General features: G+C 42.8%; 4 protein-coding genes and 1 long non-coding RNA gene across 5 annotated transcripts; 3 read left to right on the forward strand and 2 right to left on the reverse strand.

Annotated features, from left to right (window-relative positions):
- Nucleotides 1-11,849: 11,849 nt before the first annotated feature.
- Nucleotides 11,850-186,208, reverse strand: LOC136044410 (uncharacterized). The gene is made up of 3 exons (XR_010621815.1): nucleotides 186,135-186,208; nucleotides 98,977-99,060; nucleotides 11,850-12,063 (listed from the first exon to the last, which is right to left on the reverse strand). It is a non-coding gene; the product is annotated as an uncharacterized LOC136044410 (long non-coding RNA).
- Nucleotides 164,388-165,074, reverse strand: LOC136044478 (ankyrin repeat domain-containing protein SOWAHC-like). Its single transcript, XM_065729804.1, is given in 1 exon segment — nucleotides 164,388-165,074. A coding segment is annotated over 1 exon segment (687 nt).
- Nucleotides 186,209-209,912: 23,704 nt separating the features above from the next.
- LOC136044500 (PHD finger protein 7-like) lies at nucleotides 209,913-212,917 on the forward strand. The gene is given in 9 exon segments (XM_065729824.1): nucleotides 209,913-209,961; nucleotides 210,234-210,325; nucleotides 210,415-210,516; nucleotides 210,791-210,915; nucleotides 211,114-211,290; nucleotides 211,292-211,489; nucleotides 211,724-211,837; nucleotides 211,990-212,108; nucleotides 212,277-212,917. Coding segments are annotated over 9 exon segments (1,617 nt in total).
- A 10,460-nt stretch (nucleotides 212,918-223,377) lies between these two features.
- LOC136044501 (PHD finger protein 7-like) lies at nucleotides 223,378-226,439 on the forward strand. Its single transcript, XM_065729826.1, has 9 exons — nucleotides 223,378-223,501; nucleotides 223,772-223,863; nucleotides 223,953-224,054; nucleotides 224,315-224,439; nucleotides 224,638-224,803; nucleotides 224,907-225,013; nucleotides 225,248-225,361; nucleotides 225,515-225,633; nucleotides 225,802-226,439. The coding sequence occupies exons 1-9, from the start codon at nucleotides 223,453-223,455 to the stop codon at nucleotides 226,437-226,439; spliced, it is 1,512 nt and encodes a 503-aa protein (XP_065585898.1). The 5' UTR covers nucleotides 223,378-223,452.
- Nucleotides 226,440-231,244: 4,805 nt separating this feature from the next.
- On the forward strand, nucleotides 231,245-240,623 carry LOC136044502 (PHD finger protein 7-like). Its single transcript, XM_065729827.1, is given in 9 exon segments — nucleotides 231,245-231,293; nucleotides 231,564-231,655; nucleotides 231,745-231,846; nucleotides 232,107-232,231; nucleotides 232,430-232,606; nucleotides 232,608-232,805; nucleotides 233,040-233,153; nucleotides 233,307-233,425; nucleotides 239,983-240,623. Coding segments are annotated over 9 exon segments (1,617 nt in total).
- The last annotated feature ends 47,735 nt before the right edge of the window (nucleotides 240,624-288,358 follow it).

The following is a 288,358-nucleotide window of genomic DNA, read 5'->3' on the forward strand; positions in this document are numbered from 1 at the left end:
GCCGGGGACGAGCTCATCCCCTAACAGGAGGATATTCGGTCCTTCCAAAGCTCCTCTACAGGAACAAAGTCTCCCTGTTGTTCCTCGCGCTGGAAAAAGACAAACTGGGAGCATCTCTCTCGGGGGCAGAGCTGAGCTGTGGCCTAGCAGTGTGCGTGGGGCAGGGCTGCCTCCTGTGTGCCTGCACCGTGCACGGGCACTGAGGGCACTGAGCTGGTGTGCCTTTGCTTGGACATCGGCTCTCTGACTGCTCATCTTGCACTCGTCTCTGACACCACGCTGGAGGGACCCTGCGGCTTTTTTTGTGCTGCTTCGAGGCTCACTGTGGAAGATGGGAATGGAAAAGGGATACTGGGTCACCCAGTCCATCTCTCAGGCCCAAGGAAGGTTACTTAATGTTCCTTTTCTCCTAATTTCATCAGGTCACTTTTTCCTTTGGTCCACTGCCTCTTCTTTTTTTTTTTTTCTTAACCTCAAGCTGCTAGGTTTTTGTTCTCTGTTCAGTTGAGTTAGGGATAATATCGAAAGCACTTGGTGCAAAATAATCAGCCAGTGACAGTGGCTGTAGCTCATCTAAGCATGGTGTAAGTCAGTGGCAGATGACTGCACACATCACTGAAGAACATCACAGATTCAAAGCACTACTCCTGAAGGAAGCCAAAGCCACACATGAATAAAAGGACATCACATTCATGAAGCAGGAGCCCTTGAGCACTTGCATTACTTCAGGAGCATCTATGTGACTTACCTTTAGGTCATGCATTGGCTGCTGCAGATGTGTTCCTTTATGTGAGTCACTCCTAGAAGATGCAGTCCTTTCCAGTTCAGGCAGAGGTGGCTCACAATGTACAGCCAGTGGGATGGGCACCTCGTCCTGAATAAAATGGTGCTTCATAGCCTCATCTCAGAGTGTTTTGTTAAAATCTTAGATGAATCTGTGCTGAGACAAACAAATTGTCATTATCATGTTTTTTCCTCCTGAAGCTCGCCCCTAACATTCACAGTACTATTAGCATTTTTAACACACGTTTCATTTTTTTTTTTTGCTCAGGCAATCAGTCTCGTGGTGATATTTTTAGATATAAATGGTACAGCGACCATACCATACAGATATTGAAGAAACCCAAAAAGACTTCATCCCTGTTTCTTTCTTACAGCGAACCCACTCTACCTTAGGACAGAATAGTGTGGTATTATTTGGCTTTATGTGGATATGAATGCCTTGCAAATAGTTCACATTACTTGGGATGCTCAGTGACTCAAGTTAATGAGTTCCATGGTAACCAAGGTCATACCAGATGCTTTCCCAAACCTTCCTAACTAAATACAACCGAGATCTTGCAGAATAACCAGAGCTTTGTGTTTAGATCATTTATGGTGGCTTTGGACACCAGGGGATTCTGAGTACTATATACCTGATCAAGAGGAGGTAACGATTTATAATTAGCTAATGTGTTCTCATTGTAATGTCAAATACTGGATTAGAAAAATGCTATAGAATTTGGGACACAGTGTTCTCACTGAGCTTTGTGATGTTACGAGGCTAAACTCATGGTTTTAGCATAAAGTCATGGCAAAATCTACACCAGGATTCTGTGACTTCAGCTTTTTCCTAACAGCACAAAGCTGACTTCCTAACTTTTGTTAAGTCCTACTTTTATTCACAAGAGAGACTTCCAGACAGCAAGTATCTAGAAATTGTTTCTCCCATTACCAACCCCGAAAGTTTAGATATGCCAATAAATTGTGCTCTATAACATCTTCGTCACCGATAGCGGCAGAGGCATTGAGTGCACCCTCAGCAGTTTGCTGATGACGCCAAGCTGTGCAGTGTGGCCAACATGCCCAAGGGATGGGATGCCATTCAGAGAGACCTGGGCAGGCTGAGCACTGGGCCCAGCTGAACATTGTGAGGTTCTACAAAGCCAAATCCAAAGTCTGGCACCTGGGTCGTGGCAACCTCAGCTATCTGTACAAGCTGAAGGATGTAAGGATAGAGCACAGCCCTGATGAAAGGGACCTGGGGGTACTGGTGGATGGCAGCTGGGCATGAGCCAGCACTGTGCACTGGGTGCATCCACAGCAGCACAGCCAGCAGGATGAGGGATGGGATCTGCCCCTCTGCTCTGCACTGTGACACCTCACCTGGAGCACTGCATCCAGATGGGGAGGGCTCAGCACAGGAGACACACAGAGCTGTTGGAGCACGTCCAGAGGAGGGCCACAGAAATGGTCGGAGGGATGGAACAGCTCCGTGTGAGGACAGGATGAGAGCTGGGGCTGTGCAGCACGGGGGAGGGAAGGCTGCTGGGAGAGCTGGAGCGGCCTGGCAGTATCTAGGGGGGCTGTGAGAAGGAAGGGGACAGACTCTTGAGCAGGGTCTGTTGTGGCAAGACAAGTGGAAATGGTTTTAAACTAAAAGAGGAGAGATTTAGATTGGACATAAGGACAAAATTTTTCACAGTAAGGGTAATGAGGCACAGGCACAGGTTGCCCAGAGATAGTGCTGCCTGTCTCTGTTCACCACAGTTGGACTAGATGACTTTAAAGGGTCCCTTTCAACTCAAAAGATTCTATGATTCTGTGCTTCTATAAATAAATATATTACCAGTTATGTTACAGGGTTATTCTTTTTTCACTGGTTATTTCTTCATAAAAACATTGACTGAATTTCATGTTAATCTCAGCATTTTGATTGGGTAAACAGATGAGTTCTACAATTGACATTTTACAGGTAGGAATGATAGTGGGGAGAGACAGAAGAAAAGATGAGAAGGGATTCAGGGAGAGGATGAAACCACAGATAGCAGGAGCCAAGGGAAAAGTACGGTGTCAGGAGAGGGGGATTGAATATAGACATTCTGGCTTCATATATTTTGGAGAGCAGGTCAAAGGACATGCAGTTAAGATTCAATTCAGTTAGGAGTGGGAACAGACTGTTGAAGCTCTCTTGTTTACCTTTCATTACCAAACAGTATCAGAAACACACAATTAAATTAAAGAGCAGCAGATGACAGTTTAACAGAAATACTCTGTTATGCAGTTAATAGCTAATGTATTAAGCTGCCTTCTACACAGCATTACTGGCAAAAATAATTGTTTTTAAAACTTTGAAGTTAGATATGATTAGCAGAGACACACGTTAGACTAATTACAAAATAACATTGGGATTAATATCCAGAACTCATGGCAAAAGTAGCTGCTGGATGCCTCAGGAAAGACCCGTCCTTCCTATTCCTATGCATGATGGGAGTTTGCAGTATGACTTACTCCCAAAATTTTTGATACAAGAAAGGAGATCAGCTGAAATATTTTCTTTAAATTCTCCTCTCCTCTCCTCTCCTCTCCTCTCCTCTCCTCTCCTCTCCTCTCCTCTCCTCTCTTCTCCTCTCCTCTCCTCTCCTCTCCTCTCCTCTCCTCTCCTCTCCTCTCCTCTCCTCTCCTCTCCTCTCCTCTCCTCTCCTCTCCTCTCCTCTCCTCTCCTCTCCTCTCCTCTCCTCTCCTCTCCTCTCCTCTCCTCTCCTCTCCTCTCCTCTCCTCTCCTCTCCTCTCCTCTCCTCTCCTCTCCTCTCCTCTCCTCTCCTCTCCTCTCCTCTCCTCTCCTCAGGATATCAATAGGTGAAATCTTGCATCAACAGAAATGTGTGACGGGTTTTGACAGGTTTATTACCTCGGTTATCACATCTAGGACTTTATCCATTACATCCTGGCAGAATAATTTTGTCTGGCCTATAGGAATATGTTCTAGCTCATGGAAGGATGACCAAGATTTGTATAAGAACAGGCTCAAAGAGGAAACTCATTGATAAATAGAAGTCATTACTCCATTATTGGAGACTAATTCAACCTTAGGTAGCAGACAGAAATTCTTGCAGCAACTTTTATCAGACTTGAACATGGACTGATACAGTAATAACCTATATATATTACAGTTGCACAACTAAGATAAATGTGGAAACAGTCAGCATGTACAAATGTCTTCATTTTTCTTGGGTTTGTGGTATTTTCAGGATGCATACTTCTAGTCCTAAGAGCTAGGGGGATGGTGGAAATGTAGGGTTATTATAGTCCCATAATGTCAGGAACAATTTATATTACCTTCTGCTTTCTGATGAATTGTACACTAGGCACTGCTGGCATAACATAGCCCTGCAATTCTTATTTAAACCCTTACTTTTGCTGTGCTCATCTGTATTTATTACTTAAGGAAACAGTAAATCAAATAAAAATGCAGTAGCATCTTCTATACACTGTTAATAAAGTGAATCCGCTCTTTTTTCCATGACTATGAATGCTGTTTTCAAGCAATTTTGAGAGTTACATCCTGTTCAAAATATTTTAATTCTGTATTTAATTACCATAACATACTACTTAAGATGATCTCCCCTAGCTCTAAGTAGTGAATAATCACTTCAGATAACTGCTTGCCCATCAAAAAGCCTGCTTTCTTTTCAGAGTTTATTTGTATATTACTATAACTCAGCTCCTCTCAGTTCAGATCTCCAGCAATGTTTTTTAGTGGAAACGTATTTGGAAAACAGCACAAAGGTTCTTAGAAAGGGATGTCAAGATGTTCAGAATTTATATTTTCCACTGAAGTTTGAGATTTTTTGTTCTGACCTGTTCCATTTGATCACAGAAATTCCTACCCTCCCTAAGCAAGTACTCAGGTAGTCAGAGTTCATTTAAAAGTTAAGAAGGCAACAGACATTCAACTCTTAAATTCAAAGAATCTGTGGTTTTACTTCTGGATTGAACCTCTTTAGCACTAGGGTGAGGAATTCACTTCCTACAGACACTATATGATATGGAAACAAAATTTAACAGACAAGAAAACTTTGTCTCCATTAGTTCTGGAGACTATGGGGTGTTTGTCTCTCCTTTGCTTTGTCACTGGCCAAGAACTACCACCTTGATGGTGAAAAGAATTCCTTGGGCAACTTCCATGAAAATAAAGTACTTCCTCAGAAGAAAGAAGTGCACAAAGCATACGTGAGAAGAATGAGCATCGCTGGTACTTTTTTCCCTCTTACCTAGAGACCTTACCTATCACCCAATTTCAACAGCATCTCAAGGACTAACAAGACAATAGCAGGAAGAAAAATACCAATGCTGGCAAAGTGTCTACTCAGGAAATGTACAGAACGGTCCAGAATCTGAGAAGGAAGAAGAGGAAAACCATAGGAAGAAGAGAGGTATTGAACTGTAACATCGCAGTCTAACCCACAGGCCAGACAGTCTGACCCCTGTATACTAAAAGATCTAATCCACAGTCTTTAAACCATATTTTGTCCTATTGTGAAGGACTTGCATTATCCATCTGCACGGAGATGAATTCCACCTAACATGATTTGTTTTATCGATTTCAACAGGATTAACTGAGAATACAATGATGGCTACAGCTGTATACACTTACACTGATGTCAATAACACAATATGGTTCTGATAATCTGCAGTGTTTGGGAAACATCAAATCCTTCAACAACCCAGTAGTTCATCTGAAAATAATAATAATAAAAAAGTAATATTAACAATATACACTATGTTAAAATAAATGTTCTTACACTTTATAACATTTCTATTCCCAATTAAAAGTTGTTTGGCTTTGTAACTCACACCTTGTAGTAATTGCATTGGGTCCTGACAGTTACAGTATAAAATTGACTCGTTATCTGATTGCTCTTTCAGCACAATAGAAGGCATAAGAAGTGGGAAAAAAAAGCAACCTTGCAAAATGGTTTTGTGAAAGCAATTCTCACCTTATATCAATTTGAAGAGTCTTAAGCATTTTCCAATAGATCTGACACAGTTCTTGTATAGCAAATTGAAGTCGACTGACAATAGATTTACTTTCCTTAATTACCTTTTTCAGACTCTTCAGAAGTAGCCCCTGAGCCCCAAGGAGTCCACAGACCCAATTTGCAGGAAAATAGATATTTATTATCATCAGCTACATTTTGTTTTATTATCAGTTTAACTAGAAGCTACTGGTGAACATAAAAACTGCTGGAGTCTTCTTCTCACTTGAGTCCTATTTTGTGCTTATAAGCACTCAATAATCTCTTGAGGTCCCTTCCAAGCCCTGCAATTCTGTGATTCTGTAATAATAAGTAAGGACCCAAGCACTAACATGAAGGCAAGACCAGTGAACGTCCACTTTTGGGAAGCATTTCTAAGCAGCCATGGTCCTAAAGCATTCTATTTTTGATGACCGAGCACTGTGCTGTGCTCACAGCCATTACTTTCATCAAGTTTGAAAGCATTTATGTTAAGTGTAACTGACTAGCAGAATCTAGGAAGAGCCACCCACCTGTCTGGTGCTCACAGTTACCTAGTTCTTAGTGTCGCTTGTCAAATACCCTGGGCCACTTCTTCATTCAGTGTAAAATACTTCCGAAGCAATGATATCATCTCTATTGTGGAGTAGAATACGTGGACTCTGTTTGATTTTTCTGTAGTGTAAATGAAATTACCATATTTTGCATGGCACACAGATTGGCTGGCACACCAGTCTGCACTCCTTTCAGCACTGCATGCCTTTTGTTTAAGAATGAGGTCGCGGACCCCACAGTCCTTCCAGTTGTCCCTTAAGATTAAAGCTTAGGCAGAAATTTTCTGTCATTTAAAATTGATTCCATAATCCTTAACTTTTTTTTTTTTTTTAACTGTTTAACTCAATTGCTAATGAGCCCGTGCAAAATTATTTTGGAATGAGGAGCCCTGTGATTTTTCTTACTTCAAAGTCTGTATAGAAATCTTGAAAGAATTATTTTTAATTCTTTAATGCAGTTGTTTTAACTTTTATGTTACTTTCCAAACAATATTCTTTTCTAAATGTTATTCTAAATGTTATGTGATGGTTCCCTTTCTGCCTGGTACCCCTCTAGTTCTACGGAGAACTGTTTAAAACATAAACCCATTACTGGATGCTCAATCGTTACAAAAGAAGAATTATTTTGACTTGTCTGGTAGGGCCTCTCCGATCATCATTCATGTATCTTAGCAAATGCAAAACAATAAAAGTAAATCGTGTGAAATCCTTCTTTTCAAGGAGTGATGTGCTATTTCCTGGTACTTGTGATTCAGTAGCCTAATCTAAAAACCATTACCTTCGTTAAGCATCATTCTATTGACTTCAATGGTCTTTCATTAAGTCTAAGAGCTTATTTTGTAGGGTGTGTGGATATATCGAATGTCTGGAGTTGCAAGGAAGGCTAGGGAGCATCAGGAAAAGCAAGAATTGTTATTTAAAATCTCTCATGAACTATTTGTTCGTCATGTATCAGAAAGTACAAAACGAAAGAGCACAGACTGCTCTTTTTGGGGGGCAAAGTAGCAGATCGCCTTCTAGTTCTAACTTGAGGTCTGTTTATGTAAAAATCACTCTTGCTCAGAAACTAGATCTTTGCCATCTATACCCAGGTTGTGGACACCAGCTCTGAGAGGAATCCAGCTCAACAGTTTCATCGTGATAAACCAGTTAGTTAAATCGCAAGGCAACTGAGAACTAACTTATCACCCTGTTATCAGAAGGATTAACCTCACCCAGGGTTTCTTTGGGGCTATAATATTTTAAGCGGGATGGAGTGAATTAAGGAGGAAATTCAAACATGTAATTTTAGACTTGACTTTGAAAGTTCTTGTTTTGTGTTGCAAAGCAGACCTTACACGTTACTTTGATATACTGTTGTTATTTGAATCTAATCTTGTATAATAATTAACTCCAACTGATCCACTGCAGTGCTTTAACAAAGTATTGGGGCCTATTAAATTGGACCATGAATACACAGTTGCTTTCCTTATTGCTAACATAATTATGCTGTTAGAGGAAAAAAAAATCGAGATTAATGGAAAGGTGCTGCTAAATAGGACTCCTAGGTGCTGTAAATTTTTGGAGTGCTGTTATATGGTTTTGAAGTATTAAGTATACATGAAAAGCAGCATGCTGGAATCTTGTGCAAAGCACTAGTTTCCATTATTGTTTAGAGAAACATTCTGCTGTCAAAGGTGAAAGCCAATGACAGCAGCACCAAAGGGTATGTTTTTACTGCAAGTTTATTCATACCTTTAGGGCCACCCCATTCCACACAGCGTCACAGAAGCTCTCACGCACAGATACACTCGAACTTTGAACCTGGCTTTACCTTTAGGGCTCAATTTGTCTTCTAAGTAGATCACCAGTCCTAAAGTTTTCAGAGTATCTTGGCTTTAGGGGACACATGAAATCATGTGCTTGCTATATATATCCAGTTGGATTATGGATTCAGTTTGGAGAATAAATATCTCTCATATGGACTTCCTAATGTTTTAAAGCATGAAAAGCAAGCAAAATCTCTGTCATAAGCAAGGAGACAGAGCTTTCTATTCGAGTTTTCTATTAATTGGACCGTAATGACTCCTGAACTCTGTAGTTTCTGAATCATTCATCTCCTGTTCTGCTCTTGTTAGAAAATATTTGCGAGTTCATAGACTTCTAACTCAACTTTTAACCCTTCGTTGCAGAAGAGCACTGAAAACTGTCACCTCAGCAAGCTGCATTATGAATGCATTATAGAGAAATGACTAACTGTAAAATATGTCTCAGAGTGTGAGGGATCCTGTCCTGTTCAGTCAGCTGTCAATGGAATTCTTCTTATAGATCAATAATATGCAGCCCAGTGATATTGCTCTAACAGTACAGTTACCATGCGATTTCTGGGAGAGGACCCTGGCTGAGTGGGGAAAAGAGGCTTGGGGGTGACACTGTAATCAAGAGGATGAAAGTAATTCAGGAAAGGCAGAAGTGGTTCTAGGACACTCTGTGAGGCAATATATAAAGAAACTCTAGTCAGTGACACAATTCCAAGGTATACTGCTACAGACCTGCTGACAAACCCAAGTAAATATGAGGCCATGATGGACAAGTTTCCACACAGATGAAAAACTGTGTAAGTTTGGTTACGTACTCCAGATATACTCTGCAATTTTAGCTCAGGCCATGACCTCCTCAACTGCAGCGTGAGCTTTGTTCAAGCTAAAACAGCTATTTCACATTGGAAATGACATTGGGAACTTCACGAGCACTGAGATTTGCATTTAAAACAAGACCAGAATCCAGGCGTTTCACTTGTTCACGTGTTCCATACTTTGCAAAATAATGAACTGAAAGTCATTAATTTCTGCATATTTTCAGTACAAAATATAGCCAACTTTTTCAAAAATCATAATACAATATTCCTGGTTTTTTTTTCAAAGTTACTAAGAGTCATTTGGTCAAATATCAGTCTCCATAACTTTAAACGCACATATGCTTTGATTATGATACATTTCAAAGAAGCTGATAGCGATCTTCTAAAATAGATACGTGAAAATCATTCTTTTCTTGGAACTCTAGCTGTAAGCTAAACGCACAAAGATCAGCTGACAGCACTTCTCACATCTGTCAGCAACGTTCGTTTTTGATTACAAAACATAACCAAAGTTTCCAAAATCAGTTCATCAGGGAAGATCTACTTTCTCAATTTAGTTGGTGTTCATCGAAACGCTTTTGCTAAATAACTGAGGTTTTGGGACATACAAGTCCATTTAAGCCATTCAAGTCAAAGAGAAACTGAATAGCAGCACTCGGTAGCAGCAGCACTTCCCAGAGCACACAGATTGCCTCAAGATCATCAGATAAGCTTCTGAGTGCAATGAATAAGAAACCCTTGGTGACTATACACTGGACTCATGAGATCACGAACGTAAAAAGAATGAGGAAGCATTATTCTAATTTAATTTTGGTCATGTCATGACTATCCCATCTGAAAAACACACATTACATGTATGATTCCTTATCAGAGGAAGTATATTTCTGATTCAGTAGACATCATGCTTCCTGATGACCCCAAAATGAAATACTTCCCAGCAGCTCTGTACAAACAGCATTGTGGAGTCCTATGTATCTCACCATTACTTGTACCAAACATATCCTTTTGAGATTAAAAATGCACTTGCAAGCTTTCAGTTCTGCAAACTCATTTGGGACCCTCAGCACCAGAGTTATTTGCTCTCCCTCTCCAGTCTCACCACCAAGAGCAGTCTGTAAAGGCCATACAAGGCCTCCAACGTTTTCTGTGTGATACTGCTGCTTTCTAAGCGTGCTCCCAGTGACGCCATAGCAGTTCGAAGCCTGCCATAACATGTAACACACTGAAATTCATGGAAGCTCGAGGCCTGCCATAACATGTAGCACACTAAAACTTCTGAAACTTCCACACAGTGCTTTTGAAACAGCTTGTATGAATCCAGCCTGCACCTGCGAGCTCTTTCTGGGAAACAGAAGCAAGAGAGCAGTGAAAGCCTGGCTCTGGCACGAAAGCCACCCTAACTGATTCTTAACTCTGGAAAATGTGAGCGGGATGCAGAGTGAGGATGTGCAATAAACATTCCCTGCACTGGGCAAAACTGCTCAGGTGAGGGTTAGTGTGGATTGCAGCTCTATGACTTCTCCCTCTGTTCAGCAGAGCACATGATTCTGTTTCCCCAGAATGGGTCTGGAGATGAAAGGCAGTTGGATCACAAAAGGAGCTCTGTTGATGCAGGAGCAGCATGGAAAAGAAAGCTGTAGCACACAAACACAGTAATAATGTTCTCTTCCTATGGATTTAGATTATTAGAAAACTGTCTATATCCTCCCTAAGCTTCATTTCTCCTGCATAATGTTTTCCAGTGTTTCAAAGACAGAGATTGGTATTCTCCTCCAAATAGGGCAGTTCTCTAAAAAACAGAGATGGAGCAAATTTCGGGGGTATACTTACAGCTTCAGCAGAAGACTTTTCTGCCTAAGAAAGGACTGCATACCTCAGCATCTAGCCCTACAGCTTGTGTGTACAGTAGTGAAATCATGCCAAAGGAAGCCAAAAAGAATATAAACACAAGCAAAGGTTAGTTAATATTTCATTTTTTGGGTTGTTCAGAGACAAATTCAGATACTAAGCACAGATTAACTGGATCTGGGGCTACAGAATGACTGTTACATTGCCAGGTCAGGGCTGAACGAAATGACTAGAGATCGATCAAATGTGTGAAGTGCTATGGGAGAACAGGGCAGTTAATCATTTCCAAACTTTACTCTGTAGAACGTACTGTACGTGATCAAAGGCAGTGGAGATAATAAAGAGAGCAGCCTATAGCTCTGCTCCATATGTAAGGACGCTGGAATTGCGTTTGGTCTGATTAATTCAGAAAAATTAGGGTTGCTCATTAATGATGCTTTAACCAGAAAGTAGAAAAGTTAGCTCTGATATTTCTTAGAAAGTTATGTCTTATTCTCAGAATGCATCTGGCCAATGCTGTTTAGTAAGGACTGGAGCGATGTAACTTTTGGGGAGGGTAGGACTATCCTTCATTAGACTTCTAAAAACCTACGTGGGTATGAACTGCACGTGCTTCTGGTGCAAGAATTGCTCACTGCTTGGCACCCATTCGCTGGCAGTGGGATATGCATTTACAAGCCCCTTTTCCCTCCTAGCTCCAAGGGATTAAGAATGCACCAATTCTTCGAGCCTTGGGACCTGATTCTGTACCACTGAAGTCAATAGAAGCTTTGTTATTGACCTCAATGGGCAGAAGCTCAAACCCTCAAAGAACACATTATGCGATACACGTTTTTTTTTCCTAAAAAAACCCTGGCATTTTGACTGATAGAAAGCAACTGAAATAGAGAGGTGAAAAACAAACTCTGATTCCCCAGTTAGGCAACTGACTGTACGTGTGAACGCGGCGTAAAAGCAGACAGAATAACTGCACTGAGCAGCTGCATTTTGCATTAACATTTAAACCACGAATAATATCCCCTGACAATGAGCCCCTAATTTAGGTACCTGAAAACAATATAAATCAGAAAAAGCAGCAGGAGCTCAGTGAGCGAGTAGCCTGGTTACTCTGCGATGGGGCATAGGTGCAGGCGCCCATCTGTACACCCCTAGGTTGGAGAATTTTCACTACTGTGTATAAGAGGAACTCTTCCCATTTCTCTGACATCCCTTCACCTGCCTCCAGCAGCCTCTTCACTGACGTGCCCCCATAAGTCTGAGAACATTGCTGTGAGCAAATGAAAACCAAGACTACTTTCATAACCATTTACCGCTATATCCCGAGTTGTAAGCAAGTTAATGACTGCACATAATAAAATGAATACTTTGCAGCCAAACATAGTCAATGGCTGCACTTTCCCCTTCTAGCTTCAGCATTAATAACAAACTCTCTCCGTTTTTCTAAACTTAATCTATAAACAGAACAGCAGGGCCTGCATATACATATTCATGTGAAAAACCCTCAAGAGGAATTAAAGGCAATAGCATTATCCATCTTCCTTACATACTGAATGAATGAAGCACCAGCTCTGGGTTTTCAAAGTGCTACTGGTTGCCTCAGTCACCAGCATTGTTTCTCACCCTTACCTGGATGATTTGCAAGCACATCATCTCTGTTCAAAATGGCTTTCCAAATGTGTCCAGTGAGAGTGTTTATTTGCTCAAATCCACGGCACATCTCGTTCACCAAAAAGAGAATAACTCCTGTTACCAGTTTGCATAAGAGGGGGAAAGCTGCCCTTCCTAGCACCTCCAGGCTGAAGCTGCACATCAGTAAACACACCATTTTGAGAGAAGTACTGTAGAAGTCTCCTCATACTAGCTGGGGTCAGAGCATTCACTCCCAGACAGAGAGACCTTTTGTAATAGGAAACCCCAAAACATTTTCTCAAAAGTCAGTACGATTATCACATCCTCGTGGTGCAGAATCGTTAATGCTGAGCAGCTAGTACATTTTATGAATTCATCACTTTGCTGATGAACACTGGCATGCACTGATCGCTAGGCACAAAAAGCTCCAGCACTGTACAGAAGTGGCATTCAGCCTCTGACAAGTGAAGAGCTACTTTGTCATCAAACAGAGGCTCACAAAACCATGAAAGAATGAACCGCATTTGAAATGGAGAAATGTGCACAGGCAGTTTATGCGAGAGTTAATACACTGCTCCAAACAAGTCAGCAAAATCTACAGCCAGGGACAGTGCTTTTCAGAGCACAGCCAAAGGCCCGGGCTCATTGGCTATCTGTCACCCATCGCAGAAGAGCAGCTCTGTGTAAGCCAATATTGCCCGTATGTGTGTGGGTGCACTCACACCTCTATTTTTTGTTTCAAGTTGGCTGGGGGCAGCTGTTGTATTACCTTTGAGACATGTTAGCAAGGAGCTTGAAGTAACTTAGAAGCCACAAATGGGACATACTGGGACACTGAAATGTGACATCACCAATATAGCAATGGTTAGCTTCATGGTTTTCTTGCTTTTTGCATCTATTCTTTGTTGGGATGCTCTCTCTATTGCTTAACTCTTCAGAACTAACATGAAAAAGAGAATAACGCAACAAAGAAACACCCACTGAGCAAGACAACCCAGCTTGGGGTTTGAATAATAAGCTTTTGGTCTATTTTATACCTTTATACTGCCCAGCTGCTTAGTTTAGGATAGCAAATGAACAGAAACTTGAGATTGCTGCAGGGCAAGAAGCTTTTGCCATTTTTCAAACACTGATTCTGGTTCCAAACCAGCTGTGTCATGCTTTCATATGCAAACTTGCCACTGTCATCAGTGGGATTTCTGAATGTTTAGGAAATACATGGGAACTGGTTACTCTTCCTCTTCGGTTTTTTAACTGCTAGAAGAATTTGTGTCAACCCTGGGGGAAGAGAAGGAAGGAGGAGAATGCGAGGGAATGTGGACAGTGTTAGATAATGCTGTGTGCCAAATCCTTCCCCATGAACTCCTTGCCATGCTGCTGGTACACTGGAACTGCATCCAGAAGTGTTACATTTGCAAGTGCACTATCTGCAGTCCCTAATGAGTAAGTTTTCTAACACAAATCCCATTCACAAATCCCATTACAAATAACAAATAATATTGCAATATTTGAGCATATACCCACAAACACAGATTTTTTCTTATTTTTTCAAGAAAAGGAAGGAAGGATGTTCAGAATTCCCTTTACTGAAATATTTATTCTCACTGCAAGAGAGTGAGGGCACATTTTTGGTAACCAAGGTCTCTATAAGATAAACATGAAACTCCAGCACAGCTGGTGCTTGACAGTGGAAGTATTTATCTCTTGGAATTCTCTTTTAAGGAGATCCTTCATTAGAAAAGAACCTTCTTAATATTCACTCTCAGATTGCTTCTACTATTTGGTTCAGGGCAGTGCTTATTACTAAATATGTCATCTCGACGTAGAAAGTTCCAGCAAATCTTAATATTCAATACTGAGGTTTCTGAAAGCTATAAATGTTTGTTTTCAGAATTAAAACCAGAAAGACAAACAATACATTTGTCAGTGTTTCTTTTATATAACCGAATATACTGACATACACCTACCCATTTATTTTTTCCACATTCCACATTCACACCTTCTTTTCCATTTGCCTTTGATGATTTCATCTCTAAAGCACCAAGACTTTCAAACATCACTATTTCACCTTTTGAGCCTAGAAAAGAATTTGTTTCAGAAGGAGGAAACGTACTAAAGGCTTGTTGAACCTGGCTGCTGCAGGCTGATTTGTCTGCCTTATTATTAGTAGCATCAGAGCTTCCACAAAATAAGATCTTTTCCACAAATGCGTTTTCATTCTGTAACAAAACTGAACACGTTGCCTGATCCAATCCATAAAGTCTGATCCTTCAAGCTTTGTGCCAACCGTTGCCATTTCATTACTGTCCAAATGACACATGACAAGACAGAAGTGTCACTTAAAATACATCACAAAGAGTTCTCTAGCTCGCTCTGAGGTGTATTACTTTGTTGAGTGAGATTGCAACAGTGCAAAAGACTCTGAATGACTTGAAAGAACACAGTCAGCTTATGGAGATGAACCAAGCATTGCTGTGACTGTGGGGAAGAATAACTGAATTTGTATCGTCAAAACGGTATGTTTGACAATCTGTGCAGATTTAGGATTAGATAAGAAAATACTCCTTCTTAGTGCATAGCTTTTGTCAAAAACTGCAAGTGAGAGTCCTCTGGAAACTTCAACCAAATAAAAGCAGTGTAGTAATATGGTGAGACTTCCGATTACCTCTCACCTTTCTGTAAGAACACCAGTGAGGTGCTTTGCTTTTACTACTCTGGAGCAGAGGGAAAGACGAGCACGCTTCCCTTCCTCTTTCAGTAAGACAAGGCAAAGGGCACTAGGCAACATGAATTGTTTTCTTCCATCTGTCCTGGCTCTGGATTTTGACTGCCCATTGGCAGCAGTGTGACCCCAGCGTCTGGCTGGCAGCTCAATGACAAAATAGAATCAGTCTTCATGGGAAAAGCAGCTACGAAACTCCCCACATCAAGGCTAGACAGGTTTTATTATGCTATGTCAAGACATACTGACAGTTTTAGTTAAATTAATTTCAGCTGGTTTTATTTGCTGCATCATTTGAAGTGGGTTCCCCTGTTCTTTTCTGAGCAAGCTCAGGTGGTTCAGTTCTCAGAGTTGCAGTGAGCTGAACAGCCCTCCTGACATCAGCTGCACAATGTGATGCACTGCGTGGTTAAGGCTTGCCCTTCACTGAGATATTTCATGAGATTCAAACTGCAGAAGCTTAACTCAGGTGCTTATGGCAAGTCAAAAAATATGATGATAGTCTCGAATAAGTGACACTGGAAGCTGGTCCACTTTTAGTCCAGCATTTCATAGGCAAGAGGCTTTTTGAACCTTTCTGTTACTGAAACCAAAGGGAACTCCAGCAATCCAGAACATTTCTGTGTCTAGCAAGGTATTTATGGCTTAGCCTCGTTATAGACTGTACACTGCATTTGTTGTAGGGGATTTTTTATCCTGCCTCTGTGAAACAATTTCTTGCTTCAGCAGCTCCCAAACTTAAATTTTAGCCCACAGTTCTTAGTCCAAAAAAACTCAGGATTTGCACGCAACATTGAAAACAATCAAACAAACAATCATTTGGGATTCATTCGCAATTATTATAGGCTTGTAAAGACGGTGCGACAATGCTGGTTAAGAACTGTAGAAAAGAGTATGTGGGAGAAGAACTTTATTTCATCCAAGGTGCAACAGCACCGAAGTCAACAGTTACAATGCTTTTGTACTGCCTCCAGTTTGTTCATTCTGCAGAGAACGTTTCTACGCATTGTAAATTGTTGTAAATCAGCATTAATCTGACCGACATGTCCTGAGCCATCCAGTTCTCAGGCTAATTCTATTAGGCAGATTTTTCCACATGCTAGTCTGAAATGTTATCATATGATGACAAATGTAAGCTTTTTTTACTGGATTTATGTAAATCCTCACTTCAAGTGAAGCCATTTCAAGGGATCTGTAGTTGCTCATAGAACCCACACACTGAAAGGCAGCACAAATACCTTGTAAGAGACCAGGCTTCCCTCAGCAAGTCCAAGCTTCACAACTGATTCTGGTCCACACTTTCACTCCTTCTTTCTATTACAGCTTCAGAGGAGATGGCAGAAAACTTTCTACCTGACCATCATCACCGTCAGCTCTAAAGAAAGGTGCACTTTGGAGAGGAAGGAGGAGTGAAAAGAACGGGGCTAATTCTCCGCTTACCTTCACTCTCTTATTTGTTCATTTCACTGTAGCTTGTAGTACAGAGTTTGCACTGTGTTTTGTGAACTTTAAGGAATTCTCATCCAAATGGCTTTCATTTGTTGCAGTTTCTATTAGAGAACTGGCACATTAAAAGATTAATTCCCTGCAGCTATACACAGGTGAGCGAGAGACAGAAGGAACACGGAAATTCTATCCCGAGGCCACTTTCCATACTCGGAAACCAGCAATATTAATCTCAGAAAGTCAGAGTGCAAGAAAAATACCAACAAATCCACACAACCCCAAACACTGAAATGGTCAGCTTCTAGCACACTGCATTGTTTGGTGTTGGGTTTCTTAGTTCATTACACAGCAGGGCTGTACTCCAGCTGGACATCCCAGGGCTCACCTACAGTACACATCATAACTAGTGCTGCAGCACAGGAGTAGACCCATTGGCTGCAGTGGGGCTACTCACATTTAAAGTAATCATATACTAAAGTGCTTTGCTGGACTGAGGCCTCTGTGTCTCAGGCAAAAAAGCTTTCCTCAATGAATTTGCCAATTTCCCTTCCTAAAGGTCAAAGAAAAAGCTGCTTCTATTTCCTGATGAACTTGGGGGACCTTTTAAAACACATTACATTCATTCTTTGGATATGTACTGAACATTAGTTGACCTTAGCCACAGGAGAAATAAAAGAGTCCTAGGGAAGGATAAGAGCTAAGGGTTAATTACGACACCTTAGCTAGAGACCATTTCCTCAAATTTCTTTGTTCTTATTTATGGAGTTGTTTTTAATTCAAAGGCAATGTTCTATTTGGATGTGGAGATTCAAGTAACACTTTCCAAAATATGAAAAGCTAAATGCCACATTTACAACTGTTTCTGTAAAGGGTTGACTTTTATTAAAGTGACTGAGTAAATACAATTCTGAAGGTTTTGTTTCTCTTGTAAATTAAATGGTATGTTTGTAGATGGAAAGGTCAATTTTCAGTAAAGCTGAGCTTCAGAAAACATCACCTTTCTCAGCTAAATCAAAGGAGTTAATTAGTTTTACAGATGGAATACATAATATATGATCCTCTTATCTTTGTTTGAAAATCAACTGTTTATGGCGTAAAGAGGATATACTTGTCATTGTTAGGGGTAAATGCTTTTTGCTGCAGCAGCAAATCGAGACAGCCTACCAAATGCAGCTTCATAAATGTTAGACACTGAGATCCTCCAAGAGGTGCGCATCCAAATCATACCTGACTCCAGATTTGTTGTGTTTAGCAAATTTATTCCATCATTTATGAAGATGCCATCGTTTCTATTAATGAAATAAATGCACTAGGAAAATACTACTAGGCACTGCACTCTGCAGTTCAATCCCTTTCCTCCTTGTTCTTCACTTGAATCAGTTTTTTTTTATACTTTAGACAGAAAAGTACTGGATTAAAAGACAGCCCCTGTCCTCCCTCTTTGTACAGCTGTGCAAAATGAAGGGAGGTTCATAGGTTCATAGGGAGGAAAGGGAACAGCATTTTCTGTCTCCCTAGCATCCACTCACACAGCATGTTACACAACCATGGACTTTCCAGTGGGTTTCACGTGTGTCTCCAGAAGGAGGATATGTGGAAGATGCTGGAAGAATTCAGGTCTCCACTGCAAAGATGTACCACCACAGCAGAGAGACCGCAAATTAGTTTTCTTCTCCAATGCCCATGGAGGACGTCCTGACATTTCTTACAGAACTCACTTTCCCACATTGCTCTGTACAGGTTAAGTGCTACTTAGGAGCTGTTATTATTTACGGTTACAGAAATTGTCTGTTCATAGAAATCTAATCTCATAAATTTTCCCTTAGGATAGATTCTGCACCACAAATTACACATGCCCTCACCTTCTCTGAAGCAGCAGTACTTGCTTTCTTTTAAAAGTCATTTAAGTTTCATTAGAGCTCCCTTTCTCCCTGTGAACATAAAAGACCTGGTGCTGAGTTTTGTTCTCACAGAGGGTGCCGTGTGGGGATAAAAAAAAGAGACCATGATGAAATTGTCTGAAGAGACAAGTGAATATAGAACAGCTTATGTCGAGCACTGAGATTTGTAAGACGTGACGTGTCGACAAAAGCCTCCTTCACTAAAAGAAAGGGAAACCTAAAAGACAAACATTAAAAAAAATATTGCAGGCAGTTTTCCAAGCTGCCTCGCTTTCATTACTAGCTAGGTTACCCAGTTCTTTGCTGTGGTTCTGCCACATTTAAACTTGGCTGCTGTTACAGATAACCTAACCTTTACTTTGCACTATTAATAATAATATTTAATAATATTAAATTGAACAAAATTCTCCTTGTTCTAGCACAGGTCTGGATCAAAGTGATTCCAGTGCTCAGTGTGGACCAGATCATTTCCTCTCAGGGACAGAGGTTAAATCACAGCTTCCATAGCAATAGCAAATCCACATTGCTCTCACATGGCAGTGGGCTCATCACTTTTTGTGACAGTCAAGTGATGGCTACACAGATATGATTTAGCAAGCATATTTAATGTCCAGGTCTTCTGTTCAATTTTCTGGAGGAATGCATTCTCCATATCCGAATGCTTTGGAGGCAAACAGACAAGGACTTTCTAGAGAACTCTGAAGTACAGAAGAGATACAGAGCTAGATATAGAGATACAGAATCCATAGGCACTGGGAGTTGAAGCAGGAGACATTAGCACATCACTTTTCTGACGTACTCAGTGCTGCAGGTCACAACCTGCTCTTGAAAAACACAGTCTGCTTACTGCAGTTTCACAGCGAGACTGTTAACAACATGATGATCTCCTTGTGCCTCTCTTTACCTATATACAGAGCAGCTCCGTGGCAAACCTGTGCCCTCTAGCTTATTAAGTGCATCGTTTAAAAAGGTACAGCCCCTCAGGTGGTAGTACAGATGTTGAAATAGATAGAAAGGTTGTAAAGGATACTATCATTTTAGGTCTGCGGTGGAAGTTCAGTTGAAAGTGAAAATCAGCAGGCTCAAGTAACTAAACTCCACCAGCGCAGCCAATATATCACAGCAAAACACTGAGCAGTATGAATGCTGGAATCTTCAATCAGATATTGCTCATTTAAAAATGGAGCTGTGCAACAGTGGCCCTATCTCTTGTACTCATTTTTCTTGAAGCAGCAGTCTGACATTTCAAAAGATGAGAAGTACCTTTCAGCTTGAATAAACTCAGAAATCTATCTGTAAACACATTCGGCCTCATCTTGAGAAATGTCAGATTTTTGGAATGAACAGTGTGGGTTACGATACTTGTGTCAGTATTTAGACAACCACATGTAAGAGAGCAAGCATGGTTGCAGCCTTTTATACTGCACTTTGTTGTACGTGGAGTAGCTGTGAAAAAGAAAATGCACGTTAGTACAGGCCAACAACTTTGTCCTGCTTCTCCAGCAAAACAGTAGCAAAGATAAATAATGGAGTCACAGGAGGGAGATAAAGCATCTTTCACCTCCTCTGCCGCATTGTATTCAGGTCTCTGCATTGGTTGGCTCTTGGAAGAATCCTTTCTGACACTTGGTGACAATCACGGTGTTCATTCATTACAGATATTTGTTACTGGGGTTCTAATATTGACACCTGAAATCAAGTCCTTGCTGTGTTAAGCGTTATACACAGAAAAAGGAAGTTCCTACCCTGGGAAGCTTGCAACCCAGCGACAAAGCAATGCAAAGTGAGTGACAGCCTGCAAACAACAGCAGTGCCACTGCTTGACCTGTGAGTTTACCGCAGTGGTTTTCAATCTAGGGTTTTTGAGCCCCAAGGGCAGAGGTCCATTATGAGGGATGGCATTCCCTGGTACTGCACGCAGAGCAGAAGCACGTGGCTCCTCAACTCAGGTGGTTTATTAAAGCCAGGGAACAACACTGGCACTCCAAACTGCATGCGGTGCTATGCTGTATTTTTCCCAAAGCAATTCATTCTCTTTCAGAGAATAAAATTTCCACTCATTCAATAAAATATGCTAAAATTGCTGATAATGGGTTTGCTTAGGATTGGGTGGGAAGCCATTATATCAGAGTTTACACAGTTAATGTCCAGTATTGAGTGCGTGTATTGCAATGTATAATGGAATCGGAAAAAACATTACATTCAGATGCATTTTTGTTCTGTATTTTTTAATAACATCAATATATCAACCTTTCTAATATTCCTTTTTTATGGTTGAGTGCACATATTTGGTACGTTATTGTACACAGGTAAATCTTACAACGTAATTTGGCAAGTATTACATTCAAGCTGGAAGGCTTTTTTTTCTAATCCCACAGCTTCTTCCCTTAAAACATCATCCTGTGCTAATGCTGCGGAGCAATAACAGTGACATACAAGAAATCTACATTCTCTCTGAGAACACTCCCTGGTTTGTTAATTCTCCAAAAATATAAAGAGTAAAACTGGGTATTATGTGATCTGATGTGACCAGCACATGTGAGGTGATAATTCATACTACCTTAAACTGAGAGTCCAATAAAGATCGGATGAATGCCTTCAAGGACTGGATGGATGGGATTTTGAGAAACTTTATACAGAGGAAGGCGTCCCTGTCCATGACAGAGGGGTTAGAATTGGATGGTCTGTTATGTTCCCTTCCAACCCAAGTCATTTATGATTCCATGGCTTTGTGATACCTCTTGGTCATACAGAATCCCAAATGAATTTAAAATGAACATGTACTTTCCAGTTGGATAAAGTCAAGTGAAAAGGACTCCACGCAAAATATCTTCTCCAAAATGCAGAATTAACAGTTACTCAATAAAATGTCTGCAAACATTAGCAAACTCCTTTTCTCCTCCTCTTATACTTTGCCTACAAAAAAAAAAATGGTACTGTTTTTGTGCAAAGGTCCCCTAAAACCTGTCAACTTGGAACAGTCTCAGTAAGTTCGCTTTGTTTTTACACTCAATTCTTTGAAATTGTCAACCAAAAAAAAAATCTTCCAACATAAATTGATATATTTTATATGATCAATTCTATGTAGCTTCAAGGGGAGTGGGTCTGACTGAGAATTAGGAGTGGGTCTGTCTATGGATTAGGATCAGGGGGATAGTCCTTAGGAGTGACATCGTGGTGGGGGTCTGTTACAGACCACCTAGTCAGGATGAAGAAATAGATGAGATGTTCTATAAACAACTCGTAGATGTTGCACGATGGCCAGCACTCGTTCTCATGGGGGACTTCAACTTCCCTGATATATGCTGGAAATACAATACTGCGCAGAGGAAGCAGTCCTTGAGATTTCTAAAATGTGTGGATGATTGCTTCCTGACTCAGCTGGTGCAAGAGCCTACCAGGGGAGATGCCTTGCTTGACCTACTTTTCACTAACAGGGAAGGACTAGTAGGGGATGTGAAGGTTGGAGATTGTCTTGGCCAGAGTGACCATGAAATGGTGGAGTTTGCTATTCTGGGTGCCGTCAAGAGGGTGACTAGCAAAACTATTACCTTGGACTTCCAGAGGGCAGACTTTGACCTGTTCAGGACACTTGTTGCAAGGGTCCCTTGGGACTTGCTCCTGAAGGGTAAAGGGGTCCAGGAAGCCTGGATGCTCTTCAAGATGGAAATCTTAAAGGCACAGGAGCAGGCAGTCCCGGAGTCCTGTAAGTCAAGCCGGAGGAGCAAAAGACCAGTGTGGATGAACCGGGATCTTTTGTTGAGACTCCGAGAGAAAAGGAGAGTCTATGTCCTCTGGAAGATGGGTCAGGCTACTTGGGGTGACTACAGAGAACTGGCCAAGATCTGCAGGCAGAAAATTAGAAATGCTAAAGCCCAGCTTGAAATTAGGCTGGCTACTGCTGTAAAGGAGAACAGGAAACCCTTTTACAAATATATTAACAGCAGGAGAAAAACTAAGGAAAATTTCCCTCCTTTACTCAACGAGGCAGGCAATATAACCACAGATGATAAGGAAAAGGCTGAGGTTCTCAATGCCTTCTTCACATCTGTCTTTAATAAACAGGACAGTTATCCAAATGGTACTTGCCCTGACCTGGAAGTCTGGGACGGGGTGCATAATGCACCCCCTGTGATTCAAGCAGAGACGGTCAGAGATCTTCTCCTCCATCTGAACTCCCACAAGTCCATGGGGCCAGATGGGATCCACCCAAGGGTGCTGAGGGAGCTAGCAGAGGTGATTGCCGAGCCACTTTCTGCCATCTATCAGCATTCCTGGTTATCTGGAGAGGTCCCACAAGATTGGAGGCTTGCCGATGTGACTCCCATCTTCAAGAAAGGCCGTAAGGAAGACCCGGGGAACTACAGGCCTGTCAGCCTGACCTCGGTATCAGGGAAAGTTATGGAACAGATGTTATTGAGGGAGATCACACGACACGTGCATGGCAATAAAGGGATCAGACCCAGCCAGCACGGGTTCACCAGGGGCAGGTCGTGCTTGTCCAACCTCATCTCCTTCTATGACTGGGTGACCAGACAGGTAGATGAGGGAAAGGCTGTTGATGTAGTCTACCTGGACTTCAGCAAGGCCTTTGACACGGTCTCCCACAGTATTCTCCTAAGGAAACTGGCAGCCCGTGGTGTGGACAGGTTCACTCTTCTCTGGGTGGAGAACTGGCTGGAGGGCCGTGCCCAGAGGGTAGTGGTTAATGGAGTTAAGTCCAGCTGGCGTCCTGTTACGAGTGGTGTCCCCCAAGGGTCAGTTTTGGGGCCCATCTTGTTTAATATCTTTATTGATGACCTAGACGAGGGAATTGAGTGTACCCTCAGTAAGTTTGCAGATGACACAAAGCTGGGAGGATGTGTCAAACTGCCTGAGGGTAGGGAGGCCCTTCAGAGGGATTTGGATAGGCTGAACAGCTGGGCTGAGCAAAATGGGATGAGGTTCAATAAGACCAAGTGCCGGGTCCTGCACTTTGGCCACAATAACCCCATGCAATGCTATAGGCTTGGGGCAGAATGGCTTGAAGAATGTGGAGAGGAAAAGGACCTGGGGGTGTTGGTTGATGCTCGGCTCAACATGAGCCGGCAGTGTGCCCAGGTGGCCAAGAAGGCCAACAGCATCCTGGCCTGTATTAGAAATAGTGTAGCCAGCAGGAGCAGGGAGGTGATCATCCCCCTGTACTCAGCTCTGGTACGGCCGCACCTCGAGTACTGTGTTCAGTTTTGGGCCCCTCACTACAAGAAGGACATTGAGGCCCTGGAGCGTGTTCAGAGAAGGGCAACAAAACTGGTGAGGGGCCTGGAGCACAAGTCTTATGAGGAGCGGCTGAGGGAGCTGGGATTGTTTAGTCTGGAGAAGAGGAGGCTCAGAGGAGACCTTATTGCACTCTACCACTTCCTGAAGGGGGGTTGTGGTGAGGAGGGGGTAGGCCTCTTCTCCCTGATAAGTAATGACAGGACGAGAGGGAATGGCCACAAGTTGCGCCAGGGAAGATTTAGATTAGACCTCAGGAAGCATTTCTTTTCTGAAAGAGTGGTCAGGCACTGGAATGGCCTGCCTAGGGAGGTGGTTGAGGCACCATCCCTAGCGCTGTTCAAGAAGCGTTTAGATGAGGTGCTAAAGGACTTAATTTAGTAGTTGGGTAGAGATAGTGATAGGAGGATGGTTGGACTAGATGATCTTATAGGTCCTTTCCAACCTTATGAACTTATGAACTTATGAGAACTGCACATCATGCTGCAGCCTTGCCTGCAGCAAAGGACTGCTGGATGCGGCTGTGCATGGCAAGATGGAAGGAGCACCCACATCAACCAGTGTAGGCCGCACACATATGTGTGCTGACACCAATGGACTTCTGCTTGGCTTGGAACTGTGGAGTTTTCTCATTCACGTATATTGAAAAATAAACTTTGTAAGCCAGCAAAACGGGTTGTGGTTTTTATTTCAGTGAGGTAAATGCATTTGTACAGTATTTACCTACCTCTAACATAATACAATTTTTTTTTTAGCATTTAGATACACTTCATTTTATATCTCAGATTTCAGTCTCCCTGATTTACTGGGATTATTAGGTAATGGAACTTCTCTGATCCTTTAAACCAAACTGAAATGGAAGACAGACTTGGAAAGCTCTAGCACAGATGAGATTTGGCAAGGAATCAATATTTTACAGTTTAAATATGTATTAATGTGTAGCAGAACTAAACCATTTTAACTTTTTATACAGATATTATTTTACCCTCGCAAAAGTGTATAAAAAGTGCATAAAAAGTGTCAATTGTGGACTTATTTGGCTGAACATTATTTATGATACACTTATCTCATTGGGGAAAAGAAATAGCTAGTGATATCTGCCCAGGGAAAAATTACTGGGTGGTGGTTTCAAAAAAGCTTGAAAGATTTAGAAAGTCAATTCCCAGCAAAATGGGAGCTATGACAGGAGTCTCTGGCTCTAAATCATAGTAGCAGTTTTTAAACTCTAGCTCCTCCTTCCCCACTTTATCTTTAATTGAGTTCATTTTATCTTTCATTTGCTTACTGTGACTTTCTCAGGCAAGTTGAAGCTGCTTCAGAAACAAGAACAGGCAAAATACATACACGCATCCTTCCACTATTAGAGGTACTGCATGCTAGACTAGAGTTGGGCTGATGGTGACTGCTCTAATTCACTCCTTTGTTGGACCCACAAAGGAAGCAGTGCTTTCATGGTATGGACCACCCAGTGCAGATGTGGAGATAATTCAGAATGTCGCAGAGAGAAGACAGAGTACTGGACAGCTGCACTAACAACCAAGCAAATACTCTCCTGAGCTCCTGGCCAAACTGGCTAGCATGGCTCTGTGCCTTCAGCATAAGGAGGCTGCTGGCCCAGCAGAGTGCTTTCCAACAAGCACCCACAGGACTTTGGTGGAACACCAAACGTGGCATGGAGAAACAGCTGATATAATTTAAAGTGCTATTCCAATTAGAACCGAACAATATTGAAAATAACTAGAATAAATATTGAAAGTAACTAGAATAAGGTTTCAAGGCAAGGACATAAACAGGTAAACTTGACAGCAGAGAAATATTTAACACCTAGACATATATGAAAGTTCAGTTTAGGCACTAATAGTTCTTCACAGTGCAGTGACGGAGCACTGGAGCTGCACAGAGAGGTGATGGGGTCTCCTTCTCTGGAGACATTCAAGGCCCACCTGGCTGCCTACCTGTGCAACCTGGGCTAGGGAGCTACTTTGCAGGGGGGTTGGACTTGATGACCTCTTGATGTCCCTTCCAACTCCTACAATTCTGTGATTCTGTGATGTTTCTGCACTGCTGACATATGTCTGTTTTTTGCCCTGCTCCATCTTTAAGTTTGCTTCAGTAACCACATTTCCATTTTCAGATGTCTTTGTTGAAGACTCATTTGTGCATTGTCTCTCTGCAATTATTAGCATCACCATTTAACATTTATATAATTGCAGTATGGTCATACAAGATCAAGGAATAATGGATGTACAGCATATCCAGAAAGAAAAATACTTCCCCAGAGATGTTACCAAGGCTCATATCTTACTGTCTGTGATATACACCATGTCTGAAAAGCAGTCAGAAGGCTGTGCACATGTGAGAAAGATGAACAGATGAGACAAGCAAAGGTGTTATGATTGCTATTCCCATTTTGGAGATAAAAAGCTGAGACTGACAAATAGACTTATCCGAAAGTTCTGAGGGAGTAGGTGACAGGATAAAACCGACAATGAATCCTAAACCAACACATTAGTCCTAAAATCAGGGAGAACCACTTCTGCAAGAAATGTTAACGTTCATAACCCTGACATGATTTTAAACTATTTAAAAAACTCACAAACCTTTGCAGCAAAATATTGAGTGGTTTATGAACTTTTTAATGGCTTTTTCTCTCTCTACTTGCTAACTCAAAAATATGATCTATGATTACTGAAGAACGTATTCTTTTGTTCTACTTGTTTTCCAATACCAAAACCTGATCCTAAGGCAAAGTTATGAATCACTGATTCCATCTTTTCCTTTACTTGACATGGGCTGTCTGCTTACTGAAATATTCTCCTGTTCCTGGCTCTTTGCTAGGGTGGTTCTTCCAACCAGGGTACAATTTTTGTCTGTGGGTGTTACACAATGTGCACAGAAAAGGGCTGTATAATGCAGTATCCACAATTGGTAAACACATCAACCCTGTTTCAGAGGGGGATATGTCTGCATTAAATTAAGTGTGCTTTGCATCTGGGCTAACATATCAATACTGTGTCTTCAGTAGTTCTTACTTGCCCTGGGCAACTTGCTATGCCATGATATTCTTGAAGAAGCCATATCTGATCTCTTGTTCTGAAATCTTAGGATTTCAATTAAGTATACTTGCTAAAATATATCTAGAAGCAGTTAGTCTCTTCTGGGTATCATCAATACACAAAATTCCACTGAAATTACATGATTTCAATAAAACAATTCATGTAAGAAATGTTCTTAGTTAGATAGAATACCTGCTAAAGGTACAGCAGAGAGGCAGGGCTCTGCATCCCTCACATATGGTGATATTCTACTTTTTAAGATACAGTGGGTGAGATCCTGATGACAGTGTAGTGACTAGCAAAGCTCCCACCCATTCCAATCAGGTTAGAATTTCAGTCCATATGTGTACAAGCATGCAAAGCTAGTAATGTTTATAGCATCCATGGTGAGCTGTACTTGATGATAGTTCATTTTGGAATACATTGCTTTGAAGGCTCTTGGTACCAAATTAAGCTGCTAGGAAAGGGAAAGTAGTGACATGAATCACTCTCTCAGTACAACGGAAAAAACTTCTGTGACTATTTTTTTTCTAATGTGGGAGCATTAGAACCTGCTTGCAGCTCTCTAGTGTGTGCCAGGCTGATATGGGGACCTCTTGACACAGCAGTCACCTCGTGTCTGTGCTTTCTGAAATGACAGGGTTCAGTTTCACACTTCCCTAAGAGACAAATGTACCCAGTGACAGATGTAACCAAAGTCCCCTTTAATCTCAGGTGAATGCCTCTTGTCTCTCAGCGTACAAGTTTTCAGGGCTGCTGTAACTTGGCACCAGTTGCCATTGGCCTGCATCAGTTTCGTGGCAGGACCAAAATATTGGAGGGGCAGGATTACAAGCGTAGCTTAGAATACAGGTTTACCTCTACAGAGCAGCTGAGGGCTGGGGAAGTCAAGTTTCATTTTATACCACAGTATAACATCATTCCCTATAGATAAGAGCATGAATCCATGCTGCTGTTAGTGCACAAGCTGGAGCTGAAGGACAAGCAGTCAGCCACGAATGGAGCTACTTTGGCTGCATAGAAATAAAAGACATTTTGTTGTCTTCTCTTTTGTTTACATGGCAGGTTATACTAATTTGTTAATCTTGTCTTAGCATATTTATCTAACATTCATCTATACAATTTTCATTTTGATATGATATAAATCTATATTTACATCAATGTTAAATGTATGTTGCTAGCCATTTATAACTCTTGTCGTATTTCACTCACATTTATTAATTATACTTACAGATTGCTACGAAGCACATGCCAGACAAATGCTGACTGAGCACTCTGGTGCCTGCTCAGACCCTCCTTACTGCTCAGACCTGTGGCTGACAGCTGTAGTTCTTTCCAGTCTCTGACAGTTGCTTTTTTCACTTGAAAGCTTTCTGAAGGCAACCAAGTGCAACAGCAACTGTACTGAAAACTACAAATTTGGTACAGTCCTAATTTCATCAGTTACTGTGCTGATCTCTAAATGCTGTAAAAAAATGATCTGTATCTAGGAAAACTTGCAGGCCAACATATAATACCTTATAAAGGAACTGTTGGTGGGTTTTCTTCATACTTGAATGTTTCATAACAGCAAAACAGCAGTTATCTGGCACTTTCTAGTGATTAATAATAAACCTCCTCCTATCTAATAATTAGTTAAGCAGTGATAACTGATAGGGAAGACTTCCCCAGCAGATAATTAGCAAAAAAGCTCGGTACACTTAGCTGAAAAGAAACACTCTCTCCATCAGTCATTATTGCTTAAATAAAGGCCAAATCGGTGCATTTTCAATACTAGGACAACAGCTGCAGGCAATATTCCTTTAAAATCTGCACGTAATCGGTGGTTGATATATAAAACAATGGGCATATTTGTGAAAATGCTATTCCTGTGTGAAATCAGTTGAAATATCCTGTGTGTACTGTCAATACAGGGAGATAGAAGAGTGAAAAGAAAGACCATGTGCTGATCCATCAAGGAGTTTCCCTAGAAACTTTTTTGTTTGACAGAGTCTGGGGAAGTTAGTCCCTCCACGCAAGTTGAGATGCTGCGGAGATAGCCAAACTTTCAGGGTTAGGTAACCCTGGAACAAATATGAAGAAGTTAAAAAGGCAATGACACGAGTACTTTCAGTCACTTTTAGAAGGTATTATTCCCAGCAGTCCACTCATGTTTTGGCAGCAGCTAACACCCAACAGCATCCAGCAGATGATGCACATGTTTCAGTCGCTCCAGCTCAGATCTGGCTAACTTGGCCCAGCTCCATTGGTGCCAAAGTTAATAATCTAAGGCACCTGCACTGCAGGACCAAGGCTCTAGCAGATGCTCCCTCTGTGTTTTTCTGAGGGAGTGGTAACTTCTGGCAAGGCACACAGATTCAATAATATCAACTGCTACAGTGAAGTGTCAGAGCTTTCTCAATATTCAGAGGGTACAGGAGCTTTGAAGGCTTCAGAATTAAGATCTTTACCCTGAAAAAGGAAGTTAGTCAATTAGATCATTTGCTCTGAAACTCAGTCAGGAGCTTCAGGAAATACTGCCTTATATTTTCACGCAGGTCTCACTGCCTCCATTTTCCGTATTCAGCTTAATTGGAACATCTTCCTTGTTTCATATCAACCACAGGACCAAGCCCACATAACTCACTGTCAGCTTGTTCTCTTTGTTCCCGTTGCTCTTGTTGTTCTACTGCCCACTTTTAATTGGATGGGAATTAAAGGTATCAATCAGAACTAGGTCAAGGAAAAAATGGCATGTTTCTATTTGCCATTTGTCAAGATCCAGCAGTTACTAATCTTTTTTCTTTTTTTAAAGCTTTGCCAGGTGTTACGTCTCCATAAATTCAGACTTAAACAGCACCATTAGAGGTACTTTACTCTAGGCCTCTTACAGTACTTTTAAATATTTTATGTGGTTTCAGCAGTAAAGCCAGGCAGCATCTGCTAAACTTCATGGCTTGCCCTTAAATTTTCCTGTCACTCTTGTCCTCAGCATGCCTGTTTTAAGAATGAAGATGACAGCACCTATAAATGCATTGAAATCTACTGCTTATTATTATTTTTTCCTCATAGATTCTCTTATTTGAGTGGGGAAATAACCAGGAAATGTTACTTTCAGTAATCTTCCCCAGACAAAGGACACAGACAGAGCCTTTTGTAGCACACATGGAATGTTCAGCTCTGGGTTTGGATGACAAACACCCATGGCAGCCAGGATTCTCCGACAGGCTCCCCACTTTCAATGAAGTGTACTACTGTAGCATTGAAAGTAATGGAAGTATTGCAGAACAGACTCAACAATGATATGTGGCCTGGCCTCCGCTGATCAACTCACTTGCAAAGCTGGTGGCATTACTTATGAGAATAGTGGTACACGCTCACCCTGAAGAATAACTCGATCAATCCAAAGAAACTGGTGAAGTCTCTTACATTTATCTATGTTCACTGGCTAATCTCTAGACCAGCAAAGCTAAGACACTTCAAGTTTTCCTCTGCTAAGTGAAGGCTGAATCATTTTATTACAGCAAAAAAGTCTTACGGCCCAAAGTAACCTCAAGCTGCAGAGGAAGAGACTGATGTTTCATTCTTTTTACTGCTGATAGCTTTTTGAATACTAACAGTAGGAGGCAGTTAACTTTGGAATCAGAGAATAGTTTGCGGGCCATTTTGTGGAGATATCCCTGTCATGGGTTCTTACAACTACACGCTACCTCTGCTTTGAGGTTGTGTGGGGATTATCTTGAAGGAATCTGAGATGTTTTAAAGGACTGTCCCACTGCATTGTGGCGGGCTTCTCTCAGCATTAATTGCATCTCAGTTGTTTTCTGGGAGGAAAATTCAAACAAATCACTTTAAAAATTTACACTGCGATTCCCAATCTGCAGCGTTGACTGTTACTTCCAAACTGGCTGAGAGATGTGGGAGAAGGGCTACCTAAACAATGACCAGCAAGGAAAATATTTTCTCTAGGCTTCCAAAGAAGACACACCTTTAGCTAGACTGCACTGCAGACTGTCTGGAAGTATCCAGTACATAACTGCCCATTTGCACTTGCATCTTCTTTTTCTATTAGAAAAGAAAAATTCAAACTTGCTTCAGAACAAAGAAAGCAGCAGAGCTATTCTTAAAAGCCGCTGTCAATGGGCTTTTGATGCAAATGAATACACATAGTTTATCTCTTCTTTATCTCACAAGAATTATTGAAGCAGATTTCAACTCTAAATGAAATTGACAGATTTGCATATCCTTTTGCTGTATTATTAAAAGGCTGCACAAAATTATGCATTAAAAGGCTGCACTCTGACAGAAGACAGAGCCCTGACTGTGGAAGAAAAGAAAAGGCCTTGATATCAGCAAGCCTTCTGGGTAACAGGTTTGAATCAATATTAAAGAGAACTACAAGTAAAAAATTCCAATAACTTCTACAGATGTTATGGGTGTACCCTACAGTATGTGAATGTTGGGTTAAAATTTACAATGATTCTACTTTGTAGTATGTGAAAGTATTGAAATTTTCATTCAAAACAATGGATTTCGTAACAAATAAGTATAGAGCTTAATACTGGTATTTATTTATTGCATTGATTTTCAGAGCTTCTTTCAAAGTGAAGTGATCAGTTAAATTCGAGCAGAAAATGAACACACTGAAATAGGTACCACGGAATGGATGTTCATTGCCAAAATGCTGCCAATCAAAATTTTCAAATTTAATTTGTGTACAACATACTATTTAAGTTGGAAGGAAATGAATTTGGTAAATTTACAGGTAGCTTGTAGGCAGTCATTGGCCAAATGCTTTTGAGAGACTTCTGACCAAGGAAAGCAGGACGCTCATCCAGACTGTTGGGTCAAGCTACTTTCAAAGGATTTGAACCATATCTTACACAGCTGGCTGAAAAGTTGGAACTGGTGAATTATCAGATAAAGGAGACCAGAAGTCATCAGTAGATCCCTAATACCTAATTTCCTCTGTTTGCCTTAAAATGGTTTGGTAGGAAACACAGCTTTCTGGGACAAAATTATTCCCTGAGCTTGGTATGGCAAATACCAAGCTGAATTTCAAAATTCCCCTCAGATCTAAGAATTAGAATCAGATATTCTCAAATATTTTAGTAAAACAAGTGTATTAAATACAACTTACTCACTGGTAGCTGAAATGAATGAACACTTCTATGTATTTCACATATACTAAGCTCTCAAGGATCATCCAGACGGAACATAGTAAGCAAGAGGAACAGCATCTCCAATCCTCAAAACATGTGGGGATTGATTTGAAGAACAAATATTGTAGTTCCATGGATATTGAATCTGGTAATACTCATCTGTTGGTGCTCTCTCTTGGGAGTGCTCTCAGTTCTCTCCACTGGGAGAAAGGGATACAATGCACCCCCACCAAGGAGTTACAGACACACCAGAATGCTGTGCTGCCATTCAACAAGACCTGGACAGACTGGAGAGATGGGCAGAGGGAAACCAGATGATGCTCAACATGAGCAAGTATAGAGTCTCACACCTGGGGAGGAATAACTGCAAACATCAGCACAGGTTAGGGGCTGACCTGCTGGAGAGGTGTTCTGTAGAGAAGGCCCTCGGTGTCCTGGATGACAGCAGGGTGGCCATGAGCCAGCAGTGTGCTCTGGTAGCCAAAAGGACCAACGGGACCCTGAGTTGTATTGAAAAGAGCATGGCCAGCGCGGCAAGGGAAGGTGATTCTCCTTCTCTACTCTACGCTGGTGAGGCCACATCTGGAATGCTGTGTCCAGTTCTGGGCTTCTCAGTTCAAGAAAGACAGGGATCTCCTAGAAAAAGTCCAGCAAATGACCACAAAGAAGATGGGGGGCCTGGGGCATCTCCTGTGTGAAGAAAGGCTGAGAGACCTGGGGTGGTTCAACCTGGACTAGAGGGAATTTTATCAATGCATATAAATACCTAACGGGTATTCTGTGATTCTGTGAAATTGTTTCCCCCAATACCATTGTCAAAATCAGATTACATTATTCCTTAGAAATTTGGAAGATCAAGTCTCTTCTCCTGCAGAGTATACCTAGGATACATTTTTTAAGCTGAAGCCTTTGGTTACAAACACTTCTCCATGCTTTCAAATTGCTTTGCAGAAATTTCTCATTACATACAATATATTAACTTTTCAAGATGACACCCTGTTTTATAAAATTGACATGGCTTGTTAAAATATTTAATTAAAAAAAATCTTTCCATTAAAACAGAACCAAGTCAATTTACTTACATTTTAAGGGGTCGTATTTCAACAGAAATTAATTGTGCTTAGGCTAGGTTACGTTTTCATCAGTAATCATTTAATTGATATTCATTACTCATTAAATTTAAGCAATCTCAGGCTAACTGTGCAAATACTGAATTTAGCAGGCTCTTGTAAAATCTGAATTGATCACAGATACGTAAGGTCTTTCCAATAACACAGAATGTTTGCTGTGTTATAGTTCATACTCATGAAAACTATTTGCTAAAACTGATCATCTCAGGGATAATTTTGCCAGGCAAGGTGTCAGTATGGTTGAAAGTGTGGTGCTGTATGATGTAAGATAGAAATACAGCGGTCAGAAATCATGCTAACAATTGAACTAATCCTGATTCAAACAACTGTTATCCTGGATAACAGTATTAATACAGGAAAAATATTGGAGCTAAACCATAACTGCATCTATAGAAGGAACTGAATACAAAACTGATAAAACTGGTGTCTTTTTCATAGAACCATGGAGTCAGAGAATGGCTTGGGTCAGAGGGAACCTTAAAGCCCACACAGCCCCAAACCCTTGCCATGGGCTGGCTGCCCCCCCAGCTCAGGCTGCCCAGGTCCCACCCAGCCTGGCCTTGGGCACCTCCAGGAGTGGGTACTCACAGCTCTGGGCAGCAGTGCCAGGGGCTCACCATCCTCTGAGTAAAGAATTTCTAACATCTGACCTAAATTGCCCCTCTTTTACTTTAAAGCCATTCTCCCCTGTCCTATCACTACCTGACCACATAAAAAGTCAGTCCCCCTCCTGCTTATGAACTCCCCTCAAGTACTGGAAGACTACAGTGAGGTCCCCCCAGAGCCAGGCAGAACAAGCCCAGCTCCTTCAGCTTGCCAGGAGAGGTGCTCTAGCCCTCTAAGCATCTTCATGGCCTCCTCTGGACATGATCCAACAGCCCCACATCCTCCTTTTGCTGGTGGCCCAGGCCTGGACACAGTACTCCAGATGGGGCCTCACGAGGGCAGAACAGAGGGGGATGATCCTTTCCCTGCCCTCTGCCAGCCCTCTTTGATTCCATGAAATACAAGGTAAATGAGCTCCCCAAATCTCCAGTCCTTGTTAGCTGCAGCTGTGATTAATTCTTCATCAAATCATATTTCATATAGCCATGCTCATGATACTAGCAAATTTCAGTGTTCATTGACAATACATGTAATGCAATATTGGTATTACCAATTACTACCTTCACTGTGATGTGGTATATTCATATTTCTTTAGTTTCCCAGAGTAACCTGATGCACAGTGAGTAGGAAATTAGGAATTCTGGGTCCTGGATTCTTGTTAGCAGCTTCCCTACAGACCTTGGGCAGACCTGTCAGAAAAGGATGCTGAAAAAAGCCAAGAAAACAGCCTACAAGCAAAGAGAGAACAGAGACTATGGAAAGGAGATAAGAAACCGAAGTTCAGACTAATGAGAGGAAATATAAAGGAGACAGCAATCTCTTCAGCACAGGGAATGGGATGAAAAATAGTGAGTTTATGTTAGAGGTTTCATGTGTAATTTTACATCAAGATAGGTGGACTCAGCAGATACCAGGACCTAGAGCAACAGGAAAGCTTGATGCTGACAGGGATTTAAACCTTTTGGAGCAAACCCCAAATAAGCTTAACTGTTCCTGACTCACCAAAATGCCTACCAGAAGGATAAATGAGCTATCTATTCTGGTCAGCAGAACTCATTGAATATTTATATGCAAGTTTTCATTTAAGTGAAATATTTCAAAGCGTTTACTACAGCTGAAGAATGTGGATCTTTGAAATTAAGTCAAGAATTTACAGATTCCTTCTGCAACTAAGAATAGCTTGAGAACTAGAAATAGACGCAATAATAATAACTTTTTTCTTTCTTTTTTTTTTTGAAACACTATATTATAGTGGTTACAGCAGTGCTGGTAAGTTATTATATTTTTTACCTGCTTCTGATCTTCGGGATAGAACTGTCTGCATCTGTTTCCCTCACAGTTAGGAGCTTGCAAAGCTTTCACAACCATTAGTCTGACATCCTCAGTCCTCCCGATCTGCACTGAGATCTGCACACCCAGGAGAGATGGAAAACAGAAGGCAGGATGGTCTCGTGATTACTGTCACCACAAGATACGGATTTGTTTCTGTGTAACCTCAGAGAAATCATATTCAACGTGTCTGCGTTCAGTGATGCAATGCCCTGCAGAAATCTTAGGGCTAACACTAAGCCAGCTGGCTCTGAAACGTGCAGCATTTCACTCTTCCTACATGCACGTGCTGTTGTGTTGTATAATGCAGATCTAGCAATTTCCTTAGAGTCTGCTTCAGTGTCTCTGCACTGGCCGGCAACTTGAAGTCATTTTCTGTCTCCCTTGTGCCTTAACTCTCCAGATGTACACTGTGAAAAACAGCACTTGGAAGTGGACTGCTATCACTGCACACATGCATGGCCAGCAGCAGTAAATGATGAGCCTACAAACACCTGAGACGTGAGATATGCACCTCTTAAACCAATGAGTAACTGCAGCATCTTTGCTTAACTTTCCTAACATTTGAGAAACAAAGGCTTAGGAAACGACAACTGGATGTGTAATTCTCTACTGGTAAAAATATAATATGTACCAGGAAAATGTTGCCTATAAAAATTGCATCTGTGGGATGTTTAAGTAAAAGCGTATAGAGCATTTCTACAAAATGTTCCAGTGAACAAATATTTTCATTAAAATTTTTGCACCAAACTTCTGTTGGCTTTCTGAGTATTTCAGAAAAATCACAGGGAAAGCAACATGCACTCCATACAGAGGAAATAAAAGAAAGCATTGGAGAGTTCAAATGCAGCATTTGAACACACCAGAGGAATTAATTGCTCAGGAAAACAAAACCCTTAAACTGAATTCTGAACCTGAAATCTGGATAGAAATTTTAAACAGAGACCTGAAATTGTTCCTATATACTGCTCCTGGCTTGCCAGAGCAATAAGAGTAGTACCTGGTTTTCATTTCAGCTGGAGAAAAGTCTCTAAGATTGATGTTTATAGAGCTTAAAATGCCATATTTATGAAGGCTGGCTTCTAGTTTGAGTTCTTTTGATAACGACAGGGAGAAGGTGAACTTTGAACAGAGCTGTGGGAGCATGCGAAAACAGAGAGGAAACAAGGCTCACATCCAATTTGGTTCAGACTCCACTGACTGCAGAGAGGGTTTGGCCTGAGGCAGAATGCCTAAAAGACTGACTAGAAAGAAAATGCTATAAGGCCCTCCTCGTGTGGATGTAATTTAGTGAAGAATCACAGTGATACTATAACAATAGATTGTACAAACCCCCTAAAACAGACAGTCTGAGGGAATACTAGGAAACGGCCTTCAGGGCATGAGCTAAATGACTTGCTGGGATGTTACACCTGCTCCAGGTACTAGGCCAGGTAGCTGTGGGAAGGAGGAAAACTCACTTGTGAGCAGAATCAAGATCCACACCTGTAAATCACCATGTGAGACATGCAACTCTAAAATGCATTTTAATAAGCACAGTATGGAGAAACTATCCAGAAGCACAGTACTGCGCTGTTTGGCACAAAGCTCTGCTATCATTTAAGATGCTCTGACACTGTTGCCTTCATAAACCTTAAACCACATGCCTCCATAAAAAAAACCTGCCTCCCCCTCCTCAGAAATATGCATAGGTTACTTAACTGTTTTCTGCCAAGGGGTGTTTGTAAAGCCAGCCAAGCAGGAGTGGCATAACAGCACTTAGCAAAGGATGAGTACTATGGGGGAACCTCTTTCTTTCAGTACCGTACTCTGATTCCATTTCAACAGTGTGTTCTTGTCCCAGCTGGCACATTATTCCAGCAAGTGACATCATGAAAAGTCGACAGACAAAAACATTTGTGGTCAGAAAACGTTCTAAAATGATAAATGAAACAGCAAAGTTCTATTTCTCCTTTTTTTTTTTTTTTTGGCCTACAGTGAATGAATTCCTCACCAGATTATCTAGAACAGCATTTAGAAGTTCGCACAGTTCTATTAAAAAGCCAGAAAAGATTTGAGTCCTTGGAGCCACCTATATCCATAGGAATGACTTGCAGACACAAGTTGGAAAGCCTAAGTGAAAAGGAATTGCCAGCAATCAACCTTTACGGGACATCAGCTAAGATGCAAATGAATCCTAACAAGAAGAATAGATGATGTGTCCAGAGGACTATTATGAATCACAGTCTAAGTGCTAAACTCTACTAACCAAAATGAAGGCTAGAGCATTTTGCCCAGAGATGTCGTGGGGCCCCATCCCAAGGGGCAGGCTGGACTGGGCTCTGGGCACCTGATGGAGCTGTAGGTGTCCCTGTGCAGTGCTGGGGAGTTGGACTAGGTGTCCTATAAAGATCCCTTCCAACTCACATGATTCTAAGATTGTATTCAGTCTGTGTTACACAATGGCCCAGTGAAATGCACACTGCTACGGGTGATGACTGCAGACCATAAATTGTTTCTTGAAATGAAAAATAAACCATCACAAAGCATAGATCATCAGTTCATTATGCATTTATGTAATGCAATTCACACATCAAAAAGTTTTCGGGTACAGTTTCATAATTTCAGAGTTTGAAAATCAGAGGTAAAGCTGAAGGACTTTGCTATAGAGCACAGGCAGTTTCAGGGTCTTTCTGAAACAGGAGAAGCAGCTGAGAGATACCACTTCTGAGATAAGACGACTCTGTGAGCTTCTTAGGACAGATTTAACTTGTTATATTTATGGAGATAAAGAAACTTTCTGTGAATATCAGGGCATCTTCCTCATGGTTTCTTTTCTCCCTTCCTGTGATAGCTAATCAAGAGGTGACACTAAGAGAGTAAGGTTATTCCTTCAGCCCAAACCTTTGAGATACAGTCCTGGGTAGACACTTAAAGCCAGTGAAGAAACAACAAATGCAATTTCCTCTATTTCTTATAATTTTCCATAATCAGAAAGCAAGTAGTTAATTCAAATACATTTTTTTTTCCACACCACAGGAACTACCTGCCAATATTTGCAGCTCACAACATGCTTTCTTATTCTCACATTAGAAAACAGGGAAGAAAGATGGTGAGAAACTGAGCAGAGATACCATTTTCTGGACCACGACATCTCTACAATACATCCAATCCTCCTTCTTGATTAAGAAAACATCAAGTACATAATCGCCATGGTGTGATGCTGAGTTCAAAAGGATGAATGGCATATCGGAGTACATAAATATGGAGGTATTGATTGGGAAGAAATATTATTACTCTATCAGAGACTGGTGAGTCCTGTACTGGAAAAATACCACCTGGAAGGCTTTTGCTAAGTGTGTAGCGAGATGCAGGAGTGCTTACAACACTGGAGAATGCATAGGCACCAGGAACTTAATCTGTTTGGCTTAAGGATAAGAAGATGAAGGGGAAAGAGGACAACTGCAGATGAAAATCAATGTGGAGAATGTAACTCTGATAATGACATCTTCACTCTGCAAACAAAGCTTTAACAAATCTCAGTGGTTAGATCTGGATGTCAGATGGCTCAGACTAAAAATAGAATGCATCTTTTTTAACAGCAGGGGCTATTAGACCTTGCAACAATTTAATCAAGGTTGTGATGAATTCTATCAATGGCAATTTTAATATCAAAAGTAGATGTTTTTCATAGAACTCCAGTTCAAAAAAGAATCAACTCAGATATTTAACAAAGCTAGATCATTACAGCCCAGTTTTCTCTTGATGTTGTAGTCTATGACCTTATTAATCAGATGGCATGTCAGGGCCCAGGGGTCTCTGGGGAAGCATGCAGTTCACAACTGCTTTGGTTGCAATCCTTACATCTCTTTTGTGCACTTGTACAAACAGAGGGATTATCTTTTATTTACCACTCTGCTGAATCAGGTTCAGAGCACTTTTTGCCCTGTTATCACCGTACTTCTTTTGAATCTCAGAGTACTGGAGGAGGGCAGTGAGGTGAAGCTGGGTGGCATTGGGAAGGTGTTGATCCAGCCCACTGCCATCTCTGCAGATGTACTGATACATGCAACAGTTTTGTAGTCTTAGGTTGGGCTCTGGGGTGTTGGAGCAGATCAACTTCTAGATTCTGATTAAAAAAAACCCCATAGATAATTTGTATTAATTTTTCTCTTTCACTATATTTGACTTCATTTGAACATACAAAGGTAGTGAATGAAATAGCAGCTATTTTGTGTGGAAGCAAGACACTTATTTTTCAGATTCCTGTAGCTGTCTCTGAGCACACAAAAATCCCAATGAATCTTCTGCTACAAAACAGACTCTTAAATCAAAATCAAGTTTCCAATAAAAAGCCTAACAAAGCCCTCACTCCAGCCCTAGGTCCCACGTAATGAATAGGGGTCATTCTGGAAAAAAAAAATAAAAAAACGAATGAAAACTTCTGGAACTAACTGAGCAGAATGTGAAGTGTTTTTAATATCATGGCAGAGGCAGTCATTGTGTTTCTTATTATTACCATTAAATGTTGAGGTAACTGGAAGGGACATTCAATACAACGCTCCATCTCCAAAATAATGCTTACAGATCCCTATAATTAAGGATTCACAGCCCAGGTTTTATTTTGTTGGACATATGCAAAAAGAAAGATAAAGATCTGGTGGAAAAAGATGTATCTTACTGAGAATGGTCCACTGCATTATTCGTTACACTGTGAAAATGACTGGCATTAACATTAAAGTAGGAGTTTTGTCTATTCTAGCTTACATACTGTGGAGACCTCACTGGCAATTCTGAATGTAACATGTTGCATTATTTCCTTGCCTGCTCTGCTAAGTAATATTTTGAACATTACAAAAGAGTTATTAAAGGCGATAATGCAATAAGGCTACTAAGTCCAATAATGCCACTGCACGACTGTTTGCTTTCTACAGCGATGCCACAGCACAGTGTTGGAATTTGTTTTGGTTCATTACGGTCCTATTTGTAATTATAGTGAAATAAGTAGGTCAGTCTTCCTCTCTAATTGTAAATAAAATATTTCCATTACAATGGCAGAAGTTCAATGACTTTGTCACCCTTAACTGTTCACATGCCATTGTGTACTTGATTGCTTATCCCATTCAGCAATGCAGCTCTTTCCCTTCTGCTTCCCTTCCCTTCCCTTCCCTTCCCTTCCCTTCCCTTCCCTTCCCTTCCCTTCCCTTCCCTTCCCTTCCCTTCCCTTCCCTTCCCTTCCCTTCCCTTCCCTTCCCTTCCCTTCCCTTCCCTTCCCTTCCCTTCCCTTCCCTTCCCCCTCACTCCTTTCCCTTTCCCTTTCCCTTTCCCTTTCCCTTTCCCTTTCCCTTTCCCTTTCCCTTTCCCTTTCCCTTTCCCTTTCCCTTTCCCCTTCCCCTTCCCTTTCCCTTTCCCTTTCCCTTTCCCTTTCCCTTTCCCTTTCCCTTTCCCTTTCCCCTTCCCCTTCCCCTTCCCCTTCCCCTTCCCCTTCCCCTTCCCCTTCCCATTTCCCCTTTCCCCTTCCCCTTCCCCTTCCCCTTCCCCTTTCCCCTTCCCCTTCCCCTTCCCCTTCCCCTTCCCCTTCCCCTTCCCCTTCCCCTTCCCCTTCCCCTTCCCCTTCCCCTTCCCCTTTCCCCTTCCCCTTCCCTTTCCCTTTCCCTTTCCCTTTCCCTTTCCCTTTCCCCTTCCCCTTCCCCTTCCCCTTCCCCTTTCCCCTTTCCCCTTCCCCTTCCCCTTCCCCTTCCCCTTTCCCCTTCCCCTTCCCCTTCCCCTTCCCCTTCCCCTTCCCCTTCCCCTTCCCCTTCCCCTTCCCCTTCCCCTTCCCCTTTCCCTTTCCCCTTCCCCTTCCCCTTCCCCTTCCCCTTCCCCTTCCCCTTCCCCTTTCCCCTTTCCCCTTCCCCTTCCCCTTCCCCTTCCCCTTCCCCTTTCCCCTTCCCCTTCCCCTTCCCCTTCCCCTTCCCCTTCCCCTTCCCCTTTCCCCTTCCCCTTCCCCTTCCCCTTCCCCTTCCCCTTCCCCTTCCCCTTCCCCTTCCCCTTCCCCTTCCCCTTTCCCTTTCCCTTTCCCTTTCCCCTTCCCCTTCCCCTTCCCCTTCCCTTTCCTTCCTTCTCCCATCCATCCATCCATCCATTGGAGCATTAGAAGCTTTTTTTTAGGCTAATAAGGAGACCTCTTGCCTAGTAAATGTGCATGGCAAATAAAAAGTACATCTCAATGATATGGACATACTTCAAACATCACTGGAGCACCACAGTGGGGAATACTGCAGTCAAAAATCCTATGGATTTCATTGATTTCAAGTCCTGGCATCTGAAATCAGCAAGCTGAGTAAAACTGCATCCCAGCTCCTCACTGCACACACTCAGGGCAAATTCCACAGCTCAGCAAAACCAACACTTTTGAAGAGAGCCGATGTACAGTTTGATAGTTACATGCTTCATACAGCAGTAATGGTGCTTTCTAATGCTTGCAACGGGATAAAAGAGTCTTTAGAAGTCCTGATACCTGCAATTGTGTGAAACCCCGTCTGGGTTACAGGTGCTTTTTACATTGCTGCAGCTGCCTTGGATGCAGCTTGCAGCCAGGACTGCATTTGTAGGCAACCGAAGTGGATCTCAACCATTCCTGCACCTCTAGCTGTTTGATATCCACCCACGGCGGATATGTGACTCAGATGGGGCCGTTTTCATTCATCTGCAGAAAGGAAGGGATGTCCCTGATGCACCATATACATATGATACATATGACAAGTGTTAGCTGTGGTGCAGTGAAAGCTGAAAATTCTTTCCTTCTTCATGCTGTCACTCCAGGTGTCGGAAAACCTGCATGTCTCATCAGTTTGCCCTCAAACCTGATAAATTCTTCAGGACATGAGGTGGGGTCTGTGCTCCACAGTGTCCTTCCTTTGAGGAAGAGAGGAGGAGAGGGGGAAACACTCGGTTCCCCAGGCTCACTCCATGTTAGGGACATGGGGATTGTACCAGGGCCTCAATCACATCCCAGATGGTCCCAGAGCACACACCAGCTGATGCCTGGCACCACCTCTCCCCTTGAGCAAAAGTCATCTGGGATCCTTTCCACAAGTCACGTTGCAGATCTACAGAGACACCCTACCCTGTGTAGTGCAGGGAGGAAGGCAGGAAAACTCCAGGATGACACAAGGTCCTTATCACAACTATACCTAGCCCCTTTCAAAGATGTTCCTCAAATACCTTTTTGTGGAACCTCTGCCATTTATAAGCCGGCAATAATGAGGGCAAAGCAAAACTCATTTTAGAGGGTAGCAAATTTTACTTATTTAATTGTACATCTGTATGTGTGAGATCAACTATGATGGAGTAGAACAGCAATGGCCCATCTCCAGAGCAGGAAATATTGCGCAATGTATCCTTGGCTTTATATATTCCAAGCACAGGTAGCAAAAGCAAATGATCAAAATTATTATTTCATCTGATGTGAGTTTTGACAGATTTATGTCTACTCTAAATTTCTTGCAGAGGAACAGGAAGGTGGAGAGGTCTTTCAATTATATCTGAAAGTAGTTACGTTTTGACAAAGGGAGAGAACATTGGGCAGAAGGAGAGATTTCTGCATTGATGGGCTGATATAAAAGACTTTTTAAAACTAGAAGTAAGATAGCCTCACCGATATATAAAGCATGTAATCACACTTAAACTGTAATAATGAAAGAATTAAACTCCTCAGATCTGGCAATCTGTCCTCTGACTAAAGTTAAAAAAAAAAAAAGAGCAGAAATTTCCTTTGCCATGAGCTGACCCAGGTTCAGCAGTCGATCCCTTTTCATTCCCTGCCTCTTAGACTACTAAATACCAGGAAGTCGTAACTATGCTAAAATGAAGGATTGGACCAAAATCATTTTTCAGAAGTACTTTTTCAGAAGTGTTTCTGTAGTCGAGGAGGTTATTTGATCATTTTGCGGAAATATGCCACTTCCTTGGGTAATTCAGCTTTTAAGAAAGGTCAGTAAAAAAGCACAGAGATTATGCAACGTTACAATGCCGGTGCTCACTCACAGTAATTGGAGATTTCGGAAGAATAACGATAAATTACTGAACCTACCTGCTCAGTACAATGCCTGAAATTTCTCAAGTTTGCTAAGGCTTGAGAGAATCCTAAGAGGAATAACAGAAGAACACACAGAAACCCATGCTGTGTGATGCCCAGTAATTCTATTAGCTCCCACTTAAATTCTATCACAACGTTCCTTTTAAGTACAGTCCTTTCTGAAACAAAACAAAAAAGCATTATTTTTGAGTGGATGCACAGAGATGGAAATCACTTTCTTGAGTATGAACTGGTTATTACTTTCAGCTGCAGCAAGACGAGCGTATACCTCAAAACAAAACCCAGCAAGATGAGGTAGCATAACTAGGTGTAGAGAAATTTAAGAAACCTTTTATGTATGGAAACAAGCTAAAAGATTAGTATCAGAGTACTTGGTGGCAGAGGAAAGCAAGCACAGAGTGCAGGTCACAGGTACACATTCTCCTTTTCTCTGTCTTCTAACACCTTGCACACAACCTCAAATTAGCACAATTCATTACATTAGGCTGATATTTGTTCTAGAGATTTTACTGCAAGACAATAAATGGAAGAACAAAGGGAACAACCTTGCACTGTTGATGAGTCCCAAGCAGCTACTTTACAACTTCACAGCCAATAGGGTTGGCTTAGGGTTTCATCAAAATAACGCTTTCTTGAAGGTGCTTTGACAAAATGTAATTATAGAGTCCATACGATGCTTTGTCAAATACCTTTGTAACATTCATCAAAATTACAGCAGTAATCTCAAGTGAGATTGTAGTTGCACTGAAACAAAAAGGGGAAGCCCATAAATCACTCAATCTGTACCTTCAAATTACATCTCTCCTTGCTAATTTCAAGGTGACCGTTACCGTCTGGCTTGGAAGCACAAAGGTTTGACCGTGAATGTAAGTAGACTTTTTAAAAAGCCTCCTTCACTTAAAAGAAAAGGTTTCAAACTGAGATTTGCCAAACCAAACCATGGCATTGGCATGAACATGTGATGTCAGCATTGTCATTTTCGAACTACTGACTCTTCTGGGCCCCTTTATTGCTGTGATTCACACATGGATCGAAACAACGTGGAAGTACATATGAAAAAGTCTGGGAAAGCTTGGAGAACATTGGGATGTGCCTCTTCATTTCACACAGGATAAGTAGAGGTCCAACAGCGAGGTGGTCCCCACTCACGTGCTTTGTGGGAAGAGATTGAAATGCAGGAAGAGGCCCACAGGCAGAATCACAGCAGACATTTTAGTTGTGAAAAATACTGCAGTGAAGCACAGTCTGTGGGATGACCAGAAAAACTGAACAAACAGAAAAGATGTTTGGTGCAAAATGCTTCCACCTGAGAAGTATCCCCATGGGAATGTGGTCCCAAGAACAGTTCCAACTCCTACTTGACCCTTCTGGCTATTTGGTACTCAGATTTAAATACGTTATCTTTAATCCTGATCTGTCACAATTTTTCTTTCCAAATCCTGCCCTAAAATGCATTTGTCTTTCATTCTGCCATATCAATTACAAATGCAAATCTAATTTGCTGTTTGCCTTCTCCTTCAGATCTCTCTCAAGATTACTGCCTTTCTATTCCTCACTGCTGTCTGATCTACTTGTTACGAATGGTTTTTTTCCCCTCTGCATTTTCTAGGCTGATGATTCACAAATGTCATTTGGGATACGGAAATAATATGGAAAAGTGAAAACAGAAAAGTTGACAATCGAAACTGGCTTCCCAACAAGTTCAGAATAATCGGCCCAAATGAAATTGTTCCATCGTCAGAACAACTGCTAAGTCATTGTAACTCATGAAAAAGGAGCAGCACTAAGAATAACTGCACACAGGGCAGAAACTTTGAGACAAACTTCAGCCTTTATACAGACTCTGGCTCTGGCAGGACTCTTGCTGCCATAGGCACGTTCTGCCTTCATGCACTTGGTGAATGCTCCTGGGTGCTGTGAGCAGCTGAGCTTTAGTCTGGGTCAGGCCAGAACTGCAGACCCGCCCTACTGCACGAGGGTGCAGGAGTGAAGCCATTCTGCCCTAGCTTGTGTTCACACACACCTCCCTGCCCTCGGACTAGGCTGGTTCGTGCTGCAGAGAAGCAGTGCCAAGCTGCCAGGCGCCAGTGTGTGATGAAAGCCGGTTCTCCCCGGGCAGCTGCACAGGCACCTCGAACAGCCCATGCTCTGAACTTCTCTGTTCTCCTCACTGTTTGCCTTCTTTGTGTCCCTCATAGGTCCTGTCTCCTTCATTTTACATGTCTAGGAATCTTCTGTGATGTGATAAGGGCTTTGGATCACAGGAAGGGTCATTATTGATCTCATATTCTTTGATGAAGGAGGACACTGATCCTGCATGAACATTTAATGGTTGTGAGGAGTACCACAAAACAGCCCTGCAAACATTCCACGGTCCAATAGCACTTTTGGAGACCTCTGCTACTGTGTGTAAGTGCAGAACTGCAACCTCTTAGCCTCCATGTTAGCAAGTTGAATGGTGTACCCCAGAGCTAATTGCATACAGCCACTGCCCCCTCTCCATGTTTTCTTAAACCTCAAATATTAAAAATTTGTATGTTCGTGAAGAAAACAGGTTCATTTCTTGCTAAATAAGGAAAAGAGAACTTTGCAAAAGCACATGCATGGCTGAATTGATGTAAAGCTTCCTGGCTGTGCATTTCCATGACAATGAGAGTACATAAACACATTCCAAACGGAATGGTTCGCAATGATAAAAGTGGGCAAAATATCAATACCATCTGCTCCCTCCTAATGTTTGGAGAGAGTGAAAACCTAAAATTAACCAAAGAAAATGAGCTGCTAAATAACCTCCTCTTCCTCTCCCAAATCTTGTAGGCCCATATATACCCTCCAAGTTTTTGACCTTTAGTTCTTTGTCACTCCTTATTTTAGTACTTGTATTTCAAGTGTTTCTTTAACCTTAACTCAAACTGCCATGCCAACGTGGTTAAAAGTACTGTCACTTAATAAAGTCACAGTAAAATTCAGCTTCTATTAGTAGTCTCCTGTACTGAGACTGACGCAACTCAGGGGATATAAACAACCCCACTGTTAACAACTTCTCAAGATATTTAGTCAGAATTTTGCATACCCAGTTTCACTTTTTCCTGTCCAAGATTAGTTACTCTGTGCTGAAAAGATTCCAGTGAATGTCAGCAGAGGAGCAGAAACAATGCAATGCATTTGTGTTATTTATTTTCTCCCTAGTTGGGGCGTTAGAACAAACATTAGTTCTGGTTCTAAAACTGAATTTTCCAATTACTTCTTCATCTTTTGATTTGTGGATGATGGCTCCTTACTTTCAACACTAAATGGGAAAAAACAACAACAACAACAACAACAAAAAACAGCAAGAACATAAACAGCCAACTAAAGAAACCCCGGCCCTTCAAACCTTGTCTTAAAAGGAGAATTGTTCAGATCTCCTTGCAATTTGGTTTCTTTGTGCATATCATACATTTCATGTTGTCTGAAACCCTGCCACAGCGAGCCAGTTGGCATAAGCAGATAATGCTCTGAGACTCTCTATGTTCAAAAGGGTTGCTAAATGCAGTGGCTTGGTTGAATTTCACATGGAGAATCCTGATGTCAGTAGTCAATAGGCTTATATCACCCATTCCTGTGATGCTGCTGGATCTATGAACTGTGTTTTGGATTTTAATATCCTCATGAAAATAGCTGATTAGCCCAGAAAGAAAAATTAAACCCCTTACCTTACAAGAATCACAACAGTTGCTAGTATGTCTTTTTGATGTCAGCAGTGAGCGTTACACCTCTCTCCATGCCCAGAGTGAAAATAACAACCCTAATTTTGAATCAGTTCACCGTGATCTCATCTACTCTCAGCCAGGCTGCTTACAAATGGAATCATCTAGGAGATGCCTGCTCACCGAGACTCGCAGTACTTGGGGAAGGCAGGTCAGGAGACTCCGAGCAGGTTTTGTGTCTTTTCACAGCATCATAAAAATGAAGCAGATGTCAAGGAGCTAAATTCCAGTTTGCTGTTGGTCAGGCTCATGGAATGGAGGAGGCACAAGGAAATGGATGTACAACACTGAGCAAAGGTCAAAACAATCACAATAACAGCAAGAGGGGAACTGGAGATTCTGGAAAAGGTGACAGAGTTAATTCATGAGCAGAGGCTATAGTTTCCTCTCATTTTTGCAGATACACTTAGAAAATCTTCCTGAGTAAGATCCTGAAAACACGTTGCTATGCATCAACTTTATTTATATAAGTTATCTCCCAGCAGCAATGGAATTACTCATATGAGGAATATATGTGTAGGCCTAGAGTCTGAGCCAGCACACAGGGAACAGTTCCTGGCTGCAGCTGAGCTGAGCACCGTTCCCCTCACTCTTCAGTGGGAGTAGAGGTGGGAGACGCTCGCTGCCAGGAGCTTTATCCCCTTCTTCTTCAGCATAGAACATCTGCTGTTAGTGCTACAAATGGTAATCAAGCAGTGCACTTCTCGCTGTTACATTTACAAAGTAAGAACAACAGATAATTAGATATTAAAACTACTTTTATTTGAGAACTCTTTACGAATTTAATGTAGAGAGAGATTCTGAAGTCTCAGTGAAACTGAAAAGCTAACAGCATTTAATGGGTGAGGGTGATTATTTTTTGCAAAGAATGTGGATTACACTAGATCTGAGTGTAAAAATAAAGAGAATAAAACCATGGCTATAATTTCAGCTTGGCAATATAAATAGGATAGACAGATGCTTGATATTGTACAGCAATTACAGACGGCTGAACAGAGAATAAACCTTCTCTGTGCATAATGGCTTCTGATTTTGAAGGCCATTTTTAAATCTATGGTTAGGGTTTTGTCTTCTCGCCAAGGACACAAGTTAAATATTTAGTATAAAGTATAGCGGCAGTTTCTGAGCTTGACTTTTAATTATAATATGCAAGCAGGCTGGTAAGTCATGGGTCAAACAACACGACATTCAACAAAGTGAAAGAGATCAGGCCGGGTGGGAGTGTAATGAGATTATAAATGTATCTGATAATCAAAATCATGTAATGCAACTAAAAGGCAAAAAAGACTGTGGCATCTTTTTGAGGATTCTGTACAGTGAAAGGACATAAATAAAGGAAAAGACCCCTGACACCCTCCCAAAACTCAAAGCTGTCTAGCATGGTATCTTTGTGAAGCTGTAGGCTTTGCAATTGATATGCCACAGCTCTCTTAACAGATGCGAGAAAAAAGGAAACGTAGTACCATGGAGAAGTGAAAGGAAGAGGCAGAGAGTGGCATTGATGTGATCAGCTTTAAGGGCATTTCACCTGAAAGAATACCTGAGGCAACAGCAGCAGAAGGAGTAATAAATAATTCAGCAAGAAAATTACATTTCAAAACAGTGAGGGTGTCTTTCTCTTCCCCTTCCCCAGCTGAAAGCTCATTCAGAGAGCTTCCTGCAGCATTTCTGCAATGGAAAAGGCTGCGGATACTTCTGCTTAGAAACACTCTCCTACACTTCCATTTGGTAAAGCAGTGCCACCCTCCCTGTGCACAAAGCTCAGCCTGGAGTGCAGAATAAATCTGGCTGCATGAGGAATTCAGGCTTCAGACACAACCTGGTGTTTGCAGGCAGGTTCTCAGCTGGTAAAAATTGTCATAAGCTGTCTGACATCAGTGGAGGTCTGAGCGTTTCCACTGGGGAGATGCTGTCCCTGGGGGATTGTGGAAAGTTTTGTTAAAGTCAAGTTAATGAAAATGTAAGTTCAGCACACTGCAAACTGACACACAGGAGAAGGGGAAGCATGTTTATCAGCTTGACTTGGCTGCACTGGGAGTGAAAAGCACAGCATTTTCAATCACTAGAGAATGTGTGTAGCAGATAAGTCGGTACTGGATGGAGAGCTGGAGAATGCGTGTGGAGGATTTTAAATAGGGAACAAAAAACTTCATTTAAAAGACAAAAATAATTTGAGTTTAAAAAGGAATGGATGGATCTTTATCAGCTTTTACGTTGGTTTAAATAGAACTTAGGGTATGGCAGGTGAGCAGGACAGCATAGCTTTGGAGCTACAGCATGCAAGGTACCCAGTGGTGGGGCACATTTGCCCTTACCTAGGACTAAGGACTGCAGGGTGACATCCTTCCTACTGAAATGGGGTAAATGGATTTACATTTTCTGTAGTATGGCACATACCCTTCCATAGTTCCCATGGGACAGGTCACAGATTGCAAGATCACACTTAGCCTACTCAGCTGTTAGCTGCCTTTGGAACCATGTTTTTATCTGTGGTATCACAACACAAAGATTTCACTGGTAATAAAGGCCAGTGTTGGAAGTGTCCAGCTTCTCTTGGTCACTGCCATTCACCACTGTCCTTTACCACTTCCTTTTGCTGGGCTGATGCAACTACCTGTGGGGCTAACTCCGTAACAGGCCCATTTTAGCTTCCAGAGAATGAGCTAACTAAATCTCTGATCCAGACTATGAGAAATGCAAATTCTTAATCCTGATTTTCAAGTCCTGCAGGCAATGCCCTACAAACCTACGTGTGCTTGGACACAGAGGAGGTAGAAGAGCAAGAAGCACAGTGGAGCAGGGGACAGGACAGCCGAAGAATTTAATGTGGCTTCATGTGAGAGAGAGCACAGCAAAAACCTCTACTACAGTTTTGGTGCTCAGCCTACATGATTTTTTTTTAATCAAGTGTGAATTTACCAGGCTTTGGAAAGCAAAGATCTCAGAGGGGCTGCAGATGGCTAGAGAAAAAAAAAAGGAAAAAAACCCTGAAAAACCTGAACTAAAAGAAGCTGTAGATAATCAGACAAAAGTACCAGATTTCTGCTTTTGCTATGCACATTCTGCTAAGAAAGAGACGGCTCTTATCTGTGGGAAAATATCTTCCCATTGAAGTAGGCATTCATGTAAATATTACATATTTTTCCAGCTGACATTGCAGCTCATACCTAGTGTGAAGCTTCCTTATATCTCACGTGAACAAAGGTTCTAAGGACCCTGTGAGGATTTTCATGAGCAATTTTACAGAAAGCAGGCAAGAGGGAAAAAGAAATTAACCCAGCGAGCTTTGCAAAGAACAGATTCTCTTAACGTTATCCTGATATAGTTCTTGAATGAGGCAAAGCCCACAGAGTCTCACAGTGTTTCTCCTATCTTTCAGAAACGCAGTATTCTGGCTCGAAGTGGAAGAATACCTTGCAGTATTCTTTTTCTGTCGAGATCTACTGGTTTCTCTGCTACTGCAATCCTAAGAAACTACAATGGGTTTCTGTCATCAATAGATTTTTCAAACCCTTATTTGGGGATTCATCATCACGTAAGAGGTGAACTGTATCTAACAGAGATTCCAGACAATGGCACAAGGTAAAAAGGGAGCAAAAGAGGATGAAACACAAACTCTTGTAGAATTCCTGCCAATGCCAAAAGCAGTTTTTCCGCAGGCTTACTGTAGTGTGAGCTATGCTGTTATTTATCTGACATTTTCCCCAAGCTGCAAAAATACCTGTAGTTAATGATACTCAATTCTACCTACCAAAAACAAAGAGTCAATGAAGGATTATACATTTATACTTCTGAAAGGAAATAAGCACTACTTTATGCATGTTATAATAGCAGGAAATAAAACGAATTATTGATAACTGAAGAGGCTCAGATATAGCGATTTACTGTTGAGGGTAGGTACATGTGCAGTTGCTAGAACAACAGAGCTCTCCTACACTAAGTACTCCAAGCTCCTAAAAATAAACTCCAGCTCATTGCAACTAATGGCTGAGATTTTGCTTCATTCTGTTTAGTGGATTTCAGTCAATACAGTTCACGAGATGAATAGCAGTTACACGAGACATACGATGCAACGCTGAAATACACTGAAGCGTGTCTTTGAGTGTGACACAGGAGCAGTCCAGTTAGATAACTAGAAGTCTCCCTTTTTCCAGAGGGAGGCTGAGATGGCTATGGCTCTGGAGCCTGCAAGGTGAGCTCCACAATTAGATGCATATGGCAAATATCTAAAAAGAGAGCAAGTCTATTGGGTTAGGGTTAGCTGTCCAGCTTTTTGGTCAGCAAAGGCCATGTCCAGGCCCTGCAGCAGGGCACGCTGCCCAGCATCCCAACTTTTCAACACAACCCAAGTCTCCCGCGCTCTGGTGGGGAGAGCGAAAGCAGCCCAAAAGTCACAGTAGGGCCTTCATTCACTCTCTGGCTGTGAGTTGCTTTCTGCTTTTGGAAGCTCTGTCTGTGGCTTGGAGGGGAATATGAATCACATTGCACCTTTTGAGTAGGTTTTGCTGCTCCCTGTGACAAGTGCACATGAAATGCCAGGTGGTACTCACCTCCCACCCCATCTCTCCGTTCTGCCCACTGCACAAATGAAAACGTTTGCACGGCGCAAAACCTGGAAGCAAAACTAATGCTATATAAGGCAGCTTAGACTAGTTCCAGCTTCAGTGAGTGTCTGCAGAATAGTGTAAAGCAAGCAAGTGATTAAATACCAATATTTTGCACGTACTGGTAAGGCTATTTTTTGTAAACATTTCTCCACATTTTCTCCCACCCTCACTGCAGTACATCAAATTCAGCATCTTTCCACCAACTTAGCTAAGGAAGAGAAAACAGACTGTTGAGAAGGCAATGCTTTTCTTCCTCAGATAGCTAATGGGGAGCATGAGACTCCCTGTTAGCATCCCCCATGGAGATATTTCTGCATGCACTTGAAAATTACTTGAATACATGGAGAGGAGAGCATGAGAGTTGAAGAAAGAACACTTCTAATGCTTTCACACTTCTACTTGCTTTTCAGAGTGCAATGGCCATTTATTATTTAACATTTGTTCTTTGGTCATGTTTAAAATCATCTGTCATCTCAGCTAGGTTCAGTACAAACACACAATCAATTTGACTTCTCAAAGCTTTTCTTCTCTAAAAATCTAAGTGGTCTAAAAACCCAGAATATGAATGCCAAAGAATCTGAAGTGGAGATACAGTAAAACAATAGGAGTGCACAATCCCTAGCTGTTCTGAAGGTGGGACTGAAAAAAAACCTTGTTGTAAGGTGGTATGCTTCTTTATGGATCATGAAAAAGGAGGTTGGCTTCTTCAGGAGATAGAAATGAGATAGTTTTCATCTGCTAATCAACAAAGAAAAATAATCTGTAACAAAATAAAGTTAATTTTTGTTTCGTGGGTGGAATGAGTTTCCATACCTTTCCTTCTCAGGTATGCATGAAAGAATCAGCAGTTCTTGCACTGTACTTTGTCTAAATGAGTCCCTTCCTTCATTGACTATCTTTGCAGGAATAGGAAGGAAGACTAATATCATATGCAACTCCATCCTTAAAGATCCTCAAAACTTGCATAGACAAAGTCATACGTAACCTGATCTAAGTTTGAAATTAATCATACTCTGAATAGGAATTTAGAATAAATAATTGCCAAAGGTCCCTTCCAGCGTTGTTTCCATGGTTTCTATGAACTATTTAATATTACAAAATAAGAGCCTCAATCAAACCCACAGTACTAGATATTGACACAACACATACACAAAAGAATCAGCACTGGTGTGTCAGGAAATGAAGTGAGAACCTTTCAACCATGGGAGTTAGAGTTTGAGATTGAAACGTATTGCTGTGATGAGAAAAGGAATCTTGCACTACCACCTTCCAAATAGCGTATGTCACTGAAACTATAAAATTTGGACATAACAAGCATGAAACAGGGAATGAAGCAAAATTTAATTAGAGCTGGGCAAATTGTTGCTACTGCACAAAGTACTTTCAAATTGAGAAAAACGAGTTCTTATCATTTATGGCTTCTCTGCAACCCTATGCCAAAAGCAGTAGTTTGTGTGATACATCCGCTCTCAAAACGCAAAGAACTGATTTGCAGTTCTGATAGTGATGGAAAACTCCTGAGCCTCAGCTAGGCTTCGGACAGAGTGCTGCACAGAGTCACTGGGTATCTCAGATTAGACAGGACACACAAGGATCACCATGGCTCGGCCGGACTCAAAACCCAAACCCAGTGTCTGAGAGTGATGTACCTGTGCTACCTAAGCTTGGGCAGCTCAGGGCTCTCCCCACTGCCCTGGAGAGCTGTTCCATGCCCACTGTCCTCTGGGGCACAGCCTTTCCCTACCTCCCAACCCCCCCCCCCCCCCCAACACAACTCCATGCTGTCCCCTCAGGCTTTGTCACTGTCACAGAGAGCAGAGCTCAGTGCTGCCCTCTGCTCCCTGCGAGGAGCTGTGGCCGCCATGAGGCCTTCCCTCAGCTCCTCTGCTCTGGGCCTAACACACTCAGGGACCTCAGCTGCTCCTTATACATCTTGTCCTCCAGAACTTTCACTATCTTTGCAGCCCTCCTTTGGATGCTCTCTAATAACTTATGTTGTATTCTTGTACTGTGGTGCCCAAACCTGCACCCAGTGCTCAAGGAGAGGGCCCCACAGTGCAGAGTGAATTCAGAAGCAGCCAGGGGTTAATGTCATGGTTGTCACTCAGGCAGCTGAGGTGGTTTGCCAGCAGCGAGCACAAAATACTGCAAAATATCTTCCAAACAGAGTTTTAAAGGTTAAGCAGACTCACCTCTGCACAGTTTCTATGAGGTGTCTCGGTGCAGCCCACTGAATCACCAATGTACATATGCAATGTATAATATCAATTTAGACTGGCACTGTCTCACTTAGACATATTGCAAACTGCCAAGTGAATTGCCTATTGGTTTCGTGCTAAGAAGGCGAAGAGATGAAGGCTATGGAAAAGTTACTGTTAAATGTAGTTTAAACAATTTTACTCTATTCTAAATGTCAGCCTGAAATTTTCCGGAGTTTTAATCTGCCAAGTGTATGCAGGCAGGTGATTTCAGCTGAACAATTCCCAAGCTGTATTGTCCCTATCTTATTTTAAAGCATGCGCCTTGTTGGAACAGACCAAGAACACCCACATGGATGAGGTGGGCTGGTGCTTCTCTTTTGCTAGCTGAAAACTGACAAATAGGTTTTATTTCCTTTGATGCTTTACTTGTATCACTATAAATCCCACTCAGTTTTGAAAAAAGAAAAAAAAAAAGAGACATAGAACAATTATACATTCTTCTAAAAGAAGAGGGGATTTGCTAGGGAATTTTGTACAACTGTGGGAGGCCAAATATGTCAAAATATCCTCTGCAAGGCTGATAGATTGCTGTACTGAAAAGGTAATGCCTGGATGAATGTATCTGTAGGTAGCCATAAAAATGCCGTGAAGACAAGAGGTGGAAATTAAAGGAGCTAAAATGTCACCTGGCTAAACAGAAAAGATTCTGGGAACAAATGTTGATGTTTGGGAGCACAAATCCTTCGGGAGCGAGGACCTGATTTGTACAGCATGTTGTAGGAGGCCATGGAAGTTAGCACAAGCACCTCACAGCTGGGCCACGAGTGACAGGCCTTCTTCCTTCCTCCATGCAATGAGAGAAATACTTATTTTATATATGTCATTCTCAGCAAGTTTAGGAAGGCATAAATCCAAGAAACAGATCTGCTGCTTGCCCTGTTTTCCTCTATGTGGGCGCAATTATGTTAGGTAACTTTAGAAAGAGGCTGGGGCACTCTGAGGTAACCTGTAAACTTACTTACATGAGGATACCCTGCAGGTATCTGTCTCAGCATCACTGCCTACCATTCTGTAGGGCTCCCTGGAGGCCCCATTGCTGCCTAGAAGGTACAGTTATTATAGGGAAGAATTGCTCCCCTTCTGAACTTTGCTGAATACATATTACTTAAGATATTAATTAGGCTTGAAGCTAATTTTTTTTTGTTCCCTACCCCACAGCGGAAATTTTCCAGAATCAAAGCATGAGGTCTTGAAAACAAAGAAAGGGCAACAGAGAGCTGTGTGAGTCAGAGAACTGGCAGCACCATGTGAGGCTGCTCAATTCTAGCCCACAGGGCTGACCCAAATTGAGAGCACCTGAAGGTCACCTCCATCTGCTGGCTCTCAGCTAACCTGTGTGAAACACATCACTGGTCTCAGTCCATGACTCAAGTGGAGAGAGGGCTGTCCAGAAACAACAGTCCTTGAACTGAGTGCTGTCCTGAATGAAGTACCCCATCCGTGTCCATTTTATACAGCCTTAGCTTCCCAGTGATTGTTTTTCTGACACCTTTCCCTCATCCAAAGTTGCAGCAGAACAATGGCAATTTTCAAGAAGGGATATTCAAGGCTGGATCTAGCCCTGCTGGCACCAGGGTATGCCAAACAGTTAAACAATTTGTAAATTACCGTCTCCAAGTTGTTCATTTACTCTTTCTCCATCACTTCCCATTCCACCTCCTTAATTTATGCTCACTATTGTTACTTGTTACAGCAGGAAGTATGACATCCTGGCACACAGCTGCTGTCTCTTAGCTGGAACAGAGTCTGCTGCTTCTCCCAGTTCCTTGAATGTTTTTATAGACTGTCCCAGCCTTTGATGGAGTACAGCAGGCTCCCCTCGCTACTGCAGACACATGCTGTTGATAAGCTGTGCCAGCACTGAATAAAACATCTCCTCTTTTCTTTGTATACTCCACAGTAAGCGAGAGCAATGGCCTTAAATTCGCGTTAATACGGGTAGTAAATTTTGCCTTATATTTTTTATGAGACTGGAATTTTTTCTATCATCAAGGAAATTAAATATAGGTATCCATTAACACTTAAACCAACAGTATGAAAGCTGCAGTTCCCTTCATGCATCAGCTTGCGTTACCTGAAATAGTCAGCCCTGATAGCATGATAGTACAGTGTCCTTTTTTTAAATTTTGAAGGAGAGAAAAGAGAATCCTTTTACAGTTTCATTTGTGCAATGAAATACTCTCCTCTGCAGGTGATTTCCTGATTCTTCCCTATGAGTAACAGTAGCAAAAAAATATGGGTTTTGCCTAGAAGATGAAGTAAGGTCTTTGTCTTCTTGTGAATCTGTAATAAGAATGGTATCATCAGAGCCAGTCTCCAACTGAGTTCTTGGGTGCTATCAAAAAATAATGATAGTTCCTATTAGCAATGATGGCATGCTGGTTTTTGCCTTTATTTTTGGCTTTAACCACTTAGGGAAGTGTTTACGTGATGGAACTGATGAGCAGGGTAAACGCAATTCTGAAAAGAATCTCTGGATTACTGTTCTGCCATCCTTTATTAAGTACCTTCACCTTTGAAACACGGAGGAGATGAATGATATTTCACAGATAGTAGTTAGTGCCTATAACAAAGAAGGATTTAATAAGATAGTATGGAAAATTTACTACTGCACCTGAAGACCTCAATACATTAATATACAAGCAAGCAAATGTCACCAACTGGCAATAGAAAAAGGGTAATAGGAAAACTCTAAATCAGAAAAAACAGCACACACTAATGAGTGAGAGGAAGATAACATTCAGTGTGGACTGATCTAGCCTCTTAAAAATATTGACATTAATACAAATGTTCCTGGCAAAACCAGGGATCTTTATCTAGACAATACAGCAAGCAGTTTATTAGATGGTACAGAGTTGGTAGGGCCTTCATTAAATGTGAGGCTAAACTTCCTAAAATCCCTTGGCATAAATCTCCTAAATTGTCAAGAATGAAGAGCACTGCTGTGGGAAATTCTGCGTGCTCTTTTAGTCTGTGAATCAGTTCAGTATTTTCTGATTAAATCCATATTGAAGAGAATGATCATAAGCATAAAGAAAAGCAAACCTTAAAGCAGTTCAGATCCAAAGGCTGCCAACATCTGTGCCTTTTCTCTCTCTTACTTCTGTGGTTTCTGAAAGCTGCCCAAGACAAGCTGTTTTTCTTGACACTCAAATTGAAAGGGGATTCTCAAATGCAACTGATTAAACCTCCTTTAGGGCACATTTAAAATCAAAGAAAGTTAAATGTAGGATACTTCCAAAAACCTTTTCCACTTTTAGATTTAAGGATGACATTTTTCATGTTAGAACTACTTACACATGGTAGTGTTCTTAACGTTTACAAAATTAAGTAACTATATGAAATATAAAATAAGAGAACTATTAGAAGCAACTAAGACAAATGTTGATGGGAGCATGTTGATCCTAATTCACACTGCCTTGCTTCTTGAGTTATCACTTAATCCTGTGCAAAATGAGTATGCATGCTGTCCTAAGCAGCCATCATTTCATGCTTCCTTTGCCAAGTTGACAGTTGCCACATCATCTGATGTCGGCAAATTGGACCGAATGTATTTGTCATAGGAATGTTTTCCATGAGCCCCTCCTCCAAGAGACAAATACAATTACACATGCTGAATGTCATCACTTTGAGGCCAGTGCAATTCATCAGGAGTAAAAATAAATCATCATTGCTCTGCTGGGGAAACGGACACCTTGTCTTGTGAACTGCATGACCATCCTAACAAGCAGATGTGATTTGTCCTGTTGAGGCCAGCTTTATCTTAAGTGTAACCACACACACGTCAAGCTAGGTCAGGAGTTAATTTGCCAATTGGAGATAATGTTGGCCTAGTCCTTTTTCAGTGGGCAGTCTTCTGAGTTTGGGATAGCTGACCTGGGATTTATATGGACACTTCACAAAGCAGCAGGCCCTCCATGACCAAAAGAAGTTTTGGTTAGGAACAGATCTTTTATAATTGTTAAAGATGTATGTGTGGTTTCAATTACCGTGAATATGGTTGTAATCTTTCCATCACGACACATTAACAAGCATGCATTTAATGGATGATATCACTTATTGTACATACTACAAACTCTTATGAAGTTTCACACATCTTCTGTACGGAATTCTGTGACATTCTAACTTACAGCTATGATTAGAAAATGTTGCATCAGGAAGAGCCCTAGAAACATAATTTATCATAAGCAAATCATTTATTCTCTTCAAAATTTTCACAAAAATGGATTCAACTTGCACAATTTCTCTTTTTGTTAGGCATTTGGAAATGACTGTGAAACTGGCAGTGTGCTGGAGCCTGAAATTCTGTGATGACTCATAACTGCTACAAAGATTAAAGGAGAAGAGAAAGTAGAATAATTCTTATAACGTTCTTGCAGCAATCTTTTAACTGTGATGCTAACAGGGTTCGAACGAAACTCTCATGATACAAATTGTAATGAACATCTGTAGCTATTACAAAATTAACCTAATTCTGCCTTTTTGAGTGGTTTCACTGTTTTTTTCTCAGCAGGCAGTGACAAAGTAACTTTCCAAAATTGTCTTTTTTGAATTATCTGCATTTTTCTGCTAACTTGATAAATCAGCATCTCTATATGACTCGCTGACTGTATCATTAACATTTTAGCGTAATAATTTGCATGATGATTGAAGAAAGCAGAACTGTGTGGTGTGAAACTCTAAGAATATCAATCACAAGTAGCAATTCCAGCTTACTCAATGCTGTAAAAATCCCCCTCATTAGTGTCACTTTCCTTATTTTTATCATATTTAAATCTTTTTAGTATGAGCAAGCGAAAACTGCTTTGTATTTAGCAAAACTATTACTGCATGCAGCAAAGATGATGACGAAAGGTTTGAGGGTATTAGAGCATGCACAGCTGTATCTGTTTTAGTGAAAACTTGGACAGGCAGTCATAAAACAAGTAGAAATACTTGGAGAGAGAATGACAGAACTGAGAAGGTGTGCAGAAAAGTAACAGTTTGGGGTATGAATGGACAGTTCCCAGAATCATCCTTACAAAGTAAAATTTTACACAACTTGTCCCCCAAACAGAACAAATCTCATATTTGACTAACTGAAGTGAGTGCAATATGGGCTTGGATTAATGAGGAAACAGAGAAGTAAATTGAAAACAAATCTTTAGTCAAAAAATAAATCTGAGAACAGAGAAATAATAAACAAAGATTAACTTATCAGAGTAGATGATCTTTTTCATTATCTTTGCCTTTCTGGGGTTTCTTTCTCTCTGTAATGTATATTTGAAGTTAAAAGAAGCTGCAGGTAGCTGGTGCAATGGCACCGCCACTACCATCTCTTCTATTTCTATGTGGTTATAAATTATGCCCTTTCCCCTGATTGTCTGCAGTGGTAGCAGTGGTGTGCACTAATTCAAATCAACTAGCAAAGTCTTTTGTACTGTTAGCTGTTTGCTGAGGGAGCTCATCATCTATCAGCTTCTTTGAGTACTGCCAATGTGTATTATACCTAAGAGATGAAGAGTTGGTTCCACAGATGGTGTAAGTCATGAGATCAACCCAAAATAAATGAAGAAGTAGGCAAAGGGAAGGAGCAGTGCTGTTGCATCAGTAGAAAGAGTCTCAACCAAAGTGATTCATTTGGCATTACTGAAATGATATTCTCAAGATGAGCCCAGGATAGCTCTGTCATTTACTAAAGAAAACGGTCCAGAGAGGCAAAAAGAAAGACCACAGTCTGTAGAGTCTGTACTGTCTACAGTTACCATACAGCAAATGAAGGCATCTCACTAAGGGTTAATCATGGAAATGGGGAAGGCAGGGTGGGAGAGCTAAAAATGCTGAATGGGAGATCTACCAACCAAAACAGCAAAAATTTTCAGAAGAGTATTACCTTTGCAATCTAGGCAATGGAGTTGTAATTTGTAAACTTAAGTAAAAACAAAACAAAACAAAAAACCCACAACCCTGCAGTTTTACTGTTTTTAGACAAGAAAAAAGTCTGTTAAGAAGTAATATTTTACTACACTGCTACATCACTAAGAAAGGTCTTCCTCAGCACAGCCTGTAGCTTCTTTCTGGCCCTTCATGTATATGCAGTGATAGGAGACTCAGACATTCACCTGTATGAGACTAAGCAATCAGTTCAGTGAGACCTGGGGAACTTAATGGAATTCACATTATGACAGTTTACTCATAATTTGATTCAGAACTGAAAAACACGGATTTTATGTGCTGTTCTGGAAAGCCAATATAACCCCCCAAAATGCTTGTATCAGATCGCAAATTTAATGAAAGAGCCATTTATTTTTCTGAATTGTACATGGATGGGTAATTATCTCAAGCAAGCAAGCAATTTTTGTCTGCTTGTTTACAGAACAATTCTTCTACACTACAATATTTTTCCATCTCCGGTACCAATTTCTACACATAATAAGAAGCAAGAAAATAGAAATTGTGAATGGTGCCTTTTACAATGGCAATTGGCTCATTAACCTTAAGTAATATCTTCCTGACTTTATTTTTAACATCATACCAGGAATGGATGTTATTCCTCATCCTACTTTCTTTTCATAAAGGAATATATGCCTCATAAGCTAATTATTCCCAGTTTTAACACCAGAGTGAGACTTTAAAGACTGTGGTAGTCTGAATGAAAAAAAAAAGACTAACAACTAGCACAGCAAGCTATGCACAGATCCTGCCTGCACCAGGAGCCACACAGGACTTGACTATCGCCTTGTCATACTCCACATGCTTTGAAGACTGCTCTGGAAAAGACTGAAAACGGTTTAGCTGATACTAAATACAGCCTAGCTGGGTGTAAACTAGACCCCCATCCATGATAGTTATATGCCAAACACAACAGCAGGTAGGCAAAAGCAAAGTTCACTTCCAGTTATTTCTCTGCTGTGATACTTCTTCATAGTAGGCTATAATACGAGGTAAGCTCTCATAGCCATGCCCCTAAAAACAGGTTTGGTATCAGACTCAAACAGCTGATGTTGGGCTATTACTGGGGACCTAAATGGTGCTGTTTATTTAAATAACAACAGAGAGGAATGATTACTGGAGCTTATTATTGTGGCAGGAAGACAAAAACATTGCAGTAACGCAATAAAATCCCTCTTCAGTATCTTGTGCTTGCAGAAAACTATCACAAGGTTCTGCCTACACCTCTGAAGTACCTTTGAGAAGTTTATTTAGACTGGCACCTTCTTCTTTAAGAAGACGGGATCAAATTCTTCAATGTCCTGCAGCTTAAGGAAAAGCCATCCTGAAATCTCTGTCTCTGAGTGGAAGACCTCACCCTGATAACACCAGTGTTTAGAAAAGAAACAAAACATAGGAGAATCTGAATTATTTCATAATGCCTGTGAAGCTGATGTTTGAAACTGAAAAAGCAGGAAGATGGAATGGGACACAAGAAACACTGCCTTAAAAGTGCTATCATACCGATAGGAAACACAAATGGTGGCACATCCTACTGAGATGCAGGCTTCATGAAAATGACTAACTGTTCCGAGAGTTAATAAGAAGCAGCTGTAGCGAGCTAAAGCATACATGGAAATAATGCAGAAGATGATCATTATTACAGATAAGATTTTTCTTTGCTTTTTTTGGATGAATTGGTAAACTGCTTTTCACTATGAGTAATAACCGCACACGACATATCACAGGTTAATTGTAGTGCAGCTTGATTAATTTTGTTTCCTCTTTACCAGCCAAGCAGTAACTAAAGCTGAGAGACTGAAAGAGTGGCAAACCTGAAACCCATCCTCAGGAATGAAATGAGCTGTCTTCAATACCAGCATTGTTTCATTTAGGAACGTGTAACATCCAGTAATACGCATACACTTCATTTCAGATTTTAAGAATCATTTCTCCTGGTTGAGGAGTCACTCATTCAAGCAAAACACAGAGCTGCTACACCTGACTGGCATGCACAAGCGCACTGCTCTTACAGCATCAAGGATTACTTGCTCAGTCTCTCCCTTGCACCTCTGACTTCAATTGTATTAGCATCAAGCCCCAAGGTTATTTGACGGATGCATTAACTGGCAGTTAACAGTGAGAAGCAGGTTCCGTGTAGTTCTTTAGACATGACTGCCAGCTAGGTTAGAGGAGACCTGAGAGAAGGACACTCTCAAGAAATAGCCTTCCTCAGCTACAGGGAATTCTGTCATGAGTTGTCATATTTTGCCTGATAGATTACAAAGTGTAAAATCTAGATGTTGCTAGGATTTGGCCATATCTGTAGGTAAAGCTACGTCACAAAAGTCTTTATATAACCCTCAAGTATCTGTGAGGAGGAGGAGTTTTACATATTTCTCACTGTGCTAACACGAAACTCTGTCAACACAGTACATATATATCTGTGCTCATCTGTTGAATATATTCAGCACAGTGACAGTAACTGCAAGTACATACGAACACAAGACAATGAGTGCTAGCTGTAGTCTGAGTTTTCACTAATTTTTTTTGCATAGGTCTCTGGCCTGAATATTTCCATGCTGACGCACAGGGCACTAAGAATCATCTACTGCAAAACTGAAGATAAATGGCATCTTTGTGACTGAATTTTAATTCATTCTGTGATTCAAAGTCATGAGCAAAATTATGCTTGCAATTCATTAATTTGAAGCCTGGCAAGCATTATTAAGCAGAAATTAGCATACAAAAGGTGTAGCTTTTTAAGTACTTATGACAGAAAACGTAATGAGTACATAAATAACAAATCTTGCATGAATATGCATGTGGCTTAATGGAACCAGTACTTAATCTTTCCCTCAAATTTATTTTAACGAAGGAGCCTCGCAGGTGGCTCTCAGTAGTCTGTGGTGTCACCTACATCAGCAAATCCTAACTCTTGTATTGCAGACCTCAAGGCGTTAGGTGGCCCGTGATGAATGGCTCCTTAACCAGTACTTGAAAGAGGAAGCTCTGCAAGTCTGACCACACAGGGCTTGCCAGAGCAGCGTCTGGGCTCTTCACAACAAAAACACTGCATCTGAAGCACAACCCAGACCTGGAGAGCTGCATACCATGGAGAAGCACAGCTGAAGTATCCAGAGTGGGGGTAACGTGGTGGTGGTGCTCTCATCTGTGGGATTGGACTGAGTATTGAAAGCAGAAGGAACAGAAATGCCCTCCACGGCAATAGGGCTATGTGTTTGCTTTTACAGACTTGTTCTGCTTATTTCCAGCATGTATTCAGTATTGACTCATCAAAATGTACTTATTCCTGCATAAAAATGAATCGGTGCCTGTGCATGGCACAATACCAAAGCCAACACATTCTGTCAATTCTGCATCTCTGTATGTATATAGAACAAACTAACTTCAGGAGTTCCTATGAAGCAATTTATATCATGTCACTGTTTAAAGACTGGCTTAGGTGGTCCTTCAGCAGCTTCCAAAAGGCAGATTCCCCCAAATCAGTCAATAAATAGGGCAACGCTCTCAGCATGAGATAGTAGGAAAATCCCATGAGATTTCAATAAAATCAGGAAAATCATTTGAAGTAGCTACCATTCAGCTTGCAGTGCTCCTACAGCCTCTCCAGAAACAAATGGAAAAATACTGTGTCTGGCCCAAAGTGCTTTTCAAGACACAGCTGCTCATAATAGAGCTAAAGAGAGGCTCAGTGAGGACATTTTAATCCTGACCTTGTACATATATACTCTAGCACATCCTTAGGGACAGCTGTATTTTGATGGCCTAGAAAACTTACGTATCATTTATTGTTTCTGCAACAGCCTTCCTCGTGGTTGTGAGGCACTCAATATGTGTTGGCCACTGCTGTAATACAAAACTGTGTGCCAGAGGTATGGACTTAGAAATCACTCCAATGAAGAAAGTATTTAAAAACTCATAAACAATTTAGAGAAGTTGGAAGAAGTATTTTCATCTAGATCCTTACATTATTCACAAGGCAGTAATACTGCATTTAAAAAACAATCAAACAACATGAATAACTGTGAATGTAGAAACGGCAGCTACAGGTACAATCCATCCTGTGAGAGATGCCAATAGGTCAGCATGACTTGCAGTGCAAACCTTCTGTCCTGCACACTGCTATGAAAGGAGCTAGGCCTGGCAGATGCAGCAGGAACCAAGGTAAATCTATCGTCACAAATTTACCAGAATCCAGGGCTGTGCCACAATATCTATACCACAATGCCAAGAATATCTGGCATCAGAATAGTAGATCTAAGCAAACCTTGCAAGGTACACACAAAGCTTATGCTTTAGGGATTAAACTGATATCCAGGATGAGTTCTTCACAAGGACATATATTCCATGCCTATCTACAATAAGGGTTGTTATCCGTATTACTGATCTGGGCGGTACTCTCATCTGAACCTCAGATATTTTTAACTTGCTTCCTTCTCTGACTGCTGTGCAAACACATTTGGGTGACTGTCACACAGCAGGACATTGGGGCTGGGCTGAGCCTGGGAGACAGAGCTCCTCCTCACACTCCCAGAGAAGATTCCCACTTGAGCACAGCATTAGCTCAATTTTGGGCTGGCTTGTTCTTGTTCCTTCGTTCACTGTGCTCAGTGACAACGCAGGAACAGCTTTTATTACCTGATCATTTCTTTCTTCCCTATGACTACCAGGAATTGTTACCCTCCTTCTTTGGGTTGCAGAAGTCAGGCTGGGAGATAGAGGGGCAGTGTCAGAAGTTTTCACTGGATTCATGTTTTGTTCCCCTTGTGGTTTTTCAACTGTATCATACAGATTCTTTTGGTTCTCCATTAATATTTTAAGTATGTCTAAAACAAAATGAGACTGGTGGAGCAATGAAAGGAGCACCCATGAGCCACGCATGACAAGGCACAAGCAGAACTGAGATCTCTCCAGGCAGAAGCTTAACATGTGAAACTGCAGGTGCTGGTGCTGTCTGTGCTGTCTTCAAAGCCTCTGAGCCCTCAGAAGGAGTAGCAAAGCAGTAAGATATTTCATCACAATATTTCTAAATCATGCAAATTTAACACCATCTGTCTTAAGCACATCCCAAATGCTCACCAAACCAAGCTGTGATTCTGCACGTACACTGCTAGCTGCAGTCCAGGTAGGATCAAGAAAGGGGACATCGAGTTACAGCAAATGAGATCTACTATCCACATCACTTGCATGGGGTGCCACAACACACAGGGGATGAGTGCTTTAATGAAAATAAACTGGGCTCAGGTGGGGAAAAAATCACACTGGTCTTGATTCTGCAAGCAGAAGTATTTGCTCCCCAGCCATCTATTTTCATCCTTCTGTCATTTACCTTTGTAATTCTTGTCATATATTGTTATTAATTTCTTCTAATTCTGCTTTTGCAGGAAGAAAAATTATTCCTTACTTTTATCAGTAGCAGAAACATTACATTTGAACAAAGCAGGATTTAAATTTGCAGAACATAGAAATCCTCGCTTAAACAGAGACACATTGAGACCAGCAGTCAGCTCCAAACAGGGCTGCTAACCTGCACTCAATCTAGGAGCTGCTCAGGTAAGCACAGAAGGCCCTGTGTGCCTCTGCACGATGTTGATTTGCGGGCATCTGACAAAATATTTGTCACTTTGCGAAGAATATTACCCTTTCCCTGCGACAGAAAAGTAGGACTTTGGATAAAAGTAAAGTAAAAACGACGTAAAATGTTAACTTGGTTATTTTTCAGCAGCCTTCACTTACCTTGAGCAGCGTTGGGAATTTCATTGAGAGTGGCTGTTAAAGACTCAATAGGTTTATTCATGAAGCTAAGCACCATTTAATGGGAGCAAAGGTTGTGAATTGCACCGTAAAGCACTAAATAAAATATTCTTTCAGTTTGTTTGATTGCTCAGTGAGTGACCAGATTAGGAAAGAAAACTTCCAAACTACATTGTTTCTTACTGTTCCATCTTACAATGCCAATCTAAACAAGAAAAAATTTCTAAGAAAATTAAAAGAGGATAAAGACAAGGAAGTCCTTACAGCTGTGTAGGATTTCAGAGTAAGTTACAAAGGAATTATATCCTTTCCTCTTCTTCTTAAAATAATGTCTTTGCTGGCATCACAGTTTGATTCAGCTCTGTTGCAGACATTTGCTATAACTTCTACACATTTTGGACTATTTAGATAAATTTTAATGTAACTGAAAAACAAATTGCTATCTTTCTCCAAGGTGCTGCAGGATGCTGAGAGAATGTACTGGCTGGGAAAAATTGGTGGTTCTGCCTCTCTCTGCAGTATGTCCTACACAACCATTTGCATACAGTGCCCAAGGCAGGTGACTGGGCTAGAGAGACAAACCTCTGATCCAAACCACAGTATAGGAAGTGGACATTGGTGGTTTGGCAGTAGTGGTGGAACCAGTGTCCCATTACACTGAGTTGCCATGGGACAGGTGGCAGCAGAGGGGCAGACTGACAGCATAGTGTCTGACATGGAAGTGCATATGGAGCAAAGGGGTGAGACTGAATTCCTCCATGCTAAATAAACGGCACCCACTGACATTCACTGATGTTTGCTGAATGCTAATGGAGACCAACCAGAGGATGTGAGCACAGTGGGGGCTGGGTGGGGCATCCCAGCAGTGGTGACAGTGGGTAGGTAACCTCTGCTGGTGCAGACTTTGAGTAGCGCAGCATGCAGGCTCTTGTTCATTATGACAAAAATGCACAGCTGATGGTGATGATAGCTGATGGCTATGACAAACAACAGCGTTTTGTAGCTGTTTTTTTTCTATCAAATGGTGCTATAGTGCTCTTTGAATCTGTCGTAGTTTCCATGAAAAAATTGGAGGCATTACTTTTGGAGGGACTTACGTATATACACGTTGGGAGAAAAGAAGGTACGCCTAGTGCTCTTATCTGAATGCTAATACTAGGTGTAAGTGCAAAATAATCAACATTAGCCCTTCACTAAGGTGATACATTTCTTGCTAATGCCAGAGAGAGACTGAACATCATCCAAACCAGGTCTGATGTGAACCAACCAGTTATTTGGAAATATGGTCTTTCCCTTTCAAAAACAATGGTTATGGATAAAAGACAGACTTGGATATATTTTGGTGATGTTTAGAGATGACTTTAGGCCTTACTAGGAAATGGGTCAATCGTAGTGATCTGAAACCCAGTGAAATGCCACTTCCTATTCAGCACCACAATGATACTTGCCTGCTTTTGAGTTTTGCCTGGTTACAGAAATACACTGCCCAAATTAAAAGTCCCCCAAGCTCTGATCAAATCTCCATGTAGATATATTCTGCTAATTGGAAATCACAACTGCCAAATATCTGTGTAGAGATTTTTATGAAGCTGCACCTGAAGTCTTTGTAGTCTGCACGACACAGAAAAGGAAGGCATTCATAAGATTCAAACATCTGAAATATGTTATCATTAGTATGTTGCTTTTACCTAGTAATTGAAACATTTCAAATATGAGTATTGCTAGCATCATAAATTCATAGATGTAGAAGGCATTGCTAGAAGGTAACATCCTTCTGGCATGACAGTTTTATGATCTAGGCATATAGAACAGATCAATGTATGATGTACAAATACATGTTGTATTTTTAAATACTAATAAAATGTTTCCACTTGCATCTTTACATACCGAACGTACTTTTATGCATCACTGCTAGCAAGATTTAAGGTCTATTCAATGAACATTCCAACCAGCCTTGTGTTTACAGGAACTCTGCATGTTGTTTGCCATTTCTAAGCTAATGCAGTGAATGGAATGGCAGAGCTCAAACAGTCTAATATATTATTATTTTTTAATGACACTTTTAATTGAAGAAGATTTTCCACTATTAGAGAAAAGATGGGACAAAAAAGAAAAGTATTGACTCTGCAACAGAGGCTGCCCTTAAGATCTGAACACAGCTTTCTCTGACATCAACAGAAAGTCTGTAAAAACCAAAGGCAGAATATGCCCCAAAGAGGAATTTGGAGCTGTTTTGAGATGCCTGCAACGTTCAGATGTAGGAACGGTAGTATATGGCAGCTCATGAGTCTGCAAGGAAAGAGAATTAAAGAATAAACTCTACACTCCTTGGGGATCATTTACAGTCTCTGAAGAGGTTAATGTGTGTCCCACAATCTGTTCTTATATGTAAGTTACTTCAGTCATGCTGAGAAGGAGAAAAGAGCAGAGCAGATGGCCATGACAGATGAAGACAGCAGCCAACACTTCCCTTCTAGCAGAAGGACCATTTAAACCTAAATGAACTAGTCACTGGAGTGATGTGGAGTGCTATCAGGTAGAAGATCTGGCCTCATTACAGAAGGAAAACTACAGCAGTCCTTGGCATAGAGGACTTGGGTGCTGCAGAGCCCAACTTCCCTGTGCAGTGTGCTGTAACCAAAGAAGAGAGCTCAGACCTTGTTTTAGGCAGCTTATCATCCGTGAGAGCCTGAAAGAGCTGATGCAGGCAAATTGGGAACCCAATTTGAGCTGAAAACAGACCATGTGTCTTCAGTCTGTACAGCCTGTTGCTCACTGCAGCTTTAGTGTCTCAGTTCCTGCAGACAGGCAGCAGGACCCCGTCTTTAAAAATAAGTGGGATAACACTTCCTAGCTGCTGCTTGCTGTTGGACCCGGCCCTCTGGAACCACTCACAGTTTGTTCCTGTGGCCTTCATTTCCTAGCAGGGAACAGGCTATTGATGTCACTTTTTTAATCTTGAACTGTCATTTTTAAATTCATTTATCTATTTTGGTAACATGGAAGAAAAGTTGCTTCAGCTAACTGAGGAAGAACCGGACGTCCCATATTTAACTCTCATTTGTTCATGCACTATCAAACCTGTATCTTTTAATTTCAATGAAAACAACCTTTAAATATTTTATAGACTTTTCTGTGTAAGATAATTTCTTAATTGAAAAGACTAGTAACTTGAAGTTTGCCATAGAATACACTCAGGTCTTGTTGGAAGGTGTGGATTTCTCTCACAAGAGCTTCATATTCAGATCTCCACTAAATACTCTTGCATTCAGCTGAGCACTCTTGCATTCTTTCATATTTATTGACATCATAGACCAAGGACTGCACCCTGATCTCTAGAATTTGTTGACTGAATCTTTGTCTTTGCTGCTTGGCCAGATGTAAACAAGATTGATTCATGCTCAAGGAAGGGCAAAGTGTCTTCTATAATGCTGTAATCCCTTGCTGACCATCATTTGGTCAGAGAATTTTGCGTTTAAAAGTAGCTGAGATTTGCTTTTCTGAATAATTACTGTGATTGCCTGAGGCTCCTTTGTTGAAATATCAGAGAGGAGATAGTTTCACTAGTTTGATAATAAACTGGACAACTTCTGGCATTTTAATTCTGTTCCCAATCAATAATGACAAAGTCTGACCTTGTGCAGAACTTATAAGTAGACATCTGTGAAGGAATCACTTCACACGTTCATTAAGATCTTATGAACATTATACATGAATCTCTCAAACCTATTTCTACTGTTCCAGGATAAAAATACATGAGCTGAATACAAATAAGTGGAAAATGACTTTTCGTTGTTGATGCCACTTCCACCCATGTTTCATATTACAGAATACCCTGAGTTAGCAGAAAATGAATACTGATATTCAACCATATAAAACAAACAAAAAAACCCCACCACACTATGAAAGATTTCACATGTAACAAAATGCAAAAATTACACTCATTTCATTGAAAAATTCAGTGAAGCTGAAGTACTTAGGCTGCTTTTCTTTAACCAACATATCTTTTCAGAATGGTAAACCAGTTCTAAGTTGTGCCTTCAAAGGTGCACATAGCCTGACATTCAAAATCAGCCAAGCTCACACGTTCTTTTGTTGCCTGGCTCGAACGAAAGTTTGGTTTTTGTTATATCACCACTCCACCTTGGTAATTCACTGGCAGTGTCATGATAACTTAAGAACAGCATAAACCTTGCTTCTAGTAACCACCAGGTGCCATTGTCATCCAAATAGAGCTATAATTTAACCCAAGATCAGGCTTCTTAGAAATAGCAAGGTATTTCTTAGGGTACCCCTGTGTGGCAAAACATATCACATAAATACACCAACTCAAAGTTTGTGCCTACACACCATGTTGCACAGGACTGCTTGCACTAAACACGCGGGAGCTCAGACCAGAGGGCACCAGTATGAGTACAGAGAAGAAAGATAGCCAAGTACCAACCCATCACACTAGTGCTCTAGGGAAGTCACAAGGAAGTCTATGGGCCAGTATAATCCTGCTTCTCTGAGAGCTGCCTTCTGTCCAGATTTCCAGTGGGAAGAATGTGCAGACACTCAGTCAGGAACCAGGGAGGACAGATGGGGCAGAATATGGGACAGCACTGTTTAGGGAACCACTGAAAAGGTGGAAGGAAGGGCTTGAGTTTCTCAGTGAACAGCCCATGCAGTTCTGTTGGATTTTGTCTTCAGCGAATGCTAAGGACCAGAAGAAGTTTATGTGCTTTCCACATCCAGCACATGGGGACTGAGCCCCTTTAGCTTCAATAACAATGCAGTGACATACAGAATCTAGAAAGCAAGGTGAAGAAAATATGCACAAAGAAAAACCCTGCAAAAGATGGGTGATTTTCACCACTTCTGTTAAATGACTGCTCCTGATTTGGGGCAGCTCACTGACCTTGTACCTTCCCCCTCACCTAATCTTCTGAACTAATGTAAGGGCCCATCTAAGATCTGGCTATCAGTTCTGAAAAGCAGCACAAAGAAATAGGTTTGTGGTTGAATAAATCTCAGAATAAACAGGATTTTGAAGTGCATATGTCAAATAGTAACAGCTGCCAATGGCTTTGGAGCCACTTCTTGGTGGCACAGAAGACGTAAAGTTCTTAAACTAATTTCAGATGTTCTTACAACTTATTTCACTTGATTCTTGTCCAGTATGTATTTCAATTACCTTATTTTCTAGACTGATAAATGAGAACTAAAGATTAAATGAATAATTTGCAAAATTAAATTCAGTTCTAATTGGTTTCTATCAAGCATGGCACCTCTCACGCAAAGGTAAAAATGACCCAGTGACAAGAATAAAGTTATCTTGTGATGCTTTCCCATTCAATTAAACCTTAACTGTTTCTAGAATTAATTGCATTACAGGAAAAGTTAGCTTTTCATTTTCAGGTGCCCAGGTGTCAGCTGTTTTTCTTATCTGGGTTATATTCATACATTTGACTACTGCTTGATGCTCTTATCGCACTGAGAATGCATTTACTGGGAAAGGATAATAGAGAATTCATTATTTTAATGCTTCTGAAGTTGTTAAATGAAAAATCGTAATAGTTATGGCTTACTTTGTGGCTAGTTGTGACCTTTTATATACACACTTAACCTTCAGCCACTTTCCAGACAGTTGAAGTCAATGAGAATTCTGAATGTAAGAGCAAAAGGGACCATGCCCTTACATTTAGAAAGAAACCCAAGACTGTGTGTGCATACTGCAGTGGAAGTGAAGGATTCCTGGAGCCTATCATTTATTTTAAATTACCACAATTTTTTTTTTCACTGAAAAAGAAACCAAACAGCCAGCCCAGAATTGGCTTTTGTCTACTCCTGTCTACTTTATGTTTACTTTCAATGGATAAGCAATAAGTTATGATATTGGCAGAAAAAAAGAAGCACCAATGAGGCCCAAGTGAACCAAGAAGCTGCCGCAGGAAGTACAGCTCGAATTCATAAGGACTGAAGATCACATCAGGAGCCCTGTTCATCCAGTTAAAGACTTATGTGACTAATCCAAATAAAATTACACAGCTCTCACATTCCTGAGCAAGTTCTATCTGCAGACAGCTTGCAAATGACCTACAGATCAAGAACCACTGGTAAAGCAATTTGGTAAACAATTACGAATAACACATACATTTAGAGAATTCCAAGGGCTTTAGAAAACTTACAAAGAGAAAATGTAGGCTAAGCTCATCAGATAAATTGTTAGAGCCAAGAAAATAATCTATCACAATTAGTTCCACTAGAGCACATCTCAGTCATTAGAAATAAATAACCTTCCTATAAACATCCACCAAGTAGATTTCAAAATATTGTACTGATTAAAATGTACATTTTGCATTTTATGTCATTGAGGATTTGTTCTACTTGTTTATTCCTATGGTAAATCATGAGGAAGGCACATACGGCACTGAAGTGGAACGCAGCGAGTAATTACACAGCGGTGCAGAAAGACACAGCCTGCTGCAGGGGGGGGCTGCCCCACACCTATGGCTGCTACATGGGTATGGACCTTGTGAGGAACACATGCCCTGCTGAAAGAAAGATCCATTGTGCTGACTTCGACAGAGGAATCAAAACATCAGCCCGGCACAGAATTGTCGCTTCTATTAAGGGGAAGTTGCTATTGATCTGTTAATTGCAGCTCACATCACTGTGGGTGATTGGTTTCCTTCCGCTGCATTGTAAACAAGGAAAGGACACAATCGCTTCTCTCAGGCTGGATGAAATGAAATTGAGCTATCAAGATGGATTTCTGATTAGGATTTTTTTTTTTCCTCCTATAGAGAATTTCCACTTGAACACAGAGCGGATTTTTCCTTTATGTCAAATTAAATTTGAATTATCTGGGCACACGCAGTGTCAGTTTTTGCAGTCCTTCAGAAATCACTCGGTGGCTGCTGGTGTTCAATACGATAGAGATCTGAGCGTGTGTGTCACCAGGAGGGAAGACAGCATCCTTGGTCTGCATTTGCCCTTCCTGATGACTTCACTGTCCCTCTGAATTTACTTCAGAAGTTCAAGGTAAAGGAGGCAGGGCAGGTCTGGTTGGAGCAGACCAGAGGGGACATTCAGAAAAGACAAGAAGGGAGGGAAGGAGGGCACGAGGTAAGCTGAATTTCTGGGAGCTCAGTGGAGTTTCATCTCTTCCTTTTCAAGAGAGGAAGGGTTTCAACGTCACCCGGAGTATGCAGACAACAGTGTTTTCTTCCCAGGAAAAACATTTTATTCTGGACAACCAGAGCCACGCCATGCAATGCAAAATAAAATGTCTTCCTTCTCTTTTGTTTTCCATAGAGCTTTCAGAGCATTCATTAACTGCAGAAATAAAGAAAGAACTGCCCAGCTCCAGAACTGTGAGGCACTCACAGGAGCCGAAAGAAGGGAGGAGGACAGGGGAACATTTCACTTCTGATGAATGCAACATTCCCTTCCCTTCAGAGCCTGCTCTAGTAAAGCTGCTGGGCTCCTCGGGGAAATACAGAAGAACGTCTCCTGTCCCCTTCTCCACACACCATTGCTCGTGGTACCACTGAGTCCGTAATGAATGTTGTCTAAAAAGTTCCCCTCCTCTTACACTCCGACACCAGCTATGCGTTATTGGCATGCATTCATCAAAACTCATGACTACTGCCATGTGCACCAGGTGTATATCTGTCACATGCCAAGGATCTCCCATCAGAAATGGGGGGCATTTGACATTTGAATAAACAGTTGTCCTGAAAAACTTAGTAACTTCTTTTATCCCCAGCTTCAGCATAGGAGACAGGGTTATAACCCAGCACTGCACGTGCTCAGGAGAGGCCGGATCCCTGCAACACCATGCTGATCTGGGAGATGAGCACATGGTATGTGCTGGCATCGAACCCACAGCACTGACTGCTGCTGAATGAGGCCGCTGCCATGCTGTGACCCTCCTTGCTCAGATACCCTGCCACATGTGCACAGATGGGGCCTTTCATACACCAGCCTTTCTCTGTCGCATTTGAGTTCAATAAAGGCTTGTTTTCATTAGCTGAAAAACATTTGAAGGTTCACTGAGTGATGGCTGTTTACTGGAAATGAAAAGTAAAGTTTTGGCCGTGAAGGAGTAAAGTTCAGAACTCAAGTCATTAGTGCTTTGCTCTTCCCATCAGCATTTTATTTATTGTTGCTGTTATGGAGAAATAGGTACAGCTAGAGCTTTGGGAAACCCATATGTCAGGCCATATCCTCCAGGCCTCCAGGCTAATCTTGACAGCTGCTGAGTCTTATGTTAGACAAGCCTGTCACTCAGTACACCCTTATTTTTCCCCCCCAAAGGTGACCTACAAGGGAAAAGGGAGAAATGGTTTGTGCCCATATATTCCCATTCATCCTAGCAGAAAAGAACCTGTGGGAACAACGCTGTATTTATTGCTAGTAGTTCTCTGACTGCGCAGGAAGGTTTTCTATCACCTGCAGTTGGGGAATTGAGGGTTTGCAGAAGACGAGAAAGGAGATTCAGGGGTCTGTTAATTTACAGCCCTTTGCATTTTGTGAAGTAAGACCAAGGAATAACTCACTAGTGAAACAGTGGCAGATGGATGCAAAACCATTATGTCCCACAAGCAGACTGGCGTTGCAGTTCTGCTGGCTGGGTTGCTTTGTTTCATTTTTTTAAATACCCTGCCTCGTCAAGATTTCTAAATACAACCACTGTAAGCAAGTGAAATAATTACAGTTTATAAAACCAGGAAGTAAGATGAACACAGACAACTATTAAGGGCAGGGAAATGGGGCAGATGTGGCATCATGGCAGGGGCCAAAGAAAGCACAGTTTGCATTGGATAGAGGGGTTGTGGCAAGGTTGTTCCAACCCAGACAAATCTTACTAGGTATGCTCTGAGGCTATGACATTCTGTGGCAAAAACAGAAAATAGATTGATCTGAGATCAAGTGCCGTACAAAAAAAGGTGGAGGCCATAACTGCCCACTGACAAACCAGGTCTGGCCCATACCTGGTAGCTGTCACAGAACATTGGACTGGCAGCCCACACCTTGCCCTCCTCAGTGCTGCCAGGACATAGTGCCTGCTCCTCAGACATTGCTGGCAGCTGCTGACAAAAGGACACCTTCCTCCAGTCCCCAGCACATCCCAGGCTGGATTCAGCTAAGGGACCTTCTGGTCCCCAGCCACTGCTTTGCACAGCCACAGCTCGGTAATCACCTCAGTGAAGCAATTAGAAGTGATAGCAAAGGGAAACATATTTTGAATACTGTAGCTGAGAATGGGCAGATGCCTGGCTGGCTTATAAACATTTTTAAACGGTGTCTGACTGGGTTTCTTGCTCTCAGGATAGCATTCTGTTCTCAGTTTAGACTGAAGAGATTTCACAGGCTCGGAATGATAGGACAAAGTGTCATTTGTTTTCTTACAGATAGAGCTGCTTCCTACTCAGCCTTTGCCTCGGAGGTACAGCCATGGAAAGACAGAGAACTCGAGCATTTCTGCAGCTGCAGATTGACAATGTTGAAACATAGAAGTTGGCCCTTTCAAATGCCATCTGTCTAATGAGAGCAAAGTCTTCCCTTCCTCTTGCAAAAACTCAGTATATTTTGTTGTGTAAGAGATGAAAAATATAGAAATAAGCAGGACTTAATTTGGGGAGACAGGAGGATATTGTAAGATGGAAGTTGGGCTCCCATCTCCCTTTTACTAAAACAAGCAAGTGAGGCTGAAGTAAAATGAAGTTCAAAGCTAAGAAAAATAAATATTTTCTCCCTCACCTTATAGTTAACCTTTCAAGTCACTAGTACAGTATGTCACCAAGACGAAGCATTTCACATTCACAAAAAGATCAAACATGGCACAGTTATCCTCTCCATCTAAGGTGACACAAAGGGACACAGCAGTGACATGCAGCTCCTGATTTAGAGATGCCAAGCTCCAAAGCAACAGAATGAGCAGAGCTAAGTTTAACCAACAGTGCACTCTGTCTCCATGGCTGCCACAAAGTGCTTCAGGCCAGGAAGAGATTTCTGCTACAGCAAACTGCTTGGTGAGCTTGTGCTAGGAAGTCCTGCGGGCTGTCCTACCTGCACTTGGCATGTCTACAGCAAGTAGATGCAATGAGAAATGTGGATGGAATGGAGAAATGTGGAAGGTGTCACTGTTGTACCTTCCAGCAGGATGTGGTGCTGACCACTTTCAGAAATAAATTGTGCAGGAAAATGACTTATCTCTCTGAGTGTGGCAATCCCTATACACCTACAAAAAGACAAGGCTTCAGACTGAAAGCCATAACCTTTGTAAGCCACATGGTCTGCACTTTTGTGTGCTCTTTTAATGTATACACATTTAATCCACTCACTCACAAAAATCAGTTCCAAAACGGTTCTCTACAAATACAAACATCCTCATCCTCAGGACTGAAGGATTTAGCTTCAAACTATAAGACACAAGACGTAGTCACAAAATCTTCAAGTGATTAAACAATGTGTTAAAAACTAAGCCAAAAATAAAAATGGCCACACAAACATACCATTAAGTTGAGACACGAAAAATCTCATCCCATTTTAATATTTCCCATGTATTTCGTTGTAGCATTGTGCCAAGTCTTTTTAATGACAGTAGAAATAACTTCTGCCCTTGAAATGTGTCTCAATAAGAACTTAAATAGATCAATTATTTCAATGATTCATCTCAGAGATTTTTTTCTGTAAAGCTAAACACATTTCTGTTACAATATCAGATGATTAAACAAGGTCTTCTGTCCTGGTGTAAATTAGGCCAAGTAGAAAAACTCAGTAGAGTTATTTTTTTTTATGCTCTCAGATTTTTCTATTCTATGTTAAATATCTCCTGAAACTAGACTCTGTCAAAGAGGAAAAAAACTCACTGTAAAACCTAACATGATCTATGTTTCCTATGCTTCTAACTGGAATTCAGCATCCTTTTGTGAGGAAGATGCAATTCTTCAAAGTTTAGGAAGAATAGCCTCAAACGCCCATATTGGCATGAGCTTCTGGAGCAAGAGGTGACAGATGGCAGCAGGACTAGCTGCTTGCTACTTTACAAGGACAAAGCCAAGTGTCTCTCCCTGTGACCCTTTATTTTCTATTTTTCAATCTATTTTCTGTCCTTCCTGTAACCAATTCAACAACTGACACATAAAGTCTCAATGAACTGAACCCAGTGCTGAAGTTTTGTCAAGTTGTTTTGTACCATACTCACCTCTTTAATCTGTCTTTCAAGGTCCACGAGTTTAACGGAACTCATCTCAGATCACTGTTGCTTTAATTTCTTCCCATAAAGAACTGGAGCGAGGCACTGGCCCCTTATCTGATAACTACGACAGGCTCTGGTGGAAGAGGACAAATGATTTGTGCTCAAAGACTTCCCATTCCCAACCTAATAAATTGGACACTGCCTACTGATGATGCAGTGCAAAAACCACAGTTACACTAAATCGTGCAGCCTTGAGACAGACAAATCACACTGAGCCTAATCTGAAGTCAATGGAACGATTTCAGTGGACTTAACCGGGCCAGTCTAGTGGCCATACGTAGAGCTGAGCATGAGGAACAGCTCTCACCTTCTTTATTGGCATTCTATTGCAGGAAATAAGCAAAAAACTTTGATTGTTCTTCCAGTCTTATTATTAAGACTGGATTTGCTTTTGTAGAAGAGCACCTAAAAATATCTGTATGTAGATAATGTTCAGTTACTTATATCACACAAAGCAGCAGAACTGAGCAGAACAGCAGCAATGTTTCACTAAGAGATGAAAACGTCTCCACTATTAATATATCCCAATAAACAGTGGCCTTGGTTTTTAAGTGGAGCATAACACATCTGATGCCTAATTACAGCAGGCAGCCCATAAACAAGACTTCCAAAATCAAGCATTACATTCACTATGCTTTTCTGCTGTTGAAAAGGAAGAGCAGCTTTACTTATATCAGACGCTCTTTGGTTTTATGACAAATACAACTGATGCCCTGAAGATATTGGACAGCGTTACAGCAGATTACAAAGACATACTCAGCACTGAGTGCTTACCTTAGAAAAAAAGACAAAAGAACCACTGAATTTAGGATTATATAAAATGGAGGTTAGGACAGAAGTTTTCGAAACATCTCTAGTTTCATATCTGCTTTAAATTAGACAACAATTATGATATAATTAAGCACCTGCATACAATGAAGTTGTATACAGGTGTCAAAATTGGCATATTGAAGCATCAGAATGTCACTGAACAGGTGAAATACCTCATTATATGGTTTCTTAACACTCTAAGATTCACGTTGTATGAAACAGCGAGGTAATATTGTTACCTCAGGTGCAGGAACAGGGACAAAAGAAAACCAAGTTTATCTGATTTACTGCCTCAATAATGCCTGAACTATGCTCCACCATCCATGTTGACTATTCTCTTAGGCAACTGCAGTAGCAACGGCCACAAATAGGTCATTAAATCATTGATAAGCAGAGGAACCTCGTATTTGCTAAGCTGTGTTACAGATTCTATAGCAGTTTACTGCAAGTGCTGCTTTCAACTGCTATGAGAATAGGTTCACATGGGACAACGAGTCTGATAGTGAGGAACTGTGCTGAGTAGTGGAGGCACTGTCACTCCTATCTGCATGGTAGACATCATACCATAATATCTTCCATTTCCTTTATGTTTCATATCTTATCTCGGCTAGATAACAAACTTTCCTGGGGAGATATCTTTCTGTGACTTGTGAATGGGCTGCTGTCACACTGCTGTGTCTATGCCCACACCAATCCTGCTTCACAAAGGGGCACAGCACGTCTCACCAGGCAGAAAGCAAGTTCAGGTGATTGTGTTTTGCCCTGCCTAGGCTAACATGCCATGCCAATGGTATGGCTTAAACCTATTGCATTCTATTAGAGCTGTCATTTCACTTCTGGAGTATTTGTATGGGACAGAAATGGATCCAGAGAACATGGGTGCCAGGACGTCATCTGGCCTCACAAAATCTGGCTGTAGTTTTCAGCTTTTAGCTTTTAAATACACAAGTATTTCACAGTTGAGAGTTAGAAGAACACACTGAATTGTGCTGCTTTATTCCGCTCTGCACCAAACTTTATCTGCGCTTTTTCCTTTTAAGTGATTAGTTACTGCCACACATAGCAGGTAGGCTGAAATCCTTTTTCATCCCTGCTTAGCGTCTCCCTACAAGGCTTACTTCCAAAATGATTGAAGACAAGGGTTCAGAAACAACAGACACTGGCAGCCTGCCAGTCACACGCACCCACACGGATGCGGAGTTAAAAATATATCAATTCCTGCCTCATGCAAGTGGGTAGGTAGGATAAAGAGGGCCGACAGAACAGATTGAGAGGGAGAAGTGTATATTCACAAAGGGCAGTACACATGTATGTGTCAAGCAAAAGGCCACGAGGAAAGAACGGAAGCTTCCAGCACTGCTGTGCTACAGAGAGGGTGTCTGTGTTCAAACCATTGTTTGCAGGGACTACGTACGCTTAGAAATCTGTACCTGGAGTGGGATGCTCACCCCTCCTCCCCTTTCTCTGTTAAAGCCTCGTGACGTGCTGCCAGTGAATAGCACAGACACAACATAAATCGTGCTGGTAGGTGAATCCTGGTTTTAGCCAATCTAGGGTTGGATTTCACTAAGGATCAACGTGACATCTGTTTTCAGTTGTCCCCTGCGTCTCAGCTGGGCTTACACAAGCACTTTTCTGCCTCTTTTTTTCACTGTAGCTTAGCTGCATCTTGAAGGTTGTGCTTTCCTCCTACAGAATCCAATATCATCGATATCATACAGCGAGGAAAAGATCTCCCCTGTCATTTTCTTAAGCCACATCTTGTTTTGAGCCTCTTTTGAAGAGACTTTCATTACAAACAAAGGAAGCTGCCATTTTTAACAGTCTGAAGTCACACAATGTCAAGGTTTTAAACCATTCTAATAGCTGCACTTAAAACTGTGTACTGAATTCATTAACAAAGATAGGCTATGGAAATCAGTTGCATAATTACTATTGTCAAACCAGCAGTGCCTTCCTGAATGCACCCACTAGGAGTGAATCTTCTGCAAAAAGTTACTGGGATTTGCTAATGCCAGGACCCCGGTCAGCACAACAAATGAAATGCTCTGAGGGTAACAACTGTACAAACAAAGAAAATGCAGGTTGATTTGTACGTTGTTTTTGTAATAAAAAAAGTCAAGTCGTGGAAAGCATGAGGTTTTGAGGCAAGGAACTGTGAAGACCAGACAGGGCTGAGGTTAGCAGAAGGATATGTCTGTAATGCTAACAAACTAGTTTCTGATTTCTGGCATGAAGGGGGTAAATTACAAACTGATGAAGCTCCTCCACAAATGTGATTTCTATTAACATTAAAGCAGCCATGGGCATATACTGAAGGGAGAAATTGGTCTCCAGAGTTTGCTATTTTAACCATCAGTCTACTGCAATTGCTGGAAGAAAATAAATGGTACAGCAATAGCAACTGTAAAGGCAGACAGAGGACAGGAGAAGGAAAATATTAAATAAGAACAGTCACTATGGAAACTGTTAGATTTTTAGTATTTTAACACCTGAATGACTCAGAAGTGGTAATAAGACAAGAAGCTTTTTGCTTTGAGAAAGGAAGACAGTTCAAATTTTGCCCAACCTGGGGCAATTCAAAGATCTTCTTAATAACAGCATATGTAAAGGGATTTCACTGCTTCAGATCATTTTCAAGAGCTGGTACCTAGCTAGGAAATATCTCTGCCATGCAACTGCCTTGGGGAAAAGGCCCAGCAGAAGACCTGAGAATCTGATCAGGGAGGCAGTGTTTTCTCCCTGCTTTCACAGCAATTCTCCTCCAGCATGGCTGGGATGTGAGGAAGTTTGCTCGCTGCTGCTGCTAACACAATGCCCATGAGTATCAAGATTCCAGTCTCCAGGCTTTGCAACTATGCTTCATAACAACTAAATTAAGAATGAAAGAAAATCTTACCTTGTCTCTGAACCACAGAAGAGAAACAAAATCTGAAACTAAATCTATCATATTCCTAAATTTGGGAATTTCCTACATCAGTTTGTTCAAGTTACTCTTCCCACCTGTGCCTGGTCTAAAGCCCAGCTCACATCCAGAGTAGTTCAGAGGGCACATTTGTGTCTCAGCAAAAGGCAGACAGTGCTGTAGAAACAATTGAAATGTGTTTTTGTTCAGTGCTTGTTAAAGAACTAAAACTGCATGGACTATTTCAGTTTTGATGCTGGAGATAAACAATAAAGCACAATGTAAATGATTACCTAGAAAAAACACCTCTCACGTTTTCAGTCACATCCAAGTTAAACTCTTTCTAATGTTCTCTCTGGTGTCCTACTCGCTCATGAGGAGACTGAAAGGAAATGTTATGCTCCTTCTCCTGTTTCTTTTCTTTTAATACCTACACACAAGACATGAGGCAAATCTGGGCTGCTGCCTTGGTAGTCTTCCTATCAGCTGCTACTGGATCCTGCAGAACATAAAGCAGATGGAGCACATTACCAACAAGTTGTTCTGCCAGCCAGCTGAAATCACCCATATCTACACATACTGTAAGACAGCCGTGTTTTTTTAGAAGAAATTGAAACCGGGCAGCATTAAAGCCCATTAAATATTGCATGGGAAAGCACAAGTGAGAACACCAGAGATAACCTCCAGCTTCCTATTCTGAACAGTAACATTCAAGGAGAGAGGTTCCACATGTTGCTGTAACAAGTCATGGCTGACAATAAGCAGATGAACAGTTCAACTTCACTCATTATGTGAATGCTTTCAGGTCAACAGTCCTGATTTCTCTGCTGTACCCATGGAGTATTATGATGATGACTGAAACCAAGCAAAAACCAAAGAAGAAATAAACTAAAAGCTGTACAGTGCAGTATGATAAATCCAACCTGGTCAACAACTTTCTGTATCACAAAGAGAAGCTTCATAGGGAGAGTGAGATGCACTGAGACAAGAACTATGAACATAAGGCAGCCAGTACACCTGAGTTACAGATAGGTGCTCAGAAATGGGCTGTGTCACCTAGGCCCTACACAATGAGATAGCTACCGCATTAGGAAAAAAAACCCTAAGTTCTCACACTCTGGATCATTATATGTTAGCAGAAGTTGAGGTTTGATTTATAAGTTTATAAGAAACTCAGCAGGGAAACCACACACTTGTCGGAAGCATGCTCCCCAGTAAAACATATGCAGCAGCACACTGACCATGAGACAGCATTTGCATCAAAGATAAAGGAGCCTTCCAGCATCCAATTCACTTTTGATTATGATTGAGAGCAAATAATTTGGGTTCCTGTCTACTCTTAGTCATAAATATTTATTTTCAATAGATGGAATATAGTCACATTTCACATAATGTGATACACAAAAACTCCACCAGTTGTTGCAACAGTCCCCAATTTTCCATGACACACAGCAGTACTTGCTAACAACAGGAAGGCAGCTTCACACCCTCATGCTTTGATTAAATAGCAATCATGTTATTTTGCTGTTTTGCTCACCATGCGTCCCACACATCTGTTATTTCAAAGAAAATTTATGTTTACACAAAGGCTCAAATAGGACTTGAAGAAGAAAGGGGGGGTATGCATGCGAGATTTCTAATCTCATCATATTTTAATCTCTGGAAAAACAAAATTCCCTTTTCAGTTAAATAAATTTTGTTTAAAAGCACGTGCACAAACACAAAACCCAAACAGTATTTCAGCTTTTGAAAATGCACGTAATGAACTGAAATCAGAGTAATTCTGGCATTTTAAAATTTTGCTAGTAATTACACAAAAGATCAATCAGCAGCAAAACGAATGGGAAGGAAAATTAGCATCTTCAAATTGTTCATTAACCCAGACTAGTAACATATTTTTGTGCTTTTGGCACCGGCCTCCATTTTCTTTTCTGCTCAGAGCAAATTCTACAGATATGCTGTGATCAACAAAATAGATCAGTCTTTGTAAAACCCCAACGTGATTCAGATGCCAGCTTTCTTCCTTAAGGCTCTTTCAACAGGCTCTCCAGGTCCTTATTTATGCTGTCCCTTAGATATATGTAGCTCTTAGCAAAAAGCAAAATTTCCTATCATGTCCTGCCTCGGTCACAAAATATTAAATTCAGTCCTTATCACAAGCCATGTGTTAGCTTCACCATTCAAAGTGTTTATGAAAAAGCACTGTGAATTCCTTCCTTTTGTGCATCACTCAAATTCCAAACCCACTGCATTTCTGTGGGTGTATGAGCAATTTAAATTTCAGCAATTTTCTGTTAGCATTACCTTTTATTTCCAAGTAGTGAGGAACTCAACTAAAAGTGATGATGGGAAAACTTCAAAGACTTCAGAGCTTGTGTTTGGCTGGGAGGTTGATTCATATACTATTAAACACTGCCGCAGAAGTAATGTTCTCCATCTTAGACCTGTTTTTCCAAGGCCTCTGATAACGGCAGAGACACAAGCCCTGTCGCAGGGGCCTTGCCTTTGTGGGTTACATCATCCCTGATGGGCTCTGGAAGCCACGGGTGCTTTCCCACTGCATTGCTGAAGCCCAGCCAACCTCCCATTAGCACGGAGGGCAGTGGCTGCTCACTGCAGAGCACAACAGAACACAGTGCTTCACATTCCCGATGTTGACACGCTCCTCACTAAATAAGGAGGGAGCGATTGAGGGGCATGAGACTGATTGGCATGAAAATGTCTTTTCTTTTACCTACAGGGCAACTCACATTGCCTGGATTGAGGATGCTACGCCCCAGCAGGAGATTAGCGCCATTCCCATCTTTCAATAGGGGATTAATGTTGTAACCAGGAAATTTACAGCACTATAAAACGTTGAAGGGACTGAAATAAGCTCCAGTTTGTGGTGCTGTGCATGAGGATCTTATCTGCAAATATCCCCCGAAACACTCTGAAAAGGAGCCAGATACCTACATCTAGCCACTAATGAAAATAAAGTGACCATCTGAACTACTGGATAATGAAATTAAGTATTAAACTAAAATGAGAAAAGGACTATAGCATAAAATTAACAACTTTTGTGATGCCTCTGGTGAAGCATAACTTTTCCTCAGATGCTATCTGAGACAGTGATAGTACACGAGCTGGGACCAGTCCAATACATACAGCTAGCACTATTCAAAAGGAATTCCTTAGGTGTTTTTTTTTTTTTTTAGCTTAATTTTCAGCTTCGATATGGTATCACACCACCGATTCCAGCTCAACAAATATTTCTGGAAGGGGCGGACAGACATTTTTCACTCCCTTCTACTACATCACCGTCTGCAAAGAGAGAAGATCTGGAACCACCGCAAACCGTATTCCAATAAGGCATTAGTTAGATATATTGGCTCACTTAATTCATATGAACCAGAGCTTGGTTTCTTTCAAAAGATAGAAATGAAAATAAATGAGCTGACTGACAGAGAAGGTGAACATGACAACAAATTTGCCCACTAGAAAAAAAACCCAACATTGAGGTTACTCTTAACTATTACGGATGGAGCAACACTGAAACTGCGCACATAAATCCCCTCCAGCTGAACAAATCAGGAATGCATGGCAGTGAATTTCTTCCAGGAAATGCTACAGCCCCATTGCTACAGAATTTCAGTGCAGAAGAAAAAAAATAACTTCTGAGAGTTTGGAGAAGGTGGAGAAAAGGTTTCCCGTGAATGGAGATTCCCATGCTGTGCACGAGCTGCGTGCAGCACAGCCCGCCTGGCATGGCTCAGCCTGCTGAAGAATGGTGATTCCTTTTACAAATTATCAAGGAGGATTCTCTGAACCAAAAACTGAAACAGAGAGAATCTGAAATAACTCTGCTCTTAAAATACCTTAGAGGAAGATTTTAAACTGCTTCCCACAGCCACACACACAAACTTCTGTGTTTATGAAAAATGTGATGGAACATACTTTTAGGGATAGAGTTATAGTTCTGAAGAAACCAGGCGTAAAAGGAGATAAGCAGAAGGAGCAAGACTCACCTTTTGGTGATTGACAGTGACTTTTAACAGCTTGAATCTTGACATAAGCACCTCAGCTAAATGCTTGTCGCTGGCAGTGCTTCAAAGGAGCGACCTGTCATAACCAGACTAATGATCGGAATTGGAGAGAAAGGATGATAAAGCTTGCCTTTTAGAGGAGTCCTACTTATTGACACACTGTTGATATATTATCGGCTAGAGGCTGAAAACTTGAGGGAAGTCTGAACGTTCTAGCTGAAGCAGAAACCTGAGCACACAAACAATAACCCAAAGCTTTCCAGCAGGGTGCAGCACTCGAGGGATGCTTTTCCCAAGCTGACTTGCTGGGATTTCCTTCAGTCTTGCTGTGAAAAGAAGTTCATGGGGAAAACGTACTGTTTTGCATTCTGTGTAGGGGTTACCCTCACTGGACATCTCGGATTAGATTCAGACCTAAACAAGAAAAGCCACCGCATGCTGGAGGGCATAAGTTAGTATTGCACTGCCTTCTGGCAGAACGTATAGGCAGAGGGGACTGGAATAAGGTGGGATTTCATTCACTGTCACACACTTTAGTTCTTCAGTAACCAAACTCTCATGCTTGACATCGGCAGAGGGTGATATGGTTGCCTGGATTCTTTCGTTTTGCAAGCCAAAGACAAGCAGGCTTCTGGCAACTTCCCAGGGCAGCTTTATAATCTGCTGCAGTTTATTCCTTTTGCTGTTTTACTTGATGCCATAATTATTTTCTCGTTTCTAAATTCACTATTAATTTTAATTAAGCTCATCTACGCTCATTAGCTTAGCTAATCTATCTTCACTTTCAAGCATACACACACACCCCGGTCATCATTTTGATACAGCGTTGGTGTGGAAAGCCTTATGCAAAGAGTAGAAAGAGCCACATATGCAACTAAGTTAAAGGGCTTATAACTGCAGCTAGTTGAGGGTTTTTTAATTAATCTTTTCCTATTAAAAAAAAAGTCAATTAGTTGGGATCAAAACTTTTCAGAGACCTACATCCTGTTTAATAAAATGTTCATCAGAAGTTTTCTCTGGTGAAAAGTAGAGAATAATCACTAGCTAATACAAATCAAATGTAGAGGTCATATCTCATCTACAACAGAGGAGGTGCTGAACATGCTGCGTTTGATTATGAGAAAATTCTAAATCTGCAGTTGCCAACCTTGCTCATCCCTAACTGTGAAATGACTCCAGTGCTCATTTCCATCAGATGCTCAAGATTTCCTTCAGCACCAGGGCACAAATTCCAGGGTTTTTTTTTTCTATTTCCTGCTCACAGATTTTAAGGGACGTCCTCAATATCTGAATGGACCATATAAAGTTTTGCAAGGAAGTTCTAACCTTGCCTATGTCCTGCATATAGAGCAGTATTCTCATTTAACTAACGAGATCAATACCAATTAACCAATTCACAAGCTGCTGAATCAAGGAAAGTTGTCCATGGGCTGAATCAGCCCTTTGTTTACTCTTTCACTTTGCATCTTCACTTTCTCCCCTAAGCCGCATCAATTATTTTATGCTTGTGCCATCCATTGGACTCTTCTATATAGAGCAGTCTGCAGACAAACAAGCAATAGCCAACACAGACCATGTTCACAGCATGTTATGACCCGGTACCCTTACAGTTGCTGGTTCCAGACGTTTCAGAATACAATAAAAGACCCAACAGGAGGCAGATGCGATCTGCTCTAACTCACATGCAGAACTATACCAGGTCCACAAAGTTCACTGATATCCTCAGAGATTTAAAAAATGAGACACATTCCAGTATTAGCACTTACACATGTGAAGCCTCACCAGCCATACTGTTTTTTTTTTAGCTTTGTTTCCTATACTTCCAGCTGTTTCTGATGGCCATCCAGGATCAGAAACCCACTTCAAACATCATTCCATACATTCAGAAGAACATACGAGTGTCAAAAAGGGTTTTAGAGTGTTCTGTATAGTAAAGTACATACATTTAGCACACGAGATGAAAAGAAGATAGAGACAAGTTGGCACGATCGTTAACACTAGTAGAGGGAAGCAATGTCTGTAGTCTTGCACCAACAGGTCACATTCAGGTCTTACAATTTCCTGACAACCAGCGAAGCTGCATGAAATAGGTGTTTTAATAAATGTTGCTGTTGATGACAACTCCATGTGTCACTTACTAGGCCCTCCATTTACTTTGAGCGTAAAACAAATCTCTAGGAGTTGTTACAATTAGAACTCGACATCACCTGCTCTCTTTGGGGAGGAGAAAATACGTGAATCACATCTGAACACCCTGAGGACTGCAGAACTCATACTCACGTATTCAATTACACGATCATCTCCAGAGGATAATGAGACAGAATAGAATTTACTTATCTTTACAGCTCATTCTAGGATTCTAGGTCTCCTATACTTTCATTGTAGGCTGGTTTTCGGTTTTTTTTTCCCTTCTTTTTTTCCCCTCTTCTTTTTCCTAGCATCATTTGGAAGAGACCCAGGATTGCCTGAAGGTGAGTTCCAGCAAAAATATTTGGTTGAGAGACAGTTTAGATGTCTTCTGGTGATATAGAAAATGTCCTTGTATTCCTGCTTCTCTTGAATTATGTTACGGATGTTGATACAATAGTATCCCCAAGCTGTGAAATGATTACCCACTTACACAGACTCACAAACAGAAAAATACAGCAGCCAGCCTCCTCTGGCCCCAGCTCTGCCGCAGAATTACATTCACCTGCAGAGACCATCAGAGCTGACCAAGAAGGGAGGGGTGAGCAGTGGGTGCATTTCTGGGGGAAATGTCAGCATTTCAAACTTAGAGCAAATGCTGTTGTCATGACAACATCATGTAAAGTGTTTTCTTAAAGGAAAAGATTGCAGTTTAATTGGAAAAGAAAAATTCCGTTAACGGAGCAAATTTGGATGATGTGTTTTATGAGGTTATGACATGGATTAAAATACAACATATTACCATAAACAGATTTCTAGAAATGTTACGCAGTTGCTTCACAAAACTGACATTCTGTAAAAAACTCATTTATCATTAGGAACGAATTTTAAAAGTCAGACTACTCTTAAACATTTCAAATTAATGAGTTATTCGGAAAACATTTGACAGTTTGCTCCCTCATCCACTCTGTAAGCTATTGATATAAAGTAGCTTGATGTTTTATGCAGCACCAAGCATCCGTTAAGTGCTGTAGAAACACAACCTGCTACCCCATAATTGCAGTGGTCAAAGGGTAGAGGAAGGCAATATCATTATCCCATTTCAAAGCAGGAGCAGAGACACAGGGCATGCCAAGCCAGAGACCCAAAAATCATGTGCAAAGCTTCCAACAGCGCAGGGAATTATGTCACAATTGCTGTAGCTCAGTTCTGTAATTTACAACACCATCTTCATCTGAGAGAGAGCTGGGTGGCTATTCTCCTTCAAGCACACTTACTTTTTTCACTGAGTTTTGTATTAAAGCTCTTATCATTTAGTCCTGCTTAAAACATTGGAATTTTTGTCACCACATGCAAGTGTGACCCATGCCTCAGGGCATGCACCGGAGCAGAGCAGCAGTAACAGAACTCTGAGGGCAGCCCTTGCTCACTGCCCATTGAAACAAATAGACTGTATCTCCCATGGTGGCAAGAGAGAATGTATGTTTATGTTTATCTAAGTGACCTTGTGTTGCTTAGATGAAGCAGGAGAGTTCCTCCTGCTCCCATACCTCCAACAGAAGAAAATAAATAATAATAATAATAATAATAATAAAAGAAACAAATAACCTCGAGAATGGTCTGAGCTTGCTTTCCTTATCCCTTTATCAATACATCCTGCTTCAAACTAAAAGGGCTAAAACATTTGGTTTCAAAAACAGTGAATTAGAAAATTTGGATTTGAAATACTACCTCACAGCTTCCAAATAGGACGGATCTCCAGGAGTAAGGAGGGAAATGTGCCTCTAGTATGCTTGCTGCTGCAGCAGAAAAACATCAACCATAGAGTCATCTTGCCTACAGCTGAGCACGGGAAGCACGTGCCCTGTGTTACACTGATTTATTTGCATTTGGGAATCAACACAGAATGAGGTCCCAGGGGAGCGGACAGGAGTGTGCAAGAGGAGTGAGGAAGAGGAAAGCCCAACAGTTCATGCCAGTGCTACCGTGTTCTTCCTGCATTTCTGTCTCTTTTTAAACACACACATGCACAAAATAAAAACCGAAACTATTTACACCCTTTCTGGTGAGACTTCTCTAAACGAGAACCAGGATTGCCATAGAGGGAATGGGAAAACTGAAGAGCAGATCATGTTGGAAAGTGCAGAAAGCAGTTTCAGAGCACTGCTGTGTGCCAGGACACAACGAACAGTGTCTGTTTACAATGACTTCTCAGTGGTTTCTGAGGGGGCTCAGCACCTTACAGGATCAAATTCATTATTTTTCAATAAGCTAAGCATCTAGATCTGAAACCCCCCTAAAAAAAAAGAGTGCTGAATCCACTTCTGTTTCAAATGAGGGATAAGAGTGGTTTTACTGGAAAGGTACATTCTGAGTAGATACTACAGCTGTTCTGATATAAAATATTACCTGTCTTGTTAAAAGCTTACAGGCTGTTTGTCATCTCAATGCTCTGTTCCCTACAATATCAAGATCTGGAAATCCATGAACTTCCAGGCAATGAAAACACAGTTTGTGTTAAGAAATTATCTCATATACAGAAATATGGCTTTGTGGCGTCTCTTAGAAGAAAATGATCATGGTCTCCTCATCTGTTGCAAAATGTAGTTTGAGAGCTCAAATGCCACGTGACACAAGAAGAGGGATGTTGAGATTTGTGAGTCACCTTTCTCTATACTGAGGATTTCCAGCAAAGCACAGCAGAATCGCCCTCCACATAGGAGCTCTGAGAAGACAGAATGAGCTCAGAAAATCTCTCTGAATGGGCAGCACAGAAATTTGACATCTGCATGTCAGATGTGTCTTGTTCTACATCTGTCAGTCTGGAAACTCTCCCATCAGTGAAGGGCTGGAGCAGCACAGTGTGATTAGCTCTGACACTCCTATGAGTTTGCTAGTGGTTTCCAGCAGGAAGGCTGCTGTGCACCAAGGGCTCTGCACTCTAAATAAATAAAAAAAACCCACAGGTCACTTCTTGGTGCTCTGTTGCCTGTAAGGCCTTAACTCACTTGAAATTTTGTCCTCCAACTCTCTTCCTTAGGGAAAAGGCCAATGTTTCCTTTCTTCTACCCCTTGGTTATCTTCTATTCTGAGGATTATAAACTGCACCATGTGGAAGTGCTGCTGAGTCCATGTTTGTATAGCACCTCGCAAGTAGGGACTCGTGGGAAGAGGTGCTGTCTCAAAGGGTCACTGTAACACAATAGTAAGCCTGTGAGGTGGGTCTCCCCAAACACTATGGCCAACAAAATGATTTCTAGGAAATCCCAGCAAGTTGTTAATCAATGATGCCCCCTCTGAATGAGCTCAGAATCTCATCCGATCCCTATGATGCTTGAAAATAAAGTTGTAATGCTTTTTCCTCTTCTGAGTAGTTCAGAGATATAATTCAGGGGGCATCACTGGAGTCTACTAGTGTTTTTTGACCTAGAAACAAGATTGCAGAATAAGAACCTGTTTCTGCATCTCTGCATCTGGTGTAGGCAGTAATAATCCTCCACAAAAGAGCAATGCAGTTCACTGAAATGATCCCCACAGAATTTGTGCAATGGTGGGGCTCTGCAGGTGGTCCTCCAGATCACACTGAACACAGCCTGGCTCTCAGATGCAATCCTGCAGTGAGATCAAACCGGCAGTTGGAAAACACATCCTTGTAATTGTAAATTCTGCCAATTTGATCAGTTTTAGCTGAAAAAATAACCCCAAGATATCATTTTAGAAAGGAAAATGGAAAGAAAACACATTCACCATTCTATTTACTAGAGATTTGAACTTTTAAAAGCATTACTGTGAGAAGAAGAAGGGAGAACACATAATAGACTCAAAATTATCATCTTATCTTCCTGGTCGCACCTGTGGCTTTGTTGACACAAGGGTACATTACAAGAGATTATCAGGGTTTGAGCTAACCTTCATATCTTTATAGCATCAAGTGGATGTTAAAGTCAGCATCACAGGCAAAGAAGAGCCTATTTTGCTCTGTTAACTGCAATAGTAACATCTTTTCCACATAGGTCTCTGAAATACAGCTTGTGAAAAGGTAGATTGCTTCCTGGAATAACAAGTAAAAAAAAGCATAGCGACAGCCTGCAAGAAAACAAAGAGGGAATTTGAGTTATGTCTCTGAGATCAGTGGGAAATCAGAGAAAGCATGAATAAGAACTCAATGATTTGACCCTAAATCAGCTTACACGGTTTTCAACAAATTGAGTTTTTACAATCTGGTGGAAGCTCTAATTATGTTGTCATAAAAAAACTCAGCACTGTTGAAATCTTATTTCTGAAGGCTCCCAAAGAGGCACCTATAAAGGATTTTCTTTTCCTCTGTGTTCTGATAACAGTCAATATATGGGGTGTCAGATTAGAGTGAGTAATGCAGGACAAGCTACCTTCATCACCCCACTGACAAGAAAGCCAAGAATCAATCAGATGGCTTTTATTAAGTCATATTAAGGGCTGAAGCCCCAAGCTGTGACCCCCTTGTTTTGACAACGGTCCCACAGAAAAGGATGATTAAAGGATGTATTTCATGGAATGGAATAAAATCTCTCTGCTCCAAACACAAAACATGCCTTAAATACCTGAGTTCATGTGATGGCAACAACAGTGTGGCTAAAAAACACCATTTGGGACATTCTTCCACCTCACACAGCAGTAACACACAGAGCTTCAGGGAGACAGTGAATTGCAAATACTGACATGAGCAGATCTGTTCAAAGGCTGCAGGTGTAAAAAACCATGCCTAGCATTCAAACCTCTGCACAGTCTTTACTGGTGGTAATATCCACTGGCATCAAACATAGCACATGCAGGCTAACTTGGTGTAGTACAAAAACATGCAAGAAATGCATAATAATAACTGCTAACAATTATTATTATAAAACTCCTGATCGGTGTTGTTCGAAACCCCCTGAAAGTTGACACCATCTTCAGCACAGAAGGAGTTTATTTCCAAGACTCGTTTTGTATTGTGAAAAGCATTAATATTAAACAAAATATTTGCTTTTACAATTTTTGGATGTTGTTGCTTCTTAAGCAGAGCACACATTTCTAGTCTGATCCACTCAAGAAATTCCTTTAAAAGCTACAGAGAGGCTTTCCTTTCAGAAGAGTTCTAATGAAATGACAGAAGAATTGGCTGCTGTGTAGAAGGCCATCAGCATTGAGTGTGAGTGGAAGTGTCAGCCAGGCTGACATGCTGACAAAGCTCTATCTTCCATGCGTCTAGTTTTAATTCCCAAGCACAGATTGGTGATGTAAAACCATATAGCTCTATGGCTGGATTCTCACTCAAAACTGCTCATGTTCAACCACACTGAAGTTGTCTCTTGCCCAACATCTTCAAATGCCAAACAAGAAGCATAGGAACTTAACAAGCCGAGGCTCTTTTGGTTCGCTTTTCCACCAGTTGCCTGGAAGCAGAGCAAGCCTGCAGCATGGGCTGACACTGCTATTGCAAACAAACTCTTTACATACAGCAGGAGCAGAGATGCTCTCTGAAGCACAGAGTGCACTGACATAGTTTAGTGAAGAAAGTTTATATAAATAAGCATCTCAAGTTGCCCATTCACTTTGTTACCATTTCCCATCTATGTCATTGGACCCATACTCAGTCTCACATACAGTGTGCATGAAAGCATGGCAAAGGCAGCGTGGGGAGCACAGGAGGTAAAGATGTAAAGAAAAATAAAAGACAAATGTTACATTTTGCTGCTTGCTAAGATTAAGATATATGCCTTCCATCTGTTTGTACCAAAGACAAAATCACTGAGAGAAAGAGTACTATGCAGTGAGCTAGGAAGCACACACAGGATACGCCTTGCACCGTAATCACGTGCAGGAGAGAGCCGGGGGTGGAACAGCTTAACAAGAAGAAAAACAGAGAAAGAACAAGCAAGGAACAAATTTCCAGACCTATGTTATATTATGGGAAAGGAGGTGTTTAGTCACAAGGAAAACCACAGAGTGCCCCAACTCATTTCTAGCAATTCTCACTGCCTGCTCCCAGGCGAAGGACAAGCCGGCATCCCACAGCTGCATCCAGCTGGGATGTGCTCCCTCCAGTGCTGGTACATCTATGTCACCCACTTTGCTCCCAGATAACCGAGCAGCCACTTGGGCATGCCACATGCATGCACTTATACCTGATGATACGCTCTTGAACAAAAACCCTGCTCATCTTTCAAGCACTGCCATTTCACAGTGTGCCAACATACTTTATTTTTGGGAATAGCCTTTCACCTAACACAATAAGATGTGTGTACTCACTTGGTGCCTAGCTACTGTTTCAATAGCACTCCTAGCAACAAGCATCCTTTGTCAGGGAGGCAGAGAAGCTCTAGCTGCTGCTCACCCCATAGCTGGGCTCAGCAGGGTGCTGCACAGAATCCCATCGCAGCATCCCATCACAGCTCTGGCCCCACAGCAGGATGGGGAGCAGCATCTGCCATCCTGCTGAGCACTCAGGATCACCTTTGGCTATCTGGTTACCAGTGCAGTAGGTGCTTCTCCTCCTCTGTTTGCAAAGTCCCTCCTCTCCCCACTGCAGAGTCTGTCCTTGCCCCACTTCCAGCTAACACATGGTTCTGTCCTTCTATGACAGTTCAGTTCAGAATAAACATGAAACTCTCCAGCATGTTTGACTCATCAGCAGTGATTTGTTTCATGTGACAAGACTGCTACTCCCAGGCAGTCTCATTATCTACAGCACAGATCAATGCAATATTCTACTTACCTGTGATAAGCTGCTTCTTCAGGCCACAACAAAACATATCTTATAAGGCATTTCTCTATGTTGTCTATATATCTAGCAGGTATAGACCTCTCATAAAATTAAAGTAACCTTTATACTTCAACAATAAACCTAATATCCAGCTGTACACACATAATGCCATCATAGAGCTCGTATCATTTATGGATTGCTCTTTCAGGGTTGTTTTTTTTTCATATTATTTTGTTAGTGATAGCATGCTTAACTATGTCCTGTATCTGCCCAGTGTATGCAGTTCCAGCTGTACCATCAGATCTAATGTGGTAGGATTTTCACATCCTTTATGGAGAAAGTCTTATCAACTATATTTCTGCAAAAGTCCTGTTTTTTTCTAGGAAACATCCTTAGCTCCAGGTACAGGTTGTGAAGCAAACCAAAGCATCTTTGGGAAATTGTATGGGAAATAAAAACACTGCCTCTTGAAACAGCATACAGGAAAACAAATTCTACTTTCCTGAGTATTGTCTCACAATACAATTCCATAGTTTTTAATACACATCCTTCAGCATTCAGTTAGAGGAGGCACTCAGAAGAGAAATTACACAGTACTTTCTCCATTGCAATTTGTGGGGTTTTTTTCGGTACGAAATTAAAAAACAAATTAGAAAACATGAATAAACAGTGAGTTTCACAGAAAAGTTACCAGTTGCTGTTCAGGGAGGTTATGTTAAAAAGAAAATTTAAACGTGGAAGTATCACCTCCAATTGTTCACTTCACAGGGAAGTCATCATCCCTGGGTGTGTTCAAGAAACGTGGAGATGTGGCACTGAGGGACCTGGTTTAGTGTGCATGGTGGTGATGGGCTGATGGTTGGACTGGATGATCTTGGAGGTCTTTTCCAACATTCACAATTCCATGATTTTGTTAAAAATGTTGCCACCAACTAAAGGTGTGCATTATTCCCAAGCTTCTAATTAAAACAGCGCAAAATCCCATTTCCTATTTTCCAAAATTCTATGCCTTTTTTTCCCCCTTCCTTCTTCTCTTTCTTTGCTTTCTATAGAAACCCCTCCACTTCAAATTTTAACTTCATCTTTTCAATGACTGTCTCACTGGAAAGCTTTCCATGCACTTACATAGGTGGGATCCGAGAAGGCAGTGCACAGGGCTGTCCAACCTCCAAACTGGTGGTGCTGCAGATTTCATCCTGGAGGGACTGGGCTGAGCCCCAGCAACACTGAAGCACAGCAGGAAAGCAAGCAGACAGCAGAAGGGCTGGGGTCCCTGCAGGCTTAGTCCTGGTGTGTGTGAGGTCCCCCTGCCAGTGTAGCCCAATGGCCTCAGCAGGGGGAACAGCCCCAAACTACACACAGCTGAAAAGATACCACGATTTCGCTACAGCTTACTTACCCTTACAGCAAAGCTACTTGAAAAACATGTTTTTGCATGGTAATACGACTCCACCAGATTATCAGAGAGGTTGAGGCCAGACCTTCTAAATGTCAGCTTTGTTCTACCACCCCCCTACATATTTACAGAGTCACAGTTTAGAAAGAACTAATTAGTGTGGTATGAAAAAGCATAAATCCAAAGATGATATTTGGTGGAACCTGCAATTAATTACACTGTGTCGAAGTTCAGAGAGGTGTATTGCAAAAAAGAACTGATTAACTCATTTGCTTGGGATTCTCTAGGGGTCACTGGTAATAATGTTTTTGTTATTTTGATGGACGCTTTGCTTTCTCTTAAGTGCATTTTAATTCTGCTCTGAGTAGAAAGGAACCATACAGAATGTTTTATTTAAAATCTTCAAAGAATTTTCTAATTCTTTCCCTTTCACAGCACATCCCTTGTTCTGCAAACCTTTTTATAACATGGAAATTAAAAACAGAAAAGATATAAGAGCATTCATAATGCATCATTTAGGTAATATGTTTAATTAATGTGAACAAATTCATCATTTTATTCTGGTTATCAAGATGGCCTAAGCAATGCAAGATTTCCATAAAGCATGAAATTGGTGCCATGGCCCAGAGAGCTCTCTTACAAACTTACTTCGGATGCTTTACTGCACTGCAAGTTACACTCCATGCTTTTTTTCACGTATGTGTGCTGGCCTACACATATGCTTATTTAGGAAGATGAAGTAATAGCTTATCAAAATAGCATAAACATACTTCTCAAATAAATTATTTGGGCCAAAATGGCAAATTGCACTTTAGAAAGGAGAACAGCATTGCCAGCATTTCTAATGTGAAGCAGGTAAAGTTAAATCGAGCAATTTCCTATCTCATCCCATCCCAATAACCTGCCCTGGTCTTCTGAAATATTCATGAAAGAATAATTATTGCCTTTTCTGGTCAAAATAAAATGCTGTTAATGGCATGCTATTTTATAGCGGTTCCTAATATTTTTCCCCAGCAATCGCCCATTTATTTGACTTGCACTTGGCTCCAGCTTATTATTGCCCTCAGTGTTATCAGAAGAGCACGTTTAAAGAGGAGAAAATGTCATTAGGATCAGAATTTATGAACAGAGAAACACATATTCGGCAGAAAATGTGTTATCTAACATTATGTCTGAACAGCCTGAGATCATGCTTATCCAAATCATCCTTGGGTATAAACCCACATTTATTAAACACAGTTCCCAGGGAGCTGATGCTAATCCTGTGCTGCTGCTCTCCACAGCTGGATGCCCAAGCAGTGTCCAGCAGGGAGGTATCCTTTGTAGAGATTATCTGCCAGCAGCAAACTGATGTTTAACTCACAGTGAGACATTCAGGTGTTCCAGGGCACTGACTGCAGCGAACACCAAGGAACGACAGCTTTCCTCATCGCTTTGCCTCTTAACTGTGTCCTTTTAACTTCTAACACTTCAGCACAAGCCCTGTACTGACCTTCCCTGGAAGCATCGCCCACCACTGCTTTCATTGGTCGCCTGGGGCCACTTGCTCAGATGCAACTGTAGCAACAGGACCAAGACAAAAAGGAAAGGGAGGTAAACACAAGGTGATACTCTCTTTGCTTGAAGCTTTTTGGTTTGAATTAAACCAAAACATCCTCCATGTCCCAAGAGAACATCCCACTTGAAACTGTAAAACCCATGAGAGCTGCTGGGCTTATCTGTGCTGCAGTGAATGAGTCTGGAAGCCTTTTGAAGATTCCCTTGCTATACGGATGAGAAAAATACTGTGTTAAGATCAACTTGATCTAGCTAAAGTTCTTAAATTACCTGGTCTAAATATAATCTTAGTGCAAATGGGTCTTTCACTACTAAATGAACAAGGAAATATTAACTTCATTTCATTACTATACAGTAGTAGCATTTGTGTATTAATTCCATCCCAAATAGCTTGCAGTTATATATGACTGCCAAAAAACGTTGTACTCAACAGTTTATTATAACATGACATTAATATTTTCCTTTTAACATTATTCTTTTCAGCATTTTCCTTCATTAGGAAAAGACACGAGGAGAGATTCAGGGAGATCTTGAACTTCTATGTTATAACCAGAAACGATCCTCAGACCCCTCACCCACACCTCACCTACAGCTAACGTGGACTCGTGAAGGATGCATGGACTGCCATGACATCTTATGTCCTCTGATACAATATCTGGCTACAGTTGGGTCACTCTCAAAATATGCAGATGATTCCTTCTGCACAGGATAAGTTTAAAGGAGAAAATACTACCTGCTTAAGCAAGTGAGCTGTGTGGTAACATCACCATTCCTCCTTTCACTTCTCTTACAAATGAAAAGACAAGAGCCTGTTCTCTTCAGAGTAGTCCCTGCAGCATGACTTTGCATATATATAAGTCTAAGGGTAATATATGGTCCTCACTCACAGGTGATTTCAGCCGGAGTTACTTCATCATCATTGCCTGACAATTCAGTAAGACACAGCATGCAACAAAACCCATCAATTCTCCGTATTGCGTGGGTTCACTTCAGCATCCCTTCTTACTTTTTAACTCACGCAACCCTTGAACACAGCTATTTGCTATTACAGGTGAGGCTGCACAAGCATATGGTAAGTGGAGGCCCAGTGAGCTGGAACGCCCTGTTTCAGCTGATATTCTGCAGAACTGTTTGGCTGTGAGAGCTCAGCAATATATTTTGATAGGCTTGACTATGCAGCTATAGATCTAGTTTGCTTCCCACTCGGATATTGTTCATGCTTCAGTTATCATGCACAAAATTAGCGATAAGCAATATTAAGCACAGCACTCTGTGCCACAGTTCTGCCCAAGAGGGCTGATAACGGATCCCAGTCTCCTTATGGTTTTACAGGAAGCTGAGTGACTGCATGCCTGGGAAGCAGAAGCAGATAAGTATTCTGGGCTTTATGTTAATGCAGTGTCTGTCACATTCCTCTTCACTGGGAGCTTCCAAAGTCTTGGTGAAAATGCTAAAATGGAAGACCTTTCTGCTAGTGTATTTCAGTGAGGAAGCCGCAGTGCTGAAATAGCTAGTGAGGATATTTTAGCAGTTTGCCACGCATAAAAATTGCATGATTTTCAGAACATGACCGTTGATAGCAATTAGCATGCATTTATAACATGTCTATGACTAACTGCATTCTTACTTGGCTCTTGCAGGATACATAAATAACATTTAAGCCTGATGCACTACAAAGCCTACGGGTCTCAATTTTATGGAGGCTTGGTCCATTAAGAACAGTAAGAATCACATGCAGTTATCTCACCTTTTATTTTAGATATGTTTAGAATACAGCTCAAGAGCCTACCCCCCTGGTGTTTCTGCCCTTCTCCCATTCTCTCAGAAGGGGATAATTATAAAAATTTTAATAAACTATCACCCATACTGTTAGAGAACATTAGTTGTAGGCCAGGCATTCTTTCCTGCCCATATAGCATCACAGGGTCTGATATTTTCTTTAAAATGCCTGCAGGTTTTGGTTGTCCCCAGATAGCCCATTGTGCTGCTGGTGCTCCCTACAACCATTTTTACACAAGCCCTTTGCTCATGAACGAGTTGCTCTGCTCACGCTTTCAGGGCAAATATTCAAGTATTTTTATTATCACTCCTCAATATATCACTCTGCAGTTCCAAGCACACTGAAACTAAAACTGGTTTGTGGGAAGGGTTTGCTTTCAGCTCTAAAATTGTCAGGCTTTCCAAAGAAAAAGGTTGGGAAAAGTCAAACGTACCTTCAGATAAGAAATTGAAACAAAGGAACCACAGAACACTACACTATTTATATCACCGTGGTGTAGATATTATTTCTTAAAAAATGAGGAGGGTGTCTGATTAAGATTGCTAAGCTGAAAGAATCACTGTTACCTACAGCTCAGACTACAGCATGATCTGAATAACCATTTCTCACAATAAAGACAAAGCTCATTTTCCAAACCTCTTCTAAATTACAGCTTTAGATGGAGACATTTCCAATGGTTGCTTTATTTCAGAGCACATCAGCCCAGTTGTAAATGAAAACAGAACACCAATTACTTCTCTGTGCATTTCTATCTGTCCAGTGAATTACAAACTTGATTTCACTTGGTATACAGAAAAAGAGCCTCAGCACATACAAGTATGCTGACTTACCATAAATGAAGATCCAGTTCCTGCTAGGAAATGAAAACCATCTTCATAACTCAAGTGTATTCTAAGTCTCATGAAAAGATTCTGAGTCGCCTGACTGATAAACTACATTAATTTAGCCTGATTGTTCTATTTAATCTAACGATTGCCTGGAAATCTCAGAGGACATTTTGTTTGGTGCCAAGAGAACAGCGTACTCACAGGAGTGTCAGTTGCCTTCATGGTTGGTTGTTCTGTTTCAGAGCCTCAAATCCCTCATCAGCTGCCCCACACAGTCCTGAATTTCTGTAGAAGGAAGATCAGACACAAAAATCACACATTTACGTTACCTAGTTCAACTTCCTTTTTCTATATAGCCATCCTGTTTTAGATAAGACCGCGTGCTTGGGGCTCTGTTTGAACAGTACGCAAATAAAGAACGAGTAGCCTATGAAGACACTGTTGGAAGGGTCAACATTACTTGCACAGTGTTTTCTTTATTCTGTGGTCATTTGATAAGCAAGCATCCTCTGGATTTTCATCTGGATTGACACCAATACTCTACCGAGAGAACTGCGTAGTCGCTTATCTGAAACCCGTGCCAGAATGGTGAGAAACTGAACAGCACTGGGGATATACAGTCTATCACCTTTCAAAGGCCTCCGGGGTTTCTTACAGAGATTTTAATGGAATCCAATGAGAACAACTTTGATTGTCCTATGCTGTTTCAAAGAGGCAGCAGCCAAACCACAGAGACCATGAATTTGAAAAGCAGCAGACAAATCTAGGGGAGAAGTAGCATTTGCTAAGATTCATAAGAAAGATTTATATATCATATGACTGGCTGCATTTCAGAAGCTGTCATTTCCAGGAACGTCAGTTGGAGGTATTATTACTACTTATACAAAGCTCCAGATGCATTACAATGTTTGTGCAGACATTAAAGCCAGCAGTGAAAACAAATGGAAAGAAAGGAAGTAGGAGGCAAAGGACAGTATCTTCATGTATATAGTCAGGGTCTTGCTTAGACTTAATTTGAAGGCTTGGGTTTACTTTTCCACATCAGCTCACAAGTTAATTAGTTCTGCTCATCAGTTTCCATTCCTGAGAACAATATATGCATGCTTTGGATGAGAGGCATGTTATCTTGAAGCAATTACTAATTACTAATAGTAAACTTGTTCCAAATAAATTCTGGAGCCCCGTTACCCTGAATTCCCTTCTGCTGGCACTGTATGTTGCTCAGAGCCTCTCAAGACACCCTAAGGTTTTCTTCTTCCTCAGAGAAACAATCATAACCATTATTGAAAATGCCATAGCAGAAATATTATGTTGCTTTGTTACTACACTGCTTAATGGCTTTCAAATATAACATTATAAACACATTATAAATATCAATCTTGAAGAGGCATTAAAAATTCAACAAAGAATGCGATATTACCACACGTAGGTGATCTAGAGTGACTGTAAATTAATGACCACGAAAAAAGATGAAATTCAAAAGTTCTCAACAGGTAATTGAAGAGTCTTGTGCAAAACACTACAGTAGCAGACACAGTCTCCCATGGCACCATCTTATCTCATTTTTGCCAAGTACCGATACACGGTTTCATTCAATTAAAATATCCAGAAAATTTCATAATTACTTCAGAGCAATCCTAGTTTTGTTTCTTTAATCATTCAGCTATTTTGTAAGCTGTCACAACTCTAAAAAACACTCATTCCTCAGTTTATGCTGGACTTCTAAAAATGAGAAATCTGTTTCCTGAGCCTTTGGCACAGCCTCCCTTGAAATACTCAACTTCTGCTTCTCTCAGCAGTTCCATGTGCTGGGCTCTGCTGCAGTTTGCTCTTTGTTTTGAATGTGCCAGCTCCTTGTGATGCAGTAATCCAGCAGTCCCAAAATGGGACTTTGAGGCTGATGTCTATTAAGAAAGTTGCATCTGGAAGGCACTACCCCAGCATTTGGTGACTATTTTTTGGCAGGGGCATATGCTCCCATTGCATCCTCATCCCACCTCACCACGGACACATCTGGTTTTCAGCTCACTCCTTTTACAACTGAGGTGAACAAGAAACAAAGCTTTAAGCAAGGGGAAAAAAAAGGATAATTTTTAGGTACTCTCTTCTTCACAGACTGATTCCAAAATGTAAAAGCTGCCTTGTGAAAATCTTATTTCTAACAACAATATTTTAGCTAAGTAAAATTCTCTCAACAAACCCTGCTTTCAGCTTCAAAAACGTGATCTCCTTTTTTTAATACAGAATCAAAATACTTAATGCATGGACAGATTATTGTTTTGCAGGCTGACTAGTAAATTATGCTAAACTAACCAGATTAATCTTCTCTGGTACTATTCACTGGCCATCATGCCTTGTCATCCCAAAGCCTGTGTGCTGAAAACAGCAACCAAAGCATTGCAGAGCTCCACATCTATGACTCATTTGCTGTAAATGCCTTTCCCGTGCTCAGGGCACAAACCAACTGGGAGGAGGACAAATAAAGGCAATCCAATCGGTTCTTTTTTGTTTCTGTAGTAGTGGTTATGATCAGTGGTGATTAGGAAGTAATAAATGGGTTGTACTGTAGGTTGCTCTGAAAGTAATGCTCCTATTTATTTCCATGGAGACTACAACAGCTACAAAGGTCATAACACTGTTAGATAGAGCAAATTCTCAGCTACAAAACACTGATTTTCTTCATAGTCACTACCATGAGCTATGCATTTTCGGCAGAGGTGAACATACTACTCTACCAGTAAAGGTGACCGCTGTTGTGGTCACCACTGCTGAAACACACCACCCACTGCCTCACTGCGCTCACATTCACTGTTTTGTCTCCATAAGCATTCAGCAAGTGTTGATGAATGTCAGTGGGTGCCATTTTTTTCTGAATGGAGGAAATAAATCCCACTCCTTTTTTCCACACTCATTTCCATGTCAGATGCCACTCTATCAGACTGCCCTACTGCTGTCATTTGTCCCGTTGCAACAAAATGCAACAGAATGCTGGCAAGAAAGTTCAGATTCTACTATTATACCACCAATGTCCAGCTCTGACATTGAGGGCCAACAGAAGAAAAGAGGAGGCATAATTTTTGGAGCAGCCCTCATAAATTTCTTATGAATGAATAAAAATTTGTTGTCATTGAATTAACACACCCATTTTATTAGCCTTTGCTAGTTGCTACATCAAACAAAATGTCATAGTTCCAAAAATCTAAAATGTGCTCTTCCAACTACATCAACGTTCTTTGAAATATCTTTAATTGAAAGTAACTGATAGAATATAATGCAGCATTCATCCTGGTGCCAGTGACACAAGGTGCATAGCAAATGTTTTAACAAATGTTTTATTTAAAGACAAACTTGAAAAGTCTGTGGGAGTAATTGCCAGTTTGTCAGCTGAATCACTTTATCTTTTGGAAGAGCTTTTTGTCATTATATTAGATGATTTTCAGTGTCAGTGCAGGCCAATTTATAGGATAAATGCACCTCAGTGTCACTGCATTCTATTAATGAATACTAAAATATTATTCTGGAGCTTGTTTTAAAAAATTGCCCTTGTTCATATACTGGTGGTCATGCTATTAAATTGCATACACATTGCAAACCTGCATTTCTATGATAAAAAGGACCCTTTTCCAAATTCTCCCTTCTTTCCCATACGAAACAAAATGCAGTCTGTTCAAATTAACTTCTTCACGTGATAAAATATTTTCATATATAGTGTAGCAAAGTCTTAATCCTGCATGAGAATTTCTATTTAACTTAATGGGATTGTCCGCTGGGAGCAGCAGGCGGAACCGGACTCTTTGTGCTCAGCACGTTGCATTTGCACAACAGATATTGCACCAGCACATTGTCCAAAAGCAAGTGATATGAACAAAACTTTCCAGTCATTGTAAGTCAATCCAGCTCCCTGGTATTTTTAAAATGCTTACATACCATTGAAAGAGGAAGATATTCTCTTACACTTAAGAAACTGACATACACTAATCCTCAAAAGGAGACATAACACCATCCAATTTTGAACACAAGTATAAAATAATCTTTAGAATATTGTTAAAATTCTTTGGTCTAGCTGAGGAGGAATGTAAAAGATTTACTAGATCTATTAACATACTGTGACTTCACTCCTTATCAAACTATCTTAATCTGTATACATCTGGATTATTCATGTATCTGTCTGCAAGAAAAAAAAGCGTGAGACTAACTTGCACAGATTTCTGTAGGAGATACTGTGTCTTGTATCTTTGTAGGAGGGAAGCAGTTGGGACATGAGCAAGAAATACATGAATCATCTTACAAATACTATCTATATATGACTTCCTCCTCATAGGAAATAAAAGTTACCTGACAATTTAACCAGTAGCGTGGGTTTCTGACAACTTTGCATGAAGTTTGTTTGAAGAACACTCAATTTTAAAACTGCAGAAGAACACTTTTCTAAATATACTCTAAGTATTGATCTAGGGTCTGGAACTCTTTGATATCTTTATCAGTGACACAGATGATACAATTGGATGCATCCTCAGCTTATTTGCAGATGACGACAAGTTGAGTGGAGCAGTTGATAATGACAGAAGGAAGGGACAACATCCAAAGAGACCTTGACGAACTCAATGGTGGGTCTGTGTAAACCTAATGAGGTTCAACAAGGCCAAGAGCGAGGTGTTGCACTTGGGCTGGGGCAATCCCAGATATGTGTATAGACTGGGAGAAGATTGCATTGAGAGCAATCCTGCAGAGAAGCCTTGGGGTCTTGGTAGATGAAAATTTAACTCATAACACTGGTTCAATCACAGCCTGGAGCACCAATGGTCTGTGGCCCCCAACTCAGAAAAGACATGAAGCTTTTGGAGAACGTCCACAGAAGGGCCACCAGGATGCTCAGGGGGCTGGAGCACTTCTGTGAAAACACACTAATGGAGCTGGTCTTGTTCAGTCTGGAAAAGAGAAGGCTGCGATGAGACCTCATTGTGACTTTCCCATATTAAAAAGGAGATTATAAACAGGAGGAAAATTAACGTTTACAATGGTCAGGTAGCGACAGGACAAGGTGAAGTAGTTTTAAACTAAAGGAAGGGAGATTGAATTTAGGTGTCAGAGGGAAGTTTTTGACAGAGAGGGTGGTGAGGTGCTGGAACATGTTGCCCAGAAAGGTTGTGGATGCCCCATCCCTTGAAGCGTTCAGGGCCAAGTTGGATGGGGCTCTGATCAGCCTGATCTGGTGCTTGATCTGGCACTTCATAAGCCTGCCCATGGCAGGGAGTTGGAACTAGGTGATCTTTGAGGTCTCTTCCAACACAAGTCTTTCTATGGCTATGTGATCTGAACAAAATTCAAACTGGAGAATTAAAAATGACAAAAAAAAAAAAAAAAACATGAAAGAAAAAGTCTTTGCAGTGAGTAAGATCAGAGCTACAGACTGAAATAATTAAAATTCTGGAAAAGTTGCCAGCCATGTCTGACTTACAGCTTGATAAGTCAGCAAATACAGCTTTGGTTCTACAGAGAGCTCAGGTGATTTCATCTCTGATACCTCTCTCTACCCTCAACTTCCTGCTTTCAAGTCCTCGATCTAATTTTAAGAAGACCCTAAATTAATCCTCTTCCTCTCTTACTCTTTGGTTGGTGTCCAGTGAAGTGTTGGATGAAATGCCTTTTTTTTCTTTCATTTTCAAATGAGAAGGGAAAAACAATGGCAGTTTTGGCAGAAGCTTTGGTGAGACCCAAAAGACTGTCCTCCAGTTCAGTGCCAGATGTGCTGCTTTCCTCCAACCTCCTTGCAAACTTCAGTGATGGCTGCAGGAGAAGGCAGTCAATGTCAACAAGAACCACAGCAATACTCTTCCCCTTGGGCTCTCAGCTCTACGGGGTAGGCCTCTAAAGACTGTTACTGCTTCCCATTTCATACAACGTTATTCCCTCTGCTAGCTCTCCATCTTTAAAGGATCAGGTGCAAAGCTTTACTAGAATGGATTTCAGTTCTCACAAGTCACAATTTCAATATTGCATATTTATCTCAGCTATATTTTTCTTAATCTTTGTTACCTCAGTTTTATGCAGTCAAAATATAAAGAACGGATAAACATTACAGAAAGAGTAAGTGCACAAGCAATCTGATTTTAGTAGCGAAATGAACCTCTAATTTACCTCTAGATGCTAACTCTGAAGTTAGTGGCAATCTTTCCCATGCAATTTATAACAGCTTCTGTGCAATGATTTTTAGATGTTTCCTATCAATGAATTAATTTCCCATGACTCAGCACTCACATTAAACACAGAAATATTGTTTCCATTTGTGTTGGAATAAGGGCAATAAGAACAGCACAATCAAGTAACTATTACAAAGAAGAGTGCTCATCCTTCTATGAGGACCAAGGCTCACAAAGGAAAACTCCACAGAGGAGGAATCTCCAACAGGAGAACCTTTTCTCTGTGGCAGTCAGCCCTTAAATGAGGTCTAAGAGGGGTTGACCCTGGCTCCACCCCTCCCGGTCACACAGGTGTTTGTTCCCATGACTGACCAGGTCTTTCTTTCAGGTGCTCAATCAGAGGCTCAGGCTGTGACTCAGTAGATGCATATACCATTATATTAGGAAGTTGAATTTTCAAACAGAAGAGACTGAACCTTGTTTACAAATGTGCTAAGACTTTTTTCTAAAGAGTATCAAGCTTTTCTGAAAACAGGACCCCCCCAGTTCGAAATATATTTCTACTGAAAAGAAAAGCAAGCCTGGTATGTTTTCCCTCCAATACCGTGAATCTTTGTACCCTCAGGAGAAAATAAAGTCTTGATCAAAGACAGGAGCTAATGGGGTGCCCAGTTCTCTACTTTTAGGAAGAAAAGCAAGAGGAGAAAAGTGAAAAAAAAAACAACAACAAAGCAGCACAGACCTTGGTTTCGCTCACTTGGAATAGTTCAATGATGAAACATATTTAAGGTCATCCTTACAACTATAAATTCAATAAATACCAGAAAAAAAAGTCCTCTTGAATCAGGAGCTATATAGCCTAAGTTTCTGATCAGAAAATGTTTTTATCCTGTTCAAATCCTCACTTCTTCCTTGGGTTAGCAGAAGGAATACTAACAAGCTTTTTTTTTAGCCATTCCTCTGAATTTCTGTTCATCAGCTCAGCTTTGGACTGGTGCTGACGATAGCAAAATCATTACATTTCTACCCAATGTTGGTTCCTGTTGCAAACGTCAAATGAATATTGATTTTCTTTTTACAACTGGGAAAGATTTAACAGGCACAGCAATAGTAATTCACAATAAAGAGCAGATAAACTTGGAGTTGGGAAACAAAGAGCGAACATGTCATCATTGTTAGTCTAGCTGTAAATGAAAACTGAAAAAGAGCTGAACAGGTGAGTGACTCACAGAACTCTCACTTAGGTGGCAAATAAAGTAGCTCTCTAAAATCTTTTTGAGAGTTCTCAAATCTTCAAAATACCCTGAAATGATGCATGACAGGAGCAAGAGCAAATGAGAACTGGAAGTGGGTGGCAGACCAGACAAATGCATTTCCTTTGACTGATTATCTCCATCCTAAAACAAACGAAATCACTAAAATAGAAATTTAATTGAGAGCTCAGAGGTTCTGAGTAATATTTTCCATACATTTTCTTTTGTCTTGTTCCTGTGTCAGATGGAAAATAAGGTAAAACATACATAGGACAGTTTTAAAGTCCCCAAATTGCCCATTATATATATATATATGATATCATTATCATATTATATATATATATATGGTATATATATATATCAGTATTCCAACTTTCAGTAAAAAAGTTTTTTTTTTTATTTTTATTTTTAAAATTGCTTGAATCCTGGCACAAACTTATCTTAGTTTTGTAACTAAGTAAATTCCCCAAATGCTTTGCTTGTTTTTCAAGAGAAATTGGAAAAAAACTCCTTGAGGAAATTCCATTTGTAAGTCAACACTACTTTAGTGTTTTCCACTTAGTAAGAGAGCCAATAAAATTAAAGGCAACACATTTACAAGAGACTTTTTAAAACACAAGTCTGTAATTAACCTTCCCATCACATAATACTAGAAGAACATTTCACAATTCTTGAAAGAATAATTACGTGGAATAAGAGGACAGTTGTCTGCAAACTCACTAGCTAAGAGGAAAGTGAGTTTTCTCCAAAGGCCCATCCATATGACTTTGTATTCCAAAATGTCCCTTCTTCAGGCTGTTCTCTAGCCTTTTTTTCCACATTCTTTTAAACACACATAATAGTACTTGACAAGAATCTTTACAATTGAAGCCATTATTACTGGATCACAAGAGAACCCACTCCTTCTCTAAGGAAGATTTCAAGTTAATCAAACAAGCCACAGGTAAGCAGGAAGGTGTTTAGGTGACTCGCTTGTCTTATGTGCTGTCTAGTTAATCAAGACTCTTGGGGCAAATTTCTAACTCCACTGTTTACTTTGCAGATCATTTTGAACAAGTGTAAAATTAGTAATGTGTGGTCTCTTAATAGGTTTGCAAGGCTTTCTTAATTTAAACACATAAAACATGTGCTTACAATTTAACAGAACTCTACTCCATACTCCAAAAAGTACTGTAATTCTAAAAAACTTAAAATACTAGATTCAACAATAATTGACACTCTTTTGAAATTTCCAGTATATAGAAAGTCAACTGTGTCTGAAAATAAATACTGTTACAATAAATTGTTTGAGTTGACCAATACTATATCGAGAATGCACAGATACAGTTCAGATGGAAGAGACCTACAAAAACCATCTAGTCCAACTGCCTGACCACTTAAGGGCTAACCCAAAGATAAAGAGTGTTACTGAGGGCATAATCCAAATGCCTTTCGAACACTGAGAAGCGTGGGCATCAACAGCCACCCTAGGAGCCCTTTGCAGATTTTTCCTAATGCCCAGCCTGGTTGCACCTTTCCTGGTGCAACTTTGTGCCATTTCCATATATCCTGTCATCAGTTCCTGGGGAAGGAAGCACACCATCTCCCTCTTCTTCCCCTCCCTCACTACAGAAAGAAATGAGGTCACCTCTGAGCCTCCTTTTCTCCAGACCAGACAACTCAGTCTTTTCCCCAGCCACAACTCCTCACTGGATGTGCCTTCTAGCCCTTTGTACTAACTTTGTTGCCCTCCTCTGTATGCTTTCAAGAACCCTAACATTCTTTTCGAGGTAAAAAATGCCAACAATACTCAAAGTGAGGCCACAGCTCTTTTGGTTGGCTTACTATGTTTATTCAATGCCAAAAAAAGCCAACCCTAGAATATCATTAAGTCCAGCTGGCATCCCATTACGAGTGGTGTCCCCCAAGGGTCGGTACTGGGGCCCATCTTGTTTAATATCTTTATTGATGACCTAGACGCGGGGATTGAGTGTACCCTCAGTAAGTTTGCAGATGACACCAAGTTGGGAGGATGTGTCAAACTGCCTGAGGGTAGGGAGGCCCTTCAGAGGGATTTGGATAGGCTGAACAGCTGGGCTGAGCTCAATGGGATGAGGTTCAATAAGGCCAAGTGCTGGGTCCTGCATTTTGTCCACAATAACCCCATGCAATGCTATAGGCTTGGGGCAGAATGGCTTGAAGAATGTAGAGAGGAAAAGGACCTGGGGGTGTTGGTTGATGCTCGGCTTAACATGAGCCGGCAGTGTGCCCAGGTGGCCAAGAAGGCCAACGGCATCCTGGCCTGGATTAGAAATAGTGTAGCCAGCAGGAGCAGGGAGGTGATCATCCCCCTGTACTCAGCTCTGGTACGGCCGCACCTCGAGTACTGTGTTCAGTTTTGGGCCCCTCACTACAAGAAGGACATTGAGGCCCTGGAGCGTGTTCAGAGAAGGGCAACAAAACTGGTGAGGGGCCTGGAGCACAAGTCTTATGAGGAGCGGCTGAGGGAGCTGGGATTGTTTAGTCTGGAGAAGAGGAGGCTCAGAGGAGACCTTATTGCACTCTACCACTTCCTGAAGGGGGGTTGTGGTGAGGAGGGGGTGGGCCTCTTCTCCCTGATAAACAATGAGAGGATGAGAGGGAATGGCCACAAGTTGCACCGGGGAAGATTTAGATGAGATTTGAGGAAACATTTTTTCTCTGAAAGAGTGGTCAGGCACTGGAATGGCCTGCCTAGGGAGGTGGTGGAGGCACCATCCCTAGCGCTGTTCAAGAAGCGTTTAGATGAGGTGCTGAGGGATTTGATTTAGTGGGTAGGGATGGTGTTAGGAGGATGGTTGGACTAGATGATCTTGTAGGTCCTTTCCAACCTAATGTATCTATGAACCTATGAATCATGTTTAATTTCTTGAGTGGCCATGGCCGGCAACACTGCTGAGATTCTAAGATGTTGCACTGAATAGTCTAAAAATCAAATATAATCAACCAATAACTAGAAGCTGCACAAAATTTGTGTTTTCTCTCAGCTAAAGACAATGATTGATCAAACTGCAACAAGACTTATGAAAACAGTGCAGGCAGTAGAGCTCCTCTGTGTATTGGTCTCAACAGATTTTTTTCATGCAGCTCCCGGGGATGTGTGTTCCCTGTACCATCTGGTCTGGGCTCCAGTGAGGAACTAAACAAGAGCTGCTTGGTCCTAAGACTCATCTAGCCCCTTCAGGGAGCACATAAGAAATATCTGAAAGCTTATGCTGAAATTACAGGGAAAAAATGAAACAGAGGTGGGTAGCAGAATGAAGATACATATGCTTGAAAATACTGTAGCATTACTGATTTAAATTGTTAATGATGAGACATCAACATCTTAGAAGAAAATATGTGAAATGTCTCCTGATGTCATAAAGCAGAACTGACATTTAGTCACCTAAGCAGCCTTATTTTCAGTTACTGTGCAAGATCACTTCATATCACTTGGATTTATAGGTATTGAGTCATCTAAATAAGGAAATTACATAATAAATTTTTATCACTTGTTATAAAGCCCTAGGCTGATGTCTGAAGCAGAACAAATAAAATAAAAGTAGTATCTAGGCAAAAATTCACATAAAAAGGTCTCTATCTTCTGCAAATTAGTCTCTCACTACTTGACTACAGCATTTCACAAACACTTCAAGGTTCCATAATAGAAGACATGCTGCTATCATGAAAATATTGGGATCACTAATAGTGAAAACATACTGTGACCTTATATGAAGTACATATGACTGAAGCCTTGTCCGGAACTGAAACTGACACATGGGCTTACACTGTACCACTGCACCAATCAGCCATGGACCACATGAGTAGCCCTTCTGTACTATCATTTCATATTTAAACATTGTTCTCTTCCGGCTCTATGGCACAAAACCTGCATCAGTGTAACTTAGTAGTGCTTTTTACAGACCAGCAGATCTCAATCTTTTATATTTGTTTGTTACCCTTAAGCACAGTTTGAGGATGTATCGGAGCTAATAGTTTCTTTTAAAATGGAGTGAACCCAGCTAAGCAAACAGTATATGTGGTTTACGGTTTGTTTTGCTTTGCTCAGAGTAAGGGAAATGTGAGGGAACAGGAAAAAGAAATGAATTTTCATCTAACTGATTTCTATAACACAAGATCAGCACACAAAATGCTAAATTCAGCTTTTATATCACTCCTAGTATTACATTCTGTTTTACTGCCTACTCAAATACAGGACAGTACTATGCTTATACATAATATACAATACAAAATACAGAATATTTGTAATCAAGTATCCTGAAGATTTCAGTGGCCACAAAACACTGCCCCTTTATTGACTTCAATAACACTGAAGCCTAAGACCATTGACAGTGCCAACAGAGTCAGGGTGACTTAAAGCAGATGATAATACTTGACATAACACTAATATTTTCCTAAGGAAAGATATCAACCTATAAGCATAAATACTCCTTTCTACTTATAGAAAGGACACATGAGTTTCATTGAATCTAGTTTTGTGAGTATGCAATGGTAGGACCCCATTCCAGTACTTCATCAGGCCACAGTTGTTCTTACCAGCAGCAGTACCTGAACACACAGACATTAATTGCAATCTACTTGGAAAAAATATATACACACATATATATATATATAATATATATATTTATAGTAAAAAAAAAAGAAAATGTAGTTACTAATCATTTTATATTAAAGAATCATCTGTTTCTACTTTCAGAAAAACTATTACTGTAAGTCATATTGGAAGGTCAGACGTGGGAATTTGAAGTGCAATTGTACAGCTGCTATTGCAGACATCAAGACTACTTTTTATTGTCACATTTTCTTGAATTTTGCACTGTCCGCTTCATGACCTATCCAGAATCCCAGTAACAACTAAAGACCTTCTGCTGCCACCACAGAGAAAATGTCTCTTATTAAAAACACCAAAGCCCGGTTAAGGGAAAATGAAGTGAAATATATAAATGAAACAGATCCTTCTTTCCCAAAGTGCCAGTTTGGTAGCTGGTGTTCACAGAGCATTACTTCCCACTGGAGCTTCAAGCAATGGATATCCAAGGTATTGGAAATAAAAAGAAAAAAAAAATCAGCTATTATACATGATGGCCTCCAAAATTCTATCAAAAACTGACCAGTAGTCACTAAGGAGTTGAGTATGAAAGTCCCAAATTATGCAATGCTAAGGACTCCATATATTCAAGCAGATTTTTTGGGAAAAATAATTTTCCCAATGTAACATCCAGTAGTAAATTTCTAGTGAATGGAATTTGTAGTCTGTGAGGGGTCTCAGGTGCTAACCTTTGAGTGGTGTGAAATGGAATGGAACATGAAGAACGAGAAAAGGTCTAAAGTACAAATGAGTAATACCATGCCAAGATGCACACATTTTGGTGACAGTGCTTAATATTAAGCTGTCGATAAATTTAATTTCAAAATACTACTTTTGAAAATGAACTCTTCACTTGGTAAACATCCACTGAAGAAATTAGAAAGGAAATAATCAACATTTGTTTGCTATTTAAACAGCTTAGGTTTTGACAGAACGACAAATTTTCTCTAGGAATTTTCTCTTCGACACTGTTTACAGATGTCAAATATCTACAGCATATTACCACATCTGCAGGATTTATCTTTGCACACTTCATTTTACACATAACAATCATATATGTCTGTTGTTTATTTGTTCCTTAGGATCAGGAACAAAAAAAGCCCGCAGTGTAGCATCGTGGTTCTGCAAAGAACTATTTTCATGGGAAATGATTCCATGTCATTAATGCTACCTCTTCACCAAGGCTTGGTCTAAAAACAGAACTCTCTGAGCAAGAAACCCAAACAAAGTACATTAGCTTCCAAGCACAGATACAAGACAGTCAGCATGCTCATATAACCCACCTATGTACCTATCACTTCATTAAATTTTTACCCAGGCTCAAATAGGTTGCAGCAGTGCCACTGGCTAGCCATATGCAAGTCCAGCTAGCACAAGGGAGAGCATACAATCAGCAAACATTGTTTAATTCAAATATTTGGAGTACTATTGAAACGCTATTCTTGCTTGATAACTTTTTCCTATCATCTGACCATGAAAGTCCCAGGATATTGGCCTCCAGTCACTCAGAGGGAATGTGACCCATACACCACTGCATTCTTACATACAGATCTTCTGAAAATCACGTTACCATCAGCAGTATTTTAATAAAAGTCACATTAAAGAAATGGAAAAGTGGCTGTTGAAAGAACAGATTTAAGAAACCAAAGGCTAATCTAATGAGTAGTGTCCAAGTTCAGGCAGCAGAACCCAAAGCAAAGGCCAAGAGGACAGAACAAGAGTAAAGGTACACACGACCTTAGAGGGCATTTATTCCTCACCAAATTGCATACGATATCATAAATCCATATGCTGTTGGTCAAACTCCAGATTAAGCTTGTCACAATCCCTTTGTTTCATGAATTCTTTAATTTAGATTTATGGTAAGCATTGCTGTCAGCACAGAGGATATTAATGACATAGTTCATGTATGTGGAAAACAGAACTTAGGCAAAGAAGGAAGTTTTACTGGTCTGTCTCTTTCTGGTTTATCACATTATCAAGCTGTTAAAGGTTGCCCTAAGGTGTAGATACTCCAATTCTAATTTAATTGGTAGAAGCACTATTGCTTGATTTCTTTAGTTCCCATTACTAATATGAGAAAATAGGAGAAAACAAGTACAAATAAAGGGAAAAAATAAAACAAACAGCTGTATAGAGGGCCAACGAGAGGCTGAGAAGAGAATGAAAGAGAAGACATAGCATTGGGGGAATATAATTGAATTTAGTAAAGGACAACAACAGCAAAGGGCAAAAACAGCTACAACAAATGCTTGTAGCATGCCTTGAGGAAAAGGAAGCAACATGCTTTCTTTGAGGCAAGGTGAGTGCCAGAATGTCACCAGGCACAGTATTTCTAGTCACAGGTAAACAGCATCTCTCGTGAGGCTCCTAGACTCAATGGTCGGGTTCAATCACTGACCTGGAGACAGCAAATGCTGTGAAAACCATATTTCTAGATAAATGATCCAAGTTTTGAAGAAGGAATTCTAAACGCTTTGTGCAAAGAAAGCAATAAATTGACATCACAGTCACTTGAATCCTATGAAAATCACTAAACGAAGGGGTCTGTAATCGCTATAATTAAGTGAATGTTTAATTAACACATTTGGTGAAGTGCAAGACATGTTTGCAATTACAGCCTGAGGCATAAGATGGCTCCATGATGATGGCTGATGCTTGTTGCAGCATGGATGGCCAAAGGGTAGATGGCAAAAAGTCCACAGACGGGCTTAGGTGAGCAACATTAGTATTTGCAGGTCAGCAGCACATCAGCAAACCCACTTGGGAGCAAGACCACCTTGTAAGATCTTACACTACATTCAAACCAAAACAATGGTAACCTTCCACAAGAGTTGAGCACTGTCCCAACTACAGCCATTCAGGTCTGCTAATGCAGAGCAATGGGCTGTGACCAGGTGTAAAGTCAGCGGACAAAAAAATGGCCCACAAAATGGGATATACATACAACAGCACAAACATTGTCTGCCGACACAGCTCTCTATGTAACCTTTATTACACTGATGAGGCACAGCGTGCTACAGTCATCTCTGCAGGAGTTAAAAGACTAATTACATCAATATACTACATTAATATGGCTCATGATGGAAGGAGACTAATAGGTGAGAAGTAGTGATGTGCACTTCAAGGAATTATTACTGGGAATCAGAGCCTTATTTTCAATGTAGCTGCAATTTTTTGTTGTTGTTTTGAGATTTGGGGATTAATGATGGAAAACCAGAAGCCTTTCTGTTCTTTTGTAAAAGGTAAAGCATATACACTCCCAGTCAGCTTGTAAACGTCATGACAAGGATGAAACGAGCTTAAACAAACAGAAAAAAACCAAAAACATTTAATTCTGGAATTCTGGTTGCAGAATTTTGGCTCCCAAAATGAGTGAATGAGTAGAACATAACATAGCATTTTACTTCTCAGGAATTGGCTGTACATGGAAGAGGTTATTGTAAGGCTAAAAATGCTTCAGTAACTGGCAAAATTATAGAGAGGATCATTTCAGGAGATCCTGAAAAAAAACCCAAAAACACTTGAAAAGCAGCAGAGTCATTGGCTACAGCCAACATGGATTAATGAGGGGAAAGTTCTGTTTAACCAACTTAATTTTCATTTACAACAAGGTTATCCACTTAGTTGACCAGAGGAAGCCAACTGGTGCAATCTTTTTGGATTTCAGCAAGTCTTTTGATGCTCTTTCTCACAGTACCCTTCTGGACAACATGTCCAGCATACTACTAAACAAAATCATAACATAGTGAGTGAAAGGAAGTGGAAATCTCCTGAACTTAATTCTTCCACTTGGCTGTCCCCAGTCCTAGGAGCTGACACAATAAAAGAAAGGGAACTAATGTACTATAAACTAAGAGAAGCAAGAAATTCAGATTTTTTTGCTAATAAATCAAATTGAGACCTAGATTTTACCTGATTAAAGTTTCTGTCTCTCACATTCTCTGGTATTGGAAAAACTTCTACGACTACTTTGAAGAAACCAGTGTGCATCACACATGTAAGTAGATAAGTAAAGGAAAATAAATGATTCTTTCACTTATGGGACATATTCCCAAAGTTCACCTGCATGCTCCTGAAGTCTTGTCTTACACTGATTCAATCTCATCCAGCGAAAGATTTCATAATTCTTACCACTCAATTCTACTTATTGCCTAGCAATGGAATGAAACCAAACACATTTAGGAAAGGTTACATTTAATATTTCGGTATATGCCCAACTAGTCAGAAATCATTAACTCATATCCTCATGAATACTTGTCTGCTCTGAGCTCTATTTTAAACTCGTCTACATCAGGATATATTTTTAGTACTGTTTTATTTCTGTGGAGAGTAAGAAGCAGAACATTTTATCTCCTCTTCATAAAGGAGATATAAATCATCCTATTCTAAAAAGGTGGAGCAATTTTTGCTCTAGTTCTTTAGCAATCAATTTGATCTAGTCTAAAAAAGAACCCTCGTGCTGCTCCTAAGCTGGCTCTCCTTATCTAACTCAGAGCATCCTAAGCATTCAGCAATCCACCTGCAGTAAAATAAATAAGGTTTTCTGCTACTTGAATTATTACTAAGCTTTAGAGAATAGGAGCATTAATAAAAAGAAGCAGGAGCTGCATTATGCTGAATAACCCAGCGCACAGCTACGCTCACCCACAGCCCAGCCTGCTATGCCAGCTCACACAGGGTCTGCTTCTGTTCAAGAGCTTTTGCACTACTGCAAGCAACTAAACTGCACCAGGAAATTACTCAGGGGCCTCAAGATCTAACTCTTTGCTGAACTTGAAGCACAGTGCTTTCAAAACTGGGTTAGTCAATGCTCCGGCTTATTGCCATCACCAAGAAAAAGCCCTCTCATGGCATCTTCTGGAGCCTACCTACAATAAATTTTGACATTCCACTTGAGCACACCATCAGCAACATAATGATCTTGTTTTTTTTCCACAAAATAAAAGGTAAAGTATCAAGATTTTGGAGTAGAACAATTTTTAAAAGAAAAATAGACATTTGATAGGATTCATCATTGAAAAAACAAAACAAAAAAACCCACAAAAACTAGACTACAAGGCTCCCTTTATATAATTATAAAATCATTGTTGGTATGACTGATTTAATTTGAATAGTATTCCTTGGGGAAATATACTGTGCTATCAACTTGAAATGATTACGATTATTTGGCCTTCAGCAGTAGTGGGATAAAGTCAGCAGTAGAGCTGCATGGCAGTGTGCCTGCAGCTACACCTAACGAAATGAAGCACATCTGTGGCTCTGACAGGAGGAAATACCAGGGAATGAGCTAATCTCACAGAACTCATTCCATGCCTGATGCCAGCAGAGTCTCCAAGCACCCACTTATACCCCAAGGTCCTTACTCAGCTTTTACACAGCACGGAGGGAATTTTGATCACAGGCTGAAAAGCAAAAGGGGCAGATGTTACATTAGAACTATTAATATATATGGGGGGCTGGCTCATTGACTTGTTCAATTTGGCAAGAGATGCCGAGAGGGTCTTCTGTGAGGATCAGCTGTAAGAGCATGAAGTGACCCTCAGTCATTTCTCCCTCCAGAGATGGTCGAAAATGAAAACTGGTATTTTTATGATAAGTTAAATGGAGTGGAACTTCATCAAGCTGACAATAAGCGTTTTATTTTAAGCTGCTCTCCCAAGATCAGCAAGCTAATTTTATAACCTGCAATATTCGCCTGCGAAGCCTTAGCAGTATCTTGCAAACAGGTGTACCTCCCCAGCTCACAGAGCTGGTTCTTGGAGAACTTCTGCTCCAGTCAACAAGCCCTCTGTGGCAATTTAGAATATGGCTTTTTGAATTGCATTGACAGGTTGAACAACGGGGCTCTGCTGCTCTGGCCCAACAATCTAGCAAGCAGATGAACAGGCAAACCTCTGCTTTTGTCACAGCTGCTGGCACTCAAACATGGGAGATCTAAAGCAGGTGCTTAGAAGGAAAGAGAGCCAGTGTGCAGCCAAATGGTGGTTTGAGACAAAGAGCAGCCCACTGGAGGACAGAGATGGAAGGAAAAAGCCTGGCAGAAAAAGGGAAAGAAAACAAAAATCTCTAAACGTATATTGAGAAGGAAGAACACAATTTGCCATCCTCCTCCTTGGAGACAATGCTGCAGTGCGTTTTACAATTTCCCCGGCCTTTCAGAGTCAAGAGCCACCTGTCCAGAAAGCGTGAGCCATCTCTGCCCATACTTCTTTCATCAGTAGCAAAGCAGAGGGCAGCATGGCATCCCTGTTGACTGCTCTCTATAAATGTCATTTCCTCAGAGAAAAAGGTAATTACTTGTTTTTTGTGTAATAGCAGAGCAGTGCTCTGAATGCAAGAAGCAGTTTTCCTTGCTTCTATAATTAGCAAAAATATCTGGGCAAAAATAATCCCCTTTGTCACAGGATAAAGGTATACGTTGTCTAAAAATGACTTAAACTTTCTTGGAGCCTTTATAATGGAACACAAAGTGATGTATTCAACTTGCACTGGACCCGTGCAGCAGCCTGTTTCCCTGGGGCTCTTAGGAAGTATCCAGAACCAAAACATCAGTGGCTTATTGTTCAGCTTTTTCTTTTTCAGAAATCTGGATCCTAGTTCTCCCCTCCTGGAAAGAGAAACTGCTAGGAGACAGTGTAGAACACAAAATATAATTGGGATGGGAAGAGCAATCTGATTAAAGTGAGAAATCAGTCTGGGTTCGGAACATAACTCAAGAAATGAAGAAAAAAGGTGAAACTCTAAGCATGTGTCTTTAAATCTTTACAATTCACCTGTAATATCCCTGATTCAAAGGGCACAGAAACAAGAAAATCAGCTTTTCCAGTATTCTTTCAACTAGAGAGGAGGCAAGAAGTAATATTAATAGTAATCATTTTATTAACTTGACAGAGTCCCATAAATGTTTCTGAGAACACACAAAAACACCAGATAAAATACACCATCTGTCCTCCAGTTTTGCAGAAGATGGTGCCAGCAAGATAAAAACAGAGAGCACCAGTTCAGGAAAGGTGGGTGTGCAGCACTCCTTGGCAAGGAAACTACTGCAGGGAAGACTCAAAAAAGAATCTTTTATTGGTGGTAATGAGAAGTATAAAGCAGCAAGTGCTTCTGCAAGAAGGGAATCATGAAAAAACCTTTGAAGGCAGAAGTTAATAAAGGATGAGAAGGGAGAACAGAATTTCTATAGGTAACATTTAACCTATGGCTAATAAAAATAGACAGAACATATCATTAGATCCATCAAAGTAAGAAGAACAAGACTAATGACACCCATCAAAGCTCTTGGGCCTCGGGCTGCCTTCTGTGCCCACGCAGCTTAAGCACCACTGAAGGCATCTGCGTGCTCTGTGCAACACTGATCCCTTGCTGTAGAATTAAGGCTACAAACATCATTCCCAGAAGGCTAAAGAAGGCACTTTACAATACAAGCACCATGGCATGGTGACTTAGCCTACTACAGAACATCTTAAAATGTGGGGGGGAAAAAAATCACAAGGCAACATATCCACTCAGAGAAACGCTGCTGATGTATCTTGAGTAGTCAAATGAGCACGCTTCTACTATGGCTGTTTGCACCAATTTCACTAGCTAAAAAGGTATAAAATAAGCTGCTGGTTCTCCAAAACTGCCTTTGTAGAATGTTGTGCATCAGTCACGCTCCTACCCACTGTAACTCTGCAACCCAGGATGACACCATGTTACATTCAGGTGAATTTGCTTCACCCTGTACTACTCTTTGCCATATGAATCAAATATTCAAAAGGCCTTTGGAGTGTGTATCTTCCTGGCTACAGAGGCAATACTGGAGCTGCTCTTAAATCTGAATCTTTAATGTAATAATAGAGTTATTTATTTCGATGTAGCATCATTTATTCTAGCTTTGTTCTCAGCAATTCCTCTAAAGACTTTATTTTTAGTGAGTAACACTGCTACGGAGGACAAAGACATGATTAACTTTCTTATTATAAAATATTTTCAAGTAAAAACTTATGGACTTATTCGCAGAGGCTCAAACACACATCATTAAAGCATAAAACCCTTCTAAGAATCTCTGCCTTTCAGACCACGCTACAAATTCATGAAGAAAGAAATATAGGAGGATTGTAAAATTTCATGCCTGACACTTGCATGTTATCTTTGGGAATTCAGCCTGAATAGGACAGGCGTAAAAGGAAAATATAAGCTTGCAGAGCTCCAATGTGGCATTATATCTCAGAAATTCTTCTGGAATGAAAAAAACAAGATCAATAAGACAAATCTCCCAGACTGCATTTGACATGTGTCCATATAAAAACAAGTTAATTATATCAGATGTGGTCTCATGTCCTGTACGCACGGCTACAGACATAGCAACTGGAAAGAATAATTAAGATTTAGCATTTCTATTCATAGAACAAAAGTGAAGCAGATTCATTGTCTTTAAATTTGAAGGCTGAAGTGAGCGCGGGGTGATATTAGTTGCTAGTGAAAGAAGATATAACTCATTACAAAGATGTGTTCTTTTTTAGCACAAAATAATGTGCAAGGTACATGAAAAATTAAATGATAAAATGAGAGGACAGAAGCTACAGTGTGGGAAGTGAAGAACAAAAATACATTCAAAGCCACTGGGACATGTATTTTTATTATAGAAGTCAATGGAAAGCACTAGAGGAAAAAAAATAAATCTATAGAGACGAGACAAAATAACAGGAATTTCGTCCATATCCAGAGTTTTATCTTTAAGTGAACTGCTTTCAATACAAATATGACCCATTCTTTCACTGATAAACAATCCAATTTACCTTAATTTAACTGTTGTGAAGTAAACTCAGGAAAGCCCATGTTTTCTTTACTGTTACTAATTAAGGAAAATTAAATGAATGCAATGCTATTCTGAAACAGCAACAGTCTGAATAAGTGCTGTAAAGAAATTCAATTCTCAGTATTTTTTAAAATCCTTTATTATTTTATTAGTAGTAATCAGATAAAACTAAATGATTCAATGACTCAGTTTACATTTCAAAATATTAAAACTGTAAAGCAGAGCTTTTTTGATCTGATATTAGGATTAGCTCTTTGAAATACCCCTGGAGAAATTCTGGAGTGTTGTCTTATTTCTGTTAGCATGTTACCTTTATATTCAGTTTCCCACAGCATCGTCAAGGAGAGACGTGGAGAAGTATTTCAAGGTATTTCAGAAGGAGTAGATGAGGCAGCTTTCTAATAGCTGTGGTGTTGCTATTTGTTTTTTAAATATTCATTTCCAGAGCTGTAGAATGCCTCTGAAGACTCCCTCTTGTAACTAGTTCACCATATTGTAACAACAGTTGACCACTTTGAATTATTTTTTCAAGACGGATGCTGCTAGGCTTATACAAAGTGCTCAGTGCTACCTTGACTATTTGATGATCCATAGCTCCAGTTTGGTCTCCTTCTCTCCTTCAAATTAGTGGCCTCGCATATGTAAGTTCAATTTGTGTTTGTTGTTTCTTCGCAAACTTGATATAAAATCAGTGATCAGCAAGTTATTTTAAGTATTGCTGACACAATCCTGCCTTTTTCCAATGTATTTTTATTAAGGGGGTGCTAATAAGGAAGCTTTCAATATAAGCTTACATTTGGGAAGGCAAATTACGCAGACCAACCTATCACTGAGTATTTAATGCCTGATATCAGAAAAGAGTAGCCTTCAGGTTACATGTAATTCAGAGAAAAGACATTTGATGTGGCTATAAAGCAATGCATCAACAGCAATTTTGCCATTTAGATGCAAAATGTAAAGAAGAGCACTGAAACTCTGAATATTCTTTGCTTTACTGAGCTGACCTTCTGCATATTGTTGATATGGTTCATACATAGAAATTGAATCACCCAACGCTGTTGGAATGAGGAAGGTTTTGCTGACTCTAAACTACACACACTGAAAAGAAACAGCAGTGGGAAATTTGTTCCAGTCTTTCATCTAACCATGAAGCAACTGTGCTTAACAACATTACAGTAAGGTGAAAGCAAAAATAAGAGGCAATCTGTAACAGGGAAATACAACAGAACACCAGAGATACAAGGGATAAAAATATGCATAATGTGACCAAAGGTTTTTTGAAGTCTTCTTTTGGACACAATCTTGGTAGAGTAACATGATTTTTCACATTTCTTTAAAGGCTTTCCAGGCTAGCTACCATTTTACAGCATGTGAGGTTCTGTCCTCACAACACAGCACCATAAATACTCTTCCTTCCTGTACAATGAGACTGCACTGCAGAATAAATGAAAACAGACCTAGTTTCTCTTCTTGCTGAAGAATAAACATTAGGAAAATGACAAATGCTTTTATACCATTGACAATATTTATTTTGGCCGCTGTCTAAGGGACTTGGTGAACTTAGTACCGGCCATTTAAATGATATTTATGTCACATATCATAATGGCAATTAACAGCATTATACTCACTATGGAAACCTGAATACCAAAACTCTTGTTAATCCCACTTTCCTCTCCTCAGTACCTTCTTTTACAAGAAAGCTACAAGGCTAAATTTAGCCAGGTTGTCCTCTGCCATTCCAGCAAAGCAGACTCATTCATAAGCTTCCTCTGCATATGACCCAAGTGTTGAAATTCTCATTGGTTTTCAGGCTCTGCATATTCAGACACTACAGTGGATTCAGACTTTCCACGCACACACTAAGCAGGGATGCAGGCCATCTGTACACTGATCATGTCCTTCCTGACTTAAAATAATTCTGAAAATGCTTCTTCCTCCCCATTGCCATGGTTATTATTTACAACAATTTCCAGCCACGGATTTCTGAATCAGACTGCATTTCAACTCTTCATGTTTCAGATATTTGGAAAAAAATAAAACAAAATACAACTTGCAGATAGCCCAGCCCTCTAGAGTGCAGGGACACACAGTGCAAACATAATTGTAAGACTTCCTCAGCTAGAAAACTGGCATGCAGCACCACTTACAAACATGGAACTTCAACAAAGCTCAAGCAATCTGAGACGTTGAAGTGCTTGGAAGGAGGTTCATAAGCTTTATTTAGCTCCTGCTAACAAAAACAGTCATATTTGATGCTCTTCAAGTGACTCAAAAAAGCACATTTATTACAGCAATATATTTTTCCTCTTCCTAGCCAACAGTAACTATTTAAGTGAATACACAAGATACGCTGCAGCTATATAGTTGGTTCCAGAAGAGGAAGGATAATTAATTTTTTATGTTGTGGCATATTTCTTGATATTTAATGTATAGCGTGTTTGCTTACGAGCCGTGGGTTGTGAAGCAAAAAAAAAAATTTCACTTAAGCAGCCATTAAGATAGCAATAGAACAAAAGGTGAGACTTTCATAATGAAAGTGGAAAATGTAAAAATGATAAAGCAGACCATGAAGATGACAGGTGAGGAAGTAAAGACGTTTCCATCTTAAATGATCAGGCCTATTCTTTGGAGCAGAGGATCACATCTCTGATAGTTTCTACCAGCTGCTAGCAAATATGTATTCACAAACCAAAAATATGGGTATTTCTACAAGCAAGAGAAAGAGCAAAGCAGCATTTAAATTTAAAGGTAACAGACATGATAACCTGAAGGAAAAACACAGATCTCACCTAGCTCTCAGCTGCACAAGGGCAGGCTTTGTTCATTGATGCATATCACTTGTAAGTATGATGGTAGGTTGAAGGAAGCTGGTGAAACAGATGCAGGAGGGAAAAAATATATAGGTGGAGGACAGACGACATTAAGAACTACTGCAAATATGAGTCATGGATTCAACTCAGATGGCAAAGGACTGAACAGGATACACAGCAGGGGCAGAAATGAGTTATGTCATTCTCAGTAGGTATTTGGCACAGAACTGGATCACCCAATTCTGGGTGGTTAGATGATTTTCTCCCTATATTATCACATCAAAGTTGCACTTAACACAGAATTCCCATACCTATACATGGAGGTAGAAAATCAAAGTGAAATGGAACTCTAATAACACAAAAGTTCAAAAAAGATAAAAGTCTGCAAAATGAAGTTAGAATAATTAACAGTGGTTGCCATATTGCAGGAAAGGACATCACAGAAATGCACTTGGTACAGCTGCAGGCAACCTGAACAGGAACTTCAGGATTTAAGTGAACCAGAAAGACTAAAAAACAGAAATCAATGCTCCCAATGGCACAGCAGGGATTTACACATTTAACTCCTATTAATGCTAATGGGATTTATGTCCATCACCATCCCATACATCAAGAGAAGAATTAACAACTAGGTCTATCTTGTTTAAAGGAGGAGGGGATTAGCTGCCCATTTCTGCCTCCCGGTACAAAACTCTCACACAAGCCTCAAAGCTTGGGAAATTATCAGCCATGCAGCAGCCATAAAGCATGGCAATTACTGCTTCAGGAAGAGCCCGTGGGAAATTTCAAACGGCAAATGTTGACTTGAGAGACCCCAGGTATCCATAAGAAGAATACACATTTCCATTGGCAGCAGGAACAGGAAAACCCTCATTTCTGGGACAAGTGAGACAGTAACCATAACCACAGAGTACATCAGAGAGCTGCAGCCCACACGCTGTGGATAGCTCCACGCACTTGCACACAAACCCGGTCAGGCAAGGGAAGAGGGTATCCAGCAGGTCACTGCCAAGCAGAACTCAACAGCAGTGTAGTTATATGTATGCTGGTAACACACAGCAGTGGAGTTATACTTCAGCAGATGTTCAAAGCCTAATTAGCTCTCCCTTGGGCTGCTAGGCTAGTGCAGAGGGGATATAAAATTGCTTCGAATGTCCTCAGTGTGCAGGAAGTAGACTGCTCAAGGAAAAGGGCATTTAGAGCATTTGGGTTGGGTGAAACAAGAACATCTAAATCCCTTGCAATTGCCTTGAGGAATGCTTAACTAGAAGTGCCTTAAAACAACCTTTGCTTCATGGAAAAAGTGTGCATTCCAGCCAATGAACCAGCATCAGGTTTATCCTGCATCAAAGGTGCACACTGCAGCTCTTTACATTACGGCAGATGCACCATTAAATCAGCATATCACTCACTGCACCTGATGCTTCCAGCTGCTCAGGGAAACAGGATTTTCTTGTCCCCTGAGAACATGTTGCCTCCTTCACACAAATCACGTATTAAAACATTATTTGACATTTTCCAGGAAATACTCTCTGCTTTTTATAAAGGTTCAAGTCAGGACATCATATCACTCTGACACAGGGAGAAACGCTCTGCTCCCATCCAGGTGTGGATCCTGGAACTGCTAAAATCTTCACTGTCACCTAAAGCTTTAAGCCCAGCATCCAGCTCAGCTACAGAAGGAAATCAAACACATGCTTTTAATCCTGCCAGTTGGAAAACTGGTTACTCCAGGCCAGAAGTGCTTTTCTTCACATGTCCCAAATGGCCTACCATTTATCAACTGACACTACAATGTGTTTTTCCCATCTTCTTAAGAATTATTTATATTATTGTGGTTACAGACTTGCAAAAATATAGATAAATTTAAATGAATGTACATGTACTTTATAAGAATTCAAAGACCGAAATAAGATGACCTATTCACAGCCATCTCCCCTCTGTACTTGTGGCAAACCCTCTCTGCTCTTCATGCATCCGGCACACATACACTGGAATGGAAAGGACAATTCAAGATCTGCAAGTGCAGAAATTCATATATTCCTGGACTAATGGTTTTATTCTTGCTATTGAATCTATTTGCAAACCTAAAATGGGCACTTACTGAAAAAAATATCCCAACAAAAACAAACAGCATAAATGCAAACGAGACAAGATGCTGTTTACAGCTCCCAATTCTTTTATTTCCCTCAGGCTGTCTTTGATATTCATACAGAGCTCCTGCTCTATTTAAACATCCACGCACTAACTGCAAACCACCCCTCCACGTTTTCTGAGCCTCGTTAGGGAATATTAACAAGCGCTCTTTCTTGGCATTAGTGTGTGATGCATAGAGGCATTGATAATCATTTATTACAAGATATCAAAACATGCACGTGAACTCCACAAACGTTTGAGATACAAACTTCAACTGAGAAATGGGTTTCACAGAGTCTGTGTTTAAACAGCTGAGCTAGGAGTCAGGACTGAGCAATGAGCTGCTGAGGATCCCGGCTCTGCAGCACAAACCATTCTGCAGTAACATGGCTGCAGGCAAGGAACAGAAAAATCTGTCATACAATATTCTGTTATTTTAAGGTTCGTAGGTCATCTTTAGCCAAACAACTTCACTGGAATCAGCGGAGTTCCTCCAGTTCTGATGTTAATACAACATCAGGAACTCTTCAGACAGCCTGCGTTATTTCAGAGAAATGAATGCTAGCACAGATCTGGGCCACAGTGCCCATCTGCTTAAGTTCTCCAAGCTGAAGGGTTTTTCTGTTGTTCTGGATCTCTGGAAATGAAAATTGTTTCCAGAAAGCTTCAGGAATCAAACTGTAATGGATGCAAACAACTGCAAGGAATAGCATAACAGATGTGTTTGACACACTGCCCCACAACATCCTCCTCCCAGCCCTGGAAAGATGGATTTGATGGGTGGACTGTTCACCAGATGAAGAACTGTCTGCAGGATGAAGTCCAGAGAGTGCTGGTCAACAACTCCATGTCTGGATAGAGACTGGGAATGAGCAGTGTCCCCCAGGGGTCAGTGCTGGGACCAATACCCTTTAATATCTTTATCAGTGACATTGACAGTGGTGTAGAGAACACCCTCTGCAAATCTGCTGATGACATCAAGCTGTGGGGTGCAGCTGACACACCACAGGGACACAATGCCATCCAGAGGGACCTAGACAGGCTGAGCTGTCAGACAGGCCAACCTCATGAGGTTCTACATGTACAAGTGCAAGATCTTGCACCTGAGTCAAGGCAACCCTCACTACCAACAGAACACAAGTTCTCAGAATGAACAACTCACAACTTAACAGAATTACACACTACGTTTTCCAAAGAGTGCAAGTCTGAATCTACAAAAAGTAAAAAAATGAAGAGTGTGTATGAAATAAAGCACACTGATCAGAATAGTGAGCTAGATGATGATCCCCTCCTTCAGGAAATATAAAATGCTAAGTTGGTAGCTGTTAATCTGTGCCCATTTAACACATTCTGCGTGAGCACAGAAATTGTGAGTAGCATTAGCCAGCAGGAAAAACATTTCTAGGACGAACCTCAGGAAATACAAATGTTTCATATTCTCACAACAGCATTAAGAGCCTTATATTTCCCCCCAGCCTTCCCCCTGCACCAGCCTGACTCGCTACTCAGTGACGAGGGCAGAAAGTCAGAAGCAGCACAGATAAGGTCTATTGAGCCACGTCTCTCCACTCCCCTGCACTCCGTGCTAAATGTTTTGTTTGTTTGCTGTCTCTTACTTTCTCTGAAGACACCACTGAAAAACTCATTCAATAACTTCATCTCATTTTATCAGCAGATCCCCAGAAGAAGAACATTGTTCTCCTTTGTCTTTTCTTTCTCAGCCAAACAGGAAGAGTGCTAAGTAGTTTTATATAATTTCAACACTAAAGCTACTAGGGTCCTTAAAAAACTCAAAGCTTGGCTCAGGTATTTTCTTCTTGAAATTGGACTCATGCCTTCAGATATTTCTGGCTTTCGAAAAGAAACACTACTACTTTGGAACACACATAAAGGGATTTTGGTGCACACACTGTCCCACTTATTACTAAACCAACGCTCTTTATTCTATTACAGCAAATGTATTTATTTAAGCCACACATTTCACAACTTTTCAATACTTTATATATTTTGGTGATGTTGTTTTGACCTTTTAAATAGTAACCTAATTAGTTTAGCATTGATCTGGAAATCTGAACACCAATTAACATCCACGTGTTTGGGTCCTTAATTTCTGCTAAACCAACTGCATTACTTCAGTTAATAGCTTTTCCTTCCTCCAATATACAGTTTAACATGCCTAAACATTTCTGTATCTGTTACTAAATTGAAATGAAATGTTTATTTACGTTTCAGAATTACCAAGCATAGCTGCTGTCTGTGAGTCACAAAGGGAAGTTCTAAAGGTCCCTTACAATTCAGTGACTTGATTACAGATAAGAGTTTGAAAATGATTGAATAATAAAATAAAGTTTGGATATAACTTAATTTTACGTACCATTACCAGAACAATTCTGATGAGGAAACATGCTAAAGACAAATTACATTGATGTGGCCATCAAAGGATGCAATAGAAAACAGTTCTAATGAATTTCTCTTTTAAAGAGAAGTTTGGATGCACAGAAAATTCAAGGAAAAGGAGAGCCAACACTAGTAATTTCATACAGTACAACCCCTGAGAGCAGTATGATCAGCTTAGTTCAGCAAATGCATCCTTGGAATTTCTCCCTCCTTGTCTGGGTTTACACAGGCGTTCCCACCATTCTCCACTAACTAGTTCATCTCCACAGCTGGAGAAGAGGAGGGATTAAGAAAAGTAGTAACAGTGCAAGGTGGCTGAGCTTTTAGTTTTGTCATTTCATACACTGCCTTACAGAGATGCATAGGGACCACAGGAGCATATAGTAAATAAACGCTTTCCACCTTACATAGACAAACTGCGTGTAAAGCACTCAAAGATATTCAAGTATCTCTTACTCATTTTTACCACAGGTAGTACCAACTGTTACAAGGAGAACCATGGTTCCCACTAGTTTGAACCACTCTCCACTAAACACTAATGCCTTCAGGAGTTTCTGGACTACAAGAACCTCTAATTCCTCAGACTTAGCGTAGCAATCAAATGTAGGTCACTGCAAAAGTAATGCCTCCTATTTATTTCCATGGAAACTATGACAGATACAAAGAGTACAATAACACTTTTTGATAGAGCAAGTTTTCAGCTATCACTTTTGCTCAACACAGTCAGCGCTGCTAGCTCTGCATTGCCACCAAAGAACAGGAGCCTGGATGCCACACTCAAAACAACCTGAATCAGTAGAGGTGCCCCACTGCTGCTGAAACGCACCGCCCAGCCCTCACTGTGCTCAGATCCACTGTTTGGTCTCCATCAACATTCAGCAAGCATCAATGAATGTCAATGGGTGCATTTTTTTCTGCATGGAGGAATTCAGTTCAACGCCTTTGCTCCGTACACTCCATGTCAGATGCCATTCTGGTCAGACTGCCATCTGTCACATGGCAACACAATGTAATGGGACATTGGTGGGAAGGTTCAGCCTCTACTGTCATCCCACCAACATATGCCTCAGATGTTGTGGGTCAACATCATAAAATGGGAGATACTCCTTTTGGAGCAACACCCTTGTAGTTTGCAAACAACAGCATATATTATTTCACTTTTTACATCTCTTCCTGTGCACCATGCTATTTAATGTGACAGTTCCTGGGATGATTGACATGAGCCACCAATACGAAGAGTGCACTACAGAGAACACGTCAGCAGAAAAATGTCATTTAACTAAGCCATAATTTTGAAGGTTAACCTCCAATTTCAAAAGAACATTTTCCAATAACAAAGTCATTACTGTAGGTTACACTGTTGATGAGGTGAAATGTTCTACATTAAATTAAATAATTGCCCATGATCAACGGCAACATTCAGATTCATACTGACAACTCATTTTCTGCATCTCCAAGCTCAACATCCCCAAAACATCTTAATGCTTTAATATCATCCCACGTGAATTTTCAAGGTTTAAAAGTCTGCTATACTTGTTTCCCAGATGAAATACGGGGCAAAGATACTGAAACACTTTTCAGACCACAGCACTTCAGCACCCAGCCCATAGCACAGCCTTCAGGTTTTGAGTATACCTCAGGCAGTGCAGACACCACCTCTCAAGAGTCACTCAGCATGTGCTATGCATGCTGCTGGCTGTGACCACAGAAAGCCTGGTCAGTACACACTGCACAAGTTTTACACACTGCCTCCTCCCACAAACAGGCATGGTGCTTGGCACTACAGCAAGGTGGGCTGTGCAGAATCATCTTGGTTGAGGGATTTGTCCTATTAATTTGATTTGTTCCTTCAAGTGGCCACCTACTCAGTATTTTGCTGCAAAAGGATGAATCAATCACTCATGTTTGCACAGGTCAAAGGAAAGCAGAGTGTTAATTATGTCTTGTTTTCTGTATAGAATTCATTGGATGTAACCCAGTCTTTTAAAGCAACTGAGAGTTCAAAAAGTAATACATTTAAAAAAGCAACTCTGGTTATACTGTTGAAGACTGCATTGGACTGCCCACCTAAAACAATCATGGAAGTAGGCTTTGAGTTCTAAATTTGACTAGGAATTAGCCCAGAATACTGCTTTGCTGCTTGCATGCTCAGTAAACAACACAGAGCTCTGTTCTGCAGAGCACGGAGTCGGGAAACATGGAAGTGGGATCACTTTTTCTGATAGGTAAAGATCCAGAAATCTCCAAATTTATTGTGCTGTTGGAGAAAACTATTCTCCTTGAAACTTACTGTATTGGGTTAATTGCGTGGCTCAATGAGTTGTAGGAGGACATCAGAGGTAAAACTGAAAGGAATGACAGACAGGTTTTTTTCAGTTTCAGAAAAGGCCTGGATAAAAGCTTCAAGTGAGATCTGAAAGGGAATACTACTCCAGAGCCACTCGGACGTTTCCTGCAATAGAGCACTGAGGCCGTTGCCTGAAGAATGCAGGGCTGCCAGGCTTGAGATGAAGTCAGAAAAAGTTATTCTTCAAAAGAAATGGCATTTTGAGCACTGGGAGCTGATGGGCAATGTTTACAGATGATGGCCTTATTCCTAAGCATTCTCCCTGTTTCAGAGCAGGTTCTACACACCTGTGCTCAGACAGCAACTGTGTGGCATCATATAACACTTCCAAAATCAAAATGGACAATGGAAGTAATTCTGTCTAAAAACAGAGCTCTCGACTCCTACTGTACTGCTAAGAAACTTGCAAGTATAGACAATTACAGGGACACTGCCATGGAAACATCCAGAAACCACTAGAGAATTATCTACAATTATTCACATAGTTGATTGTAAAGGAAAATTAAAGAAATGTATTTCAAGATTTATCCCAAAATGAGTTTGTATGATTTAAAGGCTTCTGTGAACACGACCAGTAAATTAGCTGCTCTTAACTGAAAATAATTAAGGACTTGATTGAAAATGATGAATTTTTCTGTGTGGTCACTGACGAATAAACCCTATCATAATTTTCTAAATGTTTTCTGCTATTACATGTGAAAAATATGAGTAAGGCACTCTCCAGCTTATTGAATCACAAAATTGTAGGGGCTGGAAGGGACCTCCAGAGATCGAGTCCAACCCTGCTGCCAAAGCAACTCCCTAGCCCAGGTTGCACAGGTAGGCATCCTGGTGGGTCTTGAACATCTCCAGAGAAGGAGACCCCACCACCTCTCTGTGCAGTCTGTGCCACTGCACTGTGAAGAAGTTCCCATGCACATTTGTGTGCTTCCTATGCTTCAGTTTGTGGCCATTTCCCCTCGTCCTATCGCCACACACTGCTGAGAAGAGTCTGGCCTTGTCCCTCTGCTTCCCACTCCTTAGATATTTATAGATGTGGATCAGATCCCCTTTGAGTCTCCTTTTTTCAGGGCTGAACAGACCCAGTAACATCTACAGAAGTTTCAAAAACAAAGCAAACGCTTAGATCACGTAGCATAAGCCTTGACACCATGAAGGAGTTTGCAAAATGACAGTACTGTAACTCTTGGGAGATGCTGCTCTGTTTTCAAATTAATAAAAAATGAGGATGAATATTTGCTCCATTTCATAGCTTAATGCGCTATTGAGCAAAGCGAGCAAAGATAAGTCATCACTTCATCTGATGTGATGTGTTAGGAAATTTTCCAATCTCCTCTCTTCAAGCATCAGAAGAGTTTAAGAATTGACAGAAGTGCTTCCACCAATCTTGAACACGTAGGAACATGCCTCAGGGCAGCCATGAGAATTTTCTATGTGAATATTTCAATCTACTTGAAGTTGCTTTTGTACTTTAAGCATATTTAACAAGTTGCAATTTTCAAGACTGAAGAATGGTTGAAGGCAGATGATCGAAGCTGCCTCTCCCCTGATGGCTGATCAATGACTGCACATGTTTCCAGTGCACAAAAACTGTGCTCAGACTTCTCCGCAGTGGCTTCTGCAGACTGGAGGAATCTGATCTTGCATAGAAACTTTTGCAATAAGCTTTTATCTTTTTCTAAGCAAAATCCTCATTGGAATAAGGACCCAAGGATTGTTTGTCTGGTCATAAATACAGAGGTTCGGTGGCAATAGTTTTATGTTTGGTTGTTTGTTTCTGACCATATCCAAAAGCACACCATAGCAAAATAGAATAAAATGAGGATTTCATTCACATTAATTCTTAAATATCCCATTTCAGCAACTGAAATTGGTGTCATTTAATTCAGGTATTTTCCATGGGGAGGAACAAACAACACACAAAACACAATGTTGGCCTTTCAAGAAACTATGTATTGTTTGAAGGGTTGAAATGTGGTAATGCTAGGTTTGTTGGTCTGTTATATGAGAAACTCATTAGAATGGGTGAGTTTTCTGCAGGATTTTGGCACTAGAAATCATCTTGGTGCTCTTCCTTCAACTCCAGTTTCTTGATTTCAAAACACTCTGCAAAGTGCTGCCCTAGATTTAGAAGAATGTGTCCCTCAGACTTCCTCATTTTGCAGAAATCTGGTAAATACAGAGTCTGCAAGAGCAGATCAAGTTAAGTAATCTCTGTACCTAACAGTGAAACATTTACACTGACAGATTAAAATAGCTGATTTTAAGAGCAGTATTGTGTATTTCAGAATAACAAACTGGGATATAAGTTAATATCTTAAAGGAAATTGTTCTAAAAATTACCTTATGACATCTCTGCTTTTTTGTTGTTGTTGTCATTTGAATAAAACAGGCCTGCAGTCTTTCCCATAAACCCATATAACAACACAAACTTGTATTCTAGAGAAGGTGCTCCTGTGAGTTTGGGATTCAACATGGGCAACATATACACGAGGGATGGTAAAGAACAGACCCCACCACCGAGGCAGAGTCACCAAGGTTAAACCCAGATGTCAGTACAGCTGCAGCCATGGGTGACAAGCCTGCAGCACTCAGAATAACTTAACAGAGATAACGTATGTCTACACAGAAGTAACAGACTCAGCAGGCAACAAAGGCAAGAAAAGCAGAAAAAGGCAGCGAGAACGTAGCATAGATAATACAACCGAAAGCAACCAACAGTAGGCTTAAGCACTTGATAGATGTGTTATGGAAAAGACAAATTGTTGAAAATAATCAGTGCTCATGTTGAACAGAGACTAAAAAAAAAAACCCACAAATCTACACTGAGTTGGTTTAGACCGGCAACTGGCAATAGGATGGAATAAAGAAGGTGTTATCTGAAATTAGAGATACTTCAAGTTCTGCAGTTTGCTCTGCCTGCGCTCCCAGTGCTTGGACTATAGCCACCTTCTCTGTGACCAGATACTGCTGCTACACAGAAATATACCAGTTCTTATTATAGCAAAGCACAGAACGCATGCCTTCTTTTGCCACCCTGAAATATACAAGAGATTTAATGCAGTTATCAAAACTTAAAGAAAACGATGACAAACTGCTCCTGTTTTGATAAAGTACATTAGGTCATTAGGTGCTTAAAATCAGATGGAGAACAACAGGAGCGAGAGAAAAGAACAAGCTGCTGAAATGCTAAGCTTAGCTGACTCAGATAGGTTCCCTAGTAACAAAAGCAGTTACATTTATAAATATGCTGCAGCCTCCACAATATGGATTATTTCCCATTATAAAAAGAAAAAAAATATATTAAAAATAAAGATTAAAAAAACCAAACATTTGCCAAGAAATACTAACAATACTAAGGAGCATTTTCTGCCACCTTTGCTCATCCAGAATTATCTACTGAGCCTGAGAATTGAATTTCTCAGCGTGAGCACAACCTCCCTTTGCAATGAGACCCCACCATTACAACAATCACATCCAGCTTCTACTCTCATCCTTAGGTTCCTCTTAAAGAAAATATTTCTAATAAAAACATTCTGCTTAATTAGCAATGTAAATAAAAAGGCAATAAATTCTAAGTTTGTGGATGCTTTGGCATAACTTTAATATAGAATAAAATAAAAACACACAATGCATAAAGTACTACTGAAAATGAACTTTCCTCCTCTCTTGCTTAAGGTATAAAGAACCCTATTCACATTTGTATAGCTGTTTATTTTAGCTTCTTTAGATACATAAAAATCTATCAGCTCAAACCCTATCAAAATATTTCTTATACACTAAAGTCTGGTATAGTGACCTCTGCCCTTCTTAACTTGAGTCACATCAGTTGTGACAGCTGTTTGAATGCTGCTGTAACTCACTCGGGTCCTCAGATGTGTGTAAACTCTATGACTTGGTGGCCCAGATCACACTGGAGACCCAGTTAGGGATGCAGCTCCATTTAGAGAGCATCTCTGAAAATTAAAAATCCACAGACCAGCTGTCTACCTGGTCACAATGGAAATTATGGGAGCTCTCTTCATACCCAGAAAAACCTTACAGGTCAACTTCTCACTGAATCTGTCTCTTCTCTTTCTAAAATTACAAAACCAACAAACAAACCCAGGAATCACCCAACCAGCTTCAGGCAGCTTCACTCCCCACCAACCCAGTCCTTTCCTAAATAAGACATGACTCTGCTCAGTGCATCCCCTCACATCCCCCTGCAGGTTCCTCACGCTTCTATTCAACCCACTGACCAAATGGCTCTGAGCATTCCTACAAAGCTGACCCACATGGTGAGTATGCAGCTTTGTGTCCAGAGATAAGGTCCTCAGGCATGGTGACTCTGCATGGATGGGGAGAGAAGGGGGCCTGAGAGCACTGCTGAGCTATCCCCAGGCCACCAGCAGGCCCACTCCCGAGGAGAAAGGCAACAGGAAGACCTAAATGCTCACAGAACAGAATTTCAGAAGCAAAACAAACAGACATAGAAGTATGGAGTGGCTTGAGTTGGAGGGGACCTTAAAGCCCATCCAGCCCCAAGCCCTGCCATGGGCTGGCTGCCCTGAGTGCACCCAGCCTGGCCTTGGGAACCTCCAGGGTGGGCACCCAAAGCTCAGGGCAGCACTGCCAGGGCCTCACCACCCTCAGTAAAAAATTTCCTCCATACATCTGATCTAAACCTCCACTCCTTTTGTTTAAAGCCATTCACTCTTGTCCTATCACTATCAGACCATATAAACAGTCCCACTCCTGCTTATAAGCTCCATTCTTGCTCTGGAAGTCTGCAAGTAAACCTCCCCAGAGCCCTCTCTTCTCCAGGCAGAGCAAGCCCAGCTCCCTCAGCCTGCATGTACAGGAGAGGTGCTTCAGACCTCTGAGCATCTTCATGACCCTCCTCCAGTCCCACTCCAGTTTATAACAGAGGCATCAAGATGGGGAGGAGGATACTGGTGGCTTGCCCACCCCCTCCAGGAGACTCATCCACCCTCACACTAAGGATGCGAGGGTCCTGACTGCAAGCACAAAGCATATAGCAATGGACAATGACTGCAAACCAGCAGTTCTGCTTGTACAGTTACAAAGGAAATTAAGTGCCATCAGCAGTTCCTGTCTCTACAACACCAGATTTCGTATTGTCTACGTTATTCAACCTTTCCCCCGGCTCCAAATACCAAACAGCCATTCCAGTGAGCTAATCAGCGGTGGCAACCGTAATAAAATTGCTGCTCTGCGTGGTTATTTGTCCTAAAGAGCTTAGGATCATTGCAGGGAGAACACAAAGATGGAGTGAGAGCAGATTGAGTGAGAAAACACTGTAAAAGTCCTCAAAAGTACCACCTGAGAAGCTGACAGAATCTGACAAGTGAGACAAACCATCCCTGCCTCCTAATTCCACCCAGCTCTGCAGTGATCACAAGGGACCATGGGAGCACTTGGACCGCAGCCCTGCCCGTAGCAGGGAGTTGGAACTGAATGATCTCTGAGGTCCCTTCCAACCTGAGCCATTCTACAGCTCCACGATTCTGTGCTACTGCTGCGAGACACACGCTGACAAAAATATCACCACACTGCTCACAGGAACTAAAAAATTCTGCAAAATGTTAATTAAAATAATCATAATATCTGGAAAACGTTTGGCTGACCTCCAGAAAGGAAAGCACCAAATCCTGAGCCAAACCCTGAGCCCTCAGTGGTCCTGCAGCACCGGCTCTGCGCTATGGGTGAGGGAGGCACAGCCCTCAACAGCAGAATCTCAGAGCAATGAATTATCTGTGTTTAACACAGCATTTAATCCAAGAATTGCAAATACATGGCATTTTGTCCAAATGACAAACACCCAGCCTGTTTAAAGCAGTGCTTCTACACCTTCAGCCCGCAGCCTGGCTCCTGCCCAGCAGTGGCACCCAGGCACAGACCCACAGCCTGGAGATGGGCTGCTTTGGGCAGAGGAGATGGGTGTACGTCTGACTTGTGTTTACAGGGACCAGTGTGGGTTGCTAAATACCTTTCCTGACACCGCACAGCCCAGACTCAGTGCGGTTGCTGTAGGAAGGAATGTGAGCCAGACTCTTACTCATCCATATTTGCACGCATGGGTATATGGGAGTCCAAATCTGCTTTGCACCAAGCTATTTAGAAGTGTGTTTAAGAAAAATGACATTTGAGAAAGTCACAATCTGTTTGCCAGTTTTTTCTCTTCCTCCGTCTATCCATTATCAACAAATGGCTCGATCACTGCCCATCCTTTGCCACCTTCTTCCCATCACCATGAGTTTTGCTTTTACTTTCAGTCTTTCAAGCATTCAAGGGAGTCATTGATTTTCCTGTGCAATATATTAATCTTAAATTGCTTTAATATTCACATCACTGTCAAAACCAGAAGCTCCTTTGCTGAAGGCTGTGTTACTGCCAGAAAAGCTTTAAATATAGCTCAGTATATATACATATATTCTCTGTCCTTCCCACACACGTAAAAGCCACACGTTCTGGTTGGAGCTTCCTTCAAACCCTTTAATGACACAGGTTACTCAGTCTGCCTCTTTCCTTTCCAATTACTTCTTAACTAAATTAAATGTCTGCCTCTTGCTGTCCTTTCTACATTAGTAAGCCCATTATTGATTTTTATGATCTTTCCAAAGAGAAGTTTTTGCAGCTGACTGCTATTTACACTGTAAGCAGCTCGCTTACGCTGAGGATTCACGCTGCCACCGACACCGCTGGGGATGGCTTGCTCTCAGCTCAGCCATACCAGCACCGTGCCAAGTGCCAGCACCAGCACTGCACAGCTTGGTGATGGCAAACAGAGATGAAGGCACAAACACTTCCATAGCATTAAGAGCACAACGATGGGGCTCATTTATGAAGTACTCCAAAATAGCTTCTCCTGAAAGTTTGTAACTTAGCAGCAAGCTCCCTAAAGAGACTCTAGCATGCAGCAATGCTCACAGAAGCAAACGTGTTCCTTCTTTCTCTTCACTTACCACCAGGGCAGGGAAAAAGCTGACTGGGCTCTCTTTAATTGCTGGATGTGTCTGAGGATGTAGGATACACACATAGCAAAGCTCTACGCAGTGTTGCTTCTCTGATAGTTTGTTTTTTTATTAATGACATATTCCTATCTGAATGCTTCAGAGCCCTGATTCCTCCTCTGATTGTGCCATTTGGCACTCCCAGAGGCATCAACATCAGAGGAACCAGAGCTGAAGCAGGAATCAAAAAGCCTGAACTATCAGCGCTGATTACCCTTACATCATGAGTGCATGTTGTTTCCTCAGCTATAGTTCTGAATCCCAAAGCGCTGCATAAATACTCAAAGCCAGATGAAAATGAAAACAAATTGATGATTCAGAGACCACACTGGAGAGAAACACATTTCAAGCAGTGTATGGTTTGCAGCGGATCAAGAAAATAACTGCAATTCAAGTAAATACAAAGCCTCCTGACAAACCTATTGAGAAACAGACAACTCAAGACAAAGCATAGGAGATTAAAATCTAATGAGTGAGAATTTTCAGCATATTACAGCAATTAGGATCTCTGCCATCATCCCACATATCCATACAGCTGGATAAAAATGCATGTCACTGAAGAGTTGAATGGGTTGGCAATTCAAGCCTTCATGACCTACAGATTTATGTCACAGAATACAAGCTTGTAAATTAATCAGCGCAGCCAAATCTACTTGCTACTCTCAAAAGCCTGAAGATCTTTTTAAGTGGTTTTGTGGGTGCCACTGTGAAACAATTGCTGCTGAACATGAAGATACCTGGTACAGTTACAAGCTAACTCACCTGGCACTGACTGTACAGTGCCATGGTATTCACTAGAGCTCTCAAAGAGGCCCCACACCTGCAGCTCAGCTACACTCAGCCTGCTGCTGGACAATGGCAGCACTGCACAGCACGAGCTCTGAATGGGTTCAGCCCCCCAGGACACGTGCACTAAATTCAGCACAGAGTAAACAAGAAATGGAATTTTGTTTTGTCTGGAATTAAACAAATGGCCTATGGGATGCTGTTCTACATTGTAAGGAGGTAGAAAATCAACTGTAATTTCACAGCATCTCCAATGCATATCAGTTTAGGGAAAGAAATTTTGCAGTCAATCAAGCTTTTCCTCTTTATTTCATTCTGTATCATTATTAGCATCATCTTCCATCATTTCCCTGCTCTCCTTGGGTTTTATTGGCATATTGGACCATTTTCCTCTTTTCCCACTAACTGAAAATTGAAGTACATCCACAGCTCAGTGGAGTTTTGCTGTATTTACCATCTGTCAATCTACACATACAAGCAAACAACTTGATGTTGAAGGGTCAAAGGTATCCTCCTATTCACGTGCAACCTCCAAGTTAAAATCCATCTGATCAGATGAGGGGCTGGCAGTATCCCTGGGCATTTCATGGCAGATTTCCTTCAGTTCTCTCTGCCCCTGTCCCCTCACAGAAGCATTATGCCCCCATTCAGACCACCACATTTCCCCACGCATTTCCACAAACCCTGAGCAATGTTCAGGCCAGACACACAAGACCAAAAGGAACTTATGGTTTAAACATTAGGCCCAAAATACAGTGGGTGTGTTTCCAAGTCTTTTTTTTTTTCCAGCAGATATCTGAAGTTAGTGAAATAAAACCCATCTTCAAATTTGAATCAAACGTTTCAAAGCTTTTTGAACTACTACAAGTAAGAGGTCACAGGCAGGTTTTCTTCCTACAAAAGAATTCACAGCGTTGCAGAATAAAATTGTTTGCCACCTAGTCCTTACTATTTCATAGAAACTGATTCACAACCCTGTTAGTAAACTTTATTAAAATTGCATCAGTCGTTTTCCTTCAAAAAGGATGATGTATGCAGTTTTTCATGCTACACCAAACACAGCAAGAACAAGACTGGGACAGACATACCCAAATTTACATAGAGATTGCAAACTCCTGTTCCAAAGTAATTCTGAAGTGGTGTGCAGGCATTTGATCTGATCACATTTCTGCATATTGAGTATAACATACAAAATCTATAATTGGAGGCTGCGTTCTAAAAAGAGATAAATGGCTTCTTCATGTTAGAAGAGAAACTGATATTTCTGAAAAGGATCCTTCAGGCCACTTTCTTCACATCAACTGAGTTTTTTATTTAATAGATGTTTAGAAGTGATAGCAGTTTTACAAAGAAAATCTGCTTAAATATCTTTTCTACATTAAAAGGTTATACTTCATTACATTTCTTTGTTTATTCTCCCCGAAGCAGAAGTTCTTTATTTGACTGCTTGGTTAAGGGGCATTTATACATTGGATGGATTTGCTATCAGATGCAGCAGTTTGCCACTTCTGGACAAATGCAGCTGTCTGTTGAGGAGTTACAGCAAGGCTTAGTTTGTCTTGTACTTTTTTCCTAGTCTATGTACTTAAAAGACATTACTGTATTTCAGATGGGAACATCTAAGAATGAGCTCCGTGTGGAAAACGTAACCACCTCATCCATCAACCTCAGTGTTCTCTAGTTTCCAGAACCACTGAAACTCCAGAAGAAAAATAAAGAAAAAAAATGATGGATTTTGTTTCCCTTCAGATTTAATTTTAATTACCAGTTTGCTGTGGCTGAACATAGCCATTTTTCTTGAGAAATGCTCACATCCTCTCAGCCTGCTCTACTCTGGTGTGTAGTTCACAACAAGCAGCCTCCTCCAAGCAGCATTTCACCATTTTGTTCAGCCCCAAGCAAGTTTAACATTTCCCAGGTTCCTCACCTTTTCATGAAGTCTACAGATAAATGAGAATCTAAAGGCAGGCCTCATCATCTAAAGGCACCCCCTAAAAGACCATGTCCCAAGTGCTATGCTGTTCCAAAGCATAAAGCTAACAGACCCCACACATGAAATAAATACCTACAGTAATAACGCAGTAACATATAAAAGCATGCAAACCCAACACACTAAAATGAGATGATGCCTAGTAGCTGGAGATGAAAGACTTCAATATACAAAATATGCAAGACGGGAACAAAATGCAAGCTAGATAAAAATAGGAGCAGAAAGAAGCTAGTCATTATACACTCCCTCTGAAATAAGAAAACTCCAGTGAGCACAAAGACATTTTGTTTGTAGTTCTACTAAACTCTAAGTGTAACTTGATTTCCAAGTGCCAGGTAAATCATATGTAAGTACAGAAGATTTGTGCTGCACAGACAGAGAGATACACCAGAGCCAGTGCTACGCGTGAGCAGGCTTGCTGTAAAAGGCACGTTACTGCAGATGTTGGCAAAGGTGGAACCTAGCTCCAGGTTGCCCCCACCTTCATATCTACCCCTGTGCAAGCATCTAGGCCTTCAGAGAATGCCTACCATCTGAAAAGAGATTGAGCATGCAGTCCAAGAGCAGTAACAACTACAGACATGGAGAGAACAGAGATGAGGTTCCCACATCTCCAGTGCTGTTCTGTCAGGGATGAGGGCTGTGCTCCTGTCAATCACCATACCTGCTGGCACAGCACTGAGCTCTGGGAAGGAGCCACAGACTCCCTCCTCACTCCTACAAGCAGCTGCTTCGTTTCTTTGGCCAGTCTGTGAAACCAGCATGGTGCCCCTCTTGGAAATAAAGGGAATTTACTACCTTTATTCTTCCAAGACTAAAGGCTTTCTCACTAGAAAGGACTGCAGTGAACTGGCTGCTCCTCAGTGCACTTCCGTGGCACAGCCTGTCCTTCAAATGGTTATTTCTTACACCTCGTGAATAACAGTGATGAACAACAAGATGCATGAAAGTGGACAGACGAGAGGGAAAACCATATGTAGAATCCCACATATATAAAGCATGCAGAAACATTTATGTATACGCACATAAAATCATTGAATACTAATACAGCTTAAATTCCAATGAGTTCATTTACAAAGTTTTACTCATCCACTTAAATACTTGCTTTTTCCAACTTTTTTTTTAAACAGAATATATATTAAAATAGGAAACTGCTGAAAGTCAGCATTCTCATTCATACTGGTTCACAAATACAACATCTTGGTATAAAAGAAAACTTACTTCCTAGATCAGAGAGAAGCTCATCCAAAATGTGTCTTTTCTCTCATATAAAGTCTAAAGGAAACTCCTTCTAGGTGAGACAGTCTTTAGCTAATGAAATTTACTGGATGCTCTGCATGCCACTTCCATCAACTGGGGAACACCCACAACAACTCTAAGCTTGTTTGTTTGCATAGCATAAATAAATGGAAAAAACTGCATTGTGCCTAATACATGATTTACAGACAACAGAATTGTAACAGATCCAAGGTACTGAAGCTATCAGAGAAATTGAATTCAGGCACATCTTCAATAAAGAAACATTAAAAATTACAGAAAAAGCAATCATTTTCTGTGCTTCTCAATTAAGTTGGTATTTGAATATTGGCCTCTATTACATTTTATTTCCATTATTTCTGAAAGTTTAAAGGTCTTTGTTGGCTCTGGGATGGTGATATATGAACCTGAGCTACTATTCATATTTGGTAGCCTGTATATGCCATTCTAACTAATGGGAAAAGCATGAAAATCAATACATCTCAACTAAGAACTGAAACTATCTAAATTGACCTATGACATGCAGCAAAATACACATTTCTCATCATATTCTAAAATGGATTCTGCATTTCTCAGCTCCGCAGTAGTTCGTCCACTGAAAACATCTAAAATTTTCTGTCGCACTTGTGGAGAACGAGAGAAGTGAGCTATGTCCACATTAGGATATTTTAATGTCTGAGAAATTCATACTTTCTAGCATAATTAAGCTATGTTGCTGCCAGCACCTTCATTGTCTCACACACCTCAAAAATTCAGACATCTGGGATCTCACATGGTTCATAGCCAAACTAATAGCCAAACATAAAGAGAGAGTGCATTTGAAAATACAGGCTGTTAGCTATACACAGCCAAGTTATACCCTAAATTATTTTCCATTCGTGAAACAGAGAAGGGACTAAATTAATCTTTCTTGGCTTACATTCAGAAGGTTTGCCCTGTCACGGGTTTGGGTCTGGTGTTCTCATCAAAACTGAAAAATGTTGATAGTTCATCATGCAGAAGTGAGTCAGCTGGTAGCTACTTGCTATTGCCAAAGCTCTGCAGCTCCCTGTGTAAATAGGGCCTTCCCCTTCCGGCCCTTTATTTCCCCAAACATCAAACATGACAGACCTTTGGCTTCTTGCTAATTAATAACACATATTTAAATCCCAGTTCTCAAGTAGATTCCGCAAGCTTCATACCTGCTGCTATTGCTTCATCTGGAGACAAAGGCACATGGCATCTACTGAATGCTTCTGAAGGTTGAGAAAAGAAGGAATATCAGGCTGTCACTACATTTTTGGTATGTGGTTTCCTTGCATTCCAGTCTAAATTTGGGCAGTAGATTGAAAATAGAGTTTGTTCAATTTAATCCAGATTTGTGAAATTACCTCTGCGCATGCACCATTACAGATAAAGCCCTATCCTTTGTCCAGAAGAAATCTTCCTATGATCAAGTCAGGATTAGCTAATTAAAAAAGAAAGAAGGAATGTATTGAAAAAAATAACAGCCCAAAATTAAGAAGCAGATGAAAGACCTTTTCACCAACCTTATAGAACAAGAAGCCAGAAGCAAAGATACCCAGAAATCACATCATGCCATACATGCAGGAAGAGCCTGTGTTCCAGGTTCTACATTTCAGCACAAAAGAACACTGAAACACTTGCCCACGTTCAGTGTGCCAAAAATCAGAAGCTATAATTACAGGATTGCAAGACTGTATACATCTAATTAGAGGGCAGAATAAAAACGTAAATCTTCATCCTGTTTAATATTTTAGTTTTTCAATAGCCAAACCTATTTAAAGAACATCATTGTGATGTTTCACTGAAGAATGCAGTCACCTGTTTTCCATAATTACAGCCAGAGAAGAAAACCTGTGCTCCTTTTGAAGCCAAAGAAGAGCAGTGAAGCCCTGTGCAAAAGCTTCTCTGTGGGTTCCTTCATGGCGTGGGTTAAGGATTAGAACTTCTCTAGACAAAGAAACAGCTGCTTCAATCAAAACAGTACAGGTCAATTTCTTACTGTAATGGCATAATGGAAATAGGACCAGTGCAATCAAGAAGGTGTTATAGAAGGGAAAAGAGTGCTCACCTGCCTCCAAGGATTGAGGCTCCAACAAGACAACCTTCCTATGTGACAGTCAGCCCTTAAATGGGGTCCAAAAGGGGCTGAGCCTGACTCCACCCCTTCTGATCACATAGATGAATTGCTTTCACCTGTGCTCCCAGGGCTTACCAGATCTTTCCTTCAGGTGCTCAATCAGAGCTGTGACTCAGCAGTTGCCATACTGTTACTAATGAACATGCACCTGACACATGGCATCCCCTGTAATCCTCCTTCCTGCCCCTGCTTCAACTATCATTTTACATTTCTGTCAACTACTATAGATCAGAAGAAAATTGTCATCTTTCGCTTCATTCTCAAAAATCTTCTTATTCCATATTTCAGCCAAATTCTCTTTATAAATGTCACTCCCCCAGTTAAGGCAATCCCATGCTAACTGAATTAAACACTTGAAAAATGCAAATGAGAGAATCAGAAAGTGATTTATTGGAGCACCAAGAATTCATACCAATAGAACAATATAGCACATTTTGATCAAGCTGCAATGCCCCACGGGCAGTTTATTTAAATCAAAGTGTTATCTAAAATAATACGAAGGAAAGCAATTCCAAAGTATAGTCTAGAAATATTTTAAATTAGCCTTGTGAAAGCAGGAGCACTTGCTTTCTACCACATTAATATTGATGGGCTGATATGGTATCTGTAGAAGCCTCTCAATTAGAGCACGATGGGATAGCACTCGCACGACTCAGATGGTAAGACAGTTGGAAGAACAATGTAGAACAGCCTTAGACAAGAGAGGTTTAAATAGTCGAGATGCATTCACAATGACTGTTCACAGGTAACTCTAATCATGAATTCTAAGGATTTAATGTCAGTAATTAGATGCTTTAAATCTAAATAATTGGATACATGCTTCCAAATTATTAAACTCTCCTCCTAAAGCAGACAGAATTTTCTATTGCATTGAATACTTTGTATTGCACAACCTTTGGTGACACCTGCAAGCTGTTTTAAGTCTGGAGACTCCCAGAGTCTCATTCAAAATATAGCAGGCTGAAAAATATAACAAAATAAATCGGAACCTGTGTCAACCACTCCAGAACAGAACTGTGTCTGCGCTAACACAAAGCGGGATTTCTGTGCTTTGAGGACACATTCAGAAGGCCTGCAACAACAAAACTTAATATTTGTGCTCCCTATGGATGCTTTCTTTCCCCTAAGGGATAATTTATTAGAAAAGAGCAGCATGTTTACTGCAGCTTTTAGCCAATCTCTGACTGCAGTTATTCTACATGCAGGTACAAGGTCAGTCTGCCAGTCCTTGTTTTAAACATGAGCAGGCTTTTCCACCACATATGTTCTGGATCAAGAGAAAGAATTCACAATGACATTCAGAAATGAAAGGTAGAAACCTCAGTACTTACTTTTGGGTGTACCACATCTCTAATTATACTCTCATTTAAGCTTCTGCACCGGAGATATCTTATGCACTGAGACAGCACAGGGCTTTTCTCCAGCTTGCTTCCCTCACTATTGGACAGCAGGTTTCTGAAGAGGCTGTCATTAGGGTGAGTGAACCTATGTTAAGATGCCATTCTTTGAAACCCTTGTCAAAAAGAGATATTCCACCTAGGAATTACAGACAGATCTGTTCCATGCCATATGAAAAGGATGAGTTACAAGAACACTGCAAATTCAGTACTGACAAATGATGCTCCAGCTTGTTCTCCTGCAAAATAAAGAGCTCTTCTTTAAAAAGCACCTGCCAGTGTGGGAATGGTGAAGAACCTGCCCACTTTCTCATTTGCCCCAAACAGAATTCACTTTCCAAGTAATAGCCTCTTTTAAATAATAACAATAAAAATGCAGTGTATACCGTTTACTCAACAATATATCCTGCTCCTTCTGGGAAGTGAAAAGCTCCTACTTCTTTGCCAAATGACTTGATATTGTTCATAAATAGCCAGAAACAAAAATATATTTGGTCAGAAACTGTGACATCTTATTAATACTGAGAGATTAAAGAAACTAGAAAAAGAGACATTTGACAAATGACAAACTAAATTTACACATACCTCAACTTATTATTAATGCACTTGAGAACTTAAAAAAAACCCACAACTGTGAAGAACAGTTCATTCAGGACTGTAAATTTAAGCACCTGCAGATGCCGGTTCTATTGTACATTCCTGCTCTCAGTTCTTTGTTCCTCTGCTGCCACAGGCAGAGCCTCACACAGTGGATATAACCAACTGCCTTTTCTCTCATTGCTGCACAAAATGCAACTTATGTACAGGAAATCGTTAGCAGGAGCAGGACATCAGAGAGTCAGCTATTGGCAATGGTGTTCTGCTTCCATTTCCCAGAGCCTTTCTAAAAGTTCATTCAGGCAAAACCTCACAGCTAATGACTTCTCACATAGCACGCTCTTGGAGAAGTGCCAACAGTACAGGAGAGAAAAATTTCAGTGAGACAACAAAAATTAGAGGCGATGGAATTTCAAGTACAGCTACTCACAATGAGCTGAAGTCATCAGTGCATCCTTGTAGGGAAGGTTTCCAGAAGGATTGACAGGGACTGATTAATATCCCCATCTCTTAGGCGAGGAACAGCCTAATATCCAGCTACTCAGAAATGCTACTCTTCATTTGAGCTGAGTTACCATGAACTACAAATCAAACCTGCTCAAATCAAACCACAGGGTTGTGATAATTTATGCGAGAGGATAAAATGAACCAAACTCTTCACCTTCACTCCAACCAAACTAAGGTTACACCAGAAAAGCTCTCTGTTCTACTCAGTGGGCCACTATGAGGCAGCAGGATGGGTTTGGCTTGCAGTGACCTGTGTCTGACCATGGAAATGCCCTGAAAGGACTATTCAGGTTTCTGCCCCAGGAAAGTATGAGTTTCCCACAGGACATAGTTTCAGAGATCCTTCTTGGGCAAACCTTTAAACCTTGGGGCTCTCAGAGTGATGCCGCTTCAGTGTGGCCCTTGGAGGTGGCAACCACAGGTGAGAGGTTCAGCCTCCTCCCATCCAAACACTGGCTGTGCCTTCTTTCTTTTTCCTAGAGAGACACTCACCTGCTTTCTTAAAATAGTGATCAGATGCCTCAAACGTACATAATAACTGTTTAAGAAACTGGGAATCACATCACACATTTAAATGGGTAGTAAATCACTAGAGAAAAAAGCTTGCTCCCCTTCCTTCAGTGCCTTATGGCCATCCTTCAGCACAAAGCACCCTCTGGAGCCAGGCCTTTATAACACAAGGGGCCACATGGGATTTCTGTGACCAGCTGCTGGCTGAGCCCAGAAGCAGTGGGGAGAAAAGGGCCTGGGGGAAACTGTCCTCTCTTCCTAACACCTGATTAATTACTTGCTAATTAAATTATTCGCTGCTAGATAACAATTAGGGTCATGCCTATCAACTAGTGCGTACCAAGCATGTGCCCTGAAGATAACTTTGCTGCCACTTGGAAAGTCTTTCCCTAGAACACAATGTCAGTTGAAGCTTTTCCTGCTTGGGAGTAAATGAATGGGGACTGTCCTTAGGTCAGTTATTTTGAGCTTGGCTTCTTTGTGACTTCATTGCTCTAAAACAAAAGGGGAGTTCGCAGAATAACTATTCATGAAGAAGTGTTGACTCCTACAGTTTATCCCCAGCCCAGTTCCAGGTATGGGGATGGATCTGGAGAGGCACAAAGGATGAAAGATGTTCACTGCCTTGTGAAAAAGAGTCAGTCAGTCTTCCTAAGATGAACTGGACGTTTTGGAAGGAGAATAAGCACATACAGGCAAGTCAGGTGCAGTTCTGTTTTTCTTTGCAAAGCACCACACTCACTTCAGAAACCAGCTCATTCCAGATGTGAAATACATCCTTCCAGAAATTTTAAACCACATTTTTAAATGTTTAAACCTGTTCCCAGAACAATAAACTTCTACAACAAGCCAAAACAATGGAACACAGCTTTGAAGGAAAAAATCTCTGCCTTTTTTCTTTTTCTCTGCCATTTTAAATAAAATTTTTGTCCTTGAACTAAAAATTGAAATCGTCCCATTAAGGAAATGCAGATGGCTTTATAAAAGATTAGATGTAAAAATCAGTGAATCCTGATGAGGATTTTTTCTTTTTATTTTTAGCAATGTCTGCTAGATAACTTCTATCATACCAATTAAGTAGGTAGCATGAGTACAAGCAAGCACTGTCCAAATTTATGCACTGGCCTTCATTCAAATACTTTTCTTGCTCAAGGATACATACTTTGCTCTTTTAAATATCCTGTTTTATCAGTTTTCTTCCCATGGGCATAATTCTCTCTCAGGGCTGAATGTCAGTAAGTTACATAGATGCTGGAAGTGCAAGAAAACTTTGACATTTAGAAGTGAACTAATTATTTCACTTTAGTAAATGCTCTGAACGTCTGCAGAAATTAGCATCTTTTTTTTTAATACAAAATATCCAGTGCTCTGGACAATGAAAAGAAGTATAAGGTATTATGAAAGGCAAATGTTTTCCCTTGCAATTTCGTTTCTGTTCAAGTGGTATTTTAAACACTTATTTTTAGTTGTGTCCATTGGAATGGACATGTATGGTTTATTATTTTAATTGATAAAATAGGTAGAAAAATTCCATTTTTAATTATCTTTTTTTTTCTTTACCGGAGGATTTCTGTGCTCCAAGCCCTGCTCTCCGTGCTCTGCCATAAGCAAACTTTAGAATCTTCTTGTTTACAGGGAGCTCTGAAGCCATTTCCCCAGGCATTCAAATTCAGCGCTGGGTTTCCTGTTGCTGCTTTATCCAAACCTGTCGCTCTGACACCCTCCCTCATGTCTGTGTAAAAGCAGAATTTGGAAGCTGTGCAGGTCAGCTTCACAGAAAGGAATGATATGGAGTTTGAGCTGAATATCTGTACTCCACTCTATATTCATACATAGACCATCCTAGGAGAGCTCTTCTTCAGACACCCTTTGCCCACCTGTAATACCTGTTCTTAAGGAGCACCTTTGTCTTAAGAACCAGACCGACAAGGAGACCTGCACAGGGACAAAACCTCCTGCCATTCACACAAACCACTTCTGCTACACAAATTAAAAAGTAACGATAATAGCAGAAAAAAAATTCTACTTGAGTTTACAAACATAAAGACTTAGCTCACACCAATAGCACAGGGAAGAAAAACGTTCTCAAACTCTATGCTGTAACACCACTGTCCACACAGAGTCCTGAGCCAGACCTTGAGTTTTCTTGGCAAATACAGCAAGTAGATTCCAAGAATGAAAACAGTTCCTCCTCTAGCAGAGTCACCATCCAAGGGCCCCTTCAGTTGTTTTTATGCTGCAGAGAAAGTCATAACCCTAAGTATTCAACTGCCAAGGTATTTCATTTAGCAAAGCGAAGACCACTGAAGTTCTGCAAAGAGACACGTCGTCTGCACACTTGTGATGTTTAAAAGGGTGGTACTAAATATCAGTACAGCACACACAAAAAGTAACACACAGCAGAAAAAGGCAGCCACAGGATTGGTCTGTACCGGGCTCTTCTCAACCACACAAATGAGTCTTTTCTGCTCTTATCATTTTAAAGTTTTACAGTTATTGCTGTCAAAGGGATAAGCTCTTTTTAGTGAATCTAGCCAAGCAGATTCATAGACACGATGGAGACCAATGTCTCCAGTGCTGATTCTACTGATGTGACACATCTCTGCCAGGGAGTGGGAAGACAGGCACAGCATCTGTGCTCACTCACCATGCACATGCAAGTACAACAATAATATGCAAGACATAAGCACGTCTGTCATAAACCAAAACCCAAATTGTCATTTTCAGGGGCTCCTTTTGATTGGTATTTGAATGATTGCAGATGTTTAGGTTATATTCTACTGCAGAAACTATAATTCAGCAGAGACTGAGAAGTTCACCAGGAGACAGTAGGTGTCAGCTATTATCTTTTGCATGTGTTTCATGACAAGCAATACTTTTCCAATAAGACTGAAGGCTAGGACTGGCAATGCACAAATAAATTAATAAAATTAGTTGATGATATAACAAAGAAGGAATACAGCATCATAAGTATCCAGGACAAAATATTTTCAGACCAGCACTGAATAAGAGCAAGTGACCATGAAATAAACCAATTTTTGATTAATTTCTTCAGCTTCACACAAAACACAGCTTAGCTATGGCTTTGATAAATCATGACATATGCCCCTATGTAAAGGGCTTTATAAACCTCCAGGTTTTACTACCAAATCAACTAGCTCCGGCATGATGAAAACATCAAAGGATAGGACAGAGATTACTTAACTTTCATAGCACTGGGCTGGATCCAAGGGACATGTCCTGATTTTTTTCTATTTTATACTATGCTCAAAATCACATTGCTTGAATCCCCATGAAAGCTGCAGCTCTCCAGTGGTGAGCTCCAACGTTGGCAGCAGAGATTTGGTATTTTTTCTCCCCCATAAGAATTAACAGTTAATTTATCATGGGAATCCAGAGGCTGCAAATGCCTAATCATCTTTACATACCACAATTAGCTAGAAGCAATGTCACCAACAACTTTTGGGTTGCATGAATCTGTCAAGCCAGAATATGAATATAACTCAGGCAGTTACTGATATATACAAATTCATGCAATCCTAAGCCACTGCAGAAAGCTGCACTGGATTGTAATTTTTATAAAATCGCGTTAGATCAAACTAAACTGATTTCATACCTACTGTAAGTAGGATCTGATTTTAGGAAGATAATTTCTTTAATTTTTCTGTTCAAGTGTAATTGCTCCAAACGTAGAAAGCTTATTTCCAGAAAAGTAAAACTCTCCTCAGTATTAAAAACTTGATATGAAGTCATGTTCTAGAAGCTTTCATTCTTCCTGCACAGACTTGATGTGTTGTTACTCGATGATGTGATATGCATACAAAATGATTGATTCAACGGATTTCTATGCCTTAAAATCTAACACATTGCTCAACTAAGTCAATATTCATGTCAGCTACAGTAAGAAAAAGTAGGATGAATGTATACTGTAAGATATTGCTCAAAGAATGCTTAAACAAAACAGAGGAAACCAACACAAATGCAAGCAGGAGATGCTTGTCTCAACCTCGAAGAAAGATACTCAAATGCAACCTCATACAAAGGTTGAAGAAACTTAACTACTAGCAAACTGCAACAAAGAAGCTGATCATTGAGTGCCTTTTTTCTAATTTCTCTTCATGGGTCAGCCAGGAGCACATTATAAATAGAGGAAGGGAGAACATTATCAAATCATGACTCCACATTAACTGCTCATTTTTCTTTTCCTCAGAGCACGAGGGTCAAGAACCTGGTCTGTTTCAGGAGAGATTCAGTTTCAGTCACTTAAAATTTTAACTGCACCCATGAAAATAGGCTTATTTGTATCCTTTTTAAATCAGACAACTTATAAATCATTTCCCTGACCCCAATTCTTGATTTTCTAAGGATAATTAAGACTTTTATTTCACACGGATACGTATAAAGCCAACTGACCAGCAACTAGCCTTGGGTCTGCAGATACAAGTCACGTGAGTAATCCTAACTCTTCTCACATCAGTGATTTGTACAAGAAAAAGGAAAATAAGAACACCACCCCCACAAAAGCACTGACTTTGGTCCATAGCTGCTGAGTTCTAACCAGCAATCACCCCTACACACTGTTGTCAAGCTAAGGAATGTACTTCCACTCTATTGCTGCCACAAGTAATCCAAATGTTAGGCTAATGATAAAAGGAACCTAGTGACCTACCAGTTCACCCAGCCATCCAGAGTCAATGGAGACAGCAACCCCAGATGGATGCAACAAGTTGCCCTAAAGTAGACAGGGAGCCTGGAGAGCCTGACAGCCACAAATGTTGTGGGGAAAGTCCGCAAGATGCCACTTGAAGTAACTACTAGAGGAAAGACATAACATGCTTAGCTAGATTTTATCTGGGAAGGAAGGCCACGTTGACCTTCAAACTCACTTTCTAACTGCTATAATACAAGAAGAACTTAGCCAATGTATCAGCTGTAACCCAACCTGTGGTAGAAAGCATTCTACATTCAAGTGAGATAGGTGTGAGAACCATTAACTTGGACTTAATTAAAGGACTGGTCTTTTGTGTTGCAGTTGTAAGCATTCTAGGAAGCAATGGGAGCCAAATGAAAAGGCACTGAGCACTTTCTAACTAATCTGGGAAGCAACTGAAGCAGAACTGCTTCGAAATGTGTTCCCTACTGACTTCACTTTCCAAAACTGAAACTCTAATAAAGATCACAGTAATTCACGCAGAATGAATTTAGATATAGCTTGCCTTGCTTTTACTTGGGTGGAAAAAATCCCAATTTGAGCAACTATTTGGTTGACTTCTGCCATCTGTGTCAGTTCAAGGACAAAGCTGCCTTTCCGAAGTTGAAATGGTTGTACGAAGGCAAGGCTAAGACTTTTGTCTCCATTGAGCATGTTAAATAGCACATTTTATCTGTGCTGCAATAGCTATTACTAACACTCAGCCCACAAGGTACAAGATTCATCCTGAAAGAAAAGCCTTGCTTACTCCTTCAAAATGAGACCATAGTCAAAGTGCATGAAGAGATGAATGAGAGTCAATAACATTTTGTTCCTATCTTATCTGAGTGCTGGAATCCTCATGTTAACATTCTTACCCACAGCCTAACTTACCCAATACCCAAACTATGCAGCAAAGCTTCAAATCTGCTGTCTCCAGAGTTGACTATGAGTTGGACTTTATGACCCCTGTAGGTCCTTTCCTTCTCAAATTATTCTATAATTTTATGAAAAGCATGAACAAAACTTCTAGTGAGCACACATTCAACACTTTGCATCCAAATGTCTACACCTTACTCCATTTGAAGCTCACATTTGCTATCATTGCATCTGTGTGTACCTGTCCAAAAACAACCAGCCAGATTTTGAGTAGCAACTTTGACACACAACCAGCTTTAGCCTTCAATAACTAATTAAACAGTGGAAATGAAGCCTGGTATTCTGCTATGGAAGTGCCACCAACAGAGTTAAATTAGATGTAAATGGTTAGATTCTGGAATAAGAAAGGTTTTGTTCTGGAGGAAAAACCCAGACCATTTATTTGTAATGTTATTCTTTTTAGCAATAGATAAGTATGCAGGACATTTCTATCTTCTCCAGAAATCCTATGCTCTAGAATTCCAGCAGAGATTTTCCCTAAGATGTGGCCTTTAAGTATGAGAAGTAGTAGTGCTTCCTATGTTTGTCTAACTCAGAAAAGCCAATATTGAAATAGCCTGAAATTAAACCCCAGCCATTGAGAAGCTGCTGAGTGCTAATCTAGTGCTTTAGAAGGCCAACCTACCCAGGCAAAGTAAGAGGATGCCATCAAAAAAACATCATTTTGATTTTCTTTGAAGAGCATGCTGAGAGCTACAGAACATCTTTAAATCCTTACAGGAAAGGCAGCTCTTAGAGTGGAATCCAGTGCTAAGGCTGCTACTCTCCTCTGTGTGCTCTGGATGCTCTCCACTGCAGTACACAGTGCCTTTGACTCAGCTGCAAAAAAAGACGAAGTAACATGACATCATCTTGCATGCCTTTAAGTTTGCTGATTAGATCATTCACAACAGTGAAAACGAGGGCTGACTGAAGAGCTCTGTTAAGACAACTGGGAATTCAAATTGCAAGAGAAACAATGCAGAATCACAGCCCAAATTTCATATCCATCATGACAGCTGCTGAGCTTACTATGTCTGCTCAGAAACTGAATCTGCAGGTTAAACATGAAAAAATACATTATATATTTAATATATTCTTTTCTTGTGTGCAATTCCTTTCTCCTCACCAATACAGAAGACCTCGAAACAGTTCAAGAAAGTATGACAAGGATGAGAAAAGGCAGGAACAATTGCTGAAGGGCAACTACAGGTACATGGACCTTTCAGAGCAAAAGGGAGACAAATGATAGAGCAGAGACAGAAGTCCATAATCATGAGTAGTGCAGTGAATAGAGACTGTATTTCAGTCATCTGTGCAAAAAAAAAAAGTAAGGAACTTTGGGTGAAACTAGAAAGCAAAAACAAACCAAGCTATAATTCCACAAGTTTGGATTCTGTTGTACCTCAGTGCAGAAGAGAAGGATGTTAAAAAACACATGGGCTCAAGAGACAGTGGGACAAATTCATGGAAGAGAAATCCTCTAGGGCTATTAAACACAAAAGCACTGCTACTTGCAATAAAAGTCTTCCACTGAAAAGCGCTGGAGGTTGAGGGAATATTTTAGGAGATATCACAATATCAACACTTTATTATTTTTTCTCCTAATCATTCATTCTGTCTACTGCCAGAAACAGGACAGTGGGCAAGTCTGACATCTGTCACACCAAGCATAATCTTTGTTTTTGCAAAAAATGCTTTTAAATAACTACAAGTTGGTAGGGATTGTCATCATGACATTATTTTATGGTAAATTTGGAGTATCTACATCATTTGGTAACTGATCCAAGTTTCCTTTGGGTTGGAATATTTCAAATAATTACTTGACTCCTCTCAGCCAGCACATTTCAGCTGTGTTCTGCAGTACTCAACTTCAGTCACTGCTCAGTTGCTGAGTCATAATGTATTAAAACGACTTGAGAGTAAGAAAAGAAATAAATGAACAACATACTTCTAACAAAGCTGCTTTCAGTAGGAGTTTTTCAGAAAAAAAACTAAGATTCAGTTGGCACTCAGACATTTTAAAACAGTGACCAAAAATTAGAGCTAGAAATACCAGCAGAAGTCTTTGTCAAGTGCCTTTTCATTTGAACAGGACTGGCTACGAGCCAAGTGAAAAGACAGAGACAAATATGGAACGTTTCTCTGCAAATATCAACAAGAAGTTACAGATTATATATAAGCTTCCCACCAGTAGGAACAGTTCTGCCGTGCAGACACACTGAGCAATAGGCTCTGTTACCACCTCTCAAGACTTCCATAAAACAGAACATTAGCCTTGAGCAACAATTTAGATATAAGCTATGCACTGCTAAGCTAACCTCCAAAGCATAAATAAACCAAACACTTGAGATGCATAGTCCTCGTGTAAGAGTACTCTCAGAACTCTAAATCCATGCGAGATCACACGTATATCAATATGGTATGTAGATCGACAAGCAGATGTAGGAAACTAAGGCCAAATACATTCACACTGCGGTTGTACAAGCTGCTCTGAAGTTGTGCTTTAAATATGTTGACAGAATCATATTTGTTGTATTTATGTTATATTCAGAGCCACTGTATTTTTTTTTTCCAAAGCAAAGATATTGATAAAGAGCAATCAAGTGCAGGCTCATCAGTTTATTTTTCTAATAGTGCTTGTGAGAGTACAGAAATACCTTCTGCACTGCATCTACAGTGAACTAGTGTTCAGAGAGGATCTGTATTAATGTTCATGAATACGTACCAGGGGAGTTTTGGGACTTCAGAAAACCTGAATAACTGTTGACATTCTTCAGGTTTGGGATAAGCCACTGTCGGCACAGGACAGTAGTGTCTATTGCTAGTTTAAGGCCATTTGGCAGCCTAGTTTTCATGTTACAAAAATATAATAGTGAGAAATCTGAAACTCCTAAGAGAACAAAAGAAGCCTACAAAGCGTGTCTTTTTTACTTGAAAATTTCTAGTTTAATTTGAAAAACTGCTACAATAAATTATTTGAATTTGATGCAAGCTATTTCTACTACTAATGTATATCCATCTTTGTTATTGTATTTTAACATATATAAATCTTACTACAGTTTAACATTGAATTCAATCTTTATTTTCTTCCAAAATTGCTTCAGAATTGTCATCAGGAGTTTCAAAATCAGTTGTTTGGATGTCCATCTCTCCAAAGCACTCACAGGTACAGAATCTCTTGGAACACACAAGTCCTGAAGTTGGGATAGGGGCATTTGAAATCTGTGTAGTACAAGTCAGTGAGAGAAGACCAATTAAGCTTCTTATGCTAACCTGTGAGAATCAGAAAAACAGCAAACACCCCCAGAGCACCCTGTAAACCCTGCAGCTCTTATAAATACTGTCTTTCACCAAAGGTTTAAACATAACAGCTATAAGAGGCACTGAATCATGATTTCTATGTTAACACCTGGTCCTCAGGACTTTAAGAGGTCCTTGAAACTCTTTGTGAAAAGAGTGAGTTCAAAATTAAATAAAGGAAGACAGTCTCCCTCAAACTTATAACAATACAGCTTGAAAAACCTCACACTTCCATGGCAGAAGTTTGTTCTGTAAGGTTTTTGCATTACAATATGCAACACCAAACTGAGTTTAGGTCTTAGAACCAGGTAAGAACAGAGGATTAAACAATAGTGCTGTTAGAAAACCACAATTCAACTAAATATAAGATGCTTTGTTAGAACAGCTGTGATCAGATAAATTGACAATTGCAGTTCACTGGTTGAAATGTTTATGCACAAAGAGGAATCACTTGCTTTCCCACGTTATAGCACGGGCTCCTCCAGTTTGGTTTTGCTCTGCCTCTGGTACAGCAGTTATCTCCCAGGTGCAAAGCTAGCAGACACTTTAGGGATAACCCCCCACAATACTTCCTACTGGAAATGTTTCATTTGAAAATAATATTACAACAAAAATAATAATAAAGAGCATGGACACCAGCCCAAATTTCTTTCTCTAGGCTTTTGTGCTTCTAGTTCACTAATTTTGGGGGGAGGACCAAAAGAAAAGCACAAAACACCACATCACTCTCCCACCCAGAACTACTTCAGGCGTGTGTGGGTAAGCCCAGAAGAGAAAGGGACTTTCATGGGAAGTAACAAATGTGCAGAATTCATCCAGAGTTAGAAACAAAATCTGTGACAAACCAGTCTAACACCTACACAAAGCTGAAATCTTGGGGCACAATTAGTGAATGCTCTACTTGCAACATACACAGAATTCAAACAAGAAAGTCTGTGTGGGATGCAACTCAGAAAGGATTTTTCTCTGGCAGGTAAGCCATCTCAAGGCAAGACTGCTAAGCAAGTTTTCTTTTGTCTTGCTTCAGTTTGATGCGTATCTGTTAGTCAGTCTTTAATTTACCTAAGCAGCACACAGAGGGCTAAGCGTAGGAGGCTTTTGCATATTCAAGTATATAAAAAGAAAGCTTTAGTACTGTTTCTGCACAAAAATAATAATAATTTATCACTTCAAGGATGTTTATGGTGGTACACAACTCATGTCATCATCAAATGCAATAAAAATACTGAGTAACAAAACAAGTTTTCCTATATTTCCCATCAATTTAGTAAACTCCAAATAACATAACCAAGCAGATTTTCTTTAGGTGTTCTCATTTACCATTGAAGGGGTACATCTCTGTCTCTGCACTTGTTAGGAATAAAAATTATAGCCCTAAATACAACAGAATAGCCAAACAAATATAAAACTATCAGTTAGAGCTCTGATCAGATAGCCACATCCTTTCTGACAGCCCCTGAACAAACCTCACTCTCCACATTCTGGTTCCATCTCCTAAAGCTGGACGGCACGTTTTGTTCAGAGCTCAGCCTTGCTAAGCCCGGTTTGAGGAGTAAAGTAAATCCCATACTATGAAGACACTCTCTGGACAGCATGGACACGTCAGCATGAGCACTGCTGGTGACTTCAACTGCAGCCATGCAAGAGATTGTATCTAAGTGCCTGTTTTAAGCAATGTACCTCTTTTAACCAGCTCCTCATATTTCAGCCAGTGAATGAATATACCAGAGCACCTATGCAATCTGCTCAGAAAGAACATCTCCAACCAATCAAACAGGTCACCCAGCTCAGTGTTAGCAGCTGCTTGCACATGGATTTCTTGAGAGTTCCCAACACAGAACACTCCCCGGCTTCATGCAAGGAAAACAAGAGGTAACGAAAAAGAGAAGGAAATGGCTGTAACTTTTCAGGTGACTTTGATACGTGCCTACACAGTCAGAATTGAAGTGCTCATTACCCAAAGATGACCATCCCAGGCTTAAAGTAGAAAGTTCAGGAGCTGGCATGAGCATAGTCCCAGCAGCAAGGACCCAGTGAGAGATGGAAATTCCTCTTGAACACCAGAAAAATCTTCAGGGAACTAGACCATCCTCCTCCTAGTTCTGCCAACACCATCTGCTCTGCAGCACAGAGACCAGTTAGCCTGCACACCTGCACAATGGAGCACTGCTACTGGCAGAGCATTGGACCCATGCAAGAAAATGAATGAGAAAGCACAACTTGGCATTTGTTCCATTTCAGAGAAATGCAGCAGTCTGGGTACTGGTAGAAGTCCCATTTACCAGCTGTGCATTACAGCTATCATTTGTTACTACTACTCAAGCTGAAGATATGGTTCCTGTAAGACCATTAGCATGCACTTTTACTTGAAGAAAAAAAATGGCAGTTTCCCCAGCAAAGGATTTAGTGTACACCTTCTTGGGATTTCTCTACAGAGATAAAGCTTTAAAGAGCAAACCTCCTCAGAGTTAGAGATGCTATCTCAAATAGCTGCAAAGCAAAAAGCAGATCTAAGCAGTGGTTGTTCCTGAATATAACAGATATGAACACTGTCCTTTTCCAAGAAAGGGTTATGCAGGACCAGTCAGAGAATAACACGTCACACCTGCAGTTCATAGAAAGGAGAGAAAACCTTTTCTGTGAAGCACTTTGGATAATCCTTGCTCTGTTTTCATCTGTTTTTCTGTCTCTTTCAAAGGGTGAGGGAAATCAGAATCAAAAAGTTATTAAATAATTGTCTGGTTTAAGGATATTAAGTTTTAATAAAAAGATTCTCATTGCTAGCAGAGTCTCTTTTCCAAGTGCTCCAAAAAGATGCCCATTTTGCTATCACTAAATGAGGGGGAAAAATGAATTCTCAACACTAAGAGAATAAATAATGTTATGTAAGGATATGATTTTATTTCTGAAGGGTGCTTTTAAACTAAAACTTAGCACATAACATTGAGGCTACCCACAAATGTTGCATTTTGTTTATTTCAGACAGTAGTGTTAAACAGCTTGAAAATTTTTAATGAGAACGGCCATCTCTGTAGATTAAAGATCTTGAAAAGCAGCACTTAAAGCTGATGCCTTGTTTAGCATCTGAAGAAGTAACTCCACCTTTATGCAATCAAAAATTCTCAAACTCAGTGCCTATCCTCTTCTCTGCTGTGTACTGCAGCATCCCCCCAAAATGCTCTGCCCACATCACACAGCACTGTGCCATGAGGATAGATATCACTTCTAGAGCAAAAGATTTGTTATACCTTCTAGCAATAAAGAAAAATATGCCTTATTTTCAAACCAAAGTTGAAGCCCTCAAACACCAACAAATGCACTTTTTCTTGTGAGCATCTGAACTAGCAAAGCAGAAATGTGAAAATCAAGTTCTCGTTATCAGATAGCTGCAAGAAAGTCAAGGGGAAACTTAGTCTGGGTGTAAGTAAAAAGCTGTTTAAAGTAAGAGTAGAAAAGTATAGATACAGGTTGTCCAGAGTTTTGGTGGATTTAAGGTCAGGCTGGATGGAACTCAGAGCTGTATGTGTCCCTGTTCACTGCAGGGGAGTTGGACTGGATGGTCTTTAGAGGTTCCTTTCAACTCAAAAAAATGTCTTACAAATACCAAAAGCTGCATGATTCCTACATTCCAGCACAGAAGAAATGGGACATGAGGGAGGTCAAAGAAGATGGTTAAGCGATAATAAAAGAGCTTTTAAATTTTATGGCATGTCAGACTTGAGCTGATTTCACACAACTAATTTCACATTTCTTGTGTTGGCAATACATCTGTAGAACACGAGCTGAATTCTCATGTGAGCGCATTAGTTCCTCTCACTATGAGAGGTGAATGTCCCTGATGAAATTCAGTGTATCCTTGCTAGACGTGGTACTGGCCACTGAAAGTCACAAATACATTATACAGATTTCTAAAAATAAGAGCTTAGTGCTGCTTTTGTGCCCCTGTTCTTAGGAGAATATCAATATTGTAACAGTAGTGAGTGGAAAACCCACAGGTCCATATCTTAATGTTTTCTGACCTAAGTTATTTTCACTTTTATTCAGTACAATTTTAAAACCTTAGAGAGTCGTGAAAACAAAAATGACAGCTTCTAAATGCATTCATAGAAGTTATAATAAAAACACACATTTCAACAGTTTAAATGTCAGCCTGTCTTGTTACCTATAATCACAGCGATTGAAGTTTCTGTAGTTCAAAGGCAATAATAGCAGTGATATAACAAGAAAAACCTATTGCAGTTCATTAGTCATGGTACATTTGAAGAAACAGATTCTTGCACAATTTTATGGCCATTTAAAAAATGGAGCTTTCTTAAAACAAAGTCTCAGGAGATTAATATTTCACTTATTTTGCAGAGGCTGAATAAGCTGTATGTAGAAAACTGGTGAAAGCAAGCAGGCCATGCAGAAGGAAGGGAGGAGTGGTTGGAAGCTGCACATCCAGAGCAGCTTCAGCATTGCCTGACCTACATCTGTGTATCCAAATGCTTCAGTGGAAGGGAGAGCTCAAAAACTTGATCCACATATGAAAGATGTGATACACACCTCTGTGGAGAACAGTAAACAAGAGATGGAGGGGGAAAGTAACAGAGTTTTGTTCTCCAACAATTTCAAGGAATGCTACAGCCTAGCAGAAGGCCACGTAAATTACACTGATACACATTGGTCTCCCCAAAAGTTATGCCTCCTATCTATTTCCATGAAAATCACAACAAAAATAAAGAAAGTTGTCAGCTACAAGACACTTTTATACACAGTCCCACCATTACCTGCACATTTTCACCAGCAATGAGCATACTACGCTTGTAAACAGCGGCATGGCTGTCCAGAATGTGGCTCTCTCTTCATGTAGCAGTCACCACTGCTGAAACACACCACCCACCCACTGTTTGGTCTCCAAAGCCATTCAAAAAGCATCAATGAATGTCAACAGTTGTCATTTCTTTTCCATGGAGAAATTCAATGACACCTCTGCTTCCATGTCAGATGCCTCTATGTCATGCCACCACCATCATCCATCTCTGATGTTGTGAGCCAACATGATAAAATAGGAAGCATTGCTTTTGGATGTCAGTTCAGTACTTTTGGATCTGAATCCAGTCATCAAGAAAGGACGTACAAGGTATACTGAGTTGAGACAAGTGTTTTCCTTTGTGATACTTTCCATAGGTTGCTTTTAGATTTGTAAAAGTGAAACATTTTTTTATGGGGGGAGTTCAAACCCAGTTTTGCACATAGAAGGATAATCACTTCAGAATAAGTCAGTGTTAGAAGGAAAATATGTTATAGAAACATCAGTTCTCAAATGCAACTGAAGAAGAAAAAAAAGAGGAAGCATCAGGAATGTTTAGGACAGAAGTAAATGCAATAGAGAACTGTGATTCATTCCATGTCTTGAGTGCTCCAACAACCTTTGGTTGCCCTACTTTAAAATGAATGGAGCAGAAGTAGGAACCTTGCAGAGAAGACAGCAGATAATCATCAAAAACATACTCTAGCTTGCAAGAAGAAGAGCGGGAGTATGGCAGAGTTCAATACAATCACGAATAGCACAAAGAGGGGTGGATAATGACTGCTAAGCATGACATTCAACAGAAGAGTCAGCTGGAAAACAAGAAGTGCCTAGCGGCTGGCAGGGCGAGCAGGAAGCGCTCCTTGGTGCCTGTGAGTGAGCTGCCACCTCCCTGCTGCAAGATGCTGCAGACTTTAATGCAGGCTCAGAGGAGTGAACAAAAATCACAGTTCATCATGTCATTTCAGGTACAAAGGCAGTGCTTCTTGCTCGGGAAATACTGAGGGTTGCTTGAGTATGGGAGCATGTACACAGCTAATATGATCACATGCTTGACCTTTTTTTACACTCTGGGTATCTGGGCTGTTGGAGGCAGGACAGGGCTGCTGAGAGGAGCTGTGACCTGCATCTGCTGGCTGCCAAATACCACCACCAAAAAGCAGCATTAATTACATCCAATTTAAGTGTTGCTAATAAATGAAAGATTCAAAGAGAAAGGCTGAATAAGCCAAAGACTGATGCAAGAATATGTCTATGGAGAATAGTACATTTTCTCTTCAACCTGACTGTGATACAAGGTAAAATAATTCTCACTAAGTTTTAAATTATGAATGACACAGTGAATTATTAATGTTAAAGGTGCACTAACCTCTACTCTGAAGTTCTACCACTCTCCTCCCTCTGTTTAACATTTCTTTGGCAACACAGGACAGCTTTACTCGAGGCAAGAAGCAGCAAACCCTTCTTGTGTTGCAATCCAGAGCACAGAGCCTGCACACAGACATCAAACCCGGGAGCTCCTCAGTCTCCAGAGAGGATGCTACATGACGACCAGCACCAGAACTAACAGAAGTTTAACCCAGTGGTAGTGATTCATGCCACTGTCCAAGATCTTTACAAGCTGCAATGAATCATACTGAAAGCAAAGTGAACATACAAATTAAGTGCTTAGTCTTGCAAGCATCTGGCACCTGAGCTAAAACTGCTCGCGTTTGATCTAGGTGTTGTATTTCTCCAGAGAGGAAGCAACGAGGTGGGCAGTGACAAATTTACAGTTCTCCACCTCCTTTTGCAGTTTAAAGCCTTCAGCAACGGCTCCCAAGAAAGATATGGGCAGTGCTGCAGTACACCACGCTCCACAGCAGCCACCTCCTGCTCCACTGCAGTGGGAGCCACTTTTCAGTGCATCATTTACCACTCATCTGACATTTTAGGTCTTTGTTTTTAACATAGACATGTTTTTTTTACTGTAGGACAAACCTCAATGCAATCATTATAAAAATGAAGCAGGTGCTGCAGCCCAGCACAACGAGAATGTTATTTTACCTATGGAATGGACCTTGTTCAACATACCCACTGCTGCTTGGAAAGCTGTGCTGTTGAAAACACACCATTATTTATCTTTTTTTTTTTTTTTTTTTTTTTTTTTTTTTACTCTTTCGCCCTTCAGTTAAACCCATTAAACATTGTTTTGATCACTCTTCCAGGTACTGTCATCTTACCTTGATTCCTGGAAGTTTGCTATGGTTTCACTCATTAAGCACTGACACTGGGGTTCTCTGTATTTATCTACACACACAGCAGCACTGAAAACCTACTTCTGTAACTCTGCCCCTGACTTCCACTGCTGTAAGACATCAGCTTTACAGAAACCTTCATACCAAGTACATCTCACACAAAAACAAGCTCAAGAGCTACAGCCTTGCATCACAAGATATTCTTGATAACTATCAACACCTTTAAGTTGAAGAGAAATATAAGTACATATTTTTGCTGTTTCCCTCTGCATCATTACAAACCTGACACTGCAGTACATTTCTCCTGTGCTCTGTAGCATTTATACACTTGCATGAGGTATTATCACTGAGTGATTATTTCTTTCAGCTCTGTTCCAAGGCCAAGAAAAGAACTTGGCTTGGAGCTGCTGTGGCACTGCAGCCAAACGGTTACAAGAAGCAATTGGGCAGGAAGCATGAATGGTCTTCTCGCACTTTTGTTTAAGACTGTATTAGTGAGGGATTATTTCCCTCCTGTTTCAACTCAGTACACAATTTTTATGGTACATCTTATCAGCACGCAGTTAGCAAAATGCAGCATTTCCAAGGAATTGTTTCCAGAGGACTGAAGCAATGTGGTGGTGTTGTGGGTATCCATGCTCACCCAACAAATGAGGGCTGCTGCTGCTGCAATGTCAGCTCTGCTTGAAAGAGGCAAAAAAGAAAGTAGTAGGGTGAGAATAAGAAAGGATAGGAAGAGAGGAAATAACCTAAAGTTGCACTATAGGAGACTCGGGTCAAATATTAGGAACAATTTCTTCTAAGAAAGGGTGGTCAGGCACAAGCACAGGCTGCCCAGAGGCTGGTGGAGTCATTATCCCATGGTACTTGGGGACATGGTTAGCAGGCATGGTGGGCGTGAGTTAACAGCTGAACTGGATGACCATAGAGAACTTTTCCAATCATAATGGTCCTTTGAGTGCCAGTACTGAAGACCTTTCCTTGCGAGTCTGGTTGCAGGTCAGGTTGTCCCCAAGGAGCAACCATAACTCCATCTCAGCTCATTCCATTCTCCTGTGTAGCACCTTCAAAGCCCATCAGCATCAAAACGCTCTGATAACTGCAGTCTCCATGTTTGGTTCACAAGTGGCTCTAACTCAGGGTTAAGTATATTTCATCCAGTTTTTGTAAACATTCTGTTGATCACCATCGTAAAGAGATGATCATTAATCTGAAATGTTTGCCACTGCCTTGAAAAAAAAAAAAAGCTAGCAGGAAAACCAGTTTGACCTGATGTTCTCTTAACACAAAACCTTAGGGAATCTTACTATTTCTGGTATTAACCCTCCTGCCTGAAGAACTGACTTCTCCACAGTTCTTTACCATTTGAAAGACTCAATTTCAGCATCAGTTAAAATGTAAAATTACTGGGTCCAAACAAGAGCATTGCATCAGCCTGATAAACCACAACCTTCTAAAATACACAGCATTAGGATTTAATAAAAATCCAGTTGGTGTGAAGAAGATAATGCCACTCGATAACCCACATATGAAGAAATTTGTGGAAGATTATCATTAATCTACTAAAGAAAATAAATGGAAAATCGGGGAAGTGAGCCTTTTAAATAGAAGTGCATTAATAAGAACAGAAATAAAGCTAAAACAGAATCTGGGTAACACATGTGGTAGCTCAATTTCTAACCTAATGATTGTCCAGGACATTGCAGAGAAGGAAAAGAAGACCCACAAAGGCGACATCTATTTATAAACTATTTTCTCAGCCACTTCAGTTCCTGTAATCCATCTCATTCAATGAAATAACAGATTGGATTGGAAGGGACCTAAAAGCCCACTCAGTCCCTGCACCTGCTGGCCACACTATTTCTGATACAAGCCAGGATGCCAGTGGCCTTCTTGGTCACCTGGGCACACTGCTGGCTCACATTCAGCTGAGCAGCAACTAAAATCCCCAGGTCTGTTTCTTCTACACAGTCTTCCAGCTGCTCTGCCCCAAGCCTGGTTCCCTGGGGTTGTTGCGGACAAAGCACAGCACCCAGCACTCGGCCTTGTTGAACCTCATGTTCATCTCATGGGCTTCACGCATTTTCCATGGTTTTCAGCAATGTGCCCTCTTTTAGGAGCTGCTCCTGGATCCCGGTCCCAGCAGGAGCCACTGCACACTGCCCTATGGGGTGTCCCTTTCCCTTCCTCCCCATGGGAGTGAGCAACTCAGGCTCCCCCTTCCTGTGGGCAGCGGTCCTCAGGGAAGAGGACTGGGAGATTACCAGAGGGATTGGGAATGCTTAGAAAGACAGCTCTGGGCACTGACAAACAGGGAACTATAACTTTTATTCTACCAAGAAACTATTATTATCTAAGAAACTGTCATGGTTTTATGATTTTTGGTATTGATATTCCACATCATAACATCATGTAGTGCATTTAGAGATAAAGAGTTCATGCTCCAGCTCCATGGATCATTGATAGTTCCAGGTATACCTGTCTCAGAAGAGAACTCCATTCCCCAGAGGACTGTGCGATGCTTTGTATTTTTACGTGTTTCCACTCAGAGGAAAAGATAAAAACTGTCTGTGGTCACGGGACCCACCCTCTTTCCTTTGGGATCAGCGTTAGCGTAAGGCCTTCGGTTTATCAGGCACTTGCTCATTTTATTTGATTTATTAGCTTCAATTCCAATTATATTGTATTATATTGTGTTATTTTGCTTTCTGATATCTTATTTAGTAAATTAGCTTTCCTCCTCAGATCGTTGCCACCGTTTTGTTTTCTAGACCCATCTCCCTTTTCCCTTTCCCCCTTCCCTAGGGTGTGGGTCTGCAGGTCCCCCACACCAATTGTCACAGAACCGGGCCAAACCTGCCCGTAAACCTTTGACAGAAACAAACAAGTCCAAAAGAAAAGCAAACTCAGACTAAGGATGGAAGAAGTAGAACAGTCTTCTGACACACTTGGGCACAGACAGCTGTCTCTAGTGGCACGGGGCTCTTCCCTCAGTGCCGGTGCTGTAATTGCCAGGCACCACCAAAGCCCTCACCAGCTCCATCAGCTCCCTGGAGGTGTCTGCCCGCAGGTACTGCCAGGCCTTGTGCCTGCTGTGATCCCTGAGGCTGGTGTCTGCCTTGTATTCCTTCACAAGCAGTTCCACGAGTGATGAGTGGCCCTGCTGTGCAGCCAGGATCAGAGGAGTGAGTCCACCCTTGGACGTGTGAGTGTCCACATTTACAACACAGCCCTTCTAGCAGGCACAGGAGGTGACCTTGGCGAAGGTCTTCTGGTGGCCGTGCTTGGCCAGCCAGTGGAGGGTGGTGGACCCTGTCACAGGGTCAGTCACTCTTAGCAGGTTGGGGTCCTGCTCCAGCAGCCACTCACAGCACAGGCCGAGGGATGGCACCACGGGGACCTTCTGCTCCTGTGGCCCTACGAGCAGGCCAGGGGCACTGGCTGTCATCTGCACGGCAGCAGCCAGCATGGCACGGCTGAGGCTGCTGCTCTGCACGAGCATTTCCCTCAGCTCCTTCCTGCAGGCGCTGCCGGGGCCATTGCAGAGCCTGCCTGCAGCCCTGCCGGGATGGGTGACCGTGGGGCAGACATGTCCCTGGGCATCACCTGCTGCTCCATGCCGCACTGAGCTCTCTGCCTGCTCTGGCTGGGCCATGGCACTGCCACCTGAGGGGCTCCTCACGCTCTCTGCCTCTGTGCTGCTCTGCACTGTGCCAACTGACAGTGCCACCTAGCAACGGTGCAACCCCACCATCTCACAGTGCCTCCACTGCTGTGCCCACAGCCACTCCCTGGCTCTGGGGGTTGTGGCACTCCAACTTGATGCATGATTCATGATGTGTAAGGTTCATCTCAACTCAGCTCTATTGCAGGCTTAAGGTATTTGAAGCTGAATGGTTTCGTAAAGCTGTATTATAAAAACTCCTCCACAATAACTGCCCTATTATTTTAGAAATGTTTTTTTACGTGCTCACTTACCACAGCTGACCTCACTTTGGCCAGCTGGATGGATACAGATGCTAACATTACAGTGTCCTTAGGACGCATGGGTACAAACCACCTCCTTGCATCACAACCACAAATGAAAACAGCCAATGTAACTTCAGCACCTGTAATTTATGTTCTCAATAAGAACTGTGTAGTCTCTGTGTACCACGGAAGGTTTACATAGCAATTCACAGTAATCCAAAACCCATTTCTGGAAGCCATGGGGAGGAGGTATTAAGTGGACCAGGTTTCTCATACACATTATTAACTCACTTCAGTAAAGTGAACCCTGAGCAAATTGTAATGACAATTTTTTCCAGGTACCTCAAGAAGAGGGATAGGAAATGGCTTGGTAGGAAGATTCCTTAACATTCCTCAAAGTTTTGACCTTATCACTTCTTCCAGAAAGAAGTTGTTTTGAGTTTTTAAGCTCCCCAGTGAAACACAAGAGCCAAAGTTGGGTTTAGAATGGGTTACCAGGCATACCTGGTTAGGAACAGCCTGCCTGCTTCTGCTCCATGCCCAAGTGCTGCTTTGGTCAGTGCTTTCAGCTAGGCCCCACTCCATAAACATAGTCGCTGGTATGTATTTTTTCATCTGATTATAAGTTAGAGAACTGCAAGTGCATGACAACAGTAAATTCAGAGTAATCAAAGCATAAGGAGGTTTTCAACCCAAACTCACTACCTACATACAACTCAGAAGACTGATCTGCAGTACCTTTCATATTTTATCTGATGGAAAACCAATCTTCAACTGAACTGTGGGTATTTGACACTACCTTAAAACATGTGGAGAGATGTTAAATGCCTTTGCTGTTTTTCGTTTTATTTCCTGGTCTCCATCCCCTCAGAGTATAGAAGCCTATTTATGCCTTTAAATTCCCATGTCCTTCTAACACCCCCCATCATGTAAATCAAGCTTTTATACTTAGACTTTGATTAATGTTGTTTAAACAACAGAAACACTCCATACTCCAACAAAGCATTGGATTTCCTATGGGATCCAGGACCTCTGTTAGGACACAAGTGCTGCTAAACTGCATTTTACTATCTGAAGGACGACTCTTAAGTATATTCTAAGAACTGCAGCAGATACATTAATGTCTTGTCTGGCAGCCAAGACTGCTCATCAGTCTTCCAGACCTGCCATTCCTAGAAAGAGACACTGCCTGCAGAAACCTCCTTCACTAGTGATACAGAAAGTGCACAAGCTCTAATATCACATTTTGGGAAAAAATGAGTACTTACATGCAGGAGACTGTTTAACCTTTGAAGTAGAAGTGTTATACAAGTTGTTTAGTTTTAGTGTCCGATTTGTAGTGTTGCAGCAGCAGCGATAGATTTCTGCTATGAATTAGCAAATTAGAGTTCCATTGGACTGAGCAGGCACTCAGCATGCAGTCGGATGTATGCTTTACTGCATACCAGGCAAAGAATACAGTTTAGTAGAGCTTCTCAACACCAGCAAACTCTGAATGTATCCATGAAGAACAGAAGTGACTGTTATGGGGAGCTCAAACTGTAAAACCAGTTTTTCTAAGCCTCCCCTCTGCCCTGGAAAAACCACATCAGTGGTAGCATTGGGAACAGTTTCCCAGTTCAGGACGAGAAGAAAGCCCTGCATCCAACAGAGGAGAGTTCAGTTAGGATGTACATAAGGATAGGAAAGACCTGGATGTAAATCCCTTCTCCACCAAACTCAGAAGCATGACCTTACTTGCCTTCCAGCAAGGAGAGGAGCTGCATGTTAATTTTGCAACAGAAAAATAGGAACAAAGGAAGGTGCTGGCTGGTTCAGAGGATGCAACCATGTCCACAGGGGAGCTGGGACAGCATATCCATGCTCTCTCCTGCAGGCAGATGAAGATAAATGTTTGCACCGACATTGGTTGCTTTTGGCACTATTACCCTATTAAAGACAAGCTCAAGTCTCTTTAAGATGATTAAAAGCCATGGAATGTTTCTGATGAGCTGAGTGCTTGCACAAGCTCGTATGACAAAGCTGACAGCCAGCCAAACATGGTCCAGGACGCCAGGACAACATGGCCCAGAGATGTTTCCAACTTCCCGATTATGTTCTCTCAAAGTAATATCACCCACAGAGTAAAATCATAATGTATAATTTGTACAATTGCAGCTTAAAGAAGTTAATTATAAGAGTTCCTTCTATCCCTGGCACAATATATACTTTCTAATAAATAACATTGTAATTGAGTACAATTGTCCACTGCAATCCCATTCCAGGTACCCAAAGGCAATTAGATTAATATTTGCACTACAGAAGGATGTGCAACCATCACATAAATTAAGCTTTAAGAAGAAAAGGCTTTGACAGAACAGCAGTAAATGGGCACAGTTTCTTTTAGCTCACTCCCAAGTGCAGAGAGGCTCCCCCAGTCAGAATCTGTGCGATCACTGATATAGCATTAGAGTTTTCTAACACAAGAAAAATCCTCCACGCATCAAGGATAGGTTGGAGGCAGCTTCATACCCCATCTCATGAATTTGCTTCCTTTTTTTCCTCCCGTGATGACAATCACAGAATGAAAGGGATTGGGAGCTCAAGAAAGGACCTCAAGAGATCATTGAGTCTAAGCCCTGCTAGAGCAGGTTCCCTAAAGCAGGTTGCACAGTTGGGCATCCAGATGGGTCTTGAGTATCTCCATAGAAGGAGACTCCACCACCTCTCTGGGCAGCCTGTGCCAGTGCTCCATCACCCTTTCCTTAAATATCTTGAAGGTTTTTTGTTGTTTTTTTTAATTGAAAAGCAGGAAAAGAGCTAGGAAATACTTTGAGAACCATTAGAAAGACCTCACTCAGACACCACCCACTGCTCTAGAGTGCTCTGTATCTGACTTTTAACTACTGACTGACTATTTCGTTTATTTCTGTAGAATCCCCACTTCAGCATTTCTCAACAGTTTTGGACAAAAGCAGGCAATCTCTACTCATGGTCAGAATAGCATTAAGTCAAGCTTTGCCGTTCCAGACAGCACTGCACACCTCCATCTCGGCAAGGACATGAAATTCAACCCTAAGGGGCATTCTGTGTAAGAGCTGAAAAACCTCACAACCTGTGTGCAGGCCAGATGAGAGCAGATGGCACGAGATTTTTAATCACCCATAGTAAAGAAAGTTTTGCCTTATTGGTGCTTGAGTATTTGAAGAAGCTTCAGAAGGCAACACAATGGTTACAAGAGACAAACACTACATGCTCCTTTGGCTTCAAGTGACAAAATAGTACTTATGACTTTCCACTAGAAAATGACTAAGGCATATAGCAATCAGAGCAAATGTGTTGTGACACATATCAAGACCTTATCCCCACTGTAACTAACCAGAGGGGAACTCAAGGGCACACATTTAGAAATGAGTGCAGAGTCAGCCTGTAGAGTTTTGTTACAAAACCCCAGTAACAAAATGGAAAAACCTGTTCCATATTGTAAGTTTAATTATGACAAAGCTATTGTGTTTGGCATCATTCAAATACCTCAGACTTAGTTAAGTCTATAAGAAGAAAGAGAAAATGAAACACTGACTTTTCAACTTAATGTACCATGGGTATCTAAATTCAACAGCTGTGATCACTTGTAGCAACTTACATGTCAGGATCAATCTAAGGAATCCAACACTTTTGAAGAATCTTCTAATGAAGACCTACAAAATGCCATGTTATTCCATAGCTAAGTAACTTTATGCATTAAGGTGATGTGCTTTGAAGAAAATCCAGGAAATTTGCACAACAATACCTGAGCTGAAGAATTATGAGTGGAATGGTTCACGTTCCCCAGCCTCCCCTCAAAACATGAATGCTTTCAGTGAAATGCGGGTTTACACTGCACCACTTTGACCTTTGCAGTGGTTTATATTTGGGCAAATGGGCATTCCATCCATTTCCCAGAGGCTAGTCAGATTGTAAACAGGAGAAAACGAAGAATTGCAGCCAATCTAATTACAGAATATTGAAAAGGTCAAAGAAGTGCACCAAGCCAGTACAATTTTCAAAAGGAAATTTATCAAGAGCTCTTAGATAAAAAGAAGCACAATGGAAATAAAGCATGCCATCAAGTATTGATGCTATGGCCAGAGGATGAGGGCAACCCATGGTCCCTCTCAGGGTCTGGAAAAATGCAAATCCATTTCAGTGTGGAAGGCAAGATAGGTTTCAAACTGCCAAGCAATAAGAATCGTCTACAAGTAGTTTTTACTAATACCCCATTTCACTTAGGTTAGAATTTAGCTGCAACAGTGTTGAGGCAAAAAAAGCAGTAGTGGAACTACTGAACCATCACCACTGTGTGGCCACAGTATGGCCGATAGTCCCACAGAGCCTTACACGCACTCTGGAGAAGCGATATCAGCCACGCACAGCCATCGTACCCATAGAACTGCTGCCTCTGAGCAAGCTGAGCATTTCAGTGTATCTAACTGCTTTGACCAGGACTCCAGAAGCAGAACAGTAACTGCTGGGGTTCAAACTACTTGGATAATTTCCATAAAATCCATGATTGCCTCCCTTCCAAAGGTTCACTTTGGAAGACCACGATCAAGCAAATATATCGGGAGGAATTAACACATCTGCATAACAGTGGTACATGTGTGCTACACATACATTTAGGTAATACATCTCAGCTAAAAAGAACAAATATCAGCTCCGAAACAAAGGCAGTGGGAAGAGAAGAACAAGGCGAGTAAAGTAAAAAATCCTGTATTCTCTCTCAAAGAGGAGCTCTGCAAAGGCTCTGGGGAGGACAGAGCAATCCAAAAAGGCTCAAGCAGACAGATGTCGCCTTGAGAGATGGCAAGATCTGATTTTACTGGCTAAATCAGTGTCAAAGAAGACAAAAAGAGAAGAGACACGTCCCTGGAGCAATGCTGGCCACTCCATTCAACACAGGGCTGGGACAGCTGGATGGGCACCAGGGCACACACCCTGACCACTCAGGTCCCATGGCAGGGTGTGCTGCAGTGAGCATGCCAGTGGTACTAGTACAGAGCTTGCTGCATTGCTGGGAAACAAGGAGCCACCAGCTGCAAGGCTGAACATACTTCATGTTACCTCTTTGCTCCCAGAAGCATTTAACAACACAGCCATTACTTCAACCTGAACATCACAAGCAGGCGAAGTGGCCCTTCATGGTTCTGGCTGTGACAGGGGAAGGACATGACAAAGACCATCTGATCTCCAAAGGAAACTCTGCTGCCTCTTCTACCTGAGGAGGTATCACTATCCAGTATCAGCATGACAGCTTGAATTCACAGAAGACAAATGTGAAAAGCCACAGAACAAAGCCAACAGTGCACACTCTGAGCATAACCCAATAAGAGAGGCTGAGCTGACATTGCTACCACAGCTGGTGCTGTCCTGTCAATACTTTCCAGAGGAGGAACTCTTTTGTAAATGTCAGCAATCAGGATCGATCCATGCCACACACACTGGACGTTTCAGAGAAAACACACTAAGGTATCACTGGCCACAGCCCTCATCCCCCCATTTGTCAGTTCTTACATTTCTCACTCAGATCCAAGCAATCACGATGAAAAGACTCATCCATCTTTATTACTTCAAAGGGAATACATTACCATCTAAAGTGTCACTTAATTTTCTACACCAACTACATATTTTCTAGTGAACAATTTACATGGAAATCATACCCACAGCACAGAGAAAAGATGATTAATGTCCAATCAAATATAAGTTTCATCGTAACAAATATTTTGTTATCACCAGTCACTATGATTTATTGTGATCTATAAAGCCTACTCAAAAAAAAAAGACTGTCTGTCATATATTTTTGACCAGTTTCAAAATATATGAAAATAGCACTATGAGAAGTCACAAACCATGCACAGCCTCCTGCCAGCCATTCCAGCCCTGCTGTCAGTTCTGATGTGGCCCACATGAAATGGCTTGCACGGGCAGTTCCATTTATCTTTGTTTCATTGTTCAAGCTCAGCTAGAAAAGAACAGCTCTCCCGCAGCCTTGGCCCAATCCCCAGGTGGTGCAAGTCCCAGCTCTGCCAGCCACCTCTTCCCATCAGGATTAAGGGCTCCACTACAAGCACACCACAGTCACTGCCAGAGGACACGCAAGAACCCTGCGGAGAGGTGGACCCCTCTGTCTCTCTCATCAGTGATAGCACATCAACTTCTAAAAGGGGAACCAACAGCATCAGAGGCTGTGCCATGCACCTTACAATCCTATTCCTCACCCTTTATCAGACTTCCCTTTCCTGGACAGATGCAGAGCAGTCCATGCCTCACACTAACCTGGGAGAGAGAATGAAAACTGAAAAATGACCACTGGGTGTAAGAATAAGAATTCTACTATGAAGTCCTTATAGACTGTTCAATGTAAAGTAGCATACAGAATACTGCAAGAAAATACAGCTGTCCTGAAAGCTATTTCTTGGCTCTAAAAACACACACTCTGCAAAAATAAAATAATTTCATAAACAAAATTTTCCATAAATATGCTCTATACATTGCCTGGCAAGAAGAGCAGGAGGGGCTTTCAGGGCCAAGACTCTACAAAAGAATAATAATGGCTAAAGAACAAACACAACACTTCCCACATGGCAAATGATGCCAAAAGCTACTCCCATTAGAACGGAAGCCAGCAACACCAACTACACTGTGTCTCTTTACTGTCCCTCTTTTTAATTTATTTTGTTAGGAAGTGCAAGTTGTGAGACCAGCTGAGCTCTGCCCAACCCCACCAGCAGCATGCTTCAAGGAGGGATGCACGACAGCACTAGATTCACCTAGGGCAGAGTAGGGGCTCAGCTGTTGCCCCTGGAGGACTTATCCATACAGAACTAGCACACCACCTTAACATGCAGCATTTCTAAGTGCAGGCTCAAAATAATGTTCATTCTGTTATAGGATTCCTAGGAAAAAGTCTTCTACAGGGGGTTATTCTCAGGAAGTCAAAATCCCTTCCTCTTGACCACTGCGCTGGTGATGCAGAGATGCAAAAATCACTCAGAAAAATATGACAAAGCCACAGCTGTCATCCTCCATTTGTCAATCTCCACTTAAATAGAGGCTGGAAGCTTCTTGAACATAGGGTACAAAGAAGAACTCAGTCTTACAGAGAAAACCCAGGCTGGCATGTAGAAGCTGCTGTGGTAGAGCTGTGGGGCTGCTGCAGTGTGTGGGCAGCACTGCAACTGCAGAGAACCAACAGTGCACCACTCATTGCTCTGAGACTGTTGTGCTGACAGTGGCAGCAGTATAGTACAAAAGGGTATTGTCTAACTATTGTCTAACCTGTGCTATTGGCACGTTAACACATCATATCAATAATGCTGCAGATTACTTGTGCCTACATCAAAAATTCTGACTTTGCTGCATAAAACCAGCAGCAAGGCAAGGCATGCTTGGAAGCAGACAGCTCTGAGTGTGCTGCTAAGCCCTGGTGACACTTCAAGGCCAGGCTCTCCTCCAGTCCAAACCATTCTATGATTCTAACCCCAGGATTTGCATGTCAGTTTCAGTCCACAATCTGTATGGGGTTTTTTGTTCACTTCATCCAGACATGTGGAAAATACCACCACAGTCGTCCTTCCCATGGCTCTATTACAAGGGATGGTTTGTTAGAAATGGAAGTACCTTCTGCTCCCAACACTGTCACTACTAAAGAGAGTAAGAAAAGCCCAAAGATGCAGGCAACAACTGGAGGCCTTCACAATACTATTTCAAATGAGCCCAAAGCTCTGCCACCAATGCAGCCTCTGCTTTCTGACCCAGGCACTGCAGGTGGCAGAGGTCCCATGGTGATTTGCCTTCTTTTTGTTTGCACAGGGTAAGGCAAACTCAAAATGCACAACACAGCCTATGCTTAAAGTGATTCACCTTCACAACAGCCTTCTTGGTTTCCATCACTATCAAAAGCAGTTATTTTGCTGACATGATCTTAAATTTTCTCTTACCTGAGGAAATCTTGTCTACTGCAGCATCTAATTCTACCAGCGCAGTACAGAGTGACCCAGGTGAGGACATCTGTAAAGCTAGTTATTTTGTTATTTCCACATCACGTTTAATCCTACAAAAGTGGGTTAGGTCAGAGCACCTTGACTGCTCAGCTAACAGTCTGTGTACGAGCAACACCGCCGACAAGAACATTTCAGGTCAGAGTGAGCCACAGACAGGTTCTATGGCAGAAGGATGTTCTTCATCCCAAACTAACCAGTTGCAATAAAAACACAATGACATCTTGAAAATCCTCTTGAGATAAAGGAAAGTAGCATATTCACATCTGCTCTGCGCAACATGCTCATCCCTGAAGAAAAACTGTTTGTATGGAAGCACCAAATTAAGAATCAATTCCAGGTGCAATTAATGGCCAGCATGCCACATGGCTCCTACTGCACAGCAATTGTTTTTTCCTGTTCCTTTCTATCATTAATTTAACTCCTGGCTTTTTTAATTTCTTAACAAGCTACTCCAGTAAGGTTCCAATATTCGCAGCACCTCTAGACACCCCTCTATCACATAAGATCATCTTGAAATAACCCTCCTGTAAGTAAAGCATCTTTTTCAAGCACCTGTGAACCTTACAAGCAGGCAGCACATTCGTTCATTCATGCAGCAATTGTTTGCAACAATTAACTACTTCACTTAAGATCACAAGATCAGTGTAAGCTTCCAGTGCAAAAAATAGTCTTGTTCCACAGAATATGATACTGAAGTATATAAGCAGACCTTGAGAGACAGTTTTATACAAGAGGAATACATGCTCTGGCATGGTAAGCAAGACTGAAGGACCCCAGAACTAACATCTCTTCTTAAATGTCAGCTGTAAGAAAGCTGCAGTAAAGTGATGTAACGAGTAAATCACCATCTCATGAGATTTTCCACTGAACAGAATAGCAGTCATGCTATTAGTGATAAATGCATAATAATTCTTCCCTACATTAAAGTTAATATAATTAAATAGCATCTTTTAATTAAGTATACTAAATTGTCATGTAATCAAGACCAATTTTAAGCCACTCTAATGGATTTGAGCCCTGAAAGCTAAGTTGGTTCTATTTCTGCTAAAACCATATTAAAAAGGGCCAAAATCTTTTGTGAGTGGCAACAACATGTGTTTCACGAAGTTCTATTCTGCTGAAATACACTGCTTGCCAGGCAGTGAGCCGAGGGAGGTCAGAGCCCAGGAGAGGGTCCCCTCCAGAAGTATGTAACTCCAATCATTTACCCAGCAGCACTGCCACCGCACATATTGGAGTCACCCAGAGAGCGAAGAGCTCATACAAATAATCGTTGCTTTTTCTGTTGTACAATTCCAGTCTCTCTTCCAGCAACCATAGCTGTGCAGCAAACACAAGGCACTTCATTTATCGGAATGCTACAGTGCTGACAGAGGTACTACGACCAGGCAGCCTCTTTCACCTGTTAAATATATGCCTCTTTTCCCCCCAGCTTTCCTTCTTCCTTCTGCAGAAGGAAACAAAAGCATTTTTATGCTAAATATTTTGGCCATGTATACAATTTCTGCCCTATTCTTATCTAACTGACAAGTCAAATTCCCCATGTCAGACCAGTGCAGTCATTTATGCCACTCATTGTTGGCTCACAAAAGTATATATTGAGAATATAATATGATATTGTCAGATCAGAATGACAGCTGATGGTAATGTAAGTTCCTCTTTATTGTAGTTGCCAATATTATAGTCTAGCATGTGTTGAGGTTTAGTGCTTTAGGGAAAGGAGAGCTGGGCTCTTGCTTCAGACTGCAGTGGCATCAAGCTCAGGAAGCACATAGCTCAGTGGCAGTAAATTCAACAAAGTTTGGAAGAAATTTTGGAACAAAAAGACGTATGATACATTCTAAAGGTCAATGACTGAGAGTCTCAATACACACAAGCAACTTTAAAACAATCCATTCAATGATTTTCCTGATACTGGTCCACAAAGAGGAAAAAACAGACCATTTCTTTTCAGAACCCAAACTCAGTCTCCTAACACAGCTCACATCTGTGTTTATTACCACCCTAAGGTACTGAAGAAAGATTTGCCATTCAACACGTGGATTCACTTAGACTGCATTCCCTTCTCACAGAGAGAGAACTTTTTTGCAGAGGACTAGAGCCTTCCCCAGCTGCTGAATTTGCTGCCAGTTGTTTTGTAGTAAAATGGAAAGGGAGGATAAGTGAAAGTGAACCAAGACCATCTGCCTCTGCAGAGGCCAAGCTGTCCCAGCAGCTCTGCTCAAAGCTCCTTCTCGCTCTGCTCTCTGCAGCCTGCCCTTGCTGCTTTGGCAGCCTCAACATGACCCAGCTCTTCTACAGGAAGAGAGTGACTAAAGGGAACAAAGTTGGGAAGAGAGCAACAAGCATAGCATCAGACCACACACCGTTTTAAAAACAAACAATAGATGTCAGTAGTTTCCTGCCCTATCTCCCTTTTCAAACTCACTACAGCCTTTCTTTTTGACTGCTGATGCCCAAAAGATGGACGTGGTCGGATTCTGGGTGGATGAGCATTAGAAAATGAAGTTCTCAACAACTTCTTGAAATGGACCCCATTCCAGCCTTTAACAGCATACAGACACAATGTGTTTGAGAAAGATTACCAACTACTGATTAGTGGTTTCCAGGAACTCTTACAGCTAGCTGCAGAGCAGGAACCATCAAGAATCTGGGACAACATTCATAAAATGAGATTAACAATTGTTATCATCACTCCCATGCCTTCTTGGTATGATGGGCATCTAGAAGGGGACCCACTGCTGGCAAATAGAATTCAATTTAACTTTGCTGGGCCACATGCAGTATCGTGCATACTTGAGCCATCTTTTCCATGTGACATTTTCATCTTCATCTCCTTATTGCCTTGACAAAGAGCAAGAGTTATGAAACATAACTCCAAAGTGAAATTTGAAGCAGACAAAACTCTTATCTTACTTTGTCTTCTGAGGAAGGCTACACTGGCAAGTCAATCTCTGATACAAAACTTTTAGTTCAGGTGAAGAGCATGGTTATAATGGAAATTTCCTAGTTGTTTTGTATAGTAGGGGAGAAAAGCTTACTCCTAGGAAATCTGTTGGAAGCCATCCTGCTTTACTGCAATTTTATGCTTGCGTTTCTCACTATCAGGAGGAATTCAACACCCATGGGATTAGTTCCCCTTCTCCATTAGCCTGCCTTTAGAGATGTGACAATAAATAAGCAATAAACTGTGGCACACTATAAGTAAGCTACTCCATTTCTATTTGCTTCAGCTTCTCACAGAGCAGCCCCTTCCTGGCTGCAATCCTTTTCTGGCTATTCAGAAGCAGCACCAAAAGCTGCTGACTTCTGGGCTGCAGCTAGAGCCAACCCCATGACTCTATAGGCTCCTCCAGCATGCCGTGTGCTGCAGGTACGGCCACATAGGGAGAATATCAAGGGTCAGTCGAAGGGAGGGTATTATAGAAAGGCTGGCTTTTGTAAGCAGCCTATATCAGGATATACTTACTGAATACAAATTAATGGGTTCTCTGATAGACAGAATGGGTTTAATTTTTTCTCCCATACCAAAAATAAAAAAAGCAGGGAAGACTTGCCTTAGATCTAGCCCAGAAGACTCATTTATGCTCCACAACACATTTTAACCACAAAACTGCAGACATCTCTCCCTCAAGTTAGAGAAGCACAACCTACAGGCATTCGGGTAAGTTGATATCCTATTTGTTCATCTTACATAAAGCATCAAAGAGTAATAAATCTTACATAAAATCTAACATACAGGTTGTATTTTTTTATAATAAAGTCACTCTAACTACACATACATTTCCAGTTACCCCAGAAGTCTGTTAACAGCCAAACACAGGTGTTGCACAGCTTTCCTATCGCTTAGGTGAAAGTCACAGACACGATGCTGCCAGTTTCATCAGTACTGATGTCCCAACTCACATCTTCCACTTAAATACATGGCAGTACTTTGCAGAAACACAGAATGACTTAGGTTGGAAGGGCCCTCAGAGATCACCCAGTTCCAACCCCCTGCTCCATGCAGGGTTGCCCATGGCCCCATCCAGCCCAGCCCCAGGGTCCTGCAGGGATGGGGCATCCTTCACAGACACATCATATGGCTCCAGCATTACCAGTCACATGCATGGATACATGCTTGGTATTTACTGCAGAGCCTTCTTCAACGTAAGGGAAAATAAAGCAGGCAGGTACTGCAAGCTTATCTTCCAATTTAATATAGATATTTCCTAAGCACCTGATCTGGACATAGATCAACATAGGTGACATAAATGGAAGATGCAAACAGTAAGCATGTTATTTATACCTGCAAAATCAGTCTTAGCTGATACCAAACCGTCAGAAATACACATCTAAAATTGTGAAGATGTAAGAGTGTGCCACAGCAATGCTGAGTGTTCCTAGTTGCCCAGATGAAGGTAAAATCACCCTCCTACCTCTCCCCCCAGCTTAAATTTTCACAGAACCTGCATACAGATAGGTGGTTCATTATGTATGGATTTCTGATTAAGCTTGAGGAAAAAAAATTCACCATTTTCCAAGCAAATTTCCCAGGATATGGCTGTGCATGCATTTCCTCTGGAAATGAGGGTACCACAATGTTTTTGATAAGCTCTGAAGCTCACATTGCAAAGTAGTTGTCTCTAGAAACTGAAGCCAGGAATGACAGTGTGGCTAATGGGAAACTGGTGTGGCTGAACGAGCCTTTATAAGAATCTAAAGATAAGGACTCTAACAGTGTGCTGAAAAGAGCTTAATCAATACTTGTTTTAGTACAAATATTATTTTGCCTTACCACATGATTTTATTAACTTCAAACTGAGGGTAATTTTTATGCCCCAGGCATTCAGCTTTAAGCAGCTCTGTCTGTGAATGGCTCAGCTTGACCAATTATGAAATAAGGGCAATGCATACATGCAGGCCTGAGATAGCATGCAACTCATTTCTTTTATATTAATAGCTCTTGATTTTTCTCTTAACATATATAAGGTTGAGGGGAAAAAAAAAAAGCAGATCTCAGAAGAAGCTGCTTCATTGTCTTGTTTTTAAAGAACAGAAAACTTGCAGGACTTAGCTAGTTCCATGCCTGCCCTGCCCCATCCTCAGACTTACCAAGCTGAATGAGAGCCTTCACATACATACGTACTGTCAGAAGGTAAAAGTACAGGTAGATTTCTTCGCTACTGGATACATTCCCTCCCCTCTTCGCAACCCACAGCCTATCCCCCTTCATGGCCTGCCCAGTGATAGTCACAGCTGCATCCAGCTGCATGGGGTCATGGGACAGAACCACTCATAGAGCACCAGCCTGGAAAAAGCCCAAGCTGGGCTGATGTCCTGACCCCCACATCCCATCACACCCATACACCATTTACCAGCAAATAGGCTGTTTCCAGCTCACAGCTGTTCCAACACTTTCTACCTACCACCATACCTTCTGAGGAGCTCAGCACAGGAAGGATTTCCAAAAGTAGTTTTCTCCAAAAAAAAAAAAAAAAAAAAGGACTTATTTATTGCCAACAAGAATAAAAATGGCCAAACGCATAGGTTTTCCGTTAAATAGCTTTGACTGATTCAGCTTGACAGGTTTTAGCACGTCTGTTTACTTCAATTTAGGGTAATCATTTGATTTTTCTGTCATACTCAGAAAGTTATTTTAAAGCATAAGATTTCTAGTGAGCTCCAAACCTCACACAAAATTGATTTTAGCACATATAGCACTACTGGTGTCTGATGCTGATGAATTACCCTGCTAGTGAAACACAATTTCTACTAAATCAACAAATAGTTTGCTATAAAGGCCATAAGATACACTCAGACCCTACAACAAAGGCTCCCATTTCCTCTTCATTAATCCTTGTAAGCAAGATTCAATAGATAAGGCCAGCTTTCAGGAGTTTTATGGTGTTCTTAGCCATTGGGAAGAAAAAAAACAGCCCAGAAGTTAATTTAAGCCACATGACCCAGAAGAGTCCAAGGCCACTATTTCAAGCACTTGTCTCTTATGATTAGTAGGCAAAAGCCTAATTGTCCATGATCTCCCAACTCACATTACTGAAAAATAATCTTTCAAGCACTGAAAATGCTGCAGATATTCACCTTCAGAAAGAAAAGTACCTAATTTGAAGATAAAGCTTTTGATTTTTATGTTCTATAATATTCTCTCATTTTTAGAACCTACAATATCTCAGTTTTAAAACATTATTGCTCTGCTTTCATTTTAAAAAAATGAACTTGAGTTGAGAAGTCAAAAAGAGGAGAAAAAGGTCATTAAGAATCAAAATTGGAAAGCTATTTTTGATGCAGCCATTTTGCTTCGGAGTGAAATGCAGCCGAGAAAGCCATTCTCATGGCATTTCCACCAACAAGGAGAAGCAATTCTATAATCTCTCACAGTCCCTGCTAAGAAAATATATTTTCCCCTTGAACAAGTGAAGTATTATAGAAACTCTTAATTTATGGTTGCAGCACAAAGCAGAATGAGCCAAGACTTCTCCAAACAAACTGGCAGACTGTACATAGTTCGGGATATTCTGCCAACAAGCTCCATCAATACGCTGAAATTCTTTATCCAGAATCATATACAGGGCCTAAATTCAGAGTACCAGGACACATAACATATTCAGCCTCTCTCCAGCCCTACACTCCATTCTGCCCACAGCATGTAGGGATTCCCTGCCCAGAACAGATCCACATAGGTGCCACACATGGGTGAGCACAGCGCGTGCATCTCACCAAGCTCTGCACAACTCCCTGAGCTACAACTCCAACATCCAGTGAATGCAGTAGAATCACAGAGGTTGAAAAAGACCTCTAAGATCACCCAGTCCAACTGCCAACCCATCCCCACCGTGCCCACTGAACCACACCCCTCTTATCACATCTCCACATTTCTTGAATTGCTCCAGGGATAGGTACTCCACCTGGGCAGCCCATACCAATGCCTGACCACTCTGAGAATTAATTTCTTCTCATCTCCGACCTGAGATGGAAATCCAACTTCCAGGGACCAACGTTCAGCACAATTTTACCCTTGCTGCAGCTGTAAAAAGGGTATGTACTGACAGTTCAAGCCAAAATTCAGCCACCGATCTTCCCCTGGCTTAGACCCCAGGATCAAAAGCACCTCACAGCCCTATTACCTGCACACTCCAGTTTGCTGTATTTTCACTCACTACAGATGTCTTAGTTCTTACTACAGCATCATTCAGGAAAGAGTTTGTTTAGGCCATGCTATCCAGATATGTATATATATGTATATATGGATAGGAGTTTATTTTGTTTGTTTATTTTTTTAAAAGGAGCTTTCTGTTATTTTTAGTGACATACATATCAGGTTCAAGTCATCTAGAAAACTATTTTCTCCTTTTGGTTTTTGATATTCTACTCAGTGGAACATTCCTTCTAAATCCACATACTGCTTTACTCAAATTGGTAGAATCAGGATTCAAGTCAACATGGTAGTACAAATAGTGTTAGAAACATTCTATTATCTGAGGAAAAAATTGAAGATGTGTACTGAATGCTGATTAGTAAGAAGTCAGTGAACTTCACATCTGTTAATGCTGGATCAATAAAATACTCCTCCAAATTGTAACAAAGACCCATCTACAATCTTGTGAAACCAAGTTCTGGCACATGAAAAAATGAAAAGAGAAAACTAAACTCAAAGAGCATCAAAAGCCTAACCCTACCTTGTTTTCTATGTTTCAGTGGCTCGACCAACGAGGGAAAAGCAAAGCACTCCTCTGGCTGTAGAGTAACACCCATGCTTTCATGAGCACCAGAATCAGGAACACACAGTTCATCCACCACTCACTGCAGAGACATGGAATGCCATTCAGAGTCAGTGCCATACAGCACTTACCACAGTACTTTTTCCTCTACTAAAAATGAAGGTTGTATGAGTTTACAGAGCTCCAGATTTAAAAAATAAAAACCACAGTTCAGTCTTGCAACTGAACCTGTTTCTTAATCAAGGCAATATAGAAATACATTTTAATACGTCGTGACAGAGGAGTTTATACTGAAGATGCCCAAACTCCACCCACAAGCTCTGTCAAGACATATCTATCTATATATATACATATTTACCTTAGCACATAGCACAGAAGGGTGCGGAACATGTTCTGCTCCAATAGTGAGTCTACAGGAAACCTAGCTGATGACTTTCCATACAAACATCTCTACTCATTCCGCACCTCAGCTCATAGTTCTGTAGATGAGATCTACAAGCAGAGACACATGATGTAAGCAATACCATTAGATCCAAGCTACCACATGACACAAAGCAACTAAAAGGGACCTTGAAACAAGGGCATTCAGTCACACCAAGTCCTAGAGCACAGTTAAACCTCTGGTCCTACTCAGCAGAGCACAGAGCTCTCAAAAGCAGAGACATAAACCCTTCTCCCACTGTGTATGAGGCTGAAACCATTTCTCTACAGCAGTTTCTATTCTGGCTAACTATCATTCCTATTACATATGCAGTAATTCATTATCACTAAAGAAAACATATAGATGCTGAACAAACTAAGGAGTGCATACACTGCCTGCTCCAGATAAAAGTTATAATCTGTATTCTTCAGATTTAAGGTCAATAGAAATTTCCCACCTACCACTCCCATTCACTACTAAGGTTAATGTCATTTTGGTTTCATCCCCTCTGTTGCTATTGTTAAATGTCTATTTTCTACTTTTGTTGTTGTTGTTTTGGCTATTGGAGCTGTAATGACATCACCATATACATACAAGTAAAGTATTTCCTAGTGTTTGATGCAAGTCATTCCCATTGCAAGACCCTGCTGTCCTCAGCAGCACAACAGCTCCCAAGATGAGCAGCACGCCCAGTGCTGCAGGACAAGAGCACAGTGCTGCTGAGGAGCACCAAGGTCTTCCCACACCACCCCATAGACACACCCAATTTACACATAAACACCATCCTATTGACATTAATAGGAGGCACTCATCCACCCAGCAGACAAAAAAGGTCAAGTCTCACTCCAATATTTGTGTCTAAAAACCAGAATTTGACACATAAATTCAGCAGACCATTTGATTCTACTAGTTTTGACTTTTCAATCTAAAAGATGTTTATTAATTGCAGTTAACTGGTTAAAGGTGGGCTTTTCTCCTGAAATATTGGACTGAGAGATCATCCATGACACCCAATTAAATGAATATTGGAGAGAAATGCCTCCCTTGTTGCTAAATTATTTCAGGAAAGCTGTATAGCCGGTGTTATGCAGAGAGAAAGGCAAGATGAAAACAAGGGACCTCCAGCCTTGCAGTTAATCCATTACAAGATGTGCTCATCAGTCTGGTTGGGCTGGTAGGAAATACACAGCTCCCAGCAGGGTTACAAACACTGGTAATGCAAATGGAGAAGGAACTGGTAGAGTAGAAGTGCTTTCATTCCTGAGCCATCCATCCACCATTTCCTTCTCAACTCTCAAGTAAATGTTCGCAGTGATCCTGGAAATTAAAAGCTCACTCTTTTAAGACTTTTAGGACACTAAGTGTGGAGGAGACCCAGTTTAATGCCACACCACCCAAATAGTGGCAGAACTCAACACATTAGACACACTGTCCAGCAGCAAGCCAGTAGGCTCCATGCTTCCCTGCACAAAACAGCACTGAGCACTGCCAGGAGCTGTGACTATTTAAGTTAGGAAATGGAAGAAGCTAAAAGACAGAAAACAGCTAAAAGAAAACAGCTCAATTTTGCAGTTAATGGAACCCACAGTGCTAAAGCAGTCTCTGTTTCAGCACATCCACGTCAGATAAGTAGCCTGTTGAAGCAGCACCTTTTGGGATACAGAATTTCAGGGGCACAGTCAAGATGTTAAAGTTCCTTTTAAAAACTAGGAGTGCACATATCCCTTAGAGGAGGCAATATAAAGAGACCAGATTTCATTTACAGGATTTATTTTAATTCACTTCTATGATCATTTAGATGAGGCAAATGCACCTTAAAATGCTCCTGAAACTCCATTTGCCAAGCTTGTGGAGTTAAAACCACTTTCCTTCAATAAATTGGTTATAGCTCTTTTTTAAATATCATTATGTTTAACATTTCTGCTCTTTGTTTCCTGCAGCATTAATCTCCGTTATTGACAGTCAGCAGTCACACTCAAGATGAAAGGAATTTTCTTGCCATAATTTAATGCATTTCACATCCTGATAATTCCTCCGTCCTCCTGCTGTTTTAAACAAAACTAGCTCGAAGCACCATTTCTGCCTTCTTCCTTATAACTGCTCACTGATAAAACAGAAACACATCCCTGGGGTAGCTTATAATGTTATCTGTTCCCATTAATTTTAAAATGATTAATGATTGTTCACCAGTATTATATAGTTAGTACAAAAGTTCTTTGATATTCCTAAACAACAATTCCCCCAGTTTCTAACAGCCCACTAAACAGACGTGACTGAGATCAGTACATTGGTTATAGACAAATACTCAATAATAAAGGGCTACCAAAGGGCCCCCAATTTACATGTTATCATCATACTTGCATTAGGCTTGACTATTTCTTGCTTGTTGAAAGGAGGCATTTTTAAATGGTGGTTGCAACCCCTGAAGCACTGTTGAATGAATCCTAACTTGAACAGAGTAAAAGGCACGCAAGGGAAGAACTTGCTAAAGCAAAAGCTTTGTGGCTCCAGCCTCCTTGCTTTGTGTATTATAGCATCTCAGATTGGAAAATCAACCCCAACCCCCTGATAAAGTAGGATCCTGTGGGGTAAATAACTCCCAAGGATGGTACTCCGCAAAGAAATAGTATAGGGGATGGTATATTTTAAGTAGTTCTATATAAACAGTATACAGATAATACAAAAGAGAAGATGGCTCACCTTTAGGATGACAAGGCTCACGGGGGACTCCACGTGGGAGGGATCTCCAAGAAGAGATCCTTTCCTGGTGGTGGTCAGCCCTTAAATGGGGTTTGGGAGAGGTGGAACCAGGCTCCACCCCTTCCACTCACACAGGTATATCACCTTCACCTGTGCCCCCATGGCTGACTCGGTGCTCACCTCAGGTGACCAATCAGTGGTTCAGGCCGTGATTCAGCAGTTCCCATACAGATCCCTACAGCAGGTTGTACAGGTGTGCATCCAGATGGGGCTTCAGAGAAGCAGACTGTGCCACCTCTGTGGGCAGCCTGTTCCAGCACTCCACCACTCCTACAGTAAGTCCTACTTCGTGTTCATAGGGAAATCCCTGTATTCTTGAAGTTCTCAACTTCCATTATTTTCATTCACTTCAATGGCCCCTTGGCTTCTTTATCTCATGTTAGCAAGGTGTTGGAGATATTAAAGTAAAAGGAAGGTGTGCAAATGCAGGTCATGCACAGGAAAGCATGGCAACTGTCCCACTGTTTGCTTCACATACATGGCAATATGCAGCCTGCCACTCTACAGACTTGTTTAGAGAGAGACCACCACAGACTAACCCACAATATTCATGCACCTGGACAGCATCGCATCAAGCAAAACCAGAAAAACAATGTTCCTACCTCAGACAGATCATTTCTGTAACACAGAAGGTGGATACATGGGGAAGGAAAAGAGAATGAGACAATGCTCTCGTCAGATTCATCAACCACTACAGCACTGTCAAGTGTTTGGGAGACAACGCGCCAAAGGTGAACTTTAATGAGATTTTTAAGGGGGTGAATGCTTTTTAGTTCTATGACAAAAAAACAAAAAAAGTAGGGCTTACAAATCCTATCCCTATGGACACCAACTCCCAGCTTTAAAAAGTAGTGTTCACAAACTTAATACCCTTTGTACACTGTAGAAGTTTTAAATGCCAAGATCTCTTTTAGAAAGATAGTTTTACTAATGGAAAGGTTTCCACTATGCTGTCAGAAGAGCAGGATGTTTCAGGAGCTGAGCTTCTTCAAAAATATACACTTTAATTTCGAAATGAATAAACTTTTTTTTTCCCCCAACTGTAATTTTTAAACATAATGAAGTTAAGTCCCACTGTAAAATCTAAAACCACAGCTAACAGTTTTCCTGTCCAACGCAAGGTCATCACACAAAGCAGCAAGATAGATTTGGGGCACTGTTTGCTTAAGGGCTAATCCTCATTCCAAATAATGATTAACAAGAGATCAAAAAAGAGTGATGTTGAAGAGAGTAAAGCAATTAAATGATAAAACACAAATGGAAAATGAAAAGCATTTGTTGCTAAATGAACATACACCAAGTGACCAATGGTTTCAGGGGATTAGACTCACAGTAATAATTACATATTAATACAATCAGCAACAGCACATATCCACAATTCCATTGAAATGAAATTGGCAGCACACAGAATTGTGCATCACAATGGATGTTCAGTCTAGCCCCATAAAACTACGCTGAAACTTGGCACCAATGTGCACCCATTTTTTAGACCACTCTGCTAGCTGTACTAACCTGAACAGCATTTTCAAGCAGAAATGAGATCGAGTATGATTCAAACAAAGGGTTTTGCAACTTGAAAAATACAAGATATTTATTAGACACAGGCACAGATACTCTTTTGCCATGCAAATTTGTTCCTGTTCAAGCATTCAGGACACACTGAAGTTTACACAGCACAGCTCAGAGTAAGCAGCTCAGCCTTGGGTTCATAAGGTTTTCATTTTATGACTGAAACATAAGTGCCCTGATTTGCTTTGGAAGCCTGTTCCCCAGTCATACTAACCAGAAAGTACTGTGATTGCGAAGCCATGGATTGACACAGCACTGACCTTCTGTTCTAGATTGACCACAAATGGAGGACTGTTTTCTTCCTCAAACTAAAGGCATACTGCATTCTGGCCACGATATTCATTCACTGCCTGGACAGGTGTGCTGCACTCAGCTCAGCAGTACACGTTTTGCTGGTAACTTCCTCAAGGAAACACCCCCACACGCAGCTCCAGACCTCACAAGCTACGAGAGAAATAGGAAGGAAAGAAAAATCATTTGGATTTTCTTTAAGGAATGTACGTGTTGTAGAAAGTTATGTAAGTGGTTCATTAGACCAACTCATGTCAGCAAAGAGCAAGGAGCATCTCTGCCCTTATCTGCCTATGGAGGCAGATCAAACTACTACATGAAATTGCCAATAAACACCCCAAATACTACATGGGGTTCTACATGGACAGAAGTCTTTGTTGAATACTGCATTACTATAACCTGCTTAGAGTAGGAACTAAGAGCGATGGTCAGCACACACGTCTGTATATAGGTTATAAATACACAGAATTCCTTCTCCGGTTCCTGCATGAATGCTTTGTTAATCTGAAAGTTGAAGTTTTCCTCCAAAATGCTGCTGGCTTAGAAATGTTTCAGTCAGCTCTAGGATGGGAGCAGATCCCAGGAGTCTATTCACAGCACTGCACCATTCTGCCTGTGGCTACTGCTCACACAGCTGCCACAATTGGCCTGTGCTGCAGCTAATCAGGGGAGTCCACAGAGCTACTGAATACCTCTCAGGTGAGTGAGAGTTACAGCCATATGCTGACATGATAACAAACTGCATATGTGAGCAGTGAGAAGCTACAGACAGCCTGAGATGCATGAGAACAAGCAACTCAAAGCAATATTGAGCCCAGAACCCTTCTCATTTGTCCTAGCAGAAAACAAATTATACATATAAAATAGAAGCAGGAACCCACTGCCAGTGTCTCCTGTCATAGCAGATAGAGACCAAAGCAGAGCACAGCAGCAAACACTAGAGGCAGAAAAAGCAGCAGGAAAAGGAATGCAGCACAACTTCACTAGCAAACAATGGTTGTATGGAAAAGGCTGACTCACTGAAGCCCAAAGTATTTCCTCCGCTGTTCAAGCGAGAGCAGCATCAAAAATACAACAAAAAAAAATGCATTAGAAGAATGAAAATTGTGTTCTGTGACACCCTGCCCTGTTCCTGGCACTCATTTGTGTATGTCTCATCAGAGCAGACTGGGGCACGACACTGATACATCATTATGAAAGGACAAATTGCGTACAAAAGTGTCACAAGCACACGACAACTGCCTTCCCCTCTCTTCTTGGGAACTGGAGTGGTGTTTACTCATCAGATAGGGCCAAGAGAAGGAAATCTGGAGAGGCAATCAGTCACATCAGTGAAAACATCTTGAAGAACATCATGTAACAAGGGGAGTGGTGCCAAGCTGCGCGGCAGAGGGACGCAAGATGAGCGTAAGCAGCAATGCTGCTGCTAGGTTACCTACGGTGCCCCAACCTCTCACAGCCTGCTGGCTGCCCCACCAGCATGGCACATCCCATGCCTCCCCACTTGCTTCCTCCTCTCCCCAGGTCCTGCCAAGAAGAGCAGCCCCCAACTCCCAGGGCCACCATGAGCTGGTAACCCTACTGCAACTTCTGCACTCTACCTGCCTTTACTCACTTCTTGCTCCTGCCTTCTGGTGGTTTTGGCCTTCTCTAAGCTCTCCCCTCAGAAACACAAGCATGAGTCAGTCATTCCCATTTTAAAGAGCCTGACCTTCAACCATACTTTGCTATTCCACTTCAACTCCTTTCTAATGCACTTTTTGCTTACTATTTCTGTCCCTTGCTTGGCATTTCTCTGAACTTGATCTAACCAAGATGAATGACTTCATCTTACTCAAGTCCCAAACACCACTATTCTCTCTCTGCCCTGTCCAACACTCACATCATATGTGACCATGCTGCTACACTCCACGTTTTCCTCTTTTCTCAATCCTCCTGCTCCTCTCACTTTTTGAGGTTATTCTTTAATTATGTTTGGTGGATTTTTCTCAGCCATATTCTGGCATGGCTCCATAAACATAACTTCAGCTTTTATTTTCCCTTCTGTATCACTTTTCCCCATAGAACACCAGCTGCAAGCTCACAGTTTGTCAGCAAAGAGAGGGGAGCTGAGTCAGAAATCAAATCCTCCTGTCTACAAGAAATTTCTATGGATTCAGAAGCCTTTGCCCAACTTTGACTCACTGGACTGAGCACTGGCATCATCTCTTGAAATCACAACAATGTGACTGTCTTCAGAAATACAAAACAAAGCTCTACTACATATGGATGGATGGCATGCTCCAAAAGTAACTAGCACAGCAACTAGCACACACACCAATAAGAGCTCGATGGGACAGGCAGTGCTGTGAATCAACACCTGAGCGACAATGAAATCTTTAGAAAGATTTCAAGCACAGCTTCCTGCTACGAATAACTGCTAGCGGGAGGGCAAAAGGAAGGTCTGCTCCTAACTAGCTGCCATTTCTAATTTATTTTTAACATTAGAGAAGTGAACCAGTGTTTCAGTGCCTCATTTGCTGTGCATTGTGATAGAAAATCATCCAACAGATCTTCCCAACTTCATCATCGCTTTAATAAAAAGCACAACTCCAGGGAAAAAAAGATCATTTCTGCAGAAAGCCAAGCAAATGAAAAGTCATCCCAGCTTCTCCAATGCAATATGAATGCAGCACTGCAAAACATGCAGCTCCTTACCCTGATCTGAGGGCAGGAAGTCCTTTGTGATTTTCTTTGGGAGTGATGATGCACGAGCAGATCATTCCACCTTAACTCGCTGGCACAGCCCAGTAGCTAAATCTAATTCAGAGGAGCTGCATTTCAGCTACTTAAATGCTACAATGGCATTGATAAATATTTGTTGGGTTTTTTTGTTTGTTTGTTTGTTTTTCTTGGTAATGCTGCAAATGTCTGTCATTCCAAACTTGGTAGCATCCCTCTATGGGAATGAGTTGCAAATTTAGACTGACTTCATCACTGACATAAGAGAATGCTGCTTACATCTGGTCATCAAATCTACCAAACATTTTCTCAAGACTGTAACAACAACAAGAAAGATCAAGTTCCCATTGACAGAATATAGAACCCTTTCAGATACCTTCTCAGGACTGACTTTCACTGAGGCAGGAACACTAACAGATTTAACAGAGTGCAGCTCAGGACCACATGCTGAGAAACACACACAGTCTAGCTGGAGAATGAATACAGCTTTGAGTTCACAGTGCTTTTCCTACCTTGTTAAACTCAAAAAGAGAACCAAGCTTCCTGGCCCACTTCCCATCTAGCAAAGTAAGCAAGTACCTGATTAAATGCTCATTTTTGTTTTTCTCCAAGATCTGAAATACATGTTTTCCTGTCTATGTGACTATTATGAAAAACATTTCATTGTGCTGCGGAACTAAATCATATCTTGGTATCATTTGTAACATCATTTGTAACATAATTGTTACTCAGATTATATGAAGCACTAATTATATTAATAATTTGTTCTATTTCTTTCAGAGACAATGTCTAAGAACATGATTGGCTTAAAAGCAATGCCATAATAAAGAATTTAGCAAAGAAAATACCCAAAGAAGCCTAAAGTTCAACTATATAAGCCTACACATTCAATAAAAACCTCCACAAAGAGAGCTTGTATAGAGATTCAAGAGCTTAACAGAAACTGAATGAAACCTGGAGTCATCATTCAGACTCCTGTGCTCTCCAGAGCTGAAGCGTGTCCATTACTTTTATTCCATGGATACTTTGACCACTATCTAGAAATTCAGATAAAGAAGTTGCCTCCAGAATTTGCATGAAACATCCTCGCTTTCTTTTTCCATCACTGAGACTCAGAGAAAGGACCTCCTCAGGAAAAGGTCTTAATCCAAATCTTTGACCCTCTTGCTGAGAGGTGACTTGTTCCCGTTCAGAACGTAAAGCAGCTTTGGCCGTATTCACAGAGGCAGAATTAGGTTCAGCCTGCTCTTGTTTTCCCCTTTGTCTGCTGCTGACTTGTGGTAACCTCCCAGAAGTCAAAAGCACACGCTGCAGGTACAAGGGCAACACTGCCTTTCTGAGTGCAGATCTCTAAATGCAGCGCTTCAGTGATGGTCCTAGAAAAAGCTTTGAGGAAAATTTCCCCTGGATCCCTTGCTTTTCTCTCTGTTGGGCTACATGCACTATTAAGACAAGAGATATGAATCCTATGCCATACCTTGAGACATTTACAAGTCCAACCAAGGAATAATCCTTAGATCTCTGCGGCACAAGTGTTTCAGAGGCAAGATTAACCCACGAACAGACCAAATAAAGCAACTCCATAAGACAAACGCATTCTGGTGAGTGCTTAAGTACCACTCAATGCAACAAGCTTTGAGAGCAACATTGTAGTTGCAATCAACCACAGCTTGCCTGCCTAGGGACCAGTCCCTAGAGAGGGAACTTAAAAGGAACAAAGAAAAGGTTTCTCCAAGCTCAGGACACCTTGTAGGCAACCAGTAGGTCACTCTATTGTGTATTACAGGGGCATCTCAATGTTGTTCAGTATTCTGACTGCACTGTCACAGAGGTTCAGACATTCTGATCTACTTATGCATTTACTAGCTTTAAAATACAATTTCAAGATAACCATCCCTAAAAATCTTCCAAAATCAGAAAACCTTAAAAAAAAAAAAAAAAAGCCAGTGGCTGAGAAACAGCCATACCCTTAACTGCTTACGCAGAGCTTCCTAATAACAACAGAAAGGCAAGTCAGCAGTCCAGTAATGCTTCAGTATGTGGAGCTTTGAGATGTCTCTCCCTCTGCACAAGCACTCATTATACAAAGATGAAAGACTAAGAATCAAGGCTGGTTCAAATATGCAACATATTGGAAGTATTCTGAGCCCTCTAGTGATGGAGAAAATTAGCGACCACTCTTTTCCTTTGAGTGGGAAAATATTTCTCACTACACTTACAGATGAGGTGAAAACACCTTGCTGACTTCTTAAGCCACATCCTTACATTTTTTCATCCATAAACCAGTTAATCACTTAAAAAGAAAAAGAAAGAAAGAAAGGAAAAGGAAAGAAAGGAAAAGAAAGGAAAAGGAAAAGGAAAAGGAAAAGGAAAAGGAAAAGGAAAAGGAAAAGGAAAAGGAAAAGGAAAAGGAAAAGGAAAAGGAAAAGGAAAAGGAAAAGGAAAAGGAAAAGGAAAAGGAAAAAAGATGCCCCAGAAATTAAGAATACATGGATACTGACTTTGTGAATTTATTTTTTATTTCAGGAGTAGCCTACATAAAACAAACTTTGGTTAGATGCTGCAAAATGTCATTTTGCATTCCTTGCAGAGCATCCTGGAGGAAAACAATGTGTGTAAGCAAACACTCCCAAATATTCCTTGGTGGTATTAACATAAACCCCTCCACCCCTCATTAACTACCTGGAAAAAAGAGAATTATTACCTGTTTCGACCTGACTGCAATAATCAGCAGCACCACTAATAAAAACAGTTAAGTGTTAAACATTGAAAGCAGAAGAAGAGGAAAAAAAAGGAAAAAAGTAGCAAGGTGCCCAGCAGAGGAGGTGCACTGCAAGTTGTGCCTGAAAGTACTGCAATGAAATGGAATGTTAAATTAGTTTCCAGACACTGCAGTGATGCATGAAATTATTTCCCTATACCATGATGTGTAGATTCTTTCCCTGTGGGAACGTAAACCTTGAACAGAGAGAGCCAGAAAAGGGACTGTTCACAGGAGTTGCTAGAATCAATTTACCTGAAGACACGGGGCATGTGAATTTTGCTAACTGCTTTATTCCTGAAACACCAGTTTGAAGTAGGAATAGCAGCATATTTAAGTTTAGATCAGCTTCTATGAATAGTTTTCTGGATTTCTTTCCTGCAGCACCACAGTGCATGGCTACACTTCTAACATATATTAGAACTTTAAATCATTTTCCATATTGCTACTGTACTGAAGGTCAGGCAGAAACATATTTTCTCCACAGCCATAAAATAGTAGCAAAATGAAAACCCATCAAGAAGAGAATGCATTAAAACCACCCTCCAGCAAGCATGCTTTGTGAATGAATGCTTTTCTACATTGTTTTATAGAAGGAAAAGCTTGCATACTTGTCTCGCTCTTGATGAGAGCTGCTCTCACTGCACAGGCAATGCAGCACTGCAGGGAGAAGCTGCTTGCAGGAACAGTTGCTACCGAAGTGCATAAGGACAGTAATCACCACCAAGATCTGTCAATGGCCCAATGCGACACCATAGCAGAAGGAAAGCTGTTAAGTATTCAGGATGACCATAGCGAGAGGTGGCGTGCAGATACACACCCTTCCCAACCAAATACAACAGCCAGGCTGCCAAGAAGCAAGTAGACCTGTACTAACAAGTGTGCTGGCACTGGGCTCATTTCTTTTTTTCCTCAATTTAGAAAAGAGATCACAAGCAATACAGTCACTACATGGGTTCATGTTGCATGGCTCAGGGCTGCACAATGAGCATGCAGACTCAAGAGGCATGGAAACACCATCACCAAGCACTGAGCACCAGCACTGCACAGACCTTCAGTGACCAGGGGCCCCCACCAGACAAAAAGATGCATTTCAGCTCACTGAAATAAACCTGGAAGAGATATTTTAAACCAGCATAGATCTGTATATTCTACTTTGGTACTCCTGCTTGTTAAATAACCAAAACATTGAATTACACCAAAGGAAACTCTACCTTCAGTCTATGCTCCAGTCAAATTACCAGTCTCTTTAGGCAGCATTCACCTGATTAAATATGGGCACTTAGAAACTTGTAGTCTACGTATAAACTGGCCAGCTTAGGCTATATCTTCATAATTAAGAAGGAGAAACAAGCTTCTTGAGATGGAAATTCTCTTTGGGCATACCTTAGTTAAAATATACACAGGAACCTGATCTTTAAGTATTTATTTCATGGGTTTTTTTCCCCCTGCAACACAATGGAAACCACAGCAATAACAGCAGAGCAGCAAGGTCCTAGGCTGCAAGTGGGGATCTGCTCAAACTTAACAGCAGTAGGCACAGAAAGAAAGGGAAAAAAGCTGCTTATCTTCAGAAGGCCTCAGGTAGGCAGGGATCTCCGGCAAGATAACCTCACCTCCACTGCCAACCCCTAAATGAGGTCTGGGAAAGGGTGGATCCTGGCTCCAGCCCTTCCGGTCGCTCTGGTTCATTGCATGCCCCTGAGTTCCCCTGGGTTGGTATCGCCTTCCCACCAGGTGCTCCATCACTGCTTCAGGCCCTGACTGGGCATCTCTTCAGCATCCCCCAATCTCAGAAACAATACATACAAGCCGTGAGAAACAGGCTGCAGTTAGAGATGAAAGCAAAGAGGCATAGAATTAGGAGACAATTTTTAAAGAAGGTGATGAGTGGAACAGCTCTTTGAAACTCCTGCAGCACTTGGGTCAGAAAGAGTTAACACACCTTCCTGAGCAAAGAAAATATAACTGACTCATTGTTTGCACCAGTTTGAATAAACTATTCTATCTTATGCTATTAATGCCTTACCTCCAGGAAAAGGGACAGACTCACGTTTGGGGGTCACCATCATGTTCTTCCCCCAAGTGAAACTTCACTAATAGCAATTCCAAAACAGTATTTCCACACAGAAGTGAAAATGGCTTCCATTGCACACGTAAATGATGTACATTTTTTTCTTCACAATGGCTCCTTCTGCTCTCAGTCAGAATAAATAACATCTGGTGTGGTACTTAGCAAGATTCATAGATTCATAGATACATTAGGTTGGAAAGGACCTACAAGATCATCTAGTCCAACCATCCTCCTATCACCATTCCTACCTACTAAACTATTAAATCAAATCCCTTAGCACCTCATCTAAACGCTTCTTGAACAGCACTAGGGATGGTGCCTCACCCACCTCCCTAGGCAGGCCATTCCAGTGCCTGACCACTCTTTCAGAGAAAAAATGTTTCCTCAGGTCTAATCTAAATCTTCCCCGGCGCAACCTGTGGCCATAAGCAAGGGACTGATGTCTTCTTTTAATGAACACCAAAAGAGATGGATACACAAAGTATGAGGAAATAGTGATCAGCTTTCTATTGTACAAAGGCTCCCAGAGCTTAGATGTGTTTCTCTTAATGGTTATATATACTCAGGCAAACAAACTGTGCATTGTGTATGTAAAGAGTTTGCCTCCTTTTAAACAAAAGAGAGGAAGCTACTTTTAGGTATGAGCATAAAACAAGAGGCAGAGAATGGTTAATCACTAGAAAAGGAATATTATTCAGGGAAAAAAGTGCTCAGTGACTTGCTGTCATTTGCCATGCCAACCCAGGAAAGTTGTCCAGAATAAAATAGCTCCTAAAGAAAATCTAAAGCCAAGTCAGCAAGCACTGAAGCAGTACAGCAGCCAGCCTAGCCAAAGAGACAAGAATGAGACTTTTCAGATTGAGTAAAGACAGCAGAGATGCCACCTGGCCTTGTGAAACTCTAGCCTGTTAAGAAGAAACATACAAGTTTCAAAATCTGTTCCCATTTCACACTACGGTATTAAGGGTTGCATGCTCCACTACAGCAGCTCCTCATACAACACACACACACAGTAAGTTCTCTGTATTGATGAGGTTATACAGCCTCGCAGTTAGACTGTTATCAGGGTTATCTGAAGAAAGTATTAACCAGAAGACAGTATCTAGACATACTCAGTCTCGATTACTCACAGTAAAGCCTGAGCTCTCAGTCCCTAGGGGTTGACTGGGGCATCTGCTAGGCATTAAGTCTCTAAAGCTCTTTCCTCTCCTCTTGCAGAGAGCAAAGAGCACCCTTACATGTTCCTCAAGAGCAAAAAGCGTTAACCAGGATGAAGATACAAGCTCAGATTCCACACTGTTTTATAGTACAGGAAGTACCATATCTGATCACATGACAGAAGCAGAGGATTAGCATCAAAAACATAGAACATCCACAAAGCTTCCCAATCGAAAGAACTGCTGTAGAAAAATAATGATATTGAAATGATGATGTCTACCAGCAGCTAAGTCGAACATTTGTCACATCACTGCTGCTGCAAAGGAAAACATTTAGAAAAGTGAGAACTAGTGAGAACAAAGATGCATCTACTCAAACAATACTGTTTTATCTTCTCCTGCAATTTCATCCAGCTGTAAAGAAAGAGTAACTCAGAAAGATCATGGCTCATTGAATCTGTTAGAGAGGAAGGAGAATGGATGGACCCTTCCCATTAAATCCTAACTATTTGCAGAAGAAATTGTACTGAAATAATGGTTTATCTGATACATTCAGTTTTGTGTCTCTGCTGCATCTCTCCACCAAGAAGGTACACACCAGTATATGATTAATCCAGAAAATCTCTTCTCTGATTCTCCAGACAACATCTGCTCTCTTTCCTCACTGCCTTCCAGACTCACTCTAAGCTCTCCTTCCTGCCCATTGGGCAGCCTCCTCTGGGAGCAGCTGTAGGTGGGGATGAGCCCCAGAGCTCCTCCTCAGGTCCCAGCTCACAGGGTTGGAGGCTCCTGGCACTGCCATAGTCTCCCATCGTGGCTCTGTCCATCCTTTGGGAACTCCTATCACCACCTCCACATGCTTAGCACACAATGTGCTCTTCTAATGACTGTTGTTCCATCCACCTCCTCTACATTTAACGCTGTCTCCAGTGTTGGCTATTACATTTGCAGTTTGGAACCACTTCCTTTCTCTCTCACTAATAAATATTTGTGAGCTTGTGAATTACTGCCATGGATTTTTACTTTTGCCCACACTCTAGTTAAATTTTCATCTAAGAACCCAGTGCAGCATTCAGTTTATGATGAGGCTTTTACAGTTACTTATGGCTTCAATTACCAGAAAAACTTTAGATTTTTTTTTTTGTTAAACTCTCTCATGCCAAGACCATTAAGCAATTTGTTCCTCACCTATCACACTGCTTGATATAAGACCAAGTGTCAAATTTCAAGTGTGAATCTTTTTAATTCATCTACTCAAACTTCAGCTTTCTTACTGGGCTCCTATAACCAGGACATTGGGCATAATTACATGATGGGTAAGAACTACAGAAGTTAAAGAAGTACATTTGCTTTAAAATTCAAAAAAACAAAATTCAATTGATTTAGCAATCAACTGACAACAATTTGCTGCTGGGACTTTCGGGACAAGCTTTGATCCAAGTCTTCCATTACACAGAAACAGAAGTGAGATCCAGTTCACCTGAATACCACCTGTTTCATCTCTGCTGCAGATTAGTCACAGGTTTTTTTTGTGACACACATGGAAAAACAGACAGATAATTGATGAAAATAGATTGTTTAATGAGTACACTACTGCCAAGAAGTGTGACTAAGGGAAAAAAAACAACAACCAGCACGCACAGAGGATTCAGATCACACAAAGTCAAAGAACTCAAGAAGTGATTCAATTCTACACTGTGTTTTAGTTTTTGAGGTGCTTGAATGAAATATTCATCATCTGTGCCATTGTATTACAGCAGCAGAAATAGGGCAGTACAACACTGAGGAGACAACAGTTTACCAGATGCTAGTTCTGCTGTAGCTGGCCTGGCTCTATTGATCTTTAAACTCAACTCAATTCAAAGGAAAGCATCGCAGAGATGCTATGAGCAGAAAGGGCAGCCCTTCTCCAAGTATGATTTCTTCAAGCACAGATCTCTGCTTTTTCAGAATTTTGAGAAGTTATATTTTGCAATTAGAAAAGTTGCGCCCATCTCCAGCTTCAAGGGGAGAGCCTATCTTTAAAATAGAAATTGTCCCATTTCATGCTGGGAGAAAAAATAATGTTGTTTATTTTCACAAAAACCCTAGAGGACCATGTGATTCATTGGTTGTTTACTTAAGCAAATTTCTAAGCCGCTAGAGATTCATCTATTGCACAATTAATGCAAACTTTTATTCCGAAGCAGTATAGATTAATGGCAGGAGGAAAAAGAGGTCTAAAAATACAAAAGCTCATAAGAAGCAAGTCATTTCTATTAAGATGACGCTCACTCAGCATGACTGAAGTATGATTCGTATGACTTCTGAAAACTAATATGAAGCATCATCTCTCCACAGGCAGCTGTTTTAAGCAGAGGGATGTGAATTGAGAAGTTCCTAAGACAAGAGGAGAACTTTTTTTTCCATGTTTGTGTGACAGAACTTTTTTTCCATAACTTTGTGTGACAGACTTCTGAGTAGCCCAATAAGCCTTCAGTACCTATTCCATCAGTACCCAGCTGTCGTGCATCAGGGATGCAGCTAGGATGCAGCTGAGACTCTGCAGCCTAAGCCCTAAAGCCGTCCCCAGTCAAGTTCTGTGATTTCCACAACTCCTTGCTGCTTCTCTGCAAGGAAACACCGACTGCCAAACAAGTCTTTTCTGTTATGTTGTTCTATCAGGGAGGCGATCAGGGGAAGGAGCATTCCTCCCAAGATAGCTAAGATGTTTTCAATCTCAGATCTTCTCCCTAGGCCAGGGCAACACTGCCCTATGCAGTTATTTTTATTTTTCTTCCCAGAGATCTTTAAGCTGTTATGAAGACCTGCAAGTTCCAAACAAATTTCAAATAAACATAAAAAAAAAGCTGAATCAAGAGAGAGCAAGAAAATTTTCACAAAAAGACACGTGAATTTTGGAAGTATAACTGGCAGCGTTAGGTATCAGGAAGCTTCTTCCCAGCGCATAGAAAGGGGCTCAGCCAAGGATGAAGAAAGATCATTTCAGAAAGGAATGAGAAATACGGCCACAGAGGATGGTAAAGCAAGTCAAGCATTAAATGAATACTTACATGTTTACAACAGAGATGCCTAGAAATCTGTCAGATGACACTGGCTGTATATCTGCTATCATGAAAGAGTTCAGAAACAGTTAAGCAAAAGCAATAAGCCAACTGGAGCGGTGGAAATGAAGGACAAGACCACTGGAAAGCCTTTGCTAAGTAACTGCTTCTGAACAGCCCAGGTTCTCTCAGATACAACATGCCAGTTGCATTGATGCACACAGCAGATAAGGACTCAGCCTGCTGATAGCAAAACAGCACTTGGATACCCCCCTCCCCACCCCAACACCAGCACAGCTCTGCCCATTATGGTGCAGAGAGACCTGACTCCCACAGGAACTGAGAGCAAAACCACATCAAATCACATTTGGCTATTCATCAAAACCCACAAAACTTCAGTCCACTTGCTTGGGGATATAAGTACATGTGCGAGATACGTGCAGATCAGTACAGTACAATTAAGAAGGGAAGATCCAACCCAATCCAGCCTGTTAACAGTTGCAGGGCATTACACGACTGTAGACAACGATGTTCCTTTAGAGGCTTAGCTTTAAAGAGCATCTCTTACATTCTCATTGCCTCCACATTTATTTTGACACTGACAACTCAAACAACATGACTACACTGTAGAAAACAAGCCAAAAGAAGTTTAAAAACAACAAAAATGATTTTCCACTCCAACAAGCTCTAGAAACTCAGGGAAAAAATGGAGCGAATATGTAGTGAATCATTTACTTAATGAACTGAGCTTCTTCCTGTTTGTGAATTGTCCAGGAACACTTGACATTTTTCAAACATGCTCCTTGTTTGCAAAATATCTTTTCAAATGATTGCTCACAACCAGCTCACAGTGATTATACAAGACAAAATACGTTGCCTGTTGTCTGCTTTTGCACAGAATGTTTCTCCTTTCCTAGGCTGTATAGCTACTGGTTTAAGAACTCTTCAGTTCAAGTGGAATACATTCATACAAGAGGGATATATTTTACGTATAGATATAAATAAGTAAAAAGAGTTCTTAAAAACAACAACAACACCTTATATCAGCTGCTTATATCCATTCACATTTTAGAGAAGTCTAGCTTGGACCAAGCATTTTCTCACAGCTTAGCATCCCAAAGGATGTGATTTAATATGAGATGTTCTGTACTGGCAGTACAGTTGCATAATTTTCTCACCCACCTACTCACCCCCACCCATGATGCCAAACAATCAGTACAGGGAACACAGCCACTATGCATATGGCTACCTTGAAAACCACCTTGTTAATAAATTAGCAGCCTTCTAGTTCTGGGTACCTGTTTCAGTGGCATTTTCATATACCATAGTTTACTTTTTGTACTGATACTGTTTTCAGAGCAAAGACAAGAACCTATTAAGTTCACTTCTATATGAAAGCCTCCACTCCAGGAAGACCACAAATACTTAAACCACTATAAAAAGAACTGGAAGTGCACAAAGACTGAAAAGCCCACTGGAAAACATTTTCATGATGTAGACCCTCTGTTCCCTGTGAGATGAGGTTTCCAGTCACAGGGAAAACTGTCCCTGTCAATGTCAGTTTGGAAAACAATCCTGTTCATCAGACATTGCTTCTTTCCTCTTGCATAGATTATTAAACACAATACAAGAATGGGGAAAAAAAAAAAAAAAGAGAGACGAGGAAAGAGGGATGCAATGTAGGACTTCAGAAAGAGAAAAGCTGTTCCATTAAATCACTCCTGAAAAGCACTTTGTCATTGCTGAGAAGAATAAAGGTATTTCATGTAATCTTCAGATTCACGAAGTAACTAAATGCTTTGTTTTCTCATTGGAAGCCATTTATATCCAGGAAGATTTTGTATGTTGTAAATCTAATCACATTTACTGTATTCCTTGAGAGGAATTGGTGTGGAATTCCAAGCATGTGCCTACAAATATCTGTGGCAGCTCAGTCCAACTCATATATTATTTGTAATTACAATGGCACCCTCTCCTTAGAGCAGTTAGGTTCTTTTTTTTCCTAAATAGGAATCCTTGTTCTTTAAGTTCACCTTTATTTCCAACAGAAAAGAGACAGGAGGTCGCTGCAATTGCTGACAATATGAGCTTCAATTTAGGCAGCATTTCTCTAAATTACAGTTTGCTTTGTCAAATATCTAAGCATCCTCAGCTGATCATGTTTTAAATATAACTGTCTCCTTTTAAACAAATCACTCAAAAGCCTGGTTCGGAGTTATTTAAAGTGGTTGGTATTTTATAGCACCACAAATGCTCCACAATGCAACTGCTGAGCTTTAAAAAACACAGAAACTAGAAAGTGGGTACAAGAAACTACCATCTGTCCCTCTAAACAATTATCTTCCTGCCATCTGTCTATGAGCTAGATAATGTTTTTGCTGTCGGTAATATTTGATTGAAAAACTCTCTCTATGGATACTAATGAGAGGGAACCATAGAACAAAAATATTTTTTTATCATTCAAGTTTCTATTTTCAGCTAGAAAAGCCTGTTATCACACAGTTTTCTACTGTTCGTCAATACATGAAGGGTACATCGCGATTATCTTGGATCCCTTAATGAAGGGCTTCTTTTTCACTACTGTTCCATTATTTGTAAAGCCCTTACTATATTTAATCTAAAAGGCACGCGAAAAATCAACTTCAAATTGGACAAAAGATGATGACAGCTTCTTTTGAAGTTGGCTTTGGAATTTATTCCTTATTTATTTATTTATTTTTGCTCCAGCCCAGAGCAGCCACCTGTCCAGCACCCAGCTGGAGCCTGGGGCCCTCCAATGAACCCAGTGGTTGCAGCCCTGCCTTGTCCAGCACAACAGGGGGATAAGCTGAGGCTTCCTGTGACCACCTTATCGCCTACTGAAGCTACTGCTCCCCAGTGCTCTTCAGCAAGTCCTGAAGGGCAGTTACATGGGCATAACTGCCAGGAAAATTTCCACCCCCTCAGTAATCTTTGACAAAAATATCCAAGCAAAATCTATTGCCAGATCCTTCATTCCTTCAATGTTACCCTCAACTTCACAGTCCTTCAAGATGAAAAGCTGTGTAGAATACCTGGCAGTGAATTTCTATTATATTACAAAAACTCCAATATGATTTTAATTTGGGCAGGTCTGTCCAAAATAAAGACCTCTATTTAGGTCTTTATTATACAGTACACTTATAAGAATCACTTGAGCAACACTGATTGCCCAAGATCATTCACTAAAACTCAAAAGCATAACGAAGGACTGCATTTGTTTTCAGGCAGTTGCAGCTCTTCCATATCTGACTCTTGCAGACAAATGATTGCAGCAACAGACACAGTAACTGAACTAGCATCTGTTTAGAGTCTACTGATAATGAGATTTATAAAATCTGCTGAATTTGTTATGAAATAAATCAGCCACACTTCCTGTTAGTGAGGAAGAAAGAAACAAATAAGATTTCCTGAATAGGTTAATACACAGTTTTCTTCCCTTTCTATAAGAATTATATCCTTTAAATAAAGGATAAATAGTTCAGTGACATAATGCTAATATTTTATCAAGCAAGTATCCCAAGCTGGGGAATTTCTAACCAGTAAAGGTCCAATGGTAGACCACAGCTTTCTTTGCTTTAGGTGACCAACATGTTTCATGATATATTAAAGGAATTACTAGTATTTTAATAAATTACAAAAGAGGTTTCCAAAACACACGTGCATTAAGGAAGGAAGTATACAACGCATAAAAGAAAGCAACCAACCTTCCTGCCACAGGCAGGGCCACCAACCTCCAGATGTGGTACTACACCAGGTTGCCCAGGGCCCCATCCAACCTGGTGATGCCAAGAAATCCAACATAGTAACGTGACACGCCAATGCAGTATGTCAAGCAGGTATTCCCTTTATTACAGCGCTGGGTGCATGGGTATCTCTCCACCAAACATGCACACCAGAGAGAAACGAATACGTATTTAAAGGTATAGCACATGCATATTCATCACATTCCAAACTCTGGTTATCGAGGGAATTAAACCTAAGGGTCAATTTTGCTGTAAGTTTTCAAACCTTGAAGGGGGAGAGCTCCTCATTATTCCTGAAGAGAGACATCTGTTTGGTTATCTTGCTGGGACAACAGGATGTCCATCCTGCTTTCTTATTGACAAGCTTATTAGTTTGATTTATGCCCACCCAACACATCAGGCCCAACAGATAAATCAAGAGGGAGTAGCACCTTTTTATCTGGATGATTTGCAATTGTCTTTACTGTAGAGAAGCTGTTCTCATGATTTAATCCCCCCTTTTCAATATAATTGGCAAATTCTTTTGCCCATAGCATACTACTGTCTATTATTGCCTTCCTGAAATACTTCCCAGATTCTACTGGGTGGTTTATGCACTTTCTTTTCCAGGTGGCATAATCATCTAGGCTCCTTTGACAGCATCAGAGAAGACACTGCACTCATATACAAGTTATCACTGTAAGAATAAACAGCACAACTATTGCTACAAACAGTTGTTTTATCCAGGCTAAATTAGGGAGTCAGTTAGTGAGCTTATTCCATAAGTCTGTAAAGCCAAATGAGGTATCATCTTCCAAATTGCCTGTATGTCAGTTTCTACCTGTTGATCTTGGTCCACATAGGCACAACAACTTTGATTAATTATTGTACAGACTCCCTCCTCCTTCACAATAAGAAGGTATAGATCCGTTCTGTTCTGCAGAACTACTTTACTTAAAGAAGAAATCTCTGTTTGCAAACCTTGGATGGCATCTAATGTTACGTTTTCAATTCTTTCCATAGTGGCTGACACATTCACTATTGCTTTTTCTAATTCGCTTACTCCTAAGGCTGGAATTAACCACCGAACAAAACTATGAAATCTCGAGGGCCTTTCAATTAATGGATTATTTACTCTTTTTGTACTAGTCTGAGGCATCAGATATCCCGCCGTGCAAGTCCTGGTCCAATTCAGTGGGAGTATTTTACAGGCATATCCATCTCCACATAGCCACCAATATCCAAAGGGGAGCTTACATGGCTTTTGCCCTTTTTTCATTAATGCTGTCCCCATTCCCACTATGGCTAATATATCTTTAGTCTGAGGGTCACATTTGCTTCCTTGTTGCCATCTAGCTGTTTCATTATCTCCAGTTACCATCCCAGAGTTACCATATTCCCAGCTGCATCCCAAACCTGTCAGATTTCTCCATCCAATGTTTATTGGGTTTGTGCTATCATTATTTCTGTCTATAAAAATGGACCATGTGTTATTAATGGCCAGTAAGTCAAATTTTGGACCCAATTTATGCTGCTTTTCTTCCCTATACTTGCAGCTTCCCCCATCTTTTGCCATCTGATTTGTCACCCAATCTGGTATTGTCCAAATTAGTGCTGCTACTCCATAAATTGGCACCTTTCCCTCCCCTCTGGGAAGGGCTGTACATACCCAACAATCTGAGACATTCAAAGCTTGACTAAGCTTTTCAGTTAAATTAAGTATTCTCTGGCCAGGCTAAAGCAAAAGTAAAAGTTATACAGCATACATAAATATTAAGCATTTGTTTCCTTATCGTAAGTTTCATAGGTCCTTTGGAGGTGGCTGCCCACTTGGTGCCTGGGGCCTTCTTAATCCTGGAGTAGTGAATCCACACAGGTACCTCCTTGATCTTGATTGCAGTATGGGTAGTGAGTAAGACTTGAAACAGTCCTTTCCACTTTTCTTCCAGTGAGTCACCTGAAAAAATTTTAATATATACCCAGTCTCCTGGATTAATAGAATAGATTGGATAATCTAATCCCCTACATCGAGTGGATAGTACCCCCTTACTAATTTTCTGTAGCTGATGTCCCAGGGCCTGCACATACTGCCCTATTGTAGGTCCATCTGCTTGAGGTCCCCTTTTTCACATGTTTGATGAGGCCTGCCATACAATATTTCAAAGGGACTTAATCCTTCCCTACTTAGAGGTTTAACTCTTACCTGCAGGAGAGCTATAGGAAGAGCTTGATACCAATGGAGACTAGTCTCTTGGCATATTTGGGCTATTTGTTGCTTAAGTAGATGGTTCATCTTTTCTACTTGACCCTTTGCCTGAGGCCTATAAGGGATATGTAATTCCCAATCAATTCCCAGAAGCCTGCTGACTTGTGGCACTACTTTTTCACAAAAATGTGTGCCCCTATCTGATGATACCACATCAGGCACCCCAATCCTAGGTATTATCTCACTTAATACTGTCCGTGACACCTCCCTTGCTTTAGTTGTTCTTTGAGGAAAGGCTTCTGGCCACCCAGAAAAAGTGCCTGCTAAAACCAGCATATATCGATACCCCCCTTTTCTAGGGAGTTCTGAGAAATCTATTTGCCGTTGCTGTCCTGGAATTTTCCCTTTCCTGATAGGTCCCTCTTGTACCCTGTTCCTGGTACTAGGATCATACAATTACTTTGTTCAAATACTTAGAAAGAGTGTCTGCCCCCCTGTATGTTTTATTATGCTGCCTTAGAACTAATTTCCATAAGATACTAAAGGGCACGACAGTGCATCCATATATGCCCATCCATCAGTTGGTTCCTTTCCTTCTAAATCATTAATTAAATTCCTATCTTCCTCAAAATACTTTAGAGATTCTGACTCAGGATAATCAATTTTAAGTTTACCATGTGGAATTAAAGCCAGTTCCCTTCAGCTGCCTGTCCTGCTGCTTGATCTGCCACCTTATTTCCAGTTCCCTGTACAGTGTTACCTCTCTGGTGTCCTTTTCTATAGATGCAAGTTTTCAGCCCTTGCTCTTTCCAAATGGTACTGTGAGCATGTACAACCCCAAATGCATACTTAGAATATGTCCACATATTTAAAGCTCTCATTGAGGAAGCTATTTCAGCCTTCTGAGAGGAAGTCCCCGCAGGCAATGGTTTTGCTTCGATTACCTTGTACTGCATATCTTGTCTTATGGTTTGTGTCTCATAAAACTGCTTCCGTCGATGAGTCCAGGAACCCTCGGCCCCATCCAATGGTTCTTCCTTTAGGTCTGGCTGACTGGCATAAACAGTCTCCAAGCAGTCGCACTGCTGGATCAGAGGAAGCTCCATGTCGGTGCTCTTGGCGTTCAGCAAATTACTTCCTTCTGTTCCATTCCAAGTCCTCTTTGATCTGTTGAGATTTCTGTTGAGAAACTTGATAACCATTTAAACCAAGAAAATTCAGACTCACAGTCTATTGAACACAGTCCTCTTTTTGTTATTGTGGCATCCACACACTGCAGTAAAATTCCACCTTGGGATGGAGGATCCCAAATTTCAAGTTCATAAGCTGACTGGTTCTCAAAAATCAAGGGCTGTTTTTAACAACCCTGGGTAACACTGTCCAGGTTAACTGAGTCTTCTCTCCCCATACTGGGGTTTTCCAATTCAAAAGCAAATTACTGTAGACTTTCCCAGGCAGAAAAGATATCCTTCAATTCCAGAATGGTAAACCCCACCTACTCATTCCTTGACTTGGTTAATAAAGTACATGGATTTATTTCTATTAACTGACCTCAGATTTTGTACCAAATGGTAGCTCTTGCCATCCAATTTTTCACTGGCAAGATGTTGCATTTAGATTCTCATTCCATTAATAAGTGAACTTTAAAAAATTATCTATTATTTCTTTCATCCCTTTACAATCTTGCACCCTCAAAGGGTACAGCTTTTACCCTGCATGGGCTGGCTCCTGCTCTTGACTCCTATTACGCTGCATTTTGTTTCTTCCAGGAGTCCTGATGACCACATTCCTGGATACACCTAATTCAAAATTTCTTTAACTTCTGGGGAAACAACTTTATTTTTCCCAGTATGGGTTATAGCCAGACTTAAAATTTCCATCAGTTGGTCTTCCTTGACCCCTAGCTCCAATTTTCGTTAATCTCTGTATCCTTACGTTCTAATAAGTCTCACACAAGTAATGGTTTCAGTGAACCTGACATATACAGGACTTTATGTGTTCCTACTTGTTTTCCCCAACTATATTTAAGCTTTTTCTTGCTGGCCAGTAGCTCCTACTACTGCTATAAAATAAATACTGTTCCAATCCCTTCTCCAAGAGGCGCACACAAAAAAGGTTCAAATTTCTAAAAACACCAAATGCAGAGAGGTCTTCCTGAGGATGCACATACATATGTCCCCGGGAGGTACACACCTAAAAGTTTCTGGAAGTTATCTTCCTGGAGAGGAGCTGCAGCTCCGCGAGGCACACACAGGGCAAGGTACTTAGGTTACAGGATCATTCAGCTTTTGCGATCAGAGACAGTTCCCTCCCTCTTCAACCTGGGACAGCCTCTCATTGACACCAATGTCCCATTTCCCTGCAGTTTGCATACTGCTTTCGCTCCAGTGGGGGTGGAACCCTCCTGGGTCCTTCCAGTGCTATCACTGGGATATCAGGTTTCCTAGATCTCTGCAGATGGTGGCTATTCTCACCTGTCCTGTCCTCTCGCCGCCCCGCTCGCAGTAACGCGCTGTTACAGCAGCAGTCTCCGGTCCCGGCTCTATCTCTCAGTCCGAGATGCCGCGGCGGGGGGGAAGGGCCCTGCGGAGTTTTTCAGTGCTGGCACGCTTCTGCCTCAGCTGCCGCAGGTTACAAGTTCTAACATCTTAAACTAAAAGTTTTCCTTAACCTTCTTGCATTATTTTTTCCCACAATTCCACAAATCGTATCCTCAATTCACTTCCAACAATTATACTTCGACATACCGTCAACAATTACACTTCTATACACCATCACAACAGTTTGCCCCACTTTTTCTTTTTTTTTTCAATACCCATGAGTCAAACAATACAGTTCTTCAGCTTTCACAAACACCCAATACTTAGTCTCATGATTAGTGTATTCAGTTATAAAAACTCGTCCTGTGACTTCATTTATGTTCCCCATTTCTTATCCACTGGCTCACCAGTGATGCTCTTTTCAGTGACCAAAAACATAACACAGAGGGATCCCTCTTTTTTTTTTTTTCCTCTCGGCTAGTCTCAAGGTGATAATAGATAATCTTCAGTGTTTTTACAGGGCAATGGAGTCCGCCTGCTTCCCCGGGGCACGGGAACACCGAATTCCCTTGGGCAAGAGCTATGACCAACGTCTCTCAGCAAGACAGGGGTTTTACACAGGGAGTAGAATTCCACACAGCACAAACATTTAACAGTTACACAGACAGTAATGATAGCAAACTTAATTCCAGTAAGTACAGAAAAGAAATATAATCCAGACATTTAGTCTTTTCAGTAGTCACTTTCATGCCAAGCCCCTCCTGGCAGTACAACGTTACAATGACAGTTCTACCTTACATTGTAAATGTCCTTCCTGGTGGCTACCGTGCCAGGGCCTAATTCCCTTTTAAGCAGAATCACGGATTCCGTCCCATGCCAAACCAGCTCAGTGCCTTCAGGGCTGATACACAGTCTCATGCTACGCACTCTGCGTTGCCCAGCCAGACTTACGAGTGCCATTTCCCCAAGGACTTTACCAAAGAAAAGAATCAAATAAGGAAAGAGAATAGAAAGAGAATCCAAACCTAGGGAAAAAAATTTCCAGAGGATCTCATCTGCTCCTGTGATGGTCCTCCGGACAAGCTGCCAGTGGGCACCCGGGAAGTCCCCCTCAAAGCGGATCCTGCAGTCGAGCAGAGAAGCTCCTGACTGGTTCGCCAATTCATGCCGAGAAATCCGACAAAGTAACTTGACACACCAGTGAAACATGTCAAGCAGGTATTCCCTTTATTACAGCACTGGGTGCATGGGGGATCTCTCCACCAAACATGCATACCACAGAGAGAAACGAATGCTGTACGTTTTCAAACCTTGAAGGGAGAGAGCTCATCAATATTCCAGAAGAGAGACATCTTGTTTGGTTATCTTGCTGGGACAACTGGGTATCCATCCTGCTTTCTTATCGACAAGCTTACTAGTTTGATTTATGCCCATCCAAAACATCTGGCCCAACAGATGAATCAAGAGGGATTAGCACCTTTGTATCAGGATGATTTGCAGTTGTTTTTACTGTAGAGAAGCTGTTCTCATTATTCACTCTGCAGAGAAGATGTTGAAGTTTTAGGATTTTTGATGTTAGTATTCCACATCATAACGTTTTACACTGGCAGTTATAGAGTGCACCTGTCTCAGAAGAAAGAACAACAACATACACCAGAGGACTTTGCGTTGGTTTATGTATATCCTATTTTCTGCACAGAGGGAAAAAAAAAAACTGTTCCCGTGTTATGAGACACAGACTTTCTTTGCTTTCAGATTTTTGCTTTTCAGCTGGGAAGTACTCTGAGGCATCCCCTAGCCCCGCTGGCACGGCTGGCACTCAGCAGCACCAGGACTCGCTCACACCGCTTGTGTTTCTGCTGCAGGGACAAGACTTGTGAGAAGGTATTTTTTTCATAAAGTGCACTGGCACAGGCTTCCAACGTGGGACAAGGAATATGAATACGAATCGGAACCAGAGATCCACAGTCGCTGTGATGCCAGCGAGTGTCGTTACCCACGCGGCAGAGAACAGGCAGAGACCGTGGGGTGAGTTACCTCAGCAGCCCTCTGTGTCTCTGCTTGGGATCACAGCCTCATCCCAGGCTGGGGGAGCAGTCTGTGTGCACCAGAGCTGTGCCGGGCACCCCCTGTCTCAGGGCACTTTGTCCTCACGGCCACAAATTGTCTGTTTCCCCAGGCCCTGGGAACCCATCGGCGCTGCTCCCACTTGAGTCGACGCACAGCAACGTCAGTGTGCGACACCTGTGCTGGAGAAGGCACTGGTAAGAGGCAAACTGCCGCGTATCGCTAGGCTGGGGCCAGGCGAGGCCCGGCAGTAAGTGCTCAGGGTGGTCTTGTTCAAGTCTCTCTGGCCCAGGAGGGATGGGAGCCTGTCCCACCCCAGGGCTGGAGTTTCATCCCACTCACATTCCTGCCTCCCCCCTTCACAGCCTCCAGCAGCCATTTGGACAGCGATGGCCCCCGCACCGCCAGCCAGCAGCACACTCATTAAAGAACATCACGGTAGAAGGAAGCTCTCCATTTCCCAGCACAAAAGCTATTTCTACTCTTCAAGCAAGCGAGAGGGACTTGACTGAAAACAGACCTTGATACACTTGCAAAAAAAATCGCTGATCAGCTCTAGCTCCCGGTGATATCCCCTCAGTTTTTGTTGCCACCATTTCAGGTAGCTCTTCTGGACATGAAGAAGCACAGAGCAGACCTTGATGCTCCCTGACAGGAGGTTGAAGCGAAGTGGGGGTCGGCCTCTTCGCCCAGCTAACAGCGATGGGACGAGAGGGAACGGCCTCCGGTTGTGCCAGGGGAGGTCCCCGTTGGATACGAGGAAGAACGTGTTGGCTGAAAGAGCGGTCGGGCACTGGCACAGGCTGCCCGGGGAGCTGGGGGAATCACCGTCCCTGGAGGTGTTCAAGCACCGTGGGGATGCGGCACCGAGGGACCTGGGCAGCGGGCAGGTGCAGGGGGGCGGGCGGGCGGTGAGACACAGTGACCATTGGAGCCATTAGTTGTAAGGAGAGGTAGTCAGCAGCAAATAAGCAAACAAAGCAAGCCTCGAGTACGTCACAGAAACACATAAAGGCGTGATTGGGACTTTGATGGCGCCGCAGGCCTGCAAGCATTGCGGTGGGTTGAGGGTGGATGCAAGAGCCGCCGCCATCTTGCTTGGGTGCCCAGGGCCCTGACCTCAGCTCCTGGGAGGTGTGATGGTGTCACAAAGGGTGGCAGGGAGCGGCCACTGTGATGCGCAGGGTGGGGCGCATAGAAAGGCTGTGGGGCTCAGGCTGAGCTCAGTGCGAGCTGGTGAGGTGCGCGGAGCGTAGCGAGGAAAGGGCTGTCTGAGGCTGCCCCGGGAGGAGGGGGCCACAGCGCTCGGAGACCTGAGCTGCGAGTTCACCCTCGTCCCGCTTCTCCTGTAGGCTTGGCACTGGAGTGTGCGGAGAAGAAAGCCTGGCACTGCCGGGACAGGGACTCCGCGAGTGCTCATCGTCAATGCGCACCATGTCCACAGGGACAGAGAAGAATGAGAGCTCATGGGAGCCAGACGAAAGTAAATCATCCCAGCACACAGCTCCCCGCCGCCGCCAGGCAGAAGGTTGCTGGGGGGTGTCTAGACGAGCCAGAGAGGGGAGGTGGGGGCAGGCAGGGGCTGCCGCGGGCAGGGTCCCCCTCTGCTCCTCGGCCCTGCAGTGCCCCTTCCCCTCCACGGCCTCTGGCCCTGCCCCTCAGCTACAGCACACAGCAGGCCACTGGGAGAGCCCTCGCGGGCACCTGGCCCCCCCACTGGCAAGGCGCTCACTGATCTTGCTCTCTCCTCTGCAGTATGCGCGCTGTGTGCCCAGGGAGATGTTGATCCAGACATCCATGGGCACAAAGTGATCTTGAACGGGTGGATTCTGCATGAGTTTTGTGTGGTGAGTTCCCTCACGGCTCCTGTCACCTTCCTCCATCCAATGGTTCTCTCCTTCCCTCCCTTACAAGGCCAAGTTCTTCTCTCATACAGGTATTTTCTACCATACTTGTTGAACAAGCAACTGCAGAGAACATAAACCAAGCTTCCAGAGTTCCTGACCTTAACTACATAATCAGGAAGGCAGAGAAGACGGTGAGGATCTGACAGGAACAGGGAGCTTTGTCCAGGACAGGCTCGGCGAGCTTAACCTGGCCCAAGGAAAGCAATCCCAGCCTTTCCAGCCAGCTCCAGGAGAAAGTCCCGCTCTCGCAGACTCGCAGACAAACAGGGCTCCTGTTCAGCAGGCAGCTCTGCAGAGTGCCACCCAGCCGCGCCTGCATCCTGTGCCCTGCCCAGAGGAGTGGGGCCTGCCGCGCAGGCCCTGAGCCTGCCGCTGATGGGGGCTGCTCTGCTCTGCTCTTTCCAGCACTGCTTCGTTTGTGGCAAGAGGGGGGCCTCCATCACCTGCGCACAGGCAGGCTGTGACCGCAGCTTCCATCTGCCCTGCGCCTCGGAGGGTGAATGTGTCACCCAGTACTTCGATGAATTCAGGTAAGGGCCGCCAGGCCTCGCCTGTGAGTCCCCAGCCCCTGCTATCGGCACCAGAAAAGGAAGGGAGGGACGCGCTGTGACACCTCCCGGCAGCCTGCCAGAGCCAGAGCCAAGACCTGAGGCTCCTTCCCGTTCCTCTGCCCTCCTCCTCCTTGCAGCGCTTCTCACCTTTTGCCAATCCTTCCCACCTTCCTGCAGGTCCTTCTGCAGAGAGCACCGCCCACTTCAGGAGACGGAGGGAGAAGCAGTGCCAGCGCCAGACAACACCTGCATCATCTGCACGGACCCCGTGGGGGACTGCGTATCATACAGCACCATGGTGTGCCCAGTATGCGAACGAGCCTTTCACCGGGCCTGCATCCAGGTAGGAGCCCTGCCCTCGCCCGGCGGGCACGGCTGGCGCTCAGCAGCACCAGGCCTAGCTCACGCTCACACTCACGCTCACGCTGCTTGTGTTTCTGCTGCAGGGACAGGCCATGAACGCCGGGATTTTTTTCTTCAGCTGCCCACACTGTAGAGACCTACAGTGCTTTTCGGCAACAATGCGCTGGATGGGGATTCGAATCCCACCCAGGTTAGTGTCTTTCAGCCTGCTCTCGAGATGGGAGGGCACAAGAGCTGTGCCTGCCCAGGGGCTGGCTGCCCCGGCAGGCCGGGCCCAGCCATTTGTATCCATTAACACGGGCCTCGGCATCATTGGGATGCTGGGACTGGGGATGGACAGGGTGGAGGGGGAGGAGGGATGCCACAGATTAGGTTCAGTCCTGGGGCAGTGGGTGTTCACCACCGTCGCTCCTTTCTCCGGCAGATATCCAACGTGGGACGAGGAATATGGATACGAATCAGAACCAGACATCCACAGTCGCTGTGACGCCAGCGAATGTCGTTACCCACGCGGCAGAGATCAGGCAGAGACCATGGGGTGAGTTACCTCAGTAGCCCTCTGGGTCTCTGCTTGGGATCACAGCCTCACCCCCAGGCTGGGGGAGCAGTCTGTGTGCACCAGAGTTGTGTCGGGCACCCCCTGTCTCAGGGCACTTTGTCCTCACGGCCACAAATTGTCTGTTTCCCCAGGCCCTGGGAGCTGCTCATCTGCAGCTCCTGTGCTGCACGAGGCACCCATCGGCGCTGCTCCCACTTGAGTCGACGCACAGCAACGTGGGTCTGCGACATTTGTGCTGAAGAAGACACTGGTAAGAGACAAAGAGCTGCGTGCCGTTAGGCTAGAGCCAGGCGAGGCCTGGCAGTGGGAGCTCAGGGCGGCCTTGTTCAAGTCTCTTTGGCCCAGGAGGGATGGGAGCCTGTCCCACCCCAGGGCTGGAGTTCCATCCCATTCACATTCCTGCCTCCCCCCTTCACAGCCTCCAGCAGCCATTTGGACAGCGCTGGCCCCAGCACTGCCAGCACGCAGGGACTGGGGCCAACCCAACGGTCATCCCAAGGCTCCGAGGCGCCGGAGCTCAGCACCTCCAGCACCAGCAGCTGGGCACCATCAGAGCCAGCTCACAGTTCCCACGCACTTCAGAGCAGCGCCCCGAACTTTGCCAGCCGGGGGACACCACGGTCCTCAAGGCCCTCCCGGGCAGCTGGCAACAACGTCCGGTCCAGACGAGGGGAGCGGGCCCGGACGCGAAGGCGCTCTCCGTTGCGGTGCCATACCCCAGATTCCCCGAGCAGGCCCCGAACACGCCGTGGCAGTGGGCGCAGAGCAACAACCCCAAGTATCGAGAACGGCACCCACAGCCGTACCCGACGGGGAGCACTGCGCTCCTCGAGGGATTCCACAGCGGCTGACAGAAGCCGGCGCACGCAGCCAGGGCGGGCACGGACTCGAAGCCGCGCCCCTCTTGAACAGCGGGCTGACGAGTCCCGGAGCCGGACCCGAAGAAGACGCAGGAGCCAGTTCAGGCAGCGAGGGCCAGACCAGGGGCGAAGTCGCTCCCCGCTACCAAGTCGGGCCCTCAAGAACAACAGCCGGCCCCGACGCCGGCGCCGGAAGTGACGCTTCTGACAACCTGGCCTGTGCACTGGGCCAGGACCTAGGCAGTCGGACCGCAGGCAAGTACTCTGTGGCCTCCCCTCGCCCCGCGGGCATGGCAGGCGCTCAGCAGCACCAGGCCCCTGCTCACACTCACGCTGCTCGTGTTTCTGCTGCAGGGACAGGCCACGTGCACAGCGACTCTTTGCTTCAAGTGCGCGCTCTGCAGAGACGTCCTCACGGTCTTACGATTTACGTTATTGGTATTCCACACCACAACATCATGCTGTGCACTGGGAGTTGAAGAGTTCTTGCTCCACGGATCGCTGGTAGCTCCGGGGACAGCTGTCCAAGAAGAGAAGAACAACTATGTACCCCAGAGGAATTTGCGCTGCTTTGAATTCTTTCCATTGTCCGCTTGGAGGGAAAGATCCAAACTGTTCCCGTGTCACGAGACACAGACGCTTTTACCTTTCGGATCGACCCAGCAGCGGGTGCTCCCTCACCACCATGCCTTCAGCGTTTTGCATAACGCATTCGATTTATCAGACGCTCTCTTTCCCTCCCTCTCTCTCATTTTTATTTGATTTATTAGCTTCAGTTCCTGTTGTATTATATTGTGTTCTTTTGCATTCTGATGTCTTATTTAATCAATTACCTTTCCTCCTTATATCGTTGCCGCTGTTTTGTTTTTAGCCCCATCTCCCTTTTCCCCTTTCCCCCTTCCACTTTGCCGGGGCGCGGATGCGTGGGTCTCCCCGCCCCAGTCGTCACATAACCAGGACGAACCAGCCCATAAACCACTGACAGATGTGGAGACATTTATCCCAGACACGCGCATCCTGGGGATCCGAATCCCAGTCAGGTTGGTGTTGGTGTCTTTCAGCCTGCCCTTGAGATGCGAGGGCACAAGAGCTGTGCCTGCCCAGGGACTGACTGCCGCAGCAGGCCTGGCCCTCTGCAGCCATTGACATGGGCCTCGGCATCATTGGGAAGCTGGGACTGGGATAGCGTGGAGGGGGAGGGATGCCATGGATTAGGTTTAGTCCTGGGGCAGCGGGTGTTTGTCAGTCGCTCCTTTCTCTGGCAGAAGACCGGCGTGGGAGGTCGACGATGCATATGCATCACTACTAGAGAGGCACAGGTGCTGCGATGCCAAGTGAGTGACCCTACACACGCGGCAGGGAGGAGGCAGAGACAGAGGGATGAACAGTTACCTCAGCAGGCCTCTGTGGCTCTCTGTGGGACCACAGCCTCTGGACCCGTTCCAAGAGCTCTGTGTCCTTCTTGTGCTGGGAGCCCCAGGCATGGATGCAGTACTCCAGGTGGGGCCTCACAAGAGCTGAGCAGAGAGGGACACGGCCTTCCCTCTCCCTGCTGGACACCCCTTCTCTAATGCAGCCTGGGATATGGATGGCCTTCCGGGCTGCAAGCGCACGCTGCTGGCTCACGTGCAGCTTCTTGTCCACCAGGACTCCCAAGTCCTTCTCCACGGGGCTGCTCTCCAGAAGTTCTTCCCTCAGTCTGTATGAATACCTGGGACTGTCCCGGCCCAGGTACTACACCTTGCACTTGGCCTAGTTGAACCTCGTTGGGTTCGCACGGGCCCACATCTCCAGCCTGTTCAGGGCCCTCTGGATGGCTTCCCTTCCCTCCAGTGTATCGACTGCACTGCTCGGCTTGGTCACTTGATTCGGTCGTCTTTGTCACTGATGAAGATGTTGAAAAGCACCGGTCCCAGGACCGACCCTTGGGGGACAACACTCGTGACCGGCCTCCACCCTGACATGGAACAGTCGACCACAACCCTTTGGCTGTGACCGGCCAAACAGTTCTTAATCCATCCAACACTTCAACCTTTCAAATCCATACCTCTCCAATTTAGAGAGAAGGATGTGGTGAGGGGCCATGTCAAAGGCTTTGCTGAAGTCCAGGTAGGTGACATCCGTCGCCCTTCCTTCCCCCGTCCACCGATGCCGTCGCTCCATCACAGAAGGCCACCGGATTGCTCAGGCAAGATCCGCCCCTGGTAGAGCCATCCTGGCTGTCTCGGATCACCTCTTCATCTCGTATGTGCCTTAACATGGTAACCAGGAGGATCTGCTCCGTGATCTTCCCAGGCACAGAGGTGCGGCTCACCAGCCTGTAGTTCTCCAGGTCCTCCTTTCTCCCTTTCTTAAAAATGCGAGTCATGCTTCCCTGTTTCCAGTCAGCGGGGATTTCACCCGACAGCCATCATTTTTCCAATATGATGGAGGGCGGCTTGGCAACCACATCGGCCATCTCTCAGAGCCCTGGGATGCATGCCATCTGCCCGCCTCCCACCCCCCCTACCCTCAACCCCCTCCCCCACTCTCACATTCAGTTTCGTGAGGAGGTTTCGGACTTGTTCCACTGTCACAGTGGTTTGGAATCCACTCCTCTCAACCCCACGGAGAGGTGCAGGGGCCTGGCGGACACGGGTATCCTGATCACCAGTGAAGACTGAGGGAGGGCTCTTACTGAGCAGCTCAGCTTTTTGCACGTCAGAGGAAGCCAGTCCTCCATCCTCATTTATCAGAGGGGTAACACTCTCCTTGGTCTGTCTCTTCCACCCTATGTAGCTGTAGAAACACTTCATGTTGCTTTTCACATCCCTCACCGAGTTCAGCTCCATCGGTGCCTTGGCTTTTCTGACCTCATCTCTACACACGCAGACAACGTCCCTGCATTCTTCCCAGGCTACACAACCCTGCTTCCACTTCCTGTGCATCTCTCTTTTCTGTAAGTTTAAGCTGCAGGTCCTTGTTCAGCCGTGCTGCTCACGCGCCTCCTCTGCTCTCTTTCTCCTGCTGGGTCTGCACGTCCTCCCACGTAACGGCAGCAGGGCAGGAGATGACGTCCTCCAGTTGCACCAGGGGACGTTCTGGTTGAATATTAGCGCAAAGTTCTGCAAAAGAGCGGTCGGGCACGGGCACAGCCCGCTGCACAGTGCCTTCTGCTCCTCCTGCTTCTTGCAGATGCGCTTCAGCTGAGCCACTGTTGTCACTCCCGACCCCAGCATTCTTCACCTTCATACCTAATTTGAAGCCCACAAGCTAGCATAAAGCACCCTTGGCACTGGCGATGACATGCCTGGAGTACCGTGCTGAGTTTGGGGTTCCTAAGTACAAGAAAGACATCGAGGACTTGCAGTGCATCCATGGGAGGGCAACAGGGCAGTGAAGGGTCTGGAGCACAGTCCTGTGAGGAGCGCCTGAGAGAACTGGGATTGTTCAGTCCAGAGGAGGTTCAGGGGAGTCCTCATCACTCCCTAAGGAGCTTGTTTTTTAGAAGTAGAAAAACACACACGGACCACAACCATACGAATACATTTGTCCTGGGAGACACAGACCCTTCACGCTGCTAGGCCGACAGTAGTTCTGAAGCAATAATACGACTATACAAAGGCGTTATGCGTATGTAAGCATATCGCTGGGACGGGTATCTCAAAAATCCCAGCCGATAAATGCAAACCATAACAGAATGAGCTAACAGACAATGCTTGAGCAAAATGTATATTAAAGGAAGATGTTTTGTCATGGTTTTATGATTTTTGGTACTGGTATTCCACATCATAACATCATGTAGTGCATTTAGAGTTAAAGAGTTAATGCTCCAGCTCCGTGGATCATCGATAGTTCCAGGTATACCTGTCTCAGAAGAGAAGAAGAACTCCATTCCCCAGAGGACTTTGCGATGCTTTGCGTTCTTACGTGTTTACGCTCAGAGGGAAAGATAAAAACTGTCTGCGGTCACGGGACACTCTCTTTCCTTTGGGATCGACTCAGTAGTGGGTGCTCGCTGCCGTCCGCCTTCAGCGTTAGCGTAAGGCCTTCGGTTTATCGGACACTCTCTCTCTTGCTCATTTTATTTGATTTATTAGCTTTAATTCCAATTATATTGTATTATATTGTGTTATTTTGCTTTCTGATATCTTATTTAGTAAATTAGCTTTCCTCCTCAGATCGTTGCCGCTGTTTTGTTCCTAGGCCCATCTCCCTTTTCCCTTTTCCCTTTCCCCCTTCCCCTTTCCTGGGGCGTGGGTCTGTGGGTCCCCCGCACCAATCGTCACGGAACCGGGCCGAACCTGCCCGTAAACCGTTGACATTTTTGGCGCCCAACGTGGGGCAAAACCAGCTGCCTTAGCCGAGCAGAGACATACTTTTAGAGTGAATCTCTGTCTCTCGTTAGCAGGCTTATCTGTACTGCAGGTGCTGTACGGCAAAACACGACCTTGAAGTCTGGGCGTACTGCCAGTTGTCCTGGGATATTTGTAAACTTTTTGGGTACTGCCAGCTAGTTTTAGAAAAGAAAAAAAAATGCTTTCTCTTTTTAAACTGGTCTTAAAGGGACTGCATTTCATCGGTTTTTCCCTTGTAATGCTCAGAACGTACTGGGACTTAATTAAGTTTGCCAGTCTGATCCATGGAGCTTGGTCTCTGTATGATAAACTAAAAACACTGATGGAAATACCTTCCTGGCTTTTGTATATGATGTGGCATTCGGTTCCAGAGGGAGTAACTCCAGATGGAGTTGCTAACTCTATGGAACTTGTGATTTTTAAACAGACTCCTGGCCTCTCCTTTGAATTCATTATGCGTTTTCTGAATGCCCATCCAATGCTTGTTATGACTGTGGTATCAGTCTCCCTGAATGTACTTTTACTCAGTATTTGTATTTATAATATTTTGAGAAAACCCTCCCCAGAGCCAGAGAATACTGACTGGCAGGGAGTTTGGAGGGACTTAGGAGAGACTTTAGAGAAATGGGCATCACCGGTGTCATGGAACTTTTCTCCTGAACACCTGCAAGATCCTGAGAACTTAAGCAGATATTTGAGACAGGGATGTTGCGGCTCAAACAGATCTGAGGAGGCCCAAATTATTTGGGGTCTGGCTTATGCTTACCGGGCCTTATTCAATACTATCTCAGAGAGGCATAGAGTTTCTGAAATAGAGCGAGAGAGTCTCCGAGCCGAAAGGGACAGTCTCCTGATCCAGAAAGAGAGTCTTTTAACTGACAATCAGACTCTCCAGTCCAATCGAGACGCCCTCCAGACCGAGAAAAACACCCTCCAGACTGAGAGAGACACCCTCCAATCTGAGAGAGACGCCCTCCAGACTGAGAGAGATACCCTCCAGTCTCAACAAGAAGCTATCCAATCCAGCGTGGACGCCCTCCAATCCGAGAGAGATGCCCTCCAGACTGAGAAAGACACCCTCCAGTCTCAACAAGAAGCCCTCCAGACCGAGAGAGGCGCCCTCCAACCTGAAAGAGACACCCTCCAGTTTGAGCGAGACACCCTCCTGTCTGAACGGTACTCCTTCAGAACTGAGCGAGGTACCTACCAGCCACAATAGCCCCTGCCCCCCAGCCAGGTGGGGGAAAGGAATAATAGAGTGTATTGGACTGTGTGGATTCGATGGCCTGGCACATCAGAACCACAGAAATATAAGGCAGTGGTGGACACTGGTGCACAGTGCACTCTAATGCCCTCGAGTCACCAAGGGACAGACTTAATCTATATTTCTGGGGTGACTGGGGGTTCCCAAGAGTTAACCATGTTGGAGGCTGAAATAAGCCTCACTGGTAAAGACTGGCAAAAACATTCTATTGTGACTGGCCCAGGGGCTCCATGTATACTTGGTATTGATTACCTCAAAAGGGGATATTTTAAGGATCCCAAAGGGTATCGATGGGCCTTTGGAATAGCTGCTGTGGACGCAGACAACGTTAAGCAGCTGTCTGCTTTGCCTGGCCTATCAGAAGATCCGTCTGTTGTGGGGTTGCTCCAAGTGGAGGAGCAACAGGTACCGATTGCTACAAAAACGGTGCACAGACGGCAGTACCGCACCAACAGGGATTCCTTGCTCCCCATTCATAACCTGATTCGACAGCTAGAGAACCAGGGAGTGATCAGCAAAACTCACTCACCTTTTAACAGCCCCATATGGCCGGTGCGTAAAGCCAGTGGAGAATGGAGGCTGACGGTAGATTACCGTGGCCTGAATGAACTCACACCCCCACTGAGTGCTGCTGTGCCGGACATGCTACAACTCCAGTATGAACTGGAGTCAAAAGCAGCCAAGTGGTATGCCACCATTGACATTGCTAATGCTTTCTTCTCAATTCCATTGGCCACAGAATGCAGGCCACAGTTTGCTTTCACCCGGAGGGGCGTTCAATACACCTGGAACCGTTTGCCCCAGGGGTGGAAGCACAGCCCAACCATTTGTCATGGGTTGGTCCAAACTGCATTGGAACAGGGCGGTGCTCCTGAGCACTTACAATACATTGATGATATCATTGTGTGGGGCAATACAGCAGGAGAAGTTTTTGAGAAAGGAGAGAGAATAATCCAGATCCTTCTGCAAGCTGGCTTTGCTATCAAGCGAAGCAAAGTGAAAGGGCCTGCACAGGAAATTCAGTTCCTAGGTATAAAGTGGCAAGATGGACGTCGTCACATCCCTACAGATGTGATTAACAAAATCACTGCCATGTCTCCACCCACTAGTAAGACGGAGACCCAAGCTTTTTTGGGTGTAGTGGGCTTTTGGAGAATGCATGTTCCAAACTACAGTCTCATTGTGAGCCCTCTCTATCGGGTGACGCGGAAGAAGAATGATTTTGTGTGGGGCCCTGAGCAGCAGCAGGCTTTTGAGCAAATTAAGCAGGAGATAGCCCGTGCCGTGGCCCTGGGGCCAGTGCGGACGGGACAGGATGTAAAGAACATCCTCTACACTGCTGCTGGAAAGGAAGGCCCCACTTGGAGTTTGTGGCAAAGAGCTCCTGGAGAGACCCGAGGCCGACCCCTTGGATTCTGGAGTCGGGCATACAGGGGGTCTGAGGAGCGCTACACTCCAACTGAGAAGGAGATCTTAGCCGCGTACGAGGGGGTTCGAGCTGCTTCCGAAGTAATCGGTACTGAAACGCAGCTCCTCCTGGCACCTCGATTGCCAGTGCTGAACTGGATGTTCAAGGGAAAGGTTCCCTCCACCCATCATGCTACTGATGCCACTTGGAGCAAGTGGATTGCGCTGATTACACAGCGAGCTCGGATGGGGAACCTCAGTCATCCAGGAATCCTAGAAGTGATCATGGACTGGCCTGAAGGTAAAAAGTTTGGAACAACACCAGCAGAGGAGGTATCACGTGCCAAAGAGGCCCCACCATATAATGAACTACCAGACAATGAAAAGAGATATGCCCTGTTCACAGATGGATCCTGTCGCATTGTGGGTAAGCACCGCAGATGGAAATCTGCTGTGTGGAGCCCCACACGACGAGTTGCTGAGGCCACTGAAGGAAAAGGAGAATCAAGTCAATTTGCAGAGGTAAAAGCTGTCCAGCTGGCCTTAGATATTGCTGAACGAGAGAGGTGGCCAGTGCTTTATCTTTACACTGACTCATGGATGGTGGCAAATGCTTTATGGGGGTGGTTACAGCAATGGGAACAAAATGGTTGGCAACGGAGGGGTAAACCTATTTGGGCTGCTGAACTGTGGAGAGACATTGCTGCCCGAATAAAGAATATGGCTGTAAAGGTGCGCCATGTAGATGCTCATGTTCCTAAGAGCCGGGCAACTGAGGAACAACAAAATAACCATCAGGTAGATCGAGCTGCCAAAGTCAAGGTGGCTCAAGCAGACTTGGACTGGCAACACAAGAGTGAATTATTTTTAGCTCGATGGGCCCATGAGACCTCTGGCCATCAAGGAAGAGATGCAACATATAAATGGGCTAGAGACCGAGGGGTGGACTTAACTATGGATGCTATTGCACAGGTTATCCATGACTGTGATACATGCGCCACAATTAAACAAGCTAAGAGAATGAAACCTCTTTGGGGGGAAGGGAGATGGCAAAAGTATAAATATGGGGAGGCGTGGCAGGTTGATTATATCACCTTGCCACGATCTCGCAGTGATAAGCGTTATGTGCTCACCATGGTGGAAGCAACCACTGGGTGGCTTGAAACATATGCAGTACCCCATGCTACTGCCCGAAACACCATCTTAGGGCTCGAGAAACAAGTCCTATGGCGACATGGCACTCCAGAAAGAATTGAGTCCGATAATGGAACTCATTTCAAAAATTCTCTTGTAAATACTTGGGCCAAAGATCATGGTATTGAATGGATTTATCATATCCCCTATCACGCACCAGCTTCTGGTAAAATTGAAAGGTACAATGGGTTGTTAAAAACCACATTGAAAGCAATGGGTGGCGGAACATTTAAGCACTGGGAGAAGCATTTGGCAGAAGGCACCTGGTTGGTTAACACTCGAGGATCCATCAATCGTGATGGTCCTGCCCAATCCAGATCTCTACCTACTGTAGAGGGAGATAAGGTCCCTGTAGTACATGTAAAGAACATGTTGGGAAAAGCAGTTTGGGTCCTTCCAGCTTCTGGAAAGGGCAAACCTCTCCGTGGAACTGTTTTTGCTCAGGGACCTGGGTCCACTTGGTGGGTGATGCAGAAGAATGGGGATGTTCAATGTGTACCACAAGGAAATTTGATGTTGGGGGAGTGCAGTCGGTAATTCCATGTATATACATATATGTGTTATGTGTGTACTTAATGCATGTTAATCATTGTTCTTCTATACATATATATACCAAACATGATGTAGTGATGTGGAATAAGGGGTGGAATGTCATGGTTTTATGATTTTTGGTACTGGTATTCCACATCATAACATCATGTAGTGCATTTAGAGTTAAAGAGTTAATGCTCCAGCTCCGTGGATCATCGATAGTTCCAGGTATACCTGTCTCAGAAGAGAAGAAGAACTCCATTCCCCAGAGGACTTTGCGATGCTTTGCGTTCTTACGTGTTTACGCTCAGAGGGAAAGATAAAAACTATCTGCGGTCACGGGACACTCTCTTTCCTTTGGGATCGACTCAGCAGTGGGTGCTCGCTGCCGTCCGCCTTCAGCGTTAGCGTAAGGCCTTCGGTTTATCGGACACTCTCTCTCTTGCTCATTTTATTTGATTTATTAGCTTTAATTCCAATTATATTGTATTATATTGTGTTATTTTGCTTTCTGATATCTTATTTAGTAAATTAGCTTTCCTCCTCAGATCGTTGCCGCTGTTTTGTTCCTAGGCCCATCTCCCTTTTCCCTTTTCCCTTTCCCCCTTCCCCTTTCCTGGGGCGTGGGTCTGTGGGTCCCCCGCACCAATCGTCACGGAACCGGGCCGAACCTGCCCGTAAACCGTTGACATGTTTATTAAAGAACATCACGGTAGAAGAAAGCTCTCCATTTCCCAGCACAAAAGCTATTTCTACTCTGCAAGCAAGCGAGAGGGACTTGACTGAAAACAGCCCGTGATGCACTTGCAAAGAAAAACGCTGATCAGCTCCTGCTCCCGGTGATTTCCCCTCAGTTTTTGTTGCCACCATTTCCGGTAGCTCTTCTGGACATGAAGAAGCACAGAGCAGGTCGGGCTGAGGCGCGAAGCGGGGCTGGGCGCGCGCCTCGGCTGTACGAGGCGCCGCCCGCCCCCGCCCCCCCTCTCCGGTCCCCCCGTGGCCGTTCCCGCTCGCCGGGGCCGCGCCCGGGGCGGCGGGGGGTTCCCGGCGGGCGGCGCGGCGGCTGCGACTCTGGACGCGTGCCGGGCCCTTCCCGCGGATCGCCCCAGCTGCGGCGGGTGCCGCCCGCCGCCCGCCCCCCTCCCTTTCCCCGCGCCGTCCCCCCCCCGGCCCCCGGCGGGCGCTCTCCACTATGAGAGCAGTCCTTGATGCTCCCTGACAGGAGGTTGAAGCGAAGTGGGGGTCGGCCTCTTCGCCCAGCTAACAGCGATGGGACGAGAGGGAACGGCCTCCGGTTGTGCCAGGGGAGGTCCCCGTTGGATACGAGGAAGAACGTGTTGGCTGAAAGAGCGGTCGGGCACTGGCACAGGCTGCCCGGGGAGCTGGGGGAATCACCGTCCCTGGAGGTGTTCAAGCACCGTGGGGACGCGGCACCGAGGGACCTGGGCAGCGGGCAGGTGCAGGGGGGCGGGCGGGCGGTGAGACACAGTGACCATTGGAGCCATTAGTTGTAAGGAGAGGTAGTCAGCAGCAAACAAGCAAACAAAGCAAGCCTCGAGTACGTCACAGAAACACATAAAGGCGTGATTGGGACTTTGATGGCGCCGCAGGCCTGCAAGCATTGCGGTGGGTTGAGGGTGGATGCAAGAGCCGCCGCCATCTTGCTTGGGTGCCCAGGGCCCTGACCTCAGCTCCTGGGAGGTGTGATGGTGTCACAAAGGGTGGCAGGGAGCGGCCACTGTGACGCGCAGGGTGGGGCGCATAGAAAGGCTGCGGGGCTCAGGCTGAGCTCAGTGCGAGCTGGTGAGGTGCGCAGAGCGCAGCGAGGAAAGGGATGTCTGAGGCTGCCCTGGGAGGAGGGGGCCGCAGCGCTCGGAGGCCTGAGCTGCGAGTTCACCCTCGTCCCGCTTCTCCCGTAGGCTTGGCACTGGAGTGTGCGGAGAAGAAAGCCTGGCGCTGCCGGGACAGGGACTCCGCAAGTGCTCATCGTCGACGCGCACCATGTCCACAGGGACAGAGAAGAATGAGAGCTCATGGGAGCCAGACGAAAGTAAATCATCCCAGCACACAGCTCCCCGCCGTCGCCAGGCAGAAGGTTGCTGGGGGGGTGTCTGCCCGCGGCAGAGAGGGGAGATGAGGGCAGGCAGGGGCTGCCGCGGGCAGGGTCCCCCTCTGCTCCTCGGCCCTGCAGTGCCCCTTCCCCTCCACGGCCTCTGGCCCTGCCCCTCAGCTACAGCACACAGCAGGCCACTGGGAGAGCCCTCGCGGGCACCTGGCCCCACTGGCAAGGCGCTCACTGCTCTTGCTTTCTCCTCTGCAGAATGCGCGCTGTGTGCCCAGGGAGATGTTGATCCAGACATCCATGGGCACAAAGTGATCTTGAACGGGTGGATTCTGCATGAGTTTTGTGTGGTGAGTTCCCTCACGGCTCCTGTCACCTTCCTCCATCCAATGGTTCTCTCCTTCCCTCCCTTACAAGGCCAAGTTCTTCTCTCATACAGGTATTTTCTACCATACTTGTTGAACAAGCAACTGCAGAGAACATAAACAAAGTTTCGAGTGTTCCTGACATTACCTACATAATCTGGAAGGCAGAGAAGACGGTGAGGATCTGACAGGAACAGGGAGCTTTGTCCAGGACAGGCTCGGCGAGCTTAACCTGGCCCAAGGAAAGCAATCCCAGCCTTTCCAGCCAGCTCCAGGAGGAAGTCCCGCTCTCGCAGACGAGCCCTGTTCAGCAGGCAGCTCTGCAGAGTGCCACCCAGCCGCGCCTGCATCCTGTGCCCTGCCCAGAGGAGTGGGGCCTGCCGCGCAGGCCCTGAGCCTGCCGCTGATGGGGGCTGCTCTGCTCTGCTCTTTCCAGCACTGCTTCGTTTGTGGCAAGAGGGGGGCCTCCATCACCTGCGCACAGGCAGGCTGTGACCGCAGCTTCCATCTGCCCTGCGCCTCGGAGGGTGAATGTGTCACCCAGTACTTCGATGAATTCAGGTAAGGGCCGCCAGGCCTCGCCTGTGAGTCCCCAGCCCCTGCTATCGGCACCAGACAAGGAAGGGAGGGACGCGCTGTGACACCTCCCGGCAGCCTGCCAGAGCCAGAGCCAAGACCTGAGGCTCCTTCCCGTTCCTCTGCCCTCCTCCTCCTTGCAGCGCTTCTCACCTTTTGCCAATCCTTCCCACCTTCCTGCAGGTCCTTCTGCAGAGAGCACCGCCCACTTCAGGAGACGGAGGGAGAAGCAGTGCCAGCGCCAGACAACACCTGCATCATCTGCACGGACCCCGTGGGGGACTGCGTATCATACAGCACCATGGTGTGCCCAGTATGCGAACGAGCCTTTCACCGGGCCTGCATCCAGGTAGGAGCCCTGCCCTCGCCCGGCGGGCACGGCTGGCGCTCAGCAGCACCAGGCCTAGCTCACGCTCACACTCACGCTCACGCTGCTTGTGTTTCTGCTGCAGGGACAGGCCATGAACGCCGGGATTTTTTTCTTCAGCTGCCCACACTGTAGAGACCTACAGTGCTTTTCGGCAACAATGCGCTGGATGGGGATTCGAATCCCAACCAGGTTAGTGTCTTTCAGCCTGCTCTCGAGATGGGAGGGCACAAGAGCTGTGCCTGCCCAGGGGCTGGCTGCCCCGGCAGGCCGGGCCCAGCCATTTGTATCCATTAACACGGGCCTCGGCATCATTGGGATGCTGGGACTGGGGATGGACAGGGTGGAGGGGGAGGAGGGATGCCACAGATTAGGTTCAGTCCTGGGGCAGTGGGTGTTCACCACCGTCGCTCCTCTCTCCGGCAGATATCCAACGTGGGACGAGGAATATGGATACGAATCAGAACCAGAGAGCCACAGTCGCTGCGACGCCAGCGAGTGTCGTTACCCACGCGGCAGAGAACAGGCAGAGACCGTGGGGTGAGTTACCTCAGTAGCCCTCTGGGTCTCTGCTTGGGATCACAGCCTCACCCCCCAGGCTGGGGGAGCAGTCTGTGCGCACCAGAGTTGTGCCGGGCACCCCCTGTCTCAGGGCACTTTGTCCTCACGGCCACAAATTGTCTGTTTCCCCAGGCCCTGGGAGCTGCTCATCTGCAGCTCCTGTGCTGCACGAGGCACCCATCGGCGCTGCTCCCACTTGAGTCGTAGCACAGCAACGTGGGTGTGCGACACCTGTGCTGGAGAAGGCACTGGTAAGAGGCAAACAGCCGCGTATCGCTGGGCTGGGGCCAGGCGAGGCCTGGCAGTGGGAGCTCAGGGCGGCCTTGTTCAAGTCTCTTTGGCCCAGGAGGGATGGGAGCCTGTCCCACCCCAGGGCTGGAGTTCCATCCCATTCACATTCCTGCCTCCCCCCTTCACAGCCTCCAGCAGCCATTTGGACAGCGCTGGCCCCAGCACCGCCAGCACGCAGGGACTGGGGCCAACCCAACGGTCATCCCAAGGCTCCGAGGCGCCGGAGCTCAGCACCTCCAGCACCAGCAGCTGGGCACCATCAGAGCCAGCTCACAGTTCCAACGCACCTCAGAGCAGCGCCCCGGACTTTGCCAGCCAGGGGACACCACGGTCCTCAAGGCCCTCCCGGGCAGCTGGCAACAACGTCCGGTCCAGACGGGGAGAGCGGGCCCAAACGCGAAGCCGCTATCCGTTGCGGTGCCATACTCCAGATTCCCCGAGCCGGCCTCGAACACGCCGTGGCAGTGGGCGCAGAGCAACAACCCCAAGTGCCAAGAGCGGCACCCACAGCTGCACTCAAAGGGGAGCACTGTGCTCCTCGAGGGATTCCACAGTGGCTTACAGAAGCCGGCGCACGCAGCCAGGGTGGGCACGGACTCGAAGCCACTCCCCTCTTGAACAGCGGGCTGACGAGTCCCGGAGCCGGATCCGAAGAGGATGCAGGAGCCAGTTCAGGCAGCGAGGGCCAGACCAGGGGCGAAGTCGCTCCCAGCTACCACGTCAAGCCCACAACAACAGCCGGCCCCAACGCCAGCGCCGGAACTGATGCTTCTGACAACCTGGCCTGTGCACTGGGCCAGGACCTAGGCAGTCGGACCGCAGGCAAGTACTCTGTGGCCTCCCCTCACCCCGTGGTCATGGCAGGCGCTCAGCAGTACCAGGCCCCCGCTCACACTCACGCTGCTCGTGTTTCTGCTACAGGGACAGGCCACGTGCACAGCGACTCTTCAAATGAGCGCTCTGCAGAGACGTCCTCACGGTCTTACAATTTATGTTCTTGGTATTCCACACCACAACATCATGCTGTGCACTGGGAGTTGAAGAGTTCTTGCTCCACGGATCGCTGGTAGCTCCGGGGACAGCTGTCCAAGAAGAGAAGAACAACTATGTACCCCAGAGGAATTTGCGCTGCTTTGAATTCTTTCCATTGTCCGCTTGGAGGGAAAGATCCAAACTGTTCCCGTGTCACGAGACACAGACGCTTTTACCTTTCAGATCGACCCAGCAGCGGGTGCTCCCTCACCGCCATGCCTTCAGCGTTTTGCATAACGCATTCGATTTATCAGACGCTCTCTTTCCCTCCCTCTCTCTCATTTTTATTTGATTTATTAGCTTCAGTTCCTGTTGTATTATATTGTGTTCTTTTGCATTCTGATGTCTTATTTAATCAATTATCTTTCCTCCTTATATCGTTGCCGCTGTTTTGTTTTTAGCCCCATCTCCCTTTTCCCCTTTCCCCCTTCCACTTTGCCGGGGCGCGGATGCGTGGGTCTCCCCGCCCCAGTCGTCACATAACCAGGACGAACCAGCCCATAAACCACTGACAGATGTGGAGACATTTATCCCAGACACGCGCATCCTGGGGATCCGAATCCCAGTCAGGTTGGTGTTGGTGTCTTTCAGCCTGCCCTTGAGATGCGAGGGCACAAGAGCTGTGCCTGCCCAGGGACTGACTGCCGCAGCAGGCCTGGCCCTCTGCAGCCATTGACATGGGCCTCGGCATCATTGGGAAGCTGGGACTGGGATAGCGTGGAGGGGGAGGGATGCCATGGATTAGGTTTAGTCCTGGGGCAGCGGGTGTTTGTCAGTCGCTCCTTTCTCTGGCAGAAGACCGGCGTGGGAGGTCGACGATGCATATGCATCACTACTAGAGAGGCACAGGTGCTGCGATGCCAAGTGAGTGACCCTACACACGCGGCAGGGAGGAGGCAGAGACAGAGGGATGAACAGTTACCTCAGCAGGCCTCTGTGGCTCTCTGTGGGACCACAGCCTCTGGACCCGTTCCAAGAGCTCTGTGTCCTTCTTGTGCTGGGAGCCCCAGGCATGGATGCAGTACTCCAGGTGGGGCCTCACAAGAGCTGAGCAGAGAGGGACACGGCCTTCCCTCTCCCTGCTGGACACACCTTCTCTAATGCAGCCTGGGATATGGATGGCCTTCCGGGCTGCAAGCGCACGCTGCTGGCTCACGCGCAGCTTCTTGTCCACCAGGACTCCCAAGTCCTTCTCCACGGGGCTGCTCTCCAGAAGTTCTTCCCTCAGTCTGTATGAATACCTGGGACTGTCCCGGCCCAGGTACTACACCTTGCACTTGGCCTAGTTGAACCTCGTTGGGTTCGCACGGGCCCACATCTCCAGCCTGTTCAGGGCCCTCTGGATGGCTTCCCTTCCCTCCAGTGTATCGACTGCACTGCTCGGCTTGGTCACTTGATTCGGTCGTCTTTGTCACTGATGAAGATGTTGAAAAGCACCGGTCCCAGGACCGACCCTTGGGGGACAACACTCGTGACCGGCCTCCACCCTGACATGGAACAGTCGACCACAACCCTTTGGCTGTGACCGGCCAAACAGTTCTTAATCCATCCAACACTTCATCCTTCAAATCCATACCTCTCCAATTTAGAGAGAAGGATGTGGTGAGGGGCCATGTCAAAGGCTTTGCTGAAGTCCAGGTAGGTGACATCCGTCGCCCTTCCTTCCCCCGTCCACCGATGCCGTCGCTCCATCACAGAAGGCCACCGGATTGCTCAGGCAAGATCCGCCCCTGGTAGAGCCATGCTGGCTGTCTCGGATCACCTCTTCATCTCGTATGTGCCTTAACATGGTAACCAGGAGGATCTGCTCCGTGATCTTCCCAGGCACAGAGGTGCGGCTCACCAGCCTGTAGTTCTCCAGGTCCTCCTTTCTCCCTTTCTTAAAAATGTGAGTCATGCTTCCCTGTTTCCAGTCAGCGGGGATTTCACCCGACAGCCATCATTTTTCCAATATGATGGAGGGCGGCTTGGCAACCACATCGGCCATCTCTCAGAGCCCTGGGATGCATGCCATCTGCCCGCCTCCCACCCCCCCCACCCTCAACCCCCTCCCCCACTCTCACATTCAGTTTCGTGAGGAGGTTTCGGACTTGTTCCACTGTCACAGTGGTTTGGAATCCACTCCTCTCAACGCCACGGAGAGGTGCAGGGGCCTGGCGGACACGGGGATCCTGATCACCAGTGAAGACTGAGGGAGGGCTCTTACTGAGCAGCTCAGCTTTTTGCACGTCAGAGGAAGCCAGTCCTCCATCCTCATTTATCAGAGGGGTAACACTCTCCTTGGTCTGTCTCTTCCACCCTATGTAGCTGTAGAAACACTTCATGTTGCTTTTCACATCCCTCACCGAGTTCAGCTCCATCGGTGCCTTGGCTTTTCTGACCTCATCTCTACACACGCAGACAACGTCCCTGCATTCTTCCCAGGCTACACAACCCTGCTTCCACTTCCTGTGCATCTCTCTTTTCTGTAAGTTTAAGCTGCAGGTCCTTGTTCAGCCGTGCTGCTCACGCGCCTCCTCTGCTCTCTTTCTCCTGCTGGGTCTGCACGTCCTCCCACGTAACGGCAGCAGGGCAGGAGATGACGTCCTCCAGTTGCACCAGGGGACGTTCTGGTTGAATATTAGCGCAAAGTTCTGCAAAAGAGCGGTCGGGCACGGGCACAGCCCGCTGCACAGTGCCTTCTGCTCCTCCTGCTTCTTGCAGATGCGCTTCAGCTGAGCCACTGTTGTCACTCCCGACCCCAGCATTCTTCACCTTCATACCTAATTTGAAGCCCGCAAGCTAGCATAAAGCACCCTTGGCACTGGCGATGACATGCCTGGAGTACCGTGCTGAGTTTGGGGTTCCTAAGTACAAGAAAGACATCGAGGACTTGCAGTGCATCCATGGGAGGGCAACAGGGCAGTGAAGGGTCTGGAGCACAGTCCTGTGAGGAGCGCCTGAGAGAACTGGGATTGTTCAGTCCAGAGGAGGTTCAGGGGAGTCCTCATCACTCCCTAAGGAGCTTGTTTTTTAGAAGTAGAAAAACACACACGGACCACAACCATACGAATACATTTGTCCTGGGAGACACAGACCCTTCACGCTGCTAGGCCGACAGTAGTTCTGAAGCAATAATACGACTATACAAAGGCGTTATGCGTATGTAAGCATATCGCTGGGACGGGTATCTCAAAAATCCCAGCCGATAAATGCAAACCATAGCAGAATGAGCTAACAGACAATGCTTGAGCAAAATGTATATTAAAGGAAGATGTTTATTAAAGAACATCACGGTAGAAGAAAGCTCTCCATTTCCCAGCACAAAAGCTATTTCTACTCTGCAAGCAAGCGAGAGGGACTTGACTGAAAACAGCCCGTGATGCACTTGCAAAGAAAAACGCTGATCAGCTCCTGCTCCCGGTGATTTCCCCTCAGTTTTTGTTGCCACCATTTCCGGTAGCTCTTCTGGACATGAAGAAGCACAGAGCAGGTCGGGCTGAGGTCGGCTGTACGAGGCGCCGCCCGCCCCCGCCCCCCCTCTCCGGTCCCCCCGTGGCCGTTCCCGCTCGCCGGGGCCGCGCCCGGGGCGGCGGGGGGTTCCCGGCGGGCGGCGCGGCGGCTGCGACTCTGGACGCGTGCCGGGCCCTTCCCGCGGATCGCCCCAGCTGCGGCGGGTGCCGCCCGCCGCCCGCCCCCCTCCCTTTCCCCGCGCCGTCCCCCCCCCGGCCCCCGGCGGGCGCTCTCCACTATGAGAGCAGTCCTTGATGCTCCCTGACAGGAGGTTGAAGCGAAGTGGGGGTCGGCCTCTTCGCCCAGCTAACAGCGATGGGACGAGAGGGAACGGCCTCCGGTTGTGCCAGGGGAGGTCCCCGTTGGATACGAGGAAGAACGTGTTGGCTGAAAGAGCGGTCGGGCACTGGCACAGGCTGCCCGGGGAGCTGGGGGAATCACCGTCCCTGGAGGTGTTCAAGCACCGTGGGGATGCGGCACCGAGGGACCTGGGCAGCGGGCAGGTGCAGGGGGGCGGGCGGGCGGTGAGACACAGTGACCATTGGAGCCATTAGTTGTAAGGAGAGGTAGTCAGCAGCAAATAAGCAAACAAAGCAAGCCTCGAGTACGTCACAGAAACACATAAAGGCGTGATTGGGACTTTGATGGCGCCGCAGGCCTGCAAGCATTGCGGTGGGTTGAGGGTGGATGCAAGAGCCGCCGCCATCTTGCTTGGGTGCCCAGGGCCCTGACCTCAGCTCCTGGGAGGTGTGATGGTGTCACAAAGGGTGGCAGGGAGCGGCCACTGTGATGCGCAGGGTGGGGCGCATAGAAAGGCTGTGGGGCTCAGGCTGAGCTCAGTGCGAGCTGGTGAGGTGCACGGAGAGCAGCGAGGAAAGGGATGTCTGAGGCTGCCCCGGGAGGAGGGGGCCGCAGCGCTCGGAGGCCTGAGCTGCGAGTTCACCCTCGTCCCGCTTCTCCCGTAGGCTTGGCACTGGAGTGTGCGGAGAAGAAAGCCTGGCGCTGCCGGGACAGGGACTCCGCAAGTGCTCATCGTCGACACGCACCATGTCCACAGGGACAGAGAAGAATGAGAGCTCATGGGAGCCAGACGAAAGTAAATCATCCCAGCACACAGCTCCCCGCCGCCGCCAGGCAGAAGGTTGCTGGGGGGGTGTCTGCCCGCGGCAGAGAGGGGAGATGGGGGCAGGCAGGGGCTGCCGCGGGCAGGGACCCCCTCTGCTCCTCGGCCCTGCAGTGCCCCTTCCCCTCCACGGCCTCTGGCCCTGCCCCTCAGCTACAGCACACAGCAGGCCACTGGGAGAGCCCTCGCGGGCACCTGGCCCCACTGGCAAGGCGCTCACTGCTCTTGCTTTCTCCTCTGCAGAATGCGCGCTGTGTGCCCAGGGAGATGTTGATCCAGACATCCATGGGCACAAAGTGATCTTGAACGGGTGGATTCTGCATGAGTTTTGTGTGGTGAGTTCCCTCACGGCTCCTGTCACCTTCCTCCATCCAATGGTTCTCTCCTTCCCTCCCTTACAAGGCCAAGTTCTTCTCTCATACAGGTATTTTCTACCATACTTGTTGAACAAGCAACTGCAGAGAACATAAACGAAGTTTCGAGTGTTCCTGACATTACCTACATAATCTGGAAGGCAGAGAAGACGGTGAGGATCTGACAGGAACAGGGAGCTTTGTCCAGGACAGGCTCGGCGAGCTTAACCTGGCCCAAGGAAAGCAATCCCAGCCTTTCCAGCCAGCTCCAGGAGAAAGTCCCGCTCTCGCAGACGAGCCCTGTTCAGCAGGCAGCTCTGCAGAGTGCCACCCAGCCGCGCCTGCATCCTGTGCCCTGCCCAGAGGAGTGGGGCCTGCCGCGCAGGCCCTGAGCCTGCCGCTGATGGGGGCTGCTCTGCTCTGCTCTTTCCAGCACTGCTTCGTTTGTGGCAAGAGGGGGGCCTCCATCACCTGCGCACAGGCAGGCTGTGACCGCAGCTTCCATCTGCCCTGCGCCTCGGAGGGTGAATGTGTCACCCAGTACTTCGATGAATTCAGGTAAGGGCCGCCAGGCCTCGCCTGTGAGTCCCCAGCCCCTGCTATCGGCACCAGACAAGGAAGGGAGGGACGCGCTGTGACACCTCCCAGCAGCCTGCCAGAGCCAGAGCCAAGACCTGAGGCTCCTTCCCGTTCCTCTGCCCTCCTCCTCCTTGCAGCGCTTCTCACCTTTTGCCAATCCTTCCCACCTTCCTGCAGGTCCTTCTGCAGAGAGCACCGCCCACTTCAGGAGACGGAGGGAGAAGCAGTGCCAGCGCCAGACAACACCTGCATCATCTGCACGGACCCCGTGGGGGACTGCGTATCATACAGCACCATGGTGTGCCCAGTATGTGAACGAGCCTTTCACCGGGCCTGCATCCAGGTAGGAGCCCTGCCCTCGCCCGGCGGGCACGGCTGGCGCTCAGCAGCACCAGGCCTAGCTCACGCTCACACTCACGCTCATGCTGCTTGTGTTTCTGCTGCAGGGACAGGCCATGAACGCCGGGATTTTTTTCTTCAGCTGCCCACACTGTAGAGACCTACAGTGCTTTTCGGCAACAATGCGCTGGATGGGGATTCGAATCCCACCCAGGTTAGTGTCTTTCAGCCTGCTCTCGAGATGGGAGGGCACAAGAGCTGTGCCTGCCCAGGGGCTGGCTGCCCCGGCAGGCCGGGCCCAGCCATTTGTATCCATTAACACGGGCCTCGGCATCATTGGGATGCTGGGACTGGGGATGGACAGGGTGGAGGGGGAGGAGGGATGCCACAGATTAGGTTCAGTCCTGGGGCAGTGGGTGTTCACCACCGTCGCTCCTTTCTCCGGCAGATATCCAACGTGGGACGAGGAATATGGATACGAATCAGAACCAGAGAGCCACAGTCGCTGCGATGCCAGCGAGTGTCGTTACCCACGCGGCAGAGATCAGGCAGAGACCGTGGGGTGAGTTACCTCAGCAGCCCTCTGTGTCTCTGCCTGGGATCACAGCCTCACCCCCCAGGCTGGGGGAGCAGTCTGTGTGCACCAGAGTTGTGCCGGGCACCCCCTGTCTCAGGGCACTTTGTCCTCACGGCCACAAATTGTCTGTTTCCCCAGGCCCTGGGAGCTGCTCATCTGCAGCTCCTGTGCTGCACGAGGCACCCATCGGCGCTGCTCCCACTTGAGTCGACGCACAGCAACGTGGGTCTGCGACATTTGTGCTGAAGAAGACACTGGTAAGAGGTAAGGGTGCTCAGGGCGGCCTTGTTCAAGTCTCTTTGGCCCAGGAGGGATGGGAGCCTGTCCCACCCCAGGGCTGGAGTTCTGTCACCGGTTTGCGGGACAGTTTGACCCGGTACCATGACAATTGAGGCAGGGGACCCACGGGCCCACACCCTAGGATAGGGGAAAAGGGAAAAAGAGGAAGGGAGATGGGCCTAAGAACAAAACAGCGGCAACGATCTGAGGAGGAAAGCTAATTTACTAAATAAGATATCAGAAAGGAAAATAACACAATATAATATAATATAATTGGAATTGAGGCAAATGAATCAAAGAAAATGAACAAGAGAGAGAGAGTGTCCGATAAACCAACCAAAGGCCTTACGCTAACGCTGAAGGCAGACAGCTGCAACAAACACCCACTGCCGAGCTCGGTCCTGAAGAGAAGAGAGAGTCCCGTTACCGCAGACAGTTTTTATCTTTCCCTCTGGGCGGAAATATGTAAAAATGCAAAGCATCACAAAGTCCTCTGGGGAATGTAGTTCTTCTCTTCTGATACAGGTACACCCAGAACTATCAACGATCCACAGAGCTGGAGCATTAACTCCTTAACTCCTAATACACCACATGATGTCATGATGTGGAATATCAGTAATACAAGAAAAATCATAAAACCATAACATTCCACCCCTTAATATATATATATATATTATATAATATATACATAAAGGAACAATGATTAACAAGCATTAAATACAAACACATACATATATACATATATACATATATACATACTAATAGAATTACTGAGGGCGCTCTCCCCACATCAAATTCCCTTGTGGTACACATTGAACATCCCCATTCTTCTGCATCACCCACCAGGTAGACACAGGTCCCTGAGCAAAAACAGTTCCACGGAGAGGTTTGCCCTCTCCAGAAGCTGGAAGAACTCAAACCGCTTTTCCCAACATGTTCTTCACATGTACTACAGGTACCTTATCTCCCTCTACAGTAGGTAGAGAGCTGGATTGGGCAGGACCATTGCGATTGATGGATCCTCTGGTGTTGACCAACCAGGTGGCTTCTCACAAATTCTTCTCCCAGTGCTTAAATGTTCCGCCACCCATTGCTTTCAACATTGTTTTTAACAACCCATTGTACCTTTCAATTTTTCCAGAGGCTGGTGCATGATAAGGGATATGATAAATCCATTCAATGCCATGATCTTTGGCCCAAGTATTTACAAGAGAATTTTTGAAATGAGTTCCATTATCAGACTCAATTCTTTCTGGAGTGCCATGTTGCCATAGGACTTGTTTCTTGAGCCCTAAGATGGTGTTCCGGGCGGTAGCATGGGGTACTGCATATGTTTCAAGCCACCCAGTAGTTGCCTCTACCATGGTGAGCACGTAACGCTTACCATTGCGAGATCGTGGCAAGGTGATATAATCAACCTGCCACGCCTCCCCGTATTTATACTTTTGCCATTGCCCTTCCTCCCAAAGAGGTTTCATTCTCTTGGCCTGTTTAATTGTGGCGCATGTATCACAGTCATGGATAACCTGTGCAATGGCATCCATAGTTAAGTCCACCCCTCGGTCTCTAGCCCACTTATATGTTGCATCTCTTCCTTGATGGCCAGAGGTCTCATGGGCCCACCGAGCTAGAAATAATTCACTCTTGTGTTGCCAGTCCAAGTCTACTTGAGCCACCTTAACTTTGGCAGCTCGATCTACCTGATGGTTATTTTGTTGTTCTTCAGTTGCCCGGCTCTTAGGAACATGAGCATCTACATGGCGCACCTTTACAACCATATTCTTTATTCAGGCAGCAATGTTTTTCCACAGTTCAGCAGCCCAAATAGGTTTACCTCTCCATTGCCAACTATTTTGTTCCCACTGCTGTAACCAGCCCCATAAAGCATTTGCCACCATCCATGAGTTAGCGTAAAGATAAAGCACTGGCCACCTCTCTCGTTCAGCAATATCTAAGGCCAGCTGGACAGCCTTTACCTCTGCAAATTGATTTGATTCTCCTTCTCCTTCAGTGGCCTCAGTAACTCGTCGTGTGGGGCTCCACACAGCAGATTTCCATCTGCGGTGCTTACCCACAATGCAACACGATCCATCTGTGAACAGGGCGTATCTCTTTTCGTTGCCTGGTAGTTCATTATATGGTGGGGCTTCTTTAGCACGTGACACCTCCTCTGCTGGCGTTGTTCCAAACTTTTTACCTTCAGGCCAGTCCATGACCACCTCCAGGATTCCTGGATGGTTGAGGTTCCCCATCCGAGCTCGCTGTGTAATCAGTGCAGTCCATTTACTCCCAAGTGGCATCAGTAGCATGATGGGTAGAGGAAGCTGTCCCTTTGAACATCCAGTTCAGCAATGGCAGTCGAGGTGCCAGGAGGAGCTGCGTTTCAGTACCTATTACTTCGGAAGCAGCTCGAACCCCCTCGTACGCGGCTAAGATCTCCTTCTCAGTTGGAGTGTAGCGCTCCTCAGACCCCCTGTAAGCCCGATTCCAGAATCCAAGGGGTCGGCCTCGGGTCTCTCCAGGAGCTCTTTGCCACAGACTCCAAGTGGGACCTTCCTTTCCAGCAGCAGTGTAGAGGATGTTCTTTACATCCTGTCCCGTCCGCACTGGCCCCAGGGCCACGGCACGGGCTATCTCCTGCTTAATTTGCTTGAAAGCCTGCTGCTGCTCAGGGCCCCATAAAAGATCATTCTTCTTCCACGTCACCCGATAGAGAGGGCTCACAATGAGACTGTAGTTCGGAACATGCATTCTCCAAAAGCCCACTACATCCAGAAAAGCTTGGGTTTCTGTCTTACTGGTGGGTGGAGACATGGCAGTAATTCTGTCAATCACATCTGTAGGGATGTGACGACGTCCATCTTGCCACTTTATACCTAGGAACTAAATTTCTTGTGCAGGCCCTTTCACTTTGCTTCGCTTGATAGCAAAGCCAGCTCGTAGGAGAATTTGGATAATCTGCTCTCCTTTCTCAAAGACTTCCTCTGCTGTATTGACCCATACAACAATGTCATCAATGTATTGCAGATGCTCAGGAGCACCGCCCTGTTCCAATGCAGTTTGGACCAACCCATGACAAATGGTTGGGCTGTGTTTCCACCCCTGGGGCAAACGGTTCCAGGTGTACTGAACGCCCCTCCAGGTGAAGGCAAACTGCAGCCTGCATTCTGTGGCCAGAGGAATTGAAAAGAAGGCATTAGTAGTGTCTGTGGTGGCATACCACTTGGCTGCTTTTGACTCCAGTTCGTACTGGAGTTGTAGCATGTCTGGCACTCAGCACTCAGTGGGGGTGTGACTTCATTCAGGCCACAGTAATCTACCGTCAGCCTCCATTCTCCACTGGCTTTACGCACCGGCCATATGGGGCTGCTAAAAGGTGAGTGAGTTTTGCTGATCACTCCCTGGCTCTCTAGCTGACGGATCAAGTTATGAATGGGGAGCAAGGAATCCCTGTTGTGCGGTACTGCCATCTGTGCACCGTTTCTGTAGCAATTGGTACCTGTTGCTCCTCCACTTGTAGCAACCCCACAACAGACGGATCTTCTGATAGGCCAGGTAAAACAGATAGCTGCTTAATGTTGTCTGTGTCCACAGCAGCTATTCCAAAAGCCCATCGGTACCCCTTGGGATCCTTAAAGTGCCCCCTTCTGAGATAGTCTATACCGAGTATGCATGGAGCCCCCTGTCCGGTCACTATAGGATGCTTCTTCCAGTCTTTACCAGTGAGGTTTATTTCTGCCTCCAACACAGACAATTCCTGAGAGCCCCCAGTCACTCCAGAGATATAGATCAGTTCTGTCCCTTTATAGCTCAAAGGCATTAGAGTACACTGTGCACCAGTATCCACCAGTGCCTCATATTTTTGTGGTTCTGATGTGCCAGGACACTGAATCCACACAGTCCAATACACTCTATTGTCCCTCTCCCTCCTCTGGCTGAGGGCAGGGCCCCTCTATTGGTTACCTGTAGTGACAGGAACAACTTCACTGGTCGTTGGTCTGTGTTGTAATTCTCTCACCTGTGCTCGCAGTGCAGGGGTGGGTTTTTGATGCCATTCCTTCATATCTTCTCCATTTTCATGTAAGTAACTCCACAGAGCCGCACGTGACATGAAGTTAGTGAAGTGAGTGCTGTCATTTGCTCGAGCAGGACGGCGTTTGCTTCCAATAGCTGCAATCATTTCAACCCTATCAATCAGTCAGGATACTTTCTTTAACACGTCTCCCATCTGTCCTTCTAACCTTGATATGGCTGAAATGGAAGCATGTGAGGGGGAAATTTTTGTTCAAAGTTTTGAAGTGTAAGAATCAGTTAAAAAACTGGGGGTTTTCTGTTATATATATATTCTCATATCTGTTGAACGTTGTCACTAGTGTACCGGCGTACCTTTCTGGTGCTGTTTTTGAAAAGTTCTGACATATTTCAGGTGTACTCCTTACTTTCTCTGGATCATGGTCCCGATCTTCAGGATCAAACGTGGTATCATACAGCATTTCCACCACAGCTGTTTCTCTCAAATACTGGATGCCTTCCTCAATAGTTTTCCATCTTTTCACTTTAGGTGCCAGGTCACTCTTGTAGGGATATCTTTCCCTCACAGCTACTAACATTCGTTGCCAGAGGCTGGCGATTCCATCCATATACCGGCTGATCCCTCTGTTGACAGCTGGATCACGGGCAATGTTTCCTAGTTGGTGAGCTTCGTTACAGTCGAGGGACATACTGTTGGCCCTGTTGTCCCAACACCAAAGCAACCAAGTGACAATACTCTCATCTGGACGTTGAATAAACTCCTTTCTTAAGCCTTGGATCTCAGATATTTTCATGGGTTGACGAAACGTGGTAACTTTGACTCTCTCATCATCCTCATCATCTCTATGTCCATGCCTCTCACTTTTCTTTGTTGCCTTTCTTGGTGGTGGTGGTGTTGAGGACCCCCCCTCGCATGTATCTTTCTCTTCTTTCGCCACCTCTTCTTTGCGTTCTCGGCGTGAGGACACACGTTTCCATTTCTGGCCTTCCACCGGGGCAACCGACTTTGATACCGGTGCTTCCTTTGGCTGGTCAGATGTGCCTGGGAGGTTTACCTCTTTGGTCTGAGCCTCAGTTTGGACACTCTCTCTCTCCCAAACAGTATATATACCTCGGTAAGCATAAGCCAAGCCCCAGATAAGCTGTTCCACCTCAGATCTTTCTGAGCCGCAACACCCATTCCTCAGATACAGGCCTAGCTCCTCAGGATCCTGCAAGTGTTCAGGAGTAAAATCCCATGGCACCGGGGGACCCCATGCTTCTAATTTCTTTCCTAAAACTCTCCACTTTCCCTGCCATTCAACATTCTCTGTTTTTGGGAAAAGCTTCCTCCACATGGTGTAAAGTGCCATTATAAGGGATATATTCAAAAGGACTAATATCCCAAATGCTAACATAGTCCCTAAGCTGTAATCTTGAAAATTCATAAGGAACTGAGAGGAAAACCTGGACACCCATTCAAATATTGTTTAGTTTGTTACATTAGCCGGGGTGCTCAGGTATCTGGCAGGTGCCTCCATCACAGCTTTTAGTTTATCACATAAGGACCAGACTCCATGAATCAGAATGGCAAGCTTAACCAAGTTCCAGTATGTTTTGAGCACTAAAAGGGAAAAAGCAATGCAATACAATCCCTGTAAGGGCAGTTTTAACAGAAACAGCAAAAACATTTTTTTTTCTTCTACTCAAACAAGCTAGCAGCACCCAAAAACTTTAAAAATATCCCAGAAGAGCTAGCAGTGCGTCTGGACTTCAAGGTCGTGTTTTGCCGCACAGGACCTACAGTACAGAAAAGCTTGCTAACAAAAGACAGAGATTCACTCTAAAAGTATGTCTCTGCCCGGCTAAGGCAGCTAGTCGTGCCCCCCGTGAGCGCCAAAAATGTCACCGGTTTGCGGGACAGTTTGACCCGGTACCGTGACAATTGAGGCAGGGGACCCACAGGCCCACACCCTGGGAAAGGGGAAAAGGGAAAAAGAGGAAGGGAGATGGGCCTAAGAACAAAACAGCGGCAACGATCTGAGGAGGAAAGCTAATTTACTAAATAAGATATCAGAAAGGAAAATAACACAATATAATATAATGTAATTGGAATTGAGGCAAATGAATCAAAGAAAATGAACAAGAGAGAGAGAGTGTCCGATAAACCAAAGGCCTTACGCTAACGCTGAAGGCAGACAGCTGCAACAAACACCCACTGCCGAGCTCGGTCCCGAAGGGAAGAGAGAGTCCCGTGACTGCAGACAGTTTTTATCTTTCCCTCTGGGCGGAAATATGTAAAAATGCAAAGCATCACAAAGTCCTCTGGGGAATGTAGTTCTTCTCTTCTGATACAGGTACACCCAGAACTATCAACGATCCACAGAGCTGGAGCATTAACTCCTTAACTCCTAATACACCACATGATGTCATGATACACCAGTATCATGTCAGTAATACAACAAAAATCATAAAACCATAACAAGTTCCATCCCATTCACATTCCTGCCTCCCCCCTTCGCAGCCTCCAGAAGTCATTTGGACAGCGCTGGCCCCAGCACCGCCAGCACGCAGGGACTGGGGCCAACCCAACGGTCATCCCAAGGCTCCGAGGCGCCAGAGCTCAGCACCTCCAGCACCAGCAGCTGGGCACCATCAGAGCCAGCTCACAGTTCCCATGCACCTCAGAGCAGCGCCCCGAACTTTGCCAGCCAGGGGACACCACGGTCCTCAAGGCCCTCCCGGGCAGCTGGCAACAACGTCCGGTCCAGACGGGGAGAGCGGGCCCGGACACGAAGGCGCTATCCGTTGCGGTGCCATACCTCAGATCCCCCGAGCAGGCCCCGAACACGCCGTGGCAGTGGGCGCAGAGCAACAACACCAAGTATCGAGAACGGCACCCACAGCCGTACCCGACGGGGAGCACTGCGCTCCTCGAGGGATTCCACAGCGGCTGACAGAAGCCGGCGCACGCAGCCAGGGCGGGCACGGACTCGAAGCCGCGCCCCTCTTGAACAGCGGGCTGACGAGTCCCGGAGCCGGACCCGAAGAGGACGCAGGAGCCAGTTCAGGCAGCGAGGGCGAGACCAGGGGCGAAGTCACTCCCCGCTACCACGTCGGGCCCACAAGAACAACAGCCGGCCCCGACGCCGGCGCCGGAACTGACGCTTCTGACATTTTGGGGCGGCTGCGCCTGTATGCTGGGCCAGGACCTGGGCGGTCGGACTGCAGGCAAGTACTCTGTGGCCTCCCCTCGCCCCGCGGGCATGGCAGGCGCTCAGCAGCACCAGGCCCCTGCTCACACTCACGCTGCTCGTGTTTCTGCTGCAGGGACAGGCCACGTGCACAGCGACTCTTTGCTTCAAGTGCGCGCTCTGCAGAGACGTCCTCACGGTCTTACGATTTACGTTATTGGTATTCCACACCACAACATCATGCTGTGCACTGGGAGTTGAAGAGTTCTTCCTCCACGGATCGCCGATGGCTCCAGGAACAGCTGTCCAAGAAGAGAAGAACAACTATGTACTCCAGAGGAATTTGCGCTGCTTTGACTTCTTTCCGTTGTTTGCTCGGAGGGAAAGATCCAAACTGTTCCCGTGTCACGAGACACACACTCTCTGCTTTCGGATCAACCCAGCAGTGGGTGCTTCCTCACCGCCATGCCTTCAGCGTTTTGCATAACGCATTCGAACTATCAGACGCTGTCCCTCTCTCTCATTTTTATTTGATTTATTAGCTTCAGTTCCTGTTGTATTATATTGTGTTCTTTTGCATTCTGATGTCTTATTTAATCAATTATCTTTCCTCCTTATATCGTTGCCGCTGTTTTGTTTTTAGCCCCATCTCCCTTTTCCCCTTTCCCCCTTCCACTTTGCCGGGGCGCGGATGCGTGGGTCTCCCCGCCCCAGTCGTCACATAACCAGGACGAACCAGCCCATAAACTGTTGACAGATGTGGAGACGTTTATCCCAGACACGAGCATCCTGGGGATCCGAATCCCAGTCAGGTTGGTGTTGGTGTCTTTCAGCCTGCCCTTGAGATGCGAGGGCACAAGAGCTGTGCCTGCCCAGGGACTGACTGCCGCAGCAGGCCTGGCCCTCTGCAGCCATTGACATGGGCCTCGGCATCATTGGGAAGCTGGGACTGGGATAGCGTGGAGGGGGAGGGATGCCATGGATTAGGTTTAGTCCTGGGGCAGCGGGTGTTTGTCAGTCGCTCCTTTCTCTGGCAGAAGACCGGCGTGGGAGGTCGACGATGCATATGCATCACTACTAGAGAGGCACAGGCGCTGCGATGCCAAGTGAGTGACCCTACACACGCGGCAGGGAGGAGGCAGAGACAGAGGGATGAACAGTTACCTCAGCAGGCCTCTGTGGCTCTCTGTGGGACCACAGCCTCTGGACCCGTTCCAAGAGCTCTGTGTCCTTCTTGTGCTGGGAGCCCCAGGCATGGATGCAGTACTCCAGGTGGGGCCCCACAAGAGCTGAGCAGAGAGGGACAATGTCTTCCCTGCACCAACGCCTGCACGGGAACTGACGCTTCTGACATCTTGGGGCTGCTGCGCCTGTGCGCTTGGCTAGGACCTGGGCGGTCGGACCGCAGGCACTTCTTTCTGTTGTCCACTGTTACAGTGGTTTGGAATCCACACCTCTCCACCACGTGTAGAGGTTCAGGGGCCTGGCAGACATGGGGAGCCTGATCAGCAGTGAAGACTGAGGCAGAGCTCTTACTGAGGAGCTCAGCTTTCTGCAAGTCAGAGGAAGCCAGTCCTTCTTCCTCACTGCCACTTCTGGCATCTTGGGATGGCTGCGACTGTGCACTGGGCCAGGACCTGGGAGACTACTGGACTTGATGACCTTTTTTGCCTTTTCCAGAATGAAGGACTCTGCATACCTAAACACAGTCAAGAGCGTGTCTGAAGGCAATAACTGAAAGTAATGGCAAAAAGATCTCTGTGAAGAATATTTGGGAAATGGGAGTGTCAAAAGAAATCGGCCGTGCCAAGGCCGGATGTCTTGCGTGCACCACTGCACAGAGGGCTCCAGTCCTGGCAGAAAGCACCGTCTCCAGCACTGCCACGGTCCTGGGGAAGCATCAAGCAGACAGCAGGCCACTGCCCACAGGACGGGCTGTGCTGGCAGAGGAAGAAGTCAAAGGGGATTGCACAAGTACCTGGCAATGGCAGCACAGTATGCGGTACACAGTCGTGGAGCCCAAGCGAGCAATACTCAGTGCTGACTCCTGCTATGACGGGAAGGCTCAGCACCTGCACTGCACACACGCGCGCACACACCCCATGTGGCATGAATACCACCCAGACTTTAAACCCACAGTATTCTGTGATTATATGAATCCTGGCATTACTTTTAACAAGAGGTTATCAGCACGGGACCAACAGACTCTCCTCTTCAGCATGTGATGCATTCTATGTGGAGATGGTGATGCTGACCCAGACATCCACAGTCGCAAAATGACAATACATGGGATGCATTTCCATGAGTTTTGTGTGGTGAGTTCCCTCACGGCTTTGTACAACGCAGGTACCTCCTTGATCTTGATTGCAGTCTGGGTAGTGAGTAAGACTTGAAACAGTCCTTTCCACTTTTCTTCCAGTGAGTCACCTGAAAAAATTTTAATATATACCCAGTCTCCTGGATTAATAGAATAGATTGGATAATCTAATCCCCTACATCGAGTGGATAGTACCCCCTTACTAATTTTCTGTAGCTGATGTCCCAGGGCCTGCACATACTGCCCTATTGTAGGTCCATCTGCTTGAGGTCCCCTTTTTCACATGTTTGATGAGGCCTGCCATACAATATTTCAAAGGGACTTAATCCTTCCCTACTTAGAGGTTTAACTCTTACCTGCAGGAGAGCTATAGGAAGAGCTTGATACCAATGGAGACTAGTCTCTTGGCATATTTGGGCTATTTGTTGCTTAAGTAGATGGTTCATCTTTTCTACTTGACCCTTTGCCTGAGGCCTATAAGGGATATGTAATTCCCAATCAATTCCCAGAAGCCTGCTGACTTGTGGCACTACTTTTTCACAAAAATGTGTGCCCCTATCTGATGATACCACATCAGGCACCCCAATCCTAGGTATTATCTCACTTAATACTGTCCGTGACACCTCCCTTGCTTTAGTTGTTCTTTGAGGAAAGGCTTCTGGCCACCCAGAAAAAGTGCCTGCTAAAACCAGCATATATCGATACCCCCCTTTTCTAGGGAGTTCTGAGAAATCTATTTGCCGTTGCTGTCCTGGAATTTTCCCTTTCCTGATAGGCCCCTCTTGTACCCTGTTCCTGGTACTAGGATCATACAATTACTTTGTTCAAATACTTAGAAAGAGTGTCTGCCCCCCTGTATGTTTTATTATGCTGCCTTAGAACTAATTTCCATAAGATACTAAAGGGCACGACAGTGCATCCATATATGCCCATCCATCAGTTGGTTCCTTTCCTTCTAAATCATTAATTAAATTCCTATCTTCCTCAAAATACTTTAGAGATTCTGACTCGGGATAATCAATTTTAAGTTTACCATGTGGAATTAAAGCCAGTTCCCTTCAGCTGCCTGTCCTGCTGCTTGATCTGCCACCTTATTTCCAGTTCCCTGTACAGTGTTACCTCTCTGGTGTCCTTTTCTATAGATGCAAGCTTTCAGCCCTTGCTCTTTCCAAATGGTACTGTGAGCATGTACAACCCCAAATGCATACTTAGAATATGTCCCCCACCTACTCGTTCCTTGACTTGGTTAATAAAGTACATGGATTTATTTCTATTAACTGACCTCAGATTTTGTACCAAATGGTAGCTCTTGCCATCCAATTTTTCACTGGCAAGATGTTGCATTTCGATTCTCATTCCATTAATAAGTGAACTTGAAAAAATTATCTATTATTTCTTTCATCCCTTTACAATCTTGCACCCTCAAAGGGTACAGCTTTTACCCTGCATGGGCTGGCTCCTGCTCTTGACTCCTATTACGCTGCATTTTGTTTCTTCCAGGAGTCCTGATGACCACATTCCTGGATACACCTAATTCAAAATTTCTTTAACTTCTGGGGAAACAACTTTATTTTTCCCAGTATGGGTTATAGCCAGACTTAAAATTTCCATCAGTTGGTCTTCCTTGACCCCTAGCTCCAATTTTCGTTAATCTCTGTATCCTTACGTTCTAATAAGTCTCACACAAGTAATGGTTTCAGTGAACCTGACATATACAGGACTTTATGTGTTCCTACTTGTTTTCCCCAACTATATTTAAGCTTTTTCTTGCTGGCCAGTAGCTCCTACTACTGCTATAAAATAAATACTGTTCCAATCCCTTCTCCAAGAGGCGCACACAAAAAAGGTTCAAATTTCTAAAAACACCAAATGCAGAGAGGTCTTCCTGAGGATGCACATACATATGTCCCCGGGAGGTACACACCTAAAAGTTTCTGGAAGTTATCTTCCTGGAGAGGAGCTGCAGCTCCGCGAGGCACACACAGGGCAAGGTACTTAGGTTACAGGATCATTCAGCTTTTGCGATCAGAGACAGTTCCCTCCCTCTTCAACCTGGGACAGCCTCTCATTGACACCAATGTCCCATTTCCCTGCAGTTTGCATACTGCTTTCGCTCCAGTGGGGGTGGAACCCTCCTGGGTCCTTCCAGTGCTATCACTGGGATATCAGGTTTCCTAGATCTCTGCAGATGGTGGCTATTCTCACCTGTCCTGTCCTCTCGCCGCCCCGCTCGCAGTAACGCGCTGTTACAGCAGCAGTCTCCGGTCCCGGCTCTATCTCTCAGTCCGAGATGCCGCGGCGGGGGGGAAGGGCCCTGCGGAGTTTTTCAGTGCTGGCACGCTTCTGCCTCAGCTGCCGCAGGTTACAAGTTCTAACATCTTAAACTAAAAGTTTTCCTTAACCTTCTTGCATTATTTTTTCCCACAATTCCACAAATCGTATCCTCAATTCACTTCCAACAATTATACTTCCACATACCGTCAACAATTACACTTCTATACACCATCACAACAGTTTGCCCCACTTTTTCTTTTTTTTTTCAATACCCATGAGTCAAACAATACAGTTCTTCAGCTTTCACAAACACCCAATACTTAGTCTCATGATTAGTATATTCAGTTATAAAAACTCGTCCTGTGACTTCATTTATTCACACACCAAGGCCTTTACCAAAGAAAAGAATCAAAGAAGGAAAGAGAATTGAAAGAGAATCCAAACCTAGGGAATACCTTTTTCCAGAGGATCTTGTCTGCTCATGTGATGATCCCTCTGAGAGTTGGAGTCCCCCTCCGGACAAGCTGCTGGTGGGCACCCGGGGAGTCCCCCTCACAGTGGGTCCTGCAGTCGAGCAGAGAGGCTCCTGCCTGGCTCGCCAATTGATGCTGAGAAATCCGGACACAGTAACTTGACACATCAATGAAACATGTCAAGCAGGTATACCCTTTATTACAACACTGGGTGCATGGGGGATCTCTCCACCAAACATGCACACCACAGAGAGATATGAATACATATTTAAAGGTATAGCACATGCATATTCATCACATTCCAAACTCTGGTTATCGAGGGAATTAAACCTAAGGGTCAATTTTAATGTAAATTTAAAAACCTTGAAGGGGGAGAGCTCCTCATTATTCCTGAAGAGAGACATCTGTTTGGTTACCTTGTTGGGACAACAGGATGTCCATCCTGCTTTCTTATTGACAAGCTTATCAGTTTGATTTATGCCCACCCAACACATCTGGCCCAACAGATAAATCAAGAGGGAGTAGCACCTTTGTATCTGGATGATTTGCAGTTGTCTTTACTGTAGAGAAGCTGTTCTCATGATTCACTGGTCTTGAACACCTTCAGGGACGAAGCACCCACAACCTCTCTGGGCAGCCTGTTCCCTTCCTTCTAACACATCAACCACACCACTCAGGTAGGTGTAATTGGGAAACTCGCTGAGGGTGAGTTGAGCCTGTCATGTCATTGATGAAGGCATTGAAGAGCACCGCTTCTAACCCAATCTCTGCAAGTCCAGATCCCTGTAATCTCCCCAAACGAAATGCCCTTGTTTCTACAGCCAGTATAATCTCTTCTTTTCCCTCAGTCTGACCAGCAGGTCCTTGCCAAGACATTCTTCTTCTTTTACAGGCTACGACAACAAATGTAAAGCTACTATTATTAGGGGAGTTTAAAAAGAAAAAAAGAAAAAGTGTAAAAAAAATTTACCAGTTGGATTTCCTGAGGCATGTATTTTATTTGTAAGTGTAAGCTGATAAATAATTCACTTGCAGCAGCATGTAGTGCAAGCCTGTTAAAGAATCGTCATTGCTGGACTTGCCTTTGCCAGCTGCTACTCCTTGTTCTCCAACTCAGTGTTTAGCGAGAGTTTCTACAGTGGGACTGAAAGCAGACAGTGCAGCTGTTTTATTCCAAATCTGCAAAGTGATGGTTCTTTTTGGAAAAGATACTGGAAACGAATAATTCAGTGTAAAAGAAGATATTTGTGATATTTCAAGAGATTTGGTTGAAAACTATACAAGCATATTTTGGTAGGAATACATTCACCAGCTGGCTCCAACTGCTTAGCATTCATGGTGCTGAAAATCATCTGAGGAAGCCAGCAAAGCTGCTGAAGCCAACTAGTGCAGCTAAACATATGGATCTAATTGACTGGCTTAATCTGTACCCTCATTCTGAACTAACCTGAAGAAAAGCACATACTTACTTGAAGCTGAGTGAACAGGCTTAATCACTGGAACTATCAATGAATCAATACAAGAGAACATCAGTACCTTAATGGAGCCATTGCCCAGCAAGTTCCCCTCGAAGGCAGGAAGGTCTATCAATTTGAGAGCTCAGCAAAGGGACTGACTCTCAGATACAAGCATCTGCAGTAAAACAAGCACCGATGCCTACATTTGCCTAAGGTTTGTGGGGTCAAAGATTGGAGTACAACACACAAACCGTGCCTTGTTGTTATGCACAGTCTGCTTTATTGGTCTGATGTCTAAACCCAATCTAGATTTGTTGAACCAAATCACAACTCTTGCATGTTCCCTGGGATTTTGTTTCTATGGCAATTGCATGAAGAGGACAGCAAACACACAGCTAAGCTTGTGCTCATGAAGAATGAGATATCACATTTAGAGGAAGGGAAGCGCTCTTCCCCACTTCTTGTTACACTTTGATGGAATCAAGACTTTCACTATAGATTACAAACCTCATTAATAATGGTGAGATCTGCTCAAAGAATGATTTTTGTAAGAGTTGAGTAGCCAGGAGCAGTGCAAAGGAGTCCATAAAATCATAGAACCTGTAGAAAAAATGAGAAGAGTCACACCGTGAAGTCTCAGAGTGAAACCAGTGAGAAGTTCTGTGATCACCGAAGCAGACAGATTTGCATCACACAACTCCTAGATCAGGAGCAACTGAAAACTGCCAAATGTCAGTGTCAAACTGGAGTGTTTCAGTATTACACTTCCCAAACTTCTAGATTCTACTCAGTTACAATGTCAACATCACAATCAGATGGCATTCCAAAGCATGAACTTCATACAAGGAAAAACCCTGACTGAGAAAGTTGCTGAGGTCCTTACAATGTGGTAACTACACACAGAGCTTCCAGCTCTGATTTGGATTGAATACTCACCTTAAGTAACTTCTTTGAAGCTTCCAGTGTACCTAACTACAAGCAAGTTCAAAGCTGAGAAGGCTACACTGATAAAAAGAGACAAGTTACTCTACACTTAAAACACAGTGGATGATTAAAGTGTTAAAAAGAAAGACAGAGAACACTTGTAGATAGCTCCGTTTAAGTGTTTTACGTCACTGCATGCAAATTAATCATACCAGACACTTTGATAGAAGCAGCAACTCACATCTTAGTAGTCCAACTGAAACACTTTTCCTACGCTTCTGATATTAATTCACTAGCTGATTTCCAAGATTTAGGCTCTAGGTCACAACATATCAACTTGTTACTTCCTCAAACTACAAGGCAATAAAAAAGTGAAATATTTATGCAAATAAACTGTCCTACCGCAGCACAGAGCTCCAGGTTCCAAATCCAAGTTCTACACCTTCCTTGCAAATGGCACTTATCTCACCGCACCATGAGTAAGCATGTGGTGTCACAGATAAACTTTTATAAGAGGATTATAAAATCTTTACATTTTGTCTTAGGGAAAGTAGCAGTGAAGTTTGTTGCAAAGGCCCAGTGAGCAGAGCGCCCGTCCTCCCCATCTCTCTGCAAGTGATGAGACAGACTTCTCAACTCCTTAATCCTTCTCACAGCTCCCAGTTTTCCTTCACACACAATTTATAATTCTTCACTGGAAAACTAATCAAGGGGACAATCTGTTCACAAAAGGGCACCTTGATAACAGGAAGGGATTAGACCAAGCTAATAGCACAAGTAGAGAGGCTGGTTTTATCTTGCTCTCTGCTATGGAAACAGAAAAGAGAAAGCAGGATAAAGAACATTTTTTTTACCCGGCCCTTGTCATTAGACATTATTTTCCAAGTCTCTAGGAAAGCAAAGAGACAGTGGACAGCTCAGGGACAGTACCAGCAGCTGTGGAAATGTTGGGCCATACCAGCTTGGAAGAGCAGGCCACGCACCACAGCACTCCATATATAACAGCGGGGCTGGAAAGTGCCCCCAAAGCACTGATGGGGGAAGTCACTAAGGTCTTCATTACAGCTTTGTGCTGCCATCCACAGGAGGTTCCCTTCACACTCCACCTCCACCCAGGCAGTTGCCCCATGACATTCCTCAGCTGGGGATACAAGACCCCAGAATTCATGATTTACTATTTCAATTAGTTCATTTGGCAGGGACAGAAAATAAAATTTGCTCCTGAATTCAGTGTGGTTTCAAGGGATCCTGGGAGACTGCTTCAAGAATCTTGTTTCACTGCTCAAGTACAATTAGCCAATGTGATTGCTATTAGCAAATTACAGTTAGCTTTGAATGAGGCATGCTTCTGTTCTGTGTTTCACAGAGCAATGGCTCCTTTGTGAGGAGCCATGGAGGGAACGTGTACTAAAAAACTTCACAATAGAAAACTGCTGCATCTCAGCCCTGTCAGAAACAATCATATTATAATTTGCTACCACCACCTCCAAGGATTTGCCCCAGCCAAGTCTTTCCGGCCCAGAGGTAGCATTCCTGAGTACAAGGATGTCCCCCTGTGTGATGCCACCCAGCCTTACCCAGCAGCAGAAAATTGGCGAGGCTACAGTGAGGGACAGATAAAGCACCTGGAGATTCAGAGCTCCTGTCACCAGTCTAAACAAAAATTGTTGTTTGTAAATGGTTGAATACTCACAGGAAAATTATGCAACAGCCTTCATTTTTACTTTCTGTTCCAACAGCCAAATGAATACAGTCATTAAACTGAAGTATACAGGAGTAAGTGTAGCATTGAGCCTCTTGCTTCCAGTCTGTCCCCACCCAAAGCTCAAGGGAAGACTCTGATTCCTACAGAGATTGCCATTTCTGCTGCCTAGCCATCAGGAGGGACAACCTAGGAAGGTCCCCATTGTGATTCAGGTACGGGCTTCAGAAACTCATCACCTGCAGCGTACCTGGCACCCACCAGGAAAACGTTCCGATTCCCACAGGACTCACTCACTAGTGCAGCTGACTCACAAGAAAGTGAAAGGAGACTAGGACAAGCACTAGCAATTTCCCCTCTCCTTTTCTCCTTAGTCACCCCATCCTGATTACACAGTTTGGATAAGCAAACGATTTATGATGCTGTAACAGGAGGAATTTAAAAGGCCTCTTTTTTTTCTTCTTTTTCTTTTTTTTTCTTTTTTTCTTTTTTTTTTAATTCTAATCCCTCTCAAAAGAGAGAAATGACAAATAAAAAAGCCAAAGTTATTTTAAGAAGTCATAAGTTACTGCACTCTGCTGCCCAGTACGATGAACTGTTCTCAGCTCGTGTCAACTGTTCATAAGACTTTAACATAATATAGCAACTCTGCATGACTAAAAATACACCACAAAGGACATTCACCTCTAAAAATAGTTACAAAAAATTTGGACAAAGTCAATCTGAAAATAGGTAAGGGGAAAGCGAGAGAAGCAAAATGGATTAAGTAGGGCAAATCATAGCAGATAGCAGGAATTAGTGCATTATTTCAAGTTTATAAAGCATTTTCAGAAGTATGCAACTACAGCATATGGCAGCATATCAATCCAGTCACAGTGACCAGATCTGGTATTTTTATTTTTTCAGTCTAGCAGCAGCAGACATTCAGACACTTCTCCAATTTTCACAGTAAGTTCAGCCAGTCATGCATGGTACTGAGAAATCAGACATTAGCAAATGAAGGTTCTCTGTGTATTAAAGATGTAAGTTGCCTTGCCCGCTGATGTCAATGTTTAAATTTCTTTTTTTTCCCCCCTCCAAACAAACCACAAACAGAAAATGTTAAGTTCTCTGCAGAGGCATGCCAGCCTCTGGGGATGACACAAAGATCTAATTGTATTGGAGATTTGCATGTTGGCACAGAAGAGGGAATTTCGTCTGAATTTTTTATGTTAGACTAGAAGAAATGAAAAAGGGGGTGGGAACAGAACATACGTAATAGAGAGGAGTACAACACATAAAAAGCCATAAGGCCTTCAGTAACCACAAAAGGGAGGAGGGAGGGATATTTATATCAGCTGTGCTGTTATATTGATATTTTCTGGGATGCGTTGTAACAGAGAAAGGAAATGACCAAACACCAGCCAACCCAGAGGCACAAGAACTGAGAAAATACCTAGAGGCACAGAGCTGAACACTGCAGGCAGCAGGCTTCATTTTCTCTGCTCAGACCACAAAGCAGGGGTGGTTATTCTCTGCACTGTCCAAAATACGTTGTTTGCTTTTTATTTTTTGCCCAATTTCAATACATAACTAAAAGATAAAGATACACAGGAAGAACTGAGAGAGCTCCGTAGATAACGGCCAGAAAGTTATCCTGCTTTAAACACTCTGCTGTTCTAATACTTCAGAGGAAATGCTGGAACACACACTTCTTTGGAAAGCATCTGTGAAAGTCCCAAAGCCATTAAGAAAATTAGGTTTTATTCTTCTTTGGAAATCATGTACCAAAAGATATGCTGACTACATAAAACTATCCAGACTCATTCTGTCTTTACAAAATAGAAAACCTTTTCAACTTCAGCTGTGACTGTTTCCATGAAACGTACGCTTTTTTTTTTTAATTTTTTTAATAGCTTCCTTCCTGGAACCAAGTCACTGGAATCTCAAATTTAGCATCAGGATTGTTTGGTTCCCAGTGATTAAAAACCAGCAAAAATAGTGGAAGTGTTTGAGCACTGAATTCCTGCAGTTTTCCTTTAAAGTTGGTAGGTGTCCAAGTCAAGGGGATTTAATTTTCATAGATACCAAACAGCCATTTACAGCCATTCCCAGTGCCCTGGCACTAGAATAGCTCAGCTCTATTGAGGGAAAAGGAGGTGGAAGAGGAGAATCAAAGATCGTCTATGCTGGTACATAAATATTCAATGACTTTCTTCTACAACTTCCCATGTATGTAATGAAATAAAACAGTGTTTTGTGCAGCTCTACCAGGAGTGTAACCACACAGTGTTGCCAGGGAGATCATATGCACTCTGAAGTGCAAAATGCTTCAACAACTTGTCTATCAGGCATGCTATAAAATAATTAGAAAAGAAAAGGAAACACAACATTGCCCTGTAATGGGATACAGAAGCACATTTAACTGAACCTATACATAGAGAGGTGTTAATGGGCAAAGCATGCAATGCAAAGCAGCCCAGGCAACACACTCACACTTCCGTGTCCAAAGGGTTAAGCTTTTGAAAAAAAATCTTCTTGAATTTTGTAAATACTACTTCAGATCAATAGTGTTAAATTCATTTTATTTTCTCTACTGGTATAGATCTATTGAAGCTACTGAATGAACCAGAGACCAGCCATACAAATCAAACTAACACAACTGGTGGAAGTGCCAATAGGTCAATAGAGATCTTGTGGCCTTTACAAAGTAAAATAGAGCTGACTTGGGTCACTGAGTATGTTACTATTTGGGGAACTATCTTAAAAGGGCATATGCTAGTGGAAAATTGAACCACCTCGAGCTCAGTGTATTTCTTGAATAAAGTGACCTAGCTACAGTATTTGTAATTTGTGCATTAGGACTTGATCCAAAGCCCATTCAAGTCAAGAAAGGCTCTCATTGATCTCAGCAGACATTGGATTAGGTAGTAATTGGTTTCATTCTGTTTGATTTTTCTTCCAGAGGAACCTCATCTTTATCCACCAAATATGCACCTCTACTATTACATTAATCTTTACTTAAAAATGAAATCCAATGGCTTCAGCGTGAAAGGTTGGAAAAATTTGTTTGTTGCTCTGTGTAACATAGCAAACATTTTCATCTTCACAATTACTTGCTAATGGAAATTAGACAAAAATGAGGTGGGAGAGTATCCTGATTAAGGTATTTTACTGTGAAACAGATTCCTATTAGATCTTTGTGATTTCTGTTGTCATGTTTTAGGAATGTCAGAGATTAGACATTAACAAAGTGAGAGAAGGGTAGATGATTGAATAATTACCAAGGGTATCAAAAGGGATGCATAAACCCTTAGATCATGTTGCTAACAACTACTTAAAGCTGTTCACCTTCTGTTAAGGACAGGAATTTATCAAGCAGGATGTGACTAGTTCAGCACAAAGACCACATGCAGGCTGTGTAGATTCGCTGGCCAACTGATGTTCTATGAGCACAGCAAGAAGAAGCTCAGTGATGGCTCCTCTGCTGCCTCAGGGAGTCTCTGCATCCTCACTGAGTACAGCTACCACAGTGGGAAAAGAAGAACAGCTTAGTAAAAAGCAGAAGAGGGAAGCAGAAGGGGGAAAAAGAGGCATCAGGACAAAGAAATTAAGAGAAATGTTTTGTGAAGAGCAGCAGGCTTACCCACCATCCTTAACCAGCACTTCCTGCATAGCACCAGGCCACACCAAAACCAACACAATCCTGCTCAGCATGGGCTCGGAAAAAATCCTAGAAAAGCCTGTTCTGAAATCCAATGCCAATCTTCACTCAGTACTCAAGCCTGGGCTGTTGTAATTTCAAATCACAGTCTGTACCAAGAGGGCTTTTTTTTAATTTTTAAATTTCAAACAAAGAATACAGCTTCTCACTGAACTTGGTAACAGTTCCCAGACTGGACTAAAAAACCTCAGGGCACAGAGATATCCTGCCACATTTCCTTACATGCACTCAGGTGAGAGAAAAGTTATGGATTATTTCTGACCAGTACAGAGAACATTCAAGAAGAATTTAGAGGTCAGGACTAATTGTCTATTTTCAAATCACTACTACAAAAGACAATAGCATGAGTTAAAAACATTTAATTATTCATATTTTTTCCCTTAGCTTCATTTCATCATCTCCTTGTAACATGGGATATTTTATGAACCTCTGCATGAACAGGAAGCATTTCTCTCAAAAGACTAATTGCTTTTTCTCTAACATACACACACACATATGGAATTGCAGTGTTTTTTTACTCCCCGGCAAAAAAAAACACAGCTGATAAGAAACAGAGACATTGACTATTAGCATTGCCACCCCATTGGGAGTTTCAGTTTTTCCTTTTCTCCATACCAGGACTGCGTTGAAGTTGTTTATTTTCTTTAATGCAGGCTTACATGCCCTCAGGCTGTTGGAATACAAACACAAAAGCAGATGCAGCGTTAATTTAATTCTGTGGCAAGTTTTCACTGGTACAGGAGCAACATCTAAGATGGTCTAAGAATATCAAATTAAAGCCATCTATCATGATTGCTAGACTACATTGTCCAAATGGCTTAACTGATACAAATGAGAATTTAACTGTCACCAGGAAGAGGAAGCATCGGTATCCTAGGCCCAAAGTTAGAGTAGGTTTGAGTGAACTGAACAATTATCACATTAACACAATCTTTGAGTCCAGCAAAATTAAAACCTGCGATCAATCTTCACCATGTAATCAAGACCCATTTGTCACTGAAAATATCGATGCTTTGTTAGATTACAGAAGAATAGCAAAATGCCCCTAACTTTATTAAGATGAAAGTACTTTGCAGATCATGTCTAATTGAGCAGCTTCCCTGGGCACATACTCGCTTGGCATTTAACCTGCCCAACACAGCATCCCTCAGTGTGTGATGTCTGACAGATCTGCCATGGTGGGAAACGCAAAGCACCACAGCTCTGACACCTGTTAGCCACACTGAGACTACGTTCATTTTGGAAATGTGCTCCTAATTTTTAAGGATGGTTTTAGATAGACAGGTAAATATTAGTTTCCATTAATACCTCATAAGCATGCTAAAAAACTCACACCTGATAACTCAGCATTTGCCACTGAAAAAAAATATCTCTCTTATTCCAAGCATTTATCAAGTACTAAAATATACAGCAGCAGTGCATGAATGTAATGCAAAGAAAACAGCAACAACAGTGCAACCCAAGTTCCACTTGTATTTGGAGCTGACTATTATCCCCCTGCACAAATCACAAGTGTCACAGTAACACTCCATCAGATCAATCTACCATCTGTAAAAGGAAAACAATTTATTTTTCTTTTGAAAAAAAAAAAATATATATATATATATATATATTTTTCTACTTATTACAAAAAGGTGTACAGGTGACTGAAGATAGCTACAACTGCCATAACACTTTAGTAATGTGCACAATTATTGTTTGGTCCTTGTTGGCTTTCAAATACAACACACAAACAGAGATTACAGAAATAAGTCAAATAGCACTTCTGAGAACAAAACTGTTGCAAAAAAAATCTTAGAAAGAAACATGAAATTGCAGGTTGCTACAAAAACTGCATCGCAGAATCACCCACAATTGTTCACACAGTTCACTTAACTGAGACAGCAAATTCAATAGAATCCCTCTCCCCACATTAATGAAAAAAGGGACATCACAGTAAGGCAAAACCTTCGTGCACAGCTAACAGTGCACCAGCTCCTCTTTTAAATGAGAAAGCAATTGCAGAGTTGGCCACAAAGTATACTTCTTCCCCTCTGTGGCCACTGGTACTTCCATTTCTGGAAGCATGGATTTGATTTTCATAAATGTTTGTTAGTAGACAGCTCCAAGACAACAATCCAAGCTGATTTAGAAATATTTAAATGAATTCAATCAAGTGCTTTAAACTTTTGAAAATATAATTATAAGTGATAATGTTATCTTCCAGACACATCCCCCTAACTGCAAATAAACAGAAACTCAGTATGAACATTTGTTTCACGCTAACTGCTCAGTTCATGTTCTGGATGATGTTAACAAATCTGTGGCAGAGATAAATCAGAATTGGAAGATGAAAAACATTTGCAGTCACTTTTCCTCATCTGACAACCAAATCTCACAATTAGAGGACATATTTCATTCTATCAGTCTCGAATGCTAAAAGGCAGGCATACCCCAGGGGCTGATTACTTCTGCATCCCACTATCCTATTATTTCTATATCCTACAGTCAAAAAAAAATCATAACTCTTCTTGACTGATAGGAATTATTTCTGAACAGACTCTGAAGTAGGGACTATGGACAGGATTTTTATTATATATATTTCAGGGATTACTTATCTTCTTTCATATCAACCTATAAATGGAAGTGGTTTTAGTTGATTGCATTCAAATAGCTTGATTCAGTGGTCTTTTTCTGAAGGAAAAATATTAACTTTTCTGAGACAGTAAACAAATGCTGTTAAAGCTGCAGCTTGCAGCAATTGTAGAAGCATGCAGTGTTCGCATTAGGATTGTCAGGCAGAGCACAAACACAGTCCCACACTCCACCTCAGAAATCCAGATCCCAGTTTTAAGATATACAGAATTTAGTCTGTGTCCTGATGGCAAGAAAAGCTTTTCCTCTGTATGCAGATGGAAGAAACTTGTGCTGTTTTCATTCTAAGGAAGAACTCTGATCCCTATTCTCTCCTATCCCCTTTCTCTCCATCAGAAGTTTATGCCCTTTTCCCTTAGAAACCAGTCTCTATGTTCACTTTTCAAGCTCATCAGACCAGCACACTAATGTGTTGTACCAGTGCCTCACCTGGAACAGCAAGCACAGACGTGGTACCTGCCTCCCAGTTCTGTGAGCAGGCTTGGACTGAGAAGGGGCAGTGGGAAGGGGTGTTCAGGGCTGTACCATACAGCAGTAGATAAAAGAACAGTATATGAAGAGCAAAAAACAACTCACAAGGAAAGTTTCACCACATGCTAATCATCCCTGTGAGAGTTAACAGAGCAGTGACTGTAGCCAAATTCCTTTAGTGTCTTCAGAATGTGGTTATCATTGGGAAATCCCATTACCTGGATTTGCTTAATTATTCTCTCTTTCATCAGGATTTCAGGAAAAGTAATAATAAAGTGTTTGCACTAACAGGGGGAAAAAAAACTAGTAGGTGGTTCCTGATACACAAATTTGTAAGGCTTGCTCAGAATTATGATCTTTTGCTCTGGGATTAGCCCATCCTATCCACCAGTACAGACAGATAACTCTTCTGTTAAGATGGAAGATGGGTCTGATGTGGATTGTGCTGAGGATTTACATGCTGTTGTGAATGTAGATACCATCTAGCTTCCCTGGCCTTCTGCTTATAATACTCTTGTCAGATTTATCTCAGTGATCAATAAAAAGATTTCTAAACATCTAACTGAAAAAGAGACTGATATACAGTAACAACCATGGACAAAATAAAGCTATAACAGCAAGAGGGAAAAGCAGAAATAAATAACTACATATTCCCCATCATGAGCCAGCCCTGAATTAACCTTACTTGTGATCACTGAACAGTCATCCAGAAGTAAAAAAAAACCAGAAAACGTGTATGTCATCTGTTCAGTGAGGAGGAGAATTCACAAAAAAAACACCATTCCTGTAAGACAGGGACAGAGCAATGCTAACCACCTCTGAGCTCCGTGGTTCCCCTCTCTAATGCATCTCAGGTGCATACAGCAACATGTAACTGAAGAGACTGGAAGCAGTTTTGAACAACCAACATCCAGTCCAGGATTTCTGGTTATCTGCTAAAACACAACTCACTGCATTACAGGAGACAAATTCCCACTGAGCCACAGTACACCAGTAGTGCGTAGTGCTCTCTGCTGTCACTGCCAGCCCACCTAGTCACTAATTTCACCAGTATTTCTGTTGATCTTTAGTTGCACGACTGAGAGAGATTTTCCATTTTATCATTCATAGGGCAGGCACTGACATTTTGAGGGGCACTGCTCTACTGTACTACCCTGCCCTGCCATCCACCTGAGTTTGAAAGCTGTTTCTATCCATGTATGCCCTTCTGGGCTTGCTGCTATGTTCTTGACTGCACCAGCACTGGCTAAACCTAAGCTGGGTGCAAGGAGTGCATTGTAGTGTAACTAGATGAGAATCCCCCATCAGAATCAGACTGTCAGGGATGCTAAAACAAAGCAGTTACCAAATGCCTCCAATCCCAGCGAGAAAAAGGCTAGCTAGTTTTTCAGTTGGTAGCATCTGCAGGCAGGATGCTCAGCTGTAAGTGTTAGACAATACAGAGCAGTAGCAGATAAGAGACAGCTGGACTTCCTGAAGGAGAAATACAGAGTTCGGCAAGCTGGAGAATGCCTGTGTGAGAGAAGTAAGGGAAGGGTCTGATGGGTCTTACCACAAAATGCCAAGAGAGGTGCAGATGCCAAGAGAGGTGCTTCACTTGAATACAGGACACCAAGAGCCGAGCTTCCTGGCTCCAGTTGCTACCAGCAGCAGATTGGTTGTGCCAGGAAGCAGGCCAGTATAATGGCTGTCAGAAAGCGGACTGCTTCACTTCTGTGTAAGTACACAGAGGGGAAACAGCCCAAAGCCTTGTTCCACACCTAAGAGTGAGTTACTACTGTCTTCTTTTCTCATTCTCCAAGCAGGCATTAAGTTAAAAGAGAAGCACTTGGCAAAGTAGCTGGAGTGTACATCACACAGCACCCAAACCACTCCGAAAAATTAGATTCCTTAATAGTCATTTACTTTACCAGAGAGATCTTCATTGCCCTTTCTTGCCAGCAGCCCTCACAGCTCTTGTTGTAACAGGCTTCTAATATATACTGCAACATGTAACTCCTGGCAAGATGCAGCAGCTTGGCCTGAGCACAGCGTGACAGGCAGCCCACCACAGCACAGCCCATTAGGATGTGTGATCCAGCGCCAGGGAGGAACAGCATGCTGCAGCTGACAGCTTATAATGACTTTTCACTGTCTGCCGTAACAGGTGCTTCTGCCTTGTGAGAGCTGAACCGCGTGCAACACACCAGCAGATGGAGAAGGGCAGCTCAAAGTAACCCCTGTCCAAGCTGCCTGGATGCCACTGGCTTTGAAGGGAGGGCTCCTCACTGTGTTTTCCAAAGCGCGTAACTAGACAGATGTAAGGTAAGAAGAGAACTCCCATGCACACCAACCCACTATCTGTCAAACCACCTTTAACTCCACAATTGAAGCTTTCCTTCTAGGTGACTTCCTTGTCTAGAGGGAGCTCCAGAAAGGCAGAGGGAAAACAAATTCATTGTGCAAGGAAACCAAGAAATGAGGGCATTTAAAAGAGAAGGCCACTAGGATTCAAAGCAACAGGTATTCATTCAGCCAGTGCTGCCTGTAGCAAAGTAGAAGCCACAGCAAGACCATGCTGAGAGCTTTAATCGATGAACTTCAACAACAGATGAGTCCTACCCCATTACTCCCCTGATAGCAAAAAAGAATCCACCAGAGATGAACCTAGGAGACACTTCACTGTGCACAGGGAAGGTTAGTGTTTTGTAGTGTACCTCATACAAAACAAACTGGTCCACACATCTACTTCTTCAATGACCCCCCCTACACCTGCAGAGACAGTGCTTCAAGGTTCCAGCACATCAATCCCACAAAGACCTGCACACAACCCCTGGGCCAAGGCCAGCTAGCCCCTTGGTTACATGCTTATGTTGCAGTCACTGCAAGTGGATTTAATGAAGTATGTATAAAAAAAAATGCAAAGCTTCAATCAGACTGGCTTTTTATTATTATTTTAAAACGCACAACCAAGGCTTTGAGAGCATTTTTGCCTAATAGTTTAATTATAACAGTAAAAAAAAGTCCACCTCAACCACTGATGTTTGGCTAATTTCAATGCATTTGAGTTGTTCTTATTATGCCCAGTCAATGAAATACCTGTCTGTCCTTGTGCCAGTTCTCATTGGGCTTCAGTGGAATCTTCTGCACCTGAAAAACTTCAGAAACACTGAAGAATCTGTAAACACAACTCAGCAGTATCTTCAGCTTTCTGTGGGATAGGAAGAACTGCTACTTGCCAACCTGACCGTACGTATATTCAGGAGAAGGTTCATCTGTGAACTACAGGTATGACAATCCATCACAGCTGGCACTTCACACAGGCTAGAATGAGGTAGCTGAGGCAGGAATCCCCTGCCTTCAGGAACGTGACATTATTAACACCAGTGTGCTTCCAGACACAGGAGTTTTCACAAGCAGCCTACAGCTATATTTTCAGGATACATGGGTACATGAACACAAACTCACTATAGGAGTCTCTCTCACTTCACTTTAGTTTTCTTTGAATTGCCATCCATCCAGACCTACATAGAAACAAATCACTAACAGAGCTGAAAAACCTTTTCTTTTTCACCAAAATATGAATTAAAAACATTTGTTTCTTGGCTTTTCACTTGACTTCAGACCAAGCAAAAAGCCACCAATGAGACTACATGAGCACAGAATATTGCATGGCATTTACCACCATATGGCAAGAAGCTAAGGAGGCCTCTTAACACAAATTTCATTCAGTGGTACCTCAAAATACACATGAACTGCAGCCCCTCAGAATAAATAAAAATGCACATACAGCAAGCACAACAAAATAAGAGAAAAATCGAGAAAGGAGTCAAACTGGGCATTTATACCAGTCAGAAAGTGCTAAAAATACACAGATTTTGTTACTTGGCTATGGGACAGAATGGGACATTTTCATGTCCTCGACAGACATGAGATAATCCTGCCAACTTCTGTATTCCTTCAGTAGTGTTCAGAGGGGGATGGATGGTACAGGTGGCATTGTAAATACTTTTTTTCCCCTCCATTCTAACTTTAACAAACATTATTTGGAAATACATTTGCAAAGTTGTCAGCTGCTCCAACAACGTGCCACCTTTGAAACCCAGGACAGCATTACCATTTACATTAGCTGAAAACTTGGCCTTTACATTGCTAAGGTGGCAATCCTACGCATTACAATTGCATGTCTTCCCCTTTTATGAGCTTGTTTTCTTTTTTCCTCACTCAGGTAAGCCACTGTAAACAATACTATTTCTGCAACAAGCCTTGGCCTTTAGCTGATTTGAAGTACATAGTTTAGCAAAAATAATTCAGCTGTTCTCAGTAACATAAAAAAGAAAAACACATAGGTTTTCTTCCATTAGCCCCAGAGTTCTGAGGTCTGCTTAAGTATTTTTTCCTATCATGAACTCTATTTCCCTACGAAAATTCAGATTATTAGTATAATAGTGAAAATACTTCACTTAGAGCAAACCTCGGTAACCTAGGTAAAACAGAATGGACACGAGTTGTGTACTGCACTCTGCCACTGACCAACTAAACCCAGCAAAGAACTACACCAGCCCGAGCACAGCTGCAGTAACTAAATGACAGAGCACTAGCAAACAGCCCAGTCTTATCTGGTCCCTCTGAACAATTCCTCTGATCCCATTGGCCTGCCTAGCAGATCCTGTTGTAATCATCCAAGCTTGTCAGAGGTACTGGGATCATCTAGACCCTCTCATGTGCCCTCTGGTCTCTTGAGCCATTTTCTGACAAGCAGTAGTGCTCTAGCAAGACCTCCACCTTAACCAAAATTTGTTAAAGGAAAACATCCCAATGTATCCAAAAGATAACAGTGAAATGCTCTCTACTGCACCATCATCTCTTTCTAACTTTCTTTTCCAAGCCCTGCAAGTGCTTAGCTTTTGAAAGTCAATGGGCATGCAATAGGGATAGATGTTCTTTATATTATCCTTACAAAAATCTACCCATGCTGGCAAGACTATGAGTTCTGATGAAATATATGCATAACACAATCAACAAAAAGCTCTGCTTTAGTCTTGAAAATACTGTACTGCACTCCATCTTTAGCTACATGTACTGGTGCCATATGCACGTGTCCTAACTGCCCAACACATGTGCTGATGCCAGACTGTGAAGGCAGTAGACGGGTTTGTACTAAATTAGACCCAAAGTAAAAAGAGAAAGGACAGTCTTATAACCAAGGCACAGAACAATGCTATTCGATGGGCAGAACAGCAGGCATACAGCACCAGGTCCTTCCTTTAGAGAAGCTGCACTTAAACAGAGTGTGATATTGGCATGAAAGAATCAAATGCTAAAGGTCTTAAACTGAGCGACCCAAGTTGGCAGAAGACCTTTGGCTCTTACACATTTTGCTTCCATTTCCCACAGTAGCTCTCATTTCTTATCTTCAAAACAAACCTGTATGATGAAAGTTGACATTAACACTCATGGAGCTCTCAAATCCTGCGCTGATAACTGCTGTTAAAAAGCCCACAAGGAGATTGGACTTTCCTTTTCAGAGCTGAGTTTGAATAGTGTGACATAAATAAAGCATGGGAGCACACACTGAACAACAGGGAAAACACTGAGCTGCTGCTCATTTAGTTAGCACTATTCATCCTGCTCATTGAGTGAAGCAGGAAGGAAAAGTACGTAGTATGTGATCATGTAATTAAAGACTGCATCATAATGCATACACACATGGGGCCTGAATCAGGATTGCACTGACAACCCCAAGTTTGATTGCTTAATTCCGCAAGCTTAATGATATTTCTTTAATGTAGTTTAATATTACATTTCAATTCTTTCTATAAAAACTGTACTAGGCCGTACTTGTCAGTAAGTGTAAGAAACCCAGTGCATTTTGTGTATTTGGTCTTTCAGCATTCTAGGAATGGTTCCAAATAACATTTAATGAGATTTTCAGAAGACTTTTCTGCAGTGTTTTCCTGTTTAAATACTTTTCATGGATTAAAATCTCTCTAATACAAAGCTATGAAGTGAAACAAAACTTTTACCATAATCGTGCAATGCAATTTCCATCAAATTTCAACTTAGAAACCATCATTTTCCTTCTGTGTGAGAGAATAAGAGCATTCCCTCTCTGTGCTAGTAGGTCTAACTCGATAAAACAGGAGTATTACTCACAGTCCCTTATAAGGACAGAAGAGCCACTGCTGTCTAAGGAAAGAGAGGGAAGTCTCATATACAAGAAAATGAAAGATCTTTTGCTGGAAATGCAAGTTCAAGTATTTCCTACGCCAGCATCCCTGAACAATCCTGTGGGTTACAGTTTTGGCGGCAGCAGCACCCAGAATGCCACAGCTGTCCCAGCTGTGCTGCATTTGCATCATTTTGAATGGGCTTGAATACTATCACCAACCACAGGGACCCAGATGGGAACACGGGCTCCTATGTAATAACCTTAAGGCCTCAGTTTTGCTTTTGAAATGACACTCTAAAAATACATCAGATATAATTCATTTAAAACGCTTTAAATGCTTTCAGGTAGACAAATTCACTACATTCTGTTCTGGGAATGCCAAGAATTTCAACATCCAGCCACCTCCTCTTAGCTCATAGCTGACTGAGGTAGAGCTTATGAGATCAAAGCTTACAAGCCACTGCAAACAAAAAAATCACCAATTCTTGCTACCATGGATTTTGCAAGGTGCCTGACTTGGTTTCTTTCCTGGATCACACGTGCAAGGCACACCTTCCTTGGATCATCATTTCCTTAAGACAGAGCACAACAGTCCAAAGGAAAGCACACTAATGAACCCCTGAAGCCAGCTGCAATCTGTCAGCAAACCATTCCGTATCTGCAGTGCCTTCCTAAAGAACACGACAGCAGTGAGAGGCAAACTGGAATTACAATACTCAGGCAGAACCAACAATTTTACTTTTAAAAAGTTCAGATCATCTCCATATGCCTGAATATACGCTGTCTGCAGACCAGCCACACAAACAGCATGGCAACTCCTGAACTTCCTTCCCAACGGCTAGGCACAAGCTGTGGTCATCCCACACACTTCACAGAAAGCCTGTCTTGCTTTTTAGATGCTGAAGGACATCTCCTAGTCAATTTTCTCCTGTACAAATTACAACTTTTAATCATAGGATCCCTAAGTCACCGGTCCTCAAGAGATGACTTTTTCCCTTACCACCATTTTTTTGGCCAGGGAGAGGGCAGACCAGCAGCTCAACAGCAGACACCTCCTGTCTCATCCCAAGGAGCGAGTACACAGCACAGCCAGACAATGCCTTGCTTCAGGGGACCGAGTCCCAGTGAACTCATTACAACAGCCTTCCAAATGCTTTTGGTTGGCTGCAGGAGTGCTCTGCTTTATGTCCTTTGACATCAACAACAAAAAACCTCTGGAAAAAAAATCCTGGATTAATGTTAGACAGTATATATTTTAATCAGCAGCCACTCAGCAAGTGGCACATTAAAACAGTTACTGACAGCAGAGACTGAAGCACATATGTACAGTCCAACTCCTTTAACAATCCATCTGCCCTGCCTTGTGGATTCCACTGAATATCAATAATGTTTTAGTTCATTTACTATGTAGCATGTTGTCCAAATAATATTCAGTCACTATCCGATAGTCCCCAAGGACTGAATGATATTTAAGTGTCAAGTACCTTCAAAGCAACTTTTCCACTATAAAACCAGAAAACAAATTCTTGCAACAGAGTTGTAGGTACCTCACATAGACAGCAACTTGCACCCATAAAGTATTAGTCACTTATGCTCAAGACGCAAACCAAGTCCTCCATGTTCCACATGCTGTGTAGACACCGCTGATGGTTTCTGACCAAGACGGATTACAATCCTTGGGAACACACTTACTCACTTTGCCCTAGTGAGAAGCATGATGCCATATTCTTAAGGCCATACAGCTTCCAGTTCTTCCAGGACTGCTCACCTGGGAGACCTCAGAGAACCAGACAAACAATCTCACAATCAAACATATGTCTAAATAAGCCACTCCAAGTAAATAGGAGAGATCAGAGAAGCAATGACCATTGCCTGAATTTACATGAGACTCCATAGTGTCACAAAACGTTTGTGACATACAGCATCTCACCATCTCAGATCTCCCTCTGCAGTCCCTCAGACTTTCCTGGAACCATTAAATGTGCTCAGTACAGCTTCCCCAAGTCTCTGCTAAAAGGGTCTGATAAAGGATAGATTCAAAGCAGATTAAAAAGAACATTTCATGCGTATGGGACAATTCAAGAGAACCAAGGGCAAGCCAGTATCTTCAGAACATGAGAGCACTGATAAATGAGGTGGGATAAAAATCCCATCTCATCAGGCATCAGAGAGCTGAGCAGTTTATAGCTGATGAGATGAGAAAGGAGAGAACTAGAACAAGTGACATGCTGGTGAGTTAAGCTGTTTATGACTAGGGTGGATGCAGAACTTTGTCTAAAACATGAAGATGGCACTATTGCATTGATGTAGAAGCATCACACACACAAGAGATGGTGCTAAGGCCATAAATAGAGAAGCAAAGAACATGAAAACTGAGTTCATCAAGTGTGTATCATTTGATGCTGCACAGTGGAGATTATTAAAGCATTGAGGCATCCCCTTGTAAATACCAGTAACTTGTAGGAAAGCTACAGATAAGGAATTAAACCACCTGTGTCTTGGCAGGGGTTACCAACACCCTGGCCCTCACTCAGCCCAGCATGTGAGCTACCTTCCCTGTGCTGCTGGGACAATAGTGCTACAATGCCACAGTGAGGCAGGTGCTTTCTGATCCTGAGCTCGATGCTGTCACAGCTGTGGGCAGGCTGATATTTTGAGGGAAAATCCACATGCCAGTGTGGAAAGGGCACGTTGATTCCTGCTCTGTGTGGTTCATATTTGCTGGTGTCATTCAAACCACAATATCTTCCAATAAATTGTTGCCTACAATTACTGCTTCCAGAATGACTACATTTTATGTTTTTCTGACACACTGTTAGAGATATATATTATTATTTTCAAATCAGTGCTTAAATGAATAATTTGTATGCACCAGTGAACTTTCCTTGAGATCTAACAAGTCTAAAAATAACTGTTATGCCAATGGGTAAATTCTGGCAAGCCACTGAATCAAAAAGAGTGCGACAGAGGCAACATGAAGATGGGAGCAGTTAATTTGGCAGGGTTCTCCCTTTTGTTTTCATCATAGAAAAAAAACATTTTGCCTAACGAAGATGAAAACTGGAAGCATTCTGAGGGAGATGCCTTTCATTTTCCTCAGTACTGAAAGGATGCTGACACCCAAGCTGACACACCACCAGAATATATGAATAACTTTATATGGGTTTGGGGCTGGTGTTAGCTTTTTTTTTAATACAGTTTTCAGAACGCTTGAAATGTAGAAGAGAGTCTTGAAGCTCCCCAAGGAAGCTTGCACAACAGATGGTATGTAAGATACTGTCATTTTGGAGGTTTGTTTAGAAGAAATGTGATATTTAGTGGGCTGAGTGCAGGACTGAGAGCCAGGAGCTTCAGATTTCAATTGCCACTTTATCACTTCCTCACTGCCCCAACCTGTGGCAAGTGACATGGTATCCTCACTCTGCACTACTGCAAAATGCAAACGTGGAAGGTTCTCATAGGATTGCATTGGATTCATTTAAGCTTTTACTTTGTTTAGAAGATGTTAAACACTATGCAAGTGCTAAGAGTAGTTTTACTATTCTCTGTGAGATGATATTACATCAAATTAAGGCTTGCATTATAATACAACCCAGAAAAGTGCTTCTGAAGAAGTATTTCTAACACCTTTACTCTAGGCAGATCATTCAAAAAAAATAACTGCTTATCAATTCAAACAAAACTTACCAGGACAAATTCAATGTGAAATCTTTCATGTGGTAATTGTAAAACTGTGCTATTTAACAACCAAGTTTAATAAAACAGTTCTGAACAATAGAGCAAATAGCAAAATAAATAAATAAATAAATAAAACCCACACTGTAAAACTGTAAAAACAAAGATATCATTGGAAAGAGGTATACCTTCACAGAATATATTTTTTTCTATTAAAAGTTAATAAAATCCCCTAAAACATGTCCTCCAGTCCTGATGGAGCCCTGAAATACTTCAATGCTTAAAAGTAAGCAATTGCTGTTGTACTGTAGAATCATAGAAACATCAAATGATTTGAGTTGGAAATTACCTCAAAGATCATTCAGTTCCAGCCCCCTGCCATGGACGGGGCTGCCAACCACTAGCTCAGGATGCCCAGGCTGCCATCCAATCTGGCCTTGAATGCCCCTGGGGATGGGGCACCCATAACCTCTCTGAGCAGCAGTGCCAGGGTCTCAACGCCCCCTGAGTGAAAAATCTCCCCTGATATCTAATCTAAGTCTCCTCTCTTTTAGTATAAAACTATTCTCCCCTTGACCTATCAGCTTTTCTGCTCCTTAATTACATATTTTTAAGCTGAAAGCTAAATAGCTTAGTGACAATCAAAAACATACATATACTCAATTATCACTTTATGAGGACTATTCTTTACCTCCTTTTATACAACTGGTCCAGTACAGTTTAGCACAACAGAGATTACTTCAGCATGATGCCTAGTGGTCAACCATAAGCAGCAAAGCTTCTGGAGAAGAACAGAAGAACACAGTCGTCCTTCGCAGGCCTGATTCTGCCCAGTATAAGGTATCCTCAAGCCTTTTTCCCCTCATATAGCTCAGAACCTATCTATCATTTACCTGTTCATGTTATATCATCGTAACATTGGCCATTCTGTTTGTATTTTATCTCCAGAACACATTTTGTGTGATCGAATTAGGTATTTCCCACTGTCCAGTGCCAGCAGTACAGAAGAGGGCATCAAACCTATCACCATAGGCTTGGATTTTCACTTATCTGACTCCTCAGCTTGCCCTAATTGATTTTATGCTAATCCAAAGCACTCAATACACATTCCCTACATTAAGTTTGCAGAGTCATCCAGAATGATCCATAGAAAAAGCACAGGAGAATAAGGAGAACAAGAAGCCTCACCAACAGCTAAGGACATGGTTGATCCATAGCCCAGTAAATAAGCATTAAACACAAGAAAATAACAAAACAAGTTGTGTAGACACCAGAAGTCAACTTCTGCAGCTTAAATTCATTAAAATGAAACTGTGTTTACAAAAAAAAAAAAAAAAGACTATACATACACCACAATGCCTTAATATTTACTACTGAAGTGAAAAATGAAAAAAATAAAAAAGATCAGACATCTCACAGGATGAAAGCTTCCTCCCACATCCGTTCAGTAACAGCTCCTTAGCTCACTATCTGCTATGCCAACATTGGCATGAGCTTGTGTGTTCCCTGGCACGCTGCAGTGGTGAAGCCAGAGCAGACATAAGGCCGTCCACAGCAGTCACCTGTCTGCACACCTAGCCCTAATGGCAGAAAGGGTATGCTGTGTGTGAAGTACAACTTACAGAGCAGTGCAGAAGCCCAACATTCAGATTTACGTTAACAAAAAGTACTTGTTTACTCCCACTAATGAAGACTAAAAAGAAAAATAAACTTCGATGCTGTATTCAGGAAATACTGGGCGTATTCTTACAGGAAAGAAAAACACAAACAGATGTAAAGATACTAATCACTCTGAGGCAGCAATCTTCTCACCTACACAACCAGACGTGCACTGAATTCAAAGAATAGAAGCTCCAGGTCTGGAGTGAAGTGTGATACTTTACATTTCAAGAGTGCATAAACATTAAATCAACCAGATCTCTAATGCTGAGTGGCTCTGGTTGTGGTCCTCAACCAGTTAAGTGTTCATACAGAGCTGTGCCCAAACCACCACACAGCAAGGTTATGGAAAAGGTGTCTAAGCAATTATCAGAGTTGTCAAGAACATGAGTAAGAGACACCACAACCCCCCTATACACCCACAGGCTTGGAAATGGTTTGGTTTTTTTGGTATCCTTTTAACACTGACATCAGTGTTAGTCATTACTTGAAATCGTATTTCCAGGGGAGGGGAATTGTTTAAATATGCTGTAGGTAACACCTGGAAGCCTCACAAAGCACTCTGCAAACATGACTTCTGGCTGCCTCCACCCAGGAACCCAGATACGCTATGCTCCACTTACTTTACCACCTTTCTTATATCTTTTTACTTTGTAGAATTAAAAATCGACCAATAATCAAAGCAACAAGAACCTTAAGAACCCAATGTCATATTTGCCTAAGGTACAGACATCCCCCAACCATGAACTGGGTTTAGACGCTGCTTTGACCTTATATTTCTTATGTACAATTGCATGCAAACGATGCTATTATTTCTGTGTACCTTATCATTCCTTCAGGCCTATATCTGTGTCAACAGAAAGGAGTTGCATTTTGATTTTAAATTCCAGAGCAAAAAGGTCAACCTGCATCAGCAAGAGATTTAGAATTACAAAAGGACTGAGATTGAATGGGATCCAGTTTCTTTAGAAAGTAAATACATAGCTACACAAGAAATGCCTTTTCTTTCCATTTCTGCAAAGCAATAGCGTGAGATGCACATCTGTTTTCCCACAGTAAAAACATTTCTCTGGTGCATTTTCTCATGCTTAGAATAATGCCTCACACTTGTTTTTTCTTCCCTCTCTTAGATTAATTCATGGAAACTGAGGACGCCTCTCTCATTGGTTGCACACAGCCATGTGGTTAAGGTTTGCGTACTGTCAGCTTGCCTTTCAGTTAGGATCTGTATTATCTCTGCTCAGAAAGAGCACTGTTTCATTTGCTCATAGCCTTAAGAAAAAGATTCTGGTAACTGCTGCATCCCTCTAGTGGTGGGAAATTCCCTCCACCATGAGTTTTAGCAACCAGATATTCTCAACTTCAGCTGTTCCATTAAACTCATGGAAACAAACTGTAGGCTCAGACAAAGGATAACAAAAATTCTCACAAGAGAGCTTAGAATAAAAAAAAACTATAGGTGTTAGGGATAAATCCAGCCCACTTTCCATACTGCAAAGCCCTTCCTTCAGACAGCCTTGCATAGCAAACCCTCCTGCTAGTGGCTGAGTTACTTCCACTTCACGGGACATTGTCACACCTTCAGTTTTGGTTCTTTTGGACAGTTCATCCCCAGCAACCACTGCAACTTTTCCCCCTCATCTAACAGCCTGCCTCTTTCCTGTTCTCTCCAGCTATCACAGGTCAGGATATTACTTCTATGAAGTGAAGAGTTTTTTCAAATACTTTATTTTTGCCATTAGTTTTACATTTTTCATTTACCATTTGCTCCAAATAATTTTGGAAGAATTGCTGAATTCTATACTTCTAACATTTCCCCACCCACATCCACGATATCAAATTAGTAATTTTTTGATGATGGGAAAACATTTCATCTTTCCTACTGATGGAAATAAGTGGCTCACAGGCAGACATCTCCAGGACCATGAGCATCTTTAAGAATAGCATTCGTTTTTCTATAGATGTCCATTCATATACATTTAAAGATAACGTGGTGGGAAATAGAAGAGGTTTCTTGTCAGAACGTCAGTGAGAGACACAGCACTGTACATATGGTCACAAGGATTTACAGGAACCAACACCTAATCAAGACAGCCTGTGCTCAGAGCTGCTCTTGATATGCACAAGAATTAACCCTGTGGGCATTAGTTCTGTAAGTCTGTTTTAAGGCAAGTATGCCTGCCACACTGAAGAGAAAACACCCAAAAAGATGAAGCAAACTGACTTCCCCCAAAATTCCCTGGTCCAAATTTTCTCTCTTGACCCAGGAATTACTAAAATCTCACAAGAAGTCACTCAGTATCAGAGTACTTTGAGGTGTATTACTTTGGGTTTGCCATCTTTCATACTAACCTCACTAACAAAGTGGTGAAACGTCTCTTCCCTGTTTACTGAGCTCTTATTGCTGTGTGGCTCAACGCCCTGGCTGCACATCTTGGAGAAGTGTGTCGCAATTACTGAGGAGTGGACTATTTTTAACAATTCCCTCCCTTCCATTTCCAAGTGTATGTTGCTTCTTACTACTTGATAGGCATTTCCCAGTATAATTTATGAGAGCAATTGGGGGCAAAAAGAAGCGTTGTTTTTCTAACCAAAATAATAACAGTAATCTAGGACATTTCTAGACAGTCTAGTGTAATAGGAGGGTGGATCGGGCAATTCTGCGGAGCTGGAAAGGGAGGAGTTGGTTCTTCTGATATCAATTTTTCAGTTACAATCTAGATGTGCCTGAAAATGTCACGTAAAAGCTAACACAGATGATCTTCAAGTCAGAAAGATCTGTGACTGCCCTGTAAACTTGCACTGAATCAGTGCTTACAATCTTCACCCTTTTCCATCATTCAGCTTAAAAGTGGATGCAGTGTTAGTCTCTCAAAACACTGAGCATTTGAAACATACAATGCTGAGCTTGGGTTTTAATTAAGATGAATTAGCTCTGGAGTAGTTTACTCTGTTTCCTTAAGCTATAAAAATGGACAAAAATTTACATCCAAGCATAGGCATTCATTTTCTAACGCACTTGGTCTCTGCCTTGACTTGATACTTGTATGACTTTCCCATCCACAACTTCTGCTACAACTGCAAGAAACACGCCTAGAGAAGTAACCCATCATGAGCAAAAAGCCTGTGTACCATAGCTCTTGATCTACTGCTTTTGAGCTCATTTACTGCCCTGCTTTGCATATACCCTCTCATATCCTTTGAAGATTTCTTTTTAAAACACAGATTCCAGAACATCAAAATTTGGCATAATAACCTCCACTATAAGAGCATGACATTGCACCCAGGTTTTGAACTCGGTGCACACTGCCTTGATACCAGCAGAATTTAATCAGCTTCACTGCCAAGCGCAGGTTTCAGAAATCAAACTGATTGAGCCTCTAAGGGATTGACTTGAAAGCCAGGTATGCAGGCCTTTTTATTTCAATATGGCCGCAGGACCACAGGCAGTAATTGCAGCAACACAATATCAATATCAAAGGTTTCCAGAGTCTCTTACAAACTGAATTAATGGTCACTGAGAAAGGTGTCAAGTTGAATTTAAGTTTGAAAGATACCTTGCAGAGAAGCCTGTACAAGTGGCTGGGCCTACTGCACAGAGACATTTCTAATTATTGTACCCATGAGCAGAAAAAGAGTGGAAAAGAAGTTCTAATTTTTCCTTGAGCATGCTGTATTACCAGCGAAAACAAATACACAAAAAACAGGTACAATCAACTTTAAATTTCCTACCCCAAAGTTTTCCCTTTCTTTTAATGATCAAAACTTTCACAGCTGCTATTCTGGTAAAACTGAGCTCTGTAAATGGTTTTTGTGTTTTGCTGTTTGTTTTTAAATAAAGATTCTTTTTTCCACTGGCCCCATCTGTTAGCAGCTTCTGAAATTCAGCTCACAGGTAATTCATTGCGGCTGCTGTTTTCCCATGGTTTTGGAGATAAAGGTGGAGGATTAATTCAAGCAAAACTGAGGCAATAAAGGCAGTGATTTCAGAAAAGCAAGCACCAGTGCAACTGCAGTGATATAATTACACAGATGCACTCCCCTACTCCAGTATAGGCAATATTTACATCTCTGAATATTTACTTTTGACAAAGTCAAGAAGCAGCTACATTTGATGTAAATTGCCCAGTTGTTAGTCTGCAGAGGACTGGAAGCAATGCTTATGTGAAGCCCCAGTTAAGACCTCCACTTGGAGCACACAACTCCTCCTCATACACTGTGTGCTGGGTCCTTTGAAGACACTTGTTTTAACCCACTGAATTTCAGAAGTTTACTTCAGAATAAAAACTGCATTCCAAGAGAGTACTGATTGCATCTGAGACAAGAAAAACACCCGCTCAAAAATAAAAGGGCTCTTACAAAAAAATAAAAGTCCAACCAGCCTCAGAGGTGTCCAAGACTTCTTTTCACCAACATTTCGGCTAGAAGCAAAGGACCTGCTTTCCTCTGACAAGCCCTACCATCTGCTCAGGCTGCAGACCACAGCCTCCCGATGGGCTGGGCACAGCCACTCGCTCAGCTTTTCCTTTGACAGTCTTACCAGTCACCTACATGCCAGCTCCCTGAATATTTTTAAAAACTGCCCTAACGAAGCTGAGGCAGAAGACAATTGGTGTGAAAACAACTCACAGCATTATCCATTAACACCAGGGTGGGGCGAAAGTTAACTGTCAGTATTTCTTGAATTACCTTCACAAAATCTTACCCTCTTCTTGGGCATTCTCAAGTAGAGATCAGCTTACATACGCACTTCTTTGATTTCCCTGTCATTGAGCTGAAGCTTTGATTGAGGATGACAACTCTTCCAAGGACAATTTAAAAGTGACACTTCCAGCTGGCAATTGCCAATCACCCCTTCCCATGCGTTAGTCATATGTTCTGCAGAGCTGTGGGGTTTTGACTTAACCTCATTTCACTTCTGACAATCTTTACAAAGGAATTATTTGCAGTTGCTACAGTGTGTGATAGGTTTGAACTCAGGTCAGGGAGACTGAATTAAAGCAGAGGGCATCCTCGTACTGTAATCATACTAACTTTTCCAAACAAAATGACTTACCCCTAAGAACCAAAGGACTGAATAATGGAAGAGGTGTCCCTTTGCAATGAGGGCTTTCTTCACGACAACAGATTATGCTTTATGTTGAAAACATCTAAAGGTCACAGGCATTACAACCTACAACAATTCACTCCAGTCTCCAAAGAAGTGCTTTAAAGCCTCCTCCTGCAACACCAGTTTGATGGCTTAAATTCAGCTGCTATTTTTCCAGCTCATCCATTCACTTTTAGACTATATGTTTGGTGCTGCATCTCACGATTTTGATTCACACAGCCCCAGGTTCATTTGGATACTGTTAGATGGTGAACAGAAAGAATTGACAGCGGCAAAGATGTGTCTCCTAAAGGTCTGTATTTATTGTGCTGCCCCACTGGTGCTAAGTAAATGCAGGGCTGGACTATTAACAGAGTAATGCTACTTCTTTGGAAAGGGACAACTGCCATTAACATACATCAAAGCACATAACTATTAGACAAATTTAGCATGGTAAGATTAGATCAGTTCAGTCTCAGTAGGAATGGAGGATGTCACTCTCGGTATCAGTGAAGGTGAAAGCACTGAACCTACAACGGGATGCTGCCACCAGTGCAGCCCTGACACCAGCAGCACACACAGACAAACCTTGCTTAAGGAGAGCGGTTCACTGCTTTGAGCTGATGATCATATCTGGAAGAGCAGAGATTCACAGCACTGAGGTGGAAGGAACCTTTGAAGGCCACCTAGTCCAACCTCCCTGCACTGAACAGGGACACCCACAGCTCCATCGGGTGCTCAGAGCACAGTGCAGCCTGACCTTGGGTGTCTGCATGGATGGAGCACATACCACCTCTCTGTGCAACCTGTGCCAGTGTCTCATTAACGTTATTGTAAAATCCTTTATCCTTCTATTCAGTCTATAGCTCTCTTTGAGTTTTAAACCATTTTCCCTTGTTCTGTCTCAACAAACCCTGACATCCGAATGGTCAAACTCCTCATAAGCAATGCTGCACCTAAGACAATTCCTCTCCCTCTGTGTCCTGCATGACACAGCCTCAGGCACAGTAACGGAGCTGCAGGGCACCCTCCAGAGGCTGCCTGGCACTGGTGCTTTGCCACCCTAGCACAGCTGCGTCCTCTGTCACCCACGCTTGAAGGAAAAGCCACATAGTAGCTGCATACAGAACCCTGCACAGCCCTGGGGACCAGTATCGCTGCTTTTGTGCAGACACCCAGCTCTGCTTTGCCCTGCTCATAACAGAGACACAGCAGAAACGCTTGATCCTACAGAATTGTAAACATGTTCGTTTTTTCCTGTTATCCTATTCTATCTTGTAAGGGCGAGGCAAAAATGTTTAACACTGAGATGCTAACTGAAGTTGCAGGAATAATCCAAGACTTTTATTAAGAACAAGCAAAACTTCTCCAACCTACACCACCTACAAGCACCAGGCTTCTCTTTATAGGCCATCACGAAGCAAGATAATCGCTCCAATAACTTTACTTTGTTAACAGCTGTTGCAAGGTGTGGGTGAGGTGAGTTAACAAAACAAGCAAATCATTATTGGATTTCTTCTTTAAAGTCACTGTATGGATCGTTTCAGAGGAACCCTGACAAATCTGCAAAGCAGCAGAACAGAGAAAAAGCAATGCTGGAGAATTAAGTCAAGCAGAGGGAAAGCTTTAAAACTAACAGCGTGCCTTACTGGAATAAGCTGTTAGTGTTGGACCACAATGACTCACCCCTCAGCTCTGCTGCACAAGAGGAGCAGATTTCAACTTCCTGATCCATTCAAAACAGAGCCTTTTTGTAGGAATGCTTTGCCTTTAGGTCCCACCCATAAGGAAGAATGTCATCATCAGTGTGACTGTGAGAAAACCCATGTGCACTGCATTACTCAGATTCGTTCTCCTCATGCATTCACTTAAGCACTTTTCCATTTCATTCTTGTTATCTTAAAGTCACTGGAGAGAAACCTGGATTCCTTCCTGGCTCTCCCACCAGCAGTAGGTGTGCAGCTCTTCGCTGCACGCACCCGGTGATGAGAAAGCTGTCTATCTCCAGCCACATGCAACAAGGCCCAGCACCAAGCTCACCTGCCTCATGCTTTCCTGTCCAATTCCAAAATTATCATGTCAAATAAACTTGGGTACACAAACATAAGGCAAACACACAATCTTAAAATAGATGTATGAATTAAAATACAATTTCCACTTCATGTGTACTGGAACTAAGCATTCAAAATTGCGAAGATCCCACATAATCTAATTAAGCATTAAAGGTAATCGTTCCACTTGACGTGGGCTCATACTCTGTGCTTTGTCTAATTTCTTGTGAATACTGTCTTACAAAGTTCATCTTCTGTAAAATGCATGACAAAGGACCTCATTCCCCCCCTCCCTCCAACAAGCACAGATTTTTGTTGTTCTTGTTTATCACTGAAGCAGTTTCTTGCAGTCACCGAAGTCAACAGCCACATTTTGCAGGCAGGAATTAACAAAGCCTCAAATTCTGCTCTTAATGGGAATAAATCAGATGAGACTCCTATTAGGTGGGACTTGTCAGGGTTACAGCAGAATGCCCACTGGCTGCGTTGCCTATTTACATGAGTAAATTGTCCTCCTCTGCACACAAGAAAAGGTATTTCTTGATCACCATACGAACCCAGAGCGTGCTGCCTGCCCAGGAAGGGATTTGCAGACAAGCTTTCAGACTGCTCTCACTGACAGCCCAAACATGCAGATTTTAACCTATCATTATGTAAAATGTTAACACACGTTTCAATGCTCCTTATAAATACAGACCTACGTATACAGACTAAATTAACATAGTCTCTAATAAGCCTCATTAATCCATCAACTAAGAACAGATTGACATTTAAAATTGTCAAGAAAAGTCAATGTCTGAAAAGGATTAATCTGCAGAGACCCCAACCTTTCCAGTTGCTCAGGATCATAATTAAAGGCAATGAAGAGCAAACGAATGCTTGGGAAACCTTGACGCAACTCAATGACATAACTACAAAGCCCTCAGAGAAGGGGTTGGGATTTCACTTGTTACCTCACAAGCTGGTGTACACAAGGAGTTCGCAGCTCCCTGCCCTCTCCCTTTGCTTACTTTCCTGTTTCATACAAGCTTAAGCCACATACCCACATTTAGATTTACAACTCTTACTGCCTGTCAGTGCCATTCACCTGTCGGAGCATAGCAGTGAGTTTTGCTCACTGGATGACTGCCATCCCTTCAGGGCACACACTCACCGGTGGGGCACTCACAGCATCCCACTGAGAGCACAGAGTCCCACTGGGCCTCTGTGGCACATAAGAAATACCTTTGTGCTTTCCCTTTCTGGTGAAGGCCTTCAGTGCAAGGTCTGCCTTTGAGTTGTGTGTGCACGATACCCTGAGCCAGGTCTCTGTGTGATGCTACGATACAAATAATTAAAAGATCCAGGCTGAGCTGATTAGGCTGCATCCCAGAGGCAGAACTTAGAACATGGTTCCACCCAGCAGCTCAAACCATCCACGTATGATCCGAGAACACCTTGGATGTTTCACATTTCCTTTGCATCTGACTTCTCCCCAGCAGCCCCATATTCATCCACCACCATTTACACGGGATGTGTTCCTGAAAAGCATTCCTCCCTGTACATGAATTGTGCACTGGAACTGACTTAAAGAAGCTTGATTTCCCAGTTAACCCTAATGCTCTAAAAAAAAGATTTTGCTATTGTTTCCTAAGGTACTCTGTTGAGCTCCTTGGTGCTTCTATGCTGCATAAAGCCTTAGATTAATGTCTTTTCTACTTTTTCACTGATGAAGGAGTTGTCAGATAAACGTGCCCTTTAGCTAGCTGTCAGGGAAAAATAAAGCCTCCTGCAGCACGCAGGAAAAACTGTACAGAGCAGAAAGCAGGATTTTGTATCCCATAGTGGGTAAAATCTGTATTAGCTGAAAGCTGGCTTACGTTTGAAACAAAAATGCAGTTCCCTGCTGAAAATCCCAGATCTTCTGCAAACACATGGCTATTCACAGAAGGCAACACTATTCAGCAGCACAAATCTTACCTTTTCTGCTCCCCCCAAAGGCTTTATGATTCTTGTACCCTCTGCATAGAGGTAGCACAGCCTTCAACAAATAGCAGATGTCTTCTGCTGAATGACCCTACCAAAAGCAGTAAAGATTACAGGCTCCATACTCCATACTACCTTCACTACTAACCTCCCCCAGTTTTGGCCAGGGGGTTGAACTCAATGATTTCTAGGTCCCTTCCAACCCCTTCAATTCTGTGATTCCATGAAAGTAGAAATGACAGAGTGAGAACCACCACCTCCTCAGCAGCTGAACTACTTCGGTTCCTCAGAAAGTTTAAAAAAAAAAAGAGCCCCTGGTGCCCGCAACAAACCCAAGCATACCCAACAACCCAGGTGCACAAGCCTCCACTGAACACACACAAAGCAAAGATGTTCTGCATTCCCCTTTTGTACTACAGACAAGCAGTTGTTCTGTGAACCTTAGGAGGAGTCACCTAAGGAAGAATAGTACATTTGGGGAAAAATGATTAAGAGTACAGGGAAGCATTCTCCCATGGGCCTCTGTTCTCAACGCCTGCAGCACTTCCTTAGAGAATTTTCCTATCTTGCACCACCCATGTATTGATTAAATCTTGGGCTGATCTTCATCTGAAGACAAGAACAGAGGGAGAGTTGGGGATTTTGCTTCTGCTAATGCAGCCCACGTCTGCCACGCTGGAAATCCCTAACGCCGCAGAGCCATGCTGCTCCCCCAGGCAAAGAAGAACCATGTGAGGAAGGGGAGAACGAGTTACAGACCCTGTGTGAGCTGCTAGCAGGAAGCATGAAGTCAGACTGACATTTCACACTGGTTCTCACAATAAATAAAATTAGCCAAATATTTTTTTCCGACTGTATAAATTTAAAACAATCTGGTTGTGATGCAGCATGCGCCATCAAGTCCTTAAAGCAATCTAGGTAACGTGGATGAGGGAGCAACGTTTTTTTTTCCATAGTGTATATTCCACAGCTAACACAGAAATCAGCAGATGTTTTCGCAATACTAGTTACTTCTTTATCTATAGCACTGCTTCAGTGCTGGAGGACATTCAGAATCAATCTGTACTTTTACCAGATGTCTGCAAAGCAGTAGCTGCTCCTTGATCCACTTGACTTCTTTAACGCCTTGGGATACATTCAGCATACATTTGGAAAGGAGCATTTGTATTGGTCCTACGGTTTTATGCTGATCATCATCCTGCTAGTTGTCATAAATAATAGGGTACTCTAGAAGAGATGTGATTCTGGGTAACAGGACCAAGCAACTGGAAAAGATTCTCCCTCAAATAGGGTTTCAGATTTAAATAGAGATATTGGCTAGACTGTATGTATTTGCAAACCTATTTCTTCAGGCAAAGATTAGAAAGGCAAGGAGAATCACAAAGTCAATTTTAACTGTGAATATGCACTTAAAAAGCACATTAAATTGTACCCTTGTCTGCACCTCATGCATTTCTGTGGTGCCCTAGAATGAACTCAGTGAGACTGAAATCTGGGTGAATTGTTTTAGAACCTGAAGGAAGATTTTAACTGTAGGCAGAATTCAGGGAATTTCTCATCTGTCCTTCTCCCACATGTGAACAGGAGGAAAAAACAGTGAGTTGGACTGACGGGATTGTACCTTTAGCTTTGTATATTGAGCCCTAAGTAAAATGATAGCCCAAATGGTTGGCAGAGGAGTGATGTTGAAGGCTTCTCCCCTGAACTCTGCTCATTTTAAATGCAAAAAAAAAAAGATCTGGCGAGCCTCAGTTAAAAGCACAGCTATGATAAAACATGGGGAAAAAAATCAGACGGATTGAAGTCTCCCATGCTAAATAAACAATTGTCTGAGACTGAGAACATTTCAGTCATTTGAAAAAAAAGATGCAGCTTTTTAATGTCACTGGAAAAGCCTGACTGTTTTAGATGCAAAACTGGAAGGCAACACCTGACAACAGCAGTGAGGACTCTGCAGCACCAGCATCCAGCCACCAGGCCGGGCCACGTGCCCACACTTGTAACCCTTGGGTGCCATGTACACAGGACTTGGGCACTCTGAGTTCAAAGGTTATAGAGAATTTATGGAGACAGGGAAAGCTCATTTCATGGAATGCCCTTGGAGACACCTGTCAGTTGTTTCTTACCTTTCATAAGGGAAGTGGAGGGTCAAACAGCACTACACAACCCAGAGGAAAGAACCAACATAGCTTCTTGTGTGTGTAACTCATATATCAACCTTGATTTTCATTTTCCAGAGCACTGAGGAGGCCGGGGACGCAGGGGAGTGTATTCAGAGGCCCTCCCTTTGTGCAACTGCATGTTTGAATTGATGGAACAGGGCTCAAAATGACAGATGGATGTCTCTAGCTATTTTATATATTCACTGAATGAATAATAAATAAAATGGCAGTGCAGTGGCATTTTAAGGGCCTGAGACTCTACCACCTCCCAGAGAAACAGGCTACCCAACTTCAGATGTTTCATAGCAGAGAGCTTAAAAGTCGAAAGGCCTTTTTCTACTGTTTGGACTGGGCAAAAACTGGTGAAGCTGAATTGCAGTTTTTGCCATGGAGAAAAGGGCTCCTCTCTATTCCTAGAGGGACAAAATTATACCAGCAGGTTGGGTCCATTCATTACGCATCATAATGCCTGTAACAGAAACTAGTAAACTCTGGCCAGGTATAAGCTCCTTGTTTTCCCTGAGCTGCCATTCCCTTAATAGGGCAGGAAATGCCCTCCCTATGAAGCTGCAGCCACTGCTGCTGAGATGGATCATAAAACCCTCAGAGCAGCCTGCAATTCAAGCACAAACACGCCACTCAATTTTGCTACAGATTTACTCCACTCTCCCACCCAAGATGTTTGCACCCACCCACCAAAACACAGGTGTGACTTCCCAACATCACTAAAAAACCCAAACAAACTGTATCGGTGCTTGATTTTTTTTTAAAGTTATTTAGACAAAATTTTACAAATGAGATCTTGTTTAATCTCCATTACTGTCATCACTAAATTGCTGCTAGCTAGGTGAGGTAACAGCTGGGATGTGCCACCATGTTCATGCTGTTACAGTTAAATGCAGATATTTGTACAAGAATTGGGCGGTGCCTTGCAACCAGGCTAATGTAAAGGCAGAACATCACTGTTTGTCTTTGCAGAAGTTGGACACTGCCTGATCCCAATTTGCTCTTCAATCCAGACAGAAAATAAGGCATGCCAGCTGCTCCTCTGATTGAGATTCCCTTCCTTTCACTGCATTTTCACATCAGGAGAAAGCAATTTGGAAATGCTGCTTGCTGCTCTCTCCAGAGTAACCCTGCACTGAGCGCAGCAGGGGACGCAGCAGGACCCACAGAGGACAGCTATCCACACAGCCAGAAGCTAGTGCTGCCACAGGGATGTGGCCAGGCTCAGGAAGGAACCACTACCCCCAGATAAAACTGTACTGAATAGACTATCTCCTCAAGACTTCAAGATCTCCTTATTTTCTGCTGGAAATAACTCAATTGCTTATCCAAAAAGTACAAAGCCACTGAGGCTACAGACATTGCACTTCCCAAACACAAAGCAAACACAAGTCTTCCAGTTTCTGGTGGCTGGACAGAGAGATGTACCTGCAGCCACAACATTTGCTGGTAAGTGTTACTCAGCATGTGCACGGACAGACCCCATCCTCTCCTGCCTGCACCACTCCTCTTACCAAAATCTTTGAGCTGTGCAGACTTTACAGTGTGTGGTAACATGCACGTCTGCAGCATACCTGTATCCCTAGAAACCTTGCAGCCTGGAGGCAAGAGCTGTAAGGCACGAGGTCAGGGATTACAGACCTTATTTACAAGAGCCATTCTCTTAGAGACTTCATAGGAACATATTTTTCTAGAGGGAGAGTGCTTTTCCCATGGAATCACTCTTTGGGAGATAATGCATACAAACCACTTTCTTTATGACAGAAGTGTATCTCCAAATTCATTTGTTCTTTCTTGAGGAAGTCATCCCCTGCTACAGGGCTTCCCTAAGGGCTGGGCTAGCAGCAGTAGCTGGGAAATGAGCTAACATCACAGGAAAACCTACAGCATAGGAGAACTGTCCCTATTCCTTCCAAGCCCACCAGACCTTAATCCTGTTTGGCTCAACTCCTCCCAGAGCCCTTCCATCAGTCTCCTTTCTGTAAAACAAAGAAATCTGACTGTTCTGGCAATATTTAGCAAAATCTTTCCTGAACTTTATTGTGCCTTGAATGAGATGAATCTATACAACAGTTTAGATAACAGAGTGAGTCCTGGCTGTGACTTAAAGCCTCCCTGGACCTTCTGCCATGAGCTATGATGGTCCCAAGAGGGACTAAGATTTTCTTCCAGCACCAGCAACCACATAGCGATGTAAAAATTTGCTTACAGACATACCTAAAACTGAGCTGCATGCATTATGCATGTTTTGCACACTAATTCAATAATTACGTTACAAGCTTTCTACGGTTTGCTTCCTTTAATACAGAATCTGTCCCTAGGGAATTAAAGGCCCTGAAACTAAAAACACACAGCAGTGTCTAGGAAAGCACTGCAAAAAAAATGGTACTGACAGCCTCCTTAAAGGTCACCATACACAACACAAAAATCTGCTCTGGGAGAGTTTGCTGCTTGCTTCAGTACTAAATTAATGACCATTTCCTACCTTACTGCAGGGATACAAAGTCACGCAGACCACAGTGGCTCTTCACTTTCAGGGGAGATAACGCAGATCTTTAATATCTCAATACACACCTGGGCCTTACCTGCACCAGCACTATCTCCAGGATCAACTGCAACAAATCTCTAGCTGGGAATACGGATTGGTGACAAGTAACCTCAGCACAGATACCTTAAATCTCATCCCTTTGCACCACGGCTGGAGACATGCCCCAGAGCTGGTTCACCTTCAGGGCACAGCACAAAGCTCATCCATCAGCTCTGACTGCTGCTGGGGGGGGGGGGGGTAGAGGGGGCACATATATCTGTTGACAGTGCTGTGGGTCTGGAAACCTGAGTTCCTCTCCAAGACACTGAACTGAGTATAGCATTTTTTTGCATTTAACAGAGTTTCTTCAAAATTTTTAAACAAGAGAACCCCCTTTAAGCTGAACCTTGGAGTCTGGTGAATTTAAGCCTACTGACAACATCATCTCTCCTGGCTCATCCAGTACTCTGGGGCCAGTATACTGCAGGAAACCCATTGAGCTGAACATAAGAATCGATATTGGGGGTAGGTAGAAAAGAATTATGCAGATGGCAAATATTTCAGAGAGGAAGATATGTCTGGAAGAGAAAATGTTTTTTAGATAAGAAGGTATGTTTAGAATGGAGAAACAGGAAGCAGAAGCTAATAGCACGCAGCAAAACAGAAAGGGTGGCTTTAGGTTCAACCCACAAGAAGAGCAGAGAGGTTTCTCATTACTGCTTACTTCAGAACAGATACACCAACATCACATTCTCATTTACTACAGTGATGTACTTTCTGTGGATCCAGAGGCCTAAAAAGTTTTGCAAATCAGCTGGAGTTTCCTTTCACTCAAGTCACGCTGCTCAAGAATTTAAATTCAGCTATTACATAGCAGGAGAACCACAGGAATGATCTCAAGTGGAGCAGCTTAAATATTAAAAAAAATGTTCGATATGGTCATTTAAATGTTTAAACACTCAACAATGTCATTTTTTTTTCTGCTCAGAAGAAATAGAGCCATCTGGTATTTCAGGGAACTGGGGGACTTCAGTGCCTTGTACCAAGCACTTACTGCTCTAGCAGTGCTCTACACAGACAAGCAATATTTGTGACATTTAACATCCAGATTTTGCCTTGGAATGCATAGACATCCTTATTTTCTACATTATCTGTACCAGGAAGTTTTACCACTGTGTAAATACACTTTTCAGTAACTTCTCTAATATTCACCAAATGCACTTCACCAGTGCCATGCAGTGCTACCAGGGCAAGCAGTGTTCTCATGCTACAGCCTCTGCCCAACCAGCCCTTGGGCCACAGAGGAAACGGGCCAGAGCTCCTTCCTCCCTCTGCTAAACCCTTCAGGAAATTACAGTCTCACAGTAACAACATAAATGCACACTGAGGACTGCTGGGTTTAAACCTTGGCTATAGTAAAGGCAGAATGACCAGAAATGAATGACCTTCCTTAGAACTGGTGATATCTCCCTCTGTGCTACAGCTTTTCTACAACGAACTCATTAGTTTTCTGACATACATTAGAATTGTTAGGATTTTTATGTTCCACCATCACAAAATACAACACTGAAGACATTCAGATTGCTCTTCAAAATGAGAACCTGAAAATTTCTTGTGAAACAAAAGCAATTTGCTAAGATCTAAGTAGAAACTAACATGGCAACCTAATACTTAAAGCAATAAAACACTTTTAATGTTCGTATCAGAACTGTTCAAATTGGCATTGCTGTATGACTGCATGAAATACCTGGAGAAGTAGTTGGACAGAAAAATGTTCTACCACTTCTGTGCACAGTGGGGAGGTGACTTAGCATTGGTTACCTGAAGATGTTCCTTCAGCTAAAGTCTCTCTGAAGGAAATGTAGTTACACGGTTTGTTTTGAAGCCATTCAGTAGTAGGGTGGAAAGGAAATAATTTGCAGATCAAAACCAACCCCAAATTAACGACTGAAAATCTTGTCACTTAGCAAAATTTACGTTTTGGGTGAAGGAAAAAATTCTTACTTTTGCAGAGACAGGAATTTTTGGTGGAAACAGCATTTTCCCATCAGCAGAATGTCTCAGAGAAGGATCTGGACCAATGCTGCCCTCCTGCCATCCGGACAACCGTGCTCCTGCAGCTGCAATAAGTATTAAAACTGTGACTCCAAGGGACTGGCAAAGGTACTGCACCTTCTTGCTCTCATTTCAAAATCAAAATAAAGAATAAGAAAATTGCTTTAAATTCACAGCCACTTGAAAGGTCAGAGAACGTATTATACTACTACAAGATTAGCTAATTATATTATTTATGGAGAGCATTTGTTCTGGGAACAGAGATTAGACGTAGCTACAATTGGATGTGTCTGTGACAAATCTAGAAATTAAACAAAGCTTCCCTAAAGTCAAAGACAAGCTTTTTTTTTTTTTTTTTTTTTTTTTTTTACCATTCTATACATATGGTCCTGGCAGCGAAACTGCCTTCCATGATGCATTACCCCAGGAACTGCTACTGGGTAACTCTAACAGCTCTTAGCACTGTTCCTACAGCTGAGCAACTGCTGGATGCTCCCACGTCAGCTGAGTCAGTGCCCAGTGACAAACCCTTGCATTCTCAGTTTCAGAAGTGGATCACACACTTCTGCTCAAGCTGGCTGGTGGGACAGGCTGTCATATTTCAGATCTCCTCTGATTTCCAACTGAACACTTCTGAATGCTTGTCATTCATGAAAGGGGACAGTGCCCAATCATACAAGCAGTATGACACCAGATTCCAGTTGCTTATGGCTTGAGCACCAAAGCACTCAGAATCCTTGGCAATGGATGCAGAAGTTTAAATAAAGATGTTATGGCTTATGTCAAAAGACAGTCTTCTGCTAGATTTCCTCTTTTTACATAATTTAACTTCAAAGCATCTTAAAGGCCAAGCTTGTCAGAACAGGTTGATTTTAATGGTTGAGGGGAACAGGTTCATTCTGCAACAAAAAAAATTACAGCTGTAATTAGGCATTACACTAAGCCCATTCTTGATCATCCTGCCCGATCAGCAGTCATTACTGATGGCTGGAAGACTGAGTTCCCCAAAGAGATCTAATGGAAGATCCACTCTGTGTAATGGAGGAGATAAGCAGCCCAGAAAATTAAGGGCAAATCTTTCACAGAAGGTCAAGTGTAAGAAAGTAACTTGATGTGCCTAAACCTCATTGCTCCCTGCAGCACATGAGCAGAGGGGACGTGCCATGGCATCTGCTCCATCTACATGTTATACTCTTTCTTGGGTATTATAAAAAAAAAGTAAAAGATAATGCAAAACCATATGCAAATCCAAATTTTCAGGTCTTGTCAGCTGTAATAACTATCTTGACAATCCCAGTCACCTTAAAAAACCTTATGTAGCCTGGGGAAAAGCAATAGTTGCATGTGTTAATCGCTCTGTCAGAAACTTGGCCATGTCCTCCTCCTCTCCCATCAACTGATGGCAACAAGGAGGTGGAAATAGGTCTGTTACCCAGAGGGAAAACTCTTGACATGGGAGACAGACAGGCACTGGCTGTCCCACAGGAGAGAGACGTTGGTGGAGCCAAAGCAGAGCTAACCTGAACGTGGCTGCAGAACCAGGCACAGAGAATCCAGGGCCTTAACATTCACATTTCTCCCTGAATTCCTCTGCAACAGACATAGCTGTAGAGATGAAAATCTGGCAAACTGGGCCTGCACAGTCAGTGTATTTACTTTTAATAGGTTTTCTTTACATTAATGAGATCTGTGTCACCTACTGCCTTCCCCTCTGTAACACGTTTTCTTCGTTGTTTCCATTCTGAGCCAAAGTAGTTCTTCTGAGTGTGTTGCTTAGCAATACAGAAATGGAAAAAGATATGCTCAGTCTTTCTCCTCTGCTAGAAGTCCTATAGCAGCCATTGCTAGAGAAAAATTGACTTTTCCATTATCTTCTTATTGTTTCCATAGCAGTTTCGCCCCTGTTCCCATGGCATTTGCTTTAGCTTCATCCCCACCTCAATATCTTCATGTTAACCTTTTCTTAGACACAGCATCTACACACACCCCTCCTGTACATCTAATGCACTTTTTTTTTATGAGAATTTTCCACCTCATTCTCATATGAGCTAAACTCATTACAGATTTAAGCAAACAAATTCTGAACATTGCAGGACAATCCCTGCAGGAGGAATAACCTCTGACTAAGTAAAACACTTCCTTTATCTCTCACAGCCAATGTTGAGTTGAGTTTGCGGTGAAAAAACTGCCAAATGGAAAGAGAAAAGATGCCTGAACCCCAAGGTAATTATTCTGCAGTTCAGAAACCAAAAAGCTTTCATTCTTAGCAAAATCCCTGGCTGTTAATTTTAAAGAGCTACAAATACGAAAGCTGCTTTGTACTCTCTCACATTTTGGTGCCTGATATTCAAACAAGGCTCACAACAGACTTCACAGCTCAGTGCTCACACACACTAAGGAGTCCCTTAGACTAAATGCTCCCATGCAGGACAGGACTCCCAAGAGCTCCCTCTGAGAACTGGAGACAAACCTTTCAGGCTCAGTTTTAGAGAAGGCCACAGTACAGATGCTGAACTTCTGTCAAGATTTTGTCCCAGTCTCTCTAAGACATGATGAGAGTTTGTAAGATTGGTGCTCTGGAATTTGTTACCAAGTGTAAACACATACAGAGTCATACCTTAGCTGCAGGTAGATCAAATGATGCATGGGTGTACTTCTCATTCCATCATCATAAAACAAGCAGAAGATTTTTGTTTGTGTATTCAGGCTGAATGCCTTCTTAACTTTCTGCTGTGGCAACTATTACATTTATGGTGCCAGTAATCAAGTTAATGCAAATAGTTAAGGGACAGTTTTCTGAAGAAAAATCACTGCTGAGGAGGGAATTAGCCGTATCTAATTACAGCTCATGCTACTGCTGGACATTCTCCTTGTTCAGTTGTCATCTTGTCCATTGTCATCTCATTTTAAAAGGCACTGAATATGCTTTGGGCTTTGGATTGGGTATTTGGAAATCAAGGCCCCATGTACAACTGTGACAACCTACCATCAGTTCAACAGCCACACCATGCTGCTGGTGGGAAGTGCGACTTTTGAGCCTCACCAGGAGCACTGAGTGTCTGCCACAGGAAGGCTCTGTTCCAGTGGTTCCATACCCTTCCCATTGCAAACAGTGTCCACTCTGCCGTTTCCTCCTGTGGTGCCTCCCTATTTCCTAGCTCTTTGTTCAGCTTAGTCCTTGTCCTGCAACAAGCTCAACCAACGGGAAAGCCTTCAGCACTGCATGAAGCCTGCAGTGGACTGTGCAGTTTCTACAGTGAGGACTGGCTCCCACAGCACTTTGCTTACACAGGGACAGAGCTTAGGGCAGGGTAGCTTTTGCTCAGGTGGGTGTCAGTATGACATTTCACAGCGATTGCTAATTACAACTAATGAGTATGCAGACTGAGGATGCAGCAGCACAATGACTAATATCAGAGGGACCGGTAAAGATCCACAGCTCTCAGCAACTGCAGCCACACAGATGAGCTGAACACAGTGTGTTACAGCGAGATCCTTCTGTGCAGAGTCCTGCAGCAGCCCTAATTGCACTGACTTTAAATTTGTAAAGAGCCTGGAGGCTCAGGGTCCCATTCATTAACTGTTGGGCAAAATCTCCCAATCCTGGGCAAAGTGCTCCCAAAGCAATCAGATCTCTGGCAGAATCAGGTCCTGAGCCCATATCCCTGACTCTAACCAAAAAATTAATTATATAAGACTTATTTTTTTTTTTACATCGCAAGTGTGGCATCTATATCAAAATATTTTGCAGCATGAGATGTTTTCATAAGTGCATCACTCATGCAAAGATTTTTGTCCAAGGCATCTTCAGGAAATTATAATGAGCATCAAAGGCCAGAAATCATTTTAAAATTAGTCTCATAAATTCCTCAGTGAGTAATTCTGCCTAGATGAAAAACAGAAAACCAAGATGAAAAATTGACTGACTTAATTGAGAAGGCATGGAGTGCCTCCTCTTTCTGAAAGCACATGAGGTGGGACCAGGCCTGTCTGGGCTCGAGGCTCTGCCTTCACACAGCTCCAGCACGCCAGGGCACAGTGTGCCCAAAACAACCACCCAACTAACTAGAACCAGCAGCTCCAAGTTCTCTCATCAGAACCGTGCCATACTCCACACTTACACCACAGAACCAAATCGTTTTCTTTAACTTGTTTTAAAAACCTCAGGAACTCTTTAACATTTTATTCTGGATCTAGTGATATTAGCAGCGTTTCAGCAGTAGCTCCCCTTTTCATATAGGGAGGCATCTGAAATATTCCTGCAGCTGCATGAAGTTCTGCACCAGCTTTTCATCTCACCTTCCAGTGGTGTCTGTAGTCCTTGAAAAACAAACGAGCAAACAAAATGTAAAAAATTTTACCTAAAAAGCAGGAAGCGAAATCTGAGGTAAATTCCACGTAGCAGAAATCT

Source organism: Cyrtonyx montezumae, unplaced genomic scaffold (genome assembly GCF_038088225.1).
Source record: "Cyrtonyx montezumae isolate F1298 unplaced genomic scaffold, pur_monq_1.0 scaffold_11, whole genome shotgun sequence".
NCBI lineage: Eukaryota > Metazoa > Chordata > Aves > Galliformes > Odontophoridae > Cyrtonyx > Cyrtonyx montezumae.

Excerpts from the sequence above, each read along its gene's own strand:
- LOC136044501 (XM_065729826.1), top strand. The coding sequence starts at position 223,453 with ATGTCCACAGGGACAGAGAAGAATGAGAGCTCATGGGAGCCAGACGAA. Across the intron at positions 223,864-223,952 it reads TTCTGCATGAGTTTTGTGTG|GTATTTTCTACCATACTTGT; the intron begins GTGAGTTCCCTC and ends TCTCTCATACAG. Across the intron at positions 224,804-224,906 it reads TTCACCGGGCCTGCATCCAG|GGACAGGCCATGAACGCCGG; the intron begins GTAGGAGCCCTG and ends TTTCTGCTGCAG.